Here is a 273,498-nt window from a genome sequence, read left to right as displayed (position 1 = left end):
AAAAGTGATTAAGTCCTGACAAACTAGGCTCCCCAATATGACCAACACAATAGTAACAGCTAACCTCAGATAGCAGTTAGGTGTTCTAAGAACTCTGTGTGCACTTATGTACTCAATGTTCACAATACCCCTATGAGGTAGGAACTAGAAGATTAGTTACCATTTATTATTTACAGTGTGCCAAGTGATTTTCACTATCTGTCTAACAAAATGAAGAGATGTACTCACCAGAATTCCAGACAACTGCTTTCCAAGACAGAGAAGTAAATAGAGACCAGACTCTGCTTCCTGTGGAGGCTGGACACAGCAGGGCAAGTCAGATGAGAGAGGGATGTTTGGAAAGGGATGATAAGGAAGAAGCATGAGGTCCACAGAGGAGAAGGAGGGGACTCCGTGTGGTAATGAGAGGGCAGGGGGGATCCTCCTCCCTTCAAGGAAGTCTATAATTAATAATCCCACATTATTCTCCAAGTTTTCTCTAGTTGGATGTACTCAGTTGTTTGACTTTTGAACATGTACATGAGGAGTTTATTCAGGTTCTAAAAAATAGGATGGTTAGGGCAAAAGAACTAATTTGACATTTCTTCAAAGGAGACAGACAGATGGCCAACAGGCACGTGAAAATATGCTCAGCGTCACTAATCATTAGAAAACGCAAATCAAAACCACATTGAAGTATCACCTTACACTGGTCAGAATGACCATCATCAAAAGTCTACAAATAATAAATGCTTGAGAAGGTGTGGAGAAAAAGGAACCCTTCTACACTGTTGGTAGGAATATAAATTGGTATAGTCACCATGGAGAACAGTATTCAGTTTAGTTCAGTCGCTCAGTCATGTCCGACTCTTTGTGACCCCATGAATCGCAGCACGCCAGGCCTCCCTGTCCATCACCAACTGCTGGAATCTACCCAAACCCATGTCCACTGAGTCTGTGATGCCATCCAACCATCTCATCCTCTGTCGTCCCCTTCTCCTCCTGCCCTCAATCTTTCCCAACATCAGGGTCTTTTCAAATGAGTCAGCTCTCCGCATCAGATGGCCAAAGTATTGGAGCTTCAGCTTCAACATCAGTCGTTCCAGTGAACACCCAGGACTGATCTCCTTTAGGATGGACTGGTCGGATCTCCTTGCAGTCCAAGGGACTCTCAAGAGTCTTCTCCAACACCACAGTTCAAAAGAATCAATTCTTCAGGGCTTTCTTTATAGTCCAACTCTCAGTATAGATATTCCTTAAAAAGCTAAAAATAGAACTACCATATGATCCAGCAATCCCATTCCTGGGCATATATCTGGAAAAGGCGAAAACTAATTTGAAAAGATACATGCTCTCCAATGTTCACAGCATCCCTGTTTACAGTAGCCAAGACATGGATACAACCAAAGTGTCCATCAACAGAAGAATGAATAAAGAAGTTGTGGTACAAATATGCGAGGGCATATTACTCAGCCATAGAAAAAACGAAACAATACCATTTGTAATAATATGGACGGATCTAGAAATTATCGTATGAAGCGAAGTGAGACAGAAAGACAAGTTTATGATATCACTTATATGTGGAATCTAAAATATGATACGAAAGAACTTATTCTTTCGTATCATAAACAGAAATAGCCCCACAGACATGAGAAGAGGCTTACGGTTACCAAAGGGGGAAGCTGGGAGGGATGAATTGAGAGCACGGTATTAACAGACGCACACTCCCATGGATAACATAGATAGACAACATGGACTTAGTGTATAGCACGGGGAACTACATTGAATATTTTTTTAATAAACTGCAATGGAAAAGAATAGAAAAAAGAACAGAAAAATAGAAATCACTTTGCTGACACCTGAAACTAACACAATATTGTAAATCTAGCATATGTCAAGAAATTAGGATGGTTACTATAAAAAAAAGAGAAAGTAACAAGTTTCCCGGAGAATATATATAAATTGGAACCTATGGGCACCATAGGCGGGAACTTGAAATTGTGCAGCCTCTGTGAAAAATAGAATGGCAATTTCTCACAAATTATAAGACCCAATAATTCCATTTCTGGGTATACACCCAGAAGAAGTGAGGGTCTCAAAGAGATCCTCAAGATAAGAAACCAGAGTCTGAAAGAGAAATGTGCACACCATGTTCATAGCAGCATTATACACTACAACCACGGTAGAAGCAACCCAAGTGTCCATCATGGATGCCTAGATGAACAGAGTATGGCATACACCTAGAATGGGGCATGAATCAGGCTCAGAAAAGGAAGGAAATTCTGACGTGTGCTGTGACATGGATGAACCCGGAGGACATTTTGCTCATACAAGGACAAGCACCGTATGATTCCACTTGGCTGAGGTACCTAGAGTGATCAAATTCACAGAGACAGAAGGGAAAATGGTGGTTATCAAGGGCTGAGAAGAGGGAAGAATGCAGAGTTATTGTTTAATGGGTACAGAGTTTCAGTATTGCAAGATGAAAAGAGTTCTGGAAATAAATAGCGATGCCGGTTACGCAATGACATGAATGTACTTAATGCCACTGAACTGTGCACTTAAAAATGGTTACGATGGTAAGTTTTCTGTTATGTTATTTCATCACAATTAAAATAAAATAACCCCCAAAGCAGGTGGGCATGATGGGTTTTATTTCCCTCATTTTACAGGTGAGAAAATTAGGATGCACGAAGTCGGGTAGCATGTGAGGGCTGCACAGCCGGGTTTCAAACCGAAGCCAACTCCCTGAGAAGGCCCCATCTCTTCCCCGCACCATGCTATCCAGGACCCACTGGGGCAGGTGGATGCTAAAGCCACAGACTCATGCCCCTTACCCTCTCTAGATTACCCTTCCTTCTTCAACACTGCTTTTTCTAGCATACTTTTTCTTTCTTTTGCCTTTTCCTCATAAAAGGTGCTCTCAGGAAAAAAAAAAAAAAACCCGATCGCTCATTTATACCTCAGTTACATGGTGTGAATTTAAATCATTGTGCTACCTCTCTGAGGGGTGCTTGCATTTTAAGCCTCATCACTCTCTATGAAATGAAAGCCTTTGTTCCATGTTAAAGGAATTTCAGGCATCAGGGAGCAAGCAGGAAGAAACTGGAGGGTGTGTTGGCAGGTAGGAGCACTTATAACCCAGAGAAATACACTAAACGGTGGAAACTGTAGGCGCAAAGTTAGAAGGCAGGTGTATTTCATGGACACACTGATCTTTCAGAGCTTCACAAAGATGTGAGGTGTGGATGCAAGGGAGATAGGTGGGCGGTTCTCATTAAGCTTTTCCCATCCAGCTGCCTGACCTCCAGACTCTAAGCTTTTGTTTGTCACCAGCACTGGGCACACCTTAGAAAAGAGAGTCTGGAGGGTTGATTTCCTCAGGGTACTGTCTCCCTGACAGTTCTCAGTGCCTCTTGTTGCATCGTGAAACTCCAGTCTAAAGCAACTGGGTGTGGTAGCTGGAGGTCTCAGCCTAAAGATCTGAGCAATCATTCCTTTAGTGTCAAGAATGCCCCGCATGTCTGTGAGCACTGACATGGCGTATTGTGTAGGACCTAAGGCAGCCCATGGGGATGTAAATGCCTGTTTTCTGGGCACTCACAGACTAGAACTGAGCATTCCAGGGAGTGGGAAAAGATCTTACACCAACAGCATTGGGATAGAGCCTGGGCTGCCCGTCTGGCTGTGGACTAGTCCCTCGACCACTTCCTGCCAGCTGTGTGACCTCAGGGAAGTTCCTAACTTCTTTGCACCTCAGTTTCTTAATCTGCATAATGGGATAAGATATCTCTTTCATCAGTGGTCAAGGGAACAAATGCACCAATTCTGGCTGCTGCTTTTGTGTAAAGAAAACATCTCCTTTCCTCCTGGGGCATGAACACAGAGCTCAGTGGATAGGGACCAGGGCTGATTTTTGCCTTCTCAGCCAGGCATCAACTGCCTATACAGCAGCCTTCTGAGATTATTATGAAGATTAGATAAAGTGACCTCTGTGCAGGGTCTGGCATTGTGCTCAATGTTAGCTATTGTTATAATAATAAATATTAAATAATGTGTCACTCAATTAGTATACCAGGAGTCAGTGATCAGTCAATACTGGAAAAGAAAAAAACTCAACAAAATAGTAAATAATATTAAAAATGCATATGTAGCAATAAGACATTCTTAAGCTAACAATTAAATAAGGGTGTACTGTATGTTAGCGAATTTACTGCAAATCAGAGAATCCAACCGCAGGTGAGGATCCAACTGAGCAAAAACCAAAGGTCAAACCATGTGCTTCTTGAGGGCTTTTGCCAGCTCTGCTCTGGGCTCTGTTCTGGGGACAGACTGGCCACTTCACCTCTCAGGCCACACGAAAGCTTATGTATTGAACAGGCAGACTTGTCCTCACTCACTCAGCTTGTTGCCTTGATGCTGACACCTTCCAGGCAGGAGAAAAATTATGTATTCTTTTAATTTAAAATATCTTCCGTTTCAGCTTTTCCTGGCTGGCAGGTTGCATATAGAAGTAAGTGTAAACAGGCACAGCGGTGCTTTCTGTAAGAAAGATGTTCTTAGAATTTCATCTTAAAAACAATAGGCCAGTAAATTTTATGTGTGTGTGAGAGAGAGAGAGGGAGAGAGAGAGAGAGAGGGAGGAAGAGAGAAGAGAGGGAGGAAGAGGGGGAGGAGAGAGTTTTAACTTTTAGATTATGCCAAATCCCCCCCAGAAACCCACAACCTTTTTTCTAGAGCTTTCCTATCTCTCTTTATGAACTCCCATCCCACTAAATTACGGGGAAGAGACCACGTGCTTGCCAGTGAGAGTAATTCAGTCTCTTTCAGTTCAGTCTCTCTTTGGGAATTATTGAGCATTTCGGCATTTCTCGCTCTCTCTCTCAGGCATAGGGTCTAGAGGTGGAGGAGAGCCTATGGTGAGGACAGAGGCTTAGGATCACTCTGGACTCAACCATAGGAAGGATTTGAGGACTAAGACGGGCCTTGGAACAGAATGGGATACTAACCTCTCCCTCTTTCGGGCACGTCCCCTGAGGGGAGAGAAGCTGGTCTAAGGGAGGAAGTTGCTGGCTGGGACTCCCTGAAGGTGGCCTAGTTCTGGGTTGGAAACCAGCAAAAAGAAGCTGCTTCTGACTGTCACTGATGCTGACAAGGAAACCACGAGACCCTGACAACCCACAAGGCTACCTCTCTCTCTCTCTCTCTCTCTCGCACACACACACACACACACACACACACACACACGTGCACATGGTGAAAACATCAGCCTTCTGACATTTGAGGCTTGGTCTCCAGCAACTAGTGGGGCTCAAGCTCTCACACTTGGACCGTTTCAGAGGAAATGTTGCTTGGCATTTGGCTGAGAGGCAGAAGGCAGGTGCTAGCAGCCTGGGGAGGACTTGATGTTCGTCTTTGGCCCCCTTTCATGAAACACTTCCCTTCATCAGTTCTGGGAGCCCTTCTTTCAAGGGACTGTCTTCCCACAAGGCTCCTCTCACTGAGGCTGCTGATTCTGTCTCAGCTCCTCCCTGGCTGTCCCCTCCAGACCTCCCAGCATGACAGCCTCCTGGCCCTTTGCCCTCCCTGACCCTTTCCTGCCCCAGGTCTGGCCAACTGTCTGCCTTTCAAGAGCACAGTGGCTCCTGCAACACTCTCCAGGCTGAGGAGGTAGATATCCGCCACTTCTCCAAGGCCACCGGCTAGTCCAAGGTAGAGCTGGGAATTTAACCCTTGCAATCCAATTGCAGGCTCTGGACTCTTCATCCTAAATCTTCCAGACTTTAGAAATCAGCCTTCCTGTAACACATAAACAAAATGCCTTAACTCCATCGCCCGCCTCCGGTGGGAAGTCCAGTGCCTCCCCGACATTTCCAAGAGCTCCTGGGGGGTGGAGAGTGAGTCATATCCTCCTGGATAATCCCCAAATTAAATTTTTGATCCTTCTTGTCCTCTTGCCTCCAGCATGTGGGGTCTTCTCTCCCCTTCCCTCACCCAGTGCAAGGGTACCATCTTCCCGCTGACTCCCCAAAGCACACCTAAGCCAAAACCAGCATGTTAAGTGTGTTCTTAGGAACTGGGGATGGCTGGTGATAACAGAGGGTCACCATGCCACAGCAGAGCTCAGGAAAGAGCTGCAAACTCAAAACGGGCATGCTTATCCCGCAGGCCCTCCCCGACGTTTTCAGGGAAGGGGCAAGAAAGTACTGGTGGCCCAGCCCTCACCTTTTCTCTCACACCTTTCCTAACACCAGCTACATCCCGCACACTAGAGACCTCAGCTATGAACCCTCTGGCCCGTGTTTAAACTCTATACCACCCCCTTTTGGCCTCATAAGACCAGGGAATTCCAAGGTCCTAAAGGAGGGGGAGAGCCCTGTCGTGGACCTACCCCACTGGCCCCACGCCGTGGAGTGAGCACAGGCTCTTGAGACTCAAATCATTGCTTCCTATCTCCACTTTCAGGGCGTCGAACAGGTAGCTGGAAATCAGCTATTGTGTGGGGGAATGTTTACACAATGGAAACCAGCAAACACTTCAATCTACATAACAAACTGTTTTTTCCCTGGAGAGCCTGTTTATCAGTGCACCACTGGCCCATGGATGCTTCCCGCCAGGCACAGGGGCACAGCCAGACTGGAGTCCTCTAAGGCTGTGGTTCTCAGATTTTGCTACATATTAGGAATCACCTGAGAGTTCTGGCGGTGGGCTGTCAGCATGTTTAAAAGTTCCTTGGGTAATTCCAGTGCACAGCTGCAGCTGCAGTGTGTGTGTGTGTGTGTGTGTGTGTGTGTGTGTGTGTGTGTGTGTGTGTTTAGTTGCTTAGTCACATCTGACTCTTTGCAATCTCATGGACCCGCCAGGCTCCTCTGTCCATACCGCAGACCAATGTTCTAAAACATCCCTTATGAAAACAGTGTACATATAAATTGCCTGAGGATCTTTGAAATGAGAGTCTGGTCCAAGAAGCCTGGGGTGGGGCCTGGGATTCTGTATTCCTAACAAGCTCTCAGGCGCTACTGATGCTACTATTCTATGGGCCACAGTTTAAATAGCAAAAGCAGAGTCCGAGGGAGGTACCACTATTCTGAGGATCCTCAGCTTTGCCCAGCATGGAGAGTTTCTCACCGGAATTGCTTTTGTCCTTAAGTCCTGATCTTGGCCATTTTTGGAGCCTGATCTGATCCCTTGTATCCTATTCTCGGTAACTGGACGCAAGTCTCCCTTGATGCCTGGGGCATGAGTGCGTGCCAAGTCGTTTCATTCGTGTCCAACTCTGTGGGACCCCATGGACTGCAGCCTGCCAGGCTCCTCTGTCCATGGGATTCTCCAGGCAAGAACACTGGAGTGGGTGGCCATGCCCTCCTCCATGGGATCTTCCCAACCCAGGGATTGAATCCACGTCTCTCGCAACCCCTGCACTGTAGGCAGATTCTTTACTGCTGAACTGCTGGGGGAGCCCTGATGCCTGAGGGAATGCCCTAGTTCTTGCCACTTTATTATACAGATTACTTCAGCTCTCCTTCTAGACAATGCTGGGAGGCTCACCCTTGATAACCAAACAGGTGTTTTCCTAAACAATCAAGCCATTTTTCTTCTGCTTCCTCCCTTCCCCACCCTGTCCACACACCCTCCATCTCTAGAATTCAGAGACGCACCTACAGAGGTTTGTTTTTTGTATCATTTGTTTTCCTCTCCTATTACATCAGCAGAGACAGAGCCTTAGGGGCAAGGGCACTGATGCAGCTGTGAACGACCAGAGCGGAGCAAACCATGTGGGATGAGAACAAGGCGGGACTCGCAGAAGAGGGACCAGTCCAAGGAGCCCCAAGGGTGATCCTTTAATCACACGGGCTTCTATCCCCAGACCCTTAGCTAAGAGAAACACGGGATTTGTCTCAGAACTGAAATGACAGCAAGTCTCAGTTTGTTGTGTAAAAGTGTAGCTGGAGATGAATGAGAACACCACCTCATTCTTCTTCCAGAGTGCTGGTTCATTCACGATACCAAGTCTTCTGCTGCTCACAGTCTTGATGGAAGCAACTTCCCTTGTGTTTCTACAGATGAATCTCAGGACAGAGGTGGCCCAGTCCAGTCATCAGAGTCAGGGTTCTGATAAGCATGGTGGCCTTACTGAAGATACAGCACCGTGCAAGCTCCTGTCTCAGTGTGAGGCGTGTTTGAGCACGTTCGCCTTCCTGGGCCAGTCCCTGCTCCGCATCACCCTGGAGTGACTCATCTAGGGGGTGTTCCTCCTGGTGATGAGAATGTAGACCTAAACGAAGCTGCCTCAAAGTTGCGCAGCTCCCTGAAAGCCACAGGGCTGTTTCACAGGCTGTTTGTTTTACCAAAGCTTGTCTCCAAGTGGGTGAACCTCTGTTTCTGGCCTGGTGAAACATTCGCTGAGATTCTGCCCACAGATGAGGCTGGGGCTTCACCTCAGGGGGCTCTGGCTTTTCTGCTCAAAGGTATCATGTTCTTGGGATAGTCCGGAAAGCCCCAAGTCTTCCCATTATCTGCAGTTGTCTTTTTCTTCAACTTCCACTCCAGGTGGCTGCAGCCCCCACCTCATCTTCTGCGGGACTTCTGACATGCCCCACAGCCACCCCACACTTTGAGTTCCTGCTCCCGCTCAACGTGGGGTGCAGCCCATCTCCCCCAACTTTGGAGGGCCCCTCCCCCACCTCTGTCTCCCTCGAATTTGCTCACAGCACCACTCTTGCAACTCTGATGCACAGAACAGATTTTAGCTGAAGGTTTTCAGACAATGGAGGGGAATTACAGTTCAGGGCAGACCAAATAAGCAATTCAGAGCCAACTACAAGGCATTCTAGGTTCATTGGCAAAGATCTCACTGATCATCTTTCACCTTAGGACATCTGGACCCTGGTGGTGCAAAACTTGCCCCCGTCCACCTCCAGAGACTTCTCTTCCTGCTTTGAGGGCCCTGGACCTCTGTCTCAGCAGCACCCAGGGAAGACAATATTCTTGCACCTTTACCAGCCTAGTACCATCTAACTCCTTTTCCTGATGGTTACCTGAAAGGGCTCTCACTTTTCACAGTCAGCCACGTCCTATCAAAGTCATGCTGTAAACAGCCATCTGCTAAGTTGCTGCTGTTCAGCCACTCAGTCATGTTCGACTCTTTGAACCCCATGGACTGCAGCACACCAGGCTTCCCTGTCCGTCACCAACTCCTGGAGTTTGCTCAAACTCATGTCCATTGATTTGGTGATGCCACTCAACCATCTCATTCTCCGTCGCCCCCTTCTCCTCCTGCCTTCAACCTTTCCCGGCCATCAGGGTCTTTTCCATTGAGTCAGTTCTTTCCATCAGGTGGCCAAAGTATTGGAGCTTCAGCTTCAGCATCAGTCCTTCCAATAAATATTCAGGACTGATTTCCTTTAGGATTGATTGGTTTGATCTCCTTGCAGTCCAAGGAACTCTCAAGAGTCTTCTCCAACAACACAGTTCTACTACAGAGATCAATACTATTCCTTAAATGACAAAAAGAGACCATCATTTTATCTGTAAGGATTTTTTTCTTTCTGCTACATGAGAAATTAGGGGAATATTAAGAAAAAAATTAGGGAATAGTTTGGTGATTCCTCAAAAAATTAAATAAAGAATTACCAAGTGATCCAGATATTCCACTTCTGAGTATATACGCTGAAGAACTGCAAGCAGAGACTTGAACAGATATTTATTCACGAATGTTCATTGCAGTGCTATTCACAGCAGTCAAAAGATGAAAAAAGCCCACACGTCCTCAATGGATGGATACACAAAATGTGCCATAGCATAAGACAGAGAATTATTCAGCCTTAAGCAGGAATGAAGTACTGATACACGTTACAACCCAAATGAACCTTGGAAACATACTAAGTGAAATAAGCCAGACACAAAAGAACAAATATTATATTATTCCACTGATATGAGATGCCTAGAGTACTCAATTTCATAGAGACAGACAGTAGAATAGAGGTTACCAGGAGTGGGGAGTGGGGAGAATGAGGAAGTATCATTTAATGGGTACCAAGTTTCTGTTTGGAATGATGAAAAAATTCTGGAAATCGGCAGTGGTGACGATCGTAGAATGTTGTGAATGTACTTAACGCCACCAAACTGGAAATGGTTAAAATGATAAATTTTATGTTATGTATATTCTACTACAATTAAAAAAAAGCAAATTAGGAGGGTTGGCTCTTTCATCTTCCACAGCCTCAGGCCAGGCGTTTCTCATACAAGTCCCGGAAGAACCCCGGAGGGGACAGGTGAGGGCCGAGGGCTGGGTGGGCTGGTTGTTGCAGCACAGCTGTGCCTGTGAAGTAGGTGGGGCTGTTTCACAGACTCTGCTTCTCTTTGGGATTCAGCATCAATGCCTGGCTCACAGGTAAGCCTTCCTTCTAGAGATCCCAAATGTTTTGCTGTTTGCAGTTTTCACCTGTCTTTTGATTGGGTTGAAGCCAGCTCCCTCCCTGGGATTAATATTCACAAGAAGCAGTGAGCGATTAATTTAACCAGTTGAAATTTATTGTGCACTTGCCTTAACTCCAAGCCAGCTTCTGCTGGCTGTTTATTTTTCATCATTGATGCATTGCACATGACAGCCCCTAAGCATCTGAATTTAAACCACACTGTTGTGCAGAATTCTTGCTGCCCCCCTTCCTCTTGCCCGGCCCCTGAAATCCACAGAACTCTGAGTTTCACTGTGTCTCCGAGAATCCTTGACTGTTGGCCTCTGGGAAGAGTGGGAGCCCTGGGACAGTTTAAGATTTGGATTGCATGCCTGGTACAGGGATCTTGTGGCTCACTTCATTTCAGGGGGCTTCAGTCAATAAATTCTGACTCTGACAAGTGCATCCTACCCTACTGTCACAAAAAAAAACCCCCCACCAGAGTCTGAGCCTGCCTCTCAGAGCGTTCAGGAAGACCTCTGTGCCGGGTCCACCCTCGCCCAGGGTCACACATGGGCCAGCAGGCATGGTGCAGCTTCTCCAGCCCACCCCTGCTCCCCCTCTGTGCCTCACCCTGATCAGCCACCCTGCAAAGTGACTGCAGAGGAGTCTACTGCCGGCGCCTAACAAGGCAGAACAAAGGCCCGCGTGCTTGCTGAGTTCCATTTGGAGTGCGCGACAATTTCAGAGCACAAATGGAAAAAGGAAAAAAAAAAAAGAAGGTTTGAAATCTATAGCTGGCTTTTATCAAACCAGAACTTGTAGCTCTCAGCTGACAATCAGCCAGCAGCTAAACCCCACGAGGGACAGTTCTTCCTTGCAGCTTCTGGCTGGCTATTAGCTACTAGCAGCCTTCTGACCCCCTTCCTGGGGAAGTAACAGCTGGCAGCTGACAAAGGCACTGGCAGAGTGGGCAACTTTCGCTTCTCTGGAAACAGATATAAGATTGGCAGGAAATAAGGCATTTAAAATATGACTATTAGAAGCATTTTTCACTCGCCTTTCTTTATTATGCTTTTGGATGCTGGCTCTGATTGCTGAAATGTATTATGTGCTAAGGAGCTTTGATGGCTTTTTTTTCTTTCTTTCTTTTTTTTTTGCAAAACAGATATCTCAGCTCTTTCCCTGGCACTGACACCAACCTAGATAAAGGTGCATTCCACCAGTGTTATCTACTTGGATATTTGTGTGTGTACTCCTCCGTGTCTGACTCTTTGTAATCGCATGGACTGTAGCCTGCCAGGCTCCTCTGTCCATGGGATTCTCCAGGCAAGAATACTGGAGTGAGTTGCCATTTCCTTCTTTAGGTGGTCTTCCTGATCCAGGAATCGAACCCACGTCTCTTTTGTCTCCTGCATTGGCAGGCGGATTCTTTACCACCACAACACATGGGAAGCCTCACTTAGCTGTCTTTAAAACAACTGTCAGTAAACAAAGACGATGGACTAATGGCCATGAGCACAAAGGAGCTTGAACACAGTGCTCCTGACTGATTAAAACTTGGTTTTAGCTTATCTGAGCCTGTCGGGCAGGCCCTTCTGCGGTGTTCGCGATAGTTGAGGAGAAGCAGAATTGGGAAATGTGAGGTATTGATGGATTCACTAGCAGTAGTTTGGATAAAGATCAATTTAGCCTAATTTCTCTTTTTCTATGCACTTCCCAGCCCTCTACCTTTCTGTCAGAAAGGGCAGAGATGGTGGGTATACAGCAGGAGGCCCCAGCGGAGAAGAGAGTGATTTGAGGGGGACACCCACCCTCCAGAGAGGGGAAGGACTTGGTGGGAGGGTCCAGCCCTTCAACCATTTTCATTCTAGCTCCTGTGTCTCCCTTTACAGGGCATAGTTCTAGATGCACTTTTTGCAACATTGCTATTTTTATCCTGATAATAATATTACAGCTGACTTGATGTGGAAATTTTAATTCAAGTGTAGATGGTCAAGGTAATGCTTGTCCAAAGAGCACTGGATGGATGAGGTCAAAAAGCTTTGGGTTCTGAACTCAAGTGACCAATAGAACAGAGAAATATCTAGGTGGTCAAAAAAGATGAGATAGATGGAAGAAGTATGTTTCCATTACAGGCTTAAATGATACACATATATATGCATTTTGATTGGTAAGCAGAGAATTTTCAGAGCATCAGATTCTGTTTCTTAAGTTTTTCCCTAAGAAAAAACTGGTCAAAGTTGAGAAGAAGGCTTATTTTTCAAGATGGCAGGCCGCACACATGTGTTTCTATTTGCTCCCTTTCAAGAACTCATTAGAGCGATAAAGAAGGAAAATGAAATAGGTATAACCCACAACATGAAGAGAATCGAGGAGCAGGAATCAGTGGATGGTGGGAGAAGGTAAGAGAGAAGACAGCTGATTTTCTAAATATGTCCTCTGTATCATTATTTTTTAAATTGTGTAGATATATTACTTTTAATAAACAAGATTTTTTTTTTTAAGTTGGAGCTTGGTTGTTGTTTCTACTCCCACTTTTAATCAAAACCACACTTGTACCATCCTAAAGACACAAACTGCCGTCCTAGTTTTAACAGTCCCCAGAGAAATGCCAGCCTCTCCTTAACTAAGCCATTTGTCTAACAATCTTCATGGTTTTGATTCACATTTTCCTTGCAGCCTGAAGGTGATAATGTCCTGTCTGAAAGAGTTAATGTACATCTAGGGAGTAGCCTGGCTCTGTTCAATGAAATAAAAGGTCCAGAGCTGTTCTCTTTTTGCTTTATATGACAACACACTTTTACGTGTGATTAAGAAACAAAACAACAAAGAGGGGAAATGTACGGAGCTTATCAAAGTGCAATAGTTGCTGCTTCACCAGAAAAAGTAGTGCTTTCATTTTCTTTCTGGTGTGGTTAGGCTGACCCTAGGAACCAAAGATGTTTTGCACTGAAATGAAGATTAACACTTAACAGCTATAGCCAGCCCATGGCAAAACTGTGAAATAGGCAAAGTCTGTCACTAGGATTTTTCCAATATCCACTCTGGGTCTTTCTTCTTATTGTCTTTTCTCTCAGCTCCAAGGCACCTACTGCTCTCTAGATGCTAGAAAAACAAAATAAGCTATTTTACACTAAAGTGTCATTGACTTCTTGTGAATTTGACCCAAGGACATCTGCAACCATTATTACTCTGGATCCAGTCAAAAGGGAGAATCTATACAGTAATTTGGATAAAGTATAATATAAAGATGATTAACTATAACAAGAGATTAAAGTACTAAGAAGTAAAGGAAACTCTAAAGAATTTAGGGATGGCAGATGAGGAACAACAACCCATAGGAATGAGACATAGTTCTTGATGGAGAGGCCCCCAGGGCTGAGATTCAGATTCTCTGGAAGAGGGCACAGATGTGGTTCCCTGGAGGGCAGAGAAGACTCTGGGATGCTGCATCGGTGGAACTTACTGGAAATCGGCTTCCTAGGGTGCAGGAAAAGCTGATCACAGGCCAATATCTCACTAGAGGTACCCTGCTATAAAACCACTGGATGTGAGGGAAGTGCCAGGGAAGCTACTGGCCACCGTGCACTGCAGGAGCTGGGCACTGGTGAAGCTGCTGGTGCGCCGGGAGCCTGGTAAGCTGCAGGAATCTGCTGAACAAGCATAAGGGAGCCAGGGCGGAAGTCCCCTTCCTCCTGCAGGGTCTGTCCAGCACCCTCTATTGACAAAACTTACTATGGGGACAGCTACAGGGTACCAGTCCATTTTTGAAGCTCAGGCAATGAAGGATGAATATGTAGCTGAGGAACTGGCACGCAATCTAAAAAGGAAAGAAAAGATTAAGACGATGTTGAGCCCAGCAGTATGATTCTCCACCAGCAAAGTTCCAGAATAGGCAATCTAGAGAAGGTGTTTCGGAGTAGGAGAGCTTTCTTTCTTTCTTTTTTAAATTTTGGCCATATTGGCTTGTGGGATCCTAGTTCTCTGACCAGGGATTGAACTTGGGCCCATGGCAGTGAGAGCATGGAGTCCTAATCCCTGGACTGCCAGGGAATTCCCAGGAGAGCTTTCTAATGGTCCAGAAATCACACTATGTAGGTGACATAAATGTATATTAGGATTGAGTGGGATTATTACATGCTGCTTCTGGGTAGACCAGGGATGCGGCCAGGCCTTGAAGTCTTCAGGTTCATCTCCATTTCTGGATGAAGCAGAGAACAATTAGATTCCCACATATTTTATTTCTTCTTTCAAGCACATGCAGAGATGGCCTTCCCCATAGTATGCAACGTGTCCTAGTTGATGGAATGTGAAAAGTAATAAAGGCTACTCTAGATCCAGCCCCTACCATGCCCCATTGGACTGATAGCTCATTGTCCTTCACTGATGGCTAGGTGATGACCAAGGAGCCAGCAGAGGCTTCAGAGACACTCTCGGGGATGGAGGTCAGAGACACTCTCGGGGATGGTGGTTCCGTAAGATGGAAGGAGCCCGAGTCACAGCTCAGAGAAGAGATAGCCACATTGGATTAGAATGGGACTAAATTGTGTTAAGCTTCTGAGACTTCTGGGGTTTTTGTTATTGCAGCTAGTTTTAATTTCCCTGGGTAAATTAAGACCCAGGACAGACTCAACCTTAAAAAGAAGAGAGATGGGATCATTCCTTTTGTTTGAGCTCATTAGAACCAGGAAGGTGGATCGTGTATTCCCTTCCATTCTGTGTCTCAGAAGTGTGGGATATCAGAGTCCCCAGATAGTTTTCCATGGCCTACTGTGGAGGGCAAAGCATGGCAACTAGGTTTCCTTACTGAGCAGAGCAAAGGCTCCTTGAGGGTGAACACCAGGGCCGTTCTTTTCTCACTTCTGGGAGTTGGTGGTTGGCCCAGAAAGGCTTGACCTGGAGTCCCACGGTTGACCTCGGTGCCCAGGAGAATTTGTCCTGGTGCAGGAAGGGAGTGCTTACCTGCCAAAGTTCAGCCTCTGCCACTTCAGGTGACTCTACTCCTAGGCCACACCCGTGCCCAGAGCTCTGGGTTCCCGTCTTCTCTCTATTAGTCACCAAACAACATGGGCAGATTTAGTTCCCCACTGCAAATATTTTGAAAATGCATTGTTCGCTATATTTAAACAGATGTCTATATACATATCTCCCTTCATGTCTTTCGAGTGTGTATTGGTAGTGAAGGATATTGCACATGGATTTTCTGCCATCTGCCAAACCCACCAGAGATTCACTTGGGCTGCCTCCTCTGTTTTACGGCTGTCAGGCTTTAAAGCCAACCTCCACCACCTCAGCCTTGGAGGAGCATCAGCCCAGACCCCTGCCATCTGTGGTCCTCAGGAGAACTGTGACCCTCAGCTGGTGACTTTATGTGACTCCAGCAGGGTTAGCACAAATCTCCTGAAGGTCGGCCTCCTGTGAGCCAATGTCTTGTGAGTAAATCACTTTTAACAGCAGCGTGGCACTGTATAAAGTTTATGTAGGATGGACATAAATTTGGGTCTGGAAAGAGCACAGTTTCCTGTGGTGACAGGCAGCGAGGCTGGTGTGCTTTAACACCTGCTTGCTCCTTTTTTAGACTGCAAATTATATCAGCTGGAGGCCTTCGGAGTTATGAGGGTCTGGGGGGGGGGGGGACACTGGTAAAGGATATCTGAGGCCAAACTCGGAAAAGCTTTCCATATTGTGGGGTTTGCTTGATGTAGGAAGTCTATTACCCTGAGGGCAGTCCCTCTAACCCCAGACAGACACCTTTGTGGATGTTTAGATGAACTGCAGAGAAACCAAAGAATTAGAAAGATGGGGGTGGGTGGCAACAGTTTTATTCTCTAACACATGGTTAGCTGGTTCTACTTGAGGATTCTGGTTAGGGACAAAGGATCTCCAAAAACACTCGCTGAACCAAACACTTGTGGGGCTTTTTACATGAAATCTCTGTCCGTCCCCCAGCGCTGCATCAGGATCCACCTTTTCAGCCTTGTCTTTGATTTAACAGGGTTGCACAGGTTGACATTCGGGAACACAAGGGACACTGGAGTCTACAGAGTTGGGAGTTTTTCACACACTTAAGCCCCAAACCACATTAGCCCTGACAGTCTTGCTTATGGCAACGGCTCAGCTGCCCACGTGTTATAAATCACTGCTCTCCAAAAGAGAGGTGGGTGTTGGAGGAAGGGAGTGCCATCTTCAAAAAATGTCAAGTGGCATGGCTAGGTTAGCCCTGGGGCATCCCCAAGTGCCAGGTCATTAGAGGCAGCTGTACGGGTCTGGAGCAGGATAGGGGTTATAGAGGAAGCCGAATGCCCCTGGCAGCGGTGACCTCTGCCCTGGGGGAGCCTGGCTCACAAAGGCAGCCGTAGCTCCTTAAAGCTCAGTGAAGGTGAGGTGGAGAAGAGTGCAGGCGAGGTGTTTCAAGGAATGATTCATGACCCAGGAAAGCTCCCACAGAAGCTGAGCCCACGCTGATAAGGCGGCACAGTGCAGCGGTTAGGAGGGTGCACGCTGGCCCTGGCAGGCAGGCTGCATTCCTGGCTTCCCCCACTTCTTAGCTGTGTGACCCCAGGCAAGTCACTTAGCCACTTTGTTTGCTGGTTCCCTCAACTGTGATGTGGGGATAACAGGCTTCACTTGGCACATCAGGGCTAATTTTGGAGCAACAGTCATCCAGGTACCCACAGGGGAAGAGAAGGAGGCCGAGGTGCCTCTCCTCTCCCGACCTTATGCTTCACAAGACCACAGACACTCTGTTGGCAGACACGGAGGGCCAGACACATGACAATCAACACAGAATTCACGCTTCCCCTATTGCTCCCTTTTATTCGGGCAGCGTTGGGTGGTGGAAAGACCTCGGGGTGGGGCATCAAAGGACCTGGGGTTTCATCTCAGCCCTGTCACAGGAGTCAGAGTCCATATGCCCAAACTTCCTGGCTTCCATTTGTTTCTAGAGGCTTCTAGCAGCTGAATGGGCCTTGAAGTTAATCTGGTCCATATTTATAACATCAACAATAACAATAACAGCTGCTACTATGAGCACGTATTGAAAACTTTCTCTTTCATACACTGTACTTAATGCTTTATGTGAAGTAGCTCAGGATTATTGAGGCAGTTACTACTTTTATCCTCATTTTACAGATGGGAAAACTGAGGGAGAAAGTTAGAGAATATATTTTATATACATTAGCTCATTATCAAATTAATAGACATGAGGTATTATCTCTATTTCCCTGGTAACTCAGATGGTAAAGAATCTGCCTGAAATGCAGGAGAACTGGGTTTGATCCCTGGGTCTGATCCCTGGGTCGGGAAGATCTTCTGGAGGAGAGACTGGCAGCCCACTCCAGTATTCTTGGCTGGAGAATGCCATGGACAGAAGAGTCTGGTGGGCTGTAGTCCATGGGGGTCTCAAAGAATTGGACACAACCAAGCAACTAACACGTTCACAGATAAGAAACTGAGGCTTAGAGAATTTAAACAGTCCTCTTGTCCTGGTGGATCAGAGGTTAAAGCGTCTGCCTGCAATGCGGGAGACCTGGGTTTGATCCCTGGGTGAGGAAGATCCCCTGGAGAAGGAAATGGCAACCCACTCCAGTACTCTTGCCTGGAGAATCCCATGGATGGAGGAGCCTGGTGGGCTACAGTCCACAGGGTTGCAAAGAGTCGGACACGACTGAGCAACTTCACTTCACTTTCACTTGCCCCGGAAAGACAGAGTAGACTTAAACTTAAGTCCTCATAAAGTCTCTTTCAATCCAAGCTGCTGCTGCTAAGTCACTTCAGTCGTGTCCAACTCTGTGCGACCCCAGAGACAGCAGCCCACCAGGCTCCCCCGTTCCTGGGATTCTCCAGGCAAGAACACTGGAGTGGGGTGCCATTTCCTTTTCCAGTGCATGAAAGTGAAAAGTCAAAGTGAAGACGCTCAGTTGTATCTGACTCTTACTCAATTCTTTCGTTCTTTTTGGCCGCGCCCTTCAGCGTGTGGCTCCTAGTTACCAGGGATCAAACCTGTGCCCCTGCCACAGGAGTGCTGGAGTCTTAACCACCCGACCACCAGGGAAGTCTCTCAATTATCTATTTTTTATCAAGGAACAACTTACACTTAATTATGTGGGCTAGTCTTAAGCATGTGAAAGTGAAAGTGAAGTCACTCAGTCGTGTCTGACTCTTTGTGACCCACGGACTGTAGCCTACCAGGCTTCTCCGTCCGTGGGATTTTCCAGGCAAGAGTATTGGAGTGGGGTGCCATTTCCTTCTCCAGGGGATCTTCTCAACCCAGGGATGGAACCTGGGTGTCCCACATTGTAGGCAGATGCTTTTACCGTCTGAGCCATTGGATTTTATGTATACACCAGTGGAACCGCCAACCTTATCAAGATTTAGAATATTTCCTTCACTTCAGGAGGAAGTGGGCCTCATTCCTTGTGCCTTCTCCCAGTTGACACCCTCCTGACCCCAACATAGTTCTAGGTTAACTTCTATCACCATTGATTAGTTCTATCTGCTTAAACTTCATATAAATGGACGCATATAAAATGCACTCACTTATGCATGTTTCTTTCACTTGACATAATAAGTTTGAGATTTCACTCATATTTGGGCATGTATTAATAGTTTGTTCTTTTTTATTGCTATGTAGTATATTCATTTGCATGAATTTATCCAGTTTTATTGATCCATTCTTCTGCTGATGATCATTTCAATTGTTTCCAGTTTTTGGCTATTACAAAGTTGCTATGAATATTCATATCCAAGTAGGCATATGCACTAATTTCTCATGGATGTAGACCTGGAGTGAAATTGCTGGGACACAGGGTAGTAGGCACGCACAACTTCACTGTCAATTTTCCAAAGTGGTGGAACAAATTTACATTCCCACCAGCAATAAATGACCTTTCAGTTGCTCCACATCCTCACCCAGCATTGATACTGTCAGTCCTTTTGCTGTTAACCATTCCGTACTATCCCACTGGGACTTTAATTTGCATTTCCTTGATGAGTAATGTTGTAAAGTACCTTTCCCAATGCTTATTCGTCATCTGGATATCCTCAATTGTGAAGGGTCTGTTCAAGACTTTTGCGCAGTTATAAATGAACTATTTGTATTTTTCTTACAGACCTATAGTTCTTATACACTCTGGTTTGAGGACTTGTAAAGAATTATGTATTGCAGATATCTTCTCCAAGGCTATGACTTGCTTATTCACTTGCTTAATGGTGTTTTTGATGAACATGAGTTCTTATGTTTAAAAAGGTCCAATGTAGTATTTTCTTATTTTATAATTTTTCTTTTCAAAAGGTCCAACATGCATACACCTTGAAAATATTATGCTCAATGAAAAAGGCCAGTCACAAATGACTGCATATTATATGATACTATTTAAATGAAATGCACAGAATGGGCAAATCTATAGAGACAGAAAATAGGTAGCGGCTGCCTGGCACTGAGGGGATGGGAGGGAAATGAGTGAGCGCTGGCTAAGGGGCTTGGGGCTTTGTTTAGGGTAACGAGAGCGTTCCAAAATTGGTAGTGGTGATGATCACACAACTCTGTGAGTCTACAAAAGGCCATTAAATTGTATGAATCAGATGCACGAGACATATAAATGAGTGACTCAAAGCATATCTCAATAAAGCTACTTAAAGATTTTAAAAGTTATTCTGTCCATAATCTATTGTTATCGGCTGAATTGTGTCCCTAGTGGAAGCAGTGGCAGATTTTATTTTCTTAGTCTCCATAATTACTGTGGATGGTGACTGCAGCCATGAAATCCAAAGACGCTTGCTCCTTGGAAGGAAAGCTCTGACAAACTTAGCGTTTTAAAAAGCAGAGGCATCACTTTGCTGACAAAGATCCATATAGTCAAAGTTATGGTTTTTCCAGTAGTCATGTGCAGATGTGAGAGCTGGACCATAAAGAAGGCTGAGGGCAGAAGAATTGTGTATGATGTTTCTGAATTGTGGTGCTGGAGAAGACTCTTGAGAGTCCCTTTGACCGCAAGATCAAACCAGTCGATCCTAAGGGAAAGAAATCCTGAGTATTCTTTGGAAGGATTATTGCTGAAGCTGAAGCTGCAATATTTTGGCCACATGATGCAAAAAGCCACCTCATTGGAAAAGACCGTGATGCTGGGAAAGATTGAAGGCAAAAGGAGAAGCAGGCAGCAGAGGATAAGATGGTTAAACAGCATCACCAACGCGATGGACATGAATTTTAGCAAACTTTGGGAGACAGTGGAGGAGAGGAAACCCTGGTGCGCTACGGTCCACGAGGTCGCAGAGTTGGACAGGACCTAGTGACTGAACAACAAGATTCGTATTATCCCCAGTACTTCAGCATGTGACTGCATTTAGAGATAAGACCTTTGAGAGGTGAATAAGTTAAAATGAACCCATAATCCAATCTGACTGAAAAAGATGAGGACAGGGAGACGTTAGGGATGCCTGCACACAGAGCTTGACCTGAAGCCTGGATCCAAGTCCTCCAGTGGGTAACTTGGAACTCTGAGCCTCCAGTCCAGCTAAACCTCCCTGGGCTGTGGTCCAACTATAGATCACACTAAGGAAAAAGCCCCCAAACTTGTTATTTTAAGCCACTGGGTTTGGGAATAACTTCTGTTAAGTGTAGTGTTGTTGCAGCCATGGTCAGTTGATATAACCACTATGTCCTCAAAGTGTGGTCCTTAGACACCTGCATCCAAATCATCTGGGCACTTGTTTAAAAAATGAAGATTCCAGGAAAATGATAACTTACTTGTATATACACTGATTAAATGGTTTGATGGGACAATTCAGCAGTATATATTAAACTTAAGAATGTATTAAAATGAAAACCGAAGCAATTCCACTCCTAGATAGTTCTCCCAGAGAAATCCTTGCTGATGTCCACCAAAAACGGTGCAAAGACGTAGGTTGTTTGTAACAGTGAAAATCTGGAAATAACTATCCATCAGTTGGAGAATGGTTAAATGAATGATGCTGTTTTCATTCTTTGGAATCCTGTTGAATACCATTTGTTAAAAAGAAGAAAGTAAATCTCAATGTGTAGACATGGAGAGTTCTCTGAGATGGATTACTCGGTGGAAAGTCAAGGAGCAGCATGTGTTTCACTCATGTAAAGAAAAAGCCCTGCCCGTGTAAATGTGTTCCAAGACGATTGCAAAGACACAGACAAAGAAGGTAAGCAATATAACCTGTGGAAGGTATGGCGTTGGAAAGGGGTGGGCCGGTGGGGGGGCGGGCACGGATTGCTTTGTGGGAATGCTTATTGTGCTCAGTTGCTTAGTCGTGTCTGACTCTGCGATACCATGGACTGTAGCCCACCAGGCTCCTCTATCCATGGGATTTCCCAGGCAAGGGTACTGGAGTGGGCTGCCATCTCTTTCGCCAGAATGCTTATTGGTTTTACCCTAAGAGCAGCTGTTACCTGTATCACACGTATTACTTGTGCCATCAAAATGAAAATCGTCATGTATTAAAAGAAAATGGACATTTTTGCATCTTGCCCCAAGAGCAGAAGAGTCTAGGGATTTGCATTTAATGGAAATTTCAGACCCTGTTCTCTTAGCTGTCTGAGTCAGCAACTACCTTGCAAGGAAGCGGCCAGCCAGGGTAAGAGCTGCTCACTGAACTAGGCAGGGACAAAGACAAACTGTAGGATGTCCCCTGTGAGCCGGAGGTGGAAGACAACTTTACCCAAGGGTTTCTCAGTTTTTAGGAGGTCAGGTGGGGCACGAAGCTCTGGAGTCTTTCACAGCTTCTGGAGAAAGTTCCTGTCAGTTACTAGCATTTCCTATACACGGTGTTCTCCATCTCACCTCTGGGGGAGCATACTTGAGTCTCTGAAGGGTGGAGGGGGTACTTGAGGGTTATCAAAAGAGGGCATAAGGCGTGAGGGGGCATCTGTCACCATGGCCAGCCCAGGGCCAGGACCCAGCAGGCCACTCCACACTTAGATTCTCTTATTAAGATAAAGCACATGGGAGTTTCAATGCATTCCTTTGGTTTCATCTATAAAATCAGGGGTTTGCTTTGAAAACCTGTCCCTTGTGCCACGTAAATCAGTGACCTTCCGGGATGCTCTAGCTAGAGGTCAGATTCATCAAATCCAATAGAACAGCACCTCTTTGAAGCGCTGGGGTTGAGGTCCAGGCAGAGGCCCTGTTCTGCAGCCCCAGATCAGGTAGGAGATGAGATGTGAGCCGCATCTCACCTGGTGGGACGGGAGTCGGGTTGTCCTGCTCCCCAAATCCCAGTCCAACCTCTCAGCAGCCCCCACAAGACTGGCCGCAGGTCACTGTCCCTGTTGTGGCAGGGGCCTGCTTTCTCAGGGGTTGAGTCGGGCCAAGTCTGCCTGGCCTGACTGGCTTCTGCAAAAGCTGAAGGCCCATGCCCGAGACCGCCCTGCTGCCCCATCTGGAGCAGGGCGCCCCCTGCTGCGTCCTGAGGGCTCCCATCACGAACCCTTTTGGTGGCCCTCCTCCCAGCAGTGTGTCCTTCCCTTCCTGGACTCAGGGGCAGGGGCTTGCCTCACCCCATGACCCAGAACCCTCCAACCCAACCCCCGGTCCAGAGGGGACCTGGGCAGCCAGGCTGAGAGTGTGGCAGGGAGGGTAAGCCCAGGGATGAGCCCTGGGCAGAGGGACCCGGAGGAGTGGCCAGGCCACAGCAGCCGTCAGGATGCTGGTGAACAGATTCTTGAATATTTGTAAAACTCAGCCAGCATCTCAAGTGCTGTCTGCATGAACAGCTGCTTTCTATTCTCAAGACAGACCTGCAGGATCTTGAACCCGAGTGGACATGTGTCCACAAGCAACAGACACGCCCTTTCCTGATCTGCTGGGAGCCGGGTGTGCCTGAAACTCTAAGGGCAGGGCTCTGCAGGTTCCCCGTCAACGATGGAGGCTTCTTCCAAGTCAGGCCTTCCGGATTGACTAGCTAGTTTCAGCAGGAGACACGGGCACTTTAATGTCAGATGAGAATATCCATTTACCATAAAGAGGCGACAAACTTTCCACCAGGCTAAAAGTTTCAGCAAGTTTTATATTCCAGCACCAAATCCAGTGTTATGGTTCCAATCAGTTCAGGAAATAAAATGTCTACAATTTATTTGGGTCTGTAAGACTCAGAACTCCTGGCCAAAAATGCACCCTTTGATCTTTATCCCTTTAATCTGAAGCATTCTCTAAATGCATTTCGATTTTAATGAACAATGCCTTATATTGGCATAATAGTCTTTATGGAAGAAACTCGGATCGTATTTGAGGTTTTCTAACCCTTGGAATAAATTCACTGTTGTATCTGAGTGTTTAGCACGGGCCAACTTCCTACTGGCAGCGAGCACAGAGACGAGGAGGAGCGCTCGGGGAGGGTGCAGGAGACCCTGGGGAGACCAGAGCCCAACGTGGGGAGCTCTTGGGAGGAGCTACCATTATGACTGAGGGATCAGAGAGGAAGGAGGAGATGTTTGAGCGAGGCCTCCAAGGATGGATGGGTGGTTAAGAAGAGAAGAGAGGGCAAAAGAACATTCCAGGCAAGAGGGAAAGGCTGGCGCAGCACAGAGTGTGCTTGAGGAGTTGTGGGCAGTGCAGCGCAGACAGGATCCAGGGCAGGGGTGATGGTGGAGGGGGCAGGAGAGATGAGGCAAACAGTGGAGCAGAACTGCAGGGGCCTATACTCCGTGGAAATAGCTCAAGGGACAAATGGTGTCTGCGGGGGCTTGAGGAATCTCAGAGAAATGGTGTATTTCTCTGGAAGTAGTGTTAGATCTGCAGATGGAGGAGCTGAGCAGCAGCTGTTCCCAGCCACTCACTCTTTGGTGGCCACTGGTCTCTAGCCACTGCTTCACTCTGCTCTCCATGGGGCCATCTCTGATCCTGACTCAACCTAACCTGTAGGCCCAGCATCCATCACCAGAGCCTCTTGATTCTTGGACACAGTTCCATTAGCTAGTGGCCAGTCAACGGACTGGTTCCCCTGTCAGGCGTCTGTCCCCAGTATCATCAGCTGTTTTGGTAATCAGGAGGGTTACAAGGTAAAAACTTGACTTTCAATAGAAAATGCAATGCGAGGGGTGGGGAGGAGTTTAAAGAGGCGTGTGCTGGGCAGCCCCTCCAAACTAGTGTCTCCTTCCACTAGTGGGGGCCAGTGGAAGCCATCATATTTTCTAACGAGGAGAATAACACAATGTCAGCTGAGATTTTAGGGTAGTTTTCCACCACATACAGGACAGACCAAAGATGAAGGGGAGGTGCCCACGTGGATCCGACACCTTCCACAGACCAAGCCCTAGGCTCGACGCTGCATGTATATGCCCTGACTTCAGTTTCACAAGAGCCCATTTCACTGTGAGAGACGGAAGCTAAGAGGCTTAGAGATGTGAAGCAGCTAAAGCCACACAGTTAATAGTGGAAGAGTTGTGATTTGACCCTGAAATCAGGCCAGACTTGAAATCATGCTTCCCCACCCCACTACACCGAAAACTGGCCAGGACAGCCTCTCACAGGCGTCCGTGGGGGCCTCACCCACCCGAGTCTACACCAAGCCCACCAGCTCCTGCCTACTCTTAGCTCCTCCCCCTGGAATTTTCCTCTCCATTAAGCTTTACCAACCACCCAGTCATCCCGACCCCAGCCTCTCCCCTCGCTTTCCGATTTTAACAGTATGTTCCAAAGGCTGTTGTGAGAATTAAGTAAGATGGTTCTCATGGAGTGCTCAGAGTTGAGCTTGTTGTGTGTGTCTGCAGAACTGACAGAGTGATTGATTGGATGTGGGTACAACAGGAGCCTGACTTGGAGTTTTATTTGTTTAATGCAGGAGTTGGCAAACTTTTTCTGTGAAAGGCTAGGTGGTAAATATTTTCAGCTCTGTGGGTCATACAGTCTCTGTTGCAACTGTTCAACTTTGCCATTGTAGCGAAACAGTGGCCAGAGCCAAGACAGAAGTGACTGGGTGTGGCTGTGTGCTAAGAAAACTTTTCCACAAAAATGGGCAGGGGCTGACTTGGCCTGAGGGTTGTAGTTCTCTGCTTCCTGGTCTGTGTCTTGGCTCCTTCCATGAGGGTAGTGCCAATGCTTGCTCAGTTCACAGATTCTTCTCCAGGGTCTAGCACGGTGCCTGGCAGTGGAGTTGTTGTTGTTCAGTCACTCAGTTGTACCTGACTCTTTGGGACCCCACGGACTGCAGCATGTCAGGCTTCCCTGTCCTTCACCATCTCCCGGAGTTTGCTCACACTCGTGTACTTTGAGTTGATGATGCCACCCAACCATCTTACCCTCTGCCTTCCCCTTCTCCTATTGCCTTCAGTCTTTCCCAGCTTCATGGTCTTTTCCAAAGAGTTGGCTCTTCGCATCAGGTGGCCAAAGTATTGGAGCTTCAGCTTCAGCATCAGAACTTCCAGTGAATATTCAGGGTTGATTTCCTTTAGAACTGACTGGCTTGATCTTTTAGGATTGACTGGTTTGATCTCCCTGCTGTCAAAGGGACTCTCAAGAATCTTCTCTAGCACCACAGTACAAAAGCATCCATTCTTCAGCGCTCAGCCTCCTTATGGTTCAACTCTCACATCTGTACGTGACTACTGGAAAAACCATAGCTTTGACTATATGGAACTTTGTTGGCAAAGTGATGCCTCTACTTTTTAATATGCTGTCTAGGTGGAGGAGGTACGCCATAAATATCTGTCAAAGGAGTGAGTACATGAGAGAAAGCAAGCAAGGACAATGGTGGCTGAGAAGGGATCAGCATGCAGGATTCATAAACTGAAGGATTAATATAGGAAATAGGAACCAGACTAGGGTTTTTAAGCAAAAAGGTGGAATTACAAACTTGGTGGATGGCTGGAAGGGAAGGCTCTATGCTGGATTTCTAGGAACGATCCCCAGCCTGTGGCAGAGCTGACCTGCCAGGAGTGGTGGCACCACTGCCACCTCTCTCACTTTCAGGAAGGCGGGACTCAGGGGCTGCTGCTGGCACTGTTGACCCCAAGAACACGGAAGCTGCAATACCCCAGCATTTGGTCAGACACCCAGGAACATCTGCCTGCATGCTGGGACGTGCAGGCGCCACTGCCACCTCCTCAACTGACTGACACCATGAAGCTGGAGATTGGACATTGGTGGCCCCGCGGCCTTGCTTTCCAACAGAAAACACACAGAGCCTGTAGGAACTTGGCTTCTGTCTCACGTTTGCCTTCCAAACTCTGTGCTAGGATGGCCTGACTGACACTCATGGCCCTCATGGTAAGAGGGTCTGGGAAATGTAGTTTTTTTCTGCTTCCTTCACTCCATGCACCTACAGGCATCACAGGAAGATGTAGGAGTGGACTCACATCACACTCCACCCGTGCATTCTGGTGATCTGTCGCTGCAAAACAAACCACTCCAAGCGTTAGTGGCTTAAAACCAGCCATTTATTTTTTTCAGAAATTGGAAATTTGGGCAAGGTTTGGTGGGGGCAAGATCCCCTGGAAAAGGATGTGGCAATCTTCTTCAGTATCTTTGCCAGGAGAATTCCACGGACAGGGAAGCCTGGCGTGCTACAGTCCATGGGGTCGCTAAGAGTCAGACACAACTGAGCGACTAACACTTTCACTTTCACTTTACTTTTGGTAGGGGCAGCTTGTCTCTGCTTCATGAGGAGTCAGCTGGGGTGGTTCAACTGGTGGTTTAGCATGAGCTCCACGGTGTGAGCAAGCCCCCACAGCCACCTGGGAGCCCAAGTGGAGAGGAACCAAAGCCCTTGGCAAGAGCCCCAGCCAAACTCCCGGGCAGGAGCCAGCATCAACTCAGCGGCCGTGTGTACACCATTGGGAAGGCAGGTCCTCCAGCCACACAGGGATGCCCTAGTTGATGCCATGTGGAGCAGAGATGTCCCTGTCGAATGGTGTCCAAATTGCAGACTAGTGAGCAAAATAAATGACTGTTTCTATTTCTGCCACTAAGTTTTGGGGTAGTTTGTTTTGTGGCAAAAGATCACTAGAACATGCAGGTTGTGCTGAATGTGAAGGAGGGAGGGGAACAGCAGGTGGAGCGATCAACAGGAATGAAGCAGCCGATGCCAGGGAGAGGGAAGGCTGACCTAAACATAAACCAAGCTCACTTTCCTCCTTTACCCTCAACACTGAGACTTACCAGCTTTCTAAGGGATGCTTCCTGAAAATCAAGCCAAGGTGGTTTGGGCTGTATATACTCAGCCAGTAGGCCAAATCTTGGGCTGAACAAGAACCCTTTATTCTTATGAGTATTGCTACCTGGGGGCTCTTGGTCTCTTCCAGAGATTGCCTCTCAGCAATTTTTGATCATGGCCAAGTGATTTAGATTTTGAAATTGCCAAATGTCATAAAAAGGCAAGACTGACCCAGTGTGTTCTTATTTATACAACCAGCTTCCAGGATAGCTCAGGTGGTTTCCAAGTACAGGGTTGTCATATACAGTTGTGCCAGTTGTATACCGCACAATTCTAGGGGGCACCGTTCACATTCTAGTCATATCTTGGCATATTTATTACAATAGTTTTCTGGCAGATGGCAGCAAAGTGTCTTGAGGTAGGGTAGCTTTTTCTAATTTGCAAAAAGGCAATTTATAGCTAGTGGCAAGAGGCATAGGGACAGAACTAGGGTCTAATAAATCTTTGGCCAGTGGCAAGAGTTACTAGGAGAAAAGGAGGAAGTGGGGAGGAGTCTTAGGATTGAGGGAGGCCCCTTTGCTCAACCAAAATGAGCACCCAAGAGATAAAAAGTATTGAGATTTGTGGGGTTCAAGATCCAACTTCTCGGGGTCAGCAAGGCTTTAATAGGATTTGGCCAACAAAACGAGTCTTCATGAGAAGCACAGATAATCAGCTATACACTTGTCCTAAAAAGTTGACATTTAACGGCTGAATATAATAAGCAAATAATGACCCTTTGTAGAGAGATGGGGATGAAGAGAATGAGTGAATATCTAAATAAAAATTCTATGGTTCTGGTGCGGGTGGGGAGCAGGGGCAAGTGGGGGAAGGAAAATGGACAGTGATTGCCATGGGAAAGCACTGTTTAAGTGAAGCTTAAATTCTGGTCCACCACAGGAATTCCACCCCCTCTCTGACCACTCTGGTTCAGGAACAAGTATCGTAACTCATAGCAATAGCACAGCTTCTGAATGTCAAGGTAGATGACATGATGCCTTTCTATTCCAGATATTATAGATTGCAAAATCTTTACAATTGGAACAATGTTCTCCATTTTGCACCTGATTCCAAAAGAGAGTCCCAGCCAAGCACAGCTTTTTGTTTTATCTACGCATCTCCCAAGGTCTCCTTTGGCTGCGCATGTTGCTTTTGTTCCTGGCTTGCTGTTTTAAGTACAGCTTTGCTATGTTTCCATTTTCCCTAGTATCCAGAAACAAGTACTTATTTGAATTAGAGCAGAAAAATATTGAATAGAATGAAGCATTGCTTTCCCCCTCTCAAACATGGTGAGGTCATGGTTTAGTGATAGTGGTGACAGTGATGGATGCCTTGCACTTTCACTTAGAGACCTTCAGGAACGGATAAACAAATATTTTCTGAAATGCACAGGTGAGGGGGGAGGTGAAGTGGTTCACATAGGATTGTGCTGATTATGGCCTGATTCCTTTCCCCCTTCTCAGTTATCTCAAAAACTATGCTTTGGTGAACAGGACTGGAGTCGTTCATATTTTAAATCAAACTAAAGTCCACTGAAGTAGGAAAATTATGCATTTTACATAACTGATGTGGGCAAATTATTATTCAATTTTTAACAGGGTTTTTCCATCACTTTGCTGTGCACAATGTAACATGGTTAATTTACCATATAGCATTGTTATTCATTCCCTAATTCTCTAGGCAACTGCTGCCTTTTGCTTACCATTTCCTCGTTGCTCTCTGGGAATTGACAGACCGCCCGGCTCCATTTAGGGTGGTTTGGTTCCAGGGTGATCTCTAGGGGCTCGCTTCTCTCTTGTCATCTTCCAGCGCTTACCCCTTGGGAGGAGCCTGAAAATGAAAGGATTCACATATCTGGATTTAGTTTCTGAGTGGCTTTAAATGAATCCTTTAGTAAACACACACACACATACATACACACAGACACGATAAAATCTCTTGCTGCTTAGTAATATTTCCCCACAGTATTACATGTATGCCTTCTGTTAAAAACACTATCTGAATAATATCCATTTCATTCCCTCTTACTTCCAATTAGCTGCTCATTGATTATTACATAGCAAGCACTTGATAATTAACTAAAGGAAAAAAATTTCAAAACAAAACAACCAGAATGCCTTGCATCTGCTAATATATACCTGCTTTCATGAATTTACATATTACCTGATGATTCAAACAAAATAGCCTCTTAAATGGGAGGGGAGGAATGAATGACAACAGGGTCACCAATGGAAGAAAACTCCCTACTGATTACTCTTAGGAGAGAAAGTGTACAAGTCCTGCAATTCTCTTATTCTCATACTTTATATAATTCAAACCACATTCCAGCTGCTGGACTGCTGGAGTCAAAAACCTTATTCTGTCCTTTTACGGTATTATCTCACATCTGGGTAGTTAACAGCACAATAATCAGAATAACTGACGCTACCTATATATCTTCTAATGTCTGTGTTTGGGGAGGGGGAGGAAGGAGAAAGAGATTTAGATTTTCTTTGCTTGGTTTTTGTTTCTCTTCATTTAGATGCATTTGTTGAACACCTTCTACATTCAAAGCACATTCTATCTGGCCCCTAACTGAAGTTGGGGATTAGAAGAAAATACAACTGAAGGCAAAAAATGCTGAGCCTACCATTATGCATTACATAATCCACCTCTGCTTGTCCTTTAGGCACCCACTCCTCCAGGAAGCCTCCCTTGAATTCCCCATTCTGGGCCATTTGGCACTCCTTTGCTGCCCCTTGTGTTTCTTCCTAACAGAGAGCTTATTGCAACTATCTTTTATGGACCTCCATCTCACTGGAGAAGGTAATGGGAACCCACTCCAATATTCTTGCCTGGGAAATCCTATGGACGGAGGAGTCCGGCAGGCTACAGTTCATGGGGCTGCAAAGAGTTGGACACAACTGAGCAACTAGACTGGGAGTACTAATTGTCTCCTTAGCTTTCTAGTGGTAAGCACAGGGTCTAACCCACAGTACATACTCAAAAAATGTCTGCAGAAGAAATGAATGTTTAAGTCCTTACACATAACCAAAGTCATCTCTTTGGTGGTCATCCCATTGCCTTGAATAGCCTCAGCAAAGGGCTCCTTTCATCCCAGTTCTGGTTTCTTCCTTTGTCCAATGTCTCCATCTTGTCTTCCCCAATTTGCTGCCATCTTGGACCAGCAGGCTGACCTGATTAGACCTTCACTTCTAGGCAGTTCTGGATGATTTTCCTCTTCCTATGATCAAACCCTCCCATCTTCTGTCCCATTCTCAGTCAGGGGGCTGTTCTTTGCTGGGTGAAAAATGGGAATCAAATATAGAGAATCTATATTAGTGGTGGTTAAGATTACCTCTCCCAACTACAATATTTCCATGTTAGCAGTAGTATCTTGTGGACAAGATCTTCATCCTGTGATTCTCAAGAAGGGTACAGGGACTCCCTGGGTCAGGCCAGAGTTTTGCCAGGCATACCACAAGCCATAGACTTGTTAACAATGCACAATCTGAAGGATGGGAAAAGAATTTTGTATGAAGACAAAAAATGGGTATCTTAGGAAAATATCAATTTTTTCATAAAATGCACAAGCATTAGAATGAGATTTTGAAGGCCCCAGGTCCCAAGGGGTACAGGTTTATTCCCATTGGTGTATGGATGAGTTCTGGGGGAAGAGTCAGGAAACACTAATGGTGTTCACTTCAAGCTACAGACTGGGTCTTCAAGTCACAAGCACACATTCACGATGGCAATGCTAGTGCCTTGGGCAGCTCACAGCAAATCCCGGGGTGCCTAGCAGGCCCTAAGGTAACTATGTTATTCATTGATGTACCTTTCGCCCCACAGGATGGCATCGTCCATCTAGCCATCCACCCACTCAGCCAACATCTACCATCAGCTCGTCACTGCCCTTGGTGCAGGAGTAGAGTGATGAACAAGTTAGGCAGTTTCTGTTCTCAAGGAGCTCATAATCTGGCAGGGAAAATGCATTAAGAGAAGAGTCACATTATTAAATACATTATTAAAGAGAAGTATTCTGGAAAGGAGCATAGTATTCTGGCTGCTGGGGGAGCAGTCATTTTTTACTGATCACAGTCTCCATAGAATCGTCCCTGTCACACTGGAAAGCCACTTATTTTTATTTCTAGTCCCCAGAATTAATTTAAAAAATAAGGTATATCTCCATCACCACCCATGGGATTCTGAATATTTTGCATGTTTGGAAAGAAAGAGGTATGCTTTAGGAATTTATTGTGAAAAATTTCTGAGAATCTAGGTATATATAAACTGTGAAGCTTCATTTGATATTGCAAAGATAATTTTTCATTGTTTTCTTCTCTGGAGTTGCAATCTATTTCTGAGGAATGAAATAAACATACTATTGGTATCTGCCTTAGTAAATTTATACCCTACAATGTAATTTTTAGAGTGAGAATTTGTTTGAACCTCCTTTCTCCTCGCTCCCCCTTCCTTCCCCCCAATTACTTCCTCCCTCCCTCCCTTCCCGCTTATTTTCTCCCTCCTTTCCAGCAAATATTTAAATCACTGAATTGAATTCCAATCATATATTATATAGTGATAAGAAAGCCAACAAAACTTATCTAAACCTATTAAAATACCTTTCAGAACCGAAGTGACCGAACGCCATTTTATACCAATGCAACTTGTTAGGAAATTCCCATTTGGTCAAGTGACGTCTCTTGTCCAGAGCTGTGACAAAACAGCAGATGACACACCTCATGCTGTGGGCTTCAGTCCGTCCTCCTCTGAATCCTGCAGAAAACCTTACCTTCTTCCAGCACTCATGAAAGAACCATGCCATTTAATACGGTATACATTCTTAAAGTCCCATAGGACATTTCAGGTAAGATTTTGCAGCTCCAGTGCTACTAGAAAAATCCTCTGGTGCCAAGATTTAGCCACAGGAGGATTCCCGTCTTTCTCAAGGCAGGTAAGTACCCTCTTGTGCTTGTCGGGGAATCTTCCGTTGTGTGGCTGTGTTGGAGGGATTATGAACACCTTTAACTCTTCTTGTGGAAGTGCCTTGATCCTCATACATCTGTCTTTGCCATGAACGAGGCAGAGCCAAATGCATCGTGGCTTCAGTCTACACCTTAATGCTCTGCCACAGGGGAGACCCAGCCTCTACTGGTCCTCCCTCAGGTCCTTCTGGCAACAAAGCAGACTCAGAGGAGAGAGCGAGGCATGAGCATGGCTGAACAGAAATCACTCTGTCTCATTTACGGCATCTGAGCTTTGTCAAGTCGTCTTCTCCGGCAGGCTTACGATTTGATTTTTAGGAAGTAAAAACAGCTAGATTATTAGGAAGCTTCCTTATGTGGCCCAGCAATGCCAGATGCCAGCTTTCCTCAGGGGAACAGAGCAAGTCCTTACTCACTGCCAGGTTATGAAAGGCAAAACAAACATTTCACCATCACTTGCCACTAAGGCACCTTGCAAGATACAAGAGAACTTTTTGGGTCAGTGGGTTCAGGAGGTTAGGAGGTGTGGGGATTCCCTGGAAGTGATGTCTCACTTGTCTGGACTAGTCTGCATCAGGGAGATCTCTTGACAACTCATAAGCTGCTTGGAAGAAAACACCTGAAATGTCTCTGATTTCTTCATATTCATAGCTACTTTTACCTTTATTCTGCAACCCTACTCTGTTTCAGAACAGTTCTAGCAAGATGCATTTCATAAGTGTGTCCTCGAGTTAGCCAAAGTCTTGAATTTTTGCTTCATGTAAGAGAACTCACAATTAACTCAATGGATGAATTAAAGGCTATACTTTGAAGAGACTATTTCCCTTTAAAAATCTGTCTAAAACAGGCTGTTGTGACTTTTTCAGATATTTTTTGAATGACTGAGTCAGAAACATACACAAAAATCCCCCAGAGAGTACCTGAAAATTATCCAACCTATTGGGATGTAAAGATGAAAAACACAGTTATATCTTTAAACACATCTAGAACAGTATTTAAAAAAACTGCCCAGTACTGTGACAATAATTGTATGTAACAACAAAATTTTATTAAATTTTATCAATTTAGCAATTGTATTAATACCAAACCAATGCCATAAAAACTTGGTTAGTCAGAAAAATCCCTGCTTCACTTAAAAAATGTTGGAAACTTTCTAAACATATAAAGGCTATATCAGCAAGAAGGCTGTCCTCTTTGTATAATTCCACATGACATCAGTGATCTTAGAATCCCAGGATCTCAGATATAGGAACCTATAGCAAATCTCATCCAACTCCCTCATTTCTACAGATAGGACCTGAAAGGGAGGGACTTCAGGTGACTGTTGAACGAAAGCAGCTGAATGAGGGCAGAGCCAGGCCTCGCCTGCTGGTCCCATCCACCCACTGCCCCATCTGCCACACCAGGCTGTCTCCCTGCTTAGCAGCTTCATTACAGAGGTGGAGGGGCACTGGGAAACATGTACCGACTCCAGGACGAGAATGGGGACACAGAAAATTCCAGTTAAGAGAAAATGTCTGATAAATTAAAATGTTACTGTCATGTCTACTCCTGCTTTAATGATCCTCTGAATTAACTAGACAATGGTCTAGTCTTTCTGGGTGAAGAAAACCTCACTCCAGCTGTTTTGAATGTTTCTGTCATTTGGAAATCATTGCACAATGGTTAAATTTCCAGGTGAGTCCTTACCACTTGGTGTGGAACACATATGTCATTCCTAGAGTACCTTCCATGATTTAAACAAATAAAAAAAATTCAAATGTAAAATGCTCTCTTTTTAATTACTAAATTAAGAAAGTTACACAATTTATAAATGTAAACTCACAAAGAAATAACAAAAAAGGAATTAAGACTTCAGAGTTGCTACTCGGTATTAAAAACTCAAATAGAAATAGGGCTTTTGATTTGTTGTTGTTAAGCATTTGTAATTCAAGGTTGGCACAAACAGCAACTAAAAACGTTAATACTTTTTTTGTGTGTGTGCATCCTCATGAAATGTAAAGTAGTGCATAGTTATTTCACTGGAGGACTCCTGGACATAGAGAAAGTCATTTCATTAGCAGTACAGAACATTCAAGCACTTATTTTACAATGGGAAATGTACAACCCCTCCCTCACCTTCCCGTAAGGTTTAGTTGTATGAGAAAATTTAGCATGTTGCCATGACTACAATGCTATGGATTTTAGACCATTTAAATGTGGTTACAAGGTTTATTAAATAAAAAATGTTGGAAACATTTCAGCATTCATGTTTTTATACAAGAAGTTTGTGTGGTGTCCATCCTCTAGTTTCCCTGGTGGTACCGGCCACTTGCTTGCTTTAAAGAGGCTCACTTTTAAGTTTCAAGAACAAATCATAGTAAGTCGAAGCAAATACTGGAAAAAGAAATTGTGAATTCAGCTTGGGCCCTGATAAAAGAGTCAAAGTAACAGCCATCTACAGGCACAGTCATGAACCAAAAAAGTACAATCCAAAAACAAACATGTTTTGCAAAAGCCAAAAAGCGAGGCCACTGGTTTTCAGAACACCACCAGTGCTTTTATGTTGATTTTCCAGTCAAATCCTCATTCTGGGTCCTGAAGCTTTGTGGCCAAGGTTGGCCACAGTCTCCATGTTAGCACCCACATGGTGTATGTACAGGGATATATAGATTACATATATTCATATTTATAAAAAAGAAAAAAAAAACCAAACACCTGTCCTGATTGGATTTTGTTAAAACATGAAAAAAAATTTTATTGTTTTAGACAAAGAGGCCACTTTTGGAAAATAATACTTTTTTTTTTTAGTTGAATCAGGTGAAGACAGAGTTAAAATCACATAGGATTTGCATTTTAAAAAAAGGAAAGCACTAGGATCGTTGGCACTGGAGTAACTATTTACACTGAACAGAGGTTTGGCCTTTTACATAACATCGATACAATGCATTTCCAAAGTCTGAGAAATAACAAGGTTCTGTCTCGAATGCTTCACAGAGGAGGTTCGGATTTGGGGACAAGTGTCATGAATGAGGGCCATGAAGTTCGTCAGCTTCAGAGTCACATGCAATCTGATCCTGGACGGTTCTGGCTGCTCTGCTCGGAGCAGCTGGCTATGGAATTGAAAGCTAATGGGGAGGGGGCGGGGAAGCCTCTGGAACCAGGCCTCTCTCTGCAGACCCAGGTCTTACAGGTTTTCCCCGGGTTGATACTGAGGCTCTGTTGCGGTGAAGTAGTCTTCCAGGAAGCCCTGCAGGTACTCGAAAGTGGGCCGCTCTTCGGGGTCCTTTTTCCAGCAGTGTATCATGAGCTCGTGGAGGGAGATGGGGCAGTCCTGTGGACAGGGCATCCTGTAGCCGCGCTCCACCTGCTCCAGCACCTCCCGGTTGTTCATGCCTGCAAAGACAAGGGCCATGAGAGAGGGCGCCCCTATGTCTTCTCTTTCTTCTCCTTGGAGCCTACAGGTGGTTAAAACATGTTGAGTGCGCCCACCTCACCCAGAGGTGAACCCTGTCTTCAATGGGCTATCTCACCACTCAGAAATAAAAAAGGACTCCCCTACTGACACACGTGAAGCCCTGGAGGGTGAATCTCAAAAGCATTAGAAGTGAAAGAAGCCAGACACAAAAGGCGATGTACTGCATGATTTCATTTATATGAAATTCTAGAAAAGGCAAAAACTATAGTGATAGAAAGCAGATCAGTGGTTGCCAGGGGTGACGGGGAGGGCAATCCTGCAAAGAGGCCGCAGGGAACACAAGGGTGATGGAAACGTTCTGTATCAGCAAACCCTCCCGGTAAAGGCCAGGCAGTAAAGATTTTAGGTTGCATACTATCTCTGCCACATATCCTTCATTTTATTTATTTTTCTACAACTCTGAAAATAGAAAACAAAGACAGGGCAGGAGCCAGATCTGGCCTAGAAGCTGTAGGCTGCCAATCCATGTTCTATATCCTGAGTGTGGAGGTATGACTGTTTATGTTTGTCAAAACTCACAGAATTCTTAAAACTGTAGAATTCTATTGTATGTAAATTATACATCAATTATACTGACAAAAGCATGAATGATAAAAACAAATCCAGGCAATGAAAACTAAACTGTCCTTTGTTCACAGGACCTATAAGCTCTGTTGATGTACTTCATAAACTGGCTGTCCTCGTGCCTGGACAAACTCTCAGTGTTCAGCCATTCGAGATCCGCCATCACGCCATCAGTCTGGGTACCGTCCAGCCCAGTGACCCCCAGGTGCCCTGGGTTAAGATGACTCTGACAGGGAGGCAGGGCACTGTTTACTGATGACCTCGGACAGGCCATCAATCACGGAGACCTCTGTGACCCTCTGGGGGAGCTGCCCGATACAGAGGCTTCGGGATGCCTGGAGCTCACAGGAGACGTTCTGGGAGACTGCCAGACCTCTGGAGAGTGCAGCCTTCCTGCACACTGGCCTTCTCAACAGAACAGGAAATACCACATAAGGGGTGGATAGGGGAGCTGAATGCCCTGACCCCTTTCTCAATCACTGCCAGGCTCTCTTCTCTGGTTTGATTCCCTTTTCTGCCGTATCGTGTTCTGCCATCGCCTGCCAAGCCCTTGTATGTTTTGGCTGCTCCTTGGCCCTGAGCCTATAATCTGGAATCCTCTCCAACTTCTGACCCAGTTAATTTATAAAAGCAAAAACCCGAGTTTCAGCCATTCAGAAACCCAGAATTCTTCCCCTGGCTCTCAGAGCTCCAATCAGCAGGACATAGTGTGTACATGTAGCAGCTTCTGGAGGAGATGGCAACCCGCTGAGTAGAACCACCCAGCCAGAGCAGCCGGGCCAGGTCACAACCCTGTCCCCCTGTCCCCCAGAATCGCTCAGATTCTGGGATCTGTTGCCAGTTCTCTTTGTTGTTGTTTTTGGAGCTGGGCTGATTCCAGCTCCCGTGACTGTCAACCACAGCCCTGTCAGTCACATGCTTATCCAAACCCTTTCAGGATGCTTTCTTATTCTCTGCCATTGTAATTCCTTGAGGTGATAAAATCTGTGTATTATTCCTGCTGTGTTGAAGTAGGCCTTCAATTTAATTATTCTAACATAACTCTGCTCACATTTTGGCAGTGACCCTTATTTTAGTGAGAGAGGCTCGGTAGTTGAATCTGAGTCCCCTTCCTCCATGCCATGCCTGACTTCACAGGGGCTCTCTTCAGTTGGATGACTGGTCAGCTCTGTAGTTAATTACCTTACATCCTCTTCCAACCACTGAAAAACTCATTTTGATAAATCAGGTGGGGCAGGGGGGTCGGGTGGAAGCAAGGGGAGATGCTGAGGTTGCCACTGGAGTGTCCCGCAGTGCTCTGGACAAACGGACAAGGACCAGCATTTCCTCATCTACAATCCCCAATCCAACAAGCTCTGCAAAGCACAAGTTCTGGGAACTTGCCTGGCAGCAAACTGATCTGAACTCACCTTATTTGGCCATAAAACCTGACCTGGTGTGAGGCGCTCGACTGTTTTTCTTCATTTATACATACTGCTGAAGAATTAAGGATGTGTCGGAACAGAGTGCAGCCCAAGACCCTCCTAAGGTGTTGTACAAATTATGGTCTAAGCACTATATGGACTTTCGAGAAAGAAAACCAAGTCTGACTGTGAAGCCTGTCCAGTTTTGGCTGTGAAGCTCTGGCAGGAGTGGACAGCAGCCACTACATTCCAGGAGCTCAGAAAGGCTAGGAAGAGAGCGTGAGGCCGTACCAGGACTGGCCTCCTCCAAAGTGTGTGCTTTGTATTTCAGTATAGTCCTTGGTTTCATAACATCTCAGAAGACACATGCCTGAACCTGCAGAAGTCCCCCTTGTCCCTGGCCCTGCCAGGAGTCTGTGAGAACTGGAGGAGAGACAGGTGGGCGGTCTGAGCCTCAGAAGGTCTGACCAGCCCTGCTGGAGCTGGTTACACCCCTCGCCCAAACCCAAATGCCTCCTCCTAATGCTTCATTCTGGCACTGGGATCATGCAAAACCACACCACAGAGCTTAGCTAATCATTCTCCTATTGCTCTGCAGCCCTTATGTCATTACAGGATTCATGTTATTAAAAAACAAACTACTCAAATGGAAACATTTCATGTATTTTTTTAAAAGTCTTGATCCAGTCTCCGCCAATGGAAAGTTTAATTGGCCACTTGGGTCAAGCCTGTTTTTCCAGTGCTCTGCCTGAGTCGGGGACACAGCTCAACCCTCAACATGTAGCATCTAGGGAGGCAGCCTGCTCCCCAGGGCAGCTGGGACCCCGGACAGAGCTGGCCTTGGCCCTCGTGGTATAGGGCACCAGCTGGCCTCGCCGGCAGCTCCTGGCCATGCCCTCCATCTCCTTTCTGCCCGCGTCTCTTCTTGCTTCTCCTCCCCTCCCCCCATGCCACTCCCCAGGTTCTCCCAGCATGAAGAGCATACAAAACCAATTCGACGCACCAGGCTAACAAGGAACATACCAACATCAGTTTTGCCAGAAAAGTGGGACATAAGACAATGCACTTGGCTGACAATGACAGTCTGAATGGGACTGGCTCTTTTCCAAGCATCCATAGGCCAGAAGTGGACCCAGCTCCTTCACGACGGTCCCCGGCAGTGGGAAGTGCACAACCAAGGGATGCTCACTCAGCAAGGCTTGGGTCACTTTTCACTTCACAAACAATAGCCCAAGCAAGTGGCTGTGTTCATATTTTTTCAAAAAAGAGTATTCTCGGCTATAAGAACTTTGAAAAGTCATATTTAAGAATTGCTTTTTAGTAAAAATGGATTTTCCTCTTCATACTACTATTTCATGAGCTCTTTTTGAAAGTGAAAAGTGAAAGTGTTAGTCGCTTCAGTCATGTCCGACTCTTTGCGACCCCATGGTCTGCAGCCTGCCAGGCTCCTCTGTCCATGGAATTCTCCAGGCAAGAATACTGGAGTGGGTAGCCAGTCCCTTCTCCAGGGGATCTTCCCAACCCAGGGATCGAACCCAGGTATCCTGGATTACAGGCAGATTCTTTACCATCTGAGCCATCAGGGAAGGTGAGGGCCAGGGACTGGGAAGGGAAAACACACAACATTGAGTTTAGGGAGGCCAGCGAGTCCTGAGGGACATGGGGAAAGGGAAGAATCTTTGTATCTTACTTCCAACTGAGGAAGTGGTAGGAGGGAGGGTGGGGTGGGGGTGGGAGTAGGGAGGAGGCTGCCTGGGAATGTTCTGCCTATTTTTTTCCTTCTTAGGGAGAAACTGAAGAGGCAGAAACTTTAAAACATGGTTGTATGTTTTAGGAAAACTTTGTCACCAACAGTTCTTAGTGGAAGCTACAATAGAGAGTGTTTTTCAACAGGAGGGCACTCTATGCCAGCCTGTGGCATCTAACCATGTTATGGTAACAAAGCTCCCCAGGGCATGTTGCCTGGTTCCCAACCTCCACGTCAGAGAAGGGGCACAGGGCTTGGTGACCAGGGAGCAGACACACGGGCTGGTTTCACTCCAGCCTGTCCTCCTCTGCCCCCACCTCAGTGGTTCCTTCCCTTTCTGCTCTCCTTGGGGTCAGTCAGGACAATGGACCATTTCCACAGGTCACTCTCACAGGGCACCTAACCCAGTGGGACTCAGTTCACAGAACACCTGTGGAGTCTGCTGTGCTGGGGTTTACTTTCAGATACCTCTTCCCACACCTTCCATGGGGGCCTCTTGTCACCCTGCACTTCAGGCTCTCAAACACGGTCACCAGTAGCCTCATTTCCAGTGGGTCTGCCCTAAACCCTGCAGCTGAGATTCTCTGGCCAAGTGGACTGAATTCACTTCCTGCCATTATGACCGTAGTATCCTTCCAAATCGTGCTGCTGGCTTCCTCTCGGTTCCTGAATTAAGGTCAAGTTTCCGGCTCTCACTTTCCAATCCTTACTACGTATGGCTGCCAACAGTGTCTGCTTTCACGTGTGCGGATTTTCCGTCCCTTCTCTCCTTTGGTCCTCCCTCCTTTTATTTTACATTTTCCTCTGCCTCTTCCTTGAGCTAGATATTAACTTGGTGGTGTCTCCTCGCCTTTTTTTTTTTTTTTTTTAATCTCCAGGGAAGATCCCCTGAAGAAGTAAAAGTCTACACTCCAGTATTCTGGCCTGGAGAATTCCATGGACTGCATGACTGAGCGACTTTCACAGTTAAGAAAACCATTTTCACTGTGGAGCCACTTTACTCTTTCAACTCTGTGTCTCAGCAGGTGATTGACTTCCCCTGCCTCAGTTTCTCTGTTTGTCAATGGAATATCTCCATATTCACTGTGCTTTCAGCTCTCTGAAGTGTCTTCTATGAACGGAGGGTATTGGGCTTGAGAGCTCACCATTTCAGTTTCCTAATATGGATCTTCCAGGGGCTGTGGCTATACAAGTGGGGATTTTTGCTGTTTACCATCCAGGTTTGTCTCTGGATTGGACTAGGGGTTGCAAGAGCCTGGATTTTTGTGCCATGTGAATAATTAGGCCCTTTGACAATGGGAATGACGCTCAGGTTCTCAGATATGCAGCTTACTTCTGCAAACCGAGCTTTCTGTTGAAAGGAAATTAGACGCTATTGTGCATCAGGCTTTTTGTCAGAGGCTCCCCCTGGCTTCTCTACACAAACCCTGTAAAAAGCCCTTCTGTTTACTTGTCTGCTGAGCGGTGCTGGGAGTGCAGGGAGGGCGGAAGGAAGGAGGGTGCCGTTAATGGCGCTTGCTCAGCACGAGCGCGTGCTATCAGATGCCCGTGTGCTCTAGTTATCTTACTGGGCTACAACTGAAGCTGAACTTCAAGTTCGGTTTTGGTTATGAGATCAAAGTACAGACTCTGGGCAGATAGATGTTGCTCAAAGAGGAGAGCTGAAAATAAAGGAGTGACCTTGAGGCAGCACAGCCATGACTCCTGTTTCTCTTTCTGCATCTTAACCAGATAAGCTTCGGACACCTGTTTTTATGAAGCACTCTATTAATAAACACAGAAATGACAGCTACTCAGGTGCCATAACACGCCAAAGTTAAAGTGGATGATACAGTATCATGAACAGCTCCTTTGTCCCAGAACCAGTGAAAAAGTGACAGAGAGGGTGAGGGTGCCCACTGGGCAGGCCACGGAAATGCACAGGGGTACAGAAGAGCAGCAGCGGGTAGGACGGGGCAGCAGGGAGCCCCTCCCTGTCTGCTCTCTCCTCCACCAGCCACATGGGCCAAGAGAAACCTTGTCGGGGGAGGTAACAAGACTCTTGGGCATTCCAGGCAGGACTCCTCTGCAGGGAACAACAGGAACCAAAAGACAAAAGCCTGAGGACCGTAGATGGGAGCTCGGAAGGCAGGAGACTAAGCACCCTTGGCTGAGATTTGAAGTTTCATCCCAATTCCCTTTCTCCTGGATGGAGAGTCCTGACCTCTTCCTCCCCCAGGAGAAACCTGCCCCTGGTATCAGGCTGGGCCCAGTGGGGTAAGGGTGACAATGATGGGCTGCTGACCACAAAGGAATTTAGGCCTGCAGCTCAGGCTCTGTTAGAAGGCATCTGAGTGGGGCAGAGGGACGATGAAGCTGAAGACTTGCAATTCTTCAAGGAAAGTGCTATACATTCACTAATTTATCTTCCTCTTCAAGTCATTATCAAATGACTAGATGCATTCATGAAAGTCAGGCAGCTGTCAGTTGTTAAAAGAGTTGAAAGCACTGCAAATGTATGAATAAATGTGATATGCTTAAGAGAAGGTTCCTGCTTTGCCGGATCCTGCCAAATTCCCAAAGCAGGTGTTCAGTGGAGAGCCAGGGCCCAGAACAGCCAGGACATTCCGCCTAGAATGGTGCTGGGACATGGTGTTTGAACTGGCCACGGGGTCAATTTCCCAGAACAACTTTGAGGACAGAGGCTACTCTGCGGCTGGGAAAAACACGCCTTATTTATGTTTGGAGATGACGAAATAGAGTTGAAAGGTTTTGCAGGCTATGGGCAAAGACTTATTTTAAAAGTCTCTTGGGCTAATAATTTTTTTCCCTCTACCCACCCATCCATCCATCCAACCCTCTATCCCTCCACCCATTCTTCTGTCCAATTGCTTAAGACTTACTGAGAGTCTACTAAAGGAGCCCCCTTCTCAGGGTTCAGAGCTACTGGGAAACAGAAACACACAGACAAGGGCTTCACCAGAGAGGTACCAAGTGGCATGGGAGTGAGCAGGAGGAGCGACCCAGCAAGAGGCATGGAGAAGGCGACACAAAGGAGGGGACTTTGGGGTTAGGGTTGGACGGATTCTGAGGCAGAGAGTGGAGCTGAGAAGACAGACTTGCACGTTTGAGAGAAGTCTCTTGGTGACAAGGGTCAGGAGCAGCACAAGAGAAATCGCGTCTGATGATGTCACCTGGTTGAAGCCCCTCAGTCAGTCCTCATCTTGCTGAGTGCAAATGCCCTATCCATGGCCTCAGAAGGCCCCGCTGATCTGTCTGGGGCCTCTGGGCCCGCCTGCTCCACCCACCCTGCTTCTTCCTGGTTCCCTCTGAAGGGGGGCTCCGCCCCCAGTTAACCTGAGCCTTCTTCCTCAGATGTCACCTTCCTGGTGACGTCCTCCCCTGCCACCCTCTCTGCCCTTCCCCATTGTATTCTCCTTCCTACCCGTTACCACCAGCCAATGCGGAATGTATTTTGCTTATTTGTCTTTGTTGACTGTCTGTCTCCTCTGAGGAGTGAAAAGTTTGGGAGGACAGCTTTTGTTTATCAGTTCACTGCAACATTCCTGGGGACCTGAACAGTACCTGGCATAGAGCAGGTACTCAATAAATATATGTCGAATGATTGAAGGAAAGAGTTAAGAAGCACTACACCGGACGAAGGCTTCTGGAGTTTATCTGGAAGGCAAGGGGAAGCCATGGACTTTTTAACTAGCAGAGGTAGGATAAGCGGATCTGTTTCTAGGATAACTCTGATGGTGACGATGATAGATGGTGGGGGTGGTGGGGGGGACAGGAAGCAGGAAGTTCCATGAAGGGGGTTCCTGCAGCAGGGGATGACAGCCTGCCGTGGGGCAGTGGCTTGGAAACAAAGAAGAAAAGAAGGATTTGGAGGAGAAAAAAATAGGTTGAAATGCAATGCTCAGATTTTATGCATCAATCCTAGAAAACAGTTTTAAGCACTTTCAATTCTCATATGTAACAATTCATCGGCACAAAATCAAGTATAATCTTGATGCAAAGAATGGTTCTGAGCCTTGGCTTATAGTAAAGCAAGCTGAACAGCTAGGCTGAGGAGGCACTCAGGTCAGGTGATGGGAATCTGGAAAACAGAGCTATTCTTCACAGCATCTTTGTTACCCATCTTGGAAGCAACCTTCTTTGTCTGGTAGGGTGATGGGACTCCTCTCCACTACCTCCCTGTTAATCTCAGAATCACATTTCAGTATTTTTAATTTGGCTTCCAGGCTCTCACTCAACTGGAGAGTCTCCTCCTTTCCTTCCTTTCAAATCATCCATTTTGTAAAACTTGCTAACTGACCAACCAACCCAATGTTTTATTTTTGCCTCCTTCCTTGAGCCCTTCATTCAGTTACACCTTCCAAATACTATTCCAAGTTCCTTCTCTGATTCTTTTTCTGGACCTCCTTTCACACTGGGCAAAACTGCGTGGAAAGCTTTCATAAAATCCATTTAGAAGTCACTTTCATCTCTCCCTTGACGCTCATCCTTACCACCAGCCAAAGTACCTTTCCTGTGCGTAAAGATGACAGAAGGCCATTCTCAGGTATGAAAGAAAAATGTATCATTGCCTACTGCTCTTGAAACAAGAATTACTTCAAAATACACTCTAGCCAACTGAGAAATAACTGCTGAGAGGTTAGGATGGGAATCACAGTGGACAGGTCTGGGGGTCTGTCCTGGGTGCTACTCCCAGCCACAAGGACTCTGGTCAGTGGAGACGCAACCCCTCAGCACACACTGCCAACCTGGCCGCTCCAAGAGACAGTGAGAATGAGGACAGGAAGGGCCTTCCTTCTCCGGTGCCACTGGACGAGGCTGAAAGAAACTGTCTGTTCCTTAGGAATTGTTCTCCTTCGTTAAGGTAATCATCCTGTAATTGGAATCCTTCTGTAAAAGCCTCTCCCTCAAGAAGAGTGTACTGTGAGATTCAAGGCACAATTAAATATGATTACAGTTACACTGAGAACAAAAACAAGCAGCATCCATGGCGAGCAATAGGTTTGGGAACAACTTTCTGGGGCTTCTGTCACTCCCCGCTGACACAGCTCCAGGGCTTGGCTACAGACAGGCCAGGCCTTCCTGTGGCTGCACCAGGCCCTCTTCACGGGGTCTGGCCAGGCAGCCTCACAGCCTTCTCCACAGGCTCATATCCTAGGGGCCTCCACCCAGGCCTTGGCGGCTTCCCACACGTCCATCCTTGTCTGGGATCATTGTTCCTTAATGTGGAGGGGAAAGCCTATGTACCTTCTCCGTAAAGCTTCCCAGACACGGCCCCTTTGCTCGGCCACCCTCTCAGAATCCGGACAGCTATCAAAGTCCCCAGCACATTAGAGCTGCTCCGAGTGTATAACTAGGCATGATAAAGTGGACTGGATTCTCTTGTCAAACTCCTTGGCCATCCTCACAGGATTCTGAGTGAAAAGTCCTCTGGACCTGCTGTGTGCAGACACCTGAATCTGGGGCCCTTGCCCCATTATCAGGATTAAGACTGGGGGCCCACAGTGAGTGAGTTCAAGTATCGCATCCCCCAAAGATGATTTCCTCTAATTATACAGAAGTAATAAAAAAGGGCTGCTTTCTACCTGGGCTGCTTTCTATTTCATCCATCTGACTGTAAGCTCTATGAGTGCAGGGACTGAATTTATTTCTCCGCTCACTGTTCTATCCCCCAGGAACTAAAACAGCGTCCTCCTTCAGGCCTGTTCTCATCAATGTTTGCTGAGAGTATGAATGTCTTATTCACAGTACTTGCTTCCCAGGTAGTGCAAAACCACGCCAGGCACAATCACACTGACCGATGCTAAGCTGAATGAATGAAAATCCTGCCTCAGTTGTAAAAGGAGACTGCTTTCTTTATGCCTAAACCAAACTGGACAAAAGACTCTCCTTCAGAAATGCACACCTGCCTTCCTCATCCCAGGCCCCCGCCCCCACCCCTTTGTCTCGGCTCCTGTGTGTGACCCCGAGAAACAAAAAGCGGCTTTGTCTTCCTGGAAGTAAAGGTTTCACAGAAATGCAAGACATTAACCTTCCCCCCCCCACAACACATCGGGTGGCTAAACCTGGGGGGCTCAGGAAGAAATTCATTCAAAATTCAGACAATGAAAAAAGAGGCGCCTTCACATCTTCAAAATCCCGAGCACTGAAAAAATTTTCCCCCTTGAGAAGCGATTCAGAAATGCCTGTGCTGGGTTCCAGGCCCCTCCAGGGCAGCCCTTTCTTCTGGTTGGCTACTCCCAGAGCGGCTGCCCACTTGAGCACACAGAGAGCAGCAGCCGCTGCGGCAGCATCAATAAAACTGACTTCCGCCCACATCTCTAACCACCCAGTGCTGGCGTTTCAGAGATAGAGAATTTGTCAAATTTTGCCTCTGTGCCAACCCGGTTCTGTTAGAGGAGTCTTGAGGCTTACGACCAACCCAGAAAGAGATCTTTACTTCTCTGCATTCTCCGAAGATGACCAGAAACAATCATAAAAAAGGAACAAAGGGATTACAAATTAATCTGCCCTCACCGGCTCCTCTGACTGCAAAGATATTACAAACCCAGGATTTGCAAGAGCTCTCAATTCCTCAGTAATCTCCGCTATCATTTCTATCACTGTGTTTATTATTATTATTATTATTTTAATTTTTAAAAGCTCCTCTCTTAGGCAGGGCATGATGGGGAGCTATGTTCGTTCTTCACTCAACAATAACAGAAAAATATGTCCTTAACATTTCAGAAAGCAGATCGTCCCTGTGCTATGACCATTAAAGCGTGGAGGTGAAAGGGCACAAGTGTCCTTTACATCAGTATCTGTCGAAATTAATGAATTTAAGCCTGAATCACCTAAACCCGTGGTTTCTTTGGAGAGCATGACTCTGATAATCCAGAAAAATTCCAGGGCTTAAGAATCTCCAATTTCTTTACACTATACTTGCTTTGGAGCTTCCCCGGTGGCTCAGATGATAAAGAATCTGCCTACAATGCAGGGGACCTGGATTCAATCCCTGGGTTGGGAAGATCCCCTGAAGGAAATGGCAACCCACTCTTGGAGAATTCCATGGACGGTAGAGTCCAGAGGGTCGCAAAGAGTTGGACAGGACTGAATGACTAACACTTTCACTTTCAGGAGGTGCCAGTGGGACGGAACCTGCTTGCCAGTGCAGGAGAGATAACAGACAGGGGTTTGATCCTTGGGTCAGGAAGAGCCCCTGGAGGAGTGCACAGCAAACCCACTCCAGTGTTCTTGCCTGGAGAATCCCATGGACAGAGGAGCCTGGCAGGTTACAGTCCATGGGGTCGCAAAAAGTTGGACCCAACTGAAGCAATTTAGCACATATGCATACTTTCAATCATTCAGAAATGTGCAGTGAAGGTGTTCCCTGGTGGCCTAGTGGTTAGGATTCCAGGCTCTTACTTCGGGGGGTGTGGGTATCAGGTTCAATCCCTAGTCCAGGAACTGAGATCCTCCTATAAGCTGTGCAGAGCAGTCAACCCTCTCTCCCCCTAAAACAACCCCCCAACCCCCAAGAAACCCAAGACACGTGTAGTGAATGGCTTCCACATGGCATTTCCTCGTGCCTCTGCTCTCTCCAGCCACCTGGAGCAGGGGCTGCAGAGAGGGCAGGTACTGGCATCTTCTCGCCAGGTTCACGCCATGGGTCAGTGCTATGGCGTAACCAAAAAGCAGTGGGGGCTTTTCTCCTTCTCCTTCCTAGAAGGGTCTACAAAGTCCATCTGTACGGTTCTGCCAGTCACATTTCTATCTTGGGAGCCAGGGACACACACTCCTCCTGAGAGGGGAGAGGAGAGAACCCATGGGCTGAGGTGGACTGGAGTGTTCACCAGCTGCTAACTGCATTAATCCTGGCACACAATTCATGATGGTTGCTTGTCTATACACCGTGGGGGCTCCCACTTCTGCTTTTCCCTGGCTAAATACCTGTCTGTGTTCTTCAAATTCCCACGCTTGGCAGAAATCTGAAAATGGGTCTGAGAAGGCAACCAGGAAGAGGACTCCCCAAATAGTGCGGGGAGAACATCCACTCAGGCCCATTCCTGCTGTGTCTGGCTCTTACCTGGGTACGGAACTCTTCCTTTGGTGACCAGCTCTGTGAGTAAGATTCCAAAAGACCACACGTCAGACTTGATTGTGAACCTTCCGTACAGGGCTGCTTCGGGGGCTGTCCACTTAATGGGGAACTTGGCGCCTGCAGGAAGAACACCTGGTTACTCCTCAGGCAGAGATCATGGCTCTGGGCGCGGGGCTGGGGAAAGAACAGCAGGTGGAAATGTGTTCATGGGGTCAGGTTGAGAGAGGACACGGAGGAGGGGAAATTGGACCCAGGCTAGGACTGAGCAGCTACGGCGTCTGTTCCTGCCTCTGCAACCCTAAGCAAGTCCCATCTGGGCTTCAGAGCCCCTTCACGTCCTGGCTTTTGAACTTGATTCTACAAACTGATTGAATGTCATGGGTTTGGTCTGGAGGTAGGGCTAACTTATGATTTAGGAAACTTTTATATTTTTTTCTTTCACTTTCAAATAATGTTGTAAATCATGTTACCCTCAAGAATCCTTCAGTATAAAAGACCATAGTCTCCTCTTACTGAGGTACATAAAAACCAGATCAAACCACCACGCGTCTCCCAAGGGTGGAGACAACTTGCCGTAGCCCATGCATTATGTGGGACTTCCCCGGTGGCGCTAGTGGTAAAGAACCCTACCAATGCAGGAGATGCAAGAGGCGCAGCTTCCATCCCTGGGTCAGGAAGATCCCCTGGAGGAGGAAATGGCAACCCATTCCAGTATTCTTGTCTGGAGAATCCCAAGGACAGAGGAACCTGGCAGGCTATCGTCCATGGGGCCACAAAGAGTGTAACCCGACTGAGCAACTGAAAACACAATGCATGTATTATGTGGAGATGGGCTGTATTTCCCCAGTGCCTCCACACCCACAGCAGAGAAATGATTTTGCCTCAAGCTACTTCCCCACTACAGGGCTTCCCAGGTGGCTCAGTGGTAAAGAATTTGCTTGCAAAGCAGGAGATGCAGGTTCAATCCCTGGGTTGGGAAGACCCCCCTGGGGAGAGAAGGAAATGGCAGCCCACTCCAGTATTCTTGCCTGGGAAAATCCCACTGGACAGAGGAGCCTGGAGGGGCTACAGTCCATGGGTCGCAAAAGAATCACACACGACTTAGCAAAACAGCAACTTCCCCACTACACTCTCCTTTTTCCTTCCACCCTTTCCCCTAATAGTAGCCGCCTTTAATTCTGGGGAATGTTTCTCTTCTGCACTGTACCATCCCTTGCTTACCTCCCTGTCTTTCTCCTATGAGCCAGATAGGGTACTATCTAAAATTTTTACAGAGTGGTTTTATCTCAATGACTATCTTATGTGTCTGATTTCTCAAGACCAAGAAGCGAATTTTGTGCCAAATCTTTTCTTGCCAAAAGTCTCCTGTTAAAAGAATCCTTTCTCCAATCAAAAAGGAAGGGTGGGGTCCACTCTGCTCCTTACAAAGCTAGATGTGTATACAGGGAATTAAAATTGATTCAGCAGCCTGTGCTCTCACACATTAGGCTCAGCAATTATAAAGCAGTTTCAGATATTTCACTGAACAGACTAAAAGGGAAACACAAGGAATTTTTATTACTGATGTAAACACAATTATATATTTAAAGCATGTTAATTTTACTTAGGAATGCCTAAAAAAATCACACAAAGGTTGACAAAATCAGAAATTTTCATAGTATCTTCTAGGAAAAGCCATTACGTGTAAAACTGGCAAATGATTAAAATCTTTGAATTAGCATGGTTTTAATAACCAGAGGTATGATAAATTACAGCAATTAGATTTTTTGTTTTAAATACAGTACATGATAACATCTTCAGCAAATCTACCCTGGCATTTTCGGGCAATATAATTTTCCTCTCCATCTCTTCTATGCCTGTGTGAAATGAAATTAAAAAAAAAAATCCTACTATTTCATTCTGTGGCATCTCACATTAACACTGGAGCAGAGAAATGATTCTCTAGTTTTTCTTCCCTTTTATGCATTGAGTTATTTTTAATTAGCTATGTTTCTCAAGCATAATTACTTATATCTTTGCTTAAGTGCTGCATGATTCCACACAAGGTCTGGTATTCTCTGAACAGTCATTCTGTTTTTAAAGTTTCTTTCAAAGCATTCTTCTCACACTTCCTATCCTCCAGCATTCTGTTCACGCAGCTTTGGACTCCGAGCCTCTGGGATTAATGTGATAGATTCTCTTCAGTGTCGAGAGCTGACTTTGCCCTGGACCAAACCTCAGCTGGAGTTCTCTTATTTCAGAGAATTAAAGGTATATTAAATTCATTCCTATTTAAACCAGCTCTCGAGCCAAATGGCTTGGAAATCTATGTCCGTCTCTGAAGCAAATAGAACATTTTTCTCCACTGTGCAGACACAAATCCTGTAAATAAAATGACGAGCAAAAGCAGCCTTTCTTCGCTTCTTGGAATCATTCCATGTTGCTCAAGATGTGAGTGTTGCTGAAAGTAAACTAGTTAAAATTGGGATAGAGTCATTTTGGATTTTCTGAGAGAAGATTTCATAATTTCAGATTTTTTTAAAAAGCAAATGTCAATATATCAGCCAGTTGCGGTAATCTGCTTTATTGTTTTCTCATTATATCATCTACAACAAGAATCATATAAACCTTCAGAAGAGAAGCTGAAACAAAGCCTGTAATGGATCTCTGATAAGAAACCTTTTGTAGGTATGTGCTCTGACTTACTAGTAAGAGCTTACTTACATACATTTATTTTGCATACTCTTTCTAAGATAAGCAATGTATTTACATATAATATGTGTTGGAGGGGAAAAAATGAAGAATGCCTTTGTCTTTGTTTTGGTCTCAAAATAGCAGCTGCTCTTGACTTCTCTAAAGATAACTCTCAGTTTCAAGGAAGACAGAAGGTTATATTAAAGCAGAGATAAACTGTTAGTGATCAAGTGAGGTTTCAGTGGAAAAGAATGAATCAATGCTAGCTCTTCTGCTCATCGTGTTACTTCAATTTCTCCTCATTTTGGGCTCTTGCCTCCTCAGGGTACAGACACGGCTCCACAGCAGGGAGAGTTCATGCCGGGCTCGGGCAGGGGTCTTTGAAAATGGCCCTGAGGTTGCACACTGCAAACCCCATCTATGAGAATGGGGTCCCTAAGGTTGCCGTGGATACAACCCTGCTGGGGTTGGATGGGGTTGCTCCTCAGGTAAAGTTAGGAAAGCTCCGAAGCCTGGAAGGAAGGACCTCCTGGGTCTAAACACTGCCTTTTCCTTCAAAATAGAGTTCTGCCCTCTCAGGTTTTTTTCATAGGTATCATGGCAAGCATAAAGCCAAGACCAAAATTCTAACTGGATGGATTTGTAGAAAAAAGGGGACAATGTCAGGAGACCTATGCCACAACGACTATGGCGCTGCCATGTAGCTAGCTGATTCACTCTTCCTGGAATTCCCCTTTGGGACCAGGATTAGACACCAAGATAATGTCCTCTCCTCTGCACCTTGCTGGAGGAAATCAAGGTATGACGATCTGTGTCAGTAATACCATGGGCTATGGGGGTCCCAGAAACTCTCAGTGTACTTGTTCAATGTTTGTGCCGTGTGCCTAGTTGCTCAGTTGTGCCCAACTCTTTGAGACCCCATGGACTGTAGCCTACCAGGCTGGCAAGAATAGTGGACTGGGTAGCCATTCCCTCCTCCAGGGGATCTTCCCAATGCAGGGATCGAACCTGCGTCTCCTGCCGTGGCAGGTGGGTTTTTACCACTAGTGCCACCTGGAGAGCCCAGCATGGCGTCTACTTAGAGCAGGAGCTTCACCGATCTTCACAGAGTCATCTCTGGCCTCTGCTGCCTTATCACCATCCACACTGAGTTGACTTCACACCGGTGAAGGTGTCTGTCCCTCTTCATCTCCACTACCTGCACTCCAGTCCCCACTGGCTCCCCGCCACTGGCCTCCCCCCACAATTCCTTCCAGTTGCCTCCCCCCACAATCTGGCCCCTCCTCCCCACTCCCCAGCCTCCTGAGACCCTGGGCCTCCCTCCTCTGCCCCCCCAGGTCCCCTCTGGCTGTCTTTCCTGCTGCAGGGCCCTGGGTCAGGCTGCTTTCTTAGCTGCAAGTCCCACCCCACTCCCGCCCATGGCTAACTCCCACCCCTCCTTTGCTCTTGGCCTGAGTGTTTCTGGCTGGGGCGCCCTGGCCTGAGCACAAAGACTGGGGCAGGTTCCCTAGCTCTGTGCTGCCAGGGTGTCTGGTTCATTGTGGCTGTTACTACTCAAGTGCAGTGAACATGTGAGTTGTCAGAAAGTGCATTTCTCTCCATGGACAGAGACTGTCCTTGGGGGCTAGTACATGTCTCTGTGGACGGCCACCATGTGTGCAGTACTGAGCCCAGCGCCAGCTCTATAGAAGGCACTGGTTAAGGAGGCGCTGAATGAATAACTGGACACTGATTAACCTGTTCAGCCTTCCCTTCCTGGTGGAACAACTGTGGCTCCTTAAAGGGCTTATAATCAGTTCCCCCTTCTCTGGCGAGTCCTCGCCTTGTTCTCAGTGACCAGTGTCACTGTCTACCACCATCTGGATGCCCTTCGAAGGGTTTAACAACTGTAGACTACAGAAGAAAAGCATCTGTCACATGCTAAGGAAACAAAAACACCTGGAAAACCCAGCTTTTTAGTCCCAAATGAAGTGTGTTCAGAAACCTTTGGGTCAGAGTAAAGCTGTCTGAGATGGCTCTCTGATGGGCCTAGGGCTACAGCTGGGAGGTTAGACCCACAGAGAGGCAAGGCAGCCAGAGGCCTTGGAGCGATCACAGCAAAAGAAAGTAAAACATCAGTTTTTCAATAGACTGGAATGGAAGCAGGTGACTGGATAGCAATCATTCAACCTCACTAGTCTTCAGAATATGGTTAATAACCATCCATGCTTTAAGTAAGAGAAAGGAGAGAGCTGTGGATTTATTCAGTTATCAAATTTTATCTGCAAGACAACCAAAGACCCCACCCTTGCTGGCCTAGTTTTGTTCTCTCTCTTCTGGAGTCTCCCACGTACCTGGCACGGTCTGTAGTGCTGGGGAGACCATAGTGAATGCCATCTCCTACCCTCAGGGGGCTTGCGAGTTAGCTTGGGAAGGACATAAAATAAACTAGTGACCTTTATATGTCAGACAGAGACAAAGGCCATAAAGAAGAATACGATGGGCCATAAAGACAGATGCTGTGGGGCGCTGCAGGCTACAATAAGGACTCTGGATTCCATCTAGTGTGGTGGGGACCCACTGCGGGCTGTGAGCAGGCCCCCATCCTCTGCTTGTCTTTAAAACACGTAAGTCACACATCATTACTTAGAGAACGATCTAAGATGAGCCAGAATGTGAAAAGCGCTTTGACTTTTCAAAACTCTTGAAAAGCATCATGACATTTCAAGGCCCATGGCTGGCCATTAGCAATCAGCAATCAGGCTGGTGACGTGTCTGTCACTTCTGCCATCACGTTTGCTCACCTTGTGGCTCTAGTCACATTTGTGCTGTTTTAGGCAACGGCACCCCTCTCCAGTACTCTTGCCTGGAAAATCCCATGGATGGAGGAGCCTGGTAGGCTGCAGTCCATGGGGTCGCGGAGTCGGACATGACTGAGCAACTTCACTTTCACTTTTCACTTTCATGCATCGGAGAAGGAAATGGCAACCCACTCCAGTGTTCTTGCCTGGAGAATCCCAGGGACGGGGGAGCCTGGTGGGCTGCCGTCTATGGGGTCGCACAGAGTCGGACACGACTGAAGCAACTTAGCAGCAGCAGCAGTATACTTTTCACCTCTGAGTAATACGAATCATCTCAGGAACAAAGGAGTAGAACTTGGCATACTCCAACACCTGGTAAAGCTCTAACATTCCTATGAGAAATGAGCAGTCTTTTCTGAGTTTATTCTTCTCTGATGCTCTTCCTTTCTTTCTAGGCATTTCTCTTGTCTCTGCTGTAGGTTCCTCCTCAGTTTCCCTCTCTCTAAGTGTCTCACAGGTCTCAGGGCTATAGACCCTTCTCTCTGCTCATTCCCTGGGGAAACACGCCTCTCCCAGGATTAACCCTGCCCAGCATTCCTGTGTGAACAGTGGGGGGAAACACTGGGGAAACTTTGTCTCTCATCTGAAGCCTTGGTTCCCAATTTGCAAATGTCTAAGGGACAGAGCCTCTGGGATGTCCCAACTTTATCTCAAATGTGTCAACTATGAATCTAAATTTATTTTTCATTAAATCATTTTACTATGAATAAGACAGTTTGTTATAAAAGAAGTTCTTGTAGGTAGAAAATTTTCCTAGATGGCTGACAAAGTTGATTCGTACTTTAATATTCTAGGAAACAAACAGAGGCTCTTTTTTTCTAGTATCCCTTTTCTGGGAATCAGACTCCCCTCTGCCAGGCTTCAAGGTGAAAAAACTTGAAAGCTGGCTGGGACTTCTCCTCCTCCTTAAACCCACTATCTAACCCATCACTAAGCCTCTTGCTTCCCTCTCTGACAAGCCTCTCAAACTTTCCCTTTCCTGTTTAGGTTCTCTGCCAAAACTCGATTTAGGCCCTCATCCCTCTGTTTAGACCTCGAGCCATGGTGCCCAGCCTTCAGCTCATTGTTTTTCCAATTAACAATTTTAAGCCTCAGCTTCATAATGTCCACACCAGCCTCCCCCACAACCACACAGTGGGCTCCCTACTGCATTAAGTCAAAATCTCCCACCCAGTTGTCTAGGACCCACATATCTATTCAACTTTGGTTCTTTCTGCCCCAAACCCATAGTTAAATCTAGTCTAGTTTGCTTTCCTGTAACCTGTACCCTGCACTTGGCATGATCATGAACTTGCCTCTTCTATATTAACATATTCTAAACGTTGTCTCTCCTTCTACCTGCTTAGCTAAAGCTTGCTCAGCTCAAGCCCCACCTGCTTCATCAAGTCACCTGTGACTACTCCAGTCTTCACTGAGCTCACCCATGCTCCTGGAGCCAGTGTGATAAACAAGTTTAATAAAGCTTGACGTTAGACACTCCCACGACAGCTAAGCATATATTGAGTGCTTGGTAAGTGGCAAGCATCATGCTAAATGCTTTACCCATATGAGGCAGATACCGATTACAGTGCTGTTCTACAGACAAGAAAACTGAACAGAGGTAAAACGATACGCCAGAGGACACGCATAAATGGTGAAACTGGGATTTGAACCACGGTAGTCTGGCTCCAGAGCCCAAACACTCAACCCCCACTGCTACATCCTGTTTCCAGTGTGTCTCTCTCCTAGTTATTCTGCCTCTCCTTAAATAGAATGGGGATCATTTGAGGCTGGAGCCCATGTTTTATGCTGCTCTTCCTTCACAGTACCTTGCCTAAGGCTGGTTAAACAGCAACTGCTCAATAAATGCTTTAATTGGTTAAAGGGTCAACCTAGCAATTTCTCCAACACTCTGATGGCCACAGAGATTCTCTTCCTTTATTCAATCAAACCAAACAAAAAACAGTGACACAATACAGCTGCGGAACGAATAATTATTTTCACCCTTAGAAGTTACAAGAATAAGAGCCTCCTCACTGCACTCCAGGACAGTCTGACCGAAGGCTCTTGGTTTTTAAGTGAAAACAGCATGACCAGCTAAATTTCATTAGGTCAGGATGGCTCATCCCAACCTCCCAGGCCCCGATCAAGTGAATGAAGGTCGTTTTGGTCTAGGCAATCTGCTTTCTTCCATCTTAAAAAGAAACAGTTCTTACTTTATTCAGTTACAGTACTTTATGCATCTTGGTGCATTGAGGCCCTCGGTGGCGGCATTTCGGAGGCTCAGCTGAAGGCCGCAGGGACTTTCGCTTTCCAGTGTGCCCCCTGCACTAAGGGTGTGAAAGTCAGCCAGAAAACAGGGAGCAAATATTTTTTGTGACAATGCAAACAGGCCCAACTGTGGCCTGGGCTGGAGTGGTCATTTCTGGAAGGTCATTTCTGGTCATTTCTTGAGACCATTTCTGGTCTCAAGGCAGTCATTAGGGAAAGGGGCCCCAAAGTTAGGCAGACCTTGGTGTGCACACTGGTTTTGCTGGGTGACTATTTAAAAGCCTGCTAAGTATCAGTCTCCTTGTCTGTGAACTGGGATTTCATAAGGCTGTGATGCTGCTGCTGCTGCTGTGATGAGAATCACAAATAATGCAAAGGGCTCAGCACAGCACCTGGCACCTCACAATATTTAAATAAATGCTAGCTAGTGTCTTCCTTGGATCTTAATGCAAAGGTACTGAGTTGCATCAGGCCAGCCAAAGCTCTCCAAACTTCATGAGCAGGAAAGAGGATGAAAAAAAGCCCATATACTCAGCAGTCAATCACTGAGAACTCACTCAGCCTCCAGGAGTCCCCAGCACAGGCGGAGGCACTCCTGGGGAACCAAGCAGGAGCCACCTCCTGCCCTAGGACATTCCAGGCAGCTGGGGACAGAGCTCACTGAGAAACCCAACAGAGCTAATTGTGGCTCTGGCTTCAGGCAGAAGAGGGCTCAGGAGCAAGGGAAAGAGGACACACACAGGGCAGCCACATGGGATGCTGCGATGGGACCCTCTATTCTTCCTGGAGCTCCAGGCTGGGACCAGGACAGGCGTGGGTGGGCCCCAGCTCATATTACCAGCTCTTACTGGAGACCTGGACTCTCAAGCCTTTTTTTTCCCTAATGGTGACCAGGCCAATTCCATCCCCTCTGGCTGAAAACTTGGGCCTAAGTGGAGAAGGCAAAGCCAGTGGCGAATAAAAGCAGCCAAACCCTCCCTCCAGAGAATACGAATGGTGCCCTAAAAGCATCTGTAAGGAAGAAAGGCATTTGTATCAACAACAGACACAGTTTTTCTGAACCAAAGATCCATCTAGAACCCTCTTCAGTTATAAAGCAGCAAACTCTGCAAGCTATTTTATCCAATATTAAATAATGTGAAGTACTTCAACTTTAAAGTTACCCTGGAGAATAAAAGAAAGCATGATCTATGCCAGTAACAGGAAGCTGATTACATGGTTGGTGGGGCATGGGGCAGGGCAGGGGGGACTGGTAACAAGGTGGGACCTGGACGGGATATCCTGTGAAAGAGGTAAAATCAAAGCTGATCTGACCTGGAACTTTGTGGTTATTCAAACAAAATGATGATGTCAAACCCAATAAAAGATGCCCAAGCAAAATTTAGAATTTTCACACCAGGCCATAGGAATGACTTCGAAATTTCCCAAACGTGTCTGGAGTAATACAGCTGTTATTCCTGGTGACACATTCTGTTGTAATTTCTACTTTAGGTTCATAAGGTTTTTAGCACCATGTGTAAAAACATAAAGGAAAAGTAAATGGTACAATGGGCTGAGATGCTATTCTATTTGAAACGCATAATGGTCAGTGGGGGCGTTAGAGAAGGAAGGAGGTGGGGAGAAGGGAAGAGTGCCATCCTCCCCAGGTTGTGGGTGGAGGAAGACCAAGCTTGGGGGAGGAAGACAAGAACCCAGGACCAGAGGCAGGGCCTGAACATGCTGTTACCATGATGGCTGCTTAGCCAGGCACTGAACCAAAGTTTGGTGTGGCTGAATCCAGGAAGGAATAGTCACGCTGAAAGGCATGAACAAAGTTCCAAGGGGAGCCCCAGGCCAAGGACCAGACAAGAAGGAATAGAACATCCATCAGCGTGTATTAAAAGCCTAATCAGGACAATCAGAGGACACGGGGAGCAAGCCCAGCACCTGGGAGGATGGTGGATGAGGCTGGAGGCAAGGAACCGGTCCTGGTGTCTTGCAGTTAAGGAGGGATGGGAACGCAAGTGAACTGTGGAAGGGCGGGAGTGCCTTACATGGAGGAGAACAGAAAGGAGGCAGTGACATTTCTTCTACAAACCTATGGGGGAGCCAGAAGGGGAAGGAAGGACGCTTGCCTTCTCCCATCACCTTCCTCCCAAGGTTGACCAATGACAACTCAGGAGAACTCTCACTGGCAACACAAAAGCAAAGAATGAAGTTAACCAGCATCTCCTGAAATCATGCTGTCTGGTTCCCATGCTCTCAGGGAGGAGCTCTAAGATTCATCAGCAAGACTTTGCATGGGACTTCCCTGCTGGTCCAGGGGTTAAGACTCTGTGCTTCCACTGCAGGGGGCACAGGTTCAATCCCTGGTTGGGGAACTAAGATCCTGCACGCCACCAGCACGGCCAAAAAACAAACAGAGAAAAGACTTGCCTGAAGTGCTGAATGTGTGTGCATGTATGTGCGTGTGTGTATGTACATGCATGTGTGTGTGTATGTGCGTGTGTGTGTGTGGGGGAGGTGGTTGGGACTTGTGGAAGTGATTATCTTGGGTGGAACTGAAGAAAGGAGGGCCCCTGCTTGCTGTTCTAGAACACCAAAATGCTGAATAACTCCAAGGATACTTCCAGCGTTCCAAGAACTACAAGGAAGGCAAAGGCAGAACTAAATCTCTGACGCACACTCTGGGTATGATGGAGACTGTATCTGTGGCCTTTTCTCTAGAACAAAAGGCAAGAGAGCTGCATGTAGTGCTCTGGAAGCAACTGTATGCTGCCGTTCAGGGTGGCGAGAATTCAGACTGAAGTCAAAACACACGTCTGAATTGAGCTCAACACAGACGTCATCTCAAGAATCTGGTCACCCCTAGCAGGGGCAGTGGGCCTGGGTCAGTCTGACATCATGTCACAAAGCCTGCTAGGCGGCAAGGGACACGGGTTGGAGATACTGCTCAGAAACAGCTGGTGGTCACACCAAGGGTCTGGCTGGGAGTCAGGAAGAAACGGAAGGAAGAGAGGATGTATAGCAGACGATAACCATTTTGGGGTGGTTTCCCATACCACTCCCCCAGCCCCCGCCTGTGCCTCTGGGGAGACCCTCCTCCAAAACACTGGACAGCTTTCACATGCACTGGCTGATTATCAGGATGATGCAAACGCAGGAGATCCTCTGTCAGCAAAGCAAGACAAGGAAGCCAAGTGACATTCTTGATGTTTGATGGCAGTCTGTAGTGCCTATTTACACACTTTAAAATCACAGAGGGTGACCATCTGCTTCCTTCTTGATGATTACTAAGGAACGTGGGTGCACAAACCAAGGACTTGCTCTGACCATTCAGAAACAACTGCCAAATTGCTCTGCTGAAGACAGCACAAAGGAGGGGGAGAGAGAGAGAGAGAGACCGACCCATATGGAATACAAAACGTGACCGCCCAGTGCAGAGAAGAGGAAAGATATTCAGACAAGCTGAGCTCTCGGTGACCGGGGCTTACAGCAGGCCCACCAGTCCCCTCCCTTCTGCCCCCCAGGTGCAGAGTCAGGGAGCAGCCAGGCTATGGGGATGGCAGGAATGAATCCGTGTCCTCCCAGCAAACAGTTTTCATTTTAAAAGAGACAGTGGAGGAGGCAGGGGTGAGTTTTCTTTTCCTTTTAGTCTTTGGCTTGCCCCGCGTCCCTTTTCAGAGGAAAACACGGTCTGCCCAACCCATCAGCCTCTCTCGGGCAGCCTGACCACTCCCCGCAGCGCAGAACCTGACCCCGGAGCTCCGCGGTGGGTGCGCAGATAAACAAAGCGCCCCTCTCGGAAAAGCCGACGGAAGCCCGGCCGCCGGGGGCGGAATACAAATGAAGGCTCTCTCTGCCTGTGACGGAAGTGCACCAAACTCGGAATCTGGGAGGCTTGATTGGAACCAGACTGGGCTCCGGCACGCAGCTCTCTCAGCAACAGCAGGAAGGAGGGCTGGGAGGGCCTGGCCGAGGGCAGGGAGTTCTGCGGGGAGAGCCTTGGGCTCTCAGCAGACACCCCCGGGACCGGCGACCCTGACCGAGCCCAGCGGCACGGTCAGTTCAAACAAATAAGCTTCCTGCTCCGTGCTTAAAACAATAGCTGAGCTGGAAAGGGTTTGCTTTTTGTCAAAGGATGATTTGCTTCTCTAGCACGGGAAGAATTAGATTAAATTCAATAATTAAAAGGGTTTCATCCCCCTCCTCCTCCCCTGACATTTGCTGTTCAGGTCACAGCACACTGTGTGGGAATGGCAATGCCGTTGTTGACAGAGAACAAGAAACGCATGTGCCGCTCGGAGCAGGGAGGGCATCTCGCGGCGAGATCAGCCTTGATCTGCCTCCGGATTACAGGGGCCTCAGAAGAGGCTGATTAATAATTCTGCAGGAGCCCTTGAGCTGGAAAGCTGGCGTTCTGAGTCTGATAATCCCCAGTCGTGGCAGTACAAAGGAAGGACAGGAATTGAATTCACAGTTCTGAATGGTGAAATACAAAATCTGAAAGAAACAGGGATCTGCTTCTTCCTGACTGTGTTTGTCAACCTAGCTGCCTGCTTGTTTGTGTTAAATGGCTACTGTGCTTTTTGAATCCAAAATCTGATTATATTTAATTAGTACAGGCATCTGGGATTTCTAATACACAAAGAGTTATTAAAGTAACAAATCTTTCTAAAATATGTTCTCCATGAAAGAATGTGTTAATTTATGCAGCAACAATTTTTTAACATGAAATAATTAACATGAAAACTGCAACAATTATGAATTCTTTGCAGTCTAATTTATACGGGAATTTTCCTCCAGATAATAATCTATTCAACCTAAACCCTCATTTGAACAGACGTATTTTTCTTCTATTTAATACATAAACCTAAACCTACAGCAGGTTTTATACAAAGTCCTAAATGCCCCTGTTCCCATACATTCCAAAGGTCTAAAGATTAAACAGGGCTTTGACATTTGCTTTCTCAGCAATGATCCTGTCATTAACTCAGACCTTGAAAAACCCCAGAAAACCCCCAAACCCCAAATAAACCTAAAACCCAGAGCAACTCTAAGTTCCCATCTTTGTGATGATTCAAATCAGGAGAAGAAAGGGTTAAATAGCAGGTCCTTTTTGCGGGAGACCCTGATGGAGGGGGTAGACAGAGAGAGAGAGAGAGAGAGAGAGAGAGAGAGAGAGAGAGAGAGAGAGAGAGAGAGAGAGGGAGAGAGACAGAGACTGGGCTGGGCGGGGAAAGGAGAAAGGGAGAAAGAACGCTATTAACACCCCAGTGGATCAACAGTAGTGATGTTACTATTGCTACTACTAGTAACTAAAATTATACAACTGTCAGCTCAGCATCTGCTTTGCGCTAAGTGTTTTCTGTATGTTCTCAGGGAAGCCATACAACAATTCTCTGATATAGATAACTATTATCATCCCTGTTTTTAGAGGAGGAAATAAAGGCTCAGAGACGTTAAGTAACTCATCCAAGGCCTCACAACTCATCAGCAGTGATGCTAATACTCACATCAGGATAACTTGATTTCACGGGTCACACGCTAAACCAATCCAGTCCCTGCCATCTCTGGAACGCATATTTGCACATGCATATGGGTGTGCACGTGCACACACGCATGCACAACCTCAGTGACACTGCTGAGAATGTCCATCAGATGTTCAGACTTGACAAGATCAAAAATAATGGAGGTAGGGACGGTTCTCAACAGAGAAGGCAAATCTGAGAAAAGACAAAACTGCTGGAGAGGCTGGTGAGTAGACCACCAACTCTCAGCTGTGTGCAGAGGGGCCCTTGGGCATGCAGATAAACCAAATGGCACCTGCCCGGACCAATGGAATTGGCTGTAAAAAAATGAAATATATTATTTTTCTTACAAGAATAATTATTCTTTAGTGTTCCTTATTAGCTTTTTCCTTAAAAAGAATTTTTAGTTAAGTAAATAAAGACCTCTTTCAAGGCAAATGTATATCACACACAAAAAGTTCGGGTTACAAGAATGGTTTATATTTCATAACCCTCCAACAGTTTTTATAGAGAGCCCGTTTAATTCTCACACTAATTATGTGAGGTAATTATTTTTATTATCTCCATTTTACGGATGCTAAAAAATGAGGCTCAGAAAGGTTAACTGATTTGCCTGGGGACACACCAACCTTGTAAGAAATAGCTAGTTCAAACTCGGGCTTCCTGACTGCCAGCCACAGCTTCCACAGCCTCACCATGCTGCCTTAGTGGCCTAAAGAGAAGTAAAACCCCATACAACACAGGGACTATGTATTCTATCTTTAAAGATAAGGCCACAAAACCTGCTGGGCAGTACAGGTCTGTCCTAAGACCAACAATTCCACTACTAGAACTATACCCAGAAGAGAGGAGGACATAAGCACCACCACAGCAGCTAATTTCATAAAGTCTCCCAGTTAGAAATACCAGGAGAATGGATACGTGGATCTATCTGTAAATGGACTACTACTCAGCAAAGACAAGGAAGGACCTACTGTTTTATGCAGCAACATGGATGAATCTCACAATGATGCAGAAGAAACTAGACACAAAAGACTGGTACTGAATGATCTGTTTATATGAAGATCAGTTACAGGGAAAAGGAATCTCTGGTGGCAGAAGTAAAACAGGGTCTACTTTTGGGAGTGCTGACTGTCTAGAAGGGGATGAGGAGGCCTTTAGGGGGCTGGCAGTGTTTGTTATCCTCATCTGTGGGTAATTTCAAGGGCGTCCCCATATGTAAAAATTCCCCGAGTTGTATACTTTAGACCTATTCATTTTATTGTACATATATTATGACTCAATAAAAAAAAATGTGTCCACAAAAGCTAATCATTCTGATACGTAAGCTATGTCTATCTGAGCTTGTTAGGTTTAAATCAGTATTCATCAGCACCGAGCTTCCTAAAAGCTCAGGAAGAAACTTTTTTTCAAGAATTCTCGCATGGTCTGTGTGGGACCTCTGGGGAACTGGTGGCAGGAGGGGCTGTGATCAGACCTCAAGGGAGGGTGCAGGCAGCATGGGGGTGAGAAGCCATGGTTGGCTGAGGGGTGGTGATGTGGGGAGGAGTCCTCGGAGGTGAGGACCCGTGGCCATGGGACTGGTGAGGGCACCCCCACTGACCTCTCTGGGCTTGGACATCAAACTTGGCCACAACTACCTTAAGCTCAACAAATCCCAAACCAAACCAAACTCACCCTTGTTCTTGGAAAAGAAAACCTTCTTCCTGACTCACTCACGCCTGTTGCTGGCAACTGCATCGTCATGACCACTCATATCTGACCACAGGGAATTAGCTCTGATACCTCTCTCCCTTTCCCGGATGGTGGCTGAGCCTTTCCACGTGTCTCTGGCCAATCTGGAATTTGTTTATTCCTCAAGAACTTAGTCTTGTCCAGGACAGAATAACAAGAGTCCTTTTTGTTTACCAGTTGCTACATGCCAGGTACTGTGCTAAACAATTTACATGTGCTGTTTCACTTAATCTTTGCAAAAACGAAAGCACAAAACAGGGAAAGAATGTTTCCACTTTACAGACAAGCAAGCAAAGGTGTGGAAAAGTTAGGTAATGTGCCCAAGGCCCCAGAGCTGGTGGGTGATGGGGTGGGTTTCAGATCTCATCTGACTCCATGCTGGCAGCTTGCCCCGGTTTAGTCTTTGGCGTCTTTTGCTCAGGAGCTCCTCTCAAAGCCCCTTCACTTTGAAGGGCACTCAAATAATGATGGTTGCCATTACCTGGAGATCCAGATTGGACAGAAGACCTAACTGCTGTCACTGGGGGACATGCAGAGGTAAGAAAATGAACGATACCGAATGATTGCTAGTTGCCTCCAGAATGCTACTGGCAGAGGACCACCATCCCCAACTCTTGGCCTGGTCTTGACCTTCTCCCTGATACGGGGCTGCCGCTTACAATCCAGTGGGGCAGGGAGGGGAAGACAAAGGAACTCAGGAGCAGCTGTTTAACCCAGGTCCCGAATCCCATTCTGCAGGTGCCTGGGGAAATGCCAGCTCATCCACCAGATAGGAGGAGGGAGAGACATTTCAGCGAGCCCTTAGATGGGAACCTCACCACTATGTTGAGAAACAACAGTCACCCACAGTCTGAAAATACCTGTGATCGGCACACACTTCTCAACACTGCCCACACTTCCATAAACAAGATGCGGCCTGGCTGAGGCCGGTGAGGAACATAAAACCGGGCTTATAAATATTTTCAGGCACATGGAGCAGCTGTCTGGAAGCACTGACTAATTCCCCGCAGAAACTTCAGCATGAAGCATGCATGCCATCTGCAGAGCACGCCAGTGGATACACACTGGGCCCTTCCTGCCTCGTAAAGCGGCCTGGGCACAGGGCAGACCCCTGGAGGTGTTCTGTAAGCAGCTGGGCTGACCTGGAGCTGGCAGATGAAGGTCTTCCAACTCCCCTCACATGCACTTTAGAAGCTGCCTCTTAAAAGTGCTTCTATAAAATAAAGGGGAAAAGTAGCTTATGACTAATCCTCTCAACTTTTAAATTTTTCTCTTCTTTCAATCACTGTCCTGATGAGACGCAGTCAGCATAGCATAAGAGGGTAGATGCAACAGGACCAGCCATGCCTGAACCCAAAGGCTGACTCTGCCCCTTGACTAGCTGTGTGGCTTTGTCTGTTACTCAGCCTCTCTGAGCCTGTATCTATCTTTCCCACTCCATTCCTCACATTTGCCCGCCTGGACCTGGCACTGGGTAGGTTTCCTATAAACACCCCTGCTCCTTCTTTGTCCTCTGTTGCAACATTTCTTTTATTCTCCTGGCCAATCCCAGGGCCCCAGTCTTTGTTTTTTCCTCCCCAGTTTAATTCTCTAGTCCATAGGGTTGCAAAGAGTTGGACATGACTGAAGCGACTTAGCACACAGAAGATACTTGTAAAAGGGAAGAGAGAAGAAAAAAGAATTGGAAGAGGGAAGGGTCTATTTGGAAATTAAGGGTGTGAAGCTGGCCCTCTGAAGGGCATCAGGACAACATCTGGGAAGGTGATGGAGCTGGAGAGGACACCACCAGAAAGACAATCGGGAGGAAGGCAGGACGGGGGGCTGGGGTTCAGGGCAGCCGCACAGCCCTGCTCCACAGCAGCAGCGCACTTTGAGGGGACTGCAGCGAGGGCTCCTGACGTGCCTTCCCCCAGACGCCAATCACCCAGGGCCACAGCCTGGGCATCTCACCCCATGAACTAAACACCCAGCCCTGTCAACAGCACCCCTGCCAGCACGCTCGGGCTTCAGACCTTGCAACGTTCTCATTTACTGATGACTCAAGGGTGCTAATGACAAATTCCAGACAGTCCAGAGCCTGGGGGGAATGGGAGAAACAAATCCTGAACTGCTCCCTCCAGCCCCAAAACACTCACACACGGAAGCATGCTGACGCGACGCACTCCTTCCTAAACCAAAGACTCATGTCTCTCCACCTTCACCTGCTCGCCTCTCCTCTCCTTCTGGGCCTGTGAGCTGGGATCTGACAGGTTTGCCTCGCGGTAAACTCTCTCATTTAGGGCCAGGTCTCAGACCCGGGGGCACTTCAGACCCTCTCAGCTCATCCTGACTAAAATCGTGCCCACAGTCCTCTCTGGACTGCAGCGCCAATCAAAGCTGCCCACGTGCCTTTGATTAGTGATCCGGCATACCATCTGGCCCTGCACTGTGTGTGTGTGTGCGTGTGTGCATATGCACATGTGCATGTGTGTGATGAATGGGCATGCTCAACGTGTCGGCCTTTGGCTCCAAGACAAGAACTGCCACATGTTGGGGAAATTCAAATAGCCGAGCTGTCTGACCGACATGTAATTTAGCCTTTGGACAGTATCTGTAGAGGCAGGGTCTTGGTTTAGCATTTTTTCCCCTCATCGCTTGAGACTGCCAAGAAGGATAAAAGGAGGGAAAAACTGGCAAGAAATGAAAGAATTAGAAAAGAAGGTGAGAAAGAAGAAGTGCAGAGCTAACCATTATAACCTCCAGTAGATAACACCGCCCTGTAACCTATTCCAGTCATTGCTCAGCCTTGCTCAGAATGACTGGGTTTTGGTTAAGAACAATGAAGCTGACCCCTCTTCCTTCAGACATGTTATGTTCACCATGAAGAGCCTATGTTCCATTGCAAACTGCACACTTAATTCCACACATTTACCCTTTGACCACTGTGTAAAGTTCTGGAAGAAAGGAAGTAACCCTGGGAATTCCTTCTCCCCTATCTAGTACTCTAGAAGAACCTGAAAAGTTGTCCCACTGGAGTGGCTGTTGGTTTGAGATGTATTTTGTCTGGAGGCTGATATCTATAAATCTTCTGAAAGGGTGGAATGGAGGGGGATGATTCAAGGAAGCAGAGCTTTTCGAGTGGCTCCTGTTCTCTCCTGTTGGCCCTCTAGACCCCCTCTCTACCCGTCTTCTCCCTTCTCGGGGCCCATCTGGACTGTCAGTGGCTCCTCTGACTGCTGGCTCTAGTCGGGCTTGGCAAGAGACCTGTAGGAGGGCTGAAGAGTGAGCCTGGGCGTGACTCCCCCAGAGGCCTGTCTCAGCCAGCGGTGGTCTCCACGCACAGCTGCTCCTTCTTAGTTCTGGAGCTGTTACAAGCTCTGGGAGGCCGCATCACGCCCTGCTGGTTTTCTTAAACCCTGCCTGCGCTGTCGCAAATAACTCCTTTATTAAATTCTCCAGTGAGAGTGCCTTCTGTTTTGGCTGAGACTCTGACGGAATGATGAGCGGCTTCCTGACTGCTCTCCTGGCCTTCCACACCCTCTCCTCGAAAGCGCAGAGGGTCAACTGACCCACTACGGTCTCCCATCTGCAGTGCGGTCAGATTCCCGCCAGATCAAGAAGGAAAAACCCAGCTGAAGAATGACATTCTGAATATTTTCTGGAGGAAAGGAGGGAAGGGATGTGCAAGATGGGATCAGGAGCCTTCCTCATTCAAGCGCCCACCTTGTCTTGCCGTGTACTCATTGTCCTCGATCAACCTGGCCAATCCGAAGTCAGCGATCTTGCAAATTAGTCCATTTCCCACGAGAATGTTTGCTGACCGCAGGTCTCTGTGGATGTAATTCATGCGCTCGATGTACGCCATTCCCGCGGCAACCTGCGTAGACCGGGGAAATGCACATTACAGGTGACGCCACGGTACTCACTCGCTGGTAAATCTAAGGCAGGAATCGAGGGCCTACCTGTGCTGCCATATCCACAAGGTTTGGTAATTTCAGAGCTCTTCCTTCTCCATCTTTTAAGAAATCGAGTAAACTTCCTATGAAGAAAACATAAAGTCATTTTGGTTTCCTTTGAAAGGTCAGAATTCCCAGTGAAGGGCTGTACTTGGTTTTCTTATTAGAAGGAATGAGGTGATCAGAGGAAATGAGGCTATCAGTGAAAACAAGGTTCACACATAAAAACTGGGCAGAAAAAACCTGTGCACTGCAGGCTGCAGTTTTACCTTTTAAAAGTAAACAGTGGTGACTCCAATTCTAAGGACAACAAAAATGGGATGAAGCTAGAAGAAACAGGACTTCATAAGAAGCAGCCTTAAATGAGATTAAAGGCTGAACCACTTCAGTCTCACTCCCGACAGTCCTGCTCAAGAGTGATGTGGAGAAAACAGCACCCAGATGAGTGGTTCCCAATACGTGGTCCCGGACCAGCAAGAACGGCAACCCCTGGGGAACCAGTTGGAAACACAAACTCTCAGAACCCATCCCACATCTACAGAATCAGATGCTTGGGAGTTTTGGCCCAGAAACTTATATTTTGAGAAGCCCATTAGATCAATGGTTCCCAGTCTTTTTGGTACCAGGGACAAGCTTCTTTAAAGACAATTTTTCCATGGACTTGGGGGTGGCAGATGCTTTAGGGATGATTCAAGCACATTCCATTTATTGTGTATTTTATTTCTGTTATTATTACATCAGTTCCACCTCAGATCATCAGACATTAGCTCTCAAAGGCTGGGGACCCCTGTATTAGGTGATTCCGACATCTAGTAAAGCGTACAATCAGTGGCTCAGCTTATTGACATATTTTTAAATCAAGAAAAGGGTATCTGAGGAATACACGGTTGGGGTAGGTGGCTCCTCACATTAGATCATGGCCAATCAGGCCTTGAAAGATACCTGAAACCAAAGGCTGGAGCTTCAGAGCCAGTGTGATGACTCCGCCTAAGCAGCTCAGAATGAACACTGGGGCTGAAGCAATCATGAGCAGAGGCTGGAGGTTCATGTGATCACTGGTATTTTTTTTTCATGCTTTAATCACAAAGTTATTTACCAAATAACCAAATACAAAGGACAAACAATCTGCCAGGGAATAATTCCAAATATATTTTAATAGAAAGTACATGGAAAGGGAAAAATTGTACTGGTGTCATCTGATGTACAATGCGTTGCCTTTTAAGGCTGTTTCTTGTTTGGTTCATCTATTTTTCCAAAACAAAGTGATCTGTGGTCTTATCCCCAACAATATTGCTTTGATTAGAAAGACAAAGAGAGAGAGAAAAAGAATGAGAATATAATGTGCTCTTTAAAAGTATGTCTTTCTACATCGGATGTTTAAGAAGAGAGCTGAAGAAAAAAAAAGGTGTTGAAAAGATGGAGGCTAAACTTAACCCAGAGCTCAGTGTCTGATGTTAATTGTTCAGCCTTGCAAAAATATTTAATTTAAAAAAAATTTGTAAGAAAGTAATTTATTATTAAGATTGTTAAGCTGTGTATGCCACAAAACCTTTCATAACACAATTTCTTACTTTTATGCTTTTGTACACAAAAAGGCATTTTCAAACAAAATTTTACTGCAAAACAAGTTTTGAACCGATGTGATTAAAAAAAACTCACCCCTGATGAGGGTTTCCAACACCGTCAAGGTTGTGGTATCTTGAGTGGGGGACTCAAGACAGACAAAGGTGGTAGGAATGAGGCAGGAGAGATGAATACCTTAAAACTGTATAGCCTCATATCTTTGTTTGAAAAAAATTTAATTTTTACCATAAGCTGTACCATTCCAGATAACAGCAAATTTTTATAGCCCTCTGTATCAACGGCAACCCACTCCAGTATTCTTGCCTGGAAAAGCCCATGGGGTTGCAAAGAGTCAGACACGACTACACATGCATGCACTGATCACTCCGATACTAAAAATGAATTACTTCAGTTATGGAGAGGAGCTGGAAATCCTGACATGTGCAAAGCATGCAAAGGAATCTGGGGGTCAAACTCAAGGTCACTGTCTGTTCGTACAACGTTTTCGCCAGTGAGCACATAGTTTGTGCTTCCTGACGAAGAATGCTTGACTCATGGAGGAAGGAGGGAAAAAGCAGGCAGGGAGCTCCATTCCCCTCCCGGAGACAAGGCTGCAGGTCCCTGTGAGGGGGAGCCCGAAAGGCCCAGTCCAACCTTTATTCATGTACTCGGTGACGATGTAGATGGGCTCTTCGGACACCACGGCGTATAGCTGGACCAGTTTGTCGTGCTTCAACTTCTTCATGATCTGCGCCTCCTCAAGGAATGATTCAGGGGACATTGTGCCTGGTTTAAGAGTCTTTATGGCTACTTTTGTGTTTCCATTCCAGGTACCTGCAGACACCCCATAATAGTAAGTCAAACCAAAGATCCTCTTTGGATGGGAAAAAAACCTTTTTAATGAGTAGTTATTTGTATAAAGTTAGATTTTAAGTTTAAAGAAAACTTAATAGAGTTGTTGTTGTTGAACAAAGACAATCAAATGCAAGGACTCTGTCAAGTATTTTCAACAGGAAAATTGTGTTTACTTACAGGCTATGTCATGGTTTACAAGTCTTTAAAAATTTTTCGTATTTTGATATATATCACTTTCCTTTTCTGGTTCAGCCACGTGATCACAAATTTGTATCAAAAGCTCTAGATACTTCATTTTTTTTCCTTCTAGTAGTTTTTGAGATATGATTGATATATGGCACTGTATCAGTTTAAGTTGTAAAGCATAATGATTTAATTTACATACATCATGGAGTGACTATTACAGTTAAGTTTAGTGAAATCCATCATCTCAGATAGATACAAACTTAAATACAAATAAATTTTTTTCTTGTGATGAGAATTCTTGGGATTTATCCCCTAAACAATTTTCATAGATAATATACAGGATGTTAATTATATTTACTTAGCATGTAGTACATTAGATCACTGGTACTTTCTGGATACTTCTTTATAAGGATGAACTTCTAGGGGTTAGAACAGGACTGGCCTTCAGTGGCCATCCAATAGCCGTCCCTTAGACAGGAGGATGAGCATGGAAGAAATGACATTAAGTCCTATTTTCTGGGATGTGCCATTTTAAAACATATGACACCACACTAAGCAAGTTTGGAAATTACGTCTAGACTTTCAGTTGTCAGCCGGGGATGAGCTACTTGACTGAGTCCTTGAGAAGTTGAGCTAAATGTGCTGAGAAGTATTGGCAAGAAGCTTTTGGTCTACTTGCCAATACTTCAACCACAAAAAGAAAATTCCTCAAGTTTACTGATGGTCAGCCACAGGAACAATGATTTCTATTAGACTGGAAAAATTAAACAGCAGCTAAGAGGGAAAAGAAATGTTTAAAACTTCACATGTGTAAAATAATCTAGGAGTTTCAGAGGCGAGCCTGGTTTGAGCCTCATCATTTACCTCATCTGTAAAATATAGAAATGGAACTGGATTATCTTTCCAGTCTCTTTTAGCACCAAAATTTAAAGAAACCCCACTAAATCCTATGTGTATCCATTATTAGTCCTATGACTTTGAATTAAAACTATAAGGTAAACTGAAAAATCTACTAAGTTAGATTATATCATTTTCTATTTGGAAAAGAAGGCTGGTTTAAATTAACTTTACATTGAATATAATTAATCCTAGAACTAAAAGATTCTATAAATTGGAACAAGTCTTGTCATCCTGTTAAAAACATGGTTCATATAATCACAACATGCAACCCAGAAAAATGTAAATTATCAAAGGATAAGTGCCTTAAAAAAGAGTTCATTGAAATCTTATAGAAAACTGACCACTAAACATAAATGGGAAATCTGACAACTAGCAAGTGGTCTGTGTGAGTGTTTTAGCATCCCTGAAATTTTAACAGTGAGATCATCCTCTCTAATATCACCTGGTTACCTAGATAACCTTCCATCCTGATCCTGAGAGTTAGATTCCAGATAGAGACAGACACAATAAGTCGACTCGGAAAGCGATTATATTAATAATGATAATACTTACTATAATGGCATATACATACTCATCCACGTGTGTATCTGAGGCGGGGTGTCTCTCTCTCCCTCTCTCTATATGTAGTACTTACTAGTTGTTAAGTCCCATTCTAAGCGCTTTAACTGCATTAAACCTTTTAATGCAGATCACACCTAAGTACCTACACCCACACAAATCAACAGGTACCAACCTATGCTTTTGCTTTTAAGTAATGTTGCTTTCAATTGCATCTAGGAAAGTAAGAAGCAGGATTCCATAAGCAGCAGCATGGCCTTATTGATAGATGTTTCTGGGTGTTTTAAAGCAGTGGGGAAGGCCAGAGAAGTTGGCCTGGCCAAAGAGAACCAAATTAAGAGAGAAGAACGCGTGTCTACCAAGTACCTGCCGTTTGCCGTGGAGATATACTATGCCATATCACCCTCAAGGTAATCCTATGAAGTAGGTATTATTTCAGTTTTACAGATGAGGTAACTGAGGTTCAAAGAGATGAAACAAGCCCCATGCCCATGGTTAATCAGCTGGAAAAGATTCAAATCCAGGCTACTGAGGAAAAAAGCCCATGGTCTTTTCCTACATTAGCCCATCTGTAGAATCTTACCTTCCCACATCTTAGGAAGAGGAAACATCATTCTTACTGTACTGGTTTTCTGTTCTGTGTGCCTTAATTAACCACATGAAGCAAGATGGGAGGGAATAACCTGAATGGCCTGTAACCATCTAGCCATCCAGGTCAAGCATCTTGGTCCCACCAGCTGTGTGTGTGTGTGTGTGTGTTGAAAATCACCTTTTAGCTGGCTTTGAGATGCAGCCAAAACTAAATGTGCCCTCTGCCTTACCAAGCCACACTTCAGCGAAACACCCCTGACCCAGCTTCTTCTCCAGATTCAGGGAATCACGTGCAACTTCCCAAGCATCTTTAGACAATCCAGAAGTTTGTGGGGTACAACTCGATGCAATCACAGTTAAGTTAAAACACAAACCATCAGCTTTCTCTACAGGAAAGGGAATTAATAAAGAAAACACAGTCCTTATAATCCATAATCATGCATGCACTAGAAAAGATGGGAGGTGACGGGCCCTTTAGGGCGACACTGTTCATTTTGCCAACATCTGCAGTTGGAAATGAAGGGATTTGGTGCAGGCTAGAATATTCCTTGTACCATTTCCTGGTTTATGAATTGAGGCTCATATAATAGTATCATTTGAGCCATCTGCCAATCTTAATCAGAATTCTGAAATCAAAATCCAAATTATTCATAATTCATATTCTCTTCCTGGCCGAAAAGTCTTTATTTTCACCTTCCATCTTTGATGTTTGGGACTTCCCCAAACGAGCAAGCTAGTAATAGAGTAATTGAGGCTTGGCATACCCATCCATACTTCCCCAAACTGCCCATTTCCCAGTCTCTTGATCAACTGCAGGGATTCTCGAGGGATTTCCCAGACATCTTTGGTTTTGACAGACAGATCGGTAAGCCGTGGCATCCCTTTGTGACAGGGAACTACTAGGCGGCAGCAGAGGCCTGCGGCTCTCTCTGACGGAGCGAGGACAGCGGCGGGAGAGGAAGAGAAAAGCAAACACGTGAAACAACACTTACAGGGGCACAAACCCAGCCAGCGCACAGTGTTACTCAGAACAGTGCTGTGTCAGCAGAGAACTACACACGTGTTGGAAGATTAGACACCACACACTGAAATGTGCTCGCTGGAAGCAGAACAGAAGACGTTTTGGATTTCGATGACTGCGTACACCCAGGTCTAGTATAGTCTATACAAAGATACAGGTTCAGGCTGCTTTGGTGTCTGTGCTTACGAAATAAGAAAAATGTTTTCAGCCCAGCGTGCTAATAACATGTCTTCTGAAACTCTGCAGATAACCTCGACTGATTTCAAAAGGTGCATTTGAACCACAGAATGTCAGCACAACTGTCTTTTGCTGGTGTCTCATATCAAGGGCGTGGGGACTCTCTTTGCTATGAATATACTTAAAATTGTAGCTTCGGTACAGGCTTCTCGTACAGAACGTCAGACTATTATAAACAAGTAAGGCTGGAGATCACACCTGGCGAGGGAAAAAAGAGGTCCTATTTCTCTAGTGATTTCTCTGACAATTTGAACTGACTCTATTCTGCCAGTCAGCTACTCTTGCTTCTTTGAAATCTTCCATTAAAAAAAAAATCTTTATAACAGTCTCCGATGTATAATTTAGGAGTCTGGCTTGAAAGGAGAAAGCATGGGAACTAAAATTTGCAGAAACTCAAGGATGTGAGAGAACTCTATTTCCTATGAAAAAGAGGAAGGAAAAAAGTCATTATCACTTATAGGTTATTTGGAGGATTTTTCCCTTTTCTTCTCTCTCTCTTTAAAGTCTTTTAGACTGCAGCAGTGCTAAGGGGAAATTGTCTAAATGCCAAGCTGAACATCGGTCAGGTGAGAACGCTGACAATGGACAGGGACTCAGGCAGTGACGAAAGCTGCAGAGAGCCTGGCCTGAGCTGGCCACGCCCCAGTGGAGGCCCCTCTGCTCAAGGGACACAGAATGCAGTGCTGTCGCTTTTGCTCCAGGAACCAGCTGCAAGTTCCTTTTCATTCCTTTCTTTTTGACAGAATCAGGTTCTCAGACATTTAGGCAGGAAATTATTTATGTGTCAACATTTCAAAGGCATTTTATTGTGTGAGGGAGAGAAAGAGGCAAGGGGAGAAGCCAATATAAAAACAAATCTGTCTTGAGATGGATTTTTTTTTCTTTTTTGAGATTAAAAAGTGTCTATTGCTCCTCACATCCCTTCTCTCCTTCCAGCTTTATGATGTTATTAAGGTGCCCTTTCCAACACAATATTTTCAAACGATCCAAGCCCTGGGGATCCAGCTGACGTCTGGCTGTAATGAAATATATTTAGGCATTTGAGAGATCCTTACACATGTGGGTATTTTGAGCACGTCCTTTAATCTCAGGGAGATATTTTGCTTCATTTCTCCTAAGTATTTCATTAGAATCCACACCAATGAAAGTGACCCCCTCCCCTAATCAACAAGCTTGGCAAGTGTCGTTAATGTTTTTTCATTTGCTCTTTAGTGCCCAGGATCAATAGACAGATATTTCTTAGTGCCATTTTCAAGAAACTGCCTTTTTTGGTGCTAAACAATAATACACACATATTTTTAAATGAATGAGCATAGGGCAATAGTGGAAGTCAAGCCATGTAGTATTTTGGAGTCTTGTCATTATCCTAAAGAATAACAAAAAATGTACATATGGGTCACATAAAAACTATTGGGTTATAGACCTCTATCTGGACATGCATATGTCTATCCACTGGTGTGTATATATTGATATAGTGGGGTTGACTTGCTAATCTAGGAAAGAAAGCAGTCATTTTAACAACTGCATGTACAATCACCCTCTTTAATAAAATGTACAAATCACACACCTAAACACCTAATAATTATGTTTCTAGGAACAACAGACTGATGGTGATGTCTGGGTGTTAGGACAGAGATTGATCTACTACTTAAAAGTTTAATTTAATACAATAGCTGTAACAGCTCTAGGAGCTGTGGGTCATATACATCTAAGTCTAGTTAGTAAACGGAAGCATTGGTGGGGAAGTAGGAATGAGAAATGGATGGCGAAAGTCATCTAGCGTATGCGTGCGCAGCCCTTCCTGCTGAGGGAAGTGATGGTAGGAACACACCACCCCCTCTAGGAGGCCCCATGGATGGAAGTTCCCCCAGAGACAGCACCTTCTTCCTTTCACAGCTTCCAAACTATATATACTGCAGGGGAGCAGGAAGCGATAACTTCCAAGGATTTAAAGACGAAGACGAAAAAACAAACAGCTTTTAGAATTTAACCTATTGCTTTCTAGCTGGGGAACGAGAATGGTCTGTATTTTGACAAACATATGGAACTAACAATAACTGTGAAGGTAAAAATAGTGAGAACCTATTCGGCCAAGCCTCATCTTGAGAGCCTAGCAAAGAAGACTATTTTCCTAGTGCCTTTGCGATATATTTGCTATACTACTTTCCCTTTTCCCACTCTTTCCTCACTCCCTCCCTCCAGCATCCAAATGGTTAGTAGCCAGTTAGAATTCACCTTACCTGAGTAATGTTGTACGAGCTGCTGAAGGGTTTCAAACTGGGCCCGGGTGGTAATATAGTATCCACCGTTGTCAAGTTTGCGAATTTTATAATGCTTGACATGGTCTCCTTTCATATCATCCCAGTCACGGATAGAAAGTGAATAGGCACCTGGGAGACGTGCAAAGCATCAGCAGCTCCAATCATTTTGAATGCCAATTTCTTTTTGGGGGACTCATTTACTTAGAGTATTCTGATTGATAATTATCAAGAGGAGACATACACACCACACACACACATCCATTCAGCAACATAGGAAGAAAATAATTTTTTCCTGCTAATGTCAGAAGACATTAGTAATAAAATGATTCTACCGTTGGGAATGAAAGCTCCCTGGATTTTTTTTTTCTACGAGAAGTCCATTCAGTATACTTGTACTGGTGAACTCGGCATAGACCCAGCTCCCCCAGGGCAAGATAAGGGAAGCACAGATGCTCATGGCCGAGACTGCTGTCCTAGTCTGGGTTATCCACGGAGCATCACCAAGTCAGGGGTGGTGTGTACTGAAAGAAATCTAAGGGCTGATTCTCTAGAAGGGAGCTTCCGATTCTTGCTTCACAACACTTTTCACAGGAGCAGATAACCAGTAGTGTGGTTGTTCAGGCTAGAAGGCCACTGCTGTTTCCTTGGCCTAGCTCCTCTAATGAGTTGTTAAATAATGAGAAGCAAATGGAGGAAGAGAAGTTCTCGGTTGTGGAAAAAAAAGAAATGAAAAAAACAAAACAAAACAACCTGTGTGATGGGCGCCTGAGGAACTAAGAGTTTCAGAAAATCCTAATTCTAAAGGACTTCTGAACGCTCTGTGATCTTGTGTGCCTGGAGGGGAGAAGCAGCCCAGCCCCTGTTTCGGGAGGAAGGCCTTGGTTTCCAGCCTCTGTAGTCCTTTCGGAACTGTCTGCAGTTCTAGAGCCTGGAGGGGAATAACTGAAAATAGGACTCTGCTAGCGAGGCAGAGAGGATATGTGCCATTTAAAAATCCTTGTACGTTAGAGATAAGCCTTTCATCCCCTCTGACTAATCCACAGATTTGAATGACAAGCCAACGCCTTCAACTCGTTATCTTACCTTTGGTGGTTTCACTCTCACGGATAAGAAAGGTACCCCGTGGGTTTCCAAAGGACAAAAGCTGTCGCTCAGCATCTTTCCGGCCGAGTTTTCCAAAGTACCACCTGTAAATGAGATCAAGGGAAGGAGACATTGTCTACCGATCATCTGCCAAAGTGGTACAGTGCCCATGCTTCCTCCTCACCTCCAAGTTCCTCCTTAGCCTCCCCCGTGTGTTTTTCCTAGCTTCATCTAGCTCCCTTTCAATCTATTCCTGATTCCATCCCTAATCCACCCCTTTCATGCCTGAAAAACAATCAGATTTGAATCGCAGGTTATTTTTCTTCCTTCCAGAGATGATGGGAAACCGGTGGCTTTATGATGCAAGTATCGCCTGCATGAACAAAAAGGAAAAACCCCAGACCTTGTTTTGAAATGGCAGCTGCAGGACACCCTGCCCATGAGCTTCTACAAGACCCTGGATTTTTGAGCATTATTACAACCCTTGGCAAATAACAAAACACAGTCTTAGTGTACATAAAGATCATTAATCAAGCATTAAAAAAAAAAGCCCATTGGAATGGCTAAACAGTATTTTCAGTAGCTTCCTACCTATAGGAACTCTGAAAGAAAGAGGTCAAGACTATCCCTCATTTGAGACGACTGCTGTCCCCGGATGCCTGTGACTCTTGTCTTCCAGCTCAGCAGCAGGAAGGACCTGGTAAGAGGCATCTTCTGAGTGGTGGTGCTGCGACCTGCCACACGTGATCTCTGGCACAGCGGCAGGCCCGCGTTACTATGCACAGTCAACCAGCTCAGCCTTAAAAACGGCTCGGTGTCACAGACGTGTTCCTCCTCTCCCTGTAATATCACTCCCGTGCCACTTCAGGAAGAGTTGCATCAAGTCGCCTCCTGGCCTTCCTTCTTCATCTTGCACCTCCCCCCATACTCTCCAGCCGTAAGCCCAGCCTGACAATTGGGTAATGTTTCTGCACTAGATGCTGGGTGAGCAGCAGGTGCTTCTAGAGCCCCAGGGAGAACTTGGTGGCACTCCATTGGAATCTGTGCACAGGGACAATTTTTAGAATGTTTGACTGTGAAAGAATCCAGTTTCTAAAATGAAGTTTCAATTCATTATACATGAACACAGCTATTATGTGTTCACTGTCAAGTTCTTTTGTGAATGAGCGAGCTTCCCTGAAGATAAGAAAAGACACACTGCATGCCAGCTCCTTTGTGACTTTTAAAGGCACAAGACTGCAACAATCCTAACCTTGTGCTAGGGGCTATAAAAGGAACTACAGCAATGATTTGTGGGAAATGATTTTCCAGATTTGTATCAATAACCCAATTAAAATGCAGTGTAAACCTGAACAGTGGTGAAAAGAGAACCATTAGAACAATAGACTGTACTAAGGCAATCGTATTTTAAGATAATGGTAATAAACCGCACATGTAAAACCATGGGTATTATTTTTTAAATGTTATTTTCTTCTTTAAAAAACTATTACAAACATAACTTAAACGTATATTGGATAGATTCCCAGTTCAGTCAAAGTAATGGTATATTTTGGTGGCATCTTTTATTCTGAAAGAACACAGAGATGTTTGCAAACCTGCCCTAAAATAATGATTCAGGGCAGATTCCTTTATTCACTGATGATGAAACACACTCTCTGAGAGCAAAAAGGAGCTCAGAGTCACTGAATCTTCCACAGTGGAACACAGAACAGATCTTCCTAGAGGAGACACAGGGGAATTAAAGACAAGCAAGCCATCCCACAGGGGAGTCTAGCTGTCCCTGCAGTGCTGACATAAGCGCCGGGCATGTTAAACATCAGAGCCAAAGCGTGGACTCCGGGGCCGACTCTTCTCAGTAACCTTGCTGGAAAGTCAGAACTGCCTCCGGCAGCAGATGCAGGTCCCCTAGGTATCGGGGCAGTGTGGTGGGCGGTGGGGGAAGGCCCAGCTCCCACGTTCGGGAGATCCTGATCCACCTCCCTCGCCCTCAGTTCAGAAGGGAGGGCCGCCATACAAGCCATCCTCACAGCTCTCAGCTTTGGAAATGCCCACGAATCCCCACAGGCCAGGGGGAGGAACTAGGGTCACTCCTTCTGGGATATTCCCTCAGCCCATCGACCATCTTCTGAAACCGCTATCAGTGAAATCCTTGCACTAACTGCTAGTCACGATTTGAGAAAGAAGCCACCTGAGACTCCATGTCAAAGCAAAGGACCATTTGAAGTGCGTGACCACGGGGCTTGCTGAGTGGCAGGACACATTGCACATGAGTTACTCCTACCTGGGGTGTGAACGGTATGCCTTTCCAGCACCCCTTTAACACCCGTGTACGCTGAGGAGAAAAATCTCAAATTGATCTTGAACGATTACTTACACCTCCCTTTCTCTCTGTCTCCATCCCTCCTTTCTTCCTTCCCCTCCCCTCTTTTCTTCAGCAGACTGCAGGCTTAGATCCTGGAGTGGCCAGTAATGCAGGCTCTAGGTAGAATTTCATCACGTTCTTACGGTTATTTCTATATATGGCAAGTAATACTGGGTTTTCATTTGAGGTGCTACTATAAAGTTTCTTCTCGAAATAAATGTTTTTAAAACGTGAGCAGGCTTTAAGAAAAACATTAAGTTAATCAGGGTACAAGCATTACGCAATGGGGCAAAAACCACGGCATAGAGCCCGAAGGTCACAGCACCGCCACATCCGCTCCCCGCTTAATGGCTCCAGGGAACTGCTTCTTCCTCTTGCACAAGGTTAATGAATTTATCAGGGCAACTAACTTGGAAAAGCAAGTAGTTAAGAGAAAACAGCAAAACGTACTCTTCTGCCTGGATGGAGTCAACTGGAGCCACATAATTGCTGGGAATGTAACCCGTCTCTCCAGTTGTCAAGGAGCGCGCTTCCCACCAATCTCCTTCCCTGGAGGAAAAAAAAAAGAGAAAAGGAAGTGAATATGTCCACCAGTTCAGTGTTCTGCAGTCACAGGCTCGGTGTAGTGGGGGCATATGACCACCTTCTAGTCATTCTACTACCTGATTTTTCCAAACAACTCCCACACAGCTTTCTGCCAGGATCGAATGTGTGCAATCCACATTAGCTGGGAGAGGAGTCCAGCTTTGTCTGTCACCTCTCGCTTTGTTTATGAATTCAGAATGTATGACCCTTCACGAGGGAGCACTGATGGGGAAGAGGGCATATGGCTTGGTGCGTGCTAAGTTATTTCAGTTGTGTCCGACTCTTTGCAACGCTATGGACTGTAGCCCACCAAGCTCCATGGGACTCTCCAGGTAAGAATGCTGGAGTGCGTTGCCATTTCCTACTCCAGGGGATCTTCCTGATGCAGGGATCGAACCTCTGTGGCTTATGTCTTCTGCGCTGGCAGGCAGGTTTTTTTTTTTTTTTTGCCACTAGCACCGCCCAGGAAGTCCCTTTGGCTTGGTAAGTGTCTCCAACTTGGAGGGGAAGGGAACTCAATCACTGCCTACTTAAGGAAAACATTGTACCAACAACAAAATCGTAATTATGTGAAGTGAGGGATGTGTTAACCAACCTTCTTGTAGTAAACATTTCACAACATACATCTGTCAACCCATCACATTGCACACCTTAAACTTATACAATGTCATATTTCCAATTATATCTCAACAAAGCTGGGAGAAAATAAAGGATGCGCTGATTGTGCTAATTTGGCTAACAGTCTCTACTTCATCCCCAGCGTCCTGGTACCTCTATGCAGGCCACTGGCTTTAACGTTATTTTGTCAGCTAGTAAATGATTTGAAAGAAAGAAAGGAAAAAGGGAGAAGGGGACAGACAGACAGCAGACAGACACTGTAGTTGCATGTGTGTGTCTGTGTGTTTAGTCGCTCAGCGATGTCTGACTCTTTGTGACCCTATGGGCTGTAGCCCGCCAGGCTCCTCTGTCCACGGGATTCTCCAGGCAAGAGTACTGGAGAGGCTTGCCATTTTCTACTTCAGGGGATCTTCCTGACCTGGGGATCGAACATGTATCTCTTGAGTCTCCTGAACTGGCAGGTGAATTCTTTACCACTGTATCACCTGGGAAGCCCTTCATAGTTATATATCATTTCAGAAAGGTGGCCTGTTAGGAGGCCCAATAAAGGATGCAGGCTCTCTGAATATCTGCCTTGTTTGCTTTCAAGAAAATGGGTAGAAGAATAAAGCTTACAGTGGGTTATAACTTGCTCATACATTTTCACTCTGAGGTTATTTCATCAGGTATTGACAGCACTGGCCCGAGTCTGGGGGGCAGGGGAGGAAGGGTGGGTGCAGCTGTGTGGGCGCAAGTGCAGCGGGAGGAAAAGACCTCGCTAAGAGGCTGAGAGTCTTAGTCTCAGCACTTCAGCCCGGTGTCTCAGCCACAGCATGGCCTCATCTGTGGGGCGCTCCGTGCTGTGGGCAGACGGACGGAAAGGGGGACGTGAAACACGACTCAGCTTGAGGCAAATGAATAGATGGAATGGTCAGAGTTCATACGATCAGACTCACACAGCTGCACGTGACAGAGAGCACGGGTGGAGCAGAGTGTGCGCCTCCGCCTCCATCAACAAAGGTCAGTGTGTATGTGGGGCTGTAGCTCTGACACGGACGGTGTCACAGAGCCCTCCACGAGACTGTGGTCAAGAGCGGGAGGAGCAAGGGAGGACCCAACTGCCCCTGAGCAGATGGAGGCCTCCCAGACTTTTGATCACCAGATGCCCAGCACCTTCTCTCTTGCCTTTTTTGGTCCTTGGAGGAAGCACGGGCAATTCCAGGCTGTTTGTTTGTTTGTTTGTTTGAAATCACTTTTTCACTGACCTGTGTGTCAAAGCCCTCCGACAGGGAAGAGAAATGTTGGCTCCGGACCCTGGTCAGGATCCTCCCCAGATGGATGCAATTAGGTGGAGGATGACCAGCCTCTGTGTTAAACGCAAGTTTCACTCTGTGACCCAGCCTCTAAAGCCTGACCCTGAGCAAGGTGATGATGAGCAGCCACTCCAGACAGGATTTCACACGACAGACAGATGGTGACAAGCCCATCGGTGCTACAGGTGCAGCTGTGGGAAGTGTCAGGTGGCACAAGCCACACAGAAGGGCTCACAAGCAAACAGGGTGCTAGCAAAGCCTTTAAAAAACTGATGTTCGAATTAGTTTTTCAGTCTTTCATTACTCTATTAAATTTAAACAAAGCAATCAAAAGAGGGAGATCGTTGCACCCAGAAATTCCTTTATTAATAATTTTAAATTGAGTTCAAGGAGTAATTTATGCATCCCAAAGACTACAGGTACACCTGTGAACCTGTGAACCCCTGTGAACCCACCACCCCACTTAAGAACTAGACTGGTGCTGGCTGTGTGGAATCTACCCTGTGCAGCTCCCCGAGCTTGTCCCTCTGCCTTGCAGGTTCAAATTATGACATTACAATTGTTAACACTGTAACAGTCTGTATTGGTTTCATTTCTACATCTGTCAAGGGAAATGAGTGCAGTTGTAAGGACATCATCTAAGAACATATGTGGAAGTTTATTTTTTTCTTTGCACACTGCATGTGTTTAAGGAAACTGCTTTGGAGCCATTATCATGTTAATGCGGTGACATTTACCGCTCTGAACTTCCACTAGATGGAGACATTTCATTATAGAAAATAACAGTACATATCACTTCCAGGCTTTCTTCTCTTTCTCTGTGCTTCCCACCACACACACACACCTGGGAAATCTCCCAAACAGTAAGGAAAATATTAAGTACTTGCAGCAGAGGCTTATTTATTTTTTACTGTAAAATAACCTTTATTGAGTTAGTTCTAATTGATTTGAATTTAGAAAAAAAAAAAGTCGATACTATCAATTTTCAGGTACATGGAAATGTCATCTGGGACAGGAAACCAATATACTTTGCTCCAAGTTGTGACAAGCCCAGCCTTATCCAGGTGATCAAATTCTTTCCATTTCAAATCGAGCATTAACTATCTCATTTTGGTTTTGGCACCTAAATAGTTTAGCACTGATTAGAATCCAACTATCAGATCATTCTAAAGTCAGGTATTAGGAATTCATGATTTTCTCTTGAACGACTCTATTAATCTCACAAAGGTTTTCAGTTACTCGAGAAGCTGAGAAAGATAAAATCCTTTTCTTTTTTCGAGGCCATCTAGGGTCACTTTCCCCACCACAGGAGATGACAAGGACACAATGTAGTAACTCACATGTTGTGCCCAGACAGGCTGGTGTAGACTCAAGATAGCAAAAGGACCCTTCTGAGCAGATGAATGAATCATGTTTTAATACACTGGAAGCCCAATTCACTTACAAATAAATAACATACTCCATACAAATTATTCAGCTTGATTTAGGAAAACAGGATCTTTACTAGGTTACTTTTTCTTTCTTTGAGTTACCATGAGTAATTAGTATTATTAAAACTGCATTTCTTTAAACAGTTCTTACAGTCCAGTTATTTCATTAATTTAAGAGTTGGTGAGATTTTTCTTCAACTGTTATCTTGCTCTGATTCAAATACATGATTTAACCCTTGGCTCTGGTTTAGAATAGAAATTTCCATCACAGCTTCCCCTCTTGCTCTAGTTTAAACACATATTAAAAGAACCTCTTCCCATTCTCCAGAGCTGCTCAGAGGGCTTGTGGTCCCAGGAGCTGGGAGTTTGGAGCCCCGATGGAGCCAGGAAATGACATTTGCAAACAGAAGTCAGCCTTGATCTATGGAGCTTTGGCGCATTATTATTATAAATGCTGGATTCTTTCTAAATTTGGTCACCACCCATCTTACTCTCACAGAGCATATCCATAACAGTTTGGTCAAAAGCTTACATGGGCTCTAAACCAGATTTCTTCTTATTACAATGAAAAGAACTTTAAAGGAGTCACTACTGTAGGCCATGGGGGCTTCCCAGGTGGGTCAGTGACAAAGAATCCACCAGCCAATGCAGAAGTGGGTTTGATCCCTGGGTTGGGAAGATCCCCTGGAGGAGGAAACGGCAACCCACTCCAGTATTCTTGCCTGGAAAATTCCATGGACACAGGAGCCTGGAGGGCTACAGTCCGTGGGGTTGCAAAGAGCTGGACACAACTATTGACAGCACCCTAGGCCACGAGCACTGTTCCACTCTGTAAAACATTGATTATATTTTAGAGTTGCTGTTTCTGGTGGTACAGCAGTAGTCATGAAATGCAAAAATAGGAATAAAACAGGTGAATTCTGTATTCAAAAACGGATCAAGTTTAGTAATGTCTGAACACCCTGCACGGAGCACCTACACCGGTCAGGGAGGGGCCTCTCCCCCCCGTGGTGGGAGGCAGTGCCACCAGCTCGGGCCAGGGGCACAGCCACACAAGCACATCACACGGTTTACGCTGCACCTTAAAACACGAAAGCCTGCCCGGAGGCCTTCAGATTCTGCCTCTGGACAGGGAAAGGAGTGGGAGGACCCACGCTGGGAGGTGTGGCAGCTGCCCCAGGGAGAACACAGCCCTGTCCCTCCCTGTCTTTCAAGGGATGGGAGCCAGGGCCCCAGGAGAGGCTGGGGAAGGGGAGGGAGACGCACGCCATCTGGTTCTGCATTACTGCTTTGTTCTTCCGTCACCATCTTCCCTTCCCTGTTATTACCCTTGACTTCAGCATATTGTGTTTGTTACAAAAACTTTATTTTCAACGCTCCATAACCTTGAAAAAGGGCATTTAAATGGCACATAGGATGAGAAATTCCACTGGCAAGAAGGAAGAACATTAAAGGGGAAAAAAAATCCTTTGTAATATTGTCTTCTAAGGGAATGGGGTCAGAGCCTCAAATGCCTTCTGTAAACATTAAAGACCACGCATGCAAATCACGAAATATAGATTGAGGTAGATCGGATCTTCCTCGAGTGTTTCTCCAAAATTCCAATCAGAAGCCATTCCAGATCTGACCCAGCTTAACAAAGGAGGAAGTCACAAATTAGATTTTGGCAACGACTGGCTTTCCAAGTGCCCTGCAAACCGGATGTGTAGATCCATGTGCAGTGTAGGGAAAACCTAAGAGAGTCACTTAAGGTACTTCCTATATTTCTGAATTCTTACCTTTTAGAAGTTATAAATGAATTGAAAAGTTCTAACCAATCCTGGCATTTAGGAAATACTGAATAAAATAGGGAGGGGAAGAAGGGTGGTATTTCAGAATTTGAAATTAGCAGCCTCTGACAAGAAGCATTCATCTGAGCATCGAATTAACAACAAGGAATCAGAAATCAGAAGAGATCAAAGCCAAATGCCCCCTCCCCCACTTCCCCTCAAACCTGTATGTAACTCCAATAGTTCAGTTTCCTGACTTGGGCCTTTCCAGCCCCGAACCTGACGCTGCAGTCAGTATGCCATCCCCACATCTCACCCTTGGCTCTGCCACCTGCTAGCTCCACGTACCTGGGCTACTCTCTAACCTGAGCCTCTGGCTCCTCCTATGTCAAAAGATGACTACGAGACGCACCTCAGTTGCTGTGAAGGGCAAATGAGAACGTCTGCAACTTAGCACATGGCTGGCACCTAAGAGCCCTCAACAAATAGCAGCTGTTCACTAGTTAAAGAAAAATTCCCATGGCTACAGGAGGAGGGCTGGGGGACGGGGTGGGCAGGTAATGTTCTTCTTGATCCCAGTACACGTTACATAGGTATGCTTGGTTTGTGAAAATTCTGCGAAAGGTACACCTTTAAAAAACTGTGGTAAAATACGTATGACATACAAGGTACCACCTGAACTATTTTCCAGTTGAGCGGTGTTATTGTGTAAGCACCACCAGGCACACTTTTGATCTGTGCGCTTGACCATACGTAATTTAAATAAAAAGTTAAAAAAAAAATCCCATCCACCCCCCTGTTAGTGGTGACAAAAAAAAAGTCCTGTAACTAGAGACACAGTGCCTTCTGATGTCTGGAAGAGTCACCGGCCTAATATGGGAGGAATTCCATTCCTGCCCTTGAAAGGTGGTCCGGAGTTGGGGGAGGGGAGGGCTTTACAAGGAGGCAATGTTCAGGGCCTGGGGGAGTTCCTTGCTCCAAGGACTACTCCTCTTTCCTGGGATGTGCAGGGTGAGCAGGGCTGTGGGAGAGCAGAAGTGCCAGGCGTCCGGGCCTTCCACCATCACACAATCCAGTTTGCTCAGCAGGCAGAGGGCAGATTAACTGGACCTTCCTAATGGGCTCTCCGCCCTTATTTTTCCCAGACACTAGGGGGCGCTCATGAAGGAAACTTGAGGAGTAGGGGAGGGGGCCTGACTTAGACACATGGGACATCATTTTCTTTTGAGCCTGAATTTTTCTGGCGGGCCCTGACCTGTGCACCTTGCCTGAACCTAATAGAAACAATATTTAAAAACTGAAGGGAAATCTGACTCATATTTTACTCTCCCTAAAGTGAAAGGGAAGTCGCTCAGTCGTGTCCAACTCTTTGCGACTCCGTGAACTGTGGCCCACCGGGCTCCTCCGTCCTTGGGATTCTCCAGGCAAGAATACTGGAGTGGGTTGCTATTTCCTTCTCCAGGGGAACTTCTCGACCCACGGATCGAACCCAGGTCTCCCGCAATGCGGGCAGACGCTTTAACCTCTGAGCCACCAGGGATGCCCCTAAAGGAAGTATTAAATGGAGGATTTGAAAAATGAGTGATTCTCGCCCTTGCCATTTCCCCATTGCCTGCACAGCGGGCTGTTCCTACTGGCCACATTGAAAAGGCACGCACTGTCGTCATTCTCAAGTGGGCCAAATCGGTTATCCTTTCACCTTACAAAGGTTTTAGTCAGCTGCAAATTTTCATTATGGCAAAATGCCTCTACAGGCTTCACCAATTAGAATATTTAGCAGTTTTGAAAATGGAATGTGTTGCCAGCCTTACATGAGGCCAGGGTGACATGTGAAATTTGAAGAAAATCTCAGGGCAGAGAGAGGGTAATATGGGCAGGCAAGCCCCATGCCAATCATCTGAAACTATAGATTTGTAGAGGGAGACAGCCTTTAAACCAAAACCACTGACTCTGCTTCTACGCTCCCAAAAAGCTCCCTGGACACACAGCACCATAGAATACCACACTGGTTCATCGACTCTTTCCTCAAGTTGAATTGCTAAGAATTAGTGAATTGATGAGCAAGTGCTCTCTTAGCATTTCAGAGATATGGAAAAAGGTGCAGACTGCTAACACTAGAATCACTTCCCGGCCTGAAAGGCATGCCTGCTTTCTTCTCCCGCTCCAAACTTACGAGCTGTTCAATATTTGAAATTTTTCTCCTTTGTGAAAACTCAGGTCATCTTCCGTCCGTGCTTCATAGTCATAAAGGGCCACAAACAGGGTCACTCCTGACAAAAAACAAAATCAAAATGGGGGAGATTATTACACCAGGGGAAATTAATTCCAAGAAATTAAATCTTCACTAAAGCTTCATTCTCAAAATTTACATCTAATCGGCACTGATAACATCAGGCAGTGTTGTAATTAACACGTGAAACCAGAGTCAAGAGCTGAGTTTATGCCTCAGTCTTCGTGAAAGGAAGCATTATTTGAGCTGACTAAAACCCAGGGCTGAAGGACTTCTCTCTGCACACTTGGAATGAGTCTTCAGGAAGAGACATATGTTAATATTATATTACGGCCACAACCAAGGGCAACAAGTAGCAACATTACAGTTCAGATGGGCAGAGCTCTGCAGCACTGACTAAGACACCCTTTACCTGACACACATTTACCCCCATGAGGAGCCACATCAGGCCCGGGAAAAGACTGCAGAGCGCTCGCCTTCTGCCAGCAGGCACGGGGTGTGTGTGCTGGGTGCACCTCTGGTTCGTTCCCCCACCCCCCGGCATCCTCCAGAGACAGACGTCCCTAGACTGCCTAATGATTTCTTTCCTTCAGCCCTCCACTCCAGGTGCCTTCCAGAAAGACTGGAAGGATAAGGCAGTGTACTCAGCCTCCAGGCACCCATGTAAGGCCTGCTCTCAAGGGAAAGCTACATTCACCATAAGGATGAACATAAATATTTTTTTTCTACTGAAAAGAGTGTGAAGTGTTGGCAGCACAGAAGTAGCTAGTTGCCCAAAGCTCTGGGTCAGGTCCCCTGGATATAACTATACTACCCTGTTGGGTGCAGAAGGAAGAGAGGCCTTGGTAGTGCCAATTCCCCACGTAAAAAGTATAGCGGGCTATTTTATAGGACCTCTGCTCCCAGCTGAGCTGAGAACATAAGGATTGATGTATTTTATATATATTTTAAAAACTTTTATAATAAATAAGACAGTTTTGGAACAAGTTATGTCAAATATCTAGTTACCATGGTTCACATACTGGGAGAGGCTTTGGAAGATTAAGGATGCATGAGATATCTTACAAATATTTCAGAAAACATATGTCTGAGAACACACGCCAGATATTTTACAAAGTATTAGCTAAGTCAGCAAATGCACATAGCAGTGAAATACAGCCTAGGGAAAAAAGAAGGAAAAGTTAAAAAAAAAAAAAGGGAAGATCCCTTAAGGATACATAGGATTCAATTTTAAAATACAAAAGAGATGAAAATATTGAGGGCCGATAAACTCTGCCATATAGAAGACAATGGGAGGATTAGAGAGAGAGAATCAGTGAAGACAAATTGCCAAAAAATAATATAGCCAAATGAGCCCACCAGCTGGGAAGTGACAGGCAGGATGGAGGTTAATTAGGAAGTTGAAAGGGCAGGTACTCCCCTGGAAACACTCTGAACTGGGAGTCGTGGGGAAGGAGTGCTTTCATAGCTGGAGAACTCAAAACATCCACGCTCATATCCAGTCCTGAACCTTCTGATTCAAAAGATCTGGGATTGGGGGTGGGGGTGGGGCTCAGGTATCTGTATTTTGAAAAAGCTGCCTAGTTATTCCAAGCCAGCCAGCCAAGGTTGAGAGCCACTGGACTCAAGTGACTCAGAAAGTTGTGCCTCGTTAACCCTCACAGGATCCTCACAGAGCAGCAGCTGGGGGACCCCCGCGCCGCTGTTGCCAGTATCTAGATTTGTCCATCAAGCTTTAGCGATTTTAAGAGCCTTTCATCTGGTAGCAGGGAGCTGGAGAGTGAATGAAAACTTAAACGTCAAAGGAGCACAAATGTTCAACTGCTAGAAGATTTAAGAGCAGCTTCATCCTGACCTGTTCCTCCTCTCGTTCGCAAGGTCCCAGTATGAGACGAAGAGTTCACACCCCCGAAGACGGTGAGTCCTTGGCCCCCGGCCCCGTGGAAGTTGTTGTAGTTCGGGATGGAGGTCACGCCGAAGCTGGGGTAGTGCTGAGGAGTGGGGTCTGTACCATAGCGGTACCCGGAGCTCTGGTTCAGACTGCCATCCCTCTCCTCCGTCAGTTTTGTTGCTTCTTTATCCTTACATTGCACACAGCCCATTATCTAAATTCCTGTTGAAAAGAAACAGAAAGAGGCACGTGAACTTGGGTGCCCCCTAGTGGCTGGGTTGCTTGACTATAAAGGGGAATCTTTTACAAAATTCGCCATGTGGTATTTCAGGCCTAGAGGGCCATGGAAAGCAGAGGCTGGGGTTGACGGCTGGAAGCAATCTCAGTGCCCTTAACTTGACCATCACATTTATTCCTCATATGCTCTGGGCGATGGGGTCAACACAGAGCATGATGTTCACCATGCAGTATCTTCCCTCATGTGAGGTCTGCACCCTTACAATCCTAGTATCAGATGCCTGCCAAAGGCTGTCCAATAATAGAACTTGGTTTTCTCTAATCACCTTAAAAAATAGTGTATGCTCTCAAAAATGAGTCTGTGCAGTATTAGAATAAAACATTAGAATAAAACCCTCCATCACAGCAAAGGAAATCTGAAGAGAATACAGGCGTGTTGGAAAAGCCAGAATATAGCCCTTAAATAGCTCACTGTACTTCTTCATTCATGGGTACTCATTCACAGACACACATTTGGTAAATTTTAAGCAATAAGATAAGTATCAAAATTAAGAAATAATCACTAGATGAAAAAAATGCAGTTGGCAGAAACTAAGAGGGCTGAGTGTATTCGCAGGATGTCAAGATAGCCTACAGTCAGAAAATCATTTAAACAGGCTAATTAACTTTTAAAATTTCCATTAGCTTTTGACATCTTTCAGAAACACTTAAAAGCTCATTCCCACGTTCTAGAATTAGTGGTGAATTAAAACTTGAGTCACTGTCACCCCATCCTCCTTCCAACTAAACCTACGGTGTCGGTGCTGGTCTCAGGAAAGAGCATCAGCCAAGACCCAGGTGTTCTCGTAAGAGTCCTGAAGCTCGTCCGTCACTGGCTCCTCTTTGTTTATTTCTCAGCCCTGTCTCTCACTCTACCATCCAAACATGCCTGACTTCTCAGTGCTTAAGATTCTACTCTTCCCACTCACCGTTTGTCCTTGAAACATGGCTTTGAACCCCTTTGTCCTCTCCTCTCTGGTTTTTTTCTTTGATATGGACCATTTGAAAAAAGTCTTTATTTGTTACAATATTGTTTCTGTTCTATGTTTTGTTTTTTTGGCCACGGAGATGTATGGGATCTTAGCTTCCTGACCAGGGATTGAACCCACACTCCCTGCATTGCAAGGTGAAGTCTTAACCCCTGGACCACCAGGGAAGTAAGTCCCTCCCTCTCCCTCTCCCTCTATGATACACAATATAATCTTCATGTCTCAGTTAAGACACCACTTCCTCTGCAAAGCCTTCTCTGATTCCCCGCCATCCCCCAGGCTGGGGTGCTGCTCTTCCTCAATGCTCATATGGCATCTTGGTTTCTCTCTTTACAGCATCTATTGTGCCATATGAAAACACGGCCTTCCCACTTGTCTCACTGCCCAGTAGATTGTGAGTTCCAGGAAAGCAGGGTCCTGTCCATTTTTGTCATTGCTATATTGCCAGTGGCTGGCACATAGTGGGTGCTCAATAAAGAGCAATTGAATGAGCAGAAATTCTCTAACCCACTGTTTCTCTTTTATCCTTTCTGCCTCAAAGCCAACCCTTCTTCCAGCAACTTTTATCAGCAGTGTGCCCTGTGTTTTAGAATCTACTGGCATGTGTGAGAAGTGAAGAAGATTAAAAAATGGAAGGTGAGTTGGTTAAATGATCCCACTTAGGACTGCAATACCCTGTAATACCCTGTCCAGCTGTTGGCGGGGAGGTAGAAAATGCAACGGATGTTCCTGCCAGAGTTCTGAAAAGTGGCCCATTTGGGAACAAAGAACCAAATAAGAAACACATGACATCACGTGTAATTACATGTATCCACCGGGGAGAGTACAGCTGGTACAGGACCAGAAGGGACATGAGGCGGTGAGGAGCAAGGAAAGAACTAGTATCTCTCTATATCTTGCAAACCAAAATGGGTATGCCACATCAGACACAGAGACTCTGGGCGAGCACTTTTCTGAGCACTGCTTTCATGCCGGCTGGGGTCATGGAAGCAATATCAGACTGTTTAAGGCCCTCTCACATTACATGTTTCAGTAAATACTTATTAAACTGAATGTCAGTTCCTGAGAATGGAAATGTTTGGAAACAAGCCGCCTGCTGCTCGAGCTGAGCTCACCAAATCTGGAACACATTTACGTGTAAATCATTCCAGATTAACTTACAGTGTACTCTGTCCAACATGCTCTCTAACTTATGGTAAACGAATACGATTTTTAACAAGTTTCCAATAGGAAATGCAAAGTATCTCCAAGGCATGATTGGCTGAAGGATTTTCATCATTTGTTGTTGGTGTTATTTCACAAGACTGGTAAATATCTTGCTCACTTCATATTAACCCTTTCATGGTGGAACGTTGCCCTGAGCTTCTACAAAGGCCAATAACACACTGCTTGTCCTAGGTGCTTTTCTCAGGGATGCCACTGATCTGCTGTAGTTGGAGGACGTGTGACCTGAATCACAGAATCACATCATTTAGGCCAGTGGTTCTCAGCTGTGGGTGACTTTGTGGCCCATGACCAAGAGACATGTCTGGCTGCACAACTTGAGGGTAAGGAGGACTGCTGGTATCCAGTGGTGAGAGACCAAGGGTGCTGCAAAGCCTCCTACGGCGAACAGGACAGCCTCTAACAACAAAGAATTACCTGGCTCCAAATGTGAATGCATGAAGCTTGAGAAATCCTGATTTATGAAGAAGACAGAATTTATAGCTATATCTTTGAAACAGTATAAGAGCTGTTTTCCTTATATACATGTGGTTAACACTGCAATCCAGAATGCCTTCCTTAGGAGAACAGGTATGCTGGGGCGAAAAACGCAATTTAAAAAACTGACATAAAGTGCTGTTTTTTCTTGAGAAGTTCATTCCTGTGACAGAGTAAATAATCTAAAACCACTGAGAACTCTCACTACAAACTACTCTTTCAATTCCATCAAAACAAAACCCTACATCAGAAACCTATTGAAAACAGAACCTTACATCTAACCAAATTAAGAAAAAAAATCTTTCAAGAATCTACTGGGACCAGTCTCTCAGAACTATCTAAGGTGCTGCCTCTGGGGCCACAGTCTTCATTTTGCCCCAAATAAAATGTAACTCACAAATATCCAAAAAGAAAAAAATCTACTAAAAAAAGTATTACTACTGTAATAAATGTTTAACAGCTTTTATATAATTTTATGAAACAAAGGGTTGGCTTTGAGGCAGAAAGGATAAAAGAGAAACAGTGGGTTAGAGAATTTCTGCTCATTCAATTGCTCTTTACTGAGCACCCACTATGAGCTAGCCACTGGCAATATAGCAGTGACAAAAATGGAAGGAAACAAATAGTAAGCTCCTTGGAAGCAGCGATTATTCTTCAGTTTTTCTTTCATTACTGCATCCCCAGGGCCCAGAACAGTGCCTGAAACACAGCAGGTACTCAATAAGTTATGTGTTACATGATTAAATGCAGAAACCTGAAACTCAATCAGAATCGTTTTGGAGAAAATTCTCTTTTCTAGAAGGGACAGCTCCGTTACCCCTTCACATGCTTGCAATTTTGCATAAGAAATGTTTCTGCCCGGATCTTGCTTATCCTCTTCACTGCGTTGACAAACATGAAGAAAAGGAAATAAATCAGGAAACGCAGGCTCAAGTCATTAAGAGCTACATTTCAATGAAAATATTTGTATAAGAACTTGTGGTCGTCTTCTTCCCACTTGAGGTGGTCAGACTAACCATTTCCTGATGAAAGGGGTCAGAAGATGCTATGAGTTGTACTGAGTGTGCCTTCAGGCTCCTTGCCATGAAGAAAAGTTCTCAGCATTCAGGTTACAATAAAAACATCCTTATTATGTACAGTTCTGTAGTGTGGCTTTTATGGCCCATGCTGTGCATCCATCGTGAACATACAAAGCACTAATACACTAGCTCAAGACCTGTGCGGCACTGGGAAATGCTGGATAATGCCATTCGAAAGTGGGGCCCCAGGAGTCCTCTGATCAGTAAATCATATGTCATGGCCACTGTCCTCCGCACATCACCAGGCCTAGAAAAACTGATGCACAGCGCTTTGACCAGCAGGATCCTGTACCTGTGGTCAAGGTATTCATTAGAGCTGTGAAGACCCCTATTCTCCAATCCTTCTGCAAACAGACGGGCTCTGCTTCTACTATATAAGTAAAACCTGATTTACTTAAAGTTTCCTTAGTCTTGCAGGTGCTCTCATATGTGCTGTAAGAGCATGAAGCAATGGGCAGAAATCACTAAAGAAGAATTATCCCAGGACTTCCATGCCCCCTTCCTATGAGAGTGATGGATATCATCCATCCATCACATGGGTGGCCTCAGAGTCCTTTTTCACATAGCCCTTGAGTGGTTGACGGAAGCTGACATGAAGGATGGAATCTATCCGCTACTCTGGGCACAGGCTACTTTGGTCTAGCACGAGTCTGGTGGAATGTACATTCCCTTCGCTGATGCCACAGAACCTGGTCTGGTCGGCTAGGTGCACGTTAAACACAGATTCGCCCACATTTCCTCATATGCCAATCAATGAAGCAACACCTGTATGCCCAGGTTACACCACAGCAGGACTTGTAAGATTTCAGGCGTGTGAGCTAAGTACCAGAAAAGGAAAATAGCCACTGGCGGTCTTCTGCAAAAGGCAAATTATTTTCTCTTGAGACACACAAATAGGACAGCAGGAGGAGGAAGGGGAAACTGACAACAATTTCAACAATGTAAGCACTTTGCCTGAGAAACCAACCGAGGTGGGTGTGGAGAAGAGAAGAGCTCTCAGACGTAAGTGCCAGCAAGGCTCTTGACAGCCCAGACTCTGCAGAGTGACAGGAAGAACACACTGGCCTGGGCGCTGATGTGGCATGATTCCTGGGGCTCTCATTCACCATCTCTTCAGCTGCTCTCTGCTCTACCTGGGTGGGTATCACGAGGAAAGTGAAAGAATGGGAAAGGGAACTAAACTAAGAACCTGGAAACCAAACGCAAGTAACTGAGCTGGGGACAGCTGGAAAGGTATTCAAAGCTCAGCTGTACGCTGACTGCACAGCTGCATCGACTTCTCTGGGGAAAAGCAAAAACTGGCAGCTTCACAACCAAACGCCCTTTTCTAGTCAACAGTAATAGTGAGGCAAATGGATAAGATGTGGCAGAGTCACGTGAGAAATGGACTGATTTCAGGACAGAAGACTCATGGCAGGGAACTCTTGATCCTTGCAAGACTGGAAATACCCACAAGAATCAACCTGAGTTACACTTCTGTGTCCTCGATGGGGAAGCTAATCCCCTGAGAGTCTGGGGAAGGCTTTCCTTAGCTTCCCCCATGGAACAGCTGGAAGCAGGACATTCAGAGATAGAGGAGGGCCTCATTGGTAGCAGTGGAAGTTGGGCCACAGTATCTGTCACTCCAGTGTCTCAGTGTTTTCAAATCTTTTACGATATGGCTCTCCTCTCTGTGGGACCCTGGGTCCTGACCCCCTGCGGGCAGTGCAGGCAGGGCTGTCTGATGGGGACAGCCAGGACAGAGGGACCAGGGATGCCTGGGGAGGCTGGAGAGAGATCAGGGCCACACTCAACCCTTTCTGAAGCACAAACACTCCCCGAAGCAGGGAAAAGGTCACAGCTGGGATGGCATTTTAGAGATGTAAATACTTGAGGTCTGAACCACACACAGCACTGGTGCTGGGTCCAGCCAGTGCCTGAAGCCCAGTTATGAAAAATGAACACAAAAGACCATGCCAGTGAGGGAAAATCCTCTTCTTGCTGCCAACTCGAAGGCAGGCGTGAAGTACCTGCCTTGTTGAAAAGGTGTTACAGAACTCCAAGGTGTGCCCAAGATTCCCACCTCCTGTAGATAAGCCCTGGATAGTCCCTGGGACTTGTGGATGATGGAATCATGGCTCCTGTGTTTAGGTTCTCGTATTTTGCACAGTTGATTTTAACTGAAGAGGGATTATCCTAGATAGACCTGACATCATCATGTGAGCCCTTGTAGGGAACTGGCTTTTTTAAATTTTTTTGGAGAAGTAGATTCAAAGTGTGAAAGGCATTTCATGGGAGGGATATTTTCCACTGCTAGCTTTGAAGACAGGAGTTACATGGCCAGGAATATGGGTGGCCTCTAGGAGCTGAGAACAGCCCCCACCTGGCAGATTGCAAAGAAATGGGGACCTCAGTCCTACAACCACAAGGAACTACTGAATTGGGTCAAGAAGCCTAAAAAACCTGGAAATGAATTCTTCCCCATTCAAGATTCCAGATGAGAATGCTATTAGCCAATACACTGATTTCAGCCTTGCAAGCGGAGAGAGCAGCCACATTGTGTCTGGACTTGTGACTCAGAACTGTTAGCTGATAAATGGGCGTTGTTTTAAATCAGGAAGTTTGTCATAATTTGTTACAGGGCAACAGAAAACAAATACTTATTATATTTTGGTGGGATGGGGCATCACAGAGATGAAGGCTCCCAATCTCAGCAGTGATGACCACTATCAAGTGAAGGTGCACAGCAAGCCAGGTGCTGTGCTATGTACTGGAATGTGTCTTCTCACTGAATTTCCATGACAACCCTAAGATGGAGGATTGCTATTTGCTCTCATTGTACAATGGAGGACCAGAGAGGTTTGGGAATTTGTCCACAGCTCAGGCAGGGGTGGGGATGGGATTTGAAGCCAGACAGGCTGACTTCCTGGCCAGCCCATGGAGCCTCTACACTAGTCTTGCCTCCTGCCCCATGGAATCTAGGTCAGTCCACGCAAGGGTGTGGGCACCAGGGTGGGAGGTGTGGAGGGAGAGACCGGTGGAGAAGGTCCCTGACTCCACAGAACCCAACCTCATGTGCATGATAATGGATGCCCTGATTTCACGGACTGGGCCCCGCTCCTCCAGATCCCCAGCCTACCCCACGAGACAGCGGGCTCAGCAAGGGTGCTGGTACCAAGCCAGGTATGGTGAGTCACCAGCTTCCTGGATGTGGTTTGGCATCTTAATGAACGTTTGTGCCAATGACATTAGAGCAGCCCTTAGTTTCCTGATACTTCCTAGACATGGCAGGATATTTATAGATACCAGAAAGGAGTCAGCTTTGGGTTCCTTAGTGTAAAACAGAGCTGTCCCACTGCACTGAAAACATGATGCGCTTTACATTATGTAAACTTTCTGGAACATGTTGACTGCATAAACTGAGCTATACACATGTAACGCTTCCTCCAAGCACAACAATAACAGATTTCTACTCTAGGGAGCCCTCAGAGCAAGAGCTCCCCCACCAAATACAGGGGATAAAATAATACTATGTCTTTGTGGTGAGAAGTGAAAGCAGGAGCATCTGCAAGGCAGAAGCTTGCCACAGGCAACAGCGGCAGAACCAGAGCCTATGGAAAATCAAGTTAAAACTTTGATTCAGAAATAAAAGAGGGGGAGTTGGACTCATCGGATCACTGATGCTCGGCTCTGCAACAATGGCCTTTGGAGGGTGAGGAGGAAGGACCTTGCTCCATACCACAGAGCAAGGGAACTGAACTAATAGAAATCACCCTTAAAATGTCACATTACTTTAAGAAAAAGCCACATTCCTGGCACCTAGAACATCTGCTGGCTTCCTCTTTCTGGCTTGTCCTGTTCAAATGACCCTCAGGCTGCTCAGTTCAGTTCAGTCACTCAGTAGTGTCCGACTCTTTGCAACCCCATGAATCACAACACGCCAGACCTCCCTGTCCATCACCAATTCCTGGAGTTCACTCAGACTCACGTCCATCGAGTCAGTGATGCCATCCAGCCATCTCATCCTCGGTCGTCCCCTTCTCCTCCTGCCCCCAATCCCTCCCAGCATCAGAGTCTTTTCCAATGAGTCAATTCTTTGCATGAGGTGGCCAAAGTACTGGAGTTTCAGCTTTAGCATCATTCCTTCCAAAGAAATCCCAGGGCTGATCTCCTTTAGAATGGACTGGTTGTATCTCCTTGCAGTCCAAGGGACTCTCAAGAGTCTTCTCCAACACTACAGTTCAAAAGCACCAATTCTCCGGTGCTCAGCTTTCTTCACAGTCCAACTCTCACATCCATACATGACCACTGGAAAAACTATAGCCTTGACTAGATGGACCTTTGTTGGCAGATTAATGTCTCTGCTTTTGAATATGCTATCTAGGTTGGTCATAACTTTTCTTCCAAGGAGTAAGTGTCTTTTAATTTCATGGCTGCAGTCACCATCTGCAGTGATTTTGGAGCCCCCCAAAATAAAGTCTGACACTGTTTCCACTGTTTCCCCATCTATTTCCCATGAAGTGATGGGACCAGATGCCAGGATCTTTGTTTTCTGAATGTTGAGCTTTAAGCAAACTTTTTCACTCTCCTCTTTCACTTTCATCAAGAGGCTTTTTAGTTCCTCTTCACTTTCTGCCATAAGGGTGGTGTCATCTGTATATCTGAGGTTATTGATATTTCTCCCGGCAATCTGGATTCCAGCTTGTGCTTCTTTGAGCCCAGCGTTTCTCATGATGCACTCTGCATAGAAGTTAAATAAGCAGGGTGACAATATACAGCCTTGACGTACTCCTTTTCCTATTTGGAACCAGTCTGTTGGTCCATGTCCAGTTCTAACTGTTGCTTCCTAACCTGCATATAGGTTTCTCAAGAGGCAGGTCAGGTGGTCTGGTATGCCCATCTCTTTCAGATTTTTCCACAGTTTATTGTGATCCACACAGTCAAAGGCTTTGGCATAGTCAATAAAGCAGAAATGGATGTTTTTCTGGAATTCTCTTGCTTTTTCCATGATCCAGCGGATGTTAGCAGTTTGATCTCTGGTTCCTCTGCCTTGTCTAAAACCAGCTTGAACATCTGGAAGTTCATGGTTCATGTATTGCTGAAGCCTGGCTTGGAGAATTTTGAGCATTACTTTACTAGATTGTGAGATGAGTGCAATTGTGTGGTAGTTTGAGCATTCTTTGGCATTGCCTTTCTTTGGGATTAGAATGAAATCTGACCTTTTCCAGTCCTGTGGCCACTGCTGAGTCTTCCAAATTTGCTGGCATATTGAGTGCAGCACTTTCACAGCATCATCTTTCAGGATTTGAAATAGCTCAGCTGGAATTCCATCACCTCCACTAGCTTTGTTTGTAGTGATGCTTTCTAAGGCCCACTTGACTTCACATTCCAGGATGTCTGGCTCTGGGTGAATGATCACACCATCATGATTATCTTGGTTGTGAAGATCTTTTTTATACAGTTCTTCTGTGTATTCTTGCCACCTCTTCTTAATATCTTCTGCTTCTGTGAGGTCCATACCATTTCTGTCCTTTATTGAGCCCATCTTTGCATGAAATGTTCCCTTGGTATCTCTAATTTTCTTGAAGAGATCTCTAGTCTTTCCCATTCTGTTGTTTTCGTCTATTTCTTTGCATTGATTGCTGAGGAAGGCTTTCTTATCTCTTCTTGCTATTCTTGGGAACTCTGCATTTAGATGCTTATATCTTTCCTTTTCTCCTTTGCTTTTCACTTCTTTTCACAGCTATTTGTAAGACCTCCCCAGACAGCCGTTTTGCTTTTTTGCATTTCTTTTCCATGGGGATGGTCTTGATCCCTGTCTCCTGGACAATGTCACAAACCTCAGTTCATAGTTCATCAGGCACTCTATCTATCAGATGTAGGCCCTTAAATCTATTTCTCACTTCCACTGTATAATCATAAGGGATTTGATTTAGGTCATACCTGAATGGTCTAGTGGTTTTCCCTACTTTCTTCAATTTAAGTCTGAATTTGGCAATAAAAAGTTCATGATCTGAGCCACAGTCAGCTCCCGGTCTTGTTTTTGTTGACTGTATAGAGCTTCTCCATCTTTGGCTGCAAAGAATATAATCAATCTGATTTCGGTGTTGACCATCTGGTGATGTCCATGTGTAGAGTCTTCTCTTGTGTTGTTGGAAGAGGGTGTTTGCTATGACCAGTGCATTTTCTTGGCAAAACTCTCTTAGCCTTTGCTCTGCTTCATTCCGTATTCCAAGGCCAAATTTGCCTGTTACTCCCGGTGTTTCTTGACTTCCTACTTTTGCATTCCAGTCCCCTATAATGAAAAGGACATCTTTTTTGGGTGTTAGTTCTAAAAGGTCTTGTAGGTCTTCATAGAACCATTCAACTTCTTCAGCGTTACTGGTTGGGGCATATCCTTGGATTACTGTGATATTGAATGGTTTGCCTTGGAGACGAACAGAGATCATTCTGTCATTTTTGAGACTGCATCCAAGTACTGCATTTCAGACTCTTTTGTTGACCATGATGGCTACTCCATTTCTTCTGAGGGATTCCTGCCACAGTAGTAGATATAATGATCATCTGAGTTAAATTCACCCATTCCAGTCTATTTTAGTTCGCTTATTCCTAGAATGTGGATGTTCACTCTTGCCATCTCCTTTTGACCACTTCCAATTTGCCTTGATTCATGGACCTGACAGTCCAGGTTCCTATGCAATATTGCTCTTTACAGCATCGGACCTTGCTTCTATCACCAGTCACATCCACAGCTGGGTGTTGTTTTTATTTTGGCTCCATCCCTTCATTCTTTCTGGAGTTATTTCTCCACTGATCTCCAGTAGCATATTGGGCACCTAGTGACCTGGGGAGTTCCTCTTTCAGTGTCCTATGATTTTGCCTTTTCATACTGTTCATGGGGTTCTCAAGGCAAGAATACTGAAGTGGCTTGCCATTCCCTTCTCCAGTGGACCACCTTCTGTCAGGCCTCTCCACCATGACCTGCCCGTCTTGGGTGGCCCCACAGGCACGGCTTGGTTTCATTGAGTTAGACAAGGCTGTGGTCCTAGTGTGACTAGATTGACTAGTTTTCTGTGAGTATGGTTTCAGTGTGTCTGCCCTCTGATGCCCTCTTGCAACACCTACTGTCTTACTTGGGTTTAGCTTATACCCTGGCAGCACATTCTCTTTCCCTCTGTGCAACCTTCCATTCCCTGATGCCCAGGGACCCACAAGCACTTAATAAAAAGAAATGGAAGGTTTAGACCCCAATGGTGAGATTTAACACTGCAGTCAACTAACTGCTGGAACCATTCCCAAACCCAAATGGACAAATGAGGTTTTAATAGCAAACCATGGAAAAGCTCCAAAAGGAGTAGAGAACACTTTCTTCTTACATCCACTTCACTTTTGGATGTCAAGGTTAAGACAAGAGTGAATGGTGATAAAAATAAAGGTAGATTTAAACTGTCTATGCCAAACAAAGGGTCCAGAAAGAAATAGGGCACTGATTGCTCTTCAGACCTCCCTCCATCACTTCTTGGACTATGGAAAAATTCCTTGTGGTTAGCACTTTAAAACTTTGTCTTATTTTTATTGAGATATAATTCATATGCCATAAAATCACCCTCTTGAAGTATACAGTTTAGTGGTTTTTAATATCTTTGCAAAGGAACCATTACCACTATCTAATTCCAACATTTTCATCACCCCCAAAAGAAACGTGTACCCATTAAGCAATTATTTCCCATCCCGTTCTCAGCCTCGCCCTTGGCAACCACCAATCTACTTCATGTCTCTACGGATTTGCCTCTTCTGCACAATTTGTGGCTTTTTCTGACTGGCTACTTGGCATAACATTCATAGATGACTTAGTACTTCCTTCCTTTTTATGGCTGGAAAGTACTCTATTGTATGGACATATCACTTGTTTATTGATCATCAGCCGATAGACCTGTGGGGTGTTCCCACTCTTGGCTATCATGAATAATGCTGCTGTACACATTCATGAACAAGCTTTTGTGTGGACACGTGCTTTTGATTCTCTAGGGTTAACATTTAAGGAATCCATGCAGAGAAGAAAACTCTAAGATTAGGTAAATAGGAAAGCATGTGAGCTGGCAATTCAAAGAGAGTAAAAAACAACCTTAAAATATATTTCCCTTCAGTGGTAACACAATTTAGATTGGTGAGTTACTTTCACCTCTAAGTTCATGAAATTTTAAGAAGATGTTTGTCTAATAGTGATGACTATTTTCATACACTGTGGACAGAAGACCAGGAGTTAGCATGTAACTTTTTGTAAACCAACAGGGCAATATTATTAAAAAACAAAACAAAACAAAACTTAAAAATGGGTCTTCTCTTTAACCTCTGAATCTGTGCTAGAGAGATGCTTTTTTAAAAAAATGACACATGAAGAGATCCTATGAGGTGTTACTTATAATTTAAAACATTTTAAAGTGTGCAAATTATTTAATAGGAAGACAATAGCTAAGTATATTGTAAGGCCATAATGTAAAGTTAAACAGAAGTTAAAACTTATGCTTAAAGAAAATTATCACTAACATGGAAAAAAACGCTCCTGCTATAATAAGAAGGGTCACATGATTGCAAGTAGGTAACAAACGCCTAGAGAAATCTTTGGAAGGAAAGATACCAAGATGCTTGCTGGTTGTGTGCAGGGAATAACGTCATGGGCAATATTCTTTCTTCTTGGTTTCTTTGTTTCTCAGATTTTCTATACTGAGAATCCACCATTTAAAAAAATGAGAATAAATCATCTCGACTTGTTAATAAGAAAGGTCCTTTTACTCTCATCAATTACTGACTTAATTTGTGTATAAGTGGATAACAACTATAAAATGATGATGTATGCATTGTGAACTGAAAAATTAAGAGAGGGAGAGACAGTGATTGATTCCCAAGGCTACTAAGAGGCAACCGCTCCTTCCAGAAGTTGTCAAGATAAAAGATACCAAAGGACAGAGAGACTTCTGAGTGTGTGTTCATCACACCTGTGCTGGGAAGTGGGCAGTGAGGGAGCAGAACTGAGAGTGGGTGGCAAATGGACATAGAGCCCCCAGAGAAATCTAATCAGGGGCACAGATTAAGCAAAGCTGTGATACACAGTCGACACAGACGACCATGGAGACGGCGAGTGGCAGAATCTGGGCTGACAGAACCAGGAGTGGAGTGGCTGGCTGAGTGGGCTCCTGAGAGTCTCTAGGTCCCAAGTTCCTAGGTGGCTGGGGAAACCCAGTAAACTCAGGAACTTGAGTCACCCTGGAAACCCAACCCAGGGGCTCTGGTTATGGAGGATCTGTAGGACCTCTCTGTGAGCACAGGCCTGAAGACCCCACATGGGCACGGATCCAAGAGGGTGGAGGATGAAGCAAAGTACTGCTGTTCTTGGGATGCTTGTTACAGGCAAAGGGACTTGCTCGGGGCACCAGACAGAAAAGTTTCGAATTTTGCTCTCACTTGTCCTCTTGTTGCTTTCACCCTTTCCTGTTGGGATGTTCAGCCTTCTGAGACCTTGACTTTTGAGCCACAAGCCCTGGAATCTGGGGCAATCCAAGCAGCGCATGGAACAATAACCAACAGAGGTTTATTTGACCTAAAGTTTTTCAGAAACATAAAAGTTCCAACAGAGATGTTTCTTCCTAATGTAAATCTTCGGGGTCAAGCCTCTTTCCACTCTCCTTGGCCCTGTTATTGAAAAACAATCACAGGAAAACAAAAATAAAAACAAAAATGTAGGCTTCTATTTGTGAATCAGCAAAGAGAAACAGGAAAGTCAGTGTCACATCTGGGCCATGGTGGCAGACACTGGCGTTTTGGGCTGAACTGGCCGAGGGCCCGAGGGTCAGGCTGTCACCTGGCAGAGCCACAAGAAAACACACTAGCACAAAGCAGCTGCTTGAACAGGCGTCATCAACGTCCCCTCCCTGCCAACCCGAGAATGAAAGCCGAGGGGGTTCACTCTCCAAGGCTGGACAAAAACTAGCTCTGCCAATCTTTCCAGGGGCTATAGAGGTTCCTTGCCAGATGATTCTGCAAATGGGGCCTCCTCCTTTCAAAAAACAGTGACTTCTTTTTCTCCTTTAATTCACCAGTTCCAGCCAGGAAGATCCATTCCTTTAAAGAAACAGAATGGACTCTGAACAAGCATATTTCACTTCTTTTTTGCCCTTAAGTGCGTGTCTGTGTTGAACGCAACTTCCCTTTCCACTGATTATGTATTTGGTTTATGAAGTCAGAGCCCGTCAAAACCTCCTTCCCTGAGAATCTGGTGGTGGGGCTGTTTGCACTGTTTCTGGAACTGAGGCTGAGGGCTTTTCTTTGAAGAAGGACATGAAGCCTGGTCCCTCCTCCCCTGGATCTTTATGTTGGCACTTTCTCAAGTTGCAAGGAATCAGCAACACCAGCAGCCGTAACTTTTGCATCCCCTGCAGCGGTTTAGAATTTCAAAGCTTCTTGGCAGCTGTTTTGGCGTGAATGCTGATAAACTGGCTATCAGAAAACAGACCCCTAATTCCATGGCCTCCACTGGGACAGGGAACAACTGTGAGGGTGGCGATGGGAACAAAGAGAGCATAGAGGCCAGCTGCCTCTGGGCAGCCTCCTCCTGCCATCTCCTCGCCTAAAGGAAACGAGAACAGTCACTGCCTTCCCCTTGAGTTTAATTTTCTCACCCTTAGTGAGCCCAAGGAGCTTGGTTATGTGGCACCTGCTTCAGTGACGCTTTCTCAAGAGCTCACACTCATGAACACAAAGTTGAATGCCAACATAGACACAAGGAAATAAGAGGAGGGAGATAATAAGCAGGAGGAAGAGAACATGGAACCCAAGGAAAGCAATCAGTGATGCTTTCCCCAGGAGCCATTAAACTAGGACTTGGGATGACAAACTGGCCATGTTGTGCGGAAGGAACTTGGGTTATGTGGGCTGGACTACTCGTTGATGATCTACTTGGCAGGCGAGATCCAGTCAGATTTATGTTAGCAAATCCAAAAGAGGGAAGACTTAGTTTACATACCACCATACATTTTATGGTAAAAGCAATTCAATATTGACTTTTCACTTGGCATATATATAAGGCAGAATTTTTTTTTTCCCCCAGAGTGTTGTCTTGTGGAGTTACTGAATCTGAGATTATTTCCTTAAAGACAGCACAGCTGTTTATCTTGCCTTTTTCCAAGAGCTTGCAGGATTCTGGTATCAGATATGGTTGCCCTGGGCCTGAAGGGTCAGGGGTCCAAATCCACATCACTGAAAATAAAGGAGTAGTGGGTGGATGAAAGCTGGTGAGGGAGAGCTGTCCCACCAAATCCACCCCGCTTCTTCCACAGTAACAGAATTTTGGCTAGGTATGTGGCTCGACAGCTAGAGACCACATTTTCAGACTCCCTTGCAGCTACGGTGTGGCCCTGTCACTTAATTCTGGACAACTGGTTGAGAGTGGGTGTGATATACTCAACTCTTGCATTCCTCAAGAGAGAGTGGGCTGCCCTCCATTCTCTTTCCCACTTCCCGTGGGCTGGAACGTGAATGTGGTGCTGGTAAACCGGCATTAACCAGGCAGAGGATGGCAGCCCACCAGGAAAGAGCAGAGCAGCACAGCAGAAGGAGCCTGGGCCCGGATGGCCTTGTGGAACTCAGCTTTACCACCCAAAGCTCTGATCTCTGACTGTAACACGAGAGGCAGGAACCTATCCTGTGTGAGCCACTCATTTTCTGGGGGGAGTGAAGTGGGGTCTCTTTGCTATAACAGATAGCCTGTATCCCAGCACAAGGAGGAAGTAAAGCTAACACAGAGGTCAAGGGGGCGGGGCTCTGCTGGCCATGTGATTGCTTTTCCCTCAGACTCTGGAACTAATAAGAGCTTCTAACCTCCTTTGACACTGACAGTTAAACTTGGATTAAGGTGGGTTAGTAGAATAAAAGCATAATGAATTGTAACAGTAGCTACCGTTTACAAAGAACTTATTTTCTGCTTGGTACTTCACATGTGGCATTTCATTCAATCTGCAGAGCAGGGTATTATATTGTTTAGAAACCTTTGTTGTTTAGTTGCTAAGTCATGTCTTTACTCTGTAGTGACCCCATGGGCTTAAGCCCACCAGGATCCTCTGTCCATGGGATTTCCCAGGCAAGAATAATAGGGTGGGTTGCCATGCCCTCCTCCAGCAGATCTTCCTGACCCAGGGATCAAACTTGCATCTCTTGCTTGACAGGCAGATTCTTTACCACTGAACCACCAGGGACCTTGGGCTCACAGAATTTAAGTAACTTGTCCGGAGTCACCCCAGTCAGTAGGCCTGGACCTGACTATCCCATTCTGCCTTTTGAGAAGAATGTTCTGTTCCTTATTAGAAGACAGATTTAATGATGTGAAAGTTTTAGTGATGTGATAGGAACTGGGCATTGCTATGGCTTACAGGTTTTATTTTTTACACTATGGCTTACAGTGTTCTTTTCTTGAAGTGATCTAGTTTAGGGCTAGATTCCAAGTTTCTAGGACATCTTGGTCCCAGGCACCTGGTTTAGAGAAGGTCTGGAAGTAGTGGCATAGCCTTAACAAGGCTGCTGAGCAGCCAAGTGGTATGGAGTATGTCACTCCAACCCTGTGCAGCCCGGTTTCCTCAGCAATCAAGCAGTAGTCTTTGACAAGCAGCTTTCAGGGTTCATTCCAAGCCTCACATTCCTGAAGGGGCCCAAAGCCCTTCTGCACATATTCAGACAGAACTGAGTCCCCAGACAGCTCTCCACTCTCCTCAGCCCTAGGCTGAATCTTGTCAATCATGGGGACTCATAGAGGGACCTTGATATGTGGTCAGGTTTGGCTTTGAATGCTCAGATGTCCTCCGCCACGGCCAGAGCTTGTATCATGAATATTATGCGAGTTTTACTAATGTAATGGGAGCCGGGCATTGCTATGTTCTACAGTTTTTTATTTTTTTTACACTCTGGCTTAAAGTACTCTTTCTTACTGTGGTTTGCAGAAGAATTGACTAGGTCTTCCACTTCTCTCTGTGGCTAAAATGAAGAGTAACTTATGACCTGGCTCAACCAGCACAGGCATTTATAACCTGCTTTGGTCTCCCTCGCCACACCTCCTCTCCATTCCTCTCCTGCTCTACCCTAGGGTTGCTAGGTACAGCTGTTCTCCTCCCAAACTGCTAGAGATGAGGAAGTTAAGAAGGCAACAAAAATAAGAACAAAGCTCCCATCCTCCTAAACAAAAATTACTCGGAAATCACCATAGTAACAAATCACCAGTTTCCAACTGTCTCAAGTCCCTTGCATTCTTGTCGCTTTGCACACATCCTTTTATCTACACTCAGCCCTACCTCCAGCCTTTGTTCAGCAGACACATTCTGATTCTCTCTACATGACAGGAGCTGTGCAAGGACCTGTGGATATAAAGTCAAGTATACAAGGCCCCGCCTTCGAGGCACTTGTATATACTTAGGAGGGAGATAAGCCACTGAGTCAATGGACTCAGGTTGGGGAATGAGTGCAGAGGGAGCCCCAAATCACCCAGGTTGGCAGCTGTGACGGTGGCTTCCTGGACGTGGCCCAGGTGAGGAGGGGGTGGGCTGCTCATGGAGAGCAGAGGTGTGCTATGGCACAGTTCCAAGGGGCTAACTCGACTTGGTCCCGTACTTACAGAGCACGGAAACATGTGCTGGGCAGCTGGGCATATTGTGAGGCTCTGGGCTACAGAGGGAAGGTACCTCCTGCTAAAAAAAAGCTTACAGTTTAATGGAAAGGATGTGTGCAGCTCAGAAGGTGGCTGGAAATGAAGCCAGATCATAAACAACTCCCTGTCTGCTCTACGGCGTGTTCACTATGGTGCCCGAGGCATTGCTACGTGCAGTAAGCAAATTATCTCATTTGATCCATCAACAGCCTGTGAACTGGGAATTATCATCATTGGCACTGTTTTACAGATGCAGGAATAAGTATAGGAATGTCAAGCTACTTGCCCAAGGACTCATAGCTCAATTGACTTCGATTTTAACTCACACCTGACTGAATCTAAGATACATACCCCTAGCCATGTGCTAGCAGGCTAAAGCATTTGTTCATTATCCAGCTGATACCCATCCAGTAGTTAGCAGGAGTGAAACTGGGTCTTGATAGACAGAGTGAAATGGGGAAGAGAAAAGAGCAGTGCAGGCGAACCAGAAAGCCAGACCACAGTGGGAAGGGACTGTACACGGGGAATGACGAGGCATCTGAGTATGACATTTGACTTTCTCAGCTGGACAAATAACTCTATCCATTCTAGCTACCTGCCTATGCATAATTCATACCTCATAAATCGTCTCCAACTGTAGCAAAGCTGTAGCTTTTGTTGCATGTGAGAATAAAGACCTGAATGCATACTGCAGCAGAGGCAATTTCTATGGGACTGTGTAAGTTACATTTTTCTGAGAGCCCTGTCATAGAAAGAATCCCAAGATCTCTAGGGGCTGGTAGGAGTGGGAGATGGAAAACAGACAAAAGAGACACACATCTGCAGTGCAGGACATCTGAAGAAAGACAACAACTGCCCACGAAATAAGGGGATGATACAGCTAATATCCAACAATGCCTTCCAACATCCACAAGAGAAGCCTGAATGAGGTGCTAAGGTTACCGGTGCAGGGCAGTGTAAAGTAAAGAGGGGAACACCAAAGCCTCCGATTCTGCAGAGTTTACTCCATCAGGTCAAACATGATCATTTTCATCAGGATGTAGAAGCAGCAGTTCTATCTCAGTTTTGCATATTTGTACTGTGAACAAATTCTTTGGGCCAGTGTCAGAAGACGGCCCATGTTTTAGCTACGACAGCCCTGGTTACATCTAGAGGCTCACCACGGTCAGAGGATGAAAACTCCTGCTCATCCACCAGTGATCGTCACCCACTGGCAGCTGTGAGCTGTGGTGAATTGTCCTGGCACCAAGCAGGACTGGCCTGTCCCCAGCGTTCACGCCGAGCCCCTGGGGAGCTGCCTTACAGACTCCAGGTAACGATGACCCTGAGTGTGGTTTCACACTCAGTCCCAGTTCTGGTTCAACGCAACTCAGATGGACTCAGCGAGTCACAATGGTACGTGCTTGGAGTGAGCCCAGGCAACAGCTGTGCGTAATGCTTTTCGACAAAGACTGACCCAACATGCTGATTAGCAAAAGCAGCCCACGTGAAAAAAGACTAGTCCTGGGTATAAGCAGCCTAGGCAAGCACGCACGCTAAGTTGCTTCAGTAGTGTCCAAACTCTTCATGATCCTATGGACTGTAGCCCACAGGCTCCTCTGTCCATGGGATTCTCAGACAAGAATACTGGAGTGGGCTGCCATTCCCTTCTCCAGGGGATCTTTCTGACCCAGGAATCGAGCCCGCATCTCTTACGTCTCCTGCGTTGTTAGGTGGGTTCTTTACCACTAGCACCACCTGGGAAGCCCCATAAGAGGCCTATACCCCCTGGGTATTCTCTGTTCCATCAAGTTTCATCTTTAATTTGGACATCCATTACCTGAATGCCCTCTCCTCTATATCCCACCCCATTTCCTAACCATCCTGCTTCTCTTCTAAGATTTGCATTTTCTATGTAGGTTCCATTGCTAAAATTAAAATGTTGCTAAAAAATATCAGTGGATCTGTGTATCTCTTATAGAACAGACTGATTATATAGCCTATTTCCTGCCTTCCAAACCTGCTAAACTGTTTAATAACTTTATTTTTCTTAATTTTACTTCAATGGTTTTAAGTCTGTTTCTCTTCTCAAATCTTGCTGGTTAATCCTTCCTGCCATTCCTTTACTTGTTTCTTTTGTGCCTCAAGCATCTGACTCTTCTTCAGCTTAAAATGAGAGCTCGAATAAATTTTTCTCTTTTTTGACTCTGCTTCTCCCTGGAAAATTAGCAATCTTACCACTTTGTTGGTACCGGAGCATTTCTGCTTTCTCACTTAGGCCAGGTGACAAAAGTATCATTCATTTCCAAACCAGACCAAACCTCACCTACCCCCAAACACTTTCATTTCTATACTGTAATTCCAACACAGAGGAGTAAAACTATTGGCAGAAATTTCAGTCTGAAATACCAAGTACTAGTGAAACTGAGGAGCAACTGAATTCACATACACTGCTGGTGGAATGTAAACTGGTTACAACTACTTTGGAAAAACAGTTTTGCATTGTTTAGTGAAGACAAAAATGAATCTATCCGATTAGCAATAATTCCACTTTTAATGCATGTATGCCTAAAGAAACATGCCCACTGAACTAGGGATTATATGTGCTCTGGGAAGCCCAGGAATCTGTGTCTTTATAGCTCTGCAGGTGATGTATGGGCCTCACTCCACTGAAAGGGTCTGGGATTGAAGGTTTACAATTTCAGCTCAAACCTGTCTTTGGAGCTGGGTCCCCTGAAACCTGTGTCTGCAGCCTTAGGAGGACTTCCAGGAGAGGAGTGATGGGAAAGGCGCAGCAAGCTTGAGGTTTATGCAGCCATCCCTGGGGTGCTGATTTCTGGTCAAAGACAGCTAGAGCCCAAGATCTGGGCAAATTCACTGTTGCACCCTCCTCTTCCTTCTCTGGTGGCCTGGGTGAGCTTTGGCTTACAAGGTGCTTGGAATCAGTACTGTTGGCCTTCATCTTCATATTCAGCGGAAGGCCCAGAGCTGTCCACCCTGTCAGGAGACTGCCCTGAATGTGTGCTTTCTGCAGGGAATGAGGAAGCCCCGGGGTGACTCAGGAGGTAAGGCTTAAGTGTGAGCCCTGGTAAAGAGCCCCGGTTTTCCCTTCACACACAGGTGGTATGCCCCCTCTGTGAATACTCTCTCCACGGGCATCCTGTTTGCGATCCTTGGTAGACTGGTCCAACACAAGTACAATGTCTGGTGCAACCCGGCCCTTAATAAACACTTCTGAATGACGATGAACAGGACATGAGATAATGAACCTCTCCTAAAGAAGCGAAGGGAACTTTCTACCTTCCTGCGTGAAGCTGCCTCTGCCTTCCTCCTGGCGTTGGCAGCTCTCGTTCAGGGAGGGTGTGCGATGGTGCCTCCGTCAGCCTCACCTCTGTTCATTCCTCCCCTGATGCCAAGAGTGGCTTCCACCATCTCTAAAGACAAACGGGGAAAGTGCACAGACCGGCTAGGTCTCTTCCATAATCTTCCAGTTTTGAAACTGATGTGTCCCGAGGCTAAAGTCCTGATTACCATGGAGCCTGTTCTTTCAGATTTAAAACTACCTTCACGGTGTCAACAGTGCTATAGATTTCTCTGGGCACCTGAAACCTGCCTGGTTATTCAGCATCAGTTAGGCACTGAGGGTGGAGGCAATTTGTTTTATTTAAATTACTAGCTCATAATTATGTTCTAGCAAGATGCACAGGTGTGGGAGACAGTGTTCTGTCGGGAGGAAACCAAAGGGATGATCTGATGTAAATGAAGTGGGGTTTGGACTGGGTTTCCGGGAGGCCACACGGAGCCCATCTCCACAGGACAGGGCCTGTTTCCATGGCCCTGTCAGGATTCTGTCTCACGTGGGTGTGTGGTTCCTGCTGGAGCTCCCTGCTGCCCACCCAGATGACCGTCTCAAGGGGGGCCCAGGCTAGGCAGTTCATTACTCGGGCATGTGGGAGAGAAACGGGAGTGATTCTTCTGGTAATGGTTTTAATTCCACTCCTTCAGTTCTCAGACGGTTTCCTCATTCTTCTCCTCCTCTTCCTCCTCCTCACGCCTCAGCACCTCAGGGTATCGGTGTAGAAGCCGTAAGTGAGGGAAGAGTTTGTATTTTGTGTAGGTCACTAAAATTATTCTGCTTTTACGACTGAGCGACTGAACTGAACTGATACCTTGTGAAAGGTGCATGCGTGCTCAGTTGCTAAGTCGTGTCTGACTCTGTGACCCCAAGGACTATAGCCGCCAGGCTCCTCTGTCTGTGGAATTCTCCAGGCACGAATACTGGAGTGGGTTGCCATTTCCTTCTCCAGGGGCTCTTCCCAACCCAGGGGAGGATTCTTTACTACTCAGCCACAAGGGGAGCCCACGACCTGTAAAATGTAATTATGTCAATTTAAAAAATAAGAATAAACACACTCTACTATTAATTACATTTAGGAAGTATACTGATACTGGACCATCTTTTGTTCTAAAGACAGAAAACATCAATTTCATACGGTTCAGATTAGTAGATAGCACCCAGACCATTATTTGCCCACAAAATAGATGCTCAATAAGATACAGATGTAACAGGCACAAGTATGTGAGGACAGGAGGCATGCTGGAGCCCACGGGTTCTCTCAGGGTCATGATCAGGCTTTCTAGCCCAGGCACAAATGACAGCTCTGACTTCGTGGCAGCCTAGGAGACAGACGGTCAGTCTGCTGTGATTGGAGATCAGTCACATGGATTAGGGAAAACACTTGATGAGCTTAACTGAGTAGCCAACGAAATGAGTTATTCTGATAAATAAACAAGAAAATGAATTAGGGAGAAAGCTGAATTTCTGCCTGATCTTTCTTTGGTTTCAACTCAAGAAAGAATCTACTGCCTACAGTTTTCAAAGGGCATGACAACGGTCATACAATACTCACATTATTTAATGATAGCTGGAAGGTGGAGATGATGGGCTACTTATCTTTTAGAGAGAAAAAGGAGCTCTTAGAGCAACTCTTGGGTTAAAAATCTCAGTCTGAATCTCACCATCAAAGGGGCAATTTCAGGGGTCACTAAAACAAAGACACTTCAGTTGAAAAGCATTTTGGCATACAATAAGCTAATTTTCACCTAAATAAAATGTTCTAGCACAGACTTTTCAGAAGTCTTACTCTGATGACAGATAACACAGGGAAGAATACATGGATCTCAGAACAGAAGGGGCTATATTTAGCTCCATGATTTTCTCAAAATCATGAAGGAACAGTTTTGAAAGCCCTGGCATTCTCAGCAATCTTCTTGGCCTGGACTGCCATGAAATCATCTCAAAGGGAATAGGAAGAGGTGAGTTTGTGGCGGCCACATTCCAGTTCCTACATTCCATTCCACGGATCACTTCTGTGGCTCCATGACACATCATCAGCATCTCTCATAAGATCGCGGGGCCACAGGGCCTGAGTCTCCTGACTGCACGATCTCCTCCAGCACACAGGGACATTCTGGACCAGTGGGGCTGCTGGATCCAATCAGATGCTGGATGCTGGGAGGGCTACCATCTCAGAGTCACCTGTCTATTCTCCTTCACCCATGCTGACATAAGGGCAGGGGACTTTGCCAGCCAGATTAGACACGAACCCTCTGACCACAACTAGGTGATCTGGAGGGATGCAGCTTTGCAACATTTTGGGTTGACTGTTTTTGGACTTGAAGCTTTTGGTGATGGTGATATTTCTTGCTAATCATGTACCTATTCTATATGCTCCACTCTTGTTTGCTGCAAATAGGCTCAATGGAAAGGAGGAAATGACAGAGGAAAAAGACACTTTGCTTGGCAGCACCTGCAGACTTTCTGGAGCACAGACTCCATGGCGTGATGGGCTGCCCAGCCCGGGCACCGTGGGAGGCTGACACCAGCTGTGGGGGAGGTCTGTGCATCCAAGGCCAGCGATGTCATGAGCACACAGCCCTGCATTTGAGAGGTGGGGGGACAGTGGCTCCTACAACACACAGAGGTCCCCTCTTATCCTCACTTAGCTCCTGACTTCTGAGTAGAGGCCAGGGGCTGGCTGGGGCAATGCAGATAAGGAAACCAAAAGATGGAGCTGAAAACTTCCTTGTCACTTGAATTTTCACTTTTGGATTCTGGCCAATGGCTCTTTAATTTGAGATAAAAACAAAAAACCACAGAACTCCAGTGCTAACTTTGAGTCCTCCAGTTCTCCTGAGAAGGTAGAGAGAATGAAAAGAGTCTGAGCAGATCAGAGAGAATAAATGGACACTGTTGTGTCCACAAGATTAGGCCAGTTAGACCCCCACCAGGCTCCTGGCAAATCCTGCATCAGACCCAGGCCACCCTCCTGGTTACAACCAGCACAGCAACTGAGCAGGACCAGGAAATGCAAATCTGATCACAGCCAGTCCTGAGCAGGGAGCTTAAGACAACGGTGCCCCCAGGCCTCCTAAGTGAAGGACATGGGTCTCAGACCCATGTATTTCTCATTTACTTGAGAAAACAGTGGACACACGCAGTGTTACTATGTAGCTAACAATTAAGTTAGTGACGTCACTTTGTAACAGGATAAGTAAAAACAGATTCGAATCTAGAAACAAATCATTCTTTTCTTATGTTATTTTTCTATAAAAAGTGCCAGGGTCAGGTCTAAGATAGAGTGAGGCACTTGACCTGGGGGCAAAGTGTAAAGAGATGTCAAAAAGCTCGGCAGTCAGGATAAAAAAGATTGCACTGAAGTATTATTTATTTTGATTACTGAGGTTTTCTTTTGAGGCGGGGGGGTGGGTGGGGCGCACACTTAAATTATGTGCCCTAGGATGTTGCCTCATTTGCCTCTCTCTGGTCCCAGCCTGTTGAAGTTCATCAGTTAACATGTTAAGTGGTTAGAGGGTGCATGCGTGCTAAGTCCTTTCAGTGGGTTCTCTTTGCGACACTATGGACTGTTGCCCGCCAGGCTCCTCTGTCCATGGAATTCTTCAGGCAGGAATACTTGAGTGGGTTGCCATTCCCTGCTCCAGAGGATCTTTCTGACCCAGGGATCAAACCTCCATCACCGACCTCTCCTGCACTGCAAGCGGATTCTTTCCCGCTGAGCCACTGGGGAAGCTCAGTTACAAAATTATAGGGGAAACTAACCAATAGATTGAAGAAAGACTCTTCAAACGCAGCCTCAGTTCAGTTCAGTTCAGTTCAGTTGCTCAGTCTTCTTGACCCCATGGACTGCAGCATGCCAGGCCTCCTTGTCCATCACCAACTCCTGGAGTTTATTCAAACTCATGTCCATTGAGTCAGTGATGCCACCCAACCATCTCATCCTCTGTCATCCCCTTCTCCTCCCACCTTCAATCTTTCCCAGAATCAGGGTCTTTTCAGATGAGTCTACTGTTGGCCAAAGATTTGCACTTTTAGGAGTTACCATAAGCAAACAACAAGGATGCACACAGGGGTTTAACAACATTCACAGTGTCATTCATGATAATAAAAACTTGGACACAATCTAGCTATTCACCACTGCAGGTGATTAACAAAACACAGTATCACACCAGATTTCCATGCAGCCATTAAACATGATAATGTGGCAAAATATCAATAAACTTGGGAAATGTTCATGATTCAGTCAAAGGAACCACACGCATTATAAAACACTAGATAGACATTCACTCCTATCTCTCCTACTTTCGTTCTCATCTTCTATAATCCATCCTCTACATGGCAATTGCAGTGATACATCTTTTTAAAGTTACTCCTAGTCTTAAAATGAAATGCTATTACATTTAGAGTAAAGTTAAAATTATACAGCCATCCCTGCTTGGCCCCTGTCTGTCTGGCCTCCTCTGCTACAGCCTCCCTTTCATGCCTCTTCTTTGGGCTGCCTTCAGGGCCTCTGGACAAGCTTTTCCCTTTGCCTAAAGTGCTCTCCCTGCAAATTCCCATAGCTGGCTCCTTCCTGGCATCAACTCTCAACTGGCCACTGCCTTGTCACTCTATCATATCACTCTCTTCTGTTTCCTTCATAGCACTTAACTCTGTCAGTAATGACCTTATTTACTTATTCTCTTGTTTACTGTCTATCTCCCTCAGTGATAATGAGGGCTTTTCTTGACTGTTCACTGTGTACCCACAGGGCCCCCAGCTATGCCTGGCACAGGATAGAAACCTAGCAGATGGATGCTGAATGACCGTGAGGAGATGTTTATATGTGTACACATAGATTATATACAAATACATGTGCATATGAGTACACATGGATTAATACATATACACATGCATTCACATGCATATGGATATAATTTGCCAAAAAAATTACTGGGAGAGCAGAGTACAAAAGAAATCTCTGGATACTGAGATTCTAGATGGTTCTAAATTTCTTCATTTTGCTTTTTTTCATTTTGTAACAATAACAACATGCTACTTTGGAAACAATGTGCTGTGCTTTTAGATCCTCAGTCCTGTCTGACTCTTTGCGGCCCCATGGACTGTAGCCAGCCAGGCTCCTCTGTCCATGGGGGTTCTCTAGGCCAGAATCTTGGAGTGGGTTGCCATTCCCTCCTCCAGGGGATCTTCCCAACCCAGGGATCGAACCCAGATCTCCCACATTGCAGGCGGATTCTTTACTGTCTGAGCCAAGTTATTTTCTCTGTTTGTTTTTTAGAATACGGTCACTAAGAAAATGCTGCCTGACTATAACTGGATTGAGACCAGAATCACAGGATGCCAGAAATGGAAGAGATCTCAGAGGTTATTTGGTTCAATCTCACTTCTCATCCCAGAGACGGGGTGGCAGAGGCCCAGTGTGGAGAAATGGCTGCTGGTTTAAGTAGCAGGACATGTGAAAAAGCTAGTCTGGTGTTCTTTTTACAACACTGGTCATTCTCAAACTTCACATGAGAATGGTCTGGAATGCTTGCACACACATAGGCTGAGGGGCCTCGTTGCCAAGTTCCTGCATTAGTGACTGTGGGTGGGGTCTGGGAACCTGCATTTCTGACAAGTTGCTAAGATGAATCCGGAACCACTGGTCTGGGGCCGCACTGAGAACCCCGAGGCTGTGCCCTGTTGCTTCTCATGACTCCCTTATAAAGGTGTCATTCTTTTTGTAGAAATGGCACTAATTAAAACAATACCTTCAGCCAAAAAATTCAGAGGAAACCCTATCTTTTAGGCTTCCTCCCAGAAGTTTCTACAAAAAGGAAAGGAAACAATTTTGAGAGCCTACTCTACACCAGGCATTGTGCTAGGTATCTACATTTTGTTTGCGTAATCCATTTTATTGTAGAAAGCCTAAACTCAAGGAGATTAAGGAATCTGCCTAAGAGCACACAGCTAGGAGGACGGGGATCAGATTTGAAAACCACGCCTCTCTGACTATAAAGGCCATGCTTATCCATTAGCCTCCAGAACAGAACGAAAAGCTGTGGCTTATGGCATTCAAAGTGGCAAATCAATGCTTCCCAATGTAGAAACAAACACCCCCAAGCAACAGTAATATGACGTTGCTCTCCCAGCATTATAGAAGGTGTATGAGAGTCAACCTTTCATCTGGGCCTGAAGCCAGGGTTTATTCATTTACATGATATTTGGGAACTTCCAAACCCAGACCCTAGGGTAAAGCTGATTTGAGCTGATGCCTGACTCATGACAAGTCATCTGTGAAATAAGTGGCAGAGGCAGAATTTATCATCAATCTCAGTTCTAATCAAGGAAAAAGTTCACACATGCTCTGTGGTGCAAGAATCTAACAGACTTTGTGGTTGAACAGAGCTGTCCCACTATCTGAGGAATCAGATTTGAAATTGAAAGCCAAGAACTAGATACAAATATGGGAATGTACCATCTACCATTTTAGGTCAAAAGTTAACTAGAAACTAGTAACTGCTCCCTTCCTTTTTATTAATGAAGAAATGAAAGAGGGACAAGAAAGTCTTGGTTAAAAAAAGGTCACAACACCTACAAACATCTAGACAACCAAAGTGAAAACGAAAGTCGCTCGGCTGTATTGGACTCTTTGCAACCCCATGGACTATACAGTCCATGGAATTCTCCAAGCCAGAATACTGGAGTGGGTTCTCTTCTCCAGGGGATCTTCCAGAGATGGGGTGGCAGGGATTGAACCCAGGTTTCCTGCATTGCAGGTGGATTCTTTACCAGCTGAGCCACAAGGGAAGCCCAACCAACAACCAACAAGTTAGTTTGTCCTCCCTTGTGGTCATACTTGATCCAAGCTTGACAAGGCTTTGTAAACACTGTGATTGCAAAGGGACTTGATGATATCAAAGTTTGGGCCAGAATCCCAGAGGAAGGTTAAGTATTAGTGGGTTATTTCAGGATTGACAACAAAAAATGTAGTTCTGTCTCCCTGCATTTTTTATTTTGCTTCATAATTTCTCCCCATGTGTTTTATTCCAGATCCCTGAAGCAGATGCTTAAATAGCTTTTACATGAAAATAAAAAACTTCCCGTGTAATTCTGCCTGTAGGACCAGAGGAATGAAGGCTTCAGTCAAGAGAGCTCACAGGATCAGTCCCTGCCTGTGTCCTCTCCACAGGCCCTAGGTGTCCTTTTTTCAGAGGCTCATTTTCTAATGAAATTATCAGTACATCTTGTCTAGCAAAGCTGGTTAGTGGAGATGCTGAAGGAAAAATAAATGGGAAGGAGGGAATAGGGTAGAGAGGATGTAGGGGGAAAAAAAGACAAGAGGATCCCAGAGCTGGACACCTAAGATCAATTAAAATTTTATATCAAAGGCAACTTTGCTCTAACACAATTTGAATACGTTTCAGATGTGGAGTGACTGCAATCTCCTCTGTGCAGCAAATCAGTGAGGCAGACAAAAATCACAGCCATTCATTTGTAAATGTCTGAAAAGAGCTGGCTCTTTCACTCCCAGTTAAATGCATAGGATTTTATTTATTATAGAAAAGAGAAGGTCTGAAAGATCTCATGGAACAAACCCTGGGTCTCAAAGCCAACGAGCTGTCCCTGCGGTCAGCTTCTGAGTTAAGCCTCTACCGTGGGACATGAGCTGGGACTTGCAGCATTAAATACGACCCAGTCTTCTTTTTGTTCCTGATTCTCACCCCTGTGAATAGTTGGAGAACAGCCATCCTGCCTTCCCCAGAGCAATGGTGCAGCTGCAGCTGCAAATGCAGGCTCAGCAGCCATCATCCTACTGTGAAATGTTTGCTCTTAAATTTAAACTGGCCTCACAGAAATAGCTGTCTTGTCACATACACACATGAACACACATAGAGGCATGAGTGACAAAGCTCCCCGCCTGCATCCGTTTCCATACCTGCGTCCTGGCAAGAATTGAAAAATAAATACTCTTTAATTTCTCTTGACCTGGACAGTTCCTGATTCTATAAGTTTCACATGTGTTTTGGCAGCAGGCGGCCATTCCCGATTCTGCCGGATGTCACAGTGGCCCTCAGCCTTGGGTAGTTCATGCAGAAGACGAAAGAACAGCTACTTGGCAGATGATACTCTTCAGGCCTTAGGGAGGGCACTCAGCTGGAAAGATCTGTTTTCGTTGGAGATCGGAAGTGCTTTTCCAGCAATTATTTGATCTTCCTGGGAACTTGTACTTCTGAACACTCTCCCAGCCTGGTTGGGAACACATGGGCTTCTATTCTGGTCTCGGCATTATCACTAACCAGACGTGTGACTTTGGGCAAATCATCTGGCCTTTACTTCACCTCAGTCTTCTCATTCGCCTGCTGGGACAATTACCCCTTGCCTGCTTCATTCGTTGATTTCTGTGAGGATAAAACTATGGTACTTAGAAATTGTAAAAAGTGAGTTAGGTGGTATTTGTATTTTGTTTTTCTTTCTTTTTTTTTTCCCCCCAGCTCTGGTTTAATTATTGAGTTGAGTTTATGTGCTTAGTCACGTTCAATTCTTTCAGACCCCACGGACTGTAGCCCACCAGGCTCTTCTCTCTGTAGGATTTTCCAGGCAAGAATACTGGAGTGGGTTGCTGTTTCCTTCTAGAGGGGATCTTTCAGACCCAGGGATCAAACCTGTGTCTTCTGCACTGCAGGCAGATTCTTTACTCACTGAGCCCTTGGAGGATGACTGGCTTAATTATTAGTGGTGTATTTTTGTTTTCTTTCTTGGAACTGGGTAGAAAGTCCCTCATGCAGGGAGGTAGAGGTAGAAAGTGCAACCCAGGCAGAAAGCATCACAAGGTTCTTGTTACCACTTGGAAAAGTAAGCAGAGAGCAGGATCAGAATATTGTAACATTGTCCCAGAAACACTGATTTTGCTAGGGACATTCTGGTCCTTGTTTGTCTCTTCTTCTGAGGTCTCAAAAAGAAGCAACCTTCTACACTGCTGAATGAGTAAATGAATGAATGAGTGACTCAATCCAGCCTCCCACCCACCATTTCTGGATCAAGACTGTGCACCCAGCAGGGCGCACAGAACACAAAGATGTAAAACGCACTCCTGTCACTGAAGAGCAACCACCCAGTGGGAGAAGGCAGGTATAGAAAGAAACTGCTCTTTTCTAATGCAGCAAGTGTGCTGAGCTGGAGAAAAACACATGGTACCCTGTGAGCTTGGGTGTGTGGGTCACTCCTACCCCAAGGAAGCTAGGACAGGTTCTCAAAGAACAGGGGTATCCAAACTGGGCCTCCAGGAAGGACAGGTAGAGGAGAGTGTGGGTTAAATGCTCCCCAGGTTGAGGAACAGTTCTCACAAGGCACAGATCCAGAAAGGAGCATTCCAGGGATCAGCCTTGTTTGGTGGGACAAAAGCCAAGAGCGTAGGTGGGCAACTGGAAAGTTAGGCAGGGGCCCCAGTGTGAGAGGCAGCAGGCCATCAGGGCTTCTGAGCAAGGCTTACACAATAGATTTGCATTTTGGAAAGATTACTTAAGAGGCAGGGAGGATGGACCAGAGGGAGAGGGTGAGGGGTGAATAAAAGGTTTAAATTTTAATGTAAACATCTGCATTTCACAACACAGGAAACTTGACAAAGAGTTTTGGTTCAAGGCACATTTCCAAATTCTGAATTAATGCAACCAATCAGAAATTAGGGAGAGAATACATGCTTTCCAAAAAATAGTCTTCAAGTAATAAATCTCCCTTGCACAACTTTTCCCACGTAACCTAGGACAGACAATCTTTGTGAAAAGGAAGTCTCTCTATGCTTCTGAGGTATGGCTGACCATTTTTGCGTGTGGGACCGAGACCAGAGAAGCAGGAAACTGCTACCTATTAAGTGTGAGGTACAAAAAGGGGTGATGAGCAGTTACCCAGCAGCCAGCCTGGAAGAAAATGTCTCAGAAATGAACAAAGATTTTCTAGTAATTGGGGGAAGTTTAGCAAGTAGGATGAATTTTTCAGTCCCCCCACCCCCCACTTTTCTTCATAGTTTCTTTTAAGTTTCAGTATATTTCACACACAGTTCAATGTTTGGATTGTACATGTACATACAGTTCAATGAGTTCTGACAAATGTATATATCTGTGTAACCTAAACCCCGAACAAGACAGAAAACATTTTCATCACCCAAGAAAGAACCATCTATGCCCCTAGACAGTCAGTCCCACCTTAGGCAAACACAGTTGGGACTTTTACCACCATAGACAAGTTTTGTCTGGTCCAGGATTTCATGGAAATGTAATCTTACAAGTTGTGTTGCGTGTGTGCTCAGTCATGTCCAACTCTTTGCGACCCCATGGACTGTAGCCTGCCAGGCTCCTCTGTCCATGGGAGTTTTCAGGCAAAAATACTGGAGTGGGCTGCTATTTCCTACTCCAGGAGTTTTACCCTACCCAGGGGTTGAATCCAGAGCTCTTGAGTCTCCTGCACTGGCAGGTAGACTCTTTACCACTGTACCGCCTGGGCAGTATGGCAGTTTTTATTGCTTTATTCATTGTGGTTTTCAATACCGAACAGCATTCTAAGGTGTGAAGATACCACTCTTTGGCATGTGTTTAATAGCCCCTTCTTTGGCTAAACAGAGATGCAATTGCCTACCTGAGGCAAAGTGTAAAGGACAGGTGTGGGTGTGCAGGTCAGGCAACGTGGCTGCTGCTCTCTACGCTATCGGGCGCTGTGAGTCAGCTTTGTCTTCAGAATCCTCTGTCAGCAACAGGGATTAGAACTTCAGGCAAATCAGGAAAAACAAGAGAGACCACCGCTTGTTACCTGTCTTACTGCTCTATGTTCAGATCATAGGAGCAGATGAAAAATGGCCCCCAAAAGAGAGATGCCAACTCATGGAGAACTCAGGTACTCAGGATGAATGGTCAGACAGATAATTTAGATACTAAAATATTCTTAAGAACATCAAAAGGTGTCCACAGAGGCCTGCACACAGCCTAAGAGTCTACGCGGTTTTCCCTCTCGTCATCAATGCTTTCCTGTCACAAGTGGCCTTGAGTAAGCAGAGGGAGGTGGTTTGGCAGAGAAAGGAAGGGACTGGAAAGTATTGTGAGAATTCACTGGGTCTCAAAGAGAGAACTGCATCCAAGAATGCCAAGGAATGACTCGGTGTGATTTTAGTTGTGTTTAACCAAGAGGTGATACTCAGAAGTGTCAAAGAGAGTTGCATAGTCTCCAGTGAAAAGGTTTCCTGGGCAGCAGAGGCAAACGCAAGGAAAGAAGGAAGTTATCTTGATAGTCTTATGTTCTAAAAACTCTATTTTCTTACTCTGTGGAATTGTTTAAAGAAGCATCACAAGAGATCCCGAGGGACAACCCAAACATGGCTTGTCTTCTGTTGCAATTCACTATGAAAACCAGGTATGAACACTGTTCTGATGACTTGACACACCCTACGTGGGGCAGCTCCTGCCTTGTCCTTGCACACGGCCTGTCCTTTGAACTGGTCATTTTGGCTCCAACACTCCCACCGTTGTTGGAAGCGATGTAGGTTCACACAGTCATGCTGAAGACACGATGGAGGCAGAAAGCAATCTCTACTCTGGGCTGAAGCCTGATTTGGCTCCAAGAATCATATGGAGAATGTCCTTAAAAAGAGGTGGCAGGCTTCCTTTCTGTTTTTCAGACAACTTACACCTACTTGTTCTCTATTTTGTCCATCTTATTTTTATGAAGTCATTGCAAAGCAAATAATAACAGTGGTTATCATTTTTTGTTGAGGTCTAACTGTGTCAGATATGGTGCTTTCGGCTTCATTCTCACAAGCCTTTGAAGTAGGCACTATTATTATTCCTACTTCAATGATGAGCAAAACAAAACAACCTCAGTGTCTAGTCATTCATTACTATTCCATGTGGTGCCTTTGCCTGGCTGGTTGGAGGTGGGGGTTGGGAGATGTAAAAGATGATGCGTGAACAAACAGAAAGCAAAATGATCCTCTTCTTTGATCTCCCTCCTTACATATGTTAACATTAGATTCTGTAATTAGGTCAAAGTGAGAACTATCACTGTTGAGAGCTGCAGCTAAGGTTTAACAATTATTTCTTAGAAGCCAGTTAATTAGACTGACTTGGGATATAGGCTTTGGTATACATATTCATTCTGACAGCAGTTACAGTACAAGACATCTCATAAATAAAAACCATTTAGAATATTATCCACAGGAAACAGCTGCAGCTGGTAAGGAAACTTTTGACATTAAGGAAATGGAAGACTTCACGGAATTAGAGGAAGGCAGGAGTAATATATCACACAGTAACACTATCTTAGCAAGAGCTGGACCGTGTTTTCAACAGATAAACTCCCTTTACAGCAGTCCACGCTTGCTTACTTCTCTCTGGATCTTCCACAGACAAGCATGAAATATTAAGAGCAAAAATGAAAGGAAATGTGAACTAGATTCATAGACATTTACAGTTTCAAGGGTTTGCACTGTGGTTTGGTGCAAAGCTTGGGCCTCCTCAGCCTGCAGACCTGCACTGTCCAACATGGTACCTGTAGCTAGTGGGAGGTGAGATGTGATGTAAGTGGAAAGCATATAACCAGATCTCAAAGACTTGGTATGAAGAAAAGGGTGTAAAGTACTTCATTAACAAATTTTATATACACTGATTGCATGTTGAAATGGGAATGTTTTGGATATGTTGTCTTAAATAAAATACATTATTAAAATTACTTTCATCTGTTTCTTTTTGCTTTCTTAATGCGGCTACTTGAAAATTTAAAATTATCTGTATGCCTGCATTTGTAGTTTCATTATATGTCTATCAGACAGTGCAGATTGGTACTCATAATCGAAAAAATTAACACAAGTTGAAGATTTGATGTATCTGATCAAAAGTGGCGAACTATCTGCAGTGAAATATGTTCCCTAAGAGGTGAATACGATGATTTGGTAGAAAGCAAACACTGGTACTGCTATCCTTTCCGGATTCACTGGTGACCTCCGGTAAGCCACTCACCCTCCTGGGCCTCACTTCTACAAAGCTTTGATCCAGAGAAGCTTGAATATTCCTTCTAGCTCTCGCATTTTGAGTCTATGGCAAATTCCTAAGAACTAAGAACCAATGGGTGAAGGGGAACTTTAATTTTTAATATTTGAATTTGAATTTTAATACTCTCTCAGTATCTGCAGCCCAAATGCTGCCTGCTCATCGCTTACATGTGATGATGTACTTTGGATTAAGTCTTTTGGAAGCAACAGCTAAAACGCAATGGCAATAATATCATGTTTATGACATGATGCTGACATGATGACATGATGCTGCCATTTGTTCTGTGTATGCAAATAAGTGGGTTTTAGATGCTAAGGTTACATATCTAACATGGAAGAAAACTTAAAAGCTCCTTAATAATCCCATAAATCCTTATTAAGAGATAAAGCCAAAATGTTCTAAAATAGCCTGAAGGAAGGCAAACAGAACAAGTTATTCTTTTCTTTCAGGTTCTACCCTGTTTCTTTGTATTTTCAAAACATCTAATTATCTTCTGGAAGTTATTCTGCATCTCCCAGGCAAATTATACACTTTTTATATGATTTCAGAGTTTTTCCTAAAATGGTAAAAAATTTCAATTTAGGGAACTCAATTATAACTAATAGGGTAAAATTTCAGCACAAGACAAATAGCATTCATGGTGCAATAAATATTTTAAATAAATATATGCGTGAAATCTATGTGTAAAATCAACTTGGAATTAAGAAAGCATATGGATAAATGCCTCTACCACAGGGATGGAAATCTTGCGTATGATGAAGATCTCCAGAAACAGTGCATGATCTCCCCTGGAAAGAATCTCAAAATTTATATCCTCATTTCTGTGGAATTTCTCTGTTAGATCTAATTTAAATCTGAAATCTTTAATGTCTGACCATGTAGCAATACCATGTTCAAATGCGACTTAATATACTTGTCCACTTTGAAGCTGTCCTGGCCTTTGTTTATGCGGCTCCAGATGCCTTCAATGGGGACTTTCTGTAACAGGACCATCTTATCACAAAACTGATAAGCCTCGCCTGTACTGGAGGTAAGCCAAGAAATGTGCATGCCTGCTAAGTCACTTAAGTCGTGTCCGACTCTATGTGACCCTATGGACCATAGCCCACCCGGCTCCTCTGTCCATGGGATTCTCCAGGCAAGAATACTGGAGTGGGTTGCTGAAGCCAAGAAACACCTGGTGAGAAAAGAAGTGTTAGGCTCCGCTCCACTCTCTTATTCTCCTCTCCTCCCTTCTTTCCTTTCTTGATTAGTCTATCCACATCATGCCAATACAATCCATGCTTTTTTGTTTTTTAAGTTGGAAATTTTCACTGAATTGCTGAGACAAATGGCTGTCCTTTGGTCATTCCAACTCTGGGGGAACTTACTGCAAAAATCTAAAAAGGGACTCCAACGTCACAGAGCAACAAAAGAATACACTGGCCACCTTTGCTTTTGAAATTGGTGGAGCGCGAGTCTACCATGAGTGAAAGCAAGTCTCAGTGAGTGTATTGTACAAGATAACAAATTTTTACTTGAAAATGTAAAAAATGACCCTGCATTTCTTTCCTTTGCCCCTACCTACAGAACCACATTTGAAAAAACACGAAGAGAAGCAGATTAAAAAGAATAGCTGCTGTTTGGCTTTTTGTCAGCATTTTAAACTTTTATTCCTTTGTTCTTGTTCAACCTCATTCTCAATTATTGCACCGTTTTGGGGGCACTGGGGACAGGACGTCTGGGAAACACAGCATATATTAGTCCATCTGTTTTCTCTGTGAATTTTTTTCAGCATCTTTGCATGGCAACAGGAAGGATGTGGGCTCCCTTTCAGATTCAAATGAGGCTGATCAGCCCTCGGTCAGGTTGACAACATCGTGCTTTTGTTAAACAAGTTGGAGAAAGCCAGAACTACCTTCTCTAGGTTAGGGTAACATCATTTCATCCTGGAGCTTACTCTCTATTTTTAACATTAGATCTCTAGCCCACTCCTCACTCTAAATAAAAACAAACATAAGCCCCAAACTGCTGACACGGTACAGCTGAAGTGCATTTTTCTATTGAGAGAATTATGATTTTTAGAGTTGAAAAGAACAATTCTTCCAAGTGTGTTCGCAGGCATTTTAAATTGTAAAGGGCAAATGTTCCAAAGTGGCAGCATCTTCTCCTTTCAAGTTATTTCTGAAGCCTAATAAATGTGGTAGGAAAAGCTTATCATGCCCCTTTCCCAAATACATATTCCTAAGCGTGCAAAACTAAGGGGTACTATGAAGCAAACAATCAAACTCAGACTTTCGGCCTAATTCTTAAAACTGGATATTTATTACTTATACTTCCACAAAAAGATCAAAGCAAAACTGTGAAACAGAATGTAGCATAGTGTTGGCCGAATATCTTATTATTGAATTTGGGAACTGTTATTAATTTTATTAGCAAAACTCTGTGATCTTGGCAAGTTATTTATCCTTTCCAGAGTCTCAACACCATCCATCCATCCAACAAGTATGTCCTGACTATCTACTAGGTGCCTGGACCTCACTGAACTGAAAAGGCAAATAAGCTATTGTCTCAGCACTGGAGCAGCTTTTGATAAAACAAGTACACAAACAATTCTATGCAAGATAATGTCACTTGGAAGTTACACAGTGCTCACAGGAGCTTGTGTATGTGTGTTAGCCGCTCAGTTGTGCCTAACTCTTTGTGATCCTGTGGACTGTAGCCTGCCAGGCTCCTCTGTCCATGGAATTCTCCAGGCACGGATACTGGAGTGGGTTGCCATTCCCTTCTCCAGGGGCTCTTCCTGACCCAGGGATTGAACTCGGATCTCCAACATTGCAGGCAGATTCTTTACCATTTGAGCCACCAGGGAAGCAGAGAAAAAAAAATTACTTTCAGTGGAGGAATCAGTCAAGGCTTTATTGAGAAAAGCATTTAAATTATCACTTGAGAAAGAATCAAGATTTATAAATATAGAAATGGATTGGGACATTCCTGGCCTCTGGGACTTTTAGAGCAAAGATGGGCATCAGGGAGTCAGAGGGGCATGAAAGACATTTATTAGGGAAGAGTGATGGATCCACTAGGTGGCGCAGGGTCTGAGGTATGGGGAGGTTGCTGCCAAGCGCAGATCGCCAGCCAAGGGAGAGGGACAGACTCAATCTGGAGCGTGAAAGACAAGCCCTGAAGAGCTCTGAGCTAGCGTGACTTGGTCTGATAGCTCTCTGCAGGGTGGCCCAGTCCAGGGAGCTCCTGGATGAGGGACACACAGCTAGGAAGAGGTTTTAGTGGTATAGGCCATGTTAATGAATCTTGATCTTGATTTAGGAAGCTGGGGGCGAGGGAAGGATGGAGCGATAGACAGAGCTGATAACTGGTAGAATGGGACTGGGAAGTATGGTTCATTTTTAACATTCTAGTTGACACATTCCAGTATTTTACAGTTAAGCATAAGTGAACGATATTGTTAACCTGAATGCCAGCAAAAATAGCTTTGGGTGAAATTCAATCCCATTTCCATATTTGAAATCTCAACCTCGATTGATCTTATGAAAAAACTGGTTCTATGGAAAAAGTGTCTAGGAATGCTAGATGTAAAAAACAACAAAAGCCAATTGGGTATTCCTACTAAAGTGTTTCAGCACTTGGTCTGATCTGACCCTTCATAAAGGATGATTTCAGAGGATGCATAGTCAGCCCTCTTTCTGTTTTGACAGGAATCAGAGAAATGTGGTTCTTTATGAATCTCAGTAATCTAACATCCAAAAGACCTTTCATAATCCTTGAGGAACAAGATAGAAAAATGTGGGCTGGCTATCAGGACAGCTAATGGCATTGATCAAGGAGTCCACGTCTACCTAGAAGATGACCTCAGGGATATAACACAGGGCCTGAGATCTTTAACAACCTTGCCAGCATCTTAGATGAAGATAGGGAAAATCTGCTTGACAAAATGCTCAGATGAAGTGAACTTTGGGAGGGATAGAAATGTTGCAGGTGATAAGCTCAAGCCACCTAGTGGATCCATCACTCTTCCCTAATAAATGTCTTTCATGCCCCTCTGACTCCCTGATGCCCATCTTTGCTCTAAAAGTCCCAGAGGCCAGGAATGTCCCAATCCATTTCTATATTTATAAATCTTGATTCTTTCTCAAGTGATAATTTAAATGCTTTTCTCAATAAAGCCTTAACTGATTAATAGGCCAGAACTGAGATGATAAAAATTAGTGAAGGAAAAAAATGTTGCATAGGGCAGGATGAGGGATATGGTTTAGCAGCAGCATGTGTGAAAAAGACTGAGGGGGTGGTGTGTGCTGAAAATAATTTCAATTTGAGTCAATTGTTTGATATGCCTGCTTAAAAGCCAGTGTGACCTAATGAGGCATTTAGTGAAAAATAGCATGAAATCTGGTAGCACTTAAGTTGAGGTTCCAAGAATATTTAGAAATGTGGGTGCTTTTGATATAAGTATGTTGGGTAATGTTGCTTCACAAACTTAGCTTGACTTAACCAAGGAGAGAGGTTTTGCTGGTTACCGTGGAGGTCTTCCCTTAGTGAGGCTGAGCTAAGGAGGTTAACAGACCACAATTAAGGGGTGCTAAACCACAGGAGGCTGCTGTTACCCATTCTGAGCTAGTCTGAACTTGGAGTATTTAAACTGCAATGATAATGAAATACTCGGTGCCACAAGAGACCAAGTGAAAAGGGCAACATTGTCCCAGTATTCCTTCTTAAATACATTGCTAAGAAAGGTTAAGATACTACCTGCACTGTCTGTCTGAAGGTGGGACTCTGAACAGTCCTGGGTCCCAAGGGGAGTGTGCTTTCTTGGTGGTTGGAGAGGATGCTGAGGGCAAGCGGGTGGAGTGCTCATGACTTACAGCCAACTTTTGCAAGCACAATAGGGTACTGTTCCCATGGGGAGGAGATTTTCTGACACCTTTTACTACCTTCCCTCAGTGTATAAACTGTGGACTTGGACTTCCAAACCAACACTTACTTTATGTCAGCAAATGAAGCGCAAGTTTCCCCCTGTTCTCCATTGCTGTTGCTTAGTCCCTCAGTCGTGTCTGACTCTTTCACGACCCTATGGACTATAGCCCACCAAGCTCCTCTGTCCATGGGGGTTCTCCAGGCAAGAATACTGGATTGGGTTGCCATTTCCTTCTCCCTTAGAAAGGGAGAAGAAGGGTTCTCCATTAAAAACACAGAAATCATGCTGGCTAATTTCTAAACAAAGTTGGATTTTTTTTTTAAACAGGAAATTTGCTCCTGTGTGTTATTCTCCTTCTTTACGCAGAGCGGCCTTCAGAAAAGGACCACAGGGGCTTTGATTCTAAGCGCACACTCTTGCATTAAGCACATGCCTGGAACAATACGCAAGGGCCATGGTCTCTCTTCACAATGGCCTCCCTTGAGAGAGAGAGAGGGAGAGAGAGAGAAATCATTACATACTGTGGTCAGTGGGTTTTGACCTCCATGTAAGATGTTTCCTTGAGGGGCTTCCTTAAAAATTATCCAATAAAATATCCCTTAAAAACACATGTACACATACACCCATGTATATATGTATGTGAAACCTGAAAATCTCTCAAGCCATGACTACATAGAATCCAGAACTTGTCCATAAAACAGTAACTAAGATATTGGATGGATGGGGAATTGTATGGGGAAAAACTAATAAAAAAATGAAAATCGCTTTGCTTAGAGAAGAAGACATTTTAAGCAGTCTTTAAAAACCTGATGCGTGGTTATAAGAAGGGATATTTTCTTATGACTCATTTTAATAATGAGAACTTCCCAAAGTTGGTAGAAGGTATGTTGACACTAGAGATTTCTAGAAGAATTTGGATAAAGATATTGGTTGAACTAGATGAACTTTGAGTCTCCTTCAAGCATAGCAGCTCTATGGTTTTACGATCCCCTTGAAATATCCCAGTGTTGAGGCTAAGAAAGTAATCAGAAGACGAATGCCTTGGGGGCAAGGCTTCTGAGAAGTTGGATTAACCTAGAAGCTTAAGGAAGGAATCTGTGTTCTGAGACAAAGAGGACAACGCCAGTGAAGAGTTCTTTAATACTCTTTCCGGGAAATGGATATAACCATGTACAGAGCAAATCATCAGAATCAAAAGGACAACGTTATAAACACAGTAAGAGATTTTTAACAATACCTCTCTTAGTGATTGATTAAGTATATAAAGATTTTGAACTATACAATTAAGAGGCATAATCTAACGGGTATATTTAGCACTCTATCTCCCCCAGTCCCATCAGAGAATATGCATTTTTAAAAAACATTTCATGGAAGTTTTCAAAAAAATTGATCACATACTAGACTGTGAACCAAATCTCAAAAAATTTTGTGAAACTAGTATCATACTAACAACATTCTCTGAACAAGAAAAATTTTAAAGTTAGATGCCAAAACAAGATGATTACTAAAAACTCTCATTTGTTTGAAGATTTAAAATGACACTGCTGATAATTCATGAATCAAAGAATAAACAACTATGGTAATTATAACATTCTTAGAACTGAGTGATGATGAAAATATTCTATAATAAAACTTGTCAGATTCTAATAAAGTTGTATTTAGAGGAAAATACCTAAATCTTATCCTAAAAAAGAAAAAAGATAGATAATTAATGAGTATCCAGCTCCAGAAGTAAGAAAGTCAGTAAGCGTAAATCCAAGGCAACTAGACAAAGGGAATAACAAAGGATAAAATTAATGAAGTCAGAAAATATAGATACATTAGGAAGGATTAACAAAGGAAAAAATGTTTCTTTGAAAAATTAATAAAATAGACGAATCACCATGGAATGAAATAGGAATGAAAGAGAGAATGTAAGTACAGGTTCAGCAGAGATTAAAAATAACAATATTCTATGAACAACTGCATGTCATTAAGCTTAAGAAATAAAAGATTTCAGAGAAATTCTTTGACTCATCATTTAAAAATCTATGCATCCCTCTGCCAAAGAAAACAAAGCCAAGAAACACTAGGTTCAGATGGTTTTACAGAAAAAAGAGGCGGGTTTCAAAGAGAGGAACCAGAGAAGCACTAGCACGCCCTGTGCATCTAAAGCAGACAAGGCCAGTAGGAAAAAGGGAGAATTACAGGCCAGTCCCAGAGATAAATACAAACAAAACAAGCCCGAAAACGGTTTAGCAAACTCAACCCACAGTCCATAAAGTATATCATGGCTACTGGATTTTTACCAATAATGCAAGGATGGTTTAACTTTAGAAAATTGACAACAGTGATTTCCCTGTTATCAGATTAAAAGAGAAAACCCCGATAATCTTATCAATAGACACAGACAAAGCACTGAATAAAATCCAACAATTACTTGTGACTTAAAAAAAATAGCAACTGTTAGCAAACCAGGATCAAAAGGGAACTTTCTTAACCTAATAAGAATTAGCCAAGTCCCAAGAGTAAGCATCATACTCAGTGGTGAAATGTTAGCAGCCTGCTCTTTAAGTCTGGAATAAACCAAGGATGTGTGTTTGCCCTCCTTCTTTTTAACACTGTGCTACAGGTCCCAACAAGAGTAGTAAGGGAGAAAAAAAAAAGATAAAGATTGCAAAGGAAAAATTTTAAATTATTTATGGATGTGACTGGTTACACAGAAAATCTAAGAGAATTACAGGTCAATTATTAGAACTGATTAAAGGCTTTAGCAAATTGCCAGGTATTTGTCAATATGAAAAATGCTATTCCTATGCACCAGCAACATACAAAGTAATGTTTTAAAAACAGAACACAGCTTATTTTTTCTTGACCTTCACCTCCTCCTCTTCAGCACTGGATGATTAAAAATAATTAAGAAAAACAAGTAACCTAATTATACTGCAAAACTCTAAGAGGCAGGGAATATGAGATCATGGAAGACATATAGGATTCCTCTCTATTCTAGGGTTCCCATAGAAAAATACCGCTGGAAAAAAGTGAGGCATTATAAGACGCGGTTACCTTGAACTGTGGTGAATCACACATATTACTGGAAAAGAAACACAAGCAGGAAGTTTCAGATCTCTGTAAATCAAACTCTGTCTCAGAGAAAAAATAAAGCTGGCAACTTCTCTTCTATGCAGCTTATAATAAAGTTAGCAGGAACCAGCCCTCCAAATGGTGTCCCATATCAGGAAGAAGAGTGGTGTCTTAAACACTGGTCAAGAGGTAGGTACAGAGAGGGGGTTAAAGTTCTTAAATGCTTGGCTCTTCATGTATGTGAAGATAATATTGAGGGTTACTTAAAAATTTTGTTGTTGCTGTAATTTCACTACAATCAAGCATGGGAGGACATTTAAATTCTAAGAACTACCTGATCCAACTGGGATCCCTAAACTCTTCCTCTATGTTCAGGTATGTCTATCAGCATGGGGCTTGGTTAGCTCATGTTTTTACAGTCTTAGAGAAGTATGCTACAGCACATGTAATTCTTGGGTTGATTAACTATTTTTGATGAAGTGACCCTAAAAGTAAGATAAAACTTCATAAGGAACATTCTACATTCATTTGCATTTGTCTGTTCAATTCACTTAATGAAAACAGGTTATCTGAAAATATTACATTATGATGCTGTTTTAAAAAATATGTAACAACCTAATTTGCTGGAAACAACCAAAATGAGCAAAAATAGGAGAATGGTTTCCTATTTGATTGATCACATAAATTATGGTACATTCCTACAATGGAATAGGATATATCACTGGAATCATATTGAAAAATACTGAACTAGAAAAATATTCATGGTCTATTGTCAAGTTAAAAAATAAGATAATTATTTTTTAAAATAAATTATTTTTTAGTAATTTCCAAATTTGTATAAGGAAGGGACATTAAACAACATATGAACAATGTGCATGACTCTCTCTGTGTGATGGAATAAAAGGTGACTTTTGTCCTTTGTAATTTACTTCCTAAGTCCTCTGTATCAGGGGTATGTATGAATGGATATTATTTTTAAAAATTTCATCATAATGAAGCTACATAGACTTCATAAAGGTCTAATACACAAGCTAAGTCCAGTTCCATGGCAGCTAAAATAGCCACTAAGAAGCGTGTCCTACTGACAGCCCCACTGGAGATGACGCCTGCTCTACCACTGGAGAGGCAGTATGTGGCCCAGGAGACTCTGGGAGGTTTTGATGGCCATCCCAAGGGGCCATTTCCTTCCCTTAGCTTCCTCTCACACCATCAGCAGGGGACAGTGTAGGAACCAGCCCAGCATCTGGGGCAGCAGGACACTAATGAGAATTCTGGGCATGAAGAAAATTCCACTTACTGCCTCTGCGTCACTCCCTTGCTCAGCAACTTTCCCATCCTGGCTTCCAAGCCTTCCACACCAGGGGCCCTGCCCCTCTTCCAGCATCTGATCCAACTTCCAGCCCACTGGTCCAACATGAGCTCCACCCGTGATGGTACACACCTCCACACAACTGCCCGTGCAGTTTCTGCATCTCCAAGAGCCAGGCCTTGGCCCATCTGCCCCCTTCAAGGAGCCTTCCTCAGCTCCTCAGGCTACACTGGTCTCCAAGTCTCTCCCTTCCGTGGCTTGTCCCCAGCATCCAGCAGGTGGGGTATTCACCTTGTTTCACTATTTCCTGTGCATGGCAGGCTCTCTTAAGGGATAGGGCCAACTCCTATATTTCTCTGATTCTCTCAATTCTTCCATCACCTTCTCCTAGTCCCTACTGCTGCTGCTAAGTCGCTTCAGTCGTGTCCGACTCTGTATGACCCCATAGACGGCAGCCCACCAGGCTCCCCCGTCCCTGGGATTCTCCAGGCAAGAACACTGGAGTGGGTTGCCATTTCCTTCTCCAATGCAGGAAAGTGAAAAGTGAAAGTGAAGTCGCTCAGTCATGTCCGACTCTTCGTGACCCCATGGACTGCAGCCCACCAGGCTCCCTACTAGAGAGATGCAATACGGTAGGTTCTTAAAACCAGGAGACAGGGTTGTTTTTTTTTAATTGGAGTCTAATTACTTTACAATATTGTATTGGTTTTGCCATACATCAACATGAATCCGCCACGGGTGTACACGTGTTCCCAATCCTGAACCCCCTTCCCACCTCCCTGGAGACAGACTTTTAAGGTGAAGTAGCTTCCCTAGCCTTTTTTCTGACAACAGCTGATGAGCAACGTCTTTCTTCCGGTTTGTTTCCTGGCCTCCTTCCCTCTTTCCCCCTTCTTGCTTGTCCCATATTACATTTTCCTTGCTCACTCTTCAGAGTCTGTATCTCTATGGTTTCCTTTAGCATCTTCAGCTCTCATTCAGCTGCACTAAGGGTGGCAATTCAGAATGCAGGTGATCCCGTTCTCTCGCCCTGGCAGCCAGGTATCCCGAGTCTGCTGTATCCTCCGTGTCCCATCCCACTGAGGACTGCTAACCTCACTCCCTCCTCCCTAGCTCTTCTTCTTGCTCTTCAGGACTTTGGTGGGTTGCATCATCCATTCACTCATTTATTCACTCACACACCCAACACCTAGTTACTCAATGCCCTCCGTGTGCTGGGCACTGTCACTTAAACTCATAGTTGCAGGTCTTCTTTCCTCAACTCAACTGGAAATCCCCTGATGGCAAGGGCTGTCTGCTACAGTTATTTAAAGGTCACCAGAGAATTTAGCGGTGCACTCATAAAGTGCTTGAAAAATATGTAACTGATTGACTGAAGCTAGAAAGAGAAAACAAAGCAAAAGACTTCAATTTTCATTCTACTCCCCTCCCCTTTGTGTATGACTAGCAAGATAGCATACAGACAAAGACCCACAAGATAGCATAGAGACCCACTCCAGCGGGGTGAGCATAGCCATCATTTCAATCTGTTTCTGCCCAGGCCAAATGAAATGGTGATGTATGTGAAAGCACTCTAAGCTGCAGAATATTTTACAAATATGAAGCATAGGCATCACCATCATGATCATGCATTATCCATACCTCGGTGTGGAAACTTTGATTTCAAACAATAAGCAACCAAGTCACCCCATCTTGCACGCGCCTACAACCAGCAGCAAAACACACAGCTTGGAAGAAAAGAGCTGACAGGCTGACAAAGCCCAAATGGAAAATAAAAATGAGCAAGAACAGCCACACACCAAAGAGAGCAAGCCCGTACTGCTTGGAGGAAGAAATCCTTTAATTGCCTCCACACTCCTGCTTGCTTCCATCTGCTTGCATTTAAGGAAGCCCAACTCCTGGGCCCCTCGCAGCTTCGGGGAAGAAAGGAAATGCGTCCCAAGTGCTTGGATGGCTGTAGCAGGCAGGAACCAGCAAGGACGGAAGGTCCACAAGCAAGTTTAGATTGCAAATTGGGCAACAGATTTAATGTCTGTTATGCACGACTGAGCAAACTCTCGTTCCCAGTTTAAGACCACATGAAATAATACTGGCAATCTTCCTCAGGAGGAAGGCAGTAGTGCAGGCAGGAACACTGCAGCGGTCTCCCCATCCCTAGCCTAGGAGCCCCCATTCCACTCCCCACCCCAAGTTTCACAGCCAGTAATGGTGGAAGCTGGGATTCACATCCAGGTCTAATTACAAACCTTGCTCTTCCTTGTAGCCTGTACTGTCTGGACACCTCAGGATGAAGGACACTGATGGAGTACTTAACGCAAGAGATAGTTACCTCTTGAGGGCTTTTAATTCTACTCAGAGTATAATCAAAAAAGAATGGTATGATGGTATGAACATCAGTGAGTCATATGGACCCCAAGATTCAATTGGAATTTTGGAAATCAGTGAGTTAGGCTGACTTGGTTCCCTGATGTGATCATAGTTTTGCAGTGTGTGAGGATTCTGGGTATGTAGCTTTTGTATAACTAAGTAGCTCCTTCATCCACAGCAGGCTAAAGCTAGAAGGGCAGAGCTCTCCCTGGGCTTGGAGCACCTGGCCTTGAGTGCTAAGGGGCAGGCTGGGTAATGCAAATGGCAGCCAAGCCTTGGCTGCTGGGACACACAGTGCCCCCTGGAGGAATGGGAGAGGGCTGTTGGCTGTACTCCCAGGGTCTCTGTACCTTCAGCAGTTCCCAGACAGCTCCCCAGCCAAAGCAGGGCCTGTACCACACGATGGAGTGGTGTAGGTAGCTGTGTTTGTGAAGTAGTGTAAAAAAGTTATGTTCTTCTGCACTAAGGAAGCGCTTCAACATGCAGGATGTATGTTACTATGTAAAATGTCACTTTGGGTAAATGACTGAATCCCACCTAAGTGACCAGAACTGGAGAACTGTCTATCATCATGTCCCTCTCACAGTTAAGGCATCTAGTTTTCTGAGTTCTCTAAGACCTCACCAGGGAATGTCGATAAGGTCATTTTCAGGTAATTTCTATCACTGGCTTGCTATTTTTAAGATTAAAATTCAAGGAAGTTTCCAATCTGTGTCTTTTGAACAGATATCCATAGAATGGGTATCTGAAACTAGCTTGTTTGTGTCCTGCTTGATGAGAAAGACAAAGTCTGCTTCTACTGAAATTCCCCACCACCACCAATATTTTATTGTGAAAAACTTCAAACACAAAGTTTAAATGATTTTACACTGAATGCCCAAACACCATCTAGCTTCTGATATTAACATTAAATGGTATTTGCTTTATTATACAGTTGTACATCTGTCCATATGTGAAACCTGGACCTACTTATTATTATTATTATTTTTACTTTACAATACTGTATTGGTTTTGCCATACATCAACATGAATCCGCCACGGGTGTACATGAGTTCCCAATCCTGAATCCCCCTCCCACCTCCCTAAAAAATCTGGAACGCTTCATGACTTTGTGCCATCCTTGCACAGGGGCCATGCTAATTTCCTCTGTATCATTCCAATTTTAGTATATGTGCTGTGCTGGACCTACTGATTTTGTACGGTCCTTATTCTTCTAAGGTGTAGCTTAGGGGGAGAAAGCAGACTTCTCAGATGCCTCTGGGAGTGAACCCTACTTGAGCACTTACTAGTTGAGGGCCTGGCAGGTGTGTGATTTCTGAGAGCTTCCATTTCCAAGGTTATAAAATGCGGGTAACAATGCCTGGGACTGCTGTGAGGAGTAAATGCAGAAAAGTGGGGGAAACACTTGCAAGGACATGTAACCAACTTTTAGTTCGCAGATTACACTTGTTTCCTTATCTAGGAAATAAAATTGAATTCGTCAGAAAGTAATAATAATCCAGGCACAGAAGAGCAAGAATAGCAGAATGTGGATGATCACTGGAGCTGGGTGATATGGGGTCCATTACGTGACACTGTCTACTTTCTGTAAATTTGAAGCTTTCCATCATAAAACAATAAAAAACAAACTAGTTCCTGGGTTTTGTCAAGAATTAAAAAAAGAATTCTATATTTGAAAAAAATTAGTAAGAAATCTCTGAGGAAGTAAGAAAGTAAGAAGCAATGACTCCGGGGTTTCCAGGGTAGGGTTAGGGAGGCCCCGTCCTCTCATTCCCACACTTACACTCTCATGGGGTGGGGGTGGGGAGGAGGAAGGATGGACTTGGCACTTTGTACACGCTCCCCAGGTGACTGGTTCACTACTGGGTGAGAACCTTTGTATCAGAAGAAACGTGTGAAACCACACTTTCCAGCATATTAACTGCAAGAATAAATACTTTGCATAATGCAAAGCTTGTGCCTCCAGCTAATTTACAAGCAGATGACAGCACGTGGAACCCCTGATTGAGCAGAGTAAAAACGGTTTGTAACCAAATCACCTCCCTCTGTAAGTCAGGGGTGGGTTAACGAAGGACCCAATTAGACTGCATTCTCTCACATCGCTTATCAACTGTCTAAACTTGTAGAGCTAAGGGATGCCTCAGTGGTTTTCAGACCTGAGAAATGTGGAGGAAAAAAATAGCCCGTGAACAATGTTTAACAGAGAAGTGAAAGGAAAAGCTTCACTTCTTTCCTTTAAGACAAAAGAGTCACCCTTCTGCTTCGGTCCCTTAATTCCTTCCCTTTCCTGCTGGGGCTTATTCTCTCTTGTTCTCCCTGGCTGGCTGTGGGCAACCAGGAGGGGGCTGTGATGGGACCGCTGCGTGAGGCAGTGCAGGTCTCCGGAGCGCTTGGTGAGGGCGGAAGTGGGCTCTTTGTGGGCGGGATGGCGGGGGAGCAGCGGTACTGGGCTGGCCAAGGCTAGAGACCCAGGGGAACAACACAGTGGCTGCCCCTCTGTGGTACTCCGCAATGAGGGTAGAGAAGAAGAAGGCTAGTAGCAGAGGGAAATTACACACACCCACACCGCCCCCCCCCCCCTACCCCCCACACTCCCTCAGAGGATCCAGCTGGACTTTTATACCCATATGTAACTAACTGAATCCTGTCCCTTCAAAATTCGCACGTTGAAACCCTAATCTCCAACATGTCTGGACTTGGAGATCAAGCTTATACAGAAGTTGTTGCTGTTCAGTTGCTCAGTTGTGTCCAACTCTTTGTGCCTCCATGTACTGCAGCACGCCAGGCTTCCCTGTCCTTCAGATCTCCCAGAGTTTGCTCAAACTCATGTCCCTTGAGTCGATGATGCCGTGCAACCATCTCATGCTCTGTCTCCCCTTTCTCTTCCTGCCTTCAATCTTTCCCAGCTTCAGGGTCTTTTCATTAAGGTTAAATGAGGTCATAAAGGTAAGGCCCTAGTCCCTGGAACTGGTGTCCTTATAAGAGGAAGACACATGAAGGATGCATGTGCACAGAGAAGAAGATGGCCATCTGCAGGCCTTGTGAAAAAGAAGAGAAGGCTCACCAGGGGAAAAACCTCTCTGAGCACCTGTGATGAGAAAGACAAGGTTGGACAAGGAGGTGAATTTTCCAGTCTGAGGGACCAGGAGGAAGTGGCATTTAAGATGAGCCTTGCATAGATGCAAAACTATTATTACATTTAGAATGGATACACTACAAGGTTCCACTGTACAGTACAAGGAACTATACTCAGTCTCCTGGGATAAATCATAATGGAAAGGAATATTTAAAAAAGAATATACATATGTGTATAACTGAGTTACTCTGCTGTACAGCAGAGATGGCACAACATTCAGTAAATCAACTATACCTCAATTTAAAAAAAAAAGAGATGAGCTTTGCAGCAGATTGGATTTAGATTTAAGAGGTGGGCAGAGGGCATTCCAAGAACAGAGTGAGTGCCTGAGACCCACTGAGGGCACAGAGATGGTTTGGTTTTGCTATAAGATGAAGAGATGTGGTAGAAAGGTGAGACAGACAGATGGTAAAAGGCCATGAATACCAGGCTAAAGTATTAAGGTCTTTATCAGAGGGTAAGGTGAGTCTTGAAGAGTTTTGAAACAAGAAAATGATCAAACTGCATGTTAACGAGGGGAAGTAAAGAGACCTGACAGACAGTAAGCATGTATTAGCGCCAGGCATTGTGTTAGCATCATGCTTCTTATCTGCTTTCATCTTTAACTGCCATTTCGGAAATGAGAAAGTGAGGTTCTCAGAGGTGGAGTGACTTGCCCAAGACTCTACAGCTGGTCAGCAGTGGAGCGATTGGATTTAATCACAAGCTGAGGCTATTTTAAACCTCATCCTGCCATTTTAAACCCCAGGCCCAGCTTCTGTGGCATGATCTACTTTCTTTCCAACCAGAATGGTTATTTAATGGAACAGGGCTGGGGGCATATTGTTTTTAGGCTTGGGAAACAGATAGACTAACAGCAAAAAATTCCAACACACAGGGCACCTCTAGAAATACTGCTTTCCGAGCAAAGAAGTATGTGAGCTGAATCTTCTCCTTCCTTTTTATACCAGGGGTAAAAGGTCACAGATTTCCCTGTTATGCTCTGCAGCATCAAAGTAATCAGTGGTGGTAACTGGGACATAAGCTGCAAAAGGGACTTTCTAGGTGGTGCTAGTGGTAAAGAACCCATCTGCCAATGCAGAAGGCATAAGAGATGCGGGTTCAATCCCTGGGTAGGGAAGATCCCCTGGAGAAGGGCCTGGCAACCCACTCCAGTATTCTTGCCTGGAGAATCCCACGGACAGAGGAGCCTGACCAAAGGGTTGCAAAAGAGTTGAACACGACTGAAGTGGCTTCATGCATGCACGTAAGCTGCAAAAATGTGCAGGGAGAACCGTTGCTCTGGGTAAGTAGGCTCCTCAGCACTGGCTGTATTTTTTTCAATGCAGTGTCAACAGCTACTCTCAAATACTTTCTGCCCCCCAAATCCTGAAAAAGCATTCAATATCTAGGTAAATACAATGCTGTTTTCTCTGTGTACACTAATGACAGACTTAGTAAGGAATGCCATGATCAATTGGCTTTGTGGCCCAGTTGCTCTTCCAAAACCTCAGATACATTTACAAATGAGAGAGAGTAAAAATTAGGTTAGAAAGAAGAGTGACTGTTCCCAAAATATAAAAATCAAATCGCACCATGACATGTACCAGCAGGAACTACTCACATATTCTTAATGTGCTCTCCTTTAAGAGCAATTCTTTTTTTTTTTTAGTCTTTTAGAAATAATACTTGGAGAAGTAACTTGGGTACTATTTTGAAAATTATATACTGGCATTATTACCCTCCCTAGGATACTACTGTGTCTTAACAGTTTGTCAGAGGAAAGGCTAAACTATTGGAAGCATCAATTCAACTCAGCACACCCACTGTGCCTACTATGTGTCAGCCATGTGACTTGGGCTGGGACAACACAGATCAGGATAAACAAATTGAATCACATCAAAGGCTGTTGAATCACCTTAAAAGACAAATGATGTCATAAAGACCTTGTTTTACTTTAGAACCAAAATTTGAGAGCCATCCCTTTGCAAAACAGTCAGAATATTCTTTACTCAAGCCTCTGGACTCATGCTCTCTGGCCCCTCTGTGAATCCTTCCCACACTGCCTACCGCCTTCCACCTTAAAAGCAATGGGGTAGGACTGAGAATGTGTGTATATGTTTGTGGGGGTCTCCTCTCTTTTTGCTCTGCAGACACACTCATTACACTTTACTCTGCGTTGTAATTGTTGGACATTTAGTTCAGTCGCTCAGTCGTGTCCAATTCTTTGCAACCCCGTGGACTGCAGCACGCCAGGCTTCCCTGTCCATCACCAACTCTGGGAGCTTGCTTAAACTCACGTCCATCAAGTTGGTGATGCCAGATATTGGATATTGATCTCATCCATAACACAAAATGCTTCAGGACATGTGCTGTGTCTGTTTCCCCAGGGCAGGAACAACACTGGGCACTGACCTTTAAATGCTGACTGAGTGGATGAATGATTGTTTCAACTGTGAGCTTTATCTTCAGACCCCAGAGCACATGACAGTCAAAATATTCTCCATGGTGGGTATCAAAAATTTCAATGTATGCATGTATTTTAGGATAGTAAGTTTGGCCACCTGATGTGAAGAGCCGACTCACTAGAAAAGACCCTAATGCCGGGAAAGATTGAGGGCAGGAGGAGAAGGGAGTGACAGAGGATGAGATGGTTGGATGGCATCATCAACTCAATGGACATGAATTTGAGCAAGCTCTGGGAGATAGTGAAGAACAGGGAAGCCTGGTGTGCTGCAGTCCATCGGCTTGCAAAGAGTCGGACCGCACTGAGTGACTGAACAACAAAGTTCAATGAGGTATGCTTTTCATAGAGTAAATTTCTCCCTTAATTTTCACAACAAATGCAGTTGAGGAAGAGCAGATGGTCCTTGTACACTTGCTTGGGTCATGTCCTCAGGAGCTCTGACAGCAGGGCCTGGACACCAGGATTTTTAACAGCTTCTCAGGTGGTTCTGATAAAAACCCCAGGTCAAGAATCCCTTCAGCAGATGATGGTCTGCCACTACAATCTACATTTCCTTTCTTTTCCTCACATCCAGGCCCGTCCATCACTCTCAGTCTACTATTAATATTGAAGATGAAACGAAAACATTTCTACTCTGCACCATACTTGGAAACAAAATCTAGGTGCTCAGCTTCTTGGCTAGGGTCAACTATAATCTCTGGTTATTTAGCAGAAATGTGGCTACTAAATGACATTCTGAAATGAACATGAGCTATCCACTCAAAGACATAAAAATACTTTCAAATCAGAGGGAATAAGGGGACTGTGATTTGGGAGTCAAAGTGAGCATCACTACAGGAGAGTAGTCAAATGAGAAGAAACAGCCCTTGCAACTTATTGTTCTGATTCTAAATGCAACCTTACACCTAAAGTGTTTTAAATGACAGATTTCAGGGGGTCTGTGAATAAGAGAAACGGACATCAGGCCAAAATCTAAAGAAGACAGCACGCAGGAGATCAGGGGAAATGCACTTATTTGGCTTTATGGGGCCATTCTTCAATTAGTAGGCAAGGCCACAGGATAACATATTATTTTCTCTATTCTTAACTGAGAATTTTGGAAGACGTGGAGGGCTGGCTTCTAATTAAGAACGGGACAATCTTTTTCCCGGAAAAAAAAGGGAAAATGTTAGTCGCTCCATCGTGTCCAGCTCTGTGCAACCCCATGGACTATAGCCTGCTAGGCTCCTCTGTCCATGGAATTCTCCAGGTAAGAAAAACTGGAGTGGATAGCCCTTCCCTTCTCCAGTGGATCTTCCTGACCCAGGGATCGAACCTGGATCTCCTGCACTATCATTTAGATTTTTACAAATCAGGATTTCTGTTTGCGGGAAGTCCATCATAACAAACTCCAGGAGCCCGTCACCATTCTTCTGACATTTCTGTTTCTGGGAGGTATTACAGGCTAATACTTCAAGTGGCCTTCAAGTTTTCCACTTGACATTGAGTGGAAATGGAATCTGATTTTTACTAATGTTTCACCGCAAATAATGCTCTCAGTGTCTTTGTAAATAATGCTCAAAATGGGACTGATATATTGGGGAAATATTTGATTAGTTCAAAAAGAAAATAAGCCATCATGCATTAACATAGGTATCTCACTATAGAAACAGATAAAAAAAATGTGTGATGATTTTTTGGTCTGCTGAGGTCGTGGGGAGCCTACTAGGTAGCAAGTATTTTAAGATTCATTCATTGATTAGAATGGGTCTTTAAGAAAGGATGCATTGAAAAAAATCTCCCTGGCTTTGCAAAATTCCACTGAGCTATTCCTAAGAGAAAGGAAATCATGGAAACTGCTGTGGAGAAATTTGGAAGAATGCTTCACACTATCATTTACAAGGCAGAGTGTGCTGGTCTCACCAGCCGCCAGGACTGGTGGAAAACTGCTGAGCTTGTGGTTATGGCCAAACCAAGCATCCCCTGTAATTAGAGTTAGCTGGGGAAAAAGTGACACAAAGAGGACAGAAATATGTGGCCTCAGATTAGGGGGAGAAGAAAAAAGCTGCTGAAGTTTTTCTTAAGAGACTTAAAGAATCTAGCTAGGTATGACCTTGGGCCACCACACTGCCTTGCTGCCCGCTAATGGGAGCCACTAGCCAGGCTGGATACTTGACATATGGCTAAATTGAGATGTACTGTTTAAAGTGTAAAGTACACACTGAGATCTCAAAGACTTGCTACAAAAATTCCAGTTATTTTGAACATTGGTTACATGGTGATATGTTAATATTTTAGATATCTATTAGGTTAAAGTACACTATCAAAATTAATTTCACCTGTTTTTTTTTTACTTTCTTTCAACATGGCTACTGGAAAATTATAATTACACATGCTCCTTGTCTTCTATTTCTGCTTCTGAACAACACCGACTTGGACTTTCGTTTCTTCACCTGTTAAACATTATTGGTGGTGGTAAGCTGAGTTATGGAGGGTTTGCATGGAAATAAACATTGCTGACAATAAGATGACACATGGGGTGAAGCACTACTTGACTGAAATTTTTAGCTTTAGGAAACCTGAGTCACAATCACAAAAGACCCAGGCTACTAATTTGGTTTGACCTGGACAGGACTCAACCTCTCTGTGCCTCAGGTTACTAATCTGGTAAAATGGGAGGGCAGGAATAAGCTCTTGCATGAGCAAGTAAGACCAGAGAAGGTCTTTACCTACAATCATTCCCCATTGCTCCCAACTCAGGAGTCATTCTGCTAGGAACAATTAGAATTAACCTAAGAGGTCTTTATCCTCAGCAGCACTACAACAACTGAGGCCCATCCTGAGAAGTCCTGCTGTTTGTCTGTCAGTTCTGCTTCAGTTCTTCTCACAGGAACAAGTTTGCAGGTCCTGTTACTCCTTAACACAGTTAAATAAACACGAGAACAAGGAGTACATGATAGGTGAAACAGACAGACTTCATTGCCCTGCAAGGACTCGGAGAACATTTTTGGGGGAAAAACAAATTCTACAGATGATATTCAGAGGGAAGTGTATTTGCTTTCCTTCAGAGCTATGAATGAAATATCTATGACTGTGCTATTAACCTACTAGTTAAGAAATCCCATTTTTGTTCAGTGTGTCTGTGTTTATGTCTGAGGAGCTGCTGGCTTGCTGTGTGTGTACACGTGGAGAGCTGATCCTCAGAAACTGAACAGCCTGATCTCCCCTGTCCTGGTCCAGCGAAGCCAGCCAGCGGTCTTACCTACTGGGGGGCACTTGCCCCTTCCCCAATCCCCACCCCATATCTGTTCTAGCTCTCTGAAACCATCTGTGTGAAGGTGCAGCTCAGTAATGAACTGTGGTGATTCAGTGAAAAAGAAAATCCTATAAAATGAAGGGTTTATAATAATGTATCAATTAAAGAAAACTTCCCTGAAGACCGACTTTCCCTCTTCAAAAATCAAACACTCCCCCCAATCAAAAAAGCATCCCATCTCAAGACTAGTAATACCCGTTTTAAACAGGGTGTTAAAAACAGAAAAACCATGAATTCCATTTCTAAGCAAAACCAGGCTGAGTCAAGACAGTCTCAGCCAGCAGCCGTGCTGGTGGAGAAAACTGACGACTTGGCTGAAAAAGTATCAGAATATATAAATTAGTTGCCAATATTAAACAGTTGGAATGGTTAACACACAGATGGAGATCTCTGGTGGTACTGAGCCACCTCTGTCAGAAACCCCGTGGCACCTGGCCCTTTTAGGGTGGCATGTGTCTCTCCTGCACCTCCCTCACTGACCTTCGCTGTTCACGGACCCATCAGTCAGGCAGGCATTCATCTAAGGCAAGAACTGCAGGGTGGGAGACACAGCCAGGGTTGGGGGTCGGAGGGAACATGAATGAGTGGGAAACTCTGACAAATCTGCTTGATCTTGGCTCCACTGCAGGAGCTGGGTGACCCTGAGCAAGTCACTTTGCTTGCTAGTCTGAGCTGTTGTGAGGGAAAAAAGTGAAAGGAGTTCTATAGGTAAGGAGTCTGTGTGGTCCTGGTACGCTGTAACTGCTCTGCTCAAGTTACTCCCTATTCTGAAGGTGAGAAAGGAAAATGTTTAGCATAATCTATTATCACAGCAAAATCAAGCTGACTACCAAGAAGTGGCTTAAAAGTCATCACTGAAAAATATGAAGGCCCAGGTCATTCACTATAAAGAACTGAGGAAGTGAAAGCAAAGGATAAAAACTATCAGACACTATCCCAGTGTGATAATTGATGCAAGCTAGGATTATTGCTACTCAAATCTCTGGATGAAAGGTAGGTGGGGGACAGGATGCTGACAAAGGACCCAGGTACCAGCCCACAGATGCCTTACTTACTCTAAGTGCTTCTGGACGTTGGTGAGGTCTGGTTACCACCTGACCTATGAGATCCGACTGAGCACTGGGGATGAGGGACAGGTTGACAGCATCTGCCTCCTGATGTGATGTGACATCAAGGATGGAATACCGCCTATGAAGAATTCTTCCCAAAAGAGGTCTCACCTGCCTCTCATGTCAAGCCTCTAGACTTAACAACTTTCAGGAAGTGAGGAGCAAGGTAAATAACCCTGTGAAGGCAGGACATTCTATACCACAGCCAGCCGGGGACAACTGGACAAGGGACTGAGTATTAGATAATATTACGGAATTATTGTTATATTTCTTATTAGCTAATAGCATTGTGGTTATGTAGCAGAAAGTCCTTATATTTAGGAGATACATGGTGAACTGTTCAGAGGCAAAGGGTCAAGATGTTTGCAACTTTCAAATGGTTTTGCAAAATTTATATAACACATACTACATATAATATATATCATATATTACATATGTTACATATAATTATATGTATTACATATATTGGGATAAAGAAGGTAAATATGGCAAATATAGACTAACATGTGAATCTAAATAAAGGATATACAGGTAATTATCATTCCCCCAAGCCAGTAGGTTTGAAAGTTTTCAAAATAAAAAATTGAGATAGAATCTGGAAGAGAGAGAAGGAGGGGAAAGCCAGGAAAGAAGAAGAAAAAAAGATGAGATACTATCACTTCCTCCCCTTCACATAACCCCTTCAATGTTGATATATTCAAGTCAGCTTCACTGTGCGCCTTTTCATTCGACATGGTTTTATTTTTACCATGTTAATCAACTTTCATGTGTGCTCATTCAAACTGATGTAGCCACTGTCTTGGCTTCTTTGCTGGCCGACATCAAAACCAAACTTTAAACAAAGCTCCAACAGGCTGTAGAAGTGCAGCAGGTAGATAGGAAACCTAAGCTATCATATCAAAAACTCCTAACACTGAAACCTAATTGCCCCTGTGGATGGTTTGTGAGCCAGTAAGACGAGGTCAAAGGCTTTGGGTGGAGCAGCCTCCTTAGTCTCTTCCGAAGAGAATACACACACAGTCTCTCTCTGTGCTGGACACAGACAGAGGAAGGCCAGGCACAGAGGTCCCAGAGAGGCTGCCTCCCCTGCAGGATGCTGCAGCGGAGGTCTGGCGCTATAGCAGCAATGGCACAATCCAAGGAACAGCTACTCTGAGTTCAATTTCACCGCAGTGCGCGCTCCCAAAGAAGGCGGAATGAATTCTGTGATGCCTCCAACGTGCAGAGGGACATATTGACCTCGGATTGAGAGAGAGTGGGCATGAGCCCCAGTCTGCTGTATAGCAGCCACTCAGCCTCAGAGCAGTGCTTCTCAGCAGGGCCGCAGTGCATGCTGCATTGGGGACAGTTCTTCACTGGGCAGGCTGTCCCAGACACGGCAGGACACGTACCACCCCTGCCCCACCCCTGTCCCTCCACATGCCAGTAGTTACTTTCTCTTTGAGGGCAGGATAACAAACAGGTCCGCACTCCCAAACGCCCCCTGCCTGAGACTAAGGCTATAGTCTCTGAGCATCAGATTTTATCTGGGTATGGCACCTGCTCCTCCACCTAAGAAGTGGTTTGGGAGGAGCAAATGTGTGGCAGCTTCTTATGAACCTAAGTGGGTCATACAAATGGTATCATCACGTGCATTCACATGTGGGCACCCTGTCAGGGCCTGGGGGGTGGGTGGGTCCCATCAGCTGGATCCTAGGTGAGATATATGACACAATGTCAGCTCTCCAGTCATGTACTAGAATACCTGTCAGCTACTTATTCTGAAAATGTTTTCCCTCCATAAGTGGGAAATTCTGGTATACAAGTGTTGCTGGAGGTAACAACCACACAACAGTGTGAATTTTAGAGTAGATTCTAAGTACGTGAACTATTGGGGCAGACAAGCAGGAGGGCAGCCTCAATTCAGCTTCAATGAGGCTGGTTTAGGACGGCGCCAAAACTGACCTGGAGACAGAAGAACACTTCTCTTAGAGAGCAAGGGATAACTGATGATGGGAATTACTTCAAAGATCAAGAGTACAAGGTTGATGCATCTGCTCAACCTTGCACCTGCTCTCATGCACACCAAAGCAGGGCCAGCATGCACAGGGCTGGCTTTCAACAGGTCATACCACTCTGTTCTTTAAAGCTTCCAGAGATGCTCACAAAAGGGCATCTGAGAAGCTGGGCAGGGCTGCTGCACGCAATCTGTACGCCCTGATAAAGGCGAGAATCAAGCTGCGGTTCACATAGGTTAGTGTGGGAGCCACCTGAAGAGCAAGGCAGGAAGACAATGCCCCACCCTCTCCACCCCCCCACCCAGCACGCACGCACGCATGCACGCACACACACACACATGTATTCACCTGAGGCACCAGAGGCAGGGCTGGAAAAAGGCAAGAATCTCAAAGAACAAAAGTAAAACCAGATAGATGGCCCACAAGAACTAGCCATGGGTTGGAAAAGGGGCACTGGAAACAAGTAGTTGTAAGTGTGTAGTTCTGCTAATAGACACATACAGTACGTGTAGTTCTTACAGTCTCCTGTGATTCTGCTTACTATTACTTGGGACATTCCTCCAAACTCTATTCGTCTTAAAAACAGCAGACTGATAACGTAACACCCCTAAATCTCTGGACTTGGCCATCTAAATGAGATCTTTCATCCTTCTCTTCTCCAGCTTCCCAGAATGCATTTTCATAGCATTCTTGCGAGAGGAAAGATTATCAGGAAAAGAAAAATGAAGGGGAGTAAAGTCGAAGGAAAGTACCAAATACCAAAGCTTTGGGTAAGAAAATATTTAGGCAACAAGCACACAACCACACCCTTTCTGGGAAGATATTACTGGCCTTGAAGTTGGGTTAGCAGATCCCAAAATACACCTCACAAAAAGCACAGTTACCCTCCCAAAATAGGCCCTATAATTAAAGTCTTTTCAAGTGGATTGTCCTATATCACAACTTGACATATGTTGCTTTAATCTCCCTGCTTCGGCAAATGTAGCCATATCGGGCTACACAAGCTCACAGTGACTCCCAGTTAAACCAGATTGTACTGTCACTAGGAAATTGATGCAAATAAACAGCCCTGAGTACCAAAATACCCAATCCCAATCATCTGTAATGAGATCTCTCTCCTCTCTAAGCACATTCTCATCACACCAGAATCACACCCTTGATTCAAAAGGATGGGCTAACCCAGATTGAAATACCGCCTCATCTCAGAGGTCATCTGAAGACAAACACATCTGAAGAAGCCGGGCTGAAATTTAAAACACGAGCCAATCTCTTTTGTGTGAATGCTGGAACCGAGTTGTGTGAGTCTCGTTTTCAGCTTTAGCTGACAGTCCTTAGGATATGTCTTCAGACACCCATCTGTCTGAATTCATTTAGATCATTTCTGGCTTGGAGTTCGTGGTGATGTAGCCTCTTAGGAGCCCTTTCAGATTTGTTATTCTTTGAACAAATTTCTTTATGTTTTCTGGTTATATACTTACATTTAATTAAATGTCAAAACATTAAAAAATTTAAACCTTCAAAATAATGAGTACTTTAGACATTGATTTTTAAAAAATTATTATTATTTCCATATTGGTTTCACAGCCTCAGAACTACTAACATCTTGGGCAGGATCATTTCTCTGTGTGTGTGTGTGCGTGTGTGTTTGCCTGTGTGTAGGGGGCGTGTCCCGTGTGTATGTGCCTGTGTAGGGGGTGTGTCCTGTGTGTGTGTGTAGGGGGCGTGTCCTGTGCATTTTAGGGTCTTTAGCAGTATCTCTGGCTTCCATCCATTAGACGCCAATAGTACATACCCACCCTCCCCCATTGTGGCAACAAAAAACGTCTTGCACACATTGCTAAATGTCCTCTGCAAGGACAAAAACAACCCTGGTTGAGAAATACTGCTCTCTGTTTACCTATTTATACATCTTCCCCTGGCACTGTCAGGGGAAAAAAAAGTCTAGATTTTTCATGGCACCTATAAGTTTAATTTTCAGAATTTCTAACTCGCTATGACTCACGGTGAAGAAGTGGGACCTGTAATACAGTACTGCCCAGAAAGACTTATAAACAGCACCGCTGCTGTCTCAAACCAGGGGCAGGACCTGGCTTCATTTCAGTCAAGACACTGATAAGGCTGGGTTTGCTGCCACCTGATCTCTTGGATGGACCACTAGCCTCCCTACTTTTAGGAGCTCCATTCTTAGAAGACTACTGGTAAGAAATCCTTCACGATCCAGTTACCAAGCCCTTAGTAAGGAAGGGGATAAGGCTTGCTGTGTATTAACACCGTCTACAGAAGTGGGAACCCACTGTATTTCTTCTGGGGTCCAGATCCCCTCAGAGGCTGCGTTTTTAGCCCCAGACCACCCATAGGGAGCAAATCAGGAGCGGCGCCGGGCAGGGTGAGAAAGGAAAATCACAACAGGAGATGAAGAGTCAAAGAACAAAGACGGTTTAAACTCAGCCCAGAGAAGAATGAGGAAGGAGAGCATCTTCAAATATCCAGTGGGTGGTGTGTGGGAAAGTAAGTGAGCTTGTCTCCATCTGCTTAGAGAGTGACTCAGGGGCCTCGATGATTTAATAAATACTCAGCACAGGCCTTCTGCAGGCCAGGTACTGTCCAGACACTGAAAAGAAGAAGCAAGAAGACCAAGTCCTGTTCCCTCGAGCACATACTGTAGATTAATAGAAGGTCTAGATAGCTTTTCTTCCCTCCCTCCTCCTCTCCTTCCCTTTTTCTTTCTTTGTAATAATTTGAGCTAATGTCCAGGTATTTGTCTAGTTGCTCGTCCTTTTCCCCATTAAAAAAATTAAGGTTTAGTTAACTACAGCAAAATTCACCCTTTTTGTTGTATAGCCGGGTGAGTTTTCACAAAAGTCTACAGTTGTATAAATATCAGTACAGTCAAAGCTAGCACAATTTTCTCACCCCTTTAAATTTCCCTGTGCCCTTAATTGCTTTTTAATTGGAGAAAGCTCCTCTGTGCAGTAGTAAACCCCACCTCTGAAAGAATGTGAACTACCCTCTGTCAAGAATTCTGGAGAAGAGTTTTATTTTTTTGTTAATGGAAGACTGGACCAGACAACTCCTGAGGCCATGTCCATCTCTTTGAGGCCCTGAAACTGGAGGGTTGTCACCTCTGGACACCCAATCTTAACCATGAGCTCATCTCAGTAATATGCTTGATTCTCCCTAACTTCCGGTAAAGGGCCCCACCCTAAAGCCAAATTCTTTTAGTTAAAGCTCAAATATTTCTGCCCTTCATGATGATGTTTGGCAGAAACCAACAAAATTCTGTAATTATCCTTCAATTAATAGATAAATAGATGAAATGTGAATAAATATGGATTTTAGTTAAAAAAAATTCTGTCCAGTAACTGAATCTCTGTGAAGCCTGAATAGTAAGTATAGACATAAAAGTCCAAAGAAAGGTTTGGAAATGAGAGCCTCAACATGGTAACTGAGACCTAAACCAAGGGTACCATCTCCTTCTGACCTGTTCTTTCTCTTCTCATCATTCTGATTCAAAATAACATTAGCTCTCAAACTGAACAAAGCTAAAACAATGTGACCACACCTGGCTATAAAGGTGGCAGGCAGGGGAGTTAAATTCGCTAAGCTGGTTTAAGAACAGGTTGACAGTGTGAGAGAAGAAGGCAAATGTCTTAAGGCTTTCCCCTGCTTGCTATGCGGTAGACGCTGGAGAAGGGACTGTGGTGACCAGCTGTGATGTCTGTTGTGATAGCAAACAGGGGGTGACTAGCCCCTCTTCAACGTCTCTTCTTCTGGAAGACATGCACACCTTTTGCTGGCTTGACCTCAATGGCAAATGTCCAGTTTCCAAACAAGGGTGTTCTGTTATCCAGAATAACTGCTTTTCACAGACATAGATAATAGACTTGTGGTTGCCAAGTGGGAGGGAGGGATTGGGAGATTGGATTAGTAGATTTGAATTATTATGTATAGGATAGATAAACAACAAGGTCCTATTGTATAGCATAAGGAACTAAATTCAATATCCTGTGATAAACCATAATGGAAAAAGAATATGAAAAAGAATGTGTATATATATCCATGTATATATATACATGAATGTGTATATATATACACACATGAAAATATATATGAACATGTATATACACGAAAAAATATATGAATGTATATATATGTGAATATGTATATGAATCACTTTGCTGTATGGCAGAAATTAACACAACACAGTAAATTAATTATATTTCAATAAAATACATTAAAAAAAGACTGCTTTATTGAGCGTCCCTGCAACTTAGCTTGCTTTACTCTCACAACAATCCTAGGAGGTAGGTAATATTATACGCCTTATTTTACAGATGAGGAGACTGAGGTTCAGTGAGGTTACATAACAAATGGTAAGTTAGAACTTGGGTTTTGAGGCTCAGTGAGGTTATATAACAAATGGTAAGTGTAGAACTTGGGTTTTAAGCCATTTCTCCTGTGCTTTTGACTACTGCTAGCAAGGTCTTCTGGGTGACTGCTGAATTTAATGTTCCTGGTCTCAGACCACTGCTCTGCTGGTCCCAGGCTGGGATAAGGCATGCTGGATTCTTAATTCCCTTTCATGTCCCATTCCCCAAGCAGCTAACTACTTGTTTCTCTCTCATTTCAACAAATAGACCAGAAGGATCTCTCTCCTCTGGAAACCTAAAAACATTTTTTCTTTTTTTTTCACTTCTTTTGGTTTGCAAGTTAATTACTCACATATTCCATGGGTGGCTTAGAACATAAGCTAAATGGTCCAGGGTATTCTTCATCCTGCATCTGGAAGGATTCCTAAAATCTAGACTTAGTATATCTTAGAAAACCCCATATCGCTTAATAACACCGGCAATGACAAGAAAAAATGTCGTACTGTCAGAAAATACCAGCTGAGTGTCACATTTAACTATAAAATCCATTTTGTCAAGTGCAGAGCAGATTTAAAAGATGCAGAGACAAAGCCGTGGCTTCCCTTTATGAGCACCACGTACTTCACAAGGTATCAGAGATAAAGGCAGTGACACTTACCAAAATTTCCCCCAACGATCACAAACTTTATATATACCACATGTCTTCTAATACAGCTGCTGGACTGGTCCTGAAAAATACCACAACCAAAGGAAAAATGCATCATTAGGCAGAAGTAATTAAGCATATATTGTGTTTCCCTTCTGGAAACCACAACGTCTTCCCTATTCTGGGCCCCCATGCATGGACCAAACTCTCGTTGCCATGGCTCACAGTGCACACAGTAGGAAGACATTCAGTCAGCATCGCTTGAACCAATTGGTGAATCATAGTGCCACCTTGCTTGTAGAACACAGGATCAGTTAATATTATTCTGTCTCTAACTGGCAGTCCTTGAGGTTCTAAATATGCAGACAGGACACCTAAACATTGTATATTTAGCTGATAAATTACTGAAGTCACACAGCAAAATGTTCCCCTCTTTTATTTCTCGTTAAAGAGTGACTGCTCGGTCTTTGGGGCTGACCGTCTTCCTGTTCAGTCATCCTGCCTATCCACGGGGCACTGGTGTGATGCGAGCCCAATTCCTGCCTTGCTGGAGCTTGGAGCCCAGCAGCTTTCCCCAGCTGGTCCAGAGGAGCCGAGAACCTCTGAAGGTGTCAGGATCGGTAATTCCCTAAGTACAGGTACTTTGGTGACCTGTGCAGGTGAGGACAGGTAGTAAGAGTTGCTCTGCCCTCCTACAGGTCTCACAGATGTGAAGCTGTGGTTTCGGAGTGGGTGGGTCAAGCAGATGGAGCAGGAAAACTCCGTCTCCCTCACAGAGTGCTGTCTTTGCATGTGATTTTAGAGACGGCAGTCCCTCTGGGTACCACCCAGGTGGGTTTACTCAACACCTGGCAGCATATTCCACTCTGGGTCCTCCTGAGTCTGTGATCAGGAGGAACGCTGGTCCTTCAGCCTTAACAGCCTTTTCCCCCAAATTACAGCACTTCAGGATTCCTGTGTGTCTTTTGTCAAGAAACCGCCCCCCGCAACCCACACAAGAGAACAAAATAGTTCTTCCTTTTCAATGCAGAGAGCATAATGATTTTCTCCACTGAACATCATGTATAAGGGCACTGTGACCATTTGCACTGGCAGAAATTCACCACTGACAGACAGCATCTTCCATGCCCCGACGTCATGTCAAGTGGCTCATAGGATGAGCAGGGGTGTACCCTCCCTCCCCAGTAACTAAAACAATGATCAGATAGCCACTCAAAGAACGATGGCTAGACTTGGCACACTCTGTTATACTTAAGGATATGTAAATCCACCACAGTTGAACTCATTCCCTTTGAGTCACATTAGGTATATGGCATTAAATAAAAATAGCTGAATGAGAATCAAGAAAGCAGCATGACTTTAATCTTTTGTTTCAAAAATGGCAATGTATACAACCTCAAGAATAAATAAATAATAAGGTGTTTGTAGGTGTTCCCACACCACACCTAGTACTGCAAGTACTTTTTGTTTCTGCTGCTGTTTCATAGACTTCCCGTGGCTGCTTAAAGGTAACATGCTTGTTATGCACTGGATACAAGTATCTCTGATACAGTTTTTATGTGCATGGGGCCTTTCCCTCTTCCTTCTCCCTAACAGATCCCCCAAGTTTCTCCAGCCACAGTCCTTGTGGGCAGGTAACAACACTCCCAGCTGGGGTGGGGTGGGGACCTGCGTGGTCTAAGGCTTTGCAGGGTGCCCAGCAGCAATGTCAGCATCACCTGGGAGCCTCTGAGAAATGTCAGCTCTGAGGTCTTGCCCCTAACCTACTGAACCGGAAGCTGTTTTACAAGATCCCAAGTGACCTGTGAGCATGCTACTGATTGAGAGTCACGGATCTAAGGGAAACTCATTCCTGTTGCCAGTGACTGGTTCAAGACTGGGCCTGTGATCCTATCCAGGCCAACAAAAGATGCAGAATGTTTTGCTGGGAGCTTCTCCTCATTCTTCTGGGAGAAAGTCCCTCCTTCTGAATGCTGTGTGGGATGTGATGTCTGGGACTTCTGCAGCTATCTTGCTCCAACAAGATAAAGCTAGCCCACAGAGGATGCAAAGACAGAAGAAATTCAGGAAAGAAGAGTTGGGGGTGTCTGCATTCAGTCAACCCTAAAGTCTGCAGAGCTACTGGACTTTCAATAAATTTCATATTGCCCAGACCTCCTTAAATTGGATAGTCAATTATCTGCAGCTGGAAAGCATCCTGCCTGATCATTCCCCAGTAAGTATTATAAAAGGAATAGAATGCCGAGGCACCATACTGAGCCACACAGTGAAGGGCTCCAGACAAATCAGTGCATCGAGAGACAAGAGATGAGAGGAACAGTTCAGAGGCCTCTTTTGTTCAGGGACTGACCCAGTAGTATTTCTGGTTCTGTCAACCATTATTTGCTCTGTACATTTCCAAAAGCCTTCCCAATCAGCCAGTCTGAATGATCAACCAGAGGAAGTGCTGAATGCTTTCCAAATTCTTTTAATCAGAGTGGTCAACAGTTGCCTTCTGCAGAAGTCACATGGATGTCATTTCCTGCAAAGACAATGGGAAACTAATTGCTCAGCCCCAGACTCTCATAGAGCAAACAACCTGTGATATGTAATTACTGAAGGGTAAATAAGGAAAAGCTTGAGGCTCTCAGAATCTGCTCTGGATGCATGCCAATAACTTGGAGAGACAGAGAATGAATGAATGAATGAATGGGAGAGAGACAGCTGCTCTGGGAAAAGATTTAAAGGGCTAGCAACTTAGGCAGCTGCCCACACTACTTTTACATATCATTGGTACTTATTAGAGACCTTTCTGAGGAAAGCAAATAGATCTGTTATTAAATAAACCCAGGGTTTCCCTGGTGGTTCAGTTGGTAAAGAGACTGTCTGCAATGCGGGAGACCCAGGTTTCATCCCTGGGTCGGGAAGATTCCTCTGAGAAGGGAATGGCAACCCACTCCAGTATTCTTGCCTGGAGAATTCCATGGACAGGGGAGCCTGGTGGGCTACAGTCCATGGGGTCACAAACAGTAGGACACAACTGAGTGACTAACACTTCACATCATATAATATAAACCCATACATGGCTCTGGTGTCATTCTGCTTCATACATGGGAACGATGTAGTCAAGGAGAACTGAGTGTCTAAAGAGACATTTTCTCTTTAGTGTCACAGCTTCACAGCCACACCGGGATATTTTGGGGGACAGTTTTGTTGTTTTGGCATGACACAGAATGTGTTTTCTATCATGGAGTGAACATTAGTTGGCTTTCCACAGAAGGTTCCTGAGGCTCCATCATCCCAGGTTTCTCTTTCCCTCTAAACCTCTGTCCTTTCCATTCTCTGGCACCTCATACACTTACACAGCTCCAACTAACACCCTTTGTTCTCAGTTCCAAACTGCATCTCTCCATCTGTCACTCTTGTTCCCAGCCCCACCACTGCCCTCTATATAGGAAGTACCTTGAAAGCAGAGGCTCTGTATTGGACACTGACATATTTCCATGCTCAGGGCAATGGCTGGCGCTAAGTATTGCATTTGTTGAATGAATAAGTGAAAGGCCTCACTCAGATCCGTAAGGTGCTCCACAGATATTCTTGCCATCACCTCCTACCTGGCCTCTCTGCCTCTGGTCTCTCCTTTTCTGACTTTGTTGACAGAAAGGAAAGTTTTGGATTATAGATCATGCACTGATCATGCCAGTCCTAGAATGTCTCAGTTGGGAACGATTTACCAGTCTAGTTCTACACTTTACAGGTGATAAACTACACCCAGAGAGGTCAGGAGACTTGCTTAAGGATTTATGATGAGTGGGTGGCAGAGACAGAATATAACTCAGGCTGCTGACCCACGGCTCTTGCTAGTCTGCCACTGGGCCAAAACCTTCTATACAGAAAACAAAAACAAACTCAATGAAACACAGAAACAAAAACCCAAAAACCTTCCACGGTCTTTCAGCAGAATGGAGTACGGGCTAGACATACAGGAGGTTCTCAGTAAGTATTTGCAGACTGATGGACTAGATAAGCGAATGGTACTTGGCCAATGGGAACCCTCTTAAGTGAAAGGTAACACATCAGTACAATGAGCAAGGAAGGGCTCTGAACCTTTGGCCCCTGCAGTGCCTCTAAGCCACCCGCTAGGAACCTTAGGGCAGTGACACGGTTAGAAAGACCAAAGACTTAAACAGACTCACACTCTCCAGCTTTGTACTCCAAGTCAGTCACCATCATCCCAGACCCAACTCGGCCTTATCGCCCATTTCTTTTTTCTCCCTCGTGCCCAGCCTTACCACAGCATTTGCTGTTCCCAGCACCTGTCCCTCCTCTGGGCCTTCACCTGCCCTGTTCTTCCCGCCCACGCACCCTTACCTCCACCTGCGAGAATGGTGACCCAACCTGCCCCTCGAGCCCAAATGAAATATAAATCCCTGCCTGAAGTTCTTGTCCAATCCACTGGAATTCATCTCACCGTTTACACCTCTACCAGAAATGAGCCAGATCCTTGAGCCAGGAACTTACTCTATATCTATCTTTGAACCGCTGACACCTTGCCTGGCCCACTGCCTCACACAGAGGAGGCACCTCTAGTCATTTTGTTGCCTTCACAGACCTTGATCCTTTTTTAGTTCACCTCTGTGACCACATTAGCTAGTTCTGGAATGGGGCTCCCAAGTCTTCCTCTAGATGGTGAGGGCTGATGATAAAGCCAGCATGCTTGTAGGGCCCACCCGTAAAGGAGCAGCTGTTTGAGTCTCTGCTGTCTTATTTTCAAAAGCAAAGGAAAGGGGACAGGGGCTAGAGAGGGCGACTTCCCCTCCCCTCCACAGCTCTCCTGTGGCTACAGCTGTCCTGTGCAGCGTGAGGTGCAAGCTGGGCATTTGACAGTGTTCCCTGCAAGTCCAAAGTCAACTGTCTGCAAAACTAAGGAGCTCCAAATGGCAGGATGATGCATTAAACGAGCAAGTGAGCAAACAAAGCCCAGTCGCAAGGGAGGAGGATGGGAAGCAAAAAACAGAGTTCACTAGGAAACGGGGGCCTGCTTTGTGGGGGAGGGAGAGGGGTGCTTGGAGCAGGCAACCCTGGCCCATCTGCTCTCCCTGACTGCAGGGACCCTGGTCCTTCTGGCGTTACCACCACAAGTTGGGGAGACTCAAGCGAGGCTGTGGTGGCTGTTTGCTTTATTATTTGCTGGAGCGGGAGTAAAGGGTGGAAGAAAAGAGTGATGGGTAGACAAAGAGATGAGCGGGGAGGGCCCTCAGCCAGCACGAAGGGGTTACTGACCCCAGGATGAGAGGCCAGGAAGGCCGGATGAGAAGGGGCCGCTGCTTCTCTCTCACTAGCCGCTGCCAGGATGAGGGGCACTCAGGCTCTTGGAGCAGCAGGGCACCCCCAAACCAGCAAATGAGCTTATCCTTGCCTCCCAGGAGGCGGCTCTCAGGTACATATTTTGGACTCCTGGGCACAAGTGGTTGAGCTGTCATGCAAAGGAGTAGTCTGAGGGCCTGGATGGGGCTCTAGGGCTCCCCATAACCTCTATCAACCCCAGCAGTGAGAGTAGTAGTGATGATTTCTTCTCCTCCTTCACATAATAATTTATTATACATCATTAATTTGTAATATATTATTAATAATTATTATTTATGATAATGATGATTGTTATATTTAAACCTCTATGTTGAAGTTTTACTTGGGAAAGAAATAAATGAAGTGAATGCCGCTGCAATAATTAGTTGACTGTCAGGAGGAATACCATTCTACTTTCATAAGACAAAAGAGAATGAAGTATATATAAGAATTATATCTTCCTTTTCTTTTGGGCAATGAGTTTCTATCAGGTGATCACATTCCTTAGGTATCAGGTAAAAATAAAACAGAAACTCTGTTTTGTAGTATACTCAGTAAATGAAGCTATTTCTAGTGATTTGCAATCCTGAGTCTGAACAAAAACACTGCTTTGCTATGATGCAGCCGGACAAGTACCCAAGCCCTCTTCCAACCTGATAACCATTCTCAAGACCCTCTAAAACAGACATTCTGCAGTGGCTCCTGGGAAGGCCCTGGATATGCACACAGTATCACCATGCTACCAAGATCAAGGTTAATAATGATGTCTGCAGAGTCCCTGAAATCTGGGCTGGCTAGGATATTAAAATCCCAGAATCCTGGGGCTGAATGGAATGTTAAAGAACATCTAGTCTGGTAGTCTTTAAGCTATTTTTTTTTTTTTTTTTAGTATAGAACCTTGTGCAATCACATGCAGGTGTGCATACATGTGCATTTTCAGCACTTATGCTATACTCCAACATATTAGATAAAAGTAGAACAGAACAGCTCTGGTTCAAGGAGGAAAGGACTCAAACCACCACCACCTGAGCCATCCTCCTGTCCCACTTGGCACTTCTGGGGGGCTTGGTGTTCTAAGAACCTGGAAACCCCAGAACTAGACTCCTACCCCATCCAACATCTGCACTGTGTCCTCAACATCTCTTCCAGCCATGGTTCTCCATGTGGCAACATGGCAAAGTCAATGCCTCTAATATTTCTCTACCAAGGACCCATTTTACCTAAATCTGAGGATCCCATGTTTTGAACCACTTCATTTCTTCTAAACCTTGCATTTCTGAAAGACTAATTTATTTGCCAGACCCTTACTTAGACCCAGCGAGACCTCAACTTAAACCTTAGCCCTGCTAAGCTTGGTAAATGTGGGAAAATTCCTTAATAATCTGAGGCAGTAAACCCAGCAGAAGCTTTTCTTCTCTTCCTCTGCCTTTTACTGCATCGAAACAAATCTTCATAAAAAATATCAAATATCTAGGAATAAGTCCAATAAAAGATGTGTAAGAAAAAAACAAATTTATAAAAAGAATTAAAAGTCAATTTTAAAATGTGTAAGACCTTAACACTGAAAACCATTAAAAACATTACTGAAAGAAGAACCCCCAGGTCAGTAGGTGCCCAATATGCTACTGGAGATCAGTAGAGAAATAACTCCAGAAAGAATGAAGGGATGGAGCCAAAGTGAAAACAATACCCAGTTGAGGATGTGACTGGTGATAGAAGCAAGGTCTGATGCTGTAAAGAGCAATATTGCATAGGAACCTGGAATGTTAGGTCCATGAATCAAGGCAAATTGGAAGTGGTCAAACAGGAGATGACAAGAGTGAACGTTGACATTCTAAAAATCAGCAACCTAGAATGGACTGGAATGGGTGAATTTAACTCAGATGACCATTATATCTATTACTGTGGGCAGGAATCCTTTAGAAGAAATGGAGTACCCATCATGGTCAACAAAAGAGTCCAAAATGCAGTACTTGGATGCAGTCTCAAAAACGACAGAATGATCTCTGTTCGTTTCCAAGGCAAACCATTCAATATCACAGTAATCCAAGTCTGCCCCAACCAGTAACACTGAAGAAGCTGAAGTTGAACGGTCCTATAAAGACCTACAAGACCTTTTAACTAACATCCCCAAAAGATGTCCTTTTCATTATAGGGGACTGGAATGCAAAAGTAGGAAGCCAAGAAACACCTGGAGTAATAGGCAAATTTGGCCTTGGAATATGGAGTGAAGCAGAGCAAAGGCTAAGAGAGTTTTGCCAAGAGAAGGCACTGGTCATAGCAAACACCCTCTTCCAACAACACAAGAAAAGACTCTACACATGGACGTCACCAGATGGTCAACACCGAAATCAGACTGATTATATTCTTTGCAGCCAAAGATGGAGAAGCTCTATACAGTCAACAAAAACAAGACCATGAGCTGACTGTGGCTCAGATCATGAACTCCTTATTGCCAAATTCAGACTTAAATTGAAGAAAGTAGGGAAAACCGCTAGACCATTCAGGTATGACCTAAGTCAAATCCCTTATGATTATACAGTGGAAGTGAGAAATAGATTTAAGGGCCTAGATCTGACAGATAAGTGCCTGATGAACTATAGAATGAGGTTCGTGACATTGTCCAGGAGACAGGGATCAAGACCATCCCCATGGAAAAGAAATGCAAAAAAGCAAAATGGCTGTCTGGGGAGGCCTTACAAATAGCTGTGAAAAGAAGAGAAGTGAAAAGCAAAGGAGAAAAGGAAAGATATAAGCATCTGAATGCAGAGTTCCCAAGAATAGCAAGAAGAGATAAGAAAGCCTTCTTCAGTGATCAATGCAAAGAAATAGAGGAAAACAACAGAATGGGAAAGACTAGAGATCTCTTCAAGAAAATTAGAGATACCAAGGGAACATTTCATGCAAAGATGGGCTCGATAAAGGACAGAAATGGTATGGACCTCACAGAAGCAGAAGATATTAAGAAGAGGTGGCAAGAATACACAGAAGAACTGTACAAAAAAGATCTTTAAGACCAAGATAATCATGATGGTGTGATCACTCACTCAGAGCCAGACATCCTGGAATGTGAAGTCAAGTGGGCCTTAGAAAGCATCACTACCAACAAAGCTAGTGGAGGTGATGGAATTCCAGTTGAGCTGTTACAAATCCTGAAAGATGATGCTGTGAAAGTGCTGCACTCAATATGCCAGCAAATTTGGAAAACTCAGCAGTGGCCACAGGACTGGAAAAGGTCAGTTTTCATTCCAATCCCAAAGAAAGGCAATGACAAAGAATGCTCAAACTATCACACAATTGCACTCATCTCACACGCTAGTAAAGTAATGCTCAAAATTCTCCAAGCCAGGCTTCAGCAATACGTGAACTTCCAGATGTTCAAGCTGGTTTTAGAAAAGGCAGAGGAACCAGAGATCAAATTGCCAACATCCGCTGGATCATGGAAAAAGCAAGAGAGTTCCAGAAAAACATCTATTTCTGCTTTATTGACTATGCCAAAGCCCTTGACTGTGTGGATCACAATAAACTGTGGAAAAATCTGGAAGAGATGGGCATACCAGACTACCTGACCTGCCTCTTGAGAAACTTGTATGCAGGTCAGGAAGCAACAGTTAGAACTAGACATGGAACAACAGACTGGTTCCAAATAGGAAAAGGAGTACATCAAGGCTGTATATTGTCACCCTGCTTACTTAACTTATATGCAGAGTACATCATGAGAAACACTGGGCTGGAAGAAGCACAAGCTGGAATCAAGATTGCTGGGAGAAATATCAATAACCTCAAATATGCAGATGACACCACCCTTATGGGAGAAAGTGAACAGGAACTAAAAAGCCTCTTGATGAAAGTGAAAGAGGAGAGTGAAAAAGTTTGCTTAAAGCTCAATATTCAGAAAACGAAGATCATGGCATCTGGTCCCATCACTTCATGGGAAATAGATGGGGAAACAGTGGAAACAGTGTCAGACTTTATTTTGGGGGGCTCCAAAATCACTGCAGATGGTGACTGCAGCCATGAAATTAAAAGACGCTTACTCCTTGGAAGGAAGGTTATGACCAACCTCTGCATACTGAAAAGCAGAGACATTACTTTGCCAACAAAGGTCCGTCTAGTCAAGGCTATGGTTTTTCTGGTGGTCATGTATGGATGTGAGAGTTGGACTGTGAAGAAGGCTGAGCGCCGAAGAATTGATGCTTTTGAACTGTGGTGTTGGAGAAGACTCTTGAGAGTCCCTTGGACTGCAAGGAGATCCAACCAGTCCATTCTGAAGGAGATCAGCCCTGGGATTTCTTTGGAAGGACTGATGCTGAAGCTGAAACTCCAGTACTTTGGCCACCTCATGCAAAGAATTGACTCATTGGAAAAGACTCTGATGCTGGGAGGGATTGGTGGCAGGAGGAGAAGGGGACAACAGAGGATAAGATGGCTGGATGGCATCACTGACTCGATGGACATAAGTTTGAGTGAACTCTGGGAGATGGTGATGGACAGGGAGGCCTGGCATGCTGCAAATATGGGGTCCCAAAGAGTCAGACACGTCTGAGCGACTGAACTGAACTGAGAGACATTAAATACCTAAATAATAAAGGGTTATGCTGTGTACACGGATTAAAAGTCTCAGTATTTTAAAGATGTTAGTTCTTACCTAAATTGCATCCTCAGTGCAATTTTGATTTAAAAATGTTTTCTTTTTCTGGTAGAAATTGATAAGCAGATTCTATAATTCACATGGAAATGCAAAGTGTCCAAACCCAAGATAATCTTCAAGTTCAAGCACAAAGCTGGAAGACTTACTGCATCAGATACCAAATTTCATCATAAAATAACAATAATTAAGACAGTGTGGTATTTGTATCATAGACAATTAGACCAACAGAACAAAAAAGAAGGTTCAAAAACAGACCTACACAGATAATCACCTGATTTATGACAAAGATGACACTGAAGTTCAAGAAACGGAGCTGCATTTACTGGGTATTATGGGTTGATTGTGCTCCCCCAAAAGATATACTGAAGTCCTAACCAACCTCCTAGGACCTCAGAAGGTGACATTATTTGGACATAGGGTCACTGAAGATGGAATTAGTTAAAATGACATTATAGCAGATTAGCTGCTGCTGCTGCTAAGTTGCTTCAGTCGTGTCCGACTCTTGCGACCCCATAGGCGGCAGCCCACCAGGCTCCCCCGTCCCTGGGATTCTCCAGGAAAGAACACTGGAGTGGGTTGCCATTTCCTTCTCCAATGCATGAAAGTGAAAAGTGAAAGTGAAGTCGCTCAGTCGTGTCCAACTCTTCGTGACCCCATGGACTGCAGCCCACTAGCCTCCTCCGTCCATGGGATTTTCCAGGCAAGAGTACTGGAGTGGGGTGCCATTGCCTTCTCCGAGCAGATTAGCATGCACCCTAAATTCAATACAACTGATTGCCTTTTAAGAAGAGGGAAATTTAGACACAGAGATACAGGGGGAAAAGGTCAATATGACAATGCAGGCAGAGGTCAGAGCTTGTAGACACAAAGCAAGGGACGTCAAGGATTTCTAGCCACCACCAGAAGCTAGGAAGAGGTGAGGAAGGGATCGTCCTCAGAGCCTTTAGAGGCAACATGACTCTGCCCACACCTTGATTTCAGGCGTCTGGCCTCCATAACTTTGAGAGGATCACTTCCTGTTGTCTCAAGCCACCCAGTTTGTGGTACTTTGTTAGGACAGCCCTAGGAAATGAATACACTGTGTATCCGTAAGAAAAAAAATGAACCTTAATCTCTACTCTACATGCGCAAGTCAATTCCAGACAGATGGTAGAAACAAATGTGAAAAGTCAAATAATAAAACTTTTAGAAGGAAACAAAGAATACCTTCAGATCTTCTGATAGGTAAAGGGTTTCAAAAAAGAAAACAAGTATTAACCATGAAGAGAAAATATAATTTAGACTGTATTAAATTTAAGAATTCTTTATCAAAACACCTCAACAGGATCAAAGTAGGCCACACAGTGAAGAAAATAATCACAACATATACATCCAGGAAAAAACTCTTACAAGCCCATAAGGAAAAGGCAGACTACCCAATACAAAAATGGGCAAATACTTGAGAAGAAATTTCACAAAAAGGGAAATCTAAATGGCCAATAAACATATAAGAAGATGCTCTCAGATATGCAGGTGATACCACTCTAATGGCAGAAAATGAAGAGTAACTAAAAGGCCTCTTGATGAAGGTGAAAGAGGAGAGTGAAAAAGCTGGTTTAAAAATCAACATTCAAAAAACTAAGATCATGACATCCGGTCCCATCACCTCATGGCAAGTAGATGGGGAAACTGTGAAAGATTTTATTTCCTTGGATTTGAAAATCACTGCAGCCATGAAATTTAAAGATGTTTGCTCCTTGGAAGAAAAGCTATGACAAACCTAGACAGCGTAATAAAAAGCACCCATTACTTTGCTGACAAAGGTCCGTATGGCCAAAGCTATGATTTTTCTAGTAGTCATGTATGGATGTAAGAGTTGCACCATAAAGCAGGCTGAGCCCCGAAGAACTGATGCTTTTGACTTGTGGTGTTGGAGAATACTCTTGAGAGTCCTTTGGACTGCAAGGAGATCAAACCAGTCAATCCTAAAAGAAATCAATCTTGACTATTCATTGGAAGATCTGTTGCTGAAACTGAAGCTCCAATACTTTGGCCACCTGATTCGAAGAGCTGACTCACTGGAAAAAACCCTGATGCTGGGAGAGATTGAAGGCAAAAGCAGAGGAGGGTGACAAAGGATAAGATGGTTGGATAGCATCACCGGCTCATGGACATGAATTTGGGCCAACTTCAGGAGATAGTGGAGGACAGAGGAGCCTGGCGTGCTGCAGTCCATGGACTAAACTAGTTTAGTCATCAAAGAAATTAGAATCACAATGCCTTACCAACACACACCTACCAGAGAGGCAGAGACAAATGACAAAATGACAGAGACAAAAATTGCCAAGTCTTGGGGACAACAGGGAGCAACTGGAACTCTCATACTACGCTGATGAGAGTGTAAATTGATAAAGACGCTGTGGAAACCTGGCAGGATCTATCAGAGCTGGACACACCTATGTCTCATGACCCAGGATCTCACCATCAAGGAATCTCTCTTACAGCAACATTAAAGGTACTCACCCACTGGCATGTACAGGAGTGTTCCTAGCAGCACTGTGTGAACCTAGCCCAAAGCCCGTGTATAACAGAAGGGTTAAATAAACTTTGGGAGAGTTATACAATATATTACACGGCAATAAGAATGAACAAACTACTACTCAATAACTACGAGGATTAATTTCCCAAATGTAAAAAAAAAAAAAAAAAAAAAAAATCCCAAATGTAATGTTGAGAGAAATACAAAAATACATCCTTAAGATTTTATTTATATAAAATTCAAAACAGACAACTCAACCTATGTTAGAAATTGTGATATAATAGTTACCTTTGGTGGGATTTGGGGACTAGAAAGGGGTCTAAGGGGCTTTGCAGCTTGGGTGATGTTCTTTCTCCATCTGGTTCCTGGTTACAGGGGTGTGTTCACTTTATGAAAATTCATTTTCAGTGCAATTAACAAAGTGTGCACTTTTCTATATGAATGTTAATACTTCAATTAAAAAAAACCAAACTCAGTAGTTAATGCAGTGAAACCAGAGACAAAACAGAGGTCTTATAAGTGCTGAAAGTAAAGGAGTGCAGCAGTTTAATTAAGTAAGATAATTCAAAAATTTGCTTTGCTAAAAGCTTAAAAGTACCATTTCATTTCGTTGGTTTTTTTAATTCACTTAAGATGACTGTCATGCCCAAGTTATTTTTATTATTGTATGTTAGGACAGCATGAAGTAAATAGCTTCAAAATAAAGTAACACAAGTCATTTTAACTTGATCTGATTGATTTTTAAGGTGAAAATTTGGACATTCAAGCCTAATTTTTTCACATCTATTAAAAAAGTTTCCTGGGGCTTTGGTGTATAGACTATAGCATCTCTGGAGGGAAAAGCCCTAAGCATAAAGGTGGTCTCTCTATGTGGCACACAGTCCATGCTCCACATCCCCCGCTTCAAAGTTACCCCAAGACATCAGCTCAGCTTGCCTGAGTCTTGCTGCGGATTAATGTATAGTTTCCACTCAACAGTATGGAATATTGAAAATAACTCCTAGGACACCATTCTTGCCTTTGTCCATTTCCAGGCTCTTCAGATTTCCATTGTGGATACACATGGTCATGAGGCAGACTCCTGACCTTCGTCAGAGCAGCCAGCATCACGTACACAGAGAGAGAATTCTGTCCCCAGTCTCGGGGGGCAGCTTGACCTCAGCAGCTGGTCAGTCTGTGCAGGGCTGGCTCATCACCATCAGACATGGGCTTCACACAACTGCTCCAGCCACCAATGAAATTCATCCCCGGGGACATAGAAACCATACAGCCAGACTCTGTTCTTCTCAGACGCTTTGTTTTCTTGGACCCTCTGCTATGGAGATTTATTTGGGCACTTATACAGCAGCCTGGGGTGCAGGGAACCCCCAGGGGAAGTGAGAAAGGGTCTCACTACAGCCTCCTCTCTGAGCTGGGAGAGGATTGTGTGTGAGGAGACTGTGGAGGGTTCCTATGAGGGAGAGCTCACGCATCCTCAGAGATGAGCATGGGGCCTCGTCTTAGCAGTTGAGCTGCTCTCCTTCACTCGCCAAGAACACCCAGGACCTTCCTTGGAGATTCCATTCCCCCAATATTAGCTTCCCAAAGGAGACCCCTTAGATTCAAACACTTCATTTTACTGTAGACTTTCTGATGCTAATTCTACACTTAATTCCACTATCTGACCAACAATGGTTCTGAGGATCATTTTTTTTTTTGGGTGTGAATAACATTTTATTGCTTTTTAATCCCGTACCCTCTGTTTAAAAACATCAGTGACACAACAGGACACCGTGTATTATGTTCTCCTTTACATGCAATCTTGTAATATATTTCAACTTAAAGTAAGAAAGCCCCAAAATATAATACTTCTTTTGAAAAACACATTTAAGGAGGCTTCTATATCCCCAGTTAAACTTTCCTCTGGTAAGAAAACAGTATTTGCTTTTAAAGTCATTTTACTAGGGACCTACTGCATAACATAGGAAACTCTACTTAATACTCTGTAATGATCTATGTATAATTGATTCACTTTGCTGTACACCTAAAACTAACACAACACGGTAAATTGATTATGCGTGTGTGTGTGAAGTCACTCAGTCGTGTCTGACTCTTTGCGACCCCATGGACTGTAGCCTACCAGGCTCTTCCCTCCATGGGATTCTCCAGGCAAGAGTACTGGAGTGGGCTGCCATTCCCTTCTCCAGGGGATCTTCCCGACCCAGGGATCGAACCCGGGTCTCCAGCATTCCAGGCAGATGCTTTAACCTCTGAGCCACCAGGAAAGCTACTAAAAATTAAAAAGAACAAAAACAAAAACCATGCCCTCTTCCTGAGGTACAATAAGTAAATATGATTTGTTTCATTCATGAAATGCTTAAATAAATCTTAAATAGCTTAAAAAAATGGGCAGAAGACTTACAGAGAAATTTCTCCAAAGAAGACATATAGATGGCCAATAGACACAATGAAAATATGCTCAATGTCACTAACTATTCAGTTCAGTTCAGTTCAGTCACTCAGTCGTGTCCAACTCTTTGCGACCCCATGAATTGCAGCATGCCAGGCCTCCCTGTCCATCACCAACTCCCGGAGTTCACTCAGACTCACTAATTATTAGAGAAATGCAAATCAGATCTACAATGAGGTACCAGCACACTCAAGTCAGAATAGCCTGGAGAGGCCTAGAGAAAAGGGAACCCTTCTACACTATTGGTGGGATGTAAGTTGTTACAGCCACTATGGAAAAGAGTGTGGAAGTTCCTCAGAAAACTAAAAATAGAATTACTATATGATCCAGCAGCTCCACTCCTGGGAATATACCATCCAGACGAAACTGCAATTCAAAAAGATACATGAACCCCTATGTACATAAAACTACCATTCACAATAGACTAGACAGGAAAACAACCTAAATGCCCATCAACAGATGAGTGGATAGAGACGACGTGGTGCATACACACAGTGGAATACTAGTCAGCCATAAAAAAGAAATAATGCCATTCGCAGCAATATGGATTCAGCTAGAGATTATCATACTAAGTGAGGTGAACCAGAAAGAGAAAGACAAATACCTAATATGAGTGCATATCTTAAAGTCAGGAAACGACCATTTGAAACAGGTTGTAAATCAAAGAAAGTGTGCATCTAGCACCTCCAGACACAACTCTGATTTGCTACTGGTCTTTGATTACACCGGCATGCGAGGCAGATTCTGGAAATGTTACTTTAAAAGTACATATATAAAGTATATACACACATCTGTCTAAACTCACTTGCAAAGAGGTTTAAAATAGATGTGGCAGTGGCCAGTGCAATGAGCAGGATGAGATTAGGAATTAAAGTGAACTCCTTGGTTTGGGCAACAGAGTCATTCTGCAAACATTTACTGAGTGCCTGTCATGCTCCAAGCACTCTGATAGGTACTGATAAATAAGTCAAATCTGACTTATCAGTAAGTCAAACTGGGTCTCTGGGACTGAACAGCCCATTGGGCCAACAGTGAGCCTATGCAGCCCAACCCTAACAAGGTCCAGGGGCAGGCAGGCTGGGCAGTAAGCATGCAGCCCCTGCCCTCAACCCTCCCACCTCATCTGGGCTCTTAACCCTCCCTGGGTCTGTGGCCCTGAGAAAGGCTGGCTTCACCTCTCCAGCTCCAGCTGCCTCATTTGTAAAACAAGGATAATCCTGACCCAGATCACAGCCCTGTGGTGAAGGACAAGTGAATAGAATTCTGGGCTTGTTTTTATCTGCACAGTGCCAGATGGATCCTACCTGTTTATAACCAGCATTGCTTCGTTTTTTTGGAAACTCAACACTTAAACTTAAGAAAAAATAAAGGGTTGGAAATGAGGTTCAGTGATTAAAGGGATATCCCGTATTTTCCTTCCTTGGAGTATCTAAATTAACAATTTCAGAAACGAATACCTATTTCCCATACTCAGACAAAAGCAGAGGGAACTCAAAGTTCTTACAAGGTTCGGTAACATTCCAAGGACAAACCTTGGTGAGTTGCTGCTAGTCTTGAGGGAAATAATTCAATTATAACTAGCACTTCAGAAACCTAATAAAAGCAATTTAGTTTTCTATCTGTTTTAGGAAAAGTGATTCTTTTTAAAAGTAACATTTAAAAACAAACAAGTGTTAATCTAAGTGTTATAAAATTTAACATTTTTGAGACAGACTACAGGACACTGAAAGAATATCATCTTTCTCAATGAAAACCTCTCTTCTTTGTCACCCACACTGAAGTCATTTTCCAAACATTAATAACACCTGTATAAATGAATGCCCTATGGTGGACGGAAGAGGAGACAGAGAAGGGAAGGGTGGGGGAAAGACATAGATCTAAAAATCTGGCCCTTCAGAAGTCTCCTTTTATTGGCAAAGAAGGTGAATAAACAAACACTGTACAAATTCACTCACTGTTAGAGAAAGTGCAGCTGTAACTACTGGTGTTTGCACTTTACTTGAAAGGTTAAGGGTACTTTCCACTTGTTTCTACATCTTCAGATTCTCTGGGGTCCTTGGAGTGTTCAAAGGATTTATAATTATGTGGACTAAAAGATTTAGATATCCCCACCCTTCGACTGTTCGTTTCATCAATGTTACCTGTCATAATCGCGCAGGTAGGACAGGGCTGAGACAGCTCCGGTGAAGCAAACACCTCCATTAACTTCTGTCTGTGGGTGTCCAGGGGACGGTCCCCTTCCTACTGTCCGGGCAGCTCCCCCACGATAAGAGCATGCATGGCGGCCCCAGGTGAAAGCGCTCACGTGGGTCTTCCCTGCATACACACTGACCAGGCTTGCCATGTCCCGCTTCCAACCCAGGTGGAGCAGAGCTACACAAGCAGCTGCCATCCTTCACACTGAAGGACGGGACTGTGCTGTGATGTTATACTCAGTAATCGCTTTTCTTTAAGAAAAAAAAAAGAAAAAGGAGTTGTAAAAATTATATTTAAAATGCTTGTTGATGCCCTGTGGGTGTGAGCCACTTTGTAAAGCAGGATCAAAATGGATCTCCTGTTATGGGTTCCTGCTGGTTCTTTGATTCTAAACAACTTTATTAATGTTAATAGGAGTTACACACACATCCATGGGAGAATAAATTCCTTGGGTTTCGTGACACTTCAATTAATGATTTGTAATAAGCTGTGTAAAATGCTTTCTAATTTTCTTCCAAGTAATGACACACTGCCCCAGAAGAGCTGAAAATTAGGCATGGGTCTCACCACGGGGGTGGGAAAGACAGGAGGATGGGAGAAAGAAGGCCCTCCAACTGGTTGGAGTCTCTGCAGGAGAGCTTCTAGCCTGGAGTGCGGGGGAGTGTGGCAGGAGGGACAGACACAACTTGCCCAAGGGATAACGAATGTGATGAAGAGGGGAAAAGAAAACGCACAAAAAGCAAGCCTGATGCAGAAGGCTTACTGTAATCTAAGACGGGAAGGACTGGCTGCAACCATGCTTCTTAATTCTGCCACAGGACCCTTCCATTTCTCCAGAGCACAAGTTACTACTACTCACTGACTCCTGAAAATCCCCACCAAGATAAAAAATGGGGATTTAAGTTCAAAGGATGACGCAGCAGAATTGCTAATAAGTAGGTTATTTTGCAGTGGCACAAAGCTCTGCCTCAATTTCTGGAAACCCAGCTTTAGTTTTAACCCTCCCTTGCCCAGGCCTGCAGTTCTCTCCTCAGCTCTTGTGGGAAACCAAGTGCCAGATTATTGAACTCTTCAGAGGACAGGGCGGGATGGCATGGGGGTTGTAGCAGAGACAAGGATGAATGGCAAATGCCTAAATACCATAATTTGGAAAGAAAACAGATCAAAATTTTCATCTAACAATCTCAGGGTTTACTGTTCAATCCTCAACCACCTTATACTTCCTTGTACTTTAGCCTAATGCTTCTCAGATAATAAGAAGACCTGTCATCAAATAACAAGACCCAGCATCATAAAAGACTAGATGCACAGGGGCAGGCGTGGGGGCATCTACTTTTTAGGACCAGGTGGCTTTTTGGACAAGTTCCCCGTTTTTCCTGTTACACCGGCCTGGTCTCCCTGAAGCGGAATACATGGGAAGTCTTACAACGTGTAGTTTGACTGAACAAATATTTATAGGGAGAGAAATTTGTTGGCTGGAGAAATGAATACCAAAATTCAACAGAACTTCCATACCAGTCACTTAAGACTTAGATCTGTGAATGTATCATTCACTCTATGAATTTTCAGAAAACTGAGGCGCCTCTCCCAGGGTCCAGATCATACCAGAAAAACATAAGCCGATTACAAAAATAGCAAGTGCATCTGAGACTGACCGATAAAAATGGCGCCTGGGTTGTGTATAATTTTTGGATTACTCCTTCCTCTCACTTCTACTGGTGTGAGACACACATATGAGTGACCTGTAGGCAGCTTAAATGCTCCCAAATGTGAGCACAGCCTTTGAGAAAGAAAGCTTCGCCCCATCTTAGCACCCACAATGACTTACACTGGGCACCAGGGGAAGATTTCTGTGTAACAGGTAACTGAACAGTGTGCAAGGTGCTGATAGGGGCTAGTGAAGAGAACAAAAAGCATCAGCCACCATCTTGATCTTCAAGACATTTGCAGTTCATTCGCCTGATAACTAAATACACATGCCAAGCTAACTAACAATGTGATACTTAAGCACTATTTTCCAAGATGGATGCAGACAGGGTCTTAAAGAAAATTGGCTAAAACTCTTGCAATTCCCAGTCATGCATGCTTTTCTTGCTAGGAAAATGCAGGAACAGAAGATGACCAGATTTCAGCTGAAGTTCTAAGTGACAAAAGCAGAAACTAAGCAGCTTAGCTGTTTACCCACTCTTCTTTAGTAAAAGGGCCCACTCGCCTGTAGAATTGTTTCCAGGATCTTCCTTCTGATCTGCCTCAAAACAGCAGCTCCCCAGTGACCACTGGTGTTCCAAGGGTATGCTGCCATATCACCCTCGGAGCACTGTTCTTGGCTAACCGGTAGGATTTTTTTATTTAAAAAATTTTTCTAAATTGGTTTCCTTTCGGGGAACATGTTTATTTGGCTTTTTTAAACCTATTAATTCAATCACTTCAAATATTTGGGCTTCATTTAGTTCAATGATTTTTTGAACTATGCCACTTTTATGGCTTGGAGTTGAAAGGAAGTTTCATCCTAATGATCATTTTTTGGAATCAGTAGATAACATTAATAAATGTATAGAGGTTTTCTTATTCTCAAGCTACTGTGAACTGACCACACATTACAATACTGATCAGATCTCAGTCAGTTTATTCATCAAATATTTTCAGTGTTTTAGTTTCACATTCTCCAATTTGTGATGTCAAGTGTAATTATTGTTAATGTCAGGGAAGGAAGTAATCATTTCATAATGCTTCCAGCCAGTGATTCCTGGGGGGTGGGTGATACAGGGCAATATAAAGAAGGTAATATAAGAATTCAAATATCAGGTATCTTTGCCTATGACTTTGGCTGGCTAATGTTTAATACTATCACTCCTGGGATAATACAGAAACAACTTGCCTAGGATTATTGCATTTCTGCAGCAAACAGTACAAATGTAGAATTACCTGAAGAAATAATCTGCGGAAGAGCTTGTGGAATTTCAGCTTCCCAAAGAGGCCATGATACGTTAATGTGGGATATTTTGCTTTCCAAGAAAACATCACTAATATGCATCATGTCAGGAGGGGAGAAAACCACACGAATAGAGAAGAAGTAAAGAGTCTTCTTTCCCACAAATGACCTTCTCCCCTCTAAATAGTTTCCCATGTGCTAATTCACTGAGGGGATAAGACAGTGTAGACACAGCCACTGGTTCAATGAAGTATTCTTATCCTCAAAGATCCACAGTTTATATCAAAAGCCTCTAAAGTAAACCCAATCCACTTAAAAAGAACATGTCATTCTCACAAGTTGAAAAGCCAGGAAGAGGTATCATGATCCTAAAAATATAAGAAGGTCATGCTTAAGGATTCAGGAAAAAAAAAACAAAACAGCTTTGGGAAACAGCCACTCTTCCTGTTACTATAAAACTCAGCCTCTGGAGGAAATGGAGGCGGTGGTTTTCTCTACTTCAGGAGTGTCCCTCCCTCTTTCACTCTACCCTAAGCATTCCTTTCTGCCCAGCTGGGCACCGTAGAGGGCTCCGGGAGTTCTCTACAGACCGCTGCTGACTAGTCTCCTATCATATTTCTGTCCTAAACAGGAAAGGAATACTAAACTGCAAAACCACCCATATATATCCTTACGCCAGAAGGAAGCACAACTTTATGTTCTGCTTTCATTCTACTGAGTAGCCAGATTTGGGAAACCTGCATAACTGCCCCAAATAGCATCTAAAGAAATGAATGGTGAAACCTGGATCTCTTGGTCCTTGGTCTTTGTTAACTGGGATATAAAGCATAACCCAGCCTCTTGGTAATAAGGCTACCGAGGTGGTTCTTACACCAACAGAAAAGAAAATGAGGGTGGTGGTGACTCATAGGCAGTCTTTCCAACAAGGTTAGGCTAAGTGGGTACTGTGTGCAAAGTAGCACTGTGTGGAAATGGAGGCTTGACTAAGAATCTGCTCTGTCAGCACCATGCAGTGGAAAGAATTCAGTGAGGACTTTAGAAGTCTGATCCTCCCACAGGCTTCACAGATTTTCCATGACTTGAGTTGTCACTTTATCTTGCTAGTCCTCAGTTTCTTCATTAAAAAAAAAAAAATAACCCTAATCATAATATGGAAGGAGGTAGACCAGATGACTCTTCTGTCCCTCCTAACCCTCTGCTCAGATTCCATTCAGGGTTTCACACCTCCTGGAGTCTCTGTCAACCTGCTTCAGCCTCCCAGCCTTCTAGCCTTTTGGAAGGGTTTATCATGGAGCCCTCCATTGGCTTCACCTCCCTCTAGGGTCCTTTCTGCCACCCCAAGACAAACATCAGATGGCCCAAATTGGATCCACAGCCATGGATAATGATTTAGGACTTAGGAGCATCTGCTCTGGAGGCTTCTGTACCACCCAAGAGGCTGTAAACCACGACCCTCTCTCATCCTCAGTTTCCCCATCACAGCATCTTTTTCAAAGAACCACTGAATGTCAGGCACTCAGCCATTTTGCAAGCTGACAGATAAAATTCAGTATGCCTAGTTAAATTTAAATTTTGAATGAACAATTTGGGACATACTTACACTACAAAATTATTCGTTGTTTATCTGAAATTCAAATTTAATCAAGCGTCATGTATTTTTTTAATTCACTAAATCTGGCAACCTTCCACATGATACATGCTGCTGTTGGTGGAGTTAGGTACCAGGGTGCCCCACCAGACAAGCTTTATGAAGAAGAAAACCACCGCTGCCTGACTTCTGGGTCTCAGGAGCAAGAGTCCCTGTGGTTGCAGTGTTTTTCCGCCTGATCTTCTCCCTACTCCTACAAATGCCCGTTCTCTAGTCCTCCTACTGGCTTTCTGTCACCTCACATTCCACCCGGGCCCCTTCCCAAGGTGCTCCTCTCTTTCCAATCACAGCCCCCTTTTCCCTGCCTGAACAATTAAATTAATTAATTCACACATGTGTCACTGATCATTTAATGAGTCATCAACTTCCTCGGAAACTGCCTTTACAAAAAAAAAAAAAAAAGGTCATTTATAACCTCAAATGAAAAGAATTGTAGGTTACCAAAATGTTGAAGTGAAAAAAAATGTAGGCTGTGTGACAGGAAGGTATGGTGGGGGCGGTGGGAGGTGGGAGAGGGTTGGTACCGTCTTGTTCTGGCTCTTGCAATAGTTCCTCTAAAGCGTTTTTCTGTTCTTCCTAGCCGTTTTTCTCTTGTCTTCTGAGCCTATGATGGCTCTCAGGGTAGCTGAAGATCCCATACATAGATAAGGGATGAAAGGAAGGGTGGAGTGGAATGGGGTGGACTAGCAGGTGGTCTGTAAACAGGTCAGCTAGCCAGGTGTCACTCTCTGGGTCTGCTCTCTAGGACACCAGCACAGTTCCTAGGGTCCTTCAGTGCCAGCATTTAATGTATTTAGATTGTTGAAAACACAAAGCCTGACTGAACTTTCTCCTTTTTTGAGCACTTTGTGTTCAGAGGTGAAAGACAAGTGCACAAGCCTGTGACTCCTGGCTCCCTGATGCTGGTCCAAGTAAGCCCAGGGGCTGTTAAGAACCACCTCTCTCTTTCCAGGGCAAATGAGTCTAGATGGCTCTGAAAGCTAACCCACAGGACAGTGCAGGACAGGCCTCAGTATTCTCCACTGGGTCAGTGGATTCCTCTTCAGGCCCAACTCTGCCCTCTTGGAAAGGATCTCTGTTCCTAGGTTATCCCATCCAAGAAGACCTCTTTATCTTAACATCCAAAACCCATCAGCTAAAAGCACTTTACCAAACCACTGAAAAGGCTGAAAATGCATGAAATGGTAGAACATATAACAGTTTGCGATCTTTCTCCAGCAATTAGCCCTCAGCAGAGTGACCCTCACTCAGTCTTTTGGGAAGACAGAACTACTAAGTGTCCTGGCTCACAGCTGAGTGAGATGAATTGTTACTACTACTAACGCTGGAATGAGACATTCTCTCTTACAGTTTTGCAAACAGTACTGCAAGGTGGCTGGAGGCACCTGGGGTCTGCCCCACTGACTCAGCAGAATACTTTCCAACTAACTTTGCAGTATCTTTGTGACTCTGCCCTGAGATGAGGGATGTGAATTTTTTTAGATGATTACAGAGTTCCAGTGGGGATGGGGAACAGGGAGTACATTCCCTGTGAATCCTACATGCCCCACATCCTGACAAGGAAAAATGAACCTGACCCCTTGGTGCAAACAGGATTTGAACTTATGTCCTTCTGACACGTTCCCCAGATTCATTCAGGGTCTTGAACCCTGGTCACAATTTTCCCTTGGCAGAGTGAATACTGAGGCTTTCTCAGAGTGTGGTCACAGAAATGAACTAATAAGCATCCCATGAGCCTATGACAAGGGATCCACCAAAGGCATTTACTTTAACATGGGACTTATAACCTAAAAAACCTTTTTTTTTTTTGCAAGATAACAGTGTCCAGTCTTTAGATAATTACATTTCGTATCTTGAGTGACACTTTGGTTATCAATAAGATTCTTTTTCTAAACAGGTGATGGTGAGGAACTCCACGGCAAAACAGACATTAAGCTTTCCCACGGGTAATAAGAGACAGTCTTGTCTCTTTCAAATCTTGCACAGTGAGCCAGGAAGGGATTGGCCACTCCGGCAATGCATCAGCTCACTGCTCTTAATGGGAGTTGAAAGAGCAGCTATTCCCCTCTCTCGGGTTGTTTTCTTTCTCATTAAATTGCACTTTTGTAGGAGAAGTCATCTTTACAACTGTCAGGCGTGCCACTCACTCATGGTTAACCTAACAGTTAGCCGTGGCACGAGACAGGGGTCTAGCGCCCTGTAACCAGTCATCTGTTCCCAAGGCCACTGGGGTCTGGGGTGCTATGAATCATCATACTCCATGTCTAATGAACTACAGAGGTCAGTCGTCACGAGGGCCTTAGAACTGCCCTCAGCACCCCTAAGTCAGTGGGTAGCAGGGGGCAGCCTCTCCACGTGACCATGAAGCACCCCTAAGTTTGGGAACCACAGTGGTAGAGACCACACTGCTATTAAAGCTGAGGTCAGAAGTCAGTCCCTCCGGAACCAGTCAGTGTTGCTGTGTGTTGCTAAGAAGTCAGCACATACACCCATTACGAGTGGCACTACCAGCTGGAAACAGGTGGCATCCTCAAATCATGATAAAGTGAAAGTGAAGCCACTCAGTCATGTCCGACTCTTTGCGACCCCATGGACTGTAGTGTACCATGCTCCTCTGTCCATGGGATTTTCCAGGCAAGAGTAATGGAGTGGATTGCCATTTCCTTCTCCAGGGGATCTTCCTGACCCAGGGATTGAACCCAGGTTCAAATCATGATAATTTGAGGGGAATTTAATAAAGGGACAATTTACAAAGAAGTGGGCAGGGTGCAGGAAAGCCACAACGTCTAATGCGGTGCCCTGGGATAGGAATGAGAAGGAATTGGGTAAGGCAGGCTCTGTCCCACCCCAAGGCCTGAAGGGGCCAGGTGAGGGTGGGCACCTGAACCAGAACAGAAATGCTGGTGGGGAGTGCCAGCTGCCTGACAGGTGCTGTGACCATCTTTGAAGGGCTGCTGCCAGTGTGGGAAACCCCATAGGGAAGACGTGTCCTGACTTCACTACCTCTCTTCCTCCTATCTCGGGCTCTCCCGTTGCTGAACCAAACTAGAAACCAGAGGCAAAGAGCCCACCAGTGCAGAGAAGTCCATTTTCTGGGGCATAGACAGAGTGGGGAAAGGAGGATAGTGTTTGGACCCAGAGGAGGAAAAGGAAGATGCCTGGCACTATGTCTCTAAAGAAACTGCATTCAGAAGTGTCAAACCATTCCCATCACCCCAGACAGAAGCATTCCACATGCAAAAGCTGAAGCTCTGATGCTTCTACCATGCCTGTCTATGAAGGCACCTGACAGTTCAGGTAACTGCAGAAAGGACACAGCTCTGTAGGGAAGCATCTCAAAAATACATTTACAAATGTGCTTACCAAATATTTACTGAGCACCTATTCAATAAAAGACACCATACTTCACTTTAGTCTTTGCAGTAAAGCTTTCAGCATCTTTTGTGCTAAATGTGTTCATAGCTTAGTGAAGCCCCTGTTGCTATTTTTCCTAAAAGAAGTCAAAATAATACTACTACAGAAGAGAAAAATATCTCAGGTTTTTGAAGTGGAAAATAATTTAGCTTGAATTGCACATACTCATGCTGTTATTCAATCGCTCAGTCATGTCCAACTCTGCAACCCCACAGACTGCAGCACGCCAGGGCTTCCCTGTCCTTCAGTATCTCCTGGAGCTTACTCAAACTCATGTCCATTGAGTCATTGATGCTATCCAACTATCTCATCCTTTGTCGTCCCCTTCTCCTTTCGCCCTCAATCTTTCCCAGCATCAGGGTCTTTTCCAATGATTTGGCTCTTTGCATCAGGTGGCCAAAGTATTGGAACTTCAGCTTCAGTCCTTCCAATGAATATTCAGGGCTGATTTTCTTTAGGATTGACTGCATGTCTCTAAAACCTGTAGCAAAAGTGATCTACGTTTTTCTTTTTAATATATATGGTTTTTCCAGCCTCTATATTAGCCTGCAATTACATGCATAATGTGCTGCCAAGTGACCTGAAATTAGTGGGTTGAGGAATGGATTTATCCTATCTTTCAACTTCTATTCAACTAATGTTAGTTCCACTAAACTTATGTGCTCAGGAAGCAGCACGTTTGATCACCATCCTCTAAGGTCACTTCAGTGGGTGCCCAATAAATGACTTTTACACCTCCCTGTCTCTATGCTTACCTGTTTCACTGGCATGGGTGAAGGAAGACGCTGCCTCCTAAGTTCTCCAGGACGACTGTGTGGTAAGCAGCATGTGCTTCCTTGGGACCCCAGATAATCCCAGAGGCACATTATAGAATCACAAAACAAGAACCTTATTCCTTTTTCTATGCGTTTTGAGCCTTCTCAAACCCCAAAGCTGTCTGCAACAGCTCTCTCTCTAACTCCCCCATGTCCCTCTTCATCAGAGAGGTACAGCCTCAGGCACAGAGTTGTCTAGCAAGAGAATCTACAAGACTGTAGTGGCACTCTGGTTTTCATTGGTTTATTTTCATGAGTATCATCAATTCATATCAAATGATACTGGTTTTCTATCTGAGCAGGTCATAAAAAGCATCTTGTAAAAATAAATTTGGTTGGGTGGATCACAACAAACTTTGGAGAGAAACAGGAATACCAGACCACCTCACCTGCTTCCTGAGAAACCCGTAGGCAGGTCAAGAAGCAACAGTTAGAACCAGAAATGGGACAATGGACTGGTTCAAAACTGGGAAAGGAACACGATAAGGCTGTATATTGTCACCATGCTTATTTAAATTCTATGCAAAGTACATCATGCAAAATTCTGGGCTGGATGAATCCCAAGCTGGAATCAAGATTGCAGGAGAAATATTAATAACCTCGGATACGCAGATAACACCACTCTATGGAAGAAGTGAAGAAGAACTAAAGAACTGTAGCCATGAAATTAAAAGATGCTTGCTCCTTGGAAGAAGAGTTATGACAAACCTAGACAGTATATTAAAAAGCAGAGACATTAGTTTGCTGACAAAAGTCCATACAGTCAAAGCTATGGTTTTTTCAGTAGTCATGTATGGATGTGAGAACTGGACCATAAAGAAGGCTGAGCACTGAAGAACTGATGACTTCGAACTGTGATGCTGGAGAAGACTCTTGAGAGTCCCTTGGACTGTAAGGAGATCAAACTAGGTAATCCTAAAGGAAATCAACCCTAACATTCGTTGAAAGGACTGATGCTGAAGCTGAAGCTCCAATACTGTGGCCACCTTATGTGAAGAGCCAACTCACTGGAAAAGACCCTGATGCTAGGAAAGACTGAGGGCAGGAGGAGAAGAGGGCAACAGAGGATGAGATGGTTAGATAGTATCACTGACTCTCTGGACGTAAATTTGAGCAAACTTCTGGAGATGGTTAGGGCTTCCCTGATAGCTCAGATGGTAAAAAATCCGCCTGCAATGTGGGAGACCCCGGTTCGATTCCTGGGTCGGGAAGATCCCCTGGGAAAGGCAAAGGCTACCCACTCCAGTATTCTGGCCTGGAGAATTCCATGGACTGTATAGTCCATAGGGTTGCAAAGAGTCAGACACGACTCAGTGACTTTCACTTTCATGTTCATCTTCGGGAGAGAGTACAGGACAGAGGAGACTGGCACGCTACAGTCCCTGGGGGTCACAAAGAGTTGGACATGACTTAGCAACTGAACAACAACAAGCATAAAAACAATTTAAGGGAAAATATCTAAGTAATACAGGTGGTACACAGATATGGAGGAAATCATACAGGTGTATACAAATGACTAAAGTTTGGGAAACAGTGATCTAATGCTAAGTATACCTCCTGAGTCAGAGAGACCTAGGTTTTATTTCTTACTGCCATTAAATAGGCAATAATGACTAATTTTATTGTCTTGTAAATAAACAATTCTTTCACTGAAGGTAGCAGTAGTTCTGGTCAGAGGGTTGAAGCTCAAAGAGACTAATAAAAATTTAGTAAAACTGCTCTGTAATCTGAATTCTGTCTTGTTCTTAACAGAGATGCCTGTGATAAATGATTCAACATTAAAGCTTAACGATTTATATGCAATATACTGTTGTAGGATGAAAATATGGGAGCGTGAATTACGAAGTAGGAGAAAAAGCTAAATACTACTCTACTCATCCGGTCTGACAAGTGAGTTTTTGGCAGTCACTGTAATGTGAAGAGCAAAACCTTCTCTGATTCATACAAGACCTTCATTGAGAGTATTCCAGGGCCATTCGGGCAGAATAAATTACAAAGCAATCTGTCACGGTATGTGAATCCGTCTGATGTCAGTCTGGTGAAAAAACAAAAAACTATATATTCTGCGGTACTGATTAGGAAGCACTGTCAACAGCCACCTCCTACACCTACTGTAAATCTCTTAGACATGCTTGTTCAACTCTCAAGTTGCCACCAGAGCTCAAATCCTAACCTCCTGAAGAATTTACATTTTCGTCCATGTTCCTTTGAGGTCAAGACCTCAAGAGACACTCAACCAACCAATGTTTGAAGCCTTTTTCTCTTCCTACAAACATGAGTGTGAAGAAGCCAAGTGTCTGGGTGTATTCACACCCACTTCCATGCACATCTGCACACCTGTGCTCCTGACGTCCCCACTGGCAAATGTATCCAGCAGAAAGAGCCAGAAATGGGTGCTGCCAGGCTCATGCCAGAAAGAGGTGTTTGAGACAGAGTGCTCTGCTTTGTTAAATGCCACATGGCAGCGGGTACTCTAGGGCTGGGCTCCTTTTCCTATGCGCTGTCTGCTGCTGACTTGTTTTAAAAATATTTCTACAATGCATCTATTGTTCTCCCTTCACTATATAATTGTATGATACATTGGCAAACAACTCTTCCTCAATGAATAAAAGTGTGTTTACCAAACAATAATGGAGATGTTGGCACAGGCAGCAGACCTTGCCCAGCACCAGCTGATGTATGTTGTAGGTTGCACACATAGAATCCTCAGCCCCTGCCCTGGCTGGGTGTGCAAGCGTCACTACTTGTTAATTCGGGGACCTCAGTTTTAGCCCCATAAGACAGAGGAATCCTATTACATGGTGTAGGATTTCATTGGTGACTATTATTTCTTCTTAGCTTCAGTGCTAGAGCTATAATAAATAAACAAATTTAATTTTACTTAAGTCCGGGAGTTGGTGATGGACAGGGAGGCCTGGCATGCTGCAATTCACGGGGTAGCAAAGAGTCAGACACGACTGAGCGACTGAACTGAACTGAACTGAAAGTCGAGATTCAAATGGAACGGTTTGAAACATACCATAATAGAGAGTTAATTTGGGGGGAGGGGTCATACAACGCAGAGTTGGACTTGTAGGCATAAGTATAGCAAACATTGGACAATAGGGGTCAAGATGCTTCTATGCTTCTTATTCTAACAGAGACTTGTTTGAGGACGAAGGGCAAAGTGTGGTTGTACATTTCAGTGTCTTTCAAACCTATCTGTCCTCTATACGTGTTTTTGGGTGTCTGCCTGTTTTTGTTCCTTTCTCTGGGCATTTGTCCTGCCAACAGCTCAGCAACAAGCCATGTGACCAGAGCGAGTCCAGCAAGGTATGACTGGACAGAAGAGAACAACAGACCAGAAGGAGGCTCCGCCTACACGCTGGCTGGGAACCTACAAGTTCTGCAGCTTGGCTGAAAAAGATAAGCCAATCAGACTGCCCTGCCAGGAATCTGGAATTACAAAATGGAATGGCTTTACAAGTTAGTTGTGGGTTGCTAAACTGACAGGTCATTTTAACTGAAATGCCTTTAAAAAAAAAAGCTTGGTGGGGAGGGGGGGAATGATTAAGAAATGAGTAAGAAATGACTAGACTAGGTAGCAGCAAAGTGTTTTTGCCACCCCTCCAGATATTCCAGGTAGAAAACATTCTGATTCGCTGCTCTTTAAATATAATTAATAATTACTCGCCCAGGAGTATTTGAGAGGGAAGAAAAGCATGTACATAAGATCCCTGGTGAGTGGTGTAGAAAGTAGAGGCTAGGGTTTGGTCCACCTGGTGCAGGAAGTCTTACAGCCCATCGGCTGCTGGTTCTCCAGGCATCCCAGGTGACTAGGAGAGCGGGAGCCTTGAAATCAGAGCACAAAGGAAGAAAGATACGTGCCACATCCCAGGGCACAGGTCTGAGGACCCTCCGCACCCCAGGCCCCAGCTTGGCCTGCGGAGGGTGCTCAGGTACGTCTGTGGACCTGTATGGGAATGAAACTAGTCCAAGCACAGCCTTGGGGGAAGAACAGGCTTAGGGTTAACTTGTCTGAGCGAGAAACAGAGCAGCTGCCGCCAGCGCCGTATCTAAGAGAACTGAGGCTGTTCTTCAGAATAGGCCTGAGGCCACCTGGGCAAGAGTGGAGGGTGCCAGGGTCTCTGAGTGGAGGCAGGGCAGATGGTGATGCTTCAGGGGAGTGAACTGAAATGCCCACAGCAAAGCCCCAGGACTCTGCCATCTAAATGGATGTGTTAATGGCTCCCGTGGAGCGAGTATAAGAGGGCTTAGCACATATGCCTCCGTCTACTGTACTGGCTGTAAATAAACCATGAGCTTGTCGGCGCCATCTGCTTGGTGTGCACTTTGTGGAACTGTGTGAAGAGAAAAAAGTGTGTGGGGCCAAATGGCTAGAAATATTTTCGCTGTAGACTTAGAAACCAAACATGCTTACATAGCTAAATTATTACATTTCCTTTAAAGTGGGTTATTACATTAAAAATGCTTTTGTTTGGAAAAAAAAAAAAAAGAGGGGGAGGGTGCTGAACAGTAGGAGGCACACAGCTGCTGAAAGGTCAAAGAGCAGGTCGGGGGCACAGACTGAGGCTGGAGACAAGGCTCCTACAATCGGAGTTAATCAATCTTGAGTTAGTCAGGTTGAACCAGGCTGACTACAAATTCTTCATCTAAAAATGAAGAATGTGTCGCTCATCTTCCTCAGAGCAGTGCTTTGAGAAGTAACTAATGTCTAAAACATGAAGTTCTTTAGATAAAAGATATTACCAACATACAAAATGTTTTTATGGAGACGGTCATGCCCTCTAGGGGGCTTCCCAGGTGGCTCAGCGGTAAAGTATCTGCCTGCCAAGCAGGAGAAGTGGGTTCGATCCCTGGGTCAGGAAGATCCCCTGGAGAAGGAAACAGCAACCGACTCTGGTATTCTTGCCTGGAAATCCCATGGACAGAGGAGCCTGGTGGTCTATTGGGTTGCAAAAGAGTCAGACACGACTTAAGCGACTAAACAACAACATGCTATCAAGTGCAGAGTATATGTTAAACATGATCATTATTGTCCTCCTATATACCCGGAGACTGATCACTTTTTTCCCTCAAAATTATATGAGTAATGTAATTCATTCAATCATTAAACAACTATTCATTGAGGATTTACTGTGTTCTAGACCACGGAATAGTCTTCATCAGAGGTAAGACACCTACAATTATGTTCTAAAACATAATTCAGACTTAGTATGTTGCAAGTATTTTCCAAAATACACTATTGGATCTGTCCTGTCACAATTAAACACCTTATGAAATTAAAGTGTCTTCCCCTCTACTAGATCTGTGACTATCTAACGGTTTAGAGATTTGCAAAGATTTAAAGAGCTCCCTCACCTAACCTGGATGAACTTTTCCCAGGGTCTAACAGAGCAGCAATTTTAGGGGGATACCATGCAACTCCCTGGAGAACCCCAAAACTTAAGGAAAACGCTATGAAACAGCATGAGCAAGTCACTGCAGTTTATGAAATACAACTCTGAGGGAAATAACCACTCTGTGTTAGCTTTATTCACAACCTATGTCTCATCTTAAGAGAATCCCCAGAGATAATGTGGGACAAATCCTGAAACAATGAATACGCAAGGTTACTTCAACACGTTTTATGACACTGAACTGTGATTCTACCAAAGTTTGCTTGGAAGAAAGAAGTAGTAAAGAGTGTGAGGAATGGGCCTTCCCTGGTGGCCCAGGGGCTAAGACTCCACGCTGCCGATGCAGGGGGCCTGGGTTTGATACCTGGTCAGGGAACAGGATCCCACATGCCACAACTAAAGATCCCACGTGTGGCAACCAAGACTCAGTGCAGCCAAATAAATAAAATAAATATTTTTTAAAAGGGCCTCCCTGGTGGGTCAATGGTAAAGAATCTGCCTGCCAGTGGAGGAGACATGGGTTTGATCCCTGGTTCAGGAAGATCCCACATGTCGTGGAGCCAGCAAGCCTGTATGCCCCAACTACTGAGCCTGTGCTCTAGAGCCGGGAGCCGAAACTACTGAAGCCTGCATGCCCTAGAATCTGTGCTCCACGAGATAAGAAGCCACCATCTCTTCTAATGAGGAACTCACACAACTTGAGAAGAGTGACCCCTACTCGCCGCAACTAGAGAAAAGACCCAGCACAGCCAAAAATAAATAATAAATTTATATATTAAAAAATATATAATGCATATAAAAGAGTGTGAGGGTTAGAGTCAGTGCTCTGGACACAAAGCCCCACACCATATATAACAATTGTGATCTTAGATGAGCAGCTTTACCTCTCTTGGTCTTGGTTTTGTCATTCTTTAAATGGAGATAATACTACACTACCTATCTCCTAGGATTTGCAAGAAGTGCCAGTGAAAGAGTAAAAAGGTCTTGGCACGTGGTCAAGACTCAACTAATTTCAGATATGACAAAGATCTTCACTGTGTGGAAACAGAATTTGCATGGAAGCCAAAGCTTCAGCAAAGAGGTGTTACTGAAACCGGAAAGTGGGTTGCAGATGGGAAGAGAGAACCTGCTGCTTCTAAGTTCCCACAGCATCTCTGCTTCCCCTGCTAGACAAAAAGCACAGAGGTGCCGAGAAACTTGAGGATCATCCTTCCACTTCTCCCAGCAAGATGTGAGCTGAAGGAGAGAGTGCAGGCCACGCTGGAATCAGCACTGCTGCTGCTGCTGCTAAGTCGCTTCAGTTGTGTCCGACTCTGTGCAACCCCATAGATGGAAGCCCACCAGGCTCCCCCGTCCCTGGGATTCTCCAGGCAAGAACACTGGAGAGGGTTGCCATTTCCTTCTCCACTAGTGAACCTTAATTTCTCATCACGTCCCAACATGGGAGTGCCTCAATGCCATCTGGATTTATGTTAACTCTGTAAAGAGAAAGCTCATTGCTTACTCTGGAGGAGTTTAAAAACTTAAGGGGAAAATCCCATGCCAATACTATTCTTATTAAAAACACTATTCGTATTAAAAACAGGTCAAAATGATGGGGAGAAAACAAACCTTAGTATTGCATTCGTTTTCATAAGTGGTTTTGGTTTTATGAATGAAGTTTTGATTCTAAAGACAAAGGTGCAAAAGAGAATGATAAAGCCATATTTCATTGATGAGGTCCCAGATTCTCATCTAAAATGAAACAAAGTAAAAGCCTGAAGCATGTAAAGGTTTTTTTCACTGCAAGCTTTTGGAATTTCCCAGGAGAAGAATAAAGATAGAACTAGAGAAAACTAATTTAATATAGGTAAAATTTAATCTTCCTGTTTAACAAAAGGTTGAAAATAATTAAGAACCTGAAATGGAAAAAAAGCTTATGCAAAACTCTGTATATAGATAGCTTATAAAAAGTTTATTTTAATACATATAATACATAAAATTTATACTATGTGTAGAATTAAATTAAGAAAAGTGAAAGTGTTAATAGCTCTATCTGACTATCTGCAACCCCATGGACTGTAGCCCGACAGGTTCCTCTGTCTGTGGAATTCTCCAGATAAGAATACTGGAGTGGGTAGCCATTCCCTTCTGCAGGAGATCTTCCCAACCCAGGGAATGAACCCCAGTCTCCTGCATTGCAGGCAGATTCTTTACCGTATTAAGAAAATATAAACTTAAATTATGAATTTTACCCAGTGACAGGAATATTTTTGAGAATTAATGCTAAACAAAATAAATATTTAAAAAATATCTCTGGTTTGAACCTCTGTAATAACCCCATACTTATTGAAGAAAAGAAAAAAAGAAAATGGCAAGAAAATTCAGACAGTTTTTCAATCAAAATGAACTTACATGGAAGTCCTGGGGCCAGAAATGCAAGTCAGGATTTGATTGCTGAGCACAAAAACATGAGTTCAAAGAATATTTGTGCTCTTTACTTGCAGAAAATGTTTGAAATATAGCTCCTAGATAATCTCAACATGCAAGGCAGGTAATCTGGTGAGTCTTGCATGTGTGTGTATATATATATATATATATGCATGTGTATGCTTGAAAAAGATTCACCAGGAGGCTTCTTTGAAGAGTTGGCCTCCCTTAAAAGGAACCTGATAAACAAAAATTTAATTTGGACTCTATTTGGTAAACACAACTCATGAAATCCAGCTCAGGCCATGGGATAAGGCATGGCAAGCTAAGGAAGTTTCTGTCCACATTCGGTCAGTGTCAGCTCGCCTCGCTGTTCTCCTGGGAGCGGAAACAGTGTAGACAAACCATAGTCTTGGACTCCTGCAGTCTGTCAACTGTTTAAATGCTTTCCCAAGTAACAGAGAAAAATGGTGTATATTTTTGATTGCATAAGAAACAGATCTGAACGCTGAATTAGAAGGAATGGAAATGTTTATAGTTTTAATTGTCCAAAATGCCTTTCAATTATACTTAATCTTCACTCTAACAAAAAATTCATTACAAATAAATATCAGCACAAAATTCTCCACTAAACTACTATTTTTAAAAAAATCTGGGTAACCACTCTCTTCCATTGTTGAATGATTAAGTACACACATTTGCTGAAATTTGACATCCTGTACAGTTTTAGTATGGTTCCACTTTTGTAAAATATGTATCTTTGAGGAAAAATACTAGAATAAAACATCTAAAAATCAGAGACATTTGTTGTCTCTGGATGATGGAATTTCAGTAAAGAAATTATATCCTTTCCTGAGGGTTTCTAATTTTGCTAAAATTTCCCATAATAATAAATGTAATATTTATTGATCATGTTTTAGATGCCAGGCAGTATGCAAGTTTTTTTTTTTTTTTAATGCTTCACGAGATAGGTATTATTATTATCCCTGCAGATGTGGAAACAGAGACCAAGGGAACTAACACTTGAAGGATGGAAACCTGCACTCAGACGTGTCTGTCTCACAACCATTTTGCTATAACTAAATTTCATTTGTAGCTGGAAGAAAAAAAAAACAAAACTTAAATACAAATGCTACAAGCCCAAGTGAAAAGCTATATGGAGACAATATACTTCTAGGCATTTATATCAAAGATTTTAATTAGGCACTCCTTAAATATCTCTATGATTTTTAAAATATTTTTAAAAGTATGATATCTATTTGAAAATGAAAGGAAATTAATCAAATCTTACATGAACTAAAACCGACAATCTAGATTTAAATCAGTACTAACATTTACACACTTTCTTTCAGTGAAGATCCAGTTACCAAACAGACAACCCCTTATTGATTCTAACCTACCTGATCTAACTGCAAAGAAGAAAGTAAAAAGAATCTTTCCTTGTGAGAGGGATAAATTTACGACTCAAAGAAAATGGTGCTCCATCAATCATGTGAAACGAAGAGTTAGTAGCTCAGTCATGTCCCACTCTTTGTGACCCCATGGACAGTGGCCCATCAAGTTCCTCTGTTCATGGGATTTTCCTGGCAAGAATACTGGAATGGATTGCCATTTCCTTCTCCAGGGTATCTTCTTGACCCAGAGATCGAACCCAGGTCTCCTGCATTTCAGGCAGATTCTTTACTGTCTGAGCCACCAGGGAAGCCCATAGACCATGTGGAAGCCATGATTTCTTAGTGGCTTAAAGTCCCACTACACTACAAATCAAAGAAATGTAAGCTACAACAGTGAAATGCCATTTTTCATCTATCCCATTAACAAAGATGATAATAAAAGAAAAGTACCACAAGAGTACTAAAAAACTGGCACCATTGCAAACTTTTAGTAGAGCGTGGTTATACAATAAATATGGATGAAACTCCAAAATGTACCAACCCACTCATCAACCAATTTTCTACCTAGGGATTTATACTAAGGAGAAAATTAAGTATGCTGTGTGTTGTGGTATTATTTGTTCAAGGCAATATTGCTTATAACATAGAAAAATCAGCAGTAATCTATATATCCAGTCATAGGGGAGTTTATTTCTGTATCTGCAAAATCTGGTTACTACATCTAGAACTAAAAATAAAAATCTGGTGAATGAATGGCACAACGAATAACTTAATGGGATACAGCTATATAATTGAATTCTAGACCAGCAATAATACTTCTGATGTAAAGCTATATTCAGCATTTTGTTAAGTGATCAAAACAGACTACAGAGTAGTCTACTGGTAAAATCCTATTCATATAAAATCATATATACCTGTGTACTACTACTTCACTCCATGGGAAATAGATGGGGAAACAGTGGAAACAGTGGCAGACTTTATTTTGGGGGGACTTCAAAATCACTGCAGATGGTGGCTGCAGCCATGAAATTAAAACACGCTTACTCCTTGGAAGGAAAGTTATGACCAACCTAGACAGCATATTGAAAAGCAGAGACATTACTTTGCCAACAAAGGTCTGTCTAGTCAAGGATATGGTTTTTCCAGTGGTCATGTATGGATGTGAGAGTTGGACTGTGAAGAAAGCTGAGTGTTGAAGAATTGATGCTTTTGAACTGTGGTGTTGAAGACTCTTGAGAGTCCCTTGGACTGCAAGGAGATCCAACCAGTCCATTCTAAAGGAGATCAGCCCTGGGATTTCTTTGGAAGGAATGATGCTAAAGCTGAAACTCCAATACTTTGGCCACCTCATATGAAGAGCTGAGTCATTGGAAAAGACTCTGATGATGCTGGGAGGGATTGGGGGCAGGAGAAGGGGACGACAGAGGATGAGATGGCTGGATGGCATCACCGACTCGATGGACGTGAGTTTAAGTGAACTCCAGGAGTTGGTGATGGACAGGGAGGCCTGGCGTGCTGCAATTCATGGGGTCCCAAAGAGTCGGATACAACTGAGCGCCTGAACTGAACTGAACTACTATATCTGTGTTGATATCTAGAAGGTCAATACAGGTGGGAATTTTTCACTTTTTCTTTATACTTTAATGTATTATTTGGACTTACTTAAAAATATTAGCTACATTTTCTTTTTGGTTGAGGAGATAGTGTGCGTGAGTCGCTCAGTTGTGTCTCTTTGTGACCCCATGGACTATAGCCTGCCAGACTCCTCTGTCCATGCATAGAATTCTCCAGGCAAGAATACTGGAGTGACTTGCCATTTCCTTCTCCAGGGGAATCTTCCCAATCTAGGGATTGAACCTGGGTCTCCTGCATTGCAAGTGGATTCTTTACCATCTGAGCCACCAGGGAAGTCCTTTTGGGGCTTGAGGAGAATCCTACTTAAATCTGTATCCCAACCATCCTACTAGGGAGGAGGAGAATACCACTAAGTAATAGGTATTATTCAGAGGATAAGATTTAAGACAATTTGATTTCCCTTGTTTTCTCAAACACTGCTGTGCTAGAAGTTCTCTTTTCTGCTCCCATAACATGCCTGAAACAGAATGAACACAAGGCACATCTGTTTGAAAACAGTTGCAATCAGTGCCCTGGTAACCATTACACTGAAGAGAGAATCTCTGTAAAAGATATTGCACTACTTGGGCCTTTTCTGTCTAGAGCCCTTCTGAATCCAGCCTTGTTAACTTTCTGGACAACCCTCCTAGCCCAGGGATGCCCTCCTGGGCTCAGCGTGCATCCACGTGCAGCATCATCAATGCACTCCATCTGTTAGCTCCACACACAAAGACCTCAAGTTGTCTGGCAAACAAACACTGCTTTTCTTGAGTGCTAGACTGAGATTAAAAGTGCATGGCTTGTGTTAAAAACTAATGGTTTCTGGTCATTTTTGTTTTTAATCCAGGAGAAAATACAAGCATCGCTGATACACAAATGACAAAGTGTTTCTCTCTGGATTCAAACAAGGGCAGCACGATTCCTCCACTGAGGCCCTGACTGATGACAATGGGGCCCAGCTGCAATTCTGGCCAGCCTCTGAAAGCAGGAGTCAGGGCCAACAAATGCTACATCTACACACGTGCCCTGAAGAATCAGCCAACTGTGAGAACGATGGAGAAGACACACATGAGCCGATGACTATAAGCCTCCTCCTCTGGATGTCATTTATCAGAATTACAGACATTTGCTGAAATGTACCCCATGCCATGTCCATGCATGGGTTCACCAAGTCAAGAATCAGCTACATATTTTGGCCTTGTAGTATTTTCCCTAAATTATCATGTGCAGAGTGACAGCAAGATGGAGGGCTGAGAGAAAAGAGACAGACCACCGGAAGAAAACACACCTACTGCTTCCCTCCTTATAATTCCTGGGTGCAGCATCAATCCAGCAGCAACAGCAGGCAGCCAACATGCACAGCATTCTCAATGCCTCAGCTGTGAGGGTGGCTGGCTTGATCTTGATCGGATCAAGCTGATTATGGATTTAGGGTTGCAAATCCTCTTTAAAAAGGAAGCATTCTATATGAAGATGAACCTCCTGACATGAGCTTTGAGTTACATGTCCAGGGGTGGTGACAGTCTGAGATCACGCCTGTTTGACGCTGGTTCCATTCATTTACAAGATGCGTGGCCAGCGTGGGACCTGTGCAGATGCCCATGGGCCTCCTGAGAGAGGAGCCCGGGAGACAGCTCGTGTCGGGGGCCCGGCTCCACTGCGGGTATAAGCACTCGCTCCTCGCCTGGCTCCTGCCGCTGCTGCCTAGTTTTCCCTGATGCTGCTGTCATGTGCCTCGTCTACTCAGAGCTGTCTGCATCTGAGCCACAGCTATTTCCTGAGGGATATAAAACTCAACAAACTGCAAATAACCAGTACAAAACACGATCCCATGCTGTCACGCCGCTGTCTCTCTAAACCGTAGCATCCTGGCGGCTCCCTGACTTACAAGTGTCATTTGACACTAGCTTTTCCCTTCCAGTGACTTCTTGCCCCTGCTTTTTCCCATGTCCATCAGCTCCCTCTCCCACTTAATGTGTCCTCCAATCTTGCGCCGATGCCCACGCGGGGCCTCTGGCTCTCAAGGTCACCACGCTACAAGTGTTCCTACAGAGTTCACCGGCAAGTTAACCTTCCTTGTTCTCAAGAGCTGAATACTGTCAGTGGATTCCTCTGTCAGTCTTGGCTGTCTGATTGATCTTCTCTTGCCTAAACTGCCCTTCTATATTTGTTAATTTCGGTCAGGGGGTACAGATATCATCCCAGGTCCAGAAACTCAGAGTGGGTCTTATCTTAATCTCTCTTCTCTCATCCACTACATCCAGGCAGGCTGCCAACATCAACCCTGGAGATTCAGTCTTCAAACAGGCTTGTAGTTCATTAGCATTTAATACAGATTCCCCCCCAAAAAAATCCCCCAAAAGGAGTCTGTAAACTATAGTACAACACAATAAATTCAAGATGTCAGCATGGGCAAAACCCTTTCACTCCGTTTCTGTCCTGTGTCAAAGGCATTCAACTCTTACTCCAGTATTTCAATCCTGTAATGTGGGCACATTGTAAGTTTCCATCTAGAGCTTGCTTGGACTATTTTACGATAGTCCCTTGAAATTAAATGTTCTTTCCTCTCTTTAAAAACACAGCACTTGAGTCACCTTCCCCAAGACCTTGACCCAGATTAAGCTGAGTTTTAGCCACTTCAGTAACCCCTTGGGCAGAATTTTAATTAGTTTAACAGACCTGTGCGCATTGCAGAGGTCTTTATATAGTTTCCATTTTCTTCCTTATTTTCAAATTTGTGTTTGTTTATTGATTTTTCAAACATGCACAGGTAGGGATCAGGTCTTGCTATGGGTTGTTAGTGGCCAACTGATTTCAGCTCATTATCAATTAGTCCCACCGCCCCCACTTTATACATGAATACATTTTTAAACTATCGTTCCCACACACTCACCCTTGGTGTCTCCTCCAGAGAGTCTGGTGATGAGAGAGTTATTAACAGTATTTAAAACTCTCATTTCGACTTGGGAGCAAGAAATGCACCCACTCCTGACGAAAACAGCTTACGGACGAATTCCAAGTATCCAAGTGTTATTTTTTTCATCCCACAAGCCCAGGGACATGACACGACCATGACCCATGCCTGGATGACATCCCACAGCCCTCAGAAGATAGACGTTTTCGTCGGTTTCTCCTTAAATCAGGGCTATACTAACAGCGGCATGAATCTGAACGAGAACCTTCTACAATAGTTCTGACAAGGCTCCCTTCATAAACCTCAGCTACTTTCCTACTGAAGAAATGCTCTATTAAGTCAATTCTGTTTATACAATCATTGTGCATTTATATCTTTTTAAAGATAAAATGAAACTTTTATGAAGGATGAATTGTACCCAGAATACTATCTGCCTTGGAAAGATGCCAAAACACATACTCATTTAAAATACACAAAACAAAAACCACCAGCCACCAATACTTCTCCCAAGAACACAAAAAAAGTAGTATACAGCATTCTCTTTTGCATAGTAGGGTGATCTTTTAAAAAAATTTTTTATTGAAGTATAATTGATTTACAATGTTGCATTAATTTCTGCTGTACAGAAAGGTGATTCAGTTAAACATATACATATTCTTTTCTAATATGTTTTAATACAGAATATTGAATATAGTTCCCTGTGCTATACAGTAGGACCCTGATATTTATCCATCCTATATATAATAGTTTACATCACAGTAGGGTGATCCTACTGAGGTAAGTAAAATCAATAAATATCGCTTTTAGGAAATAACCTGAGAAATGGGCTGTGTCTTACAATAATTATGCTAATATATAATTTACTACAGAACTTAGGATATTTTAGTTTGATTTTAAATTTCAATGCAATTTAATATTATACATGAAGTATAAATTACAATGATCTAATTGAATGGGCAAAAACACCAATGTGCATTCATTCATTCACTCACTCAGTCACTGAATATGTATTGACAAGTGCTTTGATAAGTACTGTCCCTAGCAGCTCACAACCATAAAAAAAAACAATGTATTAAATACTGTAATTATCCAGTAGTTATTCTGGGAAGCACCAAGATTTAAGAAACTGGCAGATCACAAAATGGGTAAGGCAGAGATCTGTTTACGCTGACCAGGGTCCTCTCCAAGTTAAAAGTTAAAAAGCAGTATCTATCAAATGATTTTGTGTTAAACCACAACACACACCAAATTACATGGAAAAGGGTCAGGAGAAGAGAGCCATCCAGGGATTAACCATAGTTTTCTCTGAGAAAGACAGTGGAAAGGAACAAATTAAAAAAAAAAAGAAAAGGGTACCTTTTAACATACCTCTGCTACTGCCTGAATTTCTAAAATAATCTATAGAATTCAAGCAATGAAGAAGTAAAAGTAAATGAAGCCGACAAGGGAGGCAGCAAAGGAGGCTGAGAGGGATGAGCTGGAAGCCGAAGGAAGTCCTGGTGAGGGTGGAGCCCACAGGGGAGGACAGTGTGGAGATGGCAGCTGGAGGAGGGGCAGGACCCAAGAAGGGACACGTCAAGGACGGGGAGGAACTCCCGGTTTGGGCTATGGCTCTTTCAGTGGAAATAAAAGGCAGCAGGGTGGGGACTTTCAGTGGTTAAGACTCCAGGCTTCCGCTGCGGGGGTGGGGGGCGGGCACCGGGTCCATCCCTGGTTGGGGAACCAAGACCCCACGCTCCACAGAGCACAGGTGAAATGTGGTATGAGCAAGGGAGCAGCAGGTGTAGCTCAAAGGCAGCAGCACAGGCAACCTGCGCGGGCCAAGTGAGCTGGGAACAGCAAAATTAGGCTGCCCCCACCCTCCTCTTTTCTCCATGCTGCCAGATAGGTTCAGAAAAATACTCGTCCATTTTGTAAAAACCAACACTACAAATGTGATCATGAATGGCAACCAGCACTGGAGGCCACAGACTTCAGGTGTAGGGACCCACAAAGAGGGCCCAGGAACTGCCTACGGGGGGTGGGAGCTGGGGTGGCTAGGCAGCTCCAGCCCCAGCACTGACTGTCAAGGGATGATGCTGGCCCACTGTGGCCAGAGCATGCTATTTTTAAAGAGAAGTCATAAGTTTGGTTTTTTTTTAAAGTGTGAAGTATCCTGACTTTAAAAATGCTGGCCCAGACTTTTACAATACACAGGACTAGGGAAAACAGGCCTGTAGTTCATCTCTATAGCACTGTGACTCTTTGTAAGCCTGGTATTGAGCGGGAAATGTCAACTAAAATTTCTCTGTTTCTCCTGAAAGAGCCCTTTGTCTCGAGGCTAAGGGCATAGACCTGGTAGACAAAAAAAAAACAAAAACAAAAAACAACAACTCTATTTTTACTTTTAAAATATCCAGTATTTGAACTAAAAAGGATTCACTCTACTTTCCTTTAAGAGTTTACATCCTCAGATACTCTGCTGGTAAACATCTAATGCAAACTCTTAATATCATGTTCACATAACAGACCTCAGCTGTTACAAGTGTTAAAATGTGTGTCTGGTTGGGAAGCACAAATTAACTGGCACAAATTTTTAAAAGGACAAAAAATGAGGAGGGACCAAAAATTCTCACCGAAAATATATGAGTATTCAAGCTGACTCTCAGTTTATCAATTTCCTCAGGAAAGAACTTCCCGTTTGCAGATGACGTATAGTACAACAACACACCCAACAGTTTCATTAGAATGCTATTTGTAATCAGTTCATCATATCACTATGCTTCAGGAAGTGAAAGCAAGAAGTATATAAAACCAACAACTATGGATATAGAACGTTCAGAAGTCAAATAGCATTTCCAACTGGGAAAATAACTGGGGAAGTGTGGCACTGCCACGGAGGAAACACAGTGACCGTTGTGACTCTCAAGTGAGTGCATAAGCTTTTCAAAACCTTCATTATACACTTCTGAAAACTGAAAACCATGTATTGCAAGAGGTGAAGAATCTATTCTGTGATGACTCATATATGATAACATGATTGGGTGGATCACTGTCATAGAATCTATTTCAAGTTCATTTCACTTGGCTCTGATTCTCATAGTTTACTATGAACTGATGTGGATAATGATAAATATTAGTGTCTCTACTTTCAAATGATTTTCCTCCTGATGGAACAAATATAATCTCAGGCAAGTAGAAAGAGAACTCACATGAAAGCCCTCTGCACACTAGGCTTAAGTTTCTACTGAAACCTAGGAAAAAGTCTTAACACCATATGTTAGAGAGCACCTTGTTAACACGGGGTGGCGTTCTTGCCTACGGCTCCCTGTGTCTTGGTCTTTCCTTCTTGCGTTCCGTGTCTTCAGTTCATGTACTCCCACACTTGCTTGTCCGTCTCTGTTCATCCTGCCTCATCTACTTTGCCTCATCTTCTCTCACTCATTACTCTGCGTTTTCTGTTTGTAATTGTGGAATGTGACTGTTTTGCTTCTCTGGTCTCCTGTCCTTGCAGGGGCCCTCTCCCCTCCCTGCCTAAATTAACACTAGCTTTCAACCAAGGTATAAACTGCGAGCTAGTATTAGGTCGCCACAGAATGCATCCTTGGATACCTTACCCTTGAGGTGCCTTTATCAAGTTCACAAATTCACACGCTGAATCGACATGTTTGTCAGAAAGTATCTTTATTTTATATTTGGGACAAAGAAACTGCTTAAAATCTCCCATATCCTGTGAAAGTTCCTCCCAGCTCCCGTCTCTGTTCAGTTCCTTAGATTGCACACTGCCTAACCTGAGCACTACCTTGGTCATGAAGCTGCTAAAAGACTGAAAGAGTCAGAAAGCAATTGCATCTGACGTGTTGGAACAGTGGACCAGAGAACTTACTGGCCTCTGTGTTTCCAAACAAAACAGATTCCACTCCACAGAGCTTGGGGAGAACCTCCTCTTTTTCATTTAGGTACTAAGCTTTCAAGATCTTGGCTGAAAACAGATGTAACTGCCTCAAGCAAACACCGAAGAGTTTTATCATTGTGTTTCCCACCCAACAAATTTGGCAATGAAAGAACATGGAACCTCAGGATGTACATGACTTAGAGGCAGCGCCCTGGAGACCACGCACAGTTTTTATAATGAGATACACCTGGGCTCAAAGCCTAGCTTTCTCTATAGCACGATACCTGGCAAGTTACTCGATTTCTCTGACTGTCGTTTTTGCATCAGTGAAGCAAAGATGTCAATACCTACCACGTAGGATTGCCGTGAGGACTAAATTGCAGGAGGTAATTTAGGAGACTGGCTGGCACAGCATACAACCAACAGTAGTGTGGGGGCCAGGAATGAAGAACACATGTGACCAGGCTCCTTCTTGCCCCAGCTGCTGCAGTGACCCTGGCTCAGCCTTCCTGGCTCTTCCCCTTGTCCAGCCTACTGGGAAAGTGTTTGGGGTGGGGGGTTATATTTTACAATGCAGAATCAGGAGGAGAGATGGAAGAATAGTGGGTCACTGTTAGGAAATATCAGCAAGTTTGTCGGGGCCATAGGGTGTAAGGATAGCTCATGGGGAAGGAGGGACCTGAGGTGCTGCTGTGGATTCTATGACCCCACTGTTGTGCTGAACAACACAAGTAAATAAAGCATTTGCTATTTTGAAATTATTGTCATATTATGGAAGCAACCTAAATGTCCATTGACAGATGAATGGATAAAGATGATGATGTATACGTGTACAGTAGAATATTACCCAGTCATAAAAAAACAATGAAATAATGCCAACTGCAGCAATATGGATGGACCTAGAGATGATCATACTAAAGTCAGACAGAGAAAGACAAATATCCCATGACATTATGTGTGTGGAATCTAAAAAGATGATACAGATAAATTTATTTACAAAACAGAAATAGACCCACAGACATAGAAAACCAACTCCCAAAGGGGAAAGAGGGAGGGAGGGATAAATTGAGAATTGGGGATTAACAAATACACACTACTATATATAAAATAGACAACCAAAGAGGACTGACTACATAGCACAGGGAACTATCCTCAATGTTTTTTATTAGCCTTCGAGGGAAAAGACTGAAAAAGAATGGCGTGGCATGCATGCTCAGTCGTGTCCAGCTCTTTGTAATTCCATGGACTGTGGCCTACCAGGCTCCTCTGTCCATGGAATTTTCCAGGCAAGAGTACTAGAGTGGGTTGCCATTTCCTCCTTCAGGGGATCTTCCCGACCCAGAGATCAAACCCACATCTCCTGCGTTTCCTGCATTGGCAGGTGGGTTCTTTACCACTGGCACCACCTGGGAAGCCCAGAAAAGAATAGCTATAAATGCAAAACTGAATCAGTTTGCTGTACATCTGAAACTAACACAACACTGTAAGTCAGCTATACATTAATTTTAAAACGAAAAACAAATTAAAAAAAATATTGTCACATGATTGTTATCTGTTTGGCCCCAACATGAATCATTAAAACTGGAATGTGTGGGCCTGGATACATACAGGTTAGAGGGAAGTACTCTACTGGTTTTATTATTACTTAATTACACAGACTTGGGAATGGAGGTGGTCCCTAAGCTTGAGGGAAGGGGATGTAAAAACAGCTGAGCCACCCACCTCATGGGCAGAGGAGTGCAGGGAGGCACCGGAAGGCGGGTGGCGGAAAGCAGAGCGTGACGCCAGGTCCTATTACCCACTCTTGACTCATCCTGATTCTGGCGAGTCACTAGCATCTCTGTGTTTCAGTTCTTCCCTCATAAAATGGCAGGATGGGAGGGCTATATTATTATGGCACACCAGTTGGCCTTTTAAAAGTGAGCTGGGATGCATGCCAGCAGCTGGGCCTCCCAAAGCTGGCTTGTACCTGCTCCTTAAGCAGTAGATATGCATGTGCTAGGTGTACACACACATGTATAAGTGAGTGTGTGTGTTTGTGTATATGTGAGCACACGCATCCTCATACAAACGCTGGGGCTGCTCCTGAACAAACCACTAAATCATTTAAAAAGAAAGCCTTTGAAAGGATCATCTGGCAAATCCCTCTCCACCCAAATAAGAATATACCTCATTCTAAAAAGACGAGAAGGCTTCTTTTTTTCCCTAAAAATCTCCAAAGGAGAGGTTTGCAGCCTCCCATTAATGTGCTTGATTTTCTAAAAACTCTCATATGGGAAAGTTCTTCTCTGCTACATTAAAAAAAAAAAATTCACTGCTGCCTGCATTCCCAATTCCTTTTACCACACTATTTTGATTTTGCCTAAAACATATCACTTTCTAACAATTATATAATTTGCTTAGGTATTAATATTTACTGTTTATTGTTTTCTGTCTCACCTCCTTTCCCCCAACCAGAATAAGGTACCTTATCCCAAGTACCTAGAGCAGTGCTTGGTTTAGACTTGGTACTCTATAAATATTGGTAATTTGAAGCTTAATTATTTCTCTAATCTTTGATAAAATCACAAATCTACAGAGCTGGAAGGGACCTTAGAAAGGAACCTTAAAAATGCAAAAATTAAGGCCCCAAGAGGCTAGGTGGCTTGCCCGAGGGTATACACAGAACTTCCCAATCCCTTTTCCACTTTGCCTCTGCACCTCCCAACAGAACTGTGACCCTGGGGAAATAGTCTGGGTGAGAGAAGCCAAATCTGAACTCATTTAAAGCAAGAGCGTCAGAGAGAATAAGGTACAGCGTTTATTCATAGAACAGTAAAATCTCTTAAAATAATGATAATAATTTGTACATCAGTAGCCACCTTCATCTTAGAATCTCAGAGAGCTTCTGAAATTCTCTCCCTACAATGTGTGGCAGCATTATCAGTCTCAGCTCTCAGACAAGGGAACTAAGTAGCTGGGTGTGCTATGGCCGTCCTGCAGGCTGCCTCAAAGCTCTCTGGGACTACAAAGCCTCTCCATGATTTTATGTCCTCATCCTTATCAACATCAAAAAGAGCTGGATAAAGCTACAACCTCCTGGCTTGTTTTCTTTTGCTGCTGTTGTTCAGTTGCTAAGTTGTGTCCAATTCTTTGTGACCCCATGGACCGCATCAGGCCAGGTTTCTGTGTCCTTCACTATCTCCCAGAGTTTTCCTCAAATTCATGCCCATTGAGCTGGTGATGCCATCCAACCATCTCATCCTCTGTTGCCCTCTTCCCCTCCTACCCTTGATCTTTTCCAGCATCAGAGTCTTTTCCAATGAGTTGGTGCTTCGCATCAGGTGGGCAAAATATTGAAGCTTCAGCATCAGTCCTTCCAATGAATATTCAGGGTTGATTTCCGTTAGGACTGACTGGTCTGATCTCCTTGCAGTCCAAGGGACTCTCAAGAGTCTTCTCCAGCACCACAGTTCAAAACATCAGTTCTTTGGCCCTCAGCCTTCTTGATGGTCTGATTCTTATATCCATACATGACTACTAGAAAAACCATAGCTTTGACTACATGGACTTTTGTCAGCAGAGTGATGTCTCTGCTTTTTGATATGCTATCTAGGTTTGTCATAGCTTTTCTTCCAAGGAGCAAGCATACCATTCAGACCCATTTCAATTTTTAAGCCCATGTTTAGAGAAACAACCCAGGGCATTCGGGTGTCCAATCATGTAATGCCTCCTTCCAGCTCACCAACAGTTGGAACTTGACCACAAGGACATCTGAGGTAGCCAGAAGCTTTGGGGGCTGGGGAATTTGCTTCTTTCCTCAGTTTACTGCCCTTGCTCTACACATCCTTTCCATCTGTGTGAGGCAAATCAGCTCTGTTGGAATATTAATCTCTCCACACAATTAGAGTGTTTACACTCACCCCTCAATTACTGAGGAACCACATGAAGGGTGAATGAGATGGAGTCAGCACAAGAGGCCCCAGGGAGGAGCCCATTTAGACTGTGACCAGGTGGCATGCTCTCCATTTCAAGGGGAGGAGGAAACAGTGGATTCTGAATTCTAAAGTTTCTCACTGGAAAGCTTGCTCCAGGTCCCTTATTGCATGTAGGCAGATGGCCTTACCCTTCTTTACTCACTCACTGAATGACATCAGAGCCACAGCAGCCTCTATAACCCTGCCACGTGTGCAGAGGTGGTTCCAGTGGAAGGACTCTTGCTCCAGTTTGCTGTGTACCAGGAGCTTTCTCCCCTTCTGCAGCTCCTGGGACCACACTGCTGACCTTGCCCTTGGACTGAGAGCTTTGTGGCCCAACTGCCAGGCAGCATCCTGAGGTCTGCCAGCCCCCTGGAACAAACGGAAATCCTTACTGAGCTCAGGATTTCCCACTGTTTCCTGAAAGTGCCATGTTCTGTGGGATACTCAAAGGAATAGTGTGGAAAAGGAATTCTGTGATCCAAAAAGCTGTGAAACTTGAGTTGGAAAATATCTTAAACAATGGCAGTTCCACACACACACACAAAATAAAAATGAAATTCCCTTGTGATTCAGCAATTCTGTTTTTGAGTATATCCCCCTAAATGGCTTTCCAAGTGGCACAGTGGTGAAGAATCTGCCTGCCAATGCAGAAGACGTGGGTTGGATCCCTGAGTCAGGAAGATCTCCTGGAGTAGGAAATTGCAACGTGCTCCAGTATTCTCGCCTGGAAAATTCCATGGGCAGAGGAGCCTGGCAGGCTACAGTCCATGGGTCACAAACAATCAGACACGACTGAGCGCATACACACCCCAAAACCCTGAAAGCAGGGTCTCAAAGAGATGTTTGCACACCCGCAGGAAAAACAGCACTATTCACAGGAAACAGAAGCAACTCAAGTGTCACCTTCAGCTGCAACAATAAAAACATGTGGTATACACATACAGTGGAATATTACTCGGCCTTAAATAAGGAAGGGCTTCCCTTGTGGCTCACCTGGTAAAGAATCTACCAGCAATGTCGGAGACCTAGGTTTGATCCCTGGGTTGGGAAGATCCCCTGGAGAAGGGAAAGGCTCCCACTCCAGTATTCTGGCCTGGAGAATTCCATGGACTGTATAGTCCACAGGGTTGCAAAGAGTTGGACACAACTGAGCGACTTTTGCTTAAAAAAGAAGGAAATTCTGACATGTGGTACAACATGGGTGGGCCTTGAGGACATTATATTAAGTGAAATGAGACAGTCATTGAAAGAAAAATACTGTATGATTCCACTTCTATGAGGCGCCAAGAGCAGGCGAATTCAGAGACAGAAAGTAAAGTGGTGGCTACCAGGGGCTAAGGGAGGGTAGTATGGGGAGTGGTTGTTTAATGGGTACAGACTTTCAATTTCTCAAGATGAGAAGAATTGTGGAGACTGACTGGGCAACAGTGTGAATATACTTAACACTATTGAACTAAAACACTTAAAAATGATGAAGACGGTAGGTTTTATGCCACATGTATTTCATCACAATTAAAATATACTCTATGGTCTTTGGAGAGGAACTTCTCAGAGTCTTTAAATGTTCACCTGTGCTGGGAATCCCCCAGAGGGGCATCCAGCAAGCAGTTTTTCCTGGCTTATCTGGTCACAAAACCCGGTTTTAATATTTTTTTTTTCCCCCAACGGACCATCCCACGGGACCAGAGTGCTTCAGAACACACTTTACAAAACACTGAAAACTGTCAGAAAATAGGAAATTCTATTTTTCATATTTACATAAAGGAAGGCAAGATTCCAGAGCCTGAGGCCAGATTCTCAAAACAGTTGTAAGTCACCACATCCCGAGACAGGAAAACCAGAGCCTAGCCTCAACTGTGTCACTGACTAGCCATGTGGCCTCAACTAAGCTCTATTTTTTCTCCTCTGACACAAGTTCAACCTATGTCACCGGTCTGTGGCAAAATCTAATGAGGAAACATATGTGAAAGATCCTGAAAAGTATCGAGTTCTGTTCAAAAAGTAAGATCATTACTAAGTTCTTAGGTACATTGAGGTGCAGCAGACAACACCAGGCAGCATTAGAGCTCAGAGTATCTCTCAGCACCAGACAGGCACTAATAATAGAGATGAAAGAGATGGGGAAAGAAGAACCACAGGCTGAGTAGTCCTTCTAGCGCAACAAAAAGGGAGACCAGGAGTCAGTCAGAAAACACAGGTTCAAAAGCTGATTTTATTGCTGTCTGACCTTGGACCAGTCATTTAACTGCCCTGACTCTCAGTTTGCTCAGCTGTCAAGTGAGATGCTAGGAGATCACCTCAAAGGTCACCCCCAGCTCTACAAGTCTATGAAATACTGAACCGATGTGCCAGGTCCCTGTACGGCTCCTTCGCCAGACACTTGATTGAGTGCCTGCCCTGTACTAGGGTGCAGAGGGGAGTAGATCACTGATGAGCAAAGAGGAAGCCACCAGCATCAGGCTGTGCACATGGGGGGGTGGGGTTTCAGGGACTTATATACTTGTGAATTATTATTAATAATAACTTGCATCATTTTCCTAGACCCTTGTCCCAACACTTAAAAAAAAGTGTCTCCAAAGTATCTTTCTTGAACTATTGACTCAGTTGAGTCAGGTAAATGGTGGGAGGAAGAGAGGGGTGTTGCTGAATGAACAGAAATAAGGCTGCCCAGTCCTGGGGACCCATCTTCCCACAGGTTCAGTGACTAGAAAATGAGAGATACCCAATCACTGCTTGGGTCAGCGGATGGGACAACCTGGCTGAGCTTCTCTCTTGGAGGGGCAGAGAGTCCCTGGTGCAGGAAGATGGGAGAGCAGTGGCTGAAAAGGAACACACAAGGGACTCCGGCAGAGGAGGAGTCCCTGGGGGCAGAGGCCCCTGGAGTGAAGGAGCTGGCGGGTTTGAATGTGCTGTATGTGGTGACAGAGAGTCTCCAGAGGTGGCTGAGCAGGGCGGGACTCAAGAGAAGGTGTGGCTGCGTGAGGCTGACCACGTACAGCGCAGACTCTGAGTCCCCAAAGCGGACAGGGTGAAGGGAGGCGCGTCCAGGGGAGACTGGGACAGTTTCAAGGACAGCTGTGAAGGCTGGCTCTGTGGTGCAGCTGATAAACAGCAGAAGGGGTGAAAGCGGTGGCTCTGTGGAAAACACATGGGATAAAAAGCTATCCATGTATTGGATGCCTGGAGGAAGAGAGCAGGCTTGTTTTTAGTTTTGGGGAAAATGGGGCCGAGGGAGACGGGAGAAGTCGAGGAGTACCTGTAATGACTGAGGAAATCACAGGAAACGTGAGAAATCAGCAGTGATGGAAAAGGAACCTCTGTTCCTGTTGCATTTAAACTGAGTTGTTAAATGAAGATACTGAATAAAAACATCCCATGGAGAAAAGGTGTAAATAAAAGCATCTCTGCAGACGCACAGACGTGGGAGAGATGAGGCACGGCCAGGGGTGGGGCTGTGTGTGCGCACATCTGGGGAGGCTATCTGTACAAACGGCATTTTGATGAAGGAGTCATATCTTTGGGTCCATGACTGGGCACATTCAGGGAGCCCAGAGACCTGCTCCTGAGTAGCACAGCGTATCTGCGTTTGTGTGCGTACGTTTTTCTGGATGGAGGATTCCTAGCTTTTTCATCTGGTGTGCAAAAAGACCCCCAAAGAGTGGTTTAGCCGGTATTAAGATCCTCAGCACTGGATGGGAAACTCCTCTTCTCCACTTGACAAATGTGCCGTATCAGAGCACGTCAAGGATAAGGTGCTAATGTTGTATTTATCACCAAATGTAAGAACCAAGGAATAGTGACTCTGTTATCTTGTCACAATTAAGATATGATAACACTCCAAAGACTACTGACATTGGCACACATGTTTAACCCAAATCTTTTAAACTAAAAATGTTAAAAGCATACTGAGGGTTTTGCAAGTACAAGTTTCTTGCAAAAAGTTTACTATGTACAGTACCTTAATATAAGGGTATCTGGACCTGTTAATTTTCACAGTTAGATTCAAAGACTTGCCAAAAACACTGACTGGAGCTACTTTGACAGTCATGAAAATTTTCCCAAAAGGATGTTATCAACTAGACTGTGTAGTAATGACTATAAATACGTGACATGCCTGCGTTACTATAAATAAATATTGCATGTTCTCCCAACCCATTTAATTACTGTTCACCTAAAGCAGTGCAATTAAGAAACTGTGTTAAATTCTGAAAATGGGAAAAGCCCTCCTATCTCTCTTAGGTAGTTTTACAATCCTAACAATAGACTTAATGAAGCCTTTTAAAAGAAGGACAATTACATTAAAATGACCGGGGCACGTAAAAATTCATTACATAGATCCTCCTGCCATCTGATGGATTAAATGCCTCATCACACTCTGGAGAGAAGTAGGAACAAAGAATAAAGAAAAATCGCAACTTTCTGAGTTAACATCTTATGCCTGAGAACTCATCTGACTTTGAAAATCTCTCAGGACTTCACCCAACACAGTAAGTGCAAAGAACGTATGTCTGGTATCAGATAATAGCATGGTCCTAGGAGTGCAGATTGGCTTGTTGAATACAAACTGACATCACAATCCATGTCGTGATGATGCGAAAGAAGACAAGTTTATGAAGCTTCTCTCTTGAGAAATGCTAAGGGCTACAAAACAATGTCCACACCCCCAGGATTGCCTAGGACTGTCAGCACCCATTATCCTCAGTTTAGTTCAGTTCAGTCGCTCAGTCGTGTCCGACTCTGTGACCTCATGAATCGCAGCATGCCAGGCCTCCCTGTCCATCACCAACTCCCGGAGTTCACTCAGATTCACGTCCATCGAGTCAGTGATGCCATCCAGCCATCTCATCCTCGGTCGTCCCCTTCTCCTCCTGCCCCCAATCCCTCACAGCATCAGAGTCTTTCCCAATGAGTCCACTCTTCGCATGAGGTGGCCAAAGTACTGGCATTTCAGCTTTAGCATCATTCCTTCCAAAGAAATCCCAGGACTGATCTCCTTTAGAATGGACTGGTTGGATCTCCTTGCAGTCCACGGGACTCTCAAGAGTCTTCTCCAACACCACAGTTCAAAAGCATCAATTCTTCGGCGCTCAGCTTTCTTCACAGTCCAACTCTCATATCCATACATGACTACTGGAAAAACCATTATCCTCAAGTTCCTGCCAACGACAGTACCAATTGGCTGATTTTTGCTAAATGTATTCCTAAATGTTTTTTATGTTTTTCAGTTCTTATTATACACAGAGCTTTCTTTAACTTCATTTTCTACCTATTAGGTGTTAATCTATGGAGACAGAATTGATTTTTGTATATTGGCCACCTTGTATCCTGTGACTTTACAAAGTTCAATGATTTCTTCTTCCTAGTAGAGGTTTAATACATTCTGTGTGTGTGTGTGTGTGTGTGTGTGTGTGTGTGTGTGTGTGTGTGTTAGTTGCTCAGTCATGTCTGACTCGTTGCGATCCCATGGATTATAGTCTGCCAGACTCCCCTGTCCATGGAATTCTCCGGGCCAGAATACTGGAGTGGGTTGCCATTCCCTTCTCCAGGGGATTTTCCCAACCCAGGGATTGAACCTGGGTCTCCTGGCATTGAGTGAGTGAAAGTCACTCAGTCATGTCCGACTCTCTGCAACCCTGTAGACTATACAGTCCATGGAATTCTCCAGGCCAGAATACTGGAGTGGGTAGCCTTTCCCTTCTCCAGGGGATCTTCCCAACGCAGGGATTGAACCCAGGTCTCCCGCACTGCAGGCGGATTCTTTACCAGCTGAGCCACCAGAACTTGTCTATATAAATTGGCATGTTGCCTGCTAAAAAAGACAACTTTACTTCTTCCCATCCAATCTCGATGCTTTTGATTTCTTGTCCTTGCTCTTCTCCTTTTCTAAAGAGCTACAACAGCCTATAGGAAGTCCCTGCTGGGACACTCTGGTTTGCCTTATGCCAATTTGGGCCCTTTGTCGGGCCATGAAGATTGGGCTGTGTGGAACTGTGGCCTTGGACAGAAAGATCCTGATCCTACCACACTATCTGCAGAAGACAAGGTACCTGATTCAGAGCCTCCAACTTTAAGGGATAAGAGCTCATGGTTGATTTTCTCTGGTTTAATTACTTGTGTCTCTCAAGATATTGACATGTTAGAAAAAGAAATACTGAAAGGAATCACTGAATCTTTGAGATTTTGAGCTAGGAGAGCCCTTGGAGATTAAACCTCTCATCTTACAGCAAAACTGAGGCTCAGCCTGTCCAGTGACTAGCTCAAGAGGCAGAGGGCGAGTCTGCTATTCTGGACAGGATGTGAACTGAGAGTTCAGAGACCTGGATTCTAGCCTTGAGTAGGTCAGGAAGGTCCTCTGCCCTAACAGACTCTAGGAGTCTAGGGGAGATCTCAGATACTATGTATCTTAGTCCAAGTAGAGGGGACGACTTGGGACCATGTGAATATGGGCATCTTTTTTTGAACTCTGGGCAAGATTACATTTTCCACTGCCTAGTCAATCTACATCTGGCTATTACTATTAAGAAATGAACTTTCCTCTTCCTGCCCCCAGTAAACTTACTCTGAAATAAGTTAGAAACTATGATCTCATAGAGTATCTCTGGCTCTTGTTTACATCAACTGTTGAACATGATCATTGCATATAATCTCAAAGTTTACAAAGCTCCATTTAACATCTTAGAGGTTACACACAGTCCCTAGGGATCTTGGCTGAATTCTTCTCATACATATTATCTGTACCTGTCTGTTAGAATTACTTGGCAGAGCTAAGAAAATCACCAGCTTGGTTAGCAAGCACTTAACATGTTTCCTCTTCACTGGCCAAGGGAGGTTAACAAGGATGTCCTTAAATTAGCAAGCATATTTCTGTCAATCAAACGCATGTATCTGAACAGCTGAAATTCTAAGACTTTAGAAAGTCCAGTTCTTCAAATGTCCCCTCTTGTGACAAAAAGCATTCTTACTCATCACTCACTTCTCTAAAATAACCATCAGTTGTCACTGCTAAAAAAGAAGTTTCAAGAGGTCAAAAGTATTTACTAAGATCAGAGTGAGGCCCCAACCAGACAAAATAGAAACCAGACGATAAAAGAGCATCACTCATAGCTGCTGGGTGTGTGCTGGGCGAGGCCTGTTTCGACAGAAAAAGGAAAGCTGGAGAAGAGGACAGGAACCTCCAAAATATCTACCTGCACAGGGGGTCTTCAGAATATCATATCATTTGACAACAACCCTATGGAGGTAAACATAACATCTTTAGCTCTTGAGGAAGCCAGTTAAGTAGCTTGACCACACGGTCAAACAGCTAGATAGTGGTACAGGGCAATCTGAATCCAGGTTGATCTCTCTTTCCATTCTTTTAATTAATTTTATTATGAAAGTAATATAACCACACTGAGAAGAAAACCCCTATAATCTCATTTACCCAAGTACAACAACTAACATTTTGGTATAATTTTTGTAGGCTTTTCTTACCCATGCATTTAGATTTCAGAATTAGGGTTATATTCCACAATTTTGTACTCTGTTCTTTAAAACTTAAACATCTGTCCAACTTAATTAACAATTTTTATAATCATCATTTTAACTAATACGTAATGTTACACTGAACAGATGTGTCATGGTTTACATAATGAGATCTCACTTATGGAAAACTGAGGTTCTTTTATATATTTTTGGCAAAGCACAAGTGTTATTTCCAGTATACAATGTTGCTTTCCCAAATGTGTAATGTCACCATCAAAAGACAATACCAATCAACAGATGATGAAAAATTACAATTGAAATATTTTGAAAATGCCACCATCACAGAGCTCTCTGGCCTGGAATGAAATAAATTGGATGAATGCTATTAATAAAGGTTGACCCAAAAATAACAAGTTAAAAAAAGCTGCCCTTCTGAGACTCCAGAGAGCACGTGCTTCTAATGGTTTAATGCTCTACTTTCAGTTCCACAGGAATGCCAACAAAAGACATTATCCTCACTCAAATCTCGATTTGGAAGAATGGAAATTCTCTGAAAACAAATTCTATCAGTTTTACGTATCACAGTCGTCAGGATTTGCAAATGTGGTCAAAATGCTCACCCAGGACCGTGTCATATTTCACAGTTAACGTGCTGTGAAAAGGCCACAGACCCATATTTCTCAGGTCAAGTGAATTAAAACCACACAGCAGCTCTGAGTTCTCATCCGAGGTCAGATAAACAGCATTGTCAAACCCTGGGTCATCTACTGAATTTGTAAAATACAATGCACGCTGTAAGAAAAATCCCTGTGTTGGGAGGAAAGCAATCTCCCAAATCTTTGTGTGCCTCTGTGTGGATGACTGTTTTAAAAGCTTGACTAGAATCCATGCCACCCTCGTTTGATGTGGGAACAGGCTCTTAAATGCCTGGCAGCATCTATCTGCTCCCCAGACAGAAAACTGAAGGTTCCTGCTGATCAGCGAAGACTGAGTGAAAACGGAGTGAACTGGGTGTTTCATTCTCACTGAGATGGAACCTGCTCCCTGATGCCAATGTGACCACGGTCCATGCGCTTTCACCCTTCCTGTAATGGTTGTGTAGGACCTGCACGTCCCCTTCCCCTTCATAACCCCAGCTGTTTCTACTCCACACTTTGATGGGGAGTTGTACTTCATCAAACCCTAATGACATCCTTTTCCTCACCAATATTTAGCTAATCGTGCATTTCTTCTTCCCTTCGGACTTCCCCTTCTAAGTTAATCTGTTTACTCATGGGAATGTCAGATGGAATGTCCAAATATAACCACCTTGAAAAATATTACCCAGTAAAGCTGAAGACGCACAGACTCTAAGACCCAGAAATTCTTCTCTTAGGTCCCTATCCTAGAGAAACTGCAGCAAGATGCCCATACAAGAATGGTCACAGCAGCACTGTTTAAAATAGCACAAACCTGGAAATAACCCACATGTGCACTGAGAGGAGACTGGATAAATAAATTGTGGTGTATTCATATAAGGCAAGACCACACAGCGGTAGAGATGAATTTCATGTGTGACACTTCATGCATCGATGGGGATGAATCTTAAAAAATAAACATTGATTGAACAAAGCAAATGGTACAAGAATACCATTTATATACAACCCTGAGGCAAACAAGACTTAATAAGAGATTGCTTAGGGAAACATGCTTGAACAGAAAAGCCAGGAAATGACAAACACAAAATTCAAAACAGTGTTTCCTTTGAAGGAGAGAGGTATGGCCAGGGAGGAACACAGGGGCTTCTGAAGTGCTGGTGAGGTTCTAGCTTTTAAGCTGCATTATGGCACAGGGGTGTTGTGTTGTTTCTCTGCCTCTCTCCCCCTTCCTCCCTCCCTGCCCCTCTTCATGGAGGCATATATGTATGTATCTGGCACACACAGACACACTCCTGCATATGTATTCCCGTGCATACGTCATAATTTTCCATGTTACACCGAGGGGCCCGCCTCCCTCAGTGCCTCCTCCCTGGCACTCTGACCCTCCAAGGAGCCCTCAGCCGGGGACTCTGTCTTAGCCTGCGTGCACGCTCCATTGACTCCCTGCTCCACTGAAACAAGAGAATCACTGAAGCCCCAACAGGATGCTCTTCCTTCCTTGCTTCCAGATGCACTCCCCTGGAGCACTGACCCAGGTGACCCAGGCCACCGCTGACGGGAAGGCAAGCTCTGCAGTGACTTCTGCCTCAGAAGACGGTGGCGACTGTGTTGCAAGGGCGCCTGAAATGCTACTCAGGGTGCCACGGAGCGGAGCTGTAGGAGGCAGTGCTGGCCCGGACCTTCCAAGTCTGACCCAACCACAGGGTCTCCTACTGCTCCCGAGAAGCTTGCCAAGTTCAAGCCATCGCTTTACAAGTCATCATCCAGCCTGACTTCCCCTTTGTTCCTATGAAGTTCTCTCAGACCCCCCAGCTCTCAGACACCCAGGCTCCCAACCCTAGCATAATTCTTCATCCTTCTTTCTCCTCTTTGAACAGTAGACCCTGAGATTACTTTTTGCTCTAATCTCAGTTATACTGAGATTATATATACAGTTGTATCAGGAGTCCTGATCTTGGTATGATGGCCTTAATAAGAGTTTTTATTGGATTTATTTCAGGAATGTTGATTCTCAAATCTTCTATTTCCTACCCAGAAATGGAAACTGATAAAGTCTTTCAAAAGCAAATGGATTTGGCAAATAGTTTTTTTTTTGTTTTTTTTTTTTAAATTTCAGTTTGTTTCTTTTATGTAGTAGACTTCTTGTGGGAAAAATACATAAATGTAACCACTGTCCTGGAGATCTCAGTCTGGTTAATTTGATTGTTTTTCAAAAATGTTTCATACTGCCTGTATCATAAGATGGAAACCAAACATCATGGCCCCATTTTAACTTTAATGGGCCTATTTTCACTGGATCACAGAAGATATACTAAAGAATGAATATGAAAAAAATCACAAGGAAAGTAAGGTAGAGGTGCAAAGAGGTGACAGGATACTGTGAACAACTCTATATTTAGTCCCATGAGGAGCGGGATGGCAGGGCCCAGAAAGGGGGTCAGGCTCGGAGGATGGCTTCAACAGAATTCAGACAAGAGTTCAGCAATAATCGGAGAAACTGAAAGACAAGTCTGAACACCAGGCCAGGGAAAATGATTCCAAAGTCTGGGGTGCCAAGAACCTGACTCAGGGACACGGTCGTAGCAAAAGAAAGGAAAAAAGGAGGGCTCTTGCAGAAAGGCATCCAAGTTGGTCAGTTCCTTAATTTGAGTGAAGAAAGTTCTCAATGATTATGAGCCAGGGGACATGATAATATAAGAGAAAAAGCAAAAATCAGTCATTCATCATCTCAAATTTGAGCTGAAATATAGTGATGGATGGTCATGGATAAAGCATCAGTGAAATGAGGGCTGCTTAGAATTCACATACAAACAGACCTATGGCATACACTGATTTGGGCTCTACACCACCACCCTGAAAGAAAAAAAAACCCAATTTCTAGAATTTCAACAAAAAGGAATGCTTTTAATTGTGCTCCTTGGTATATACCCCAAGGAAATGAAACTAACATCCACACAAAACCTGCACACAGATGTTCACAGTATTTTTTCCATAATTGCCAAAACTTAGTAGCAACCAAGATGTTCTTCAGGAGATGAATGAATAAATAAACTGTAGTACATCCAGACAATGAAATATGATTCAGCTCTAAGAAGAAATGAGCTATTGAGCCATGAAAAATATGGAGACAACGTGAATGCATATTACTAGTCAAAAGAAGTCAATCAGGTAAGGCTATATACAGTGTATGATTCCACCTATATGACATTTTGAAAAAGGCAAAACTATAGAGACAGTAAAAAGATCACTAGCTGCTAGAGGTTAGGGATGGGAGAAGGATGAATACGCAGAGCACAGAGGGGTTTTAGGGCAGTGAATATAATCTGCATGGTACTGTAATGGTTGATATATGTTACTATGCACTTGTCCAAACCCATAAAATGTACAACATCAAGAATGAATGCTGAAGCAAACTACGGACGGACTCTGAGTGAAAATGATGTGTCAGTGTAGGTTCATCATTTGTAACAAACATTTGTGGAGGCGATACATGTGTGGGGGCAGAGGGTACATAAGAAATTGCTGTACCTTCCTCTTGGTTTTTCTGTGGACCTAAAATTGCTCTAAAAAATGAAGTCTGTTAAAAAAAAAAAAAACTTGAAAACAAATAACAATTAAACACTTTTCCTGCCTTGACACATCTTCCTCTGTGGGGTCTGAAATGATTGTTTCTGTAGCTTTTTGCTTTTTCCTTCAAAAAAATAAAAACATTACAGTTGACCCTTGAACAGCACAGACAGGGGAGGCTGGGAAGCCAACCTTCTGGGCAGTCAAAAATCTACATGTAACTTTACAATCAGCCCTCCTTATCCTTGGCTCTGCATTTGTAGATTCAACCAACTGCAGATTATGCAGTACTGTAATATTTATTTGAAAAAACTCTGCATGTAAGCGGACACTTGCATTTCAAACCCGTTCTGTTCTAGGATCAACTCTATACAGTGTCTTGTTGTATTTACCATCTAGAAAACAATGAACCCCAATTATATTTTCCACTGGACCACTGTACAAATAAAGAAAAGTCACTTGATTGGCTAGTAGCCAATATTAGTAACACCAAATATGAGAAGATATGGCAAATATTATAGTGGCTGTCAAAACTTTTTAGTTCTCTCAGCTCAAGGGTCATATTAAAAAACAAGTGCCCCTGACACAATGCCAATAAAGCCTCCCCGTACCTAAAACTTAACTAATGATCTCTGTGAAAAGTGAAAGTGAAAGTCACTCAGTCGTGTCCGACTCTTTGTGACCCCATATCCATAGAAATCTCCGGAAGTCTCTTCACTGTTCATCTGAAACTATCACAACATTGTCTGCTAATTGGCTATGAAAGTGTTGGTCTTTCAGTTGTATCCAACTCTTTGCAACCTGATGGACTGTAGCTCACCGGATCCCTCTGTCCATGGAATTCTCCAGGCAAGAATCCTGGAGTGGGTAGCTACTCCCTTCCCCAGGGGATCTTCCCCATCCAGGAATTGAATGCAGGTCTTCCTGCATTGCAGGAAGGAGCCTGAGCCACCAAGGAAGCCCCCAGTACAAAATAAAAAGTTTTTAAAAAATTAACAAAAAGAAAGTAACTAATAAGACCTACGAGCTGTTCAAATTTTGTCCTCATTATCAAATTCACTTTTTTTTTTTTGCAATAAGTCTCACGTTGATGCATGGGTCAAGCTCTCTGGTATAAGGGGGAAAAAAAGACTCCTTCATCTGATAATAGTATGATAGGCAAAATGGCAGTTACTTTGTTTTTTAAATGACTGTTTCCGCCACCCCTAGTCTAGGAGGGACCACTTTTCTTCTAATAATGAACAAAATCTTCCCACACATACACACACAAAAAGTTCTGTTTGTATTAAATTACTGTAGCAAAAGATACAATCATGTTGTGGAAAGAAACCTTCCCTTGATAGAAAACCTCCTACCCCTTGTATGACTCTATTCCACAGCATACTTGGGAGTTAGTCAATCCTTGGACAGTATTGTCCAAAGAAAGAGGACAACAGACAGAAGGTGTAAATTATTACAACGTCCTCCCTTCCTCAGCATCTCTTCACTGACTCCCTTTCGGGGTCCTCTAGTGACTGCAGCGATTTCAGGGCACCCTGTACCTCTCCTTGAGACACTCACCACAGCTGCAGGTTGACGAGTGATGATGCTCTGCTTCCCACACGGTCCGCACCACACAGCTCTTTGGAGGCCCCGTCAGGACTCACTCAGGCCCCTGGGCCCTCACACTCTTTCTGCTGCTTCACGCTGCCTGTGCTCGGCTCTGGAACCATCTCGCTTTCTCACGGTAGGCTTGTTGGAAGGACTATGCAAATGGATGCATTGTTTCATCTCTTCTTGTGTTAACAGAAATGGTCCACTTCCTCTCCTTCACTTTACACCCTGACTTTGTTCAGCGGTGGTACATTTCACAGCTTCACGAACACCCCACGGCTTCCGAGAAGCCTCTGTGTTCACTTGACAGTGGGCTGCTCTCCACAGACCACACGGGACCCACAAAGGAGGATCGGTCTTCAGTGGAGGCAAACGCTTTAGACAATGATCAGGGCTGCACATCTGAATACAGGGTTCTAGTCCCTCTTTTGAAGTCCTGCCGCGAGCTGATGCCCCCGGGTGTGCTCCAGGAAGCGGGGCCCTCTGTTTGCTCAGAGCAAACAGGTATCTCTGCCCTCAAAATAGCAAACAACCAAGTACTCTTCCAACCCTCCTTCCTGTGGCACTGCCTGCATCTCACGGCACTGTCACGGACTGTCTGAGTGACAGATTACAGACAGAGAGCACCCTGACGTCAGCAAAGTTCCGGACGGTCACTAAAACAGCTGAGCCAGGTGTGAAAACCTGGGCCAAGTGACAGCTGGGTTTGTTGGACTCAGAGTTGACTGCATAGCCCTCCCGAGGGCACAAACATCACAGGGAGCAACACTGACTTGGAGGGAGGTCCTTGTATGCAGGGCCTGGGAGGTTTGTAATCCTTGCTTATTAAGGATGCTTTCATCAAGATGTGCTTACGGAGATCACAAATAATTCTCAGATGAGAGGAGATAGTTAATTGACTGGAAGAAAGAATGTATACTTGAAACTAACACAACACTGTAAATCAACTATATTCCAATAAAAATTTTAAAAAGAATGTAGAAGAGCCAAGATATAGACAGAAAGAACACAGAACAAAAAGAAAGGAAGGAAGGAAGGAAGACCAGAGATTTTTAAAGGATGTTGATAGGCTGAGCCAAAACAACAACAAAATCCCTCCAAGTTAACAGATAAAAATCCTGCTTTTGACTGCAAAAAAAAAAGAGAAAAAGAGAGAAAGAAATCGACTGCATAAATATAGATGATGTCAGTGCCTGCTCCAGACTCCCAAAACTGCTCTGTTGGGACAGCTCACCCTGATCATAACCCCCGTCCCTGACCCCAGACCCTGGGTGGGAGAGGCTCCAGGACACTGACTCCAGAGTCCCATCAATGTTACGGCTCTGACTTCTGAGCTGGGGCTGCCTTTTACTCTCTGGGCTCAGCCTCCCATCCCCTTCTGGCAGTTGATCCTCCAAGTTGTTCTTGTAGACCCAACTTTCTACGGCTTCCGGATGTGGTCTCGTCCCCATCCTCCACCACCCCTTTCATCTGGCCCCTTGACCCATTTGGCCATACAATCCTGCTACCCAGCAACATATGTCCATCCAGACTGCCGCCCGTGGAAGGACTCCCCCAGTGCTAGACCTTCCCAGCTCCCTTCACTGTCTCCTGTTACATACATGCTGCTCATATGTCTCCGTGAACGTGTCCCTGGCCATAGATTCGTCTATTCTCCAAATTCTCATCTGGATAATATTCTGGATTCCCAGCTGACCCCATCCTGACGCCCAGACAGAAGCCCAGCATTTTTACGTGGCAGGGGCAAAGGGGATGTGTTTAAAGCAATTCATATTTTAAAGTCTTAAGGATTTTTATTGAATACAAGCTCAATGCAAGCTAAGAGTGCCACAGAGCAGCTGAACCAGAGATATGATCCTGGTCTGCACTGGTTCAGCATTTAATGATGCAGAAAACGTGCATCTCACAGGCCTTAGGAGTCTTTGGTGTAGAGACCTTACTCTACACTGGCTGAGACATCTCTGAAGTACTATTCATGTCTGAGTGCCATGCTTTCAAAGAGACAATGACATAAAGGGAATGCATCCAGGAGGAAGTAACCAGAATAACAGAATTCCTGATATCAGGTAATGTAAGATTTGTAAGAACCAGGGCTGTTGGCCGAGAAAACATGGATTTGCGGGGATGGTTTTTCATGCTAAGAGCTCTTGCATGAAGGAAGACCAAGAGGCTCATCTGATGAGCAGCGGCTTGAGGGCCGGCAGGGACACACTGGAAGAAGGGCTGACGACAGTGGCTGCTCATCCCATTCCGCTCCTTGTCTCTGCGACCCTGTCTCTGTAGCCCGTTTCTCTCTCAGACTGGAAGATCTGATTTCCTAGGCGCTCCCCTGCTCTCAGAGCCCCTAATTCTTCACTCTCCCATTAATCCCCATCTCAGAATGAAGACAGGCCTGGTCTTGCCTTTTCTGAGTGAGGCCTGGGAGACAAGGTTGGCTCCTGGGTCTTCCAAGTGGTCCCTTCCAGGATGATCAAATTCACTCAAGTAACTTGCAAAATAAATGGTGACAGGCTTTATGTTTCAGGAAATGAAAAACACAGAAATTCCCCCAAGAGAAGGTGTGAGAGGCAGAAAAATGTCTCCCCCTCTCTAAGCTATTCCCTTCCTAATTCCTGCAATCTGTGAATATGGTCTGACATGAAATGCTGTGATATGATAAAGCTAAGAATGTCCACAGGAGGAGATGATTCTAGATTATCCAGCAGGTGCTCAAAGCTGTCACAGGCATCCTTATAAGAGGGATGCAGAGGGAGATAGGACGGAGATGCAGGGAAGAAGGTAGCCTGAAGGCAGAGGCAGGGACTGGAGAGATGCGGCCACAAGTCACAGAGCATCTGGAGCCCCCAAACACTGGGAAAGAAGAGACAAGTAACCAATTCTCCCCCAAGAATCTCCTCCGAGATTCTCCCCCAACAACGAAAGCCTCTGAAAGGCATGTATTCCTGCTGATACCTTAACACTGGACTCAGACTCCAAAAGCATGAGAAACCAAACCTCTGTTGTTTTAAGACACCATGTTTGTACTCATTTGTGATGACAGTCACAGAAACTAAAAGGAAGGTTTTCTGATTAGTTAAATTTTGCTGTGTGTGTTCAAGGGAGAAGTTTGAATTTGTATGTGTTTTTATGGCCTCTTCCAAATCAGACTTAGAACAAGGATGGCTCCGCTTTTAAAAGTGTTTGGGGACAGTGATAAAAGGCATCTTTTAAGCCATTCTGAGTGCACATTTTACTAATAATCTCTGCTTCACACACAAATTCAGCAGACATTAAGTCCAAGCAGGGTAGACAACCAGATGGTTTAACCTCCACCCAGCAGGCCTCTTCACTCCTATGGAAGAGATGATCCAGCAATCTGCCTGCACACATGGGAGGAGAGAGCCTCCAGTGTAGGTGGGATCGTGTCTTGATTCTCTATTGTGATGTGGGCAGCATTTCTCCCCACCCTCACCTGGCAACATCCAGCCTTCGGAGAATGATGAATGCTACTGAGATGAGCAATACAACAGCATGATCCCCCAGCCTAGGAACTGGCCTAGAAAGAGGAGGAAGGTCCCGCAGGCCTGCCCAGACTCCCACCACCACCACCTCTCCAAGTCAGCTCCCATGCTGTCACCCAGGGGCCTGCCTGGTGGCACCAGGTCAGGGTGCAGGACACGGTCCCCATTTTGAGTTTTCAACATCTCCCTGATAAAAACATCATTACTATTTTAAAAACCACACCATAAGGGAGAAAGTCCTTTTAAAATCAAGGAAGGGAAATTGAAAGGTACATATAAAACTACCAGTTTGATGACATGAGGCCGATGATGATTCATTTGTCTTCTGCTCAAGAGAACCTCAGGACAGAACCTCCAACACGGAGCGGAAAGAGACCAAGACCCAATTTAGATATTGCTGCTTCCAAGATTCAAGTCCTCGGGGAAATCACTTCATTTCTGTTGAGCTTCATTTTCCTCACATACAAAACAGGACAAGTGAACAAGATGACATGTGGTCTACACAGTGGTTGGCCCGCCTGAGTTCATCAATGTTTGAGGAAAGGATAAATTAACTCTTCTGCATCCAGCAGCAGACAATCCATCCCAGCCTTTCAGCTCTTTCCTTGAATCACAATCTAATACTGTTACCCGCAGTTCTTCCAACTGCCATCAATATCTGCCTGAGTTTATAATATCTAGGAAGAGGGATCTCTTGCTATCTTGGAAATTTGAACTGGCAGAGGGCATGTTTTTTCTTCTTGGACAGTGGTGGTGCTTAGTTTTTACAATCTAGAGATATATGTCAAAGAAAGTTGGTCAGTTATTATGGGTGATGCATAACAACTATTTTTGGTCCAGGACTTTAAAGTTTGCTCTTCAATCTAAAACAGAATTCTGTGCAAGTTTCTTGCTCCTAAATACAGACATTCCCCCATCCCCAACCAAAAGCCATTCCTTTCTCTTGATCCCTAATCACCAGGAGAACAGGCTGTGTCAGGCTTGGCCCCCGCTAAGTGAAACAAAGGCTGGTCTTTCCCGATGCTCAGTCCCCAGTAGAATAGGTCAGTCTGTGTGTGAAGTTGGGGCAAAGGACATGGAGAATGGAAGCGAACTGGGCATCTCACAGGTCCTAATGTTGGCAGTATTCTACGCACATGAGTCAGAGGGCCTAAGGGACCCAGAGCACCTGGGGCGCCCTCCCCTCCATTCAGGAAGAGTAGCTTCTACAGACAGCAGGGCGTTATACTCATGTTGGTCCTCCTCTTCTCTCTCTCTCCCCCTTCGAGCAAGCAGCATACCCAGGGAGGCGCTAACCCCAACACCAAACCCCCGACATGCCCACGGAGACACAGCCACATGCCTTCCCACTGACCAGCATTCTTAAGCCTTTGGACATTCCATATAAGTTCTGATGATCCTCTGACCCCTGGAAATTATATTACCCCCACTAAAGGCTTCCCTGATGGCTCAGTGGTAAAGAATCTGCCTACAATGCAGGAGACGTGGGTTTGATCCCTGGATTGGGAAGATCCCCTGGAGAAAGGCATGGCAACGCACTCCAGTATTCTTGCCTGGAGAATCCAGTGAACAGAAGAGCCTGGCGGGATACAGTCCATTGGGTCACAGATTTTTCTCTTTTCAACCAGCTGTGTAGGAATCAGATATGACTTTAAAGCTTATTTTCTAATGCAGTCTTGAATTTTGAACCATTCACTGTTTAGAAAGAGATCTTTTTTTTTTTTTTTTCACAAGACAACTGGCCTCACAATAAGAATCTAGGAATTTTTTTTATCATTTCTTTTGGGACTTATTAAAACAAAAGACAGACTGAAAAATGGAGTAACTTCTATGTGCATTCTACATTTATAGATGAACACAGAACCTACTCCATTTTTCAGTAATTCACTGAGAGAAAGGAAACAACTCTAAAGCAGGAGGTAATTTTTAAATTTACTTTTCTTTCTCAAGGATGATTTTAGTTGAGGTGGCCCACCAAAGAGACAACAGTATTTTGGCCATATTTGAGGCCTAAAGGCAGCTAGCTAAGCCCTGTAAACAGCTGGAATAGCAGTAGAGGAATTTTTGGTCTCACTGACCTACAGATATAACAGGGGCCTCTCTCAAGGTAGACGCCAAAACACTTTAATCATGATGGACCAAGGCCATGTAGGGCACATGAAAATCAAACCTCTCTCCCCAGAACTTTGAGAGTAGTTATGACCAAAGAGATATTAATCACATTCATTTAAATCAAGGTTTAAATTACTAAGTAAGATGACTCAATTTTATCAGCTTTTTATTTTAAAAAGTGCATTTTTGTTTTTCTGACATAAAAACAAAATTCAGTCAGTCGGTTCAGTCGCTCAGTTGTGCCCGACTCTTTGCAACCCTATGGACTACAGCACACCAGGCTTCACTGTCTATCACCAGCTCGCAGAGTTTACCCAAACTCATGTCCATTGAGTTGGTGATGCCATCCAACCATCTCATCCTCTGTCGTCCCCTTCTCCTCCCGCCTTCAATCTTTCCCAGCAAATGACATATTCTTTAAAATTCACTTGAGGATGGGTTTCACTTTTAGAAGACACACCTTATATATTTAAATCAGTGATTTATGGAAACTATACTCAGAAGTATATTCCTCAATAATTCTATAAGATTCTGCGGAAAAAATAAAGTTTAATGTTTCCCTTGTGTTCTTACTGCTCCTCCCTTTAGACTTGCTTTACTTGCCCAGATGACTTCATTCTAAGAATTATTTATTCGTTTGTCTGCTTGAAACTGTACTTTTGAGGATAGGGAATGATCATCCTATCTCCATATAATGCTATTAACAAGCATGATTTCCACAGATAAAACCCATAGCTGGAGAAGAGAAACATGATTTCTGGGGTATACAATAAAGTTTTTAACTTTTCTACCTACCAAGGTAGCTTTCATTGGGTCTCATTACCCCTCAATTTGGTCATGTGGCATTCAGCACCTTAAGAAGGCATACTAGGTGCAGGCTCTCGGCTTCGTACATGAAGAATTCACACCGAAGGCTACATTCCAGCAGGAAACAGATATAGATGGCTATTGTACAAGTAACTATGCCTCCAGCCAGACTGGGAGTCAAGGAAGACCTCTCTAGAAAGTAACATTGCTTTTTCACTACTTACTCATAAAACTTTTAAAAAGGAGATAACACAAATATACTGTCTCAAGAGTCAAATTCATAGAATTGGAAGTATATCGGTAGATGTCAGAGGGATGGAGGTGAGGTGGGGAGAGAGGATGGGGAGTTAGTGTTTAATGGGAACAGAGTTCATTTTAGGAAGGTGAAAAATTTAGGAGTGGATTATGGTGAGAGTTGTACTTAGTGCCACTGAACTATATAGTTAAACATGGTTAAAATAGTAATGTTTTGTATTATGTGACTTTTATCACAATAGAAAATATTAAAAGATACATTGAACACTATATCAATTCCAAGGTAAGATGGGGCATGGGAAAGAGAAGGCTTGGGACTGGATAAGTATGACTAGAATCCTTGCTACTACTATGGTGCCTTAAGCAACTCATGGTAAGGGACATGGTCACCTCACAAGACTGCTATAATGGTGAAGTGCGGCATACATAAAAAGCACTCAGTATGTAGTAGAAATCCAGTAAACTACAATAATAATAGAATGTATGCTGATGTATCTCTGAGCTTCGACATGTCAAAACAAAGCTAATTTTCCTTTCCTAGTTCTATCCTTACAAAAATGTTCAACTAAAAGAGAAAACTCAAAAATCCCTTAGGAAACAAAGACATTCTGATATCAGTGAATTTTTTTTCACTTGGGTTGGCTAACAGGTATCATTTATTTAAACAATGGAGGTACACCCTGTACTAGATTCTTCCTGGCAGGTATATAAACACAGGCAAAAAGATTATTTGGCATATCTGTACTCAATAGCCTTCTCTGAGCATTAGAAAAAGATTCTGGAATAGAAGCTTTTGAATCAGAGCTTTTAAAATAGTGAACTCCCCTCTGGTGGTTAAGTGTTTTTCAGGTCACTAACTACTTGACTGAGAGGGTGTGGGCAGAACCCTTCAGAGGAGCCCAGACTCACTCAGCTCAAGAAGCATTTCCCACCCCAGGTTTAGCTTCTTTCAGTCTAAATTCCCTCAGTACCAACAAACATCCAATGCCCAAAACAGGGTCAGTCACACAGTTCATCCCACTGTTAGACACATCTTGCTGTTAGTACAATCCATCAGGCTCCACCTGTAAGGAGCTCCCAGCCCATGGCCAGTCTTATTAAGTCTTCTTTACACTGTGGCCAACAACCATTTTTCCTTTCTGATACAAGGCTCAAGTTAGAAAACAACAATTAAAAAATATGTTTCGTGTTTTTAACTTAAAAAATGAAGAATTCTACTTGGTCCTGGAAAAGGAATTTTCCCTCTACTGATGAGAAAAATCAGGCTCAGAAAGGAAAAAAGATTTGCCTAAGATCTTAGAGCATGTGAACAGCAGAGCTGAAGCAAGAATTTAATTCATTCCACTCGGGGCTCCCCACTCCGTTTGCCAAGCCCTCTGGTCTGTCTGTGAGCTTGCACAGACAGATGCACCCCATCCATGAGCTGGATCCCCCTGCCTTGTGTTTGTGGGATTCACTGTGGCCTGGGCTGCATGAGGCCAGGCATGCTCTGTAGCCTGGAGCATCACCAGGCACTTGGGCCCTCTCCCCACCTCCATCTCTGCTGGGTGTTCTGCTGTTCTGTGCTATGCCACCCTGGGGTGGCTCCTGACACCCAGAGACTCTGGCTGCTGGGGGTCTAGCCTGGCCCAAGAGGGCCACAGGGTTCATCCCCACAGGGATGTCCCTCCTGACTTCTGGCCTCCACAGTCAAGATCTAACCCATGGGGTTTCTACAAAGGGTCCCACCTACTGGCCCTGACTAGAGCCTTTTTACTTCCTTGAGTCCCTTGGTTTGTGTGAGCTAAAAAGGCCAGGTTGAAAGGAGACCACAGATCATTCTGCAGAAGCTGGGGAGTTTGCATGGGGTCAAAGATCAGGGGTTGCTCATAACTGTTCTCAAACAAGGCTTCAAGAGAGTTGTATTTCCTCAACTCAAAAATAAAAGTGCACTGTCTGCAGACAGAATGGCTCTAGTTTAGGAAAAGAACCTCTTTTGCACATAAATTCAAAATAAGAAATAACATCCAAGTCATTTGAGAATGATGAGATGGCAGTCCCCGACTGACCAGGGATCCAATAAAAGATTACACTCAAGGCCATGTGACTGCTCGGTGGAGTCTGGGGCACTGAAGGATCCTGTAGCTGGCTGGTGAGACCTGTGTAAGTCCAGCCTTTGCTGGGAACCCAAGGGGCCTGGGAGGCAAGGGAAGCACAGGCAGAAAAGACTCACCCAGTCTGCAGAAAGAATGAACACATGGTTCCTTCACACGCCCCCTCCTTCCAGCAGCTTCTCTGGATCCCAGCCCTCAGCTGGAGATTCCAGAACCCTTTTTGCACAGCTCTATCAGATTGTGCAATAATTATCTGTGTATTGTCTTTCACATTCATTTTTGTCTCGGCAGAGTCCAGCAAGGTGTCCAGCACCCAATGGGCACCAAAACAATGTTAAGCGAATGAAAGCATGACCTGTCACACAGTGGCTGCAATTTGAAGGTACAACTAGGGCAACGGTAAACAGCAGCCATCTGAGAGTAGAGGAAAACCCAACAATGAATGAACCTTCCCTTAACCAGTCTTAACCAGAAGTTGGAAGGCTGCTCATCCCCCACCAGCCCTTGAAGACTCAGCAGCCACAGGACAGCTGTTCTGTTCTATTTCTGGGCTGGGGAGACGTATCTTAGAGCTAAAACATATGTTCCCATAATTTTCAAAATTGAATGTTACAAACAAGGGGAGAGGGGCAAGTAGCAGGTTCACCTAAGTAAGCTAAGGCTTTCTATATCATACATCAGCTCCACCTCCCATTCAACCTCTTTCTCAGAAATCCATGGGCTCAGTCACAATTCCAAGTCCAAAGTGAACCTAATCCTGGTGGACAACCCTTTCTAATTTACAAGGCACGTGCTTTTAGTGCAAAACTTGCCAACTTACTTTTTCCACGTCTAGATCAGCATCCTGCTTCTTCAAAAAACTGCAGAAGAAAAAAAAAAAATTACAAGGGAACTGAGCATTCTTCACGTGTAAACCACCAACAAAGCACCACCATCAAATGTTCATTTGCTGCAGACAATCGATTTGCCCACAATTTTTTTTTTTCTTGTTCACACAATTGTTGTGAAGTCACAGTTGCCACAAACACCTGCCTGCAACTGCAAAGACCTGGGCCTGTAAAACCAAAGGAAGCCAGCATGAGATCTTAAGTTTCCAGAACCAGGAAAAATAGGGATGGAGATCTTGAGTATGTACATGCATGCGCACACACACACACACACACACACACACACACACACTCCTTTTTCAGAGTGCCTATAAGCCATCCATAGCTGGGACATGTTAAAAATGTGTCCCCGAGGTCTTGTTCAACACACCTCTTGGCTTAAGCCTCCCCTTAGTCCCAAGACCCTATCTGCCCCACTTCCTGTCTGACTGTGGGCAAGCCTCACTGTCGAAACAGGCTTCTTGGCATGGGCCTGCTTTCCCATCAGCTTGGGAGACCCTCTCCAAGAGGCTTTGCCAACCCAGCAGCCTGCACAACTTGTGCATGGAAACCTAGTCCCGAGATCACCTTAGAACCTGTGTTAAGTCCTGCAGGCAGCTGATGCTGACTGAAGGCAACCATGCCCACTTCACATGAATCTTTAAAATGCCAGGATCAGGCCCTCCAGATTTCTCACGCTCTCTGTCTGCTGCCACTTAGTCACTCAGTCGTGTCTGACTCTTTGCGACCCCATGAACTGCAGTCCACCAGGCTCCTCTGTCCATGGGGATTCTCCAGGCAAGAATACTGGAGCGGGTAGCCTGTGCCTTCTCCAGGGGATCTCTCTGACCCAGGAATCATACCGGGGTCTCCTGCATTGCAGGTGAATTCTTTACCAGTACTCTGCCTACAACCTGCCAATACTGTATTCCAATACCTCATTTATTCTTTGTGATTCTAGCTGCTTGAACAAAGCTTCTGTTTTAATAAGGTGCCTAAAAAGAACAATAAAAATAGTTGAATGGAATTATGTTGACAACAATATGTCAGGGTAGAAAGTAAAAGGTTTGAAAAATCTGCGGGAAAAAAAAAGCAGAAACAATTTTTCCTATCTTAGTAGAGACTCAAACTTGCTTTTAGTATGATTCTTAACATCTTTCTTTCTGGCCCATGGTTTAAAATACCCCCATCATAAATTATCAACCCCATCAAAACCATCCCCTCTTCATACACACACAAGAGAATTTTTACACTATTTGGAAGACTACATAATTAACAGTCACATCTTTGTTTTGTTTAATCAAAGATGACTCAGAATGAAGGGAAGAAAAAATGACCATGGGGAAGAGAATTAGAAACTGATATATTGTCTTCTGCAGATGAGCATTCAAATCATGAACTCACTGCAGACACGCAAGAGAAGCAGCGCAGAGGCTGGAGGGAGAGAATGTGCTAATGAGCTCGCCACAGCCCGTGCCTGGGCAACCCACAGCCCCATCTCTTCCTGGCTTCTGAGACACGCTGTCTTATGCTACCAAACGCCACTAGGCAATACATGCCTTCTATTCTGGCTCTCCCACTGGGGATCTAGACAGTGTTGAGCTGTTAAAGAAAAAGGAATTCTCTCTCTCTAGAAATTTCAACTGGCCTCTCTATAACCTGCAAAGAGTCAGTCAGTACTATAAGAACTTTCCACCAAAGGGAACATCTATCTATACTGAGAAGACTGACGTCCATTCTGAAATACTTACAAAGAGGTTTAGGAAGGCCGTCATTCTGATATATGGACTTCCCAGGTGGTGCTAGGGGTAAAGAACTTGCCTGCCAAAGCAGGAGACCTAAGAGACGAGCGTTTGATCCCTGGGTTGGGAAGATCCCCTGCAGAAAGGAATGGCAACCCACTCCAATATTCTTGCCTGGAGAATCTCATGGACAGAGGAGCCTGGTGGGCTACAGTCCATGGGGTTGCAAACAGGTGGACAAAACTGAAGCGACTCAGCAGCAACAGCAGCAGCATTCTGATATATAAAGTAGAATGTTCTAATTTGCCAGGTGACGGCTGCCTTCATCTGCCACAGAAAGAGCAGGTGAGGAATCATTACCCTCATCCAAAGCAGTGAGGAAACTTGGCCTCTCCCATGTACACAGCACAATAGCAACCTCAGAGGGTACCAAGTTCAGCAACATGCTCTGGAAGAATGAGCCTTCACTCCATGGCTCTTTAACAATCAGTACTAAAAGGAAAACTGAAAACCCACTTGCAGCTGCTGGCTCACTACTACACAAAGAATCTTATCCATACGTACATACATGCAGCATCATCCAATTTCTTTTTCAGGGTTACCTAAACAGACGGAGTTAATTAACAAAGACAATACATATATGCACAATCCCGCAGCCAGAAACCAGAAGGATGTCAGAGCGTCAACTTCAAAGACTCACAGCAAGCACACACGGCCTGAGATATTTTTAGGCACCAGCTCCATTGTTTCAAAGAGAATACGGGTGGATGAAATAGAATTGCCTGAAAGTAAAATTCATACGGCAACCCATCTTGAATGAAGAGTAGCTTTAGCTTTTTAAAAACCAGTTATACCGTTCTTAAATAAAGGCTGTTTCTGAAAAGTAGAGAACAAATAAATTTTGATCATCAAATACTTGGATGAAATAGAGGTAATATTTTATTTCAATGACTCCTGTATTTAAAAAGGGCTTCCCTGGTAACTCAGATGGTAAAGAATCTGCCTGCAATGCAAGAGACTCGGGCTCAGTCCCTGGGTAGGGAAGATCCCCTGGAGAAGGAAATGGCAACCCATCCAACATTCTTGCCTGGGGAATTACATGGACAGAGGAGTCTGGCGGCCTATAGTCCAGGGAGTCGCAGAGTCGGACAGGACTGAGCGACTAACACTTTCACATTCACATTAAAAAAACGGACCAATTATTCACCTTTCAGCTTATTTGCTCAATCGTGTCTGACTCTTTGCGACCCTATGGGCCGTAGCCTGCCAGGCTCCTCTGTCCATGGAATTCTCCAGGCAAGAATATTGGAGTGGGTTGCCATTCCCTTCTCTAGGGGATCTTCCTAACCCAGGGATCGAACCCAGGTCTCCAGCATTGTAGGCAGATTCTTTACCATCTGAGCCACTAGGGAAGCCCAAATAGTTGACTATTTCCATATAAATAGTTGACTATTTCCATATAAATAGTTGACTATTTCCATATTTCTATATAAAAGCCCCTAGTCGTGGGCTTGTGGGCATTAGGGCATGGTCCATGCTTTTGTTCTTCCTGCTGAAGTAGTACTGATACTTTGTTTGAGAACATGACTGAAGTGACCCAGATTCCCCCAGTGGAAAAGGCAGATCCATAAATGCTGCAAATGTGTGATCAACTGCAGGAAGGGAAGCTGAAGGATGAGCTTCAGCTGGACCCAAAATGAATCCTCCCCACTCTCTAGATCAGCTCAAGTCCTCCATCATTGGGGGAATACACAAAGATTTTTCTTTTTAGAGGAAACTCCAAAAATAATACTGAGAAGCCCTCAACTTTGAGCTCCTTCTTGATAGAGCCACCCCCACCCCACCCCTCCTGCTCTCCTATTTCAGATGCCAGGGGACCTCTCCCATGGGCACCCACCATATACCCTGTGAGAGGACAGTGCCAGCAGAGGAATACCCTGACCTGGCAAAGGGACACTGGCCACATGTTTGGAGAATGGCAAGAGGCTGGACAGTGCGGTGGGTGCAGACAGTGGGAGGCTAGAGGGAGAAAGGTGGGAAGCTAAGGCAGAGGCCAGGTGGTGAGAGACAGGTGTACGCCAGTTTAGAAGTCGGGCAGTGAGGGGCACACATCTGCACCCACCAGTATCTTTTCAACCCGCCTCTCTCTCAGGAAAGGGTAGAAAAACAGATAGAGGCCCCAGCATATTCCTGGCCCTGGACTAAGGATCCTCATTCCAGTCTCACTCACTCTGCTGGGTAAGTAGCACCCTCTCCCGATTGGCCTTCAGGGCCCAGGACAGAACCACCTTTCCACTCCTGTTTCCCTCTGGCCCCACTTCTATGAAGAATTGGATTTCCTCTCCTCCGTGTGCCTATAGCACTTCAGGTAGGACTGGTCCCTGCCTCTCCAATGGAACACCAGCTTGTCTGTGGCCAGAATGGCAGTGAGCAAGTACTGTGCTGGCAACACAAAGGGGACCTGTGCCACCTCTGTGGATGGAGGTGTGAAGGGTGGAGAGCTGAACACAGAAATGAAGGAAATGAAACTGCACTGAATCAGGCTGACCTGCCACCTCCTGCACGTAGGAGCGGGGAGGGTGCTGGGGAAGGAAGGGAGTTATAAATCCAGGGTGCACCCACATGCCACATACACCCATGTACCCAGAAGATGACCTGTTTTTTAAATTTAGTCCCATGTCTTTAGCTATAAATAAGTGACAAAGATCCAATCTGAAGATTCAGCTGTTACTTTTAATGTTACCCAGTGTTTCCTTTTTACTTGAAAAATGTGATCGAGAAACCAAGATTCAATACATTAGAATCATAATCACGTCTTGACTAAGACATGATGTAAGGAAGGGGCATGATATAGCCAAGATTTAAATTATGGCTTGGACTTTTGTTTGATTATTTTAAGAAATGGAAGATCGAGAGAGAAATGAGGTATACTTTTCTCTTGCCACAGAATCTCCTCTATTCCCAATTCAACCCTTTTCACTACTTGCAAAAGACTTAAAATATTTATTGACCTGCCAAAAAACATCTGCACGTTACTAGACACGTCTCCACATATTCACGTCTGAATGGCTTCTTTCTGCTCCAACGATCACAGCTCTATTCAATCAGAACTCAAGTGAGAACTCAGAGCTGTACGTGGTGTGATGTCAGTGGCCACCAAGGATAAAATGGCCATTTGATAGCAGCTTCCATATCAAGCGTGTCAGCAGGGGCACTGTTCCTTCGGTTATTCTTAACTTAGGATCCAAGGCACAAAAAAGACCAGGCAGGGCCAGACTCTGCCACAATTCCAAAGAAAGCTGAGACACATACAGAGTGCACACAGAAGCGCCTCAATGTTCTCTGGCAAGGGGGCAGTCCCTGGCTCCCTGCCTGCAACCCAGGAACAGGCCCACTCTCTCAGTGGGCACCCAGGGCCTCCACAGCTGCACGCAGACACGCAGGGCACCCTGCTCCGCTGTGCAGCCCCCAGCTGGGGCTGGCCCCAGGACAGGACCCTGCTCAGACAAGGCCTTTCGTTGTGGGGTATTCCTCATTACCCCGTTTCCCCAGGAAAAAAAAAAATTCTCCCCCCCTGGCCATTCCTTCTAGTCCCAGACAAGCTCATCCTCCTCCTGTGTCTTCCTGTACACATGAACCTTCTAAGAAGGTTTGAGGCGGTGGCACCTGCACCTCTTCTCCCATCTTACCCACCCCTAGAAAGGGCATAGTGATGAGTACATGTTCAAAGAGGTGAGGGGCATAGGGCAGTGAAGAGCTTGGGGACAAGTAGACGCCACCCTTAAGGGTGTCCTCAGCTCCCTGAAATCAAGGGGACCCAGAAGGAATTCAAAGGAAAAGGCGAGTCTGGGAGAGGACAGCAAAAGTGGCCGGGGACACCCTTGAGCCTCCTACATTGGGAAGATATCACGGGCCTTGGCCAATGCCAGACACAATGGGCTACTGCCCCCTTCTTATTTCTTTTATATAAATATTCACTCACCTCACTGAAAAATCTAGAAACTCTGGGGTCACTGTTATGATGTGGGAGCTTTCCCCCTCTTGCCTATGTTTCTATGCACACAGAAATGTTAACACTAGTGGAGCACTGCCATCTTGCCCATCACAACCAACAGCACATACAGCCTTCGGAGAGAAACAGAAGGGGAAGGCCCCCCCAAATATGAACAATGTGCCTAGTACCATTAACCACAGGCTCTACTGCAAGCAGTAAGGTGCAAAGCATAGACTCTGCTTCCTAATGATCCCTCTCACCACTAACTACGAATTACACTCCAACACACAGAATTTTGGTACACAGCCAGGGAGGAAGTAGTTGGCTTGGAAACCAAGTTCTGCTCCTAGCTCTGCTATTTATTTGCTTTGTGATTGGGCAAAAGGAGAAGGTACAGCAACAGTCACATATTAAACAACCCATAGCAGCCAGGCAGGTAAAAGGAATGAATGGAGCATGTGAGATGGGGCTGGGGTGAGCGGAAGAACCCTGCTCCATTCCAAGAGGACAGCTGCAATGCTGCCTGGGCAGGCTGTTGTCAGGACGGAAGGCAGGCTTGGCCAGACCTCCCTGTGTTTTTTTTTTTTCCTGAGAAGCTGGAAATCTCAGTTTTTATATAAAAGTGCTCAATTTTTAAATGTTGGTTTGTATTTTTTAAATGCACCATGTGGTCCAACAAAAGATAAATGAGGGTATCATCCCGCATCCATCCCAGAGACTGGTTTGCTATCTTTCTAAGTCATGAGAGCGTTCCCTTGGCTTCTTTTTCTGTTAAATAGGAAACTGACTGCTATCTGCCCACCATTTGGGGTTTACTTAAGAGCATTTTGTTATCATATAACAAAAAATCCAAGTATATTCAGGCGCACAAAGCAGGGTAACCCAATCCCTTACTTTTTTAAAACTAGGTTTACACAAAGGCTCCCACATGGGGCTTGATGCTTTGTGGAATTATTTGAAATGTATACTTATAACCCCTGAAGGTCAAATGATAAAAGCATCTGCCTGCAATGCAGAAGACCCAGGTTTGATACCTGGGTTGAGAAAATCCCTTCGAGAAGGAAATGGCAACCCACTCCAGGGTCCTCGCCTGGAAAATCCCATGGATGGAGGAGCCTGGTGGGCTACAGTTTATGGGGTTGCAAAGTGTCAGGCATAACTGAGTGACTAACAGTCAGTCATACTTACATTTACATGTTAGCTTCTGAAAAATTCAAGAGCTAAATTGTAATAACCTTAGAGGATGAGAGGTGAGTAACTGGAGCAAGTAGTGGGGTAAAATCTTGCTTGGAATGACTTTGATTATTTTTTTTAACAGATGCCATGTGGAGACAGGTAGTGGAGACAGCCCTCCACAGAGGCTCTGTCATTAAGGGCAGCAGAGATGTAAGGTGGCTACCACAGGAGAACTCGAGGTGAAGATGAAGTTTCACCATTTAAAAATGGGTGAAATTACAAAGGTTGTATGTTAATGGAACGAACAACATGTTAAAGCAAACAGACAAGCAAGGAAAAAAAAAAATCCAAGTACTAAATAAAGAAACTGTGTCAGCAGAATACTAGATAATATTGGGTATAGTAAACATTTTACTACTAAGAGCTAAGAAACCAGGATCTACTGACACAGGTTTTCCTAAACAAGAAGTCAGAAAAAAAAAATCTTTACTACAACACACATTGTCCCACATTTTACACTGTGCCATTTCTGTATTTGTCCTTTTTAGCCTACTTCTAGTAGAGTCTCTCTCTTTGCTAAAATACATTAGTTGCCATGGAAACGATGTCATAGTGTGTAAAACCGTTTACTGTCCTTGGAAAGGCATTCATGATGAAACTGAACGGCAGCATGTTTTAAAAAGAGATCCAACAGAAAGCAGTCATGTAAGAACACGGATCTCAAAATCGTGATTTCCACCACCACCATCATGTGGCCCCGTTTTCCCCAAATCAATCAGAAAAGCACCTTTCCTTGCCACATACACCAAGTATACAACAAACAAAATTTCTGGCCTAATGCTGGAGGAAACAATAGACGCACTAGAGTTCACACTTTTCTCCCTGGGTTGGGAGACTGAGAATCAGAACGGTTTGTAGGCATCATAACACCTCTGATGGTGGAGAAGGAGGATGTAGTCCTGTTACATTCTGCTGTTCAACTCTGTTATCAGAGATAGAAATAATATTTAGGATGTAGAGATTTAGACTTGCATTCCTTATTCCCATGGATTAGCAAGACACTTCCTCTGTTTTCCTTTCATCGACTCAAATCATATTCACTCCTTCAAGAAAGTGTATTGAGTGGCTCTCATGAACCGCCCTGGCGAAGAGAATAGACAGGCAAGGTATGTGGTACCTGGAAGCTTAAAATCTACAGGGCCAGCTGGGTGGGTGGATGCTTAAGAGGCTCCCTGGGCTACGGTGAAGAGTTCAACTATTCCAGCTCAAGAGGACAATACTGAAGGGTGTTACCCAGCAATGTGTTCTCACAAGGACTTTAAAAAAAGCTCACTCAGCAGTGGGATTGGAAGCCAGCAATATAGGAGGGCAGAGCAGCAGGCTTATCAGAACAGTCTGGCCAAAAGAGGACAGTATGAAACAGACAGACAAATGTGATCTCTGACTAGGGTGACTTGCAGTGGTTTAGTCGCTCAGTTGTGTCCAACTCTTTGCGACCCCATGGACTGTAGCCCACCAGGCTCCTCTGTTCATGGGATTTCCCAGGCAAGAATATTGGAGTGGGTTGCCATATCCTTCTCCAGGGGATCTTCCCGACCCAGGGATCGAACCTAGGTCTTCTGCTCTGTAGGTGGTCTCCTGCAATGCAGGCAGACTCTTCACTGACTGAACCACCAGGAAGCCTGGGTGACCTTAGGTCCTGGCTTATCTGTGAAAGCACCAGATTATACCCATTGCCCCTGCAGCCCATCAGATGAAGCTTTGTCCAGATGTTTCACTTGTTTAAACCAAGGACTGCTGTCAAGAGTTGCATTAAAAGGCACCAAGATTGGGTTTGGTACCTTCCACTTTGGTGGCGCAGTGGTAAAGAATCCACCTGCCAATGCAGGAGACCCAGAAGATACAGGTTCAATCCTTGGGTCAGGAAGATCCCCTGAACTAGGAAATGGCAACTCACTCCAGTATTCTTGCCTGGAAAATCCCATGGACAGAAGAGCCTGGCAGGCTGCAATCCATGGGGTCGCAAAGAATCAGATGTGACTGAGCACACAGCCTCCACTTTGCTCTTCCAGCTTCAGCCATGGTCTTGCCTCCTAGACGATTGCATGGGGAAGAGAATTTCCATCCGACCATGTGATTAAGTCGGAATGGTAACCAATGACAATCCATCTGTTTTCCTGTCCTTTTCCAGTCTTGGCTGCAGTAAATACCTCTCTTTCGAGGAAAACAGGTAGGATGCTCACCAATAAAATAAAGAGCACTGGACATGAGCAGCCAGAGCAGCTAACTCCTTGCATTCTCTCCTGGCAGACCCCTCCACACACCGGATGCACTGGCCAGCTGTGCTAACCCACGCTGTGGCCAGAGATGCACAAAACACCGGTCAGAAGCGTCCATGGGAAACAGAAAATTACAGGTTAGGTGTGCATGAAATATTTGCAGGAAACAGACCTTTTCAAAAATGATGTGAATGTGCTCATGACAGTGTTTTTGTCATTTACTGATTGCTATTCCATTTTACTTTGCAATAGCCCCTTCAGCAACAATGGGCTGAAAAAGAAAAAAAAAATGAAAAATTACCACATTTTTGCTTTTTTAGGAAAGTTGATGATGAATGTGAGCTCGCACAAAATGTTCTCTGGTATTATCTAGCATGGGAGCCTCACTGATATTATTCACTCTGTAAGTCTGTATATACTAATACAATATACTGATGCTAAGGAAGCATCAGTAGCTACTGCAAATATTAACATAACAGTTATTGTAATAAGACTGTGCCCAAGGATGACAATTTAACACAGACAGCTATGGAAGGCTCATTGATAGCACTCTAGGAAGCATGACTTTTCCTTTGGATCAAATGACTGCTATTCTATGTTGATTCTGCTTATTTTTGAGTTCAGTTTTTTTTTGGTGCACATTGGAAAAGTGAAGTGATACCTTTAACTTATTGGTTTCATTAGCAGAAGAAAAAAACCATACAAATGATTCCGGTTGTAAGTTAGTATTAACAGGTGTTTTAAACAGAAAATCCATTAATTTCAATTATGGTTTTATTCTTTGCCCCCATCTATTTCCTGGGATCAAAATAAAGCTTGCAAAAGTTCATTCTGTCACAGGTGGAATATCTCATGCTAGTGTGAATACAACTGTTAATTGGTCAAAAGTTTAACACAAGATGAAGTTGTTTTTGCAGAATACACATTTTGTGATGCTATAAATAATTGTCCTTACTAAATCAAGAAACCTATGGGCAGAAAGTTATTTGAAGTGGGTATGGCATACACCTAATTCATAACTGCATTCATCAAGTGGCTATATCCTAACAAACTGCAATTGCTACATCTACAGAGTCTCTTGCAAACAGAAAAACTGAACTATGAAATTTTTGTGATCAAGTGTTTCTGTGAATACAAAAAACACTGTGGCATTGTAAGTACACATCTTCTATTTTGCTGCCTGTCACCATCAACTAGGGTTTAGGAATGTTTGAGAAATGATTCTCTAAATCAGCCTAAGTGTGTTGTGATGGTATGTGGATGAATGCTGTGAAGTTGGGGTGTGTTCTGTTCCAAAACAGTTGGAAATCTTTGCTCAAAGTAGGGAATGAAGTGCCAAAACATTTCAGATTTTAAAAAGCGTTTAACCAAGTGCAGTTACTGAAAACAAGGCTTACAAATAGGAAGATGTTAAAATTTATCCCAACAAGAGCAAAGGAAGGCACTAACCACATTAGAGAAGTCAGTATCCAAGTTTTAATTCTAAAATAGGGTTACAGATGTTTTGGAGCATCTAAACTTGTGGCAATATTTTGATGATGTTCCTGGTTTTAATCAGATACATTTATATTCTGTACTACAATGGAGTGAAATTAGGAATGATCTATGATTCTGTGTCATCTAAATGTGATAAAGCATTTAAAAGTACCATAGAGGAATTTATTTTCATGAGTTTTGCCTTATAACAAATATTTATTGATGATAAGAATCCTGAATGGGGATAAAAGACTTGTGAAAATATTTGGGCTAAATATGTACACTTTTCATGCTATTTTGAGAAAAGCCTCCATTTAGCAGAATTTGCTCTGAGCTTATGTGCATCTGTAGAAAATGCTATTTTCTGTTAAAAATATTATGTATACATAAATGCCAATTGAAGATAGCAACAGTTTCAAATATTAACTATAAAACACAACTTTAAAGGATATTGCCAGGCCCTTCTCCAGGAAATCTTTCTGACCCAGGGATCAAACCCATGTCTCCTGCACTGGCAAGCATATTCTTTACCACTGTGCCACCTGGGAAGCCTCATGTACCAAGAATAGTTACTGTCTTATGTTCTTTTAGTTGTTTATATAAACGATATAAAAAGTTTTTTTTTTCTTCTCTAACATCTGGGACGTTTTTAATTTTTAAAAATTCTATTTTGAGATTTTGAAGGGAACTATTTCATAGGTCAAAAATATTATGGAAATGGTATCAGTTAATCAACATTTTTTGAAGTTCTATAATTTAACTATTTTAGTGACTCCTGTCAAAAAGTGGTTATAGTTCCCCATCGCTTGCTCCCTTGGCTATGCCTGACAGATGAGGGAAATGTGAGAAGTATTTATATGTCACCATAATTTTCGAGTAGGAAAATACATAAGCAGCATCTTAACAGGCAACTTCCCACCTCACTCCGCCCCACCAAACATATGCTTTTTAAAGCGAGACTAAAGCTTTCCCTTCCAAAATTACTAGGCATTTCAAGAAACAGCAGGTTTTAAAACATCTTCTTAAATGCAGCATCATCCTCCCATGAATGTCAAAGAGAGATTAAAATGTATTTAAAAAGAGCTAACTGGTCCCCCCCCCACCTCACTTGAGTGTTCTGATAACTACTTATGAATTATACTTGGAAATGAATCCCTTTATAAACTCATGCTTTATTTAGTACATGAGGATTGAATAAAAATGAAGAGCTTCTCCCATTATAGTCAGTCAGAGAGTGTAATTTCCAGTATTCACCTTGATACCTTTAAGATATGAAGGATCACACCCAGTAAAAACGATCTTCTAGTCTCCAGCATCACAGCCGAGTTCATGAGAGAAAAGCCTGAAATTCTAATACTTCCCACTGACCTGACTTCATGGCAACCAAGGACCCTGAGAAGAAGTGTCACTAGTTAAAACCATGGAAAGTCCAAATCTTCACTAAAACTTTGGAATACCCAGTGGACAACTCTGATTGTCCTTGAGAGCACAGATTTTTCCACTTCTTGCCCAGAATGAACCAAGTACAGGTAAGCCACAATTTACACAAAGGGAAAAGTATACTACAAGATTACAAGTAGGCAAATTTCCCACCATCACCATTGTCACCATCATCACCACCATCATCCTGGTAAAACACAGCTCAAACGCAATATGCAAGGTTTGAAATCTATAATTACTACCCAGCTGTGCACATTTTTCATAGCGGATTTCAACTTGATCATGACCATTGCATTTCTGCCTACCATAGGAAAAAAAAAACCCCATCTTGCTACTGCAAGACAACTTGCCCTTCAGATTTAAAAATTTTGCTCCTTCAGGGCAATTAGTCAAATTGAGCTCATCTCAGATTGCCTCTCAGGGCTGTGCTCCTTCCCTCTCCCTCCTTCCCCAAGGGGCTGATTACAGACCCCCACATGATGGGGTGAGGACCTGGTTTCCGCCCTGCCCTCCAAGCTCTCCCTGGCCTCCCTGGGATGTCTCACCCCTTTGTTCTGTATGCTGGCCTGGTTCTGCTGATGTGATTGGTGGAAATCTGCTGCCCCAATCTTAGCCAGTCCTCAGCAGTGGGACTGACCCAGTCTATTCTGTGCCCTCATCGTCCTGACACTGGGATGCCCCAGCCCAGCTCTCACAGCACCTCCACAGCTGTCCAAGGATTGTTGGGATTTCTCCCACGCCATGTATAAGCTTTGGGAAACAGGGGGAAGGGATATCAGCTCAGGGCTGTTTCTGCCTAAATGTGCCCCAGGGCAGGGTCCACTCCACTGGGGCTTCCTTCCAGAGTTCCAGGTAGGGGTGCAGGGTACACGTGCTCTCTCCCTGCAGATTCTCCTGGAGCGGGAGAATTGAGTCTCCTCCAAACCTCTGCCACCTCCATCCTCCAACCCAGGAAAGCATTTCCTCCTGCTGGTAGCCTCTTTGTACAATACACGCCACCTCTTCTGAGACCCGGCTCCTCAGCATCCACAAATCATTTTCTGCTAACAAAGCTTGCCTCTCTTGAATGAAGGCCTGGGCTAACTCTGCTCGCTGAAACAGGCTTCAAGGTCCTGTTTTGGAAGTCAGAAACTGAACAATGTCTTCTTTGTCTTAGGCCATACTCTGTCCTCCCCCTGAAGTAATGGAATCCTTCGGCTCAATGGGGGAGACTCCCAGGGCAACAAGAATTAAAAGGAAGGGAAAGTAAATTGAATACCAGTTCAAAATATTATCCCCACTAAGCCGGCTGGTCATAATGCAAGGTCTCAGGGGTCCCAGAACACTCATCCAGGATTTGTTAAAAGTGCAATGGACTGACATGCCATTTCTCTGGAGACACCATTTATACATAATTTGAAGCAAGGGCAGAAAGGGGACTATGACTTTCATTTTCTTGAATTCTTTATATAAGAATTATTGTCCTTACTCTCTATTCTACTGTTGAATAGATCCATTCAACAGGAAGCCACCTGGTTCAGCATCATTCGGAACTCTCCCCCTCCTAGGTTTCTTCTTCCCAGGGTGAGAAGGCCCTTGCGTCTCCTCCATATCCACTGTGTTCACCCATCCCTAAAACCCTGGACCCTTCCTTGCCTTATCCATCATCCCAGTTCCAGCTGACTCCCCTATCCAGCCATTACCTTCTCTGGGTGCTCAGTCACGTCTAACTCTTTGCAACCCCATGGATTGTAGCTCTCCAGGCTCCTTTGTCCATGAAATTTTCCAAGCAAGAATACTGGAGCAGGTTGCCATTTCCTACTGCAGGGGATCTTCCCGACCCAGAGATGGAACCCATGTCTTCTGCATCCCCTCCTTTGGCAGGCAGATTCTTTACCATGAACACCACCTGGGAAGCCCTTTCAGCTAATTCAACTGACACTTTCTTTAATCTCTTCGAGCATCCTCCTCATTTGACTATTCAAACCAACTCAACTGTAGGTCACCACAGGTCAGATTTTCCATTCCCAAGTGACAAGTACTACTAAGCAGTTATAAAACTGGGCTAAAAGGACCCGTTAAAAACACAAATTCCAAGGGGGATTCCCTAATTCTCTGTAATACTTTTTAATCTATTAACACATTATTCTATATTTTCCTGGCTGTTTGGGTTTTTTCTGTATTCTCCAAGTCTCCTCCCATCTCCAATTCTTCCAACCTTGGATGATGGCTCAGCCTTCAATTTTACTGAAAAGTTTTTCAGGACACTCCATGCTTTTGAACTCCTTTTCACATAAAAAATTTCACTGTTAGCTTCACCCATCTTGCAGCAATAGTTTAAAATCACACACGTAAAGTACTGTCCTATTCTTTTGTAGGCATTCAAACTTGCATTATCTTTCTTATCTTTCTTTCTCCTCCCAGGTTACTGCTAATAGTTGTCCCTATGAGGGCTATGGTGGGTTGAATGGTGGCCTCCAAAATATGTCCACCTGAAACCTGGGAATGTGACCTTATATGGGAAAAGGGTCTTTGAGATGTAATTAAGGTAAGGATCTCTAGATGAGATCATCCTCATTAGGGTGGAAGCTAAACCAGTGACAAGTGTCCTATTTACAAGAGAAGGCCACATAAAGACACAGAGAGGAGAAGCTATGTGAAGATGAAGGTAAAAAGTGTACTAATGGGTCTGCAAGCCAAAGAAAGTCAAGGGTTGCTGGCAGCCACCGGAAGCTAGGAAAGAGGCGTGGGACTCAAGAGTCTTCCTCGGAGTCTCCATAAAGAATCAACCCTGCTGACACCTTACTTTCAAGACCTCTGGCCCCCAGAACTGTGAAAGGAAACGTTCTACTGTTTTAAGTCACCCGGTACATGGTCATTTGTTACGGCAGCCACAGGAAATTAATACAAGGGCTCCTTCTCTGCTTAATGGTCCTCTCTAGTGGATCATTTCTGCATGTTCTGGCTCAGGGGAGCACAAGCAAGGTTCCTCCCACAGCAACCATTCTGTATCTCAAGCGCATGGGCGCCTTGCTGTGGGGGTGGAGGCTGGGGTCTTTCACCCCTGGAAACGACCTCTGTCGCAAGCAGGGATGTGAGATCAAGGGAGGGCACTGGGCCTCTCCTTGGGCCACTCTAGATGGGGGACTCTTCTCCCTATGGTATAGGTGGGCTGAGGTACAATCAGAGAACGTTTGGGGTGCAGTTTTCCAAGCACCAATTCTCCCTGCATTGCACTCAGGTGCAAACTGTCCAGGGGGGCGTCCCTGGTGGTGACTGCTGTCATTCAGTCACTCAGTCATGTTCGACTCTTTGCGACCCCAAGGACTGCAGCACGCCAGGCTTCCCTGTCCTTCACCATCTCCCAGAGCTTACTCAAACTCGTGTCCATTAAGTCAGTGATGCCATCCAACCATCCTGTCCTCTGTCATCGCCTTCTCCTCCTGCCTTCAATCTTTCCCAGCATCAGGATCTTTTCTAATGAGTTGGCTCTTCGCAAAGTACTGGAGCTTCAGCTTCAGTATCAGTCCTTACAAGGAATATTTAGCATTGATTTCCTTTAGGACTGGCTGGTTTGATCTCCTTGGAGTCCAAGGGACTCTCAAGAGTCTTCTCCAACACCACAGTTCTCTGGTGGCTCAGCAGTAAAGAATCCACCTGCAATGCAGGAGACGCAGGTTTGATTCCTGGGTTGGGAAGATTCCCTGGAGCAGGGATTGACAACCCACTCCAGTATTCTTGCCTGGAGAATCCCATGGACAGAGAAGCCTGGTGGGCTACAGTCCATGGGGTCGCAAAGAGTCGGACACAACCGTAGCAACTGAGCACACACACATGCATAAACTGACCCAAACCTCCCAGGAGCTACTGACACCCACAGAGGCATGCGGTTCTTCTCCTAACACTGTAGTCCTTGTAGGTTCTTAAATCACACCTCATCAGCCTTCACTGAGCAGTTCTCACCCTCATAAAGAACTACCTCCAACTCTCAGCAGTTTGAAATCAAGAATCTGTTGAAATAATAACCATAAGACACTGAGAATTATATGGTCAACCACACTCCTATGAAAAGAAGGGTGTAGCATGGCATACTATCTGTGCTTTGGCCCTAACCTGCTAATAGAATTAGAAGCTGGGATCATTGCATCTTCACCCAAGTGGGTAACATAAAAGATGGAACCTAAAACATTATGTGCAACCAAATTCTGGATTCTAACACAGGACGCTGAGGATCTACAGATGCATTGGATGTGATGTGTTATCTGCAAGAAGAAAATTTACTCAAGACACATCTCATTCCAGAAGTACTGAGAACACCCGTAAGACCTACCAGACTTGAAGCACAGAATCAAAATCATCCAGCACTTAATAAATGCACAGTTCCGTGTAGTGTTTCATGGCACAAAGCAAATTAACTGAGGTGTGCTTTCAGCCTTCTAGAAGCTTGCTACTGAAAACAGACAGTATTGACACTGACATGTACCAGAGTGACTAAACATGAACAAGCTGGATAAATACATGAAGTGGTGGCATTACCGGCTCACCAAGGGGAAAGTGCATTTTGTTAGTGGTGTGTGATCCCTGATATTTAAGGTGGTGGTTGTGGCGGTGGGGAGGCGGGCAGGAAAAGCTCTGAAATCATAGACGGTGCATAGTGAAGGACGGAAAAAAAGTTCACTACTGCTTTCCAAAGACCATAATGGCATTTCGAACAACAGTGAAGCATGAGGTCCACCCCTTCCCCTCTGCTGCAGCAGTGGTCCGTAGCCACAGAATGTGTTTTTAAGGCTCTCCCTCGGATACATTAAACCTGGCACCCAGGTGAGGGCTAGGCAGGGGAAGCCATTAATGAAGAATCAGAGAGCTTTTCACAGGGAGCTGAGAAGACTCTTAATGTGGGGCTGACAAACATCGCCTGTTGTGCTGTTGTGTCTTATATTACAGAAATGACTCAAGCAATCGCTCCCGCAACCATGGAAAAACATTTTGTAAGGCTTATTGTCAATCAGTCTTTTGAAGGGTATACAGAGGCTGTGGTTGGGATACAGTGTTAAATCATTACTCTGTAGGACCTAAAGTCTAAGATGGAACCCTCCTTCCCAGCTAAAGAGATTCTTCAGCTATGCCTGAATGCATGGGGAGATGGCACTCACGTAGCCATTGCTGGGTTTCATGCAGCCCCACACTTTCAGGCCCAGCCCTGTAGTCCATTCTGCCACTCTTTCCTCTTCCATCACTCACTGTCATATTTTTCCAGTTTCCTCCAGATTTTGAAACATTCTGCATTTTTCCCTGGTTTTGGACATCACTAGGCACTGTTGGTAACATCCTATACATGTGTGTATATATATATATATATATATTTTTTTTTTTTTTTAGTGAAAATCCTGTTGATGAAAACCTGATGACAGAGGGCAAGGAAGTAACTGTTTTCCTGACCATCCTCAATTTTTAACAAAAAGCTAAAGATTATGGACAAAAGAGCTTTAAACACACACCATTCTCAGAAGACAATGGTGGTTCCTAAAACAGTATAGCACAGTCCCAAACCGAAGTCACATGGGTCCATAGAGAGTGAGGCTGATGCCATCAGAGACTATAGAAGCTCAATATCCAAGAAGATGACAGCAGATGGCCAGGAAACTGGCTGCAGATTCCAGTGCCCTGCCCCAGAGTCTATCTGAATAGACACCTGCTGAGCATCTACACTATGAATGACAGTGTGCTACAAGCTACTGCTGCTGCTCCTGCTAAGTCACTTCAGTCGTGTCCGACTCTGTGCGACCCCATAGACAGCAGCCCACAGGCTCCCCCCTCCCTGGGATTCTCCAGGCAAGAACACTGGAGTGGGTTGCCATTTCCTTCTCCAATGCATGAAAGTGAAAAGTGAAAGTGAAGTCGCTCAGTCGTATCCAACTCTTAGCAACCCCATGGACTGCAGCCTACCAGGCTCCTCTGCCCATGGGCTTTTCCAGGCAAGAGTACTGGAGTGGGGTGCCATTGCCTTCTCCAGCTACAAGCTACAGGAGGACCAAAAAACCCCATCATATGAGGTCATGGTATGTTGAGAAGACGGGACCCACATATACAGATTTCCACGAGACCTGAACTCTAGTCTAAACTAAAGGAGGAACTGGATGTACGGACCGTGGGCAAGGCACAAAAATTCTCTGCTCCTTGGATTCCTCACATCAGGAACACATCCTCAACTAGAAAGCTAGGACGAAGCAGCTGGAATCATTATTTGCAAACCACAGGAGAGTGAAGGACATATCAAGAGAATATCGATCAGGCAAAGGTGCACACAAAATAAAGCCACAGAACTGGCATTTTCAAGCAGGAAACGGTGATAAAAGATACAGAAAGACAGAGTGTGACAACTCAGGCCCTTTATCTGAAAATGGTGAGGGGCTGCTTATATTTCTAGGAGGTCAGACAATAAACTAGATAAGAAAAAAGGTGAACCCCTCCCAACTCTGACAGCAAACGAGAGAAACCTTTAACATAAATTAGTGTTTTTCAAATATCCTTGCATGCATGTGCAACATATCACACGATTTCTGGAATAAAATTGAAACTGAAATAAGAATCAAATTTTACACGTGACAACATTTTAAATTGTTATTGCTTCCAGATACTACAATGTGTGGCAATGAAGGAACTCACTGGTGTTTATTTGCCTTTTCAGTAGAATTTAAATTGGGCAGAATTTCATAGAAATATAGATTCAGTAACTTTTTCTGAGGATTAGAAGAAGAAAAGGTTGGGAAAAGCGCCCTGGGCTTTGTTGTGGGAAAGGCGATCTGACTCATTTTTAATTTTCCATTAAAGCCCTACTTTTCAGTATAAAGCAGATGGAATCCTTATACAACTCCATGAAAAGCCTACTATTTTTGGGTACCTCAAAGATGGAAGCTCTGAAGAAAATGAAAGTGTTTGCATCAGATGAAATCCCACCAGCACATTCAAAAGGAGCAGGTACTTAGAAATCTTAAAAACACAAGGTAAGAGATCTTTCTGTGGTGGATTTCTGATCCCCAGCCTCCCTGGGCTCACCTCCCTCTGCCTTTGATGGATGATTTTCTACCCCTTCAGCGGCCAGCTCCCACCACTGTGGCTCACAGTCACTCTGCTTCTTCGTTCCTTGTCTTTCAGAAGCTGCCTCCCTGATGGGTTCCATCCTCAGGGCAATTCTCACATATAGAAAAGATGTCAGGGTTAACTCCACTCACCCCATACCTACTGAGTCAGAACCGGGCCTGGTACATGCATTCTCTAAGATCGTCAGAGAACAGTCATGCAACCATGGCCCCAAAGCCCTTTCCTTATCATGATATAAGCCCTGGGTTGACGTTTCCTGTTTGTCTCCCTGCCAGGGTGGATAGAAGAAAGAAGAGGGCCTATCTTCACTGTGTATGAGCTCTGAAGTACTGGGCTAGGAGGTGGTGGGCGCTGCCTGTAGCCTCACAGTTCGTAATCTTGTTGGAGAGATGGAACAAATTTAGCATTAAGAACATTGGTTCTGGATCAGACTGACTGCCTGGGTTCAGAGCCCAGCTCTCCTTACTAGTTGTGTGACCCTGGCTAAATCACTACACCTCCAGGCCTCAGTTTCCCCATCTGTTAAATGGGAATAATAACAGTACATCATGAAATCGTGCTGGATGTTGAGCTGGCAAGTCAACCACAAATAAAACAGAGTCTGACTTCCAAAGAGCTCCCAAGTCAGGAAAAAAGGCCAGTATCTTCCTACTGTCCAACCCAGCGGACCCACTCTGCTTTATAAGTTAGTCTGTGACAAGGGTGATGACGAGGTGGTAATCAAGTGCCACGGAGCCCCAAAACAGGACCAAGAGGGGCTTCCCAGAAAGTAAGTCTTCATGAAGTCATCAGAAGAAGCAGGGCTTCCCTGATGGCAAAGGTACTTTTCCTGTCCCCCAAAACCTAACACAGAAGTAACTGCAAGGCAAAAGCAACAAGGTTTGAAAGTACACAGGGAACAAAGAACAGTTTTGGAGCAAAAGCAGGTGTGAGTTTAGGAGCCAGACAGACCTGGCTTCTCTAGTAATTAGCTGTGTGACAATGGGCAAATTACTTTTCTGAGCCTCAATCTTCCCATTTGACCAATGCAGGTAATGCCTGCCTCATCTAGTTGTGATGACTAAGTAAATTACTGTATGTAAAGCATTTCAGGCCTCCAGGATTCAATAACAAAGTCAGGTATGATTATTATTCTGGTGTATTTAGGGAGGGGTGAGTGGTGGTGTGGTGCTGTGTGCTTTTTTATACTATCACAGAGATAGGAATACAGATCAGAAAAACACAGTTCTCAGAAAAGGCCTTCTGAATTGAAATTAGCAATGGGCTAAAACTTTCCCACATCTTATTTTTCCCTCCCTCAAACTTACAGTTAATGGGTGCTCAATACACATTTGCTCAAACCAACGGGTGCTGCCTGAGGACACGGCGGGGACAGGGCGGAACAGGTAATGATGACCTCTGCACCCGAGAGCTCCTGAATCTGTTTCATGCCCTGAGCGAGGCATGACGCGGGTCATTCAGGAAGCAGGCCAAGACGGATGGGAAAACATTCTCATCCAAATATTACAACTCAGACTCTTACAAACGCTGTTAAAATTTCATGAGTCAGTAAGCATTATCTTTTCTTCCCACGTTTTTATTAGACCATAAATCCATTCAATTTATACCCTTCCAGGATTACTGTGTTCTAATCAAGTCCAGAGTGCCACTTATTTGGAAGCTGTCTGAACTTCATGTCACCCATGTCCATTTGGATAATACTGTTCAGGCTTCTTATGTGTTTTAGTAGCTAAAAATTAGATCTGCACAACTAGAATCACTGGAAAAAAAAATTATATTTCTCTAAATAACCCAAATCACCCTTTTTTCATAGGAACCAAGTGCATGAAATTCATAATTCGTGGGATTTTTTCCTACTCCTACTGGAGTTTATTTTACCTTCAGAAAGTCACGGTGACTTCTACAGTCAAACTCAAGGGACATACCCGCACACTGTAGATAGGGTAAAATTCTGGTTATCTGACTAAAACAAAGACATTCTTTTATAGGGCTAACTTCAAAGCACTTTTATGTTTTCTATTCTCAACAATAGAAAGGCTTTGCACTTCTTAAGAAGACTTACTAAAAATGCCATCATACTATTTCAACTAATTTCCTATGTTTTCCAATAATTCTCGACTCAGAACTGACAATCACTCAAATCTTTCTAAAATGTTCAAAATCTCCTTTTCTGTACACAATACATTTTCATCCCTTCCCTAGGGGATATATGAGTTAGATGTACATGAGTTGTATTATAGATATACATATGTGTATGTATAGATATATACATCTATATATGTATTAACAGCAGCATACACATTGCTTTTCTATATGTGGGATACTAAGTGCTTTACATGGATCAGCTCATTGACCCCTCTCAACAAGCCTCTGAAGTAGGAACTCATTTTAAAGGTGAAGACAGGGAGGCACAAATAGATTAGGTAACTGGGCCTAGCTAGAAGGGGTTGCACCAGGCCCACACCCCTCACCGGGGCTGAAAGGGTTAAAACCTGGCTTTAAGTGATGACTTCGCCATCTTGGACAAGCCAGTCAGCCACTCTGCGTTGTCATTTTGCCTCACAAGTGAAATGGACGAGCCGGACTACATGACCTCTAAGTCCCTTATGGTTCTAGGTTCTCTGGGTTTTGCTACATGTTTCTACCTTGGTCTGGGGAGCCGCAGAGTTTTCGATTTCTATGGTCACACTGCTCTGGCTGGATACAACACCCAACGGCACTTTTCATTCTCAATCCTGCTTACCGTCAGGGGCACAGCCCTCCCCTCCTGCGGATCAGGGCCCCCTCCCTCCTTGGTGAGCCTAATCCTCTGGCTGCACCTCTCTCATTCAGGGCCTGGGCACCTCCGCTCCCCCGGCTCTCTCTCAGCCCTGTTTGCTCTTCCATTCAACACACTTCCTCACTGATACTGTCCATATCCACAGCTCCCAGTATTTTGTAATATGCTGCTAACAGATTTATATCTGATTTATATCTTACACCTCAGACCAGACCCATCTATTCAACTGCCTACAAGATACCTTGACCTGAAAGTCCAAAGTGTCCATGATAAAAGTCATCATTAAAATACCCGCTCCCTGTTCTTACTGCACTGCTTGTCTGCAGGTCTTTCGCCACCTACTCTCAAGGACCCCCCGCTTCTGCCTCTCCGCAGCCCCACAAGATACTGTCTCACCCTCTCTTATCCTGGCTCTCTTGTTCCATCCCCAATTCAGTGCAGCACTCCATCAGTGGCTCATCTGAGTTTCCATAACTACCTTAGCTACATAGATGTTGACCTCCTCTGGTCAACAGCCCATACTGCGGCCGAACAGGTCATAAAACAAATCAGACCAAAGCAGCATCTCTACTTGCAACTGTTAAACAGCATTTCTGGAAAAAGTACTTTTAAGAACGTTCTCAATTTTCCCACCAGTCTCATCTTCTCCCTCTACCACCCCCACCCACTCTAAATTACTTGCAGTTACCTAAAAAGTCAGGCTTCCCTGATAGCTCAGTTGGTAAAGAATCTGCCTGCAATGCAGGAGACCCCAGTTTGATTCCTGGGTTGGGAAGGCCCCCTGGAGAAGGGACAGGCTACCCACTCCAGTATTCCTGGGCTTACCTGGTGGCTCAGCTGGTAAAGAATCCGCCTGCAATGTGGGGGACCTGGGTTCGATCCCTGGGTTGGGAAGATCCCCTGGAGAAGGGAAAGGCTACCCACTACAGTATTCTGGCCTGGAGAATTCCTTGGGATTGCAAAGAGTCGGACATGACTGATTGACTTTCACTTTCTCTTTCCTAAAGTCTGTGCATCTGCATCCTCGGCTTCTCCTTCCAGGTCAATGGCCTTCACACAACACTCAAATGGCCAGTTCCTCCTCTGGCTTTCTCTGCCTGGCCACCCCAATTTCCCACCTCCCTGTGGAGTTCATGCTGCCTTGCAGACCCAGAATCATGGCAGTTATCACTGTGGTCAGAGCCTTCCTCAGGCAGTTCCTTAGGCAGGATTACAACTCTTTGCTCCTGAGGCATCTAGTTCAATGTCTGGCAAATGGTAGATACAACGAATGAATGTTGCTTGATGGGTAAATGTGTAGGACGATTCACAAACTCTTATAGACCTATCTGTGGGCCACAGAAGGATCCATCCTAAAATAGAGAGTCACACTGAGTAAAAGTAGTTCCAGAATCAACATGCTTTGCTTTCCCATTTTTAGATTTTTTTTTTTTTTAATTTCCTAGGTTAGCACCAGGGTCTAAAATGGAAAGAATGGCAATAGGAATTGACATTTTATTTTTTATTTAAATATAAAGTTATGTCTCCCAACAACCAAAAGAATCCATTTCCAAAGTATTTATGCCACCCTCCCTTATGGCATGTAACACATTTTAATCAATATCATCATTATGTCCATATGTATTATCTTGCATATTGCCTCGTGGCTAAGAGCAAAGGCTCTGAGACCAAACTAACTGGACCTGAATCCTGACTCTACTGCTTACCAGCCGTGTATGATCTTGAGTCAGTTATTTAACCTCCTTTGCTTCACTTTCCATATGTAAAATGGAGATTATAAGCAAAGTACTTCATATAAAAACAACCTTGAAGTATAGTTAGGCTTCCAGGTGGCTCAGTGATAAAGAATCTGTCTGCCAATGCAGGAGACACAGGTTCACTCCCCGGTTTGGGAAGATCCCCTGGAGGAGGAAATAGCAACCTGCTCCAGTATTCTTGCCTGGAAAATCTCATGGACAGAGGAGCCTGGCAGGCTACAGTCCAGGGGGTTGCAAGACAGTTGGACACAACTTAGCGACTAAACAACAGCAGCAATAGTTGATTTACCATATTATATTAGTTTCAGCTGTTCATACCATTATTAAGATTAGAGCTTAAACAGTGCTTGGCATATAGTAAATGCTCAATAAAACTAGCTATTATGTATTATTTTTATCTCCTCTAGCAGACTAAGCTCCCAAACAGCAAGGACAGCAGAAGTATTCATTTTCACAATCCTATCTTCCAGTGCCTTGCACACAATAAGATATTGGGCTAACGTCTACAGAACTGATGAATATAATGAACTTTTTATAGCATACACACAGGGCGAAAAAAACCCACAAAAACTGGAGAAGGAAATGGCAACCCACTCCAGTATTCTTGCTTGGGAAATTCCATGGAGAGAAGAGCCTGGCGGGCTGGTCTGTGGGGTCCCAAAGAGTCGGGCATGATTTAGTGACATACCACAACATAGCAAAAGTATGTGCATTACTAAGTCTGATGACTAGTACGGACAGAATTGCTCCTGGGGAGGCCCGTGGAGAACAGGGGCTATCCAAAACACCAGTGATTCACCTGGCTCTGGGAACTCAATCCCACGGAACATGCAGGGCTCACAGTCACCCACCCACTCAAGACATCTGCAGGCTGGAGGGGACCCTGTCAGGACTGAAGAGCTGGGCAAGTGAGGCTCTCTTCCCACGAACATGGCCTGGGGCAAAAAATCTCTCCTCTAGAGTCTCTTTCATTTCCTCTTCCAATTAGAGAAGGTAGGACTGTGATTTCTAAAGACTCTCCTGGCCATTCGGGAAGTCTATAAAATAAGCAGATAACAATCCAGGCCAACAAAGGTAGCACTGGAGAGCCACATCAAAGTCAGTACCATAGCCATCAGATCACTGTATTACAGGGAATAACTGGGTGGGAAGTGGCTACTAGAAGCAACAAAAAACCAAGGTTTTTGGAAACATGTTTAAAACGTGAAGGTCTGAACTTGTAAAATCAAAAGTCTGGCAATAGCAAAAGAATGAAGGCAATAATGGGTAAAGGCTCTAGGTTTCCATTTAATTCTCATCAACCTACAAAGTCCTTGAAGGCAACGACTATGCCTTGTTGAGCAGCACCACATAGCAAAGTTGGGTGTGTGTGTGCTCTGACTTTTTGCGACCCATGGACTATAGCCCACCAGGCTCCTCTGTTCAAGGAATTTTCCTGGCAAATGGGTTGCCATTTCCTTCTCCAGGGGATCTTCCCAACCCAGGGTCTGAACCCAGGTTCAATCTCTTGTGTCTTCTGCAATGGCAGGCAGATTCTTTTCCACTCGTACCACCTGAGTTGTGGCATATAGCAAAGTTGCTGGCCCCAAATACATATCTTCTTGACTTTTTTTCTAGTCATATGATGACTATTTCCCAGGATCCCTTGCAGTTTAATGTGGCCATTTAACTATCCCTCAAGTAAAGGCTGTAAGCAGAAGTGATGTGTGTCATTTCCAGGCCAGGGTAATTAAAAAGTGGGTCCATCCCCTCTACTCTCTCCTTGTGCTTCTGCCAGCTGAAAGCAGATTACAATGGAGCGCCAAGGCATGGTGGAATTTGGAGCCCAGAATCACTGCATGGAGGAAAGTCACCCACTGATCAGAAATACCCATTTTGAACTATTACATGAGGAATAATAAACATCTCTTACTTTTGAGTCATTATATTTTTGCAGGCCTATTTGTTATAGCTGCTAATATTAGCCTAATTAAGCCAGGTGCTTAGCACATACCAAAGACCTAACACATTTGTTGAAACAAGACCAGGTTCCTTCTTTCAATGTGTTGATCAACTAATGGTGGAAATAGACACGTGCCAACCATAATGCCAGCTGCTGAAGTGTGAAAGCAAAATTGGAGGCATGGTGATTTGCTTGAAGGGGAAAGGAGGAGAAAGCATCCCAGAGTAGAAGACTTTTGAGCTGGGCCTTAGGTTTAACAGAACCCAAGCAAATCAGATGGGGTTAGGAGATTTCAGACCCAGGAGAAAGCAGAGAATAAAAGTACAGAAAGCAGAATATGCATTTGTTCACATTCAACCTCACCACTCTCTTGAACTCGGTCAACAGAGGGTGAGCTTATTGTGTACTTTCTTTCCTGGGTTTGGCCAAACAAACAAGGCTTTGTTTTTTTGTTTTGAACACTACCCTCATTAACCCTTTTGCTTTTTTTAAAATATAAAATGTTCCAAGATGAATGTCCTTAGAAAGTTCAGGAGTAAATGTTTAATGAACCATAACAATTCTTCTCTAATAAAATTCTTGAAGAACTTGAGACAGTTCTATTACTTATAACAGTCAAAGAGCCATGCTCTTAGGAATCAATGGGTTCCACCTAAGTTTTGACATTATTGATTAAGCATGTAACAGTCACTGGCTTACAGAATGGAACATTAAGCCCCCAGATTTACATTTACATTTCCTTTTTAAGAGGAACATCAAGCAGATGGTTTAAGAGATCAGGCAAAAGATTCTCTACCTTCTTCGTTCATAGCTAAGCGCCTCCAACACCTGAGACAGTTAACAAAACCACTTCCTCCAAAAATCAGTCCCTTCGTCTGAAAGCACAGGACCCGAGGGGCAGAGGGGCAGGGACTTGGGAGAAAGAGCACAAAGGGTGGAAAGTACGGCAGTGGCTTGGCGGTGAGAGGAAGGAAGTGGCTGTCTGAAGGGTACCCTGAAGCAGGGAAGAGAGACACAGTCCCCAATGGTCTTCCAAATAACGACTTACTGCTGTGTTAGCAATGTCCCCAGGAGCTTCTTTAAATACAAGGGTGAAACAACCATCACTGGGTGGACAAGACTGCATTTCAAATGACTTCAGTCCTCCTTAGACTTGAGAGAAGCAAGTTAGGCTGCCTCACTCCTAGCAAACATCAATATAACTCTCTTTTGGAAACAAAATTCTCCCTCTCCCACACCCATGTATCCTACCCCCTGCCATGAAAGGGAGTTAAAACTGGGCAAGGGAGGGTGCTACCCTGAGAGTAAAGCAACTCTTCAGACAGCTGAAATCAATTCCCCCTTCAATCTAAGAAGTACTGCAGCCACCAGTCAACACTACCGGTCCATGAATACAGCAAAACGGCAGCACCTGCCACCCTGCATCTGGGGCCTTTTATTTTTTGGTAAATGTGGCAGGAAAGACTCTCAGAGAGAAGATCGACTGCTTTATCTGAGCAAAAGGGAAGCCCCAGGGAAGAGAAACAAGAAGCATCGCACCCACCCTTGGGCACTTTATGCGTCTCCTCTCTGTGCACTGAAAGGGCTCTTTGTGTCACACACACACATACACACACACACCCGGCGAGTCTGTGTGATTTATTGGTGGGAGGAGGGGCGAGAAGGGTGATTTTATTATCCCTCTTCTCACTCAGTCCCAGCAAATCTCCGCCGAGGCCCAAGCCTGGTGGCCTCTTTCTGGCTCAGTCCCCTCCGCCTGTGGCCGCAGAGATAAGAGAGGGGAGGCGACCAAACAAAAACAGTCATCGATCTAGGGAAGTAGAGAGGAAATCCAGAGAGCTGAGAAGGAAGGAGAAAGGAGCCTGAGGGAGCAGGAGGGGCGGAGGGGTCAGAGGAAGAGGAGCTAAGGCTCCAGCACGGGGGACTGGGGAAGGGTGGGTGGTGGCACAGGAAGAGTCGAGGGGAGGATGGGGGAAGTGCAAGGGAGGTGCCAGAAATAAGCTGGAGGATGCGATGGGAAAGGCGACGGCCACAGGAGGAGGAGGCCGAGAGGTGGAGGAGTGGGGCAGGGGTGGAGTGGGGTGGGGAGGGAAGCAGCACGGGGCATCAATTATTAAGTGATTACATCATCCCTGACATTAAAACAACACACACAGCCCGGGTCCCCGCGGGGGGCCCCGAAAAGAGGGCGGAGGCGGAGTCTGGGCCAGCCTAGCCACCCCCCAAGCCAATCCCTATTCACACCCTGAGGAAATGGACCCCCCAGCCCTGCGCTACCTCGGGGCTGCAGGCCGCAGAGGTGTCCTCCGGAGGGACCACAGGAAGACTCCAAGCGAGGCCAAGTCCCTGGCAGCCCCGCGGGGAGCCCCAGAGGCGACGATGGCCAAGAGACTGCAGCGCCGGGCCCCGCGGCGGGGGCGGCGCTGCGCTCGGCGCCCGCGGCCCGCATCTCCGCAGCATCCCCGCGGCCCCGCGGCGCATCCCCGGCCGCTTACCTGCGCTGCGCTCAGGCTCCGGAGCCCATTCACATGGTCCACTCCCCGCCTCCTCCGGCGCGGCCGAAGCGGCTCCGGTGGTTGCTCGGCGGGCCCGGGAGCCGGTGGGCCTTCTGAGAGTGCCCAGGGGGCGGCGCCGGGTGTCCCCGGCCCGGCGACCGGATCCCTCCCAGGCGCGGGCGGCGGCTTTGTGTGCGCCTGGGGAGCCCTCGGTGCGCGGGGTGAAGCGCCGCGCGCCCGGGCGGTGATGGACGCGCGGCTCCGAGGGCAGCCTCTCTTCTGCTCCCTCGGCCGGTTGGCGGGCGGGTCTCGGCGGCCTTCGGCTCGCGGCGACCCCTCCTCCTCTCTCGCGGCAGCCCCCTCCCCGCCGGCTCCGCTCCTGACAGATGGCGCAACTGCAAGGACGCGCCGCCGCTGCCGCGGCTGCTCCGAGCTACTCGGGCTGATGCTCCAGCCCCTCCAGCCCCAGCGGGGAGTGAGGGAGGGCGGGAGGCCCCGCGAGAGTGGCAGGCTCCACTGTCCAATCAACGAGCCCCTCGGGAGCAGCGGGCGGCGACCATTGGTGGTTGAAGCGGGGGCGGGGCGGCGATGGGTGGGGCCACCGAGTGGGCAGAGCGTTCCGGTGGCATTGGGCATCCTGGTGTGCTTGTGTTGTAAGGGTGTGAGAGGGGATACTAGATTGGAGGAGTTGTGCGTGTGTGTTTTTTAAGGTTTACGTGGACTTGAGGTAGTGGGTTAGGGTAAGGAAAGAAGAGGAGAGTGTGAGCTTCAGTTTCTGCTTTGGAGAAGGTTGCAGCCGCTACTGCAGAAAGGCATCTGCCATTCCCTCACAACCATGGGAACCTGCCTTGAGAAAGGGCTATCTTTCCTTTCTGTTGTCGTTTAATTTGAAGGTGGGAGAATAAATTGGGAAACTGTTAGGATGATTAAATTGTTTTCTCTGATCAAACCGAAGAGTGCGGAGCAAGGGAGAATCCCATCACAGAAACCTGGAAAAAAGAGAAACCTGGAAACGCACGGTTAATATTATTAGTAATTATAAGGAGGGGGAGGAGGAAAAGGAAGGGGATAAAACGGAATAAATTAGAATGAACTGATAGTCTTCTGATATATGTATATATATACAAGCAAAGTCTGCAGGAAGTATTAGGGAAATAGGAGTAGGGGGTGGAGAGGGCAAGCGACTACTAAGGAATCTGCAATCACAGAGTGGGTATTTGTTTGTATAGGTTTTTCCAAAAGCATGTTTAATTGTAGCCTTTGGTTGTCTTTGGTTTCTCATGAATTCGGCCTTACCGTGGTTTTTTCTTTTGCTCAGATTTTCCTTGATGAAATAATAGCTGGTTTAATATACAACTGGGAGTGCATCAGTCTTTATTTCCTATCCAGCATTTCTATGGCAGGATGTAACTCCATTAAAAAAAAGCAAACACTTCAGCTTCCTGATTTTCTTTATAGGTAATTCCTGTTTACTGAAAGTTCTGCTCTAAGGCATGCTCAGATTCATTCTTCTTAATGATTTTGGCAAGAATCCTACCCTACCCCCTCAGCAAAATATAGTGCTCTGAGAAATATAAGTGAATTGGCATCTGCTTCTATGTTCAAAATCTATAATATTACCTTTCCTGCCCACTAAGTTTTGACTGTAGTTTTCAAATACCAGTCACTTTTTCTGCCTTTTTTCTTTGTGATACATAGTACTTTTAAAAAAAATTAAACTAAGAGATATTTATATGGAATCTTCCCCCTGAGAAATCTGTGCAATATTGGGTGGGGAGGGGGTTGTTTGTTTTTAATCTATTTTTATTGGAGTATAGTTAATTTACAATGTCTTAGTTTCTGCTGTACAGCAAAGTGAATCAGTTATATATATACATAATCTACTGTTTTAGATTCTATTCCCATATAGGTCATTACAGAGTACTGAGCAGAGTTCCCTATGCTATACAGTAGGTACATAGTACTTTTTAAAGTTGCTAACATTTGTTAAACAATCCCCATTTTACAAATGAAGAAACTGACGACAAGAGAAATTAAAAACTAAATTTAAAGTGATTGTATAGTGTGATTACTGGGTTTCTTTCTTCCTTAAAATACTGAATGAAATCATATTTAAATTATGTGTTGATAATTCATTTCATAATCCTAAGAAATGGAACCACAGCTAGGACTAGAAGATTTCCATACAAGAGAACACCAACTTCATCTAGCCAAGAATTGTTTATCTCAAGAGAAGAGGCTCCTCTTTCTCAGTACTAGCCTGCCATGGCTGTCCTAGTTTTCTATGGATTGGAATGAAGAGGCAGTTGTCTAGAGCAATGATGCTGAAGCTGAAGCACCAATGTTTTGGCCACCTGATACAAAAAGTCGACTTATTGGAAAAGACTCTGATGCTGGGAAAGATTGAAGGCAAAAGGAGAAGAAGTGGCAGAGAGTGAGATGGTTAGATAGCATCACCAACTCTGTGGACATGAATTTGAACAAACTCTGGGAGACAGTGGAGGACAGAGGAGACTGGTGTGCTGCAGTCCATGGGGTCGCAGGGTCAGACACAACTTAGCAACTGAACAACAGCAACAAATGATTCTAAACCTTAGCATGCATCAAAATTACCAGAAGGGATTTGTTAAAATACTGATTGGTGACCTCCACCCCCAGAGGGTCTGATTCAGTAGACTTGGAATGGAGCCCAAGAATTTGCATTTCTAACAGTTCCCAGCTGATGCTGATGCTCCTGGTCTGGGTACCAGGCCTTGAAAACCACTGATCTAGAACCAGGCTGTCCAATGTGGTAACCAAAAGCCACACCTGGCTCTTACACACTTGAAATGTACTTGAGTTTTTGATACGTGACTAGTGCAAATTTAAATGTCCTGTGAAAGAAAAGACACATTGGATTTTAAAGATTTAGCATAAAAAATATAAAACATCTAAATGATTTTTATATTATTCACATGTGAAGATGATAATAGTCTGAATATATTGTGCTAAATAAAATATACTATTAAAGTTAATTTCATTTATTTCTTTTAACTTTTTAATGTGTCTACTAGAGAATTTAAAATAGCATATGTGGCTCACATTACATTTCTACTGGACAGCACTAGACTAGATTATTTCTGATTCCAGCTCCACACTGCACACTGTTGACAGCACCTTGATGGGACAAATCACTTACCTTTTCTGGCCCTTAGTGTTCTTATATGTAAAATGGAGACAGAGGAAGACTGATCTGAAGCACACTACTTGTTTGAAGACTAAATGGACATGAAAGGGTACCTTCTTCCTTTTTGAAGATAATGTCATGTACTTTCAGAAAAACCACTCTTGAGATAGAGCCCTCCTTGGGATTCCATGTGAGGTTCAATTTATCTTACATGAAATCTGGAGTAGGTGGGGTGAGGCATCTCATTGTTTATGGTTTCTTCAAGAGGAGTCACTTTTTTAGCGTCTGTAACTCTAATAGCTCCTTGATCTAATTAGGGAACAAAATGAAGAGACAATGCAATTAAGATGACAGATTAAGCTGCTCCCATCAAGACTTCATCCTGTTTTTGTAATTCTTTCCTTGCCTACCTTTCTATCTGTTGCCCTTCTTAAATGTGGATTTAAATGGATTTGGCCTCCTAGGAGGATTAGCTAATGGTCTGAACAAGTGTATAGAGTACTGGGAAAGATTTGGATGCTATTCCCCATTTTGATCTACTGTGCAGGTCTCAACACACACCTTGATTAAAGATCCATGGCCCTGCCCCTAGCCTTCCTGAGATAAGCCATATTGTCCTCTAAGCCCCCATTCTGTTTTCTTACTGACAGCTTAATATATACAAACTAGAATGTAGACATTGTTCTAGAAATTCTCTTTGATTTGACCGGTACTGGTTATTTTTCTCTTTCTATTTCTTTCAATTTTCCTCTTCCTATCTGGGCTTTGTTTTGTCTCAACTGAATTTCTTATTCTCTTGTTTTTAAAGTAACATTTTCCTTCTCTTAAATTTTATTTAATTGAAATATTTTCTTGCTTGATAATTACATTTCAGTTTTAATCTCTTAAATGTTAACTCAACAGCCACATATACAGCAAGGGTAAGAATCCTTAATATAGAATGCTGACACATCCATAGGAAGCAAAAAAGAATAATTCGATTGAAAACACATGAAAAGTAAGTGCATCCACAAGGTGAAGTGAAAGCATCTCAGTCCTGTCCAACTCTTTGCAAGTCCATGGAATTCTCTAGGCCAGAATACTGGGAGTGGATAGCCTTTCCCTTCTCCAGGGGATCTTCCCACCGCAGGGATCGAACCCAGGTCTCCCAAATTGCAGGTGGATTGTTTACCAGCTGAGCCACAAGGGAAGCCCAAGAATACTGGAGTGGGTAGCCTACCCCTTCCCCAGCAGATCTTCCTGACCCAGGAATTGAACCAAGGTCTCCTGCACTGCAGGCAGATTCTTTACCAACTATCATGGTATCAGTACTATCAGGGATCAATAAACATGGAAAGAGATATAACACTGCTTGTAATCAATGACCTAGTTGGCCAAAGACATAAAGGATGTAGGGAAGTGGATACCCACACTGCCAGAGAAGATGCTAATGGGTATTATATCACTTCTAGAGGACAACTTAGTAACATTTATGAAAAGCCCTTTGGGGAAGGAGAGGGTGGAACAAATTGAGAAAGCAGCATGGAAACGTATACATTATGATATGTAAAATAGCCGGTGGGAACTTGCTGTGTGACACAGGGAGCTCCACCCAGTGCTCTGTGACAACCTACAGGGGTGGGATGGGGTGGGAAATGGGAGGGGGGATTAAGAGGGAGGGGATATATGTGCACCTGAGGCTGATTCACGTTGATGTATGGCAGAAGCCAGCACAATATTGTAAAGCAATTATCCTCCAATAAAAAAATTTTTAAAGAAGTATATACCTTTGATATAGAAATTCTCCTTCTGGGAAAGAACGGAACAAGTTTGCAAAGATACGCCTATGTTGTAAGTAATTGGAACATTGTCTATAATGATGGGATTTGGTATATAAACTACACTATGATAGAACACTGCATAGCCATGAAAATGCTAATGATGCCATTTATTTATGTGAAAAGATTTTCACAATAACGTGTTAAGAGAAAAAAGTGAACAGTGAATTAGTATGGCTATGTGTACATGTAGGTATGTATATTTATTCCATTATTTTAAAATTTATCTCTATAGGTACATTTTCACAGAAAAGTATGTAAGTACATACATTAAAATGTTAACAGTGATTTTTCTCCAAGTTATCAATTACAGTTTATCTTTATTTTTGATCTTTTCTGATTTTCTGAATTTTTTGCATAACCAAAGAAACAGTAAAATAAAACTTAATTTTTTTTCTTTCTTTGCTACTATAATTTTCCCTTTTCTCGTCCTCCTCTTCTCTGCTTTTTTCCCTCCCATTTGGAGAATTCTTGCCAGAGAGGTGATATCTAGGAGAGGCCTCCTGCCAGGGCTAGAGGGGTTGGAGGTCTCCTGCTCTCATCCACTCACAAGCACCTTTCTAGCTTCTGATGGACCTCTTGGGACTTGTAAGAATGATTCTCCAAAAACAACTTTGAAAGCAGGAGACCCCTGGGAAATGCCCTAAGGCTAACCTCTGAACACCTGGTTTATTGTGAAACCCTTCTTCTGACATCTCATGGCATCAAGTTCTAATGGAAAGAACTACATAGTTTAAAATCTATGATGTCCAGACCATATCCAGTAGATTTAGTCTGTTTTGGGTCCACAGCATGCCATGAGCCATAAGGTGATGGTCCTGGGAAAAATCTCATGTGTGATACAATACCCAGCCTGAGCTCAGGAGGAGGTGGGGACAGGTAGTGTTAAACCTGACTTCGAAAGAGGCCATGCCCAGCTTCTGAAGCTGGGATTCTGGTACTACTTTTATACTAGCTTGGTCTTGTCAAGTTTTGTCCAAAGTGGACAGTGGCTCCTCCTGTGGGGGGGTGGCTACTTAGTTTGTGTCTCACCAGGCCCCTCCCGTCTTAAAAGGGTGGAGACCAGGCTGAATAAACAGGCATTATTATGAATGAGGTGTTAGAATCCGGGTCCACGGACCTCTGTTGGGTGCTCTCAGTGGGTCAGGATCATTACTGTAGGAGCTGGTCCTGTTGGAAAGGGTTGGTTCTACAGAGGAAGAGAGGCCATATCCCAGCCGGACCACAGGGAGGGTGGGAAGGGTGGTGGTGATTGAAGATGGTCTTCTTTGATTCTTTGCCTCACTCTCCAAAGGAGGCGTGGATTATCATCTGGTGTGGTCTAAGTGTATGGCAATGGAACTGAGCAGCCTTGAGTATCTAGATAGAAAGTCTTCTAATTTCATATAGTTGTCTTCCAGCAAACCTCCTACCAGAACCCTTGTAGAGGTCTAGCTAGGAAGGCTCTCTTGTCATAAGATGGCCTGTCACTTTCTTTTACATCCTGACTAGCTGTACCTCTCACTCTGGCCCTTTCTTGACTATTTACTCTTATCTATTTCCTGACTTTACTGTATGCAGTGATGGTGTTTGAAGCTCCTCCTGTATGGCTGAGCCACAAGGAAGCCCCACCCTGGTGCAGATAATCGGATCAGAAGCCTTCAGTCATCCATGGCATAGGTTGGTTAGACTTGATCTTCTCTGAGTGAGCTGAGCCTGACATGCCATCCCTGGGAAGACACTCAAGAGCTATGCAGCCCACAGGTTCTGTGTGTGTGTGTGTCAACTGGTAGAGCTTCTAGAGTGTGCCCTTGATGATTCAGCTGTTTTTTCTGATCATGACCTGTTGTCATCCCTACCCACCCCCAAAGATAATGTCTCAACTTTCTAATTACTTTAGTGATCTATACCTGCATGAGACAAGAATTTTACAGCATGTATCTTGCCACTTTTGAGAATTCAAATATTCTGTCAGGTTGTCAAGTGGAAAAATGAACAGAAGGAAGAGAAAATTGTTGTATCAGTCAAGGTTCTTGGTTGCAGCATTAGAAATTAATTCTGTCTAATTTAAGCAAAAAGGAATTGATTAAAAGGATATTGGGTGCTCATAGAATCAATTGCAAGATTTGAGGATCAGGCTCAGAAAACAAGCAGGAATCAGAAATCACCACCCAGGGACACATCAAAGGATGGGTTGTGCTGTGCTGTGATATGTTGCTTCAATCTTGTCTCTTTGTGACCTCAAGGACTGTAACCCGCCAGGCTCCTGTCCATGGGATTCTCCAGGCAAGAATACTGGAGTGGATTGCCATTTCCTCCTCTAGGGGATCTTCCCCACCCAGGGACTGAACTCGCATCTCAGTCTCCTGCATTCACAGATGGGTTCTTTACCACTAGCGCCACCTGGGAAGCCCGAGGATGGGTAAAAAGCTCTGTTAGGGCCTTCACACTGCCAGGGACTTTAGCCTGGAGGTGGATTTGAAGCTATCTCTTCCTTCTCCTCTCAGTTGCTGAAGATCCAAGTTCCTGGGTGGCAACATCCAATAGGCTGGCCATACAGCAGCTGTCCGGAGAAGGCAATGGCACCCCACTCCAGCACTCTTGCCTGGAAAATTCCATGGACGGAGGAGCCTGGTGGGCCGCAGTCCATGGGGTCGCGAAGAAGAGTCGGACACGACTGAGCGACTTCACTTTCACTTTTCACTTTCATGCATTGGAGAAGGAAATGGCAACCCACTCCAGTGTTCTTGCCTGGAGAATCCCAGGGACGGGGGAGCCTGGTGGGCTGCCGTCTATGGGGTCGCACAGAGTCAGACACGACTGAAGTGACTTAGCAGCAGCACAGTAGCTGTCAGTGGGGGATAGGACTGGAGGCAGACGTGGGGAAGAGACATCCATCTTCTTTAACTTCCATGCATAATGAGACCTTGCCCCCTAACCAGTTTAGATGATAAGACTCTTCCCCAAATAAGAGAGGAGGTGGATGCCAGGCCAAAATTTTAAAAGTGACAAATGCTCCCCCTACATTTGTTGTGACTGTGTGAATTTGGCAAGTGTGGGTATGGAAAGCCATATCCCTTTTAAATTCTAGAGATTAATTTTTCTATCTTTTGAATCAAGGTCAACTGCCCTGATCTTTGGAGGTTTCAATCCAGCCTAAAGGAGCAGTGCTTCTTCATATGACCCAAGGAATCAAAAGTTCAGTGATAATTAAGCAACCAGAGAAGATCTCCAATGCACAAATTATAATTGAGGTTATATAAATTATACTCATTTTAAACCAAGAGAATCAAGTTTGCCAGGAATGGTTTATTGAAATGATTTGTTTTACCTCATACTGGGGTAAAACAAATTTATCCCCTCCTGCATTCAACTTATCATTTATTTTAATTCAATTTAATTTCTCATTTATTGTATTGCATTTGAATACACAGTATGCTTTCACAAAGCACACTTTCTCACACACTCTCCCAACAGAAAGAGAAATAATTTTATATCTACTCAAATAAGAAATTATACAAGAATATTGCTTTCACCACTGATACTTTTTTAAAATTAATTAGTGATTTTTTGGCTGCACTGGGTCTTCATTGCTGCCCCCAGGCTTTCTTTAGTCGCTTCGAGCAGGAGAACAACTTTCCAGTTGTGCAGGCTCCTCATTGCAGCGGCTGCTTTTGTCACGAAGCACAGGCTCTAGAGCCCTCGGCTTCAGCAGTGGTGGCTCTTGCGCTCTATAGCACAAACTCAGAAGTTGTGGCACATGGGCTTAGTTGCTCCACAACATATGGAATCTTCTTGGACCAGGGGTAGAACCTGTATCTCCTGGATTGGCAGGCTGATTCTTAACCACTGGACCACCAAGGAAGTCCTCACCACCAATACATGACACTGTTCTAAAAATTCTAGCATACGCAATAAAACACAGGGGAGAAACGATAAGTATAAATAATGAAAAGGAGACAAACTTATTATTATTTCCTGTTGATGTTGTCTGCCTCGAAAGATCAAGAGAATCAATTGAAACACTATTAAAACTATTAAGTGAATTCAATAAAAAAAGTCAGTTGCCAAAGATCATGAGGTTAGGTTCTAATAACAGTGAGTCAGGTCAAAGTTGTGCATAGCCAAAATCACCCTTTAAAATTCTCCAAATTGCCCTGAAATACTGTATACATGGGGTTGTGAGTACAACTCTATTCACTGTTTATATATAGAAAACATTGTAATATTTACAGTGTTATGTATACATATGTATAACATACACATCTGTGTAATATATACAGTAATTCACAGCACATTAGAGCATATATGTAAAGCAATTAACACTATTTTTTTCATGGCAAAAACTTGTGTTTAAATATGGCATTATATGGATTGATGATCTATCTCAACCATACACAAAAAATCAATAACTTATTGCTAGTTAGAAATTATAATTTTATGTCTCCTTTACAATGCAACTGAAAATAACACAGGGTTATTTCTCGATTTGTGTCCCCTTCAAAGCTGACCTCTAGTCAAGGATGAATGATAGACTAGTTTGTTGAAGAGTGATCCCCAGGGACCCAGTCTGGGAATGAGGATGGGAGATGGGGACAGGAAGGATGTCAGTAGAGGGTGCATCATCAAGCTAGATTTTCCTGGGGGCAAATAGAGCGTTCCCCTAGCAGACCCCTCTGGGAGACAGTGTGAGCATGTGACAGAGTTACAACAGAAGGCAGAGGAAGCTGGTGTTTACTCACCAACTCTCCACCATCATCAGTGAAAGGCTATTTCTAGGGAAATAAACTCCACATTTCCGGCTGGCCCTGCCAACAGTCCTACTAGGCTCCTATGGCCAGAAAAGGCCTCTCTTGAGCCACAGGGGTGCCCAGGAAGCGGCCCCTGGAAAGATAGGGGATGTAGGTAGGGGATGCCAAAGGTATTTGGTGGGAACAGCACTGGCAGTGTCTACCACATGGTAACCTAAAAAGGAATGGGATCTAAATATAAAAACTGCACATTTCCACTGAGAATCATAAATAAAAAAGTTAAAATGGAGAGATGGACCATGTTCCTAGGAGGAAAGACTTAATAATGTTAAGATTTTAATTTCCCTAAAATTCATCTATAAATCAAATACAGTTCCAATTAAAATTCTACTGAGGATTCTTTTTTTCTTCCAAGTGTATCTGGAAGGGAAAAAATGAGTGAGGATAGATGAAAAATCTTGAAAACTTCAGCACAGTCAATATGGGCCTTAAAAATCCTTTAAATACAGAGAAGGTATTATCTTGGCCTTACCAGATATTAAATTAGATTGGTAGTGGTGCAGGGACAGACAGACAAACAAAGCAAGTGCCCTAAAGATTGCAGGAACACATTCAAATATTTCTAAGTATGTAATCACATGTGGCATTTAAAAATAAACCATAAATGAAAGGAATAGTAAATAAATATTATTGGTACAAGTTATATCTTGCATCACATAGCAGAAAAATTCCACATGGATCTAAGATTTAAGTGTAAGTTACAATATTAAAGTACCAGATAGAAGAAAGTGAAGGTGCATTTTTTCAGATAAGTCTATAACAAAATGAGTAAGTCTAGCCTAAGCTTGACAATTGAGAAGGAATCTTAGAGGGAAAAAATGAATAATTTGAGCCCACTGAAGTAAAAAATACCTATGGAGCAAAACCACCACAAACAAAACAGAAAAAGATAAAAGAGAAAACATGAATATGCTTACTATATTAAAAATGCTGGAAGTTCTTGAAAATCAACAGGAAAATATTAAGATATAAATCAAAATTAAATTGAGTAAAGTATCTATTCATTCAGCTCAGTTCAGTTCAGTCGCTCAGTCATGTCTGACTCTTTGCAACCCCATGAACCGCAGCACTGCAGGCCTCCCTGTCCATCACCAACTCCCTGAGTCCACCCAAAACTATGTCCATTGAGTCGGTGATGCCATCCAACCATCTCATCCTCTGTTGTCCCCTTCTCCTCCTGCCCTCAATCTTTCCCAGCATCAGGGTCTTTTCAAATGAGTCAGCTCTTTGCATGAGGTGGCCAAAATACTGGAGTTTCAGGCTCAGCATCAGTCCTTCCAATGAACACCCAGGACTGGTCTCCTTTAGGATGGACTGGTTGGATCTCCTTGCAGTCCAAGGACTTGCAGGAGTCTTCTCCAACACCATAGTTCAAAAGCATCAATTCTTCGGCGCTCAGCTTTCTTTGTAGTCCAACTCTCACATCCATACCACTGGGAAACCATAGCCTTGACTAGATGGATATTTATTGACAAAGTGATGTCTCTTCTTTTCAATATGCTGTCTAGGTTGGTCATAACTTTCCTTCCAAGGAGTAAGAATCTTTTAATTTCATGGATGCAGTCACCATCCGCAGTGATTTTGGAGCCCAGAAAAATAAAGTCAGCAACTGTTTCCACTGTTTTGCCATCTATTTGCCATGAAGTGATGGGACCGGATGCCATGATCTTCGTTTTCTGAATGTTGAGCTTTAAGCCAACCTTTTCACTCTCCTCTTTCACTTTCATCAAGAGGCCCTTTAGTTCTTCTTCACTTTCTGCTATAAGGGTGGTGTCATCTGCATATCTGAGGTTATTGATATTTCTCCCGGCAATCTTGATTCCAGCTTGTATTTCATCCAGCCCAGCGTTTCTCATGATGTACTCTGCTGCTACTGCTGCTAAGTCACTTCAGTCGTGTCCAACTGTGTGACCCCATAGATGGCAGCCTACCAGGCTCCCCTGTCCCTGGGATTCTCCAGGCAAGAACACTGGAGTGGGTTGCCATTTCCTTCTCCAATGCATGAAAGTGAAAAGTCAAAGTGAAGTCGCTCAGTTGTGTCCAACTCTTTGCGACCCCATGGACTGCAGCCTACCAGGCTCCTCTGTCCATGGGATTTTCCAGGCAAAAGTACTGGAGTGGGATGCCATTGCCTTCTCCGGATGTACTCTGCGTATAAGTTAAATAAGCAAGGTGACAAAGCAGCCTTGATGTACTCCTTTTCCTATTTGGAACCAGTCTGTTGTTCCATGTTCAGTTCTAACTGTTGCTTCCTGACCTGCATACAGGTTTCTCAGGAGGCAGGTAAGGTGGTCTGGTATCCCCATCTCTTTCAGAATTTTCCAGAGTTTGTTGTGACCCACACAGTCAAAGACTTATGCATAGTCAATAAAGCAGAAATAGATGTTTTTCTGGCACTCACTTGCTTTTTCAATGATCCAGCGGATGCTGGTAATTTGATCTCTGGTTCCTCTGCCTTTTCTAAAACCAGCTTGAACATCTGGAAATTCATGTTTCACGTATTGCTGAAGCCTATTCAAGAAATGTTTCTTGAGAGCCTGTTCCTTGGGAGGCGGGGGCCATGAAGATAACCAAGGATACAGAGTGGGGATACTTGGATAGAGTGATTGGGGAAGGTCTCTCTGAGAAGCAGCATATAAACAAGACCTTTAGGATGAAAACACGTCTTCTAGGTATGGAGGGGTGGGAGAAAGTGGGAAAAGCCTTCCAGTCTGAGGAAATAGCATTTGCAATTGCCCTGTAGTGGCAAAAAGTTTAATGATACAATGAATGGGAAGGAGGGCAGCATGTGGCAAGAAGTGAAATGGAAGAAGTAGATGAGGATCAAATCATGCAGAGCCTTCTAGATCATGATAACAGGTTGGGAATTGATTTGAAAAATTAGGGGAAGCCAGTGAAGGGCTTTGAGTAGGAAAATGATATGATTAAAATTTCCAGTTAAAAAGCAGATCTTAGTCCAAGTTTGATGCACGAAACAGGGCACTCAAAGCCAATGGGCTGGGATAACCCAGAGGGATGGGATCGGGAGGGAGGTGGGAGGGGGTTCAGGACGTGATGGGGGGGACAGGTGTACATCTGTGGCTGATTCATGTCAATGTATGGCAAAACCCACCACAATATTGTGAAGTAATTAGCCTCCAATTGAAATACATTAATTAATTTTTAAAAGTAGCAGGTCTTGTGACTACTTTGTTTTTTAATATGTATATTTGGCTGTGCTGAGTCTTAGTTGCAGCATGCAGGATCTTTAGCTGTGGCCTGTGAACTCCTGTTTGCAGCATGTGGGATCTAGTTCCCTGACCAGAGATGGAACCTGGGCCTCCTGCACTGAGGGTGTGGAGTCTTAGCCACTGGACCACCAGGAAAGTCCCTTGTGACTGCTTTATGAACAACAGATTGGAGGGATGCAAGAGAATAAGGGAAGAGGGTGAAGAGATGGGAAGTGACTAGGGTGGTGCTGGCCCGGACTGAGGTTTATTGAGGAGAGGGAGGGAAGTAGAAGCATTAGGATCTATTTTGGAAAAAGAAACAATAAGACTTGCTTATGAGTGAGAAGGGAAAGCCCAGTGGGGAAGGAGAACGCAACCAAGAATAACCCTCAGGTTTCCAACGAAAGTAGCTCTGAAAGTTGTGGTGATGTTTAAGTCAGCAAAGACTGAGGAAATAGCATCGGGTGGGGTGGGGGTGGGGGATCAATTTTTTTTTTTTTTTAGAACATGTTAAATCTGAGAGTCCTGTGATACATCCAAGCAGAGATGCTGCCATCAGTTGAATACTATCAGGAGAGAAGTTTTAGTTAGAGATGTATATGTGGTAATTAGTCTATGTGCTAATTAAATGGGGAGTGAATGAGTTCACACAGAGAGGGGGCCTAGGACCAGGGCATGGAGGGTCAGGTAGAGGCCAAGGCTGAGAAGGAACAGCTACAGAGACAGGAAGATGTGGTATCTCAGAAGGCAAGAGAGGAGGGTGTTTTAAGGAGGAAGTGGTATGGTATCAAGTACTACCAAAAGGCCTAGAAAAATGAGATGAGAGAAGTGATCCTAGGATTTGGTGAAGTAAAGGTCACCAGTGATGGGTGAGGATCAAACTGAGGGATCAGAGATCAGACACAGATTAGTGTGTCTACATCTTTGTAAGACATTTGGCCCTGGCAGAGTGCAGGAACAGGCAAGTCTCAGGACAGAACATGAATGTCCATAAACAAATGAAAAAGCATTTCACCTGAACCCAAGGAAAATTAAAAGGCAAACAAGGAAAATTAAAACAGAAAAGGCAAATCTTTTTTAAACTATCAAATTGAAAAAATACCGAATATTTTTCAAAGTGGTGGTGAGTGTTGTCCTCTTCCAGACAGTACTAGGGGAGCTGCAAGTTCATGTAGCATTTCTGGAAACTCAGTTTTGTATTAACCATTTTGACACAGCCATTTCACTCCTAACACTACATCTGAAGGAAATAATCAGGGGTGTGTGCAAAAATTTGACTGTAAGTAGTTTATTTTTGTCACAGTGTAAATTGTATAAAGTAGTGACATATTGGAAATAACTGAAACGTTCAACAATAAGAAACTGGTTGATTTACAGCATATCATTACAATTGAATTCCTTGCAGCCATTAAAATTTATATTGTAGAAGATTATGAAATAACATGTAAGAGATGATAGCATATGTTACAAAACATTGTATGACAAAGACTCGTATTTATTTAGTACTTCATACACTCCAGCACTATGATTAATGCTTTACACAAAATAACGTTTAGTTGTCACTAAAAAAGCTATGAAGTCAATATTCTTCTTTCCTTACTTTATAGATAAGGAAACGAAAGCTGAGATTGGTTAAACAAAACTTGCCTAAGGACATGCAGCTGGTATGTGGTGGAAGCAGCACTCTGCTGCTCTTACCAACATTCTATTTTTACTAATTTTTTGTTCTTTAGTCATTTAGTCATGTCCAACTTTTTGTGACCCCCATGGACTGAAGCACTCCGTGCTTCCCTTTCCTTCACTATTTCCCAGAGTTTGCACAGACTCATGTCTATTGAGTCGGTGATGCCATCCAACCATCTTATCCTCTGTCACCCCCTTCTCCTCCTGCCCTCGATCTTTCCCAGCATCAGGGTCTTTTCCAATGAGTTGGCTCTTTGCATCAGGTGGCCAAAGTATTGGAGCTGCAGCTTCAGCATCAGTCCTTCCAATGAATATTCAGGGTCGATTTCCTTAAGGATTAACTGGTTTGAGCTCCTTACAGTCCAAGGGAGTCTGAAGAGTCTTCTCCAGCACTACGATTCAAAAGCATCAGTTCTTAGGAGCTCAGCCTTCTTTACAGTCCAAATCTTACGTTGTACATGACAACTGGAAAAACCACAGCTTTGACTATACAGACATTTATTCATTCAGATAATGAATCTATACTAAAATGTTGCATCTTGTGGTGGGACCATGGGTGATCTTCTTAACTGTGGTGTTTTTTTTTACCTATATTAACAAAAATTACTATCAAAAATTGTCTAAGTAATAAATGAATTTTGGAGAATAAACGAGTGTTTTTCCATATTCAGAGGATAAGGTTTTAATATCATGAATCATGATATGTCTTAATAGACTTGTGGCCTATTTTCTGCCAGAAAAAAATTAATCATAATTACAAAACCAGATTCATCTTTTTGGTCAGAGGTTCCTGTCTTCTCACTGATGTAGCTAGTGTCCCTTTAGTTGATATTTCATTCATTCTGTTATCTAGAGTGAATTCTGCAGTTTATTTTAGCCATGTACCAGGAAAGACCATCAATGACAGACATTCTGTGTTGGGATGCCTCCATGAGATTTCTTTATGTAACACAGGTAGGCTTTGATTACTCCAGCTTTCAAAGTTCTTCAAATTAAAGGTTATTATAGACATACTTTGTGGCATGGAACTTCAGTGCCTCAATTAGCTGTTTAAGTATGTATCAAAATGCCTTCAAGATTATTTCCTTAGAATCTCTGTCCTCCTGTGGGCAGTTTCAGTCCATCTCTGAAGAGGTGATGGTGATGGTGTTGGGATGGGGTAGCTATTACATGGCTTTTGTTTGTATCATAGCTCAAGTCCCATCTCTTGAAATGCAAAACCACAAATATCAACCCAGTGTCCAAAAGGCATTAGGCCTCACTTACAGTGACAGTGTAGAATGAATGTCTGCTGTATTTCTCTAGGTGGTGACCGGCTTGAGATGCAGGTGAAAGACCTGCTGTGGGTCCTGACTGTGTCACTCATTAGCTATGTGCTCTTGGGCATTGCTCAGCCTCCCTCAACTGCAGTTTTCTCATTTGTAAAATGAGGTTAAACAGGGAGCCCAGTCTGGCACTCTGTGATGAACTTAGAGCGGTGGGATGGCTGGGAGGTGGGAGGGAGGCTCGAGTGGGAGGGGATATATATATATATAGTTATGGACGATTCTCATTGTTGTACAGCAGAAACTATAGAACATTGTGAAACAATTTTCCTCCAAATAAATAAATTTTAAAAAGTAAAATGAGGTTAAGAGCACTCACATTAAAGGATCATTGGAAGGTTAAATGAAGTAATATAGACTAAATCCTAGCACAGGGCCAGGAAAGATTTAATACCTAAGGTAGGAGCTCAAAATACGTTTTAAATCATTTCAAAATAGTGGACTGCTTTGTTTCTCTTGAAAAGACTGCAGTTATATTTTGGGTTTCTTATTCCTTATTTTATAAATAAGGAAACTGAAGATTTGAGAGGTCATTCATTTCCTTTTATTATTTTTTTTTAACAATGTCTTGGGTCTGTGTGTGTGTTCAGTACCATGCTACGGGTTCAGTTTTATAACAAAGACTACAACTTCCTTAGGAATGCCTTTAGCTGCAAATAACAGAAAAACTGATGAACACTGGCTAAAAAATGAATTTATTCTTCTCAAATCAAGATGTCTAGAGATAGCCAGTGGCTGGCATTGGTTCATTTTCTCGGTGGGGTCATTAGAATTCCAGGCTTTTCCTGTCCTTCTGCTTTACCACCCATGACATGTTGGCTTTTCTCATCCTCTCATGACGGCAACACGGCTGCCATGGCCGAATGCTTTGTGACATTCGAAGGCCGAAATTGGCAGATGGTGGGTGAGTTGGCCAGACCTATGTTCCTTGATATCAAAGACTGCCCAATATCTGAACAAAACGGGGGATCTGTTGGATAAGCAATGGTAGAATCTGCCAGTCTCCATCTCCTGACACCCAAGCCATTGCGTCTTCCTCTCTCCTGTGATGACCCTGTGCGCCGATACCACCCTGTTCCCTAATATATTCATCTAGACTCTGTTATCTGGCCTATTTTCATTAGCACTTCTGACAGACACCCTACAGACAGGATTGCTGAGTCTCTATTTTAAATAAACCTATTCATCAATTAGTTTGAAAAAAAAATACTGTTATGTCTTCCTTATTACCCCCAGAGTTCCAAACATTAAAAAAGCCAGTAAACCCTGAATGTTTGATGAGTGTCTTTGGTTTAAAGCCAAGCTATTAAAATTTCAATATAACTGAAGTTTATTGAAACTTGTATATGGTCATACACATCTGTAAAATGAATCTTAACTTTGCAACCTTTAAAGAAAAAGCCAATAAACCCAGATTATTTATTAAAAACCCTCCTATGTTGCCAGAACCCACACTGGAGTAAAGAAAAATATACTTCTGAATGCAATTTATTTTTCTTGATGCAGCTTTAGGGAGATTCTTGTCATAGTTTAATTTTTTCTCCTTTCTTTGTTATGAGTGTATTCCTCATGAGTTCATAAGACAGAGAATAATTACTGAGGACACAGCTGTGGTCCAGTCAAACTATAGATTTCAATATTCCTATGAAAGCATAGTCAGAACTTAAGACAAGCCAGGCTATATATCTATAGGAAATGCTGCTGCTGAGCTTAGTAGCTCAGTTGGGTCTGACTCTTTGCTACCCCATGGACTGTAGCTCACTAGTCTCCTCTGTCTATGGGCTTTCCCAGGCAAGAATACTAGAGTGGGTTGTTGTTTCCTTCTCCAGAGGATTTTCCTAACCCAGGGATCAAACCTGTATCTCCTGCACTGGTAGGCAGATTCTTTACCACTGAGCCACACGGAAGCCCATATGTATAGGAAATACTCGATTTTTTAAAAAAATCACTGGAAAACTGTTACTTTGTACAGGATTTTGCTGCCTGAAAGGACTGAGTACATGAAGTTATTTTAGAAATAAGATGATACAAGTTGCTTTAGCAAATATTACATAATATTTATTCCAGTGAACAGGGTAACAAGGTTGGATCTTGAGGTTCTCAGAAAGGCCTTGCTAGCAAGAAACCATATGTGAATTTAGTTATTAACTCATTTGGAATTTCTCTTCTCCTTATCTCCTATCTCACAGTGCCCAATATTGCAATTTTTTCCAGCATTCATGATCTTGGAGTTCTGCCTACATTTCTGGTAAATCTTTTTAAGACTCAGGATTGCTCCAGGATTTATTCTTTTGAAATCTATTACGAGGGTTTCCTCTCTGCTAACCCCATGGTGTGTGTTCTTTCTTTCTTTGTGTTCCCATAGCTATTTCCACTGTGTCTTTCAAGCAGCACAATGCACTGATGAGGAGAGGGAAGCTGGTTGAGAATGCTGAAGACTGGAAAATTGGGTCGATGCCAAAAAAGTGTGACCCGGCCTGTTTTTCCCCCTTGACTCATCTACTTGCTCAGATCCCTGAAGAGGGGAAAGACTGAGTCTGAAGAAAATATGAGAGGTCTCTTGTCAATGAAAACACGTAAACACAGGTTTGCACATTTTAAGCAGTATTATTCCATGGACAGAGGAACTTGGTGGGTTTCAGTCCGTCCATAGGGTCTCAAAGAGTCGGACACGACTGAGTGACTAACAGTATTAATATAGCTATTCGGTATGATGACAGGAAGCTCTCTCAAGCAGATCCGAGAAAAATGATACATGTGGAAACAGCAAATCACCCTTAGAATTTTTAAAAGGTTAATAATAATAACAATGTTCGGGTTCTCCCACATTTACTTCCTGGCTCACAGTATTTTCCATCTCAGGTCTACCCTTTCTTACCTTCAGAAAAGAGGATTTGGGTTTTCTATTTAACTAGGTACTCATTAAAGCTAAGCCAACAGCAGGATGCTTCCCCATCGGAGGAAGAGGGGCTCTAGCCAGGAAAAGGACAGAGCTTCCTGAGAGCAGCCTGGAGGGAGTCAGAGAGGGACGCCAATAGGGGGTTAACTTTTCAAAGCTGCTTTTCCCTTTTGGAGGAGAAAGAGGCAGATCAGAGGGTTGAAGTTCCCTCACAGCACTTCTAAAACCTACTTAGGACTTTATCACTACCCAACCAAAACTACAAGGTACAGCTGGGGTGCCCATTTCAGTTGATTCAGTTGAAAAGGAAGAAACAGGGGACCCACTTACAGATTTGGAAACAAAAGCCCAGGACTGGAACTGAGAAGGGCCTAGGTGATTATCACCATCATCATCTTCCTTTCAATTGAAATGTTCTGTAGCATTGCTCACGCTGCCTTAGAAATGTCTGGTGGGGATACCCAATAGCTACTATCAATGGTTACTTCTGGGGAAAGGTCATAGGACATCAAGGTGCTGGAGGGACTTTGACTCTTGGAGCTTTTGATAAAGTCCATGCATTATTTTTACTTTCAAAAACTAGTGATTTGACTTCTAAACTAGTGAGCAGACATGGTGATTTAAATGAGCTACTTTACTACTATCAAAGAGAGGTGAAGAAAAGGAATAAAGGAAACCCTTTTTCTAGAGCAATGGTCCCCACCCTTTTTGGCACCAGGGACCAGTTTCGTGGAGGACAATTTTTCCATGGATGTGGCAGGGTGAGGGGGGAGGATGGTTTCAGGATGATTCAAGCACATTACATTTATTGTGCACTTTATATCCAATCTAGTGCTGCCACTAATCTAACAGGAGGTACCAGTCCATGGCCCAGAGATTGGGGTCCCCTGATCTAGAGATCCCCACCAATGGTGAGACTGACATACCAGCCCTATCCATTCAAATAGAAAGATGAACAACATGATGGTAGCCACTGAGAAGCAGGGGAAGTTGGATTTTAATACAGTTCTACAAATATGAATGTGCTACATTGGATTTATTTTTCTTTTGTTATCTGTTCAGGGGTTACTTCATTTGCTTTTGATGGATGGTATAGCCTTCATACATCTGAGAGGAGCTTTGGGCCTGGTTTTCCAGAATCCCACTGTTTCACCAGGTTCCTGAAGCATTCCTCCCACAGGGTTGCATGCACAGTTTCAGTGGGATTTCTTTTTTCTCTTTCAGTTTCTGCATGTAAATCAAAAACTAAAAAGCCTGTGGGTTGAAATGAAAGATCACTGGGAATAGATGTATCTTCTTCCATTTGGGAGCTCTGAATACAAATCACTGTCTAGGGCTGAGGAGAGGGAGAGAGGGGGAGAGGAATAATATGGGATCAGTGGGCATAGCCTCATTTTATAATTAAACTTAGGAAACTTTGATTGCTATAGAGATAATTCTCATAGATAATGGTGCAATGTCACAAGTATTTCTTGATTTCTACAACTGAAGTGTTCTCGTTTTTTTTTTTAAAGAAATGTGGATCTCTTTGTTTTGTAAATCATAGAGCAATTTATGGGCCCATAAGGCGCTCCCTGAGCAGAGGACTCTAATTAGGAAGGTTTTTGTAAAACTCATTTCTTAATTATCTCTTCACTTTTATATGCCGCAGCCTTTCTCATTTTACTGGTTTTCCTTTCTCATCAAATGGACTTATTTATACCATTCTCATCCTAGAACAAAGAGAGACCCCCTCCCTGGCAAAACGTCTCCTCCAGCTACTACCCTTTCCTCTCCTTTCCTTCACAGCTAGGTGGTTAGATGGTGAGCAGAGTGCTCAATCATCCCAGTGTGCCTGGGGCAGCCATGGCTATGGATTTCCAGTGCATAAAACTAGCACATGCCGCGTGCTCAGCCGTGTTGGACTCTTTGAGACCTTATGCACTGTAGCCCGCCAGGCTCCTCTGTCCATGGGATTTCCCAGGCAAGAATACTGGAGTGGGTTGCCATTCCCTTCTCCAGGGGATCGTCCCCATCTCCTAAATTGTACCCCCATCTCCTGACTCTCCTGCAACGGCAGACAGCTTCTTTACCACTGAGTCGCCTGGGAAGCCCTTCAAAAGGATGGTTCCTCCTTCACCGAACCAGTACTCTTTCCCCAGGTCAAGGGCTCCTCCTTGATATGAAATCCTTGAAATGAACATGGTTCCGATTCACTCTATCAAGCCCTCCAATATTCTTTCATCCTACTGGAATGCTCTTCTTCTTGGATATTTTCCTCTCTGGACTTCGTTACTTCATTCTCCCCCAGGTTTACTCCTACTCCTCATTTTGTTTCTGTATGTATGTGTGTATATATTTTGAAGTATAGTTGGTTTGCAATATTATTTTAGTTTTAGGTCTATAAGATAGTAATTCAATATTTTATGGATTTTACTCTATTTAAAGCTATATTAAATATATACATAATATGAGCTATATTTCACTGTGTTGCATAATATATCCTTGTTGCTTATTGATACATAGTAGTTTGTACCTCTTAATACCTCACCTTGCCCCTCCCCACTTTCCTCTCTCTACTGGTGACCACCAGTGTGTTCTCTATATCTGTGAGTCTGCTTCTGTTTTGTTATATTCATTTGTTTTATTTTTTAGATTCCACATGTAAATGATAACAGGTATTTGTCTTTCTCTGTTTGACTTATTTCATTAAGTATAGTACCCTCTAGGTCCATCCACATTATTGCAAATGGCAGAATTTCATTCTTTTTTATGGTGAGTAATTTTATATATGTGTGTATATATATATGTATATAGTGTGTGTGTGTATGTGTTTAATTATACATATGTATGTATAAAACATTTTCTGTGTTTATCCATTTGCTGAGGGACACTTACGTTGCTTCCATGTCTCGGTTATTGTAGATAATGCTGCTATGAACATTGGTGTGCATGTATCTTTTCCATTGAGTGTGTTCATTTTCTTCCCTCTTGTTTCTTCTCATTCTTTTTTGTATGCTCAACATAAATTTTAGGAATCCCAGGTTTGGACTCCAGTCTTCTCACTCCCTTTGGGATCGCATTCATTCATTCAAATATTTATTGAATTCCTACTGTTAGTAAGGCAGAGTTCCTGCTCATTGAACTTACAGTCCAGAGGCAGTGACTTTTACATATGTGCTGATGACCACTAGGACGAGAAGTCTAACCCAGATCTTTCTTTCTATGACTCATAGAACCAATGCCTGCTGGACGTTCCTACTTGCATGTCTCAAATAGAATTGTTCCTCTTTCCATCCCCATCCAAATATTCTGTTTGGAGACTGGTGTTCTGTCTACTCAGTCACCCAGCAGCAACTTGGGAGATCTCTTGGCTCCTTCTTTAGCTTGTGCATCCAGTTTGTCACCCAAGTTAGTTGTACCTTTTAGAATATGACTCAAACCTGTCTTTGATGTCTTCCATTCTCAATGTGTCCACCCTAATTAGGTCCTGTCATTGCTTGCTTTGTAACTGTTGTTCTTGCCTCTACACCAGCCCTTTTATTTTTTTCCATATATTTCCCAAATATGTCTAAAATGCAAATGTAATCATGTCCCCTATCCAATTAAAAAGCTCAGTTCCCTGTTGCCTCCTGACAGTATCCAAACTCTGCGGCATGATGCGCTAAGCAACATAGCAGGCACACACAGCAGGTTATGCTCTGTTCTTCACATACTTCCTTACCAGCCAGATTCTGCATTTATAAATAAGTACTAAAGTGTCCCCTGAACATGGTGGCTTCTCCCAAGCCTTGTGCTGAGGCTGCTCTTCCTCTTCTTGGAATGTTCTTCTTTCTCTCAACTAATTTTTTTTTCTTCTTTAAGACCTAGCTGAGTGTCATGTTGATGGTAAAGTGTTATTCACTCAGTCATGTCTGATTCTTTGTGACCCATGGGCTGTAGCCTGCCAGGATTCTCTCTCCATGGGATTTCCCAGGCAAGAATACTGGAGTGGGTTGCCATTCCCTTCTTGAGGGGATCTTCCCAACCCAGAGATCGAACCCAGGTCTCCTGCATTGCAGGCAGATTCTTTACCACCTGAGCCACCAGGGAAGCCCCATGTTGACTGGAAGCCTTTGCTAAACTACTAGTGTGGGTGAGGTAACCTCCTGTGAGACTTCCTCTCACAGAGGACTCACCACACATGCTAATTCCAGTATACTCTGCTGCTGCTGCTGCTAAGTCGCTTCAGTCGTGTCTGACTCTGCGCGACCCCATAGATGGCAGCCCACCAGGCTCCTCCGACTCTGGGATTCTCCAGGCAAGAACACTGGAGTGGGTTGCCATTTCCTTCTCCACAGTATACTCTAGGCAGTTGATATTTGTTTATTGAATGAATTAATTAATGAATAGTGGACATAATCTCCTAAATGTTAGAACCAGGGAGTTGTAGTATTAAAAGGGATCTTACTTAATGTCTAATTTACCCAGGAAGAAACTTAAACTAGTCATAGTTATCATGAGTCCTATTCCTTTTCTCCTTTCCATTATTTCCAAAATTTATAGATTCATCTTTCCCATTTGATTAAAGTAAGGTATCTTTGTTATGGAGTTTTGCTAGAAGCTGACCAAAGTTACCTCAAAGCATTAATGCAGTGACTATCAGAGGAGATACAGCATAGCGGTACTACTAACTCATCAATTCCGATATATAAATGCGCAAATATGTCCTACCAGTACTTAACAGCCCACTTTTCTCTCATGACATCACCATTTAAAAGCTATTCTTCCTTGAAAGAGAGCAGATAATAAGTATTTCTCAGGTAGAATTTTCATTCTTCTCTTTCCTTTTCATTGCAGTCTTTTTCTTATCATTATCATCATTAGTAGCCAGATAATTGAACCAATGAGCAAAGACGTTGCTGACGCATCAGAATCCAACCAAAAAGCTACAGCATGGGTTAGTGGGCACGTGTTTAAGAACTAACAGACATAATTTGCCAGGCACAGTCCAGAATAATGGCAGGAAGACAGGAACAAAGAGATTTATAACTAAGAGCCACTAAAAAGAAAGGGAGGGATCTATATTCGATTTGACTGAAGAGACCAACACAAGAAGAATGAAATATGAAAAATACAATGTCTGAAAACGATGTTGAGAAATTAAACTACAAATGTTGAACATAGGCACTACTTTAAGAGTATTACACGTGTTGTAGATTCTTGTAACAACCCCATGAGGGAAGTCT

General features: G+C 44.2%; 1 protein-coding gene and 1 pseudogene across 4 annotated transcripts; both read right to left on the bottom strand.

The window, feature by feature from the left end:
• Positions 1 to 35,075: 35,075 nt before the first annotated feature.
• FYN (FYN proto-oncogene, Src family tyrosine kinase) lies at positions 35,076 to 249,743 on the bottom strand. 4 transcript variants are annotated; one of them, XM_052646076.1, is made up of 14 exons: positions 249,403 to 249,743; positions 221,197 to 221,236; positions 150,849 to 150,918; positions 88,090 to 88,347; positions 86,178 to 86,274; positions 78,761 to 78,859; positions 75,949 to 76,052; positions 74,845 to 74,994; positions 72,111 to 72,275; positions 68,911 to 69,090; positions 66,700 to 66,776; positions 66,461 to 66,614; positions 47,737 to 47,868; positions 35,076 to 35,875 (listed from the first exon to the last, which is right to left on the bottom strand). In XM_052646076.1, exons 4-14 carry the CDS (start codon positions 88,334 to 88,336, stop codon positions 35,667 to 35,669), a joined length of 1,614 nt encoding a protein of 537 aa, XP_052502036.1. In that variant the 5' UTR covers positions 88,337 to 88,347; positions 150,849 to 150,918; positions 221,197 to 221,236; positions 249,403 to 249,743; the 3' UTR covers positions 35,076 to 35,666. The 4 variants fall into 4 exon arrangements, with proteins under 4 accessions (XP_052502036.1, XP_052502038.1, XP_052502039.1 ...); XM_052646078.1 differs by lacking the exon at positions 72,111 to 72,275 and adding an exon at positions 71,577 to 71,732; XM_052646079.1 differs by lacking the exon at positions 72,111 to 72,275.
• Positions 134,923 to 135,022, bottom strand: LOC128053615 (uncharacterized; annotated as a pseudogene).
• Positions 249,744 to 273,498: the final 23,755 nt, after the last annotated feature.

This window comes from Budorcas taxicolor, chromosome 9 (assembly GCF_023091745.1).
Source record: "Budorcas taxicolor isolate Tak-1 chromosome 9, Takin1.1, whole genome shotgun sequence".
Lineage (NCBI taxonomy): Eukaryota > Metazoa > Chordata > Mammalia > Artiodactyla > Bovidae > Budorcas > Budorcas taxicolor.
This window is presented reverse-complemented; position numbering and strand designations above follow the sequence as displayed.

What these genes read in the sequence shown, in the direction of transcription:
- FYN (XM_052646076.1), bottom strand. Translation starts at nt 88,336, where the DNA reads ATGGGCTGTGTGCAATGTAAGGATAAAGAAGCAACAAAACTGACGGAG. An exon ending in TTTCAAATATTGAACAGCTC is followed by an intron (nt 78,860 to 86,177) that starts GTAAGTTTGGAG and finishes TTTTTCCTCCAG; the next exon opens with GGAAGGAGATTGGTGGGAAG. An exon ending in TTGTGGATATGGCAGCACAG is followed by an intron (nt 66,615 to 66,699) that starts GTAGGCCCTCGA and finishes CGGTCTACGCAG; the next exon opens with GTTGCCGCGGGAATGGCGTA.